Source organism: Phyllostomus hastatus, unplaced genomic scaffold (genome assembly GCF_019186645.2).
Source record: "Phyllostomus hastatus isolate PE091 unplaced genomic scaffold, TTU_PhHast_1.1 phas_contig_209, whole genome shotgun sequence".
NCBI classification, from domain to species: Eukaryota; Metazoa; Chordata; class Mammalia; order Chiroptera; family Phyllostomidae; genus Phyllostomus; species Phyllostomus hastatus.
In genome coordinates, this window is record NW_025333735.1 from 1,729,982 (window position 1) to 2,018,339 (window position 288,358).

The 288,358-nt window shown below is 38.3% G+C and overlaps 2 protein-coding genes across 5 annotated transcripts; one reads left to right on the forward strand and one right to left on the reverse strand.

Annotated features, from left to right (window-relative positions):
• Positions 1-26,476: 26,476 nt before the first annotated feature.
• HS2ST1 (heparan sulfate 2-O-sulfotransferase 1) lies at positions 26,477-192,511 on the reverse strand. 4 transcript variants are annotated; one of them, XM_045835331.1, is made up of 8 exons: positions 192,245-192,511; positions 191,655-191,764; positions 61,987-62,225; positions 51,171-51,256; positions 42,191-42,329; positions 34,101-34,198; positions 32,199-32,356; positions 26,477-31,323 (listed from the first exon to the last, which is right to left on the reverse strand). In XM_045835331.1, exons 1-8 carry the CDS (start codon positions 192,376-192,378, stop codon positions 31,097-31,099), a joined length of 1,191 nt encoding a protein of 396 aa, XP_045691287.1. In that variant the 5' UTR covers positions 192,379-192,511; the 3' UTR covers positions 26,477-31,096. The 4 variants fall into 4 exon arrangements, with proteins under 4 accessions (XP_045691287.1, XP_045691286.1, XP_045691289.1 ...); XM_045835330.1 differs by having other exon boundaries at positions 26,477-31,326; positions 192,245-192,506; XM_045835333.1 differs by lacking the exon at positions 192,245-192,511 and having other exon boundaries at positions 191,655-192,146.
• A 140-nt stretch (positions 192,512-192,651) lies between these two features.
• SELENOF (selenoprotein F) lies at positions 192,652-241,347 on the forward strand. The gene is made up of 5 exons (XM_045835334.1): positions 192,652-192,805; positions 202,159-202,326; positions 225,023-225,086; positions 239,745-239,794; positions 240,467-241,347. Exons 1-5 carry the CDS (start codon positions 192,722-192,724, stop codon positions 240,596-240,598), a joined length of 498 nt encoding a protein of 165 aa, XP_045691290.1. The 5' UTR covers positions 192,652-192,721; the 3' UTR covers positions 240,599-241,347.
• Positions 241,348-288,358: the final 47,011 nt, after the last annotated feature.

Consider the following 288,358-nt stretch of genomic DNA (forward strand, 5'->3'; position numbering starts at 1 on the left):
TCCACAGTGTAACGGAGAGAATGGAGATCTGGGAACCAGGATACTCCCTGTCCCCAATTTTCTGTGTGGCCTTGACCAGGGGCAAAGTTTTTACCTCTCACAACAATGCTCTGAGGTCTGGATGACTAGCTCCACATGATAGGTTAGGAAATAGGGACTCTGGAGATAACCCATGGTCAGACAGCAGGTCAAAGTCAAAGCCAAGCTTCAAATCCACATCTGCCCTAAGCACATTCCTTTCACAAGGCATTGACTCCTGTGTTTTTTTGGCTTCTTCATCTACAATATGAAAGGGTCATGCCAAGTGGTCACTTGGTCCCTTCCAGACACAGCAAACTTAGATCTGAGGTCTCCCTGGTCCCTTAAAACCCACTTTTAATGCTCGCAAACCCCGTGATGATAACAAAGGGGCCTTTAAAAAGGATTTATCCACCTATAAAAACCATTGGGTTTTACTTTCAGTTGTGGGCCAAAGAACACCAAAACAGACATGTTGAAACATCAAACCACCCCTGAAATTCAGGATGGTGGGGAAAGAGGAGAAAATCCGCACAGGGCATGGAATGACAACTTATGGGTCAGTGGCGGAAACAAAATGGGCAGGGCACTGCTTATCTCTTGAGCCACGGGCCTCCCGGGGGACAATTGCCTTCTGATAATTGTTGGGACTTGATAAATACATGAAATCCAGCAGCCAACAGTTTATCGAGCTACCAGTTCACGTCTGGACAGAACTAGATTAAGGAGTCAGGCACATTTGCAATAACCTCAAAGATAAACCCCTGCTATCTAAGGCAGTTTATCTCCTCCTCAAGGGTAACACTGCCCCCTAACTGCCACCCCCAAAAGAAGGGAAGGACACATGCACACACACAAGGGCTCTGAATTGACCTTGAACCCTCTCTTCCTGCTAGCCCTCACAGGTCGCCAGCTTGAAAGCAAGGGGTTGGGACCCTGCCCATGTCTGGGAAGCTTGGGAAAATAGGTTGGCAAGATGGGAACTGAGCAATTAGACCCCAAAGACAAGGTCTCGTGACTCTGAAGTCAATGTTTTCCTCGTGAGTTCTTCCTCTACCTGAGAGCAGCAAAGAACTTCAAAAGCCCCCAGCAAAGATAAGACCAGGGACTAGAGAGCAAACTTAGACCCTGCTGGGCCACAAACTCCCTGTGTGACCAAAGGTAAGTTAAAACTTCTCTGGACCTCAGTTTCCTCAAATCTAAACTCAGGGCTTAATGCTAATTAATCCCTAAAACCCAACTGAGCCATGTCATGGACCCAAACCAAACCAGCTCTTACCTTTCAGGGCCGCATCTCCTCACTTACATTCTTCCTCAGTTCCCTCCCCAGCCTAAACCCCTCTGGCTCCCCAGGCACACCTCTCCCTGGCTCTCCCAGGTGGCTGAAGGGAACCAGAAGAGCATTGCCTCATATGTGGCCCCGCTGGGAGGACCCCTGAGCACTGTCTCTGGTTTGGGGACACACCTTTTATTTTCCATCTGTTATCAAGGAGTCATTTTCCTCTTCCCCTCAGCAGACTCTTCGGCTTTTACAACATTCTGTTGAGGGATGGCAGGAGTCTTCCTCAAACAAGATGACTTGGAGCCAGTGCTGAGCCAACCTCCCCCCTCTAGTTGCACCCCTGCCCCTCACGCTCCTGGAGCGTGGGTTCCCACTGGGAAGGCAGCCACCAAAAGTCTGCTTCAGCTGCCCTGATGCCCTGGTCTCCTTTAAAAAAAACAAACAAACATGAAACAACTTCAGGAGCTCTTGGGAACCCACAATTGAGCTGTATTCCAGGGAAAAAGACGTTTGAAAGAAAGGAATAAAGTACTGTTTTTCCAAGGGCCTTCACTCCCTCAGAAACTCAAGGTAAACTAGGCATCTCACACCTTATTTTTCCTCTGGTTGTAGAAGGAGGCAAGGAACGAGCACCACCTGGTTTTGAAGAGAGATGTCCCAGAGGGTTCGGGCGGTTCCATGGTGGGGACAGAAAGATCTGCTTCCCTGGGCGCCTCCACGGTGCTGGGCTCACAAGGAGCTTTTATAGGTGCTGGTTAATTGGGTGGATGCAAAGTTCTGATGGATTTGTTCATACCGTAGATTTTAAAACTAGATACGGGTACAGATTAACCCTTCCTCTGCACCCTTCCGACCAGCCCCAGAGCTCTCCACCTCCCTCTGTGCCCAGCCTCAGACCAAGCGAAGGGAGGAAGCTGAGATATACGCTCTAAGGTGGCCCCTCCCCTGACCCCCGGGCCAGCCCGTGGGCCCCGGTGGTGCTCCGGCTCTGTGCCTTCCCTCTGAGCAGTGATTCGAGGCAGACGTTAGGGTGGAAACAGCATCTTTCACTTCTTCCTACCACTTCTCTTATCTTCACAGGGTACTTGTTAAGCGGTGTCTTCAAACTTAGGTGATGTCATGAGAGGAAGCAGTGTCGTCAACGTGCCATTTTCCATGAGCACTGACTTCAGTATAGATAAGAGCCAAATAAAAGCCACATTGTCCCCATGCAGAATCTTCTCTAGGCATGACTGGAAGCCTGGATACTCACGGAGAGAGGTTATGAGCCCTTAAAGATAATCGGAAATGACAAATTTGCTTACTAGGCAAACAACTCTCCTTTCCTCTCCTCCTCTGGGGGAACTAATCCGGGGCCAACAGCAACGCATTCTTAGAAACCAGCTCAAACGTGGGGACGCAAAACCATGGGGGGCTGCCCACGGCCGAAGAGCCAAGTCATTACCTTTCACTTCCCATTTTTGTTCGCTCCTTTTTGATGTTTTAAAAGACACACAGATGTATGCCTTTTATCCCTGTTTCATATTAAAAAGGATTGGGGAGGAAGAAGTGGAGAAGAGGACAAAACTAGCCTTGGAATGTGTCAGGCGCCAAGCACTGTGTCGGGCATCTGGCGCTCCGCCCACACCCGCCCGTCCTGGCCAGTGGAGGAAGGGGATGGGCATCCACTCTTCTTTCCCATCTGAATAAATGCTCACATTTGAAAACGTCTTGAACCGCAACCACATATCCTTTGGTGGGGAGCCCCCCCCCCCCAAAGAATCTCCACATCTTCTCTGGGAGCATCTCTTTCTTCTGGTCAGATACACCCTGCTTCATCCTCCATCACTTTGGTCACGCACTTCCCTTTGCCTCTGGTGCCTTCCCAGCCTCCACACCCTCATTCCAAACCCCCTTCCACTTTTCAAGACTCATTAGATGTCATCCTCAAGAAAGCTTCCCCGCTCCTCTCCTGTCCCGCTGCATCAAGGTGGGCGCCCGTGTGCACAGGTGTCTCGTGTCTCATCTGTCACCACTGTGTTGTAGCACTTTGCTTGTTTGTCTGCTTCCACAAGTTACTGTGAGCTCTTTGCATCCCCTGCATCTACGGGATGAATTCTAGGCCACCACTTGCCCAAACAACCCCTCTGTATTCTAAGAAAGATGCCCCTTCTGGAAGAATGCAGGAGTATCCCATTCATACACTTTCAGCCTCCAAGTAAGTCTTGACCAGCATATGACTCCCTTGTTCAAATCAGAAAAAGATGTTCCAACCTCCTAGTGGACAACACATCTCTACAGCTAGGAGGAAGGCTTGGTAAGAAGTGCATGAGCTGTATTCTGCATTCACCCAGCCGGATCTGCAGGCAACCTGCTGCACTGCATTTGGTGGCCTCGGTTGAGTCAATGACTCAGTAACGAACATAGTGACCCATTCTCCTGACCTCTGGCTCAGTTTCTAAGACCCCAGTCTTCTTTCCTACTTTGCTTCCTACCCCTCTCTGCCTGACCACAGCCACTCATCAAGTAAACAGTCTGAGTGTCTCCAAATTCACACTGTCCCATGAAACCCAAACCCATAATCCGAAAGAGATTATGGAGTTGAGGAAGTCCTGTCACTTCCAGGCCCATGGCGGGCCTCTGTTCAGGCCCGGGCACACGGGCTCATTTCCATGGCTGGTTTGGAGGCTGTGGCAGATGAAAGCACTCAGATGGTTTTGTATGTGTTACTCATCATTAAACCTCCCCTTCAGGGTTTCTTGCTGCATTTGGTTTGTGTCTCAATCTGGAGCAAATTTAAGCAAAGGTTTAGGCCTCTGTGTTTCCTTGGTTTAATTAATAATTCATAATAAAAATTTAATCAAGGCATAAGCCTTTGTGGAAGGTTATAAAACACTTCTATTTGCCCTGGAGATCAGAATGACCACTTTCTAAATCCGTGAAATGATTTTTTTTCCCAAATGAGGAAATTTTACTCTCAACTGTAAATTTTAGCCATTTGCCATATGTAACCACAGAGAATCTGTTTATTGACTTAGTATATTAGAAGTAGTTAGGCAGGAAGAAAAATAAACTCAAACTCCAGACAGGAGAAAGTGTGGGGAAGGATTGAAGAGCTGGGGTGATGTGGAGCAAAGCTCTAGCCCCAGAGAACAACAAGGAGAAACAAATGGCTGAACCCACCTCCCGAAGGAGAGGACAGGAATAGTAACCAGATGGGAGACAAAGAAATTGGCTGGATGATAATCACAAGCTATTCAAGATCTTTGGAGAAACAAGCGGAGAATGCAATGGGAAAACCGGAGCGGTGACAGGATAGCAGACACCGGCAGGGCTCCCCAGGGAGGCGGCGGAGGGGGCAGTGCAGCACCCTGCTGCTGTTCCAGTCTGCCACACAGACAGGTTCCGCCTGCCTGGGGCGGCAGGAAGGAGTTTTTGCCTGGTGGCACAGAACAGGGCTAGACACAGCCTAACTCAAACCCCCACCCATGGATAAAAGCAAGCCACTAGGAAGACAACTTAAAAATGCAGAGTCCTTGGCATCCACGATAAATGGCTTTTACAGCTCTGTAGGTGACTCTGAAGTGTAGCCGGGTTCAGGAACCAGTGTTCCAGATGACCTTTCAAGGATCAGCCCTAACTCTCTGAGATGTGCAAAACTTAGGTCAAGAGGCCTTGCAGATGCTGCTGCTCCAGAGCTCCTCGCCGTGGTCAACCCCTCTGAGTTCTTTGACATCCATCCCTGCTGATGGCAAGCCCTTGGGCCATGTCTCCTTCGAGCTGTTTGCAGACAAAGTCCCAAAGATAGCTGAAAACTTTCATGTTCTGAGCACCAGGGAGGAAAGACTTGGTTATAAAGTTTTCTGCTTTCACAGAAATACTCTGGGATTTATGTGCCAGGGTGGTGACTTCATACGCCACAATGACACAAGGGGCGAATCTGTCTACAGGGAGAAATTTGATGATGGGAATTTCATCCTGAAGCATATGAGCCCTGGCATCTTGTCCATGGCAAATGCTGGACCCAACACAAACGGTCCCCAGTGTTTCATCTGCACTGCCAAGACTGAGTGGCTGGATGGCACACATGTGGTCCTCAGCCAGGTGAAGGACAGCGTGGATGTCGTGACAGCCGTGGGCGCTATGGGTCCAGGAATGGCAGGACCAGCAAGGTCACAGTTGCTGACTGTGGACGCCTCTAATAAATTTGACTTGTGTTTTATCTTACCCACAAGACCATTCCTTCCGTAGCTCAGGAGAGCCCCCCTTCACCCCCACCTGCTTGGAATGTTCTATAATCTCCATGCTGTCAGTGCAGTTCATTGGGTTCCATGTTTTCCTTGTCCCTTCCAAGTCTAGCTGGGTTGCAGAGATAAGTTTATGATTAAAAAGTAAAAACTAAATAACAACAACAAAAACTAGATCTAGAGAAGAAAGAGAAAGGGTTTTTTCTACTTTTTAAAATTATTTATTATATTACAATTGTCTCAAAATTTTTTTCCCTTTTGTCCCCCTCCACCCAGCCCACCCCCATCACCCACAGTCAGTCCCATAAGAGAGGAGGATAAAGTTGATGCTGAGGGGTGTGGGCACCATCCATCCATGGATTCAGACAATAACGAGTGATAATCCGTTGTCCCCCATAATAATTATTGTATTGGGTTGGCCAACAAAGTTCATTTGGTTTTTTCTGTACAGTGGCTCTAGAGGCACTTAGTTGTCTTTAACTTCATTTGAAACAGTTTTGTTAGATTGTATTGTGACAGCTGTCCTATCAGCATGCATTTAAAAAGAACATCAAAATTGGTGATTCTTTGCAAGGCCACTTTAATATTGAAGATGGAAGAAAATATGCAACATGTTTGGCATATTATGCTTGATTATTTCAAGGAAGGTAAGAAATGCAACTAATGCAAAAAAAGATTTGTGCAGTGTATGGAGAAGGTGCTGTGACTGATTAATGTGTCAAAAGTGGTTTTTAAAGTTTCGTGCTGGAGATTTTTCACTGGACAATGCTCCACCGTCGGGTAGACCAGTTGAAGCTGATAGCAATCAAATGGAGCCATTAACTGAGAACAATCAACGTTATAACAGGCAGGAGATAGCTGGCATACTCAAAATATCCATATCAAGAAAGTTGTTGGTGAAAAAGAAAAGTGTGTCTTTTATTTTACAGAAAAAACCATGTGTACTGTTTGGCCAACACAATAATAACATGTTGTTAAGTGTGTGGTTTTCCCCCTTCATCTGAAAATGAGACAGAAATAAGGGGATTATAGCCCCAATTTGCAAAGGAGGGGACAGAGTCTTAGAGAGGTGCAGTGGCCCAAAGCCACACCCTGGAGAGTGGCAGAAATGGCCTGCCCGCCTACCCTCCCCTCCCTACCCCACACCGACTGCAGCTACCATCCTCTACCCTCACAGCCCGCCTGGGTCACTCTTCTTGCAGTTAACTCTTTGCAGTTAGATAAGGTGCAACAACAGCTTTGGGGGCGGCAAGGTTGTAAAGGAGAAGCCCGAAGACCCCAGCCAGCATGGGTCAGATTTACAAGGACAGCCCAGGGTGACCAAAAAGAAATGGACTCCTCAGGGCCACCAACAACTTTCCCACATAGACAAATGACTCCAAGAAGAATAGCTCAGATCCTAGCTGGGTAGTATTAGCTTTAAATAAGAAGCCTGGGCCTTTGCTCGTTCAAGTTATACTCTTCACCTCCAATCCCAGCCTGAACCCCAGTCTCACCACCAATCTCCCCACACACCTCGGTCAGAGGGGCTGGCACATACTGGGATGCAAAGCACTTTAGAGAAAAAGTGCTAAGTAGGGTCCCTGAAGGACCTAGATGGTTCTGGGGTTTGTACGTCTGGTTACCTGGGCTTCTAAGCCTCAACCTGAATGCACTGACTTCAGGGTGGAGAAAGTCATCACTGAAAGGGGACCAGTTGTTCTCCAATCAGCCACCTGAGCTCAGGGAGGCAGGAGAAGCCATCAGCTCACATGGCCGTGAGATAGCAACCTGCCGTCCTCCTGCACAGGCCGCAGTGCAAAGCACCACGTGACAGCACCACTAGTGCCCACTTTAAATGAGACTGCCAAGTATTGCCACTTGACCACCAGCAGAGTTAACACTGAAGTGAACCTGATGTCCCAGATCCCCAGCCATCAGGGCTGAACTCTTCCCTTAACTCAGCATCTGTGCCAGGAGGCTGCAGGAAAGCCAGGCGTCAGCGTGTCCTTCCCATCCCAGGTGTCTCTGAGAGTCCCTGAGGAACGCATCCATGTCCCAGAGGTCAGGCCCAAGTGTCACTTGCCGCCTTCCCCTGGACCATGCTCCACTCCCTCTAAGTCTCCTCTGGCCTCCCCACGGCTTGCTGGCTCTCCCACAGTCTAGACACAGGCCCTTCTCCTATTTCCCCAGAACATAGTCAAGACCAACCTATGATATTCATCAAGATTCAGAAGGCTTCAAGAGAGCAGGAGAGAATTACGAAATAGAAACAAAAGGCTGCAACCCTAGAGACGGGGAGTCTGGGCTGTCTTTGTCCATAGCCCCTGGTCCACCCCATGTTTCAGGGACCAGCCTACTTTCCCCCAATCCAATGCTCTGACTGTGTCCCCTTTAGTGGAAGCTAAGTTCCCTAGTACTTTCGGGGTCCAACAAGAGACAGAAACATCTCAGGCTGGCCTCCAAGGCAATGCATAATCTCAGAGATACAACACTGCATACAGAGAAGACAACCTGTCATGTTATTTGATAGAGCCACCCACTCCTCCATGTCTCAAAAATCTCCATCCCAAGTAGCTTAACTCGAACCTGACCAAATTCCCATTAAGGCACTTCCTCCACATAAGGCACCATTCCCCTCAGCAATGAATCATCAAGTTGTCATGAGTGTGCCTCCACGTCTAGTTATCATGTTTCCAAAATTACGGGTGTTGTCTAAGTTCCAGCAACACCCTTCTCCCAGCTCCAGTGCAGCAGAGCCTCGGGGGCTGGCCTTGTCCCTTCCACGGGCCTGCTGGCCTGCTCTGTGGGCAGGACGGTTTTAAATGTTTGTGGCTGGGTAATTTTTGGATTCATTTGCAAGGCAAATGTGGACTGTCTCAAATTAAGGTTCAGTGATGTGGGGCGCTAGCTGAGGAATTTTGTTTGTTTTGTTTTAAAACCATAATCTTGCTCTACAAGATTGTTATCACAGATCTAGCAGGCTGATCGCTTTCAGTCCGGCACTCCTCCGACGAAGCTTGGCTCCACTGCGTCCTAATGGAAGGGAACGTGGAGGTGGGGTGGCTGGCTGGTTGCAGCTGCAGCCAGTGCCGTTAGGGACAAGGCCGGGCGGGGACATCGGAGGGCCGGGGGGGGCTGTTTCTGTGCTGGTGTCACTGTTCACAGTCCCCGACAGGGAGGCTTTGGGCTCTGATCCCTCTCAGTGAAGTGCTGTGGCGTAGAGCGTTTGGTCAACTTCAAAGGCCCGGGCAACTTCCTCAGATCTTTATTTCATATTCAACCCAACTCTGATCCAAACAAGGGGACGAGGGGTGGGGAGGGGCAGTGCCGTGTTCAACTTAATTTACTCTTGGCAAAACAGATCTTCCCGAGTCTCAGGGGGGCAGAAAGCAGCTTAGACAGACGTAAACAGGCTCTGAGGCCCTTTGGACATCAAATAACACTAGCAAAACAACGTTTAGATGAGTTAAGTGTAAATCAATCAGAAACATATGGACTACATTTCCCTGAAAATACACAGGGGTTTACAAATTACAGGCACAGGGGTTTGGCAAATGCAATTCAGGTTTTGCCAAACCTAAAATGTTTGGAGAAGATTTAAAGAAAGTCGACTGCCCCAAAATGCCTTCAACTCTGCCCATCCCTGACACTGATAATATCCCACACAACCACAAGCATTTAAGTGCATGGGTTTTAAGAGATTTATATGTTGAATAAACTTAACTACTCACAGCGAGCTGTGATTCTTTTCCAGATGAACGTTCGTAGAAAACTAAAACGGCCAGTAACTGCACTCACAGAAGAAAGAAAATAGCTACCTTTTGAGCTGGGCCAAGGAGATACACCTCCATGTTTAAACTTGCAACAAAGTGGAACATTCTAAGCTTCGGAGCCAAAACTTCATATTCACGGAGCACAGTCTTCCCCAGCATGGGTGTGCCTCTGCACCCCTGGCGGCACGGGTGCAGGGGCTGCATGGGGGACAACGCACTGAAACATGTGCTAGTGTCTCTGTGGCAGGGTGCCTCTTCCTCATGCAGCCGTGGGCCCTGGGGCATTCCTGTCCTAAAGGAAGGTTGTCCCAGTGGAACCAGGGCACCCAAGACCCAAATGTTTAGGTTTGAAGGCTCCAAAGCAAAGACATAAAAGATTTGAGGGACCTCACCCTGAGATGACATTGAGTCCCCAGGCTAGCTTAGAGACCACAGGCACAAGGACAATAAGAAGACTCTGACGTGGGGTCCCTGACAACATCCTACTGCTGCTGCCCCCTCAACCCTACACTGCACTGCCTTCTGGAGAGTGGAGGGGAAGGAAGAAACAACCCAAGAGGCTGGGGGACTGAAGAACAAAGGACTCCTCTGCCCTTCCTTGCTATGCCACTAGGAACCGGGCCCTGGCCTGAGGGGGAACAGCAGAGCAGCAGTGACTCCTTGCACACCTGTGTGGAGAGACCTCTGACAGCCCCACAGAGTTCCCTCAGCCCAGGAGCAGTGTGGGAGGGCAGCAGGGCTTCCCCCAGGCACAGAAGGATATAGTTAGGAAAGAGGCAGGCCCACACAGGCCTTACCGTGGGGAGGGAGTGCAGCCATACACCTGCACGGGCCAGTGGCCCAGCCTGGGCAGGGATGATACAGACCCAAGAGGCTTGTGTGGACAGAGGACCCAGTGCAGGGGCCTCTATCTCCACAGCCCACCCCACCCCCAGCCTGCAGGCTGCCGCAGCACTAATGAGCCACCCAGAATGGGAAAGCAATTCCCAGGGTTAGAAAAACTCTCCAGAGCTAACTGAAATTGCCAGCCACCAAGCAGAATGGAGATTTGAAGTGGAAATGACATTGACTTAAAGAGTAATGTTTCTTACACCCTCATGCTGTGGTCTGAGATTTGTGCCTTCTCCTCAAGTAAGTGAGGTCACTCACCCACTCTAGACTGTTCCAGACACACCCTGACCTCTAGGATGCAGCGGAAGCTCCTTCCTTCCTCAACCTCACTCCCCTCCATCCTGAGGAAGAAAGGAAACTTGATCTGGGTCTTCAAGGAAAGGCCGAGGTGGTGAGTGGGGTGGGAAAGGTGCAGATGCCAGCTGAAGGAAGTAAGGGGTTTTGAAGGGCCTGGAGCACGTGGCCAATCCCCTTTCGCTGTTTCTCTCCTCATGGAATCCCCAACCACTGGGCACCTGATGTAGGGAGGTGGGGTCCAGAGACAGTTGGGAGACAACCTCTGTCCCCCTCCTCTACCCCAGAGAAGGCCTGGGAGGCCCAGAGAACACTGGTGGTAAAGTAGGTGTAGAGGGAGGGCTTAGGCAGGTCTGTCCTCAGGCTCCCTGAGAAGCCCGGGCCTCTCTTGCCTTGTCACTCCCTCAGAGCTGGGACCTTCCTCCTGCCTTTAGAGCCCCTCGGGGTTAAGGCCAGGCAGGGACAAGGCCTGAGGAGGCCGCCGGGCACCTCCCGGAGGGAAGACCAGTGTCTGGTATCTCACTGAACAGTGCAGGCGCTTGGCTTCTAGCCCCAGAAAATGCAGACTAGCAACAAAGAATATATAGGGGCGGTAAAATTGTTGTGGAGGGTGATGTCACCTAAAAACTGTTTGCCCCTATAATGGGGTTCTCTGAAATGGGGTTTCGATAATTCCACCTGTTGGTGACTAACAGGGGGGACAAACTGGCCACTTCAAAATGAACCAAAGTTGGTTTGCTTTGTCCCTCAAGGTAGAGCTGGGGTTTGTTTTGGGGACAGAAACTTGCTTCCTTCTGGGGGTTCCCTTTAGTGCCTCTGCGTGGTGTCAGCCAAGGGCCTCCTCTGGTCCTGACCTTGATGAAGCCGGCCAGGTGCACAGAAGGCAGTTCAGGGACAGAAAGTCTTCAGTGGTTAATTATTCTGGGATGTCCACTTAATAGGAAACTACTCGAGAGACACTTTTGTAGTAAATAAGAGTGAAAAAAGGTTTGATTGGGGCCTTAACTTGGAAAATAAGACTCAAAACTCTAACATTAAGCTTTTTAAATTTTATATTTAACATAATTTAAGTTATTACAACTAGGCATTAATTATTAGACTGAACTAAGAAATAAATCAATTATTTTAGAAAAAAATTCAAAGTATTTGTGTAATAGCACTACATCCTTTGCTTTATATTTTACATTTACAGCCACCCATATGAAGAGACATTTTTACAATAGTACGCAGGAGCTTTATGAACTTTCCCAGAGGCTTCTCGTAATTATTTTTTACATACACTTTCCTCTTTGAAGTGCCTCTGGGGTTACTGCCTCTGCTGAGTTATTCGCCCATCGTTAACTGGCACACCTTCCCCACACCCCTATTTTTTAACACCTTGCTATGATTTCAGCAATTCTGCGACTTCATTCTCAACACCATGAAATCCTCCATCTTTTGCAAGATTTGGAACTTGACTGTGAAACAGGTTTGCATAGATCCCATTGTCCTGTCAGACGTTTACAATACTCCACAGGCGTCAGGAGGGAGATTGGAAGGGACTCAGGAGAGGAGGACGATGGCGGATGTCAATGAGCAAATCCTTCTGTGTCGTCCCGACTTTCCCTTCCCCCCACAACCTTGTGACTCCAGGGACTGGAATAGTGCATGTCTGGGTGACCTCTACAATTTTGTTTATCAAAACTGGGGGAAGAAGCCATCTGTCTCTACAGACAGGGTTGTCATTCTGCTTTGTTTTAACTCTTCCTTCTCCTCTCTCCATCCTCTATCTGCCTTTTCGAGGAGGACATCCAGCAACTTCAGCCTCTGGCTGAGGCCTTGAATTTGCAGCTCGGGATAATTCCTGGAAGCTTGCATGAGCCCTGGGCAGTTCACCAGACAGGAGTTTGAACGATGATTGGAGGCCAGAGCCCTCATTAGAAAGACTGGTCATTTGCCTGGGTGTCTGTGGAGCTAGAAATAAACACAGTGGGGATGACAATAGTAATGACAAAATCAGTGTCTTTAACAATAAGAAATAAAGGCTGTCATCAGGAAAATACTTCCATCTGGTCCTCCCCCATCATCCATTCCAGCCGGCCCCGTGGGCGGGCGCATCCCTGCAACCCCATGAGGGAGGCCGCCCCATCCCAGAGGATACGCCCCAGGGTTTATCCTCTCAGCCAAGACCAGCGAGTCTTCTGGTCACTTCTAGCCATAGGAACACGGTTCAGGAAGCTCCACGGAGCCATCAAAAAGGCCGGCTTCCAGCTCCTACCCTACAGCATGGGCCTCCTTCAGGTGGGCAGGTTCCAGAGGTAAAGGCAGGAGGCAGGGGTGGGTGTGAGCTCTGCGCTTCTCTTTCTTGCTCCCACATTCCTGTTCCTCTCCCTGGTCCTCATGGAATCGGGCTCTTTGAGAGTGAGGGGGGCCGGAGCTTAGAGGACGAGAGGGCCCAGGGACTGTCTTGGGTTGGACATGGTTGCCTCTGAGCTTGGCGGAGGGAGACTCTATCACCTCTTGACCAAACTGGGACACTTCTGAGAGTGAAAGTAGATGCGCTTCCTAATCACACCAGAACAACAGGCGCCAGCTAAGATGGACCTGGGCAAACCTACTTAAAGCTGCCTTGGGCCCTGCTGGGTTCCCCAGCCTGGGTTCTCTCATCGGAGCTTCTGCTAACTCAGGTGACGCGCTCTCCTCCGCCCAGCTGCGCACACGCCCTCCTGCCTCAGGGATTCTGAGGTCACTCCCACGGAGTCTCTTCTGGGGCCCAACTGCCCCTCCAGAAAGTCCTCTTAGACCTGGCAAACAACTCCTGGCCACTTCCCCAGGGGACCCCTCAGGTAGTCTGGGACTCCGCTGGTGGGGGTCGGGGAGTGGCACAGAACACAAAACATTCCTTTTGAAAGAAATTTTCTCTCCACTCTCTGCTACTCTTTAGACCTCTGAAATCAGTGAATTGCTGGAAAAACAGTTCTGGGCCAGCAACTTTGCACATCCTGCTTCCGTGGCCAGCGTCTCTAAGAAAAATGGAAGAAATTGGCACATATCACCCTAAGGACTTCAGCTGAAGCCACACCAGAAAAGGTCCCATTTAACATCCTTGTATAAAAATAAAAATAACAACAATTGTGGTTGTCCTTTTTCCTATTATAAAACAGTGACTATGCAGAGGACTTATAGCATCATCTCATTTAATCCTTCCAATAACCCATGATCTAGGTTATTATCCACATCATAGAGATGAAGAAACTGAGGTTTGGAGAAGTAAGTTGAGGCAAATCACACAGTTAGTAAAAGATCAGAGTTTCACACTTATATTTCTCTCACCACAGAGGACTTTCGAATTCAGAACTTGGACAATCAGGAGACTCTACTTATGGTAACCATTGGGGTCAATTAATTGCACCCCTCTGCACTGTAGGTTTAGAGCCAGTTGAGAGATGAAGACATCAGATCTATTGCCGGAAAACCCAGGTTGGAGAATGCAGCTAAATGTATAACCAGACAAGTCTTCTTGCTTTCTCTCCTCTGAGTTGAACTTACTCTCCTACCTTCCCTTCCCCAAACCCAGCAGTCAGAGGCCCCCACAGGAGCAGAGCCTGCCCAGGAGCACCTGCCAGAGTGGGGAGGCAAGCGCAGAGGGGAGATAAAAGTGTGATCCCCTCAGGAGTCAGGCAGTCGGGGCCTTTCAAATAGAAATCATGTTCCAGGCTACAGTGGTCAGGCCAGCCGCATGCAGTTGCTCTGGGGAAGGAGAAAGGGAGGGGCTGAGAAACAGGAGGAGTTCCAAGATGGTTAGTGTGCTAGAACTGGGGCTCTGCTTGGAGAGGAAGATGCTGAAGTCAGAAGACGGGTCTAAAGACACTAACTTTGAAGAAGGGAGAAACGTGGAATTGCTCAAATATATGCCCTTGGCTTTGAGAGGCTGCCCTGCCGATGGGGAGTTAACTGGAAGAGAGGAATCAGCAGCGGCAGAGAAAATTCCAGGTTTTTCGCCTGTTTATGTGGCACATAGGCCAGCTTATGGGCCAGCCCACGTGTTTCCACCTGGCCCTGCATCTTGCCTCTTGCTTAGAATGTGATACCAGGCATATGGAACCTGGAGCAGTGAAACGTGAGGTTGCATCCATGTTCATGAGCATACCCAGAGATTTTACACAGGCTCATTGACACGAGATGTCCAGTGAAGCTACAGTAACCACTCCAGCCCCACCCCTCATTAGATGTCTATAGCTGCTGGAGCAATTACCACAAACTTAATGACTCATAGCAACATAGATTTATTATTTAACAGTTCTTCAGGTCAGAAATCCAAACTGGACCTCTCTAGGTTCAATCAGGGTGTCACTAGGGCTGTGCCCTTTTCTGGAATCTGTTTTCTCACCTTTCCAGCTTCCAGAGAGGCTGCCCAGAGTCCTTGGTTCACGGGCCCTCCCACCTTCAGGGCCAGCAATGGCCAGTAGAGTCTTTCACATGTCACATTGCCCAGTTTTTCTTCCTCTTCCGTCTTTTAAGGACTCTTGCGATTACACTGAGCCCACCTGGACAATCCAGGATACACTCCCTATTTTAGGGTCAGCTGATTAGAAACCTAATCAAATCTGCAACCTTAATTCTCCCTTGCCATGTAACACAACATATTCAAGGTTCCAGGGATTAGGACATGGACATTTTTGGGAGATGGTTACTCTGACTAGTACACTCCCCTTGGCCCTGCCAAGTGGGAGCCAGCGCCTGAAATTTGAATGAGCTCACTCACGTCTAGTGGTTTCTGCATCTGTGTGTATATATATATGGTCCCTCTTCTAAATAAGGCTGATTTTTTTCTTTTTTATTGAATTTATTGGGGTAACATTGGTTAACAAAATGATATAGGTTTCAGGTGTATAATTCTATAATGCATCAGCCGTGTATGTGATTTTTACTTTTTCAGACATCAGAGATCCACAGCTTGCTGATCTTTAATCTCATATAAAGTTGGAAATGCTTTAACCCAATTAGGAACAGCATGTTGCATTCAGACGGGATCTCAAGCCAGTTATTTATTTCAATCAGGCGGCAGCTGAGCAGAGCCCTTCACTGCCTGCACCCTCCTAGAGGTGTGCTGGGGGGAAGGGGAGGGGGGGTGGGGGTTGCTGGGCCCAACCTCCCCAGCAGCTTCTGCGCCTTGTCAGAGCTGCTTCCTAGCAGGGGAAGTGTTAACTGCATGATTAAAGATCATGAAAAGAAAGAAAGATTTTATATTTTAAGAAATCCCACAGTTATCAATCTTTATTATAAAAAACATATGTGCCTCCTCTTCTGTAGTAGACGTGTTCCTGACTGGGTATATGTAAATCAAATTCTTTATAAATTGAGTCATATTTTAAATGCACTAGGGGAGCTGGCTATTTAAAGGCATCCTGCTGTGAATCTTTTTGTCAAGCCAAGAGGCTGTTTGTGATGCTAATTTTCACCCCTTAATTTGTCTGTTTTGTAGGTGCAGATTTTCATAAAATCCTCCAAATTCACAAACCAAAGCAAGGCACACCTGTATCCTATTATTTCAAGGATATCTTTTTAGAAGAACTCAAAGAGCTGTCATGTGGATTATCTCATTTGTCTTCCCAACATTCTTCCAAAGGAGTCTGGGGCTGTCATTATTATCCTCAAAGGAGGTGTAACTATCTCCCAAACAGCCACTGCGTTGCCCGGGGGCCCCATGAAAGGAGAAGCATGCACAGCTAAGAGCTACTTATTTTCCAATTAACAATAGGCTCTGTCCTGGGAGGCAAGTTTTCTTTAAAGCCCAGAAAATGCATTTTTTCTATTCTTTGTCACTACAATCCAGAGAGAGAAACTCAGGAACGGATAAATTAAGTGCTTACAATGCTTTATCGAATGCCCACTTCGCAAAGACTTTGCTTTTGGAATTGGTTGGGGCAAACTTCAAGATGGCTGACTCCAGCCTTGACCTAGAGCTCGCCACCTAGTGGAGGTAGTGGGTATTGACAAGACCTGGAATGAAACATTAGGAAACACCTTCAGCTCTCCCCACAATTTTCTTCTCCCAAGCTTATAAATGTGATCTCATTCAATCCTCACAACACTGTAAGGTAAAGTAGGCTTTGGTTTTACTTTTTGTAGCACAAGGAAACTGAGCGATCAGGAATTTTCCAAAGTCACATGGCAGGTGGGTGAGGAGCCAGGACTTAATTCCGAGTCTGTCTCGTCCCACCAGCATGTGTTTCACACGTCACTATTATTGAACGTAGGCACGTGCAATGGGCTTTGTGGGTGTACTGGCAGGAATAATAGATTCGGACTCTCAGGATTTAAGAAACTGTCCCAGAGGGATGTTGTCTGAACCAGACCTTGAAAGGTGAGAAGCATTTCTATTGAGAAATAGGAGAATAAAATGGACAAAGGCATGTAAGTATATATGAGTAGACTGGTGTGCTCAGCTTACTAGAGAACTACAGCAGTAAACGAAGCTAAAAGGAGATTGGGGACACATCGTAGAAGGTCTAAACACTTCATTAAAGGAACAGAGACTCCTTCCCACAGTGGTGAAAAGTCACTGAGACTTTTTGAAGGAGGGAGTAAATCCTCTTGGGGAGAGAATTCTGTTGTCAGTATTAAGAATGAGTCTAACACAATATCAAACCTTAACACTTAAAGTTAGATCGAATTTTCTCCTCTAACAGAATGAAACCAAATTTTTTGTTTACTGCCGAAACCCCTGGTGAGAAAAGGGTTAATCAGAACGGAGAGCTAGGTTTCCTGACCCCAAGACTAATCCTTTTTACCTTTTACCAAACAAAACGGCTGGACCCTTGACTAAGAGGGAGGTCCTGGCCGAGGCCAGCACTGGCTAGTCCCCTCACCGCACCCCCTGCCCCGCCCACCGCGCCCCCTGCCCCGCCCCCGAGAGTGCCAGGCAGAGCTGCGGGCCAGGGGCCGTATTCCCTTCGCCCTCTGATATCTTCATGGGTGCTGAGGTGGGGATGTGTAGCCAAAATCTAACTCCTGCCTGTTGTAAGCCATTCCTGTCATCTGTCCTAAGCCACAAAACAATAAGCTGGGCTCAGAGAGCGTCTCTGCGGGGGCAAGACAGGCAAACACCATGATACCGAACTTTATCTCTTCTTCTAACACACAAATTTATTAGACTCATCCAAACGGAGTTCACAGGTTTTAGAGCTGCAAAACCAGAGAAAGGGAAGATAGTGGCAGCTGGTAGGGTCTAAGGCAGGAAGAAAACCTCAGCTCTCCTTTACTCCTTCCTACCTGCCCACCAAAGTGTATAAACCTTTCATGTCCACCCTTCAAAGCAACTATACAAGGCCATGGAGGAGGAATATAATTGAAATAACATGTATATTTTCCCTCAGTTTCTATTTTTTGGCTTGCAGCATAATTCTTGCATTTGTTAAAGACCTGGGGGCTCCTGGAAGGAAGGAAATTCAAGTACAAAAGCCATTAAACCATATTGCTATTAGCAGTAGTGGGTTTGGCAACGAGCCTGGGCCACCCGGACTCCAGAGGCCTAAGTGACTAAATGGGAGGCTCGGTCTGACTCAGAGGGGTCTGATCTGTCAGCCAGGGAGGGGCTGGGAAGCCTCCCTAAACACAAAGGGAATGTTGCAGGGGGGATGGAGAGGTGAATTGTGCAGGCAGCTGGGGAGAGGCAGTAACAGAGGGTGTAACAGATTTGGGGACTTGGAGAGCTCAGAGCAGGTACCACCTAGGAAGAGAGGTCTCTGGGGGCTGGAGGGTTCTCCTAGTCACTTGTCACTGTGCCCCGCCTCTGTGTGCTTGAGGATGCTGGACTCCCACAGGGAGAGGTGTTATTCCCTTGGCCTCTGGCCTTGTACATACTGCAGGGACTCAGCTCTGCCCTCCACCCTGGGAACGTTGGACTCACTAGTCAGGGCTGGCCTTAAACCCCTCTTTGTAGAAAGGCTGAGAGTGCACAGAGGGAGAGTGGGTGAACAACAAGCCACAGAGGGCAACAAGGGGATGACAGGGAGAAGGGGCGGAGATACTGGGAGACAATCTGTACTTCGCTGAGTCCTCACTCTACACCTGGGCCAAGCCTGCTCTGTGTGCCGCCTGGGAGACCTAAGCTGCTCAGCACCTTCTGCCTCCCCAGGGCAGACTGGACAACCTCCTGCCATGGCGGCCGCGGTGCAAAGGCAAGGTTTGCGCCTGACGACCCTGTTGGAGCCAAAGAACCCTGGGAGAATCCAAAAGCGACCTTGGCTGACCCCAGGGAACTGAGGCTGGGACTTGGCCTGCACCCACTCGCAGGCATATTGCAAAACAGACCAAGGCACGTACAGGGATTTTCCCAAACACGAAGCTGGGAACCTGGTTACCCCTTAGCCAGTAACAACATGCTACCGTTTAGTGACCTGAGAATGAAGTATGACATAAGAGTAGGAGGAAGCATTAAAAAAAAAAAAAAAAGGCCTAAGCACGCTCCTCCCCACTTCCAGCTGTAATCCTCCACGCTGGAGGCCCCTGCGGAGTTACGGCACAGCTGCAGCCCACGTGGATGAGCGCCACAGCCTGAGTCCCACTTCTCCCGCTGCCAAGCTCTGTGGGGCTGCATGAAAGAGGCTGAAATATACATGCAGCGAGCCTTTCCAAACAAACCCTCCCCCTGCCTGTCACAGCTGTCAGAGCCTATGTTGCCATGATTAACAGCTGGAAATCTGCAGTCGGACATGAACTTGAATCCTGCCTCTGCCACTTCCAAGCTGTGTGATTGTGGGGAAGTGGGCCTCTGAGCTTCATTTTCCTCATCTGTAAAATGGGGCTAAGAGTAGTACTTTCCTGGGAGGGTTAAGAGGATAAAATGTGACAACAAATGCAAAGCACTCAGTACGGTATTAGCATACAGGAAGTGCTCTTCACACGACCAAGTTTGTCTCTTTCAAAAGGACTGTGCTGAGAACGCTTTGCACCAAAGGCTCAGGCTGCGCCTTCATTGATCTCTAGAGCCTGTGCTGGAAAGACCTTGTTTCCCTGGAAATGCCTTGAGCTATGGACTAAGGTTTGGTTTGGGCTCCTGCTTCAAGGAGAAAAAAAAAATACAGATGGAATTCATGAAGAACAGGTGGAGACTTTTGTTTAAGCCACACAGCTGGAAGAGTCCACATGCGACCACCGGCTACACATCTCAGGTTTTCCCACCGGCCAGCGAGGACGGCACCAGGGATTTCCACGTGGCTGTGGGTGTTCCCACACTGCTGCCCCCAGGCTCCAGATATGGCCACTGCAGGGAGCAGGCATAAACCCCATAGTAAACTATCAGGAATGACCATGGCACTTTGGGCCTGGAACTGTTCTGAGTGAAACATGCGTACTCTGGAGAGCATTTTGGATCCAAGCCCTGTCCCCAAATTTCCCTTCCATGGGCATTCTGTGAGCCATTTCGAGGTCCATCCCCCAAGTCACCTCACCCAGAAAGCAGAACTCATCATGTGAGGCAGAATTTATGCCTCCCTCAAGAAGAGGACATCCGGAGACCTTTTGCTTCTTATTGGCCTCCCCTCTTCCCCAAAGTTATTTCAGAGAGCAATTTGTCAAGAATGGAAAATCTAAGTTAGTCTGTAGTAGTGTGCCCAGTATAGAAAACAGGTAGCATTGGAGCCGGACACACCTGGGTTCAAATCTTAGCTCACAATTCCTATCATGAGGCCTTAGATGGGTTACTTCACCCAGATGAGCTTCAGTCACTTTTTCTGTAAACTGGTGCTTCAGTCTAGTGGCTCTTGAACTTGAGGCTGTCAAAACCACCTGCAGGACTTGTTAGCATGAAGCCCTTAGCTTGTTAGCCAGAAAGCCCGGGGTCTAAGAATTTGCCTTTCACCAAGTTCCTGGGGACACTGGCGCTATTGGCCCAGAGTCAGGGCTACACTTTGAGAACCACTGCAGCTGTTCCTCTGCATGAAGGACCTTGCTCACGTGGAGACAGGAACGTGGCAGGCAGGGCATTTGAGCTCGGAGGACTAGGGCCGTGAGGGCTTCAGTAGCCCATCTCCCTCTTTCTAGCTGCCAGCTTCCTTGACTGGAAAATGAGGATGAAGATCCAGCTTCCAAGTGACAATCTAATAAGATGGTAAGTGTGCAAGTGCCTTGTGAAGTATAACATTCTGGGTCATCGTTAAAGATTGAACAGGAGGGTTATTCTGAGGGGCTGACATCCACAGTGCGTGGAAAGGCCTGCAGTGGAGTGCTTGCCTCCATAAGTATTCAGTAAAAAAATACCCAATAACTAAAAATAGCCATGGACTCCATGCCAGAGATTTCTGTCTCTGTCATACAGTGGGACAAACAAACAAAAAAATGCTAATAGAGTTACAATACATGAAATTTATATTCCCGTCATGGGTGGCAGGGACCTCCTTCTTGGCTTCTGATCCAATTCATTATTGAAATTCTTCCACCATAGAGTGCTCTGCTGCTGAGTGTGGAACCAAGTGTGGATCTTGATAAGAGGAAAAGCTGGGCTCTGTTTCCACTTTGCTGTTGGCAGTCCTCGGGCCTCCAGTATAACTTTCTTACAAAATGAATAGCGTTGGCTCCCAGAGAGACCAATCTAATTTCATCTTGTCCACTCAGAAGATCCGTATCAAACACTGCAGACTGCCTGACGGCAGGAAGGGGCATCCGATTCCATCTGGATCTGGATCGGTGTTTAAATGATCAAGTAGGGAGCCATTAGTATGGTAGGAAGAGAGAAGCGAACTATAACTGACCCACTTTTTAAACATTATTCTTGTCTAAGGTTTTATTTGAAAAGCTCTCTTATGAGACCAAGACAGAGAGAAACAGCACATGTGAGAAAGAGCATAAAAAGGGGGCCGAAAGTCAGTCCATCACCTCCTTAAAAACACATGAATGAATCAACATCCTGCATTTTCACTGCTTATGAGCATGAAAGTCTGATCAGATAACCATGCTGTGCCAAGAGGCCTAATTACCAATCCTTTGGAGAATTTAAATTCCTTTTAAAGAGGGGGCTGGGGGAAACCCTCTCTGTTTACTCCTGGTTGAACAGAATGTCACTTCCTTCCAGCCAGCCATTCTCAGGAAGGTGCCACCCACTTCGAAGGAATTCCTGTCACCCGGAGGTGGTCTACTTCAGTCAGTTTTGAGAGATGCTCAAACATTAGTCTCTAACACATAAGACTGGAAACTTTCTGATACATTGTTTTGTACATCTCAACCTGACTTGTTATTAAGGGGACACCCAGAAACAGTAAAATAGATACAAATTAAATGGGATTGCCACAAACACTTTAATAAATCTCTAGGGAGGCTACAGGAATACCCTGATTTAGGGCAAATTGGTTCACATTTGTGAAAGAAAATCAAAGTTGAGAAGCCACATGTCTTGGGCTCTGCAGGTCTACCCTTCGCCAGATTTTAACACTGACTTAGTTACAAGCTAAAGCTTAAATTTATTTGGTTCTTTCAGAAGGCACAATCTTTTTAAAATAACCACTAAGTGTCAGAGCTTCTTTGCTGTCGTTTCTACCGAGAGACTAAATAACTTAAATTGGAAAGGGTGAGAAAGAGGAAGAGCCAAGCTGTGGCTCTAGAACCCCGGGGCCATTGCCCTTGGTCTGCCTGGCTCCCAGCCTCCAGGAGGGGGGTTGCCAGGATTGCTCAGCGAGAGGGATTCCTTAGCATTCTTACAGCTCAAGACACTTGTCATCATCTCACCTGTTTACTTGGAGCACGAGGGGGGGGGGACGATGACGACGATGTGGGTGTGTTGGGCAATGAAACCCAGAGGGTCAGTTTCAGCACCGAGAGCTCATTCTGTGCCTTCCCCAGCACCACGGGCAGGCTGGCAGCTCTAGAAACCTGGTTGTCCAAACCTTCGCCAGAAACTCTCAAGTGAAAATTGCTGCAACTATGTTTTCTGTTTCCTGATAAACTCTCCCAGTGCTAATGGTGTGAAACTACTCCAGGCATGACTTTAATTTTGTGAGGCTCTGCCTTTGAGGAAGCCAGAGAGATACGGCTGAAGTTGACTGGGGTGCTTCACCGAATGCCTCTGTCATCAAACCGCAGGGCACATGGAAGTTTCTGGGAGGTTCTTTTCCAAGCCCTAATCTAGGTCACAAAATCTGAATGAGCAAAAAGAGGCATGGAAAGCAAACATTTGCTAGTAAGATGGTGAATTCTGTCTTTGTGATCCTAGGTTTTTTGGATAAACACTAGCCTGTTTTATAAACTCACCTGGAAAATCATTAGGCAACTGGGGAAAAGGCAAGGGATCTGAGCATCTGCGCAAATGCAGTGTGTTATGAACCCCAATCACTGTTCCCACTGCCCGGTGACCAAGCCCATCCCATCCGTAGCTCAACACTGGGGTCTCTGGCCCTAAGATCCACCTGCTTCTCCCCAACCGCATCTCAGATTCCCTTCACAACTTCAGTAGCCTCCTGCCCAGAGGTTTGCACGGTCCCAACATTCAGCCCAACAGTTACCTTTTCTGCACTGCTGCAATTATCTCTGAATACCGCACTGTGACCAATTCACTCTCTACTTACAACCATCACTCACAAAATAAAATACAAACTACTTAGCTTAGGATTCAAAACTGAAAAATCTTCCTGGGGAAAACATGAGCCCCAGGAAGGACACGGACCTTAGAGTCCTTTGCACCAATGAAGGGATAAATCCACGAGTGTTTATGTTAAACTAACTTTTGTGGGTTGAGCCCACATGTATATTGGTTCTCCAAGGAATTCAAACAATTGGTTTATAAAGAATTCTGCGAACACAACTCATTTGTAAAATTGCAACTATGTGTACTGCTTTACTTGCATTATTGTTTAAATGACTTTGGAATTGCAATATAATAGAATTAAAATTACATCTGAATGTCAACAATGCCTTACAGTAAAACCTTATCATTTTAACCTCTGAACCCAAACAGGTGTCCAGAGAAGTGGGAGGACAGTCATCTGTCACCAAGTTAAGCCTACGATACAAACAAACACAGAGGCTTGCATTTTAGACCAAACTAACAGGGCCCAGGTGTCTAGAACGTGACTACCAGGGCTGGGTTGTGCTTTTGCTACATCGATGTTGGAACTAAGAGGTTAAGTGCATTAAATTAAAAGGTCTGGGGGTGCTGGTGGTTATGACTCCTTAACAACAAAAATCACAACGAAAGAGGTGGTTTGTCAGTAAGGCTGAGATTTTTGCACAATGCTTTGTATTTCTTCTCTACCCTCTCTCTTCTCAACAGAGAGGGGCCACGCCTCCTTGTTCATCTTCCACATTCCTCATGCCCGGCCACACTTCAACACCGTACATGCCCAAGCAGACGATTCCTCATCTTCTCCCTTCTTATTTGTCATACAGGGTAATGTTAGCACTTCTTCAGTGCTTAAGTGACAGGCACCAAAGTACGTACTAAGTGAACTTACATGTATATTATCTCACTTCATCCTCAAACTGCTGGTATTAGTGTTCTCATTTTACAGATGAGGAGACTCAGCCTTAGGAAGTTTAATTTGCTCCAGATCAGATAGTTAGTAAGTGGCAGCACTCCACAGTCCATTTTCTAACTACCACATAAGCTGCCTCTTATTTACGGCCCCTCATAGATCTCTCTATACCTTGTCATTGCGTCTTTCAAAAGTGACTTTCAGTTGTCTAGCTGTGAGAGTCTCCAGAGCAATAGAATGTGGTGCAGGACTGCAGGAAAAAGGAGGCGGTAGCACTAGATCATACGAGAATATGACGGATCAAGTGACGTCTGAGACCTCAGTGTACACGGGAACAAAGCAAGGATATCGAGGTCTTCCAAAGAGGGTGTGATGATCTCACTAAGCAGGTCGTCTGGTTTTCAGGGCCAGAAGGTAGAAAGAAAGGAAGGGAGACTAGTGAACTCTCAGGGATTATCTTTTCCTAAATCCCCATCCATTGTTCTCAAACACAAAAACTATCTATTCAAGAGACTTTATTCTCTCTCACAGAATGAAATAGGTGAAAGGCAAAACCAAAACCAAACATATTTCCTGTTGTTGCCCCTCCTCACAGGTGTTAAGTGCTAAATACCGTATCTAGAAGTCCATTATACCTTAAATAGCCCCTTGACATATTTTTTAAACTTTCTTATCTGCTTAGTCTCATGATACAAGAAGAAATGTTAACAAACCTCAAAGAGAGTAGTGACTTTATAAAAATTTTCCTTGTTCAACTGGTTATTCCTGAAGTAGAAAGGATACTCTGGTTTCTCTTCAGATCGTACAAATCTTTCACCTTTTACTAAAGTATAAAGGGGGAGATGTGTGTTCTGAAGTCAGTTTTATTGTTGATGCTGCTTTATTTTTTTGTTTTGTTGCAAAGCACTACACCATTGCTCTGTGGCGAGCAAGGTGAGACAGGGTATAACGACAAGGTAAGGTAACAGGTAGGGGGGCTCCTCCAGAGAAAACCTAGTGGGCGCTGATGGGAAATTTGCACTTTTCCATTGTTATTGCTGGAAGAAGATTCAGAAATTTCAACTGCTGCTTTAAAAAAATAGCTGGCGATGCTAAGAATACAGTGAAAATGTGCAAGTTTAAGCAACAGTCACTGCAAACTAAGTTTATTTTTCAGATATCCTAACTACCTGAAATTCTAACATGTTCAACTAGCTTGTAATTCTAAGGCAAATCTCCTTTCTTACCAACTATGGACAGTTTCCTTTCTGGTTAAAAGAATGCAAATCATTTCACTACCGGTTTCCTGAGTTTTACATGTGTACCGCTTGGCAGTCCACACTGCTGAGTCACAGCCGCTTCTGGAATAAGCAGGTGCCGTCTCCTTTAGGACAATCACCGCTACCCAACCTGGACCCCATTTCATATAGAAAAATTTGTAGGTGGAAACAGAGGTAGCAGACTAAGAATATCTAAGCCACAGGTGGCAAACACAAGGTCCGTGGGCTGATTATGGCCCTCCACTTTGTTTCTAACCGGCAGTAGCACCTAACTCTTGTTGAACAGTTAAGGAGTAGTTACATTTGTACAGTCCTAAAATTACGTTTGGCCCTTTGAAGGCAACCGTGAGGTTGATGTGCCCCTCAGTGAAGATGAGTGTGATACCCCTGGTCTATTGACACATAAAGTAGGCAATATAATGACAGGTTGTCAGTAAAAAGTAGAATCCAGTGGCATTCAAAAATATTTATGAAAATATCTTGTATGAAAAGATGCAACTAGTATTCTGCAGGGTCAGAAGGGGCAGGTCAGCTTCCTAACAATATTCAAACAGAAGCTATCCTTTATTAAGTCTACCTGGGCCAGCATTTCGCATCTATCACATCTAATGTTTAGAACAGTAATACTGTTCTTTCCACCTACTAAAGTCACATTGCTAAACGCAGGTCTATTTGATCTCAAATCCCTGCTCTCTGTTCTGCCTCAGTGGTTACAGACCAAATTCTCTGTTTAGAAAACTTATCACTGGGCTGGTATTTTATTCAACACAATATCATATAATATCATAAAAAGAATCAATTACTTGCTCAAACAATGAGCCAGCAGCTGGGAATAGGAAATCTATGTAATTGAAAGTTTCTCCTGTAAGGGTGAAAAATCGTAAGCATTACAAATGTGTATTCTCAAAGAAAACGTTATGGACATGTCTAAAACTATGCAATAAATGTTAATCAATTTACACAACTTTTTTCTTTCAAGTTTCCGTTTTATTCTAAGTTGTTAGCCCTTTCCTTATTTCCTTTTTTCTTCTAATTAAGTGTATATCCTAAGTATACCTTGTAAATTTTCAACCTGAAATTTTAATACCAGTGATGAAGCACAAAGCAAAAAGCAGCACAGGAAAGCCTATCTGGATAAAATACTGTCAAAAATAACCCAGAAAATCACAGACCAATGGAGGTGCACACCTTTCTGGTGGCAAGGACATCTCTGAGAGTTACACCGATGACATAGACACAGAGCCCACCTGGACAATGTCCACCAGCGTCTGGGTACAGAGGAAAATATTAAACAGTACACACAAAACATTTTTCCTCTTCCCACTAAGTGTTTATTTTATAGCTTTTGTATCAGGTAATCAACTGAAACACTTGAACAACAGAAAGCTGGCAGTATAAGGAAAAGGAGTGATTATCTCTCCAGCAGATGTGACAAAATGGTTTCAAGTTGGAAACAGTATTGCATAAATGAGTCAACTGAAAGGGCGGGGGCGGGGGTGGGGGGAGAAGGGAGAGAGAACAGAGACAGAGCAAGGAGTCAGCATCTTTCAGCATGGATTGTGAGGGGGGAAAGGCACTCTTTAGCTGTCTGTATATTTATAAAGTAATGTATATATATACACACAATCCATGTTCCTCCAAATTACACTTGACACTGCTTTAGAGGTGCTCACACACCTCTCAACAGAAAGCTACTGAAACTGTCTGTAAAATCAGATAGACGGCACCAGTGTGTCTAAATCACAGGCTTAACAGTCATGTGTTTGAAGGAGATCATCCCCATCAGGGTCCTTTTATAAATAGTACTGCAAAGGTCACAAAGCTGCATGAACTTAAATTATGGGATAAATCTGACTAACATGATCACCCATTTCAATCTCTCCAATTCCCACTTCAGGAAATCAGAACAGAATGAAGCTCCACTCCAGAGGAGCTGAATTGGCAGTGCAGCTGAAACAGGGTTGCTCTTCCCCTCAAAAGGCTGCCTGTGCAGCTCAGCTGGCATCAGACAGCAGCTCTGCATAGGGCAAATGGATGCAAACATTTCACAGCAATTGCCCTGCTTCCTCTCAAACTAAATAGCACTAATTTATGAAGAGGCAAGTTTTCAAATCATAAATTAGAAGCACCTGGGCCTCTTAAAGACAAACTTCCTAAAAGGTTACAGTACCGGGTGCTTCTCATAATCAAGGATTCGAGGACCATAGGTGTGTTTGACAATGATCATTGGGAAAATGCAAATAGATAGTTTACACAGATGTTCTCTATGTAGAATTTAAATATAAATGAAAATACCAACTATGCATTTGGGAACCAGCCTTTAGTTAAATTCTCTAGTGCTTTCAGAACTTTTATTTCATTTTATTAGAAAAAGAGAGAATAATTGTCTACAAACTATTTTCTTTCTAACTATGCAAATACAATGAGCAAATCATCTGCAATATCAAAATACTATTTGTAAATCATGGATGGCACTAAGAATTTCAGGAGTTTTCAGTAGGACACACATAGAGAAAGAGCAACAGTAGATTTCAAATTGTAGACATTAACTGAATTTAAAAAATAGAAAATAAAATTTAAAGTGTAAAAGTCAGCAAGTTCAAGTTATCTGATTTTCAGTAATTTAAATCCATTCGCCAGGAATTCAGAAGCACCCAGTGTGTTCAAAGTCGCACAAATGAGTATGAAGGATAGAAAAGTGACCCCCATGCAGTATCTTACGTGTCACTATCAGGTATATTTAAGTGATACTTTACAGATTAAAGCTGGGTAAAATAAAAATATATCCTCCCCATTACATTTTAAAACAGTCACAATAATTTATCAACAGTTGCCATTTCACAGCAATTAGAAAACAGGAGTTGATACAAGTTCAACAAAAAGGTACTTTTTCTTCTTTTAGGAAATAAACATATAGATATACATACACACACATACACACATAATATTATATTTTAAAATTCAAAGTGGTTGATTTGCTTTTGTATTATAAAAAAAAATTTTTCCCCTATGATCAAAATACTGAAAAAGCGCAAAGGCTGAATAAAGAAAACCACATTTGCCACGTTAAAAAAATACATTATTGTCTCAGTGGTTCTATATATTTGATTATAAAGTCAGGCATTATAAGGACTCTGCGCTCGCCAGACCCCTAGGGCTGCATCGGACCTCATGGAATTAAGTCTAACCCTTCCTCAGTCTCCAGGAAGGACACTCCTAACCCACCCTAAAAGATGACAGAATAAACCCCTGCTCTGAACTGTTCAACTGGGAAAGAAAACAGCCCACCTGGAAGCAATCTAAGTCATAAAAGTTTATGAATCTGTGGGAGACACTGCCTGAATCAGAAAGCTATTCTTTGGATATAAGTTAGGAGCTTTGGGAAGCACATAAATGCTTTTAGGCCATTAGAGTACAGATTCAAAAATGACTTCTCCATAAATAATGACCTATTTCAGGGGTTGGTAACCTACAACCCCTGGTCCATATCTAGCATGTCACCTGTTTTTGTAATAACGTTTTATTGGAAAATAGCCATGCTCATTCATTTATGTATTGTCTATGGGTGCTTTTGTGCTAAAATGGCCAAGTTGAGTAATTGTGACAGAGACCATATGGTCCACAAACCTAAAATATTTACTTTCTGGATCTTTATTAAAAAGATCTAGCACACGTGCTACTCCAGTTACTTGGAGGAGTTACTGCACCTCTAGAGGGTTCCAGCACATTTGCCAAGAATAACCGACATGCCAGGGCTCCTTAGCAGATAAGTGTCAAGTGCCCCACCTGGAAGTGGTGTTTTACTTTTGAGCTAGGAAATAATTTGTATATATTTCACACAAAAATCTGTAAAAGTTAGTAAGTACATAAAAAAGAAAGAAAGCCAAATAAAAAAGTATGCATGTCAATATTCTCTTAATATTTTTCTATTACCGAGGGAAAAGGTACAAATATAATTCTGTCAACTTTCTTTAATTTTCTTTAAATTTGTTAATAAATGCTTTTTGAGAAGTCGTACTCTCTCCTCACCTCCCATACCATTAATAACCTTGAAAGCAACCTGCCTAAAATGCTTACATAGTTTGGTGAGGCCTTGTTTGGGAATATTTATTTAAACTATACATATTAAAGGTTATTCTTTTAGAAAAGTGTCTCGGAAATTCTTTATCTCTGTCACTCTAAGAAGGGGAAGAAGTTAAAGAATGTGCAGGGAAATTAAACTCTGCAAAACATACTTTAAAAACCAGAGATATAAAAACAGGAAAATCGTCCAAATTTGAAGAACAAATTTCCCCTGCCCTTAGTCAACTAATGAAGTCTTTTTCCAAGAGGGAACCTTCTGAACTCAAGCAGCTGCTTGTGAATCTTTAAGAATTCACAGGTGTTTCATTATTTCAACAGTTGAAACAGGGAAGATAAAACACTGAGAAGATACTCATCAAACAAATTTATATCAAGATTATTTTTTTTCAACCAGCTTATAAGCGGACTTTCCCTTTCTTTTTAAAAAAATGAATGCGTGAAACTGTATGCTGGAGATGTTTCCACGACACCTTATGTTTATACAGCGCTTTACAATTCTCAAAGTGCTCTCACATGCCGTTTCATTTAATCCTCACAACATCCCTGCGAGGTAGGTACAGCAGGTATTATCACCCTCATTTCAAAGTGAGGGAATAGAGGCAAAGAGAGGTTAAGTGACTTACCCAGGATCACACAGCTGATAAGTGACAGAGCCAGACCAGAAATCAAGTTTTCTGATTCCTTGTCCAGTACTCTTTCCACTATAATTACTGCCCCCAATTATGAGTAATGCACTATGTATAAAAATTGAAAAGTTATTAAATTTCAGTGATATCTTAAATGAGAAATATAAGAACAGTAGGTCTGATGGTTTTACTGGACATAATAAAATTGGTGCAAAACCACTTTTGTCTAATTACTGATAACCTTTTGGTCCAAATACATAAAATATGCAATATTTACAGCACTTTCCTTTTTTTTTTTGTAAATGCAATGCTTTAAAACACATTATAAAGCACCTTAGTAAAAATAGTCTACAAGTAAAAGTACGGAAGAAGTAGGAAAATCCTACCCATACCACAGCTCACTACTGGAGTTATAATATGGAGTCACTGATACCTGTTTACAGCCTTACAAATAACCCATGGAGAAACAAATACCAAACTTACTTTTTTTAATATGAATATGTGGAAGCCTTAACTAAAACTTCAGGTGATGCCAACATTCTTTGAAGTACGTCCCCAAGCTTAGGTCCTGGGGAAGACAGGATTGAGAAATACTGCTTTGACTGTTACTATTGTATTAGTGATCGTTTAAACTGGTTCTTAACACTAATGATGATTTTTAAAGGAAATTAACATGACCTACATAAATATGGGCAATCCCGACTACAGTAGAGACATTTCCTAGCAAACATGATGAAACATTCCAAGAAATTCCATGGGACGTGACTCACAAAAACGAAGCACACACTGCCGAACAGTTAACAACACTACTCAGTGGTGCTGGAGAGCCCCGACCTCCAGGGGAGGGCGAAGTCGCAAATGCATTCCTTCATTTGTGGTTCGTTGAAAAAATGCTGTATCCAAAAACAGAATTATCAGAACTTTTCTAAAATTATATTTAGCCTTTTGATTAGAACCGCCATAAGTTTATTTTAGGCAGGAGGTTGTAACTCCCACCAAAATTTAACCAGGAAAAACAAAAAGCGCCTGAAACCCAAACTTCTTGGACGCCGACACAGCAGCCAGCACCTGCTTGTTCGACGTCACTGTCTGTTTCCTAACTTGGCTCAATACAAATTGTCTCACACACCAATCGGCATCCACGCTGGGGAGCTGGGAACTAAGGTGAAGACAGGGTCAAAGTTTCAGTTCAAAAATCCAACAGTCACACCCTGTACTCAGTTTGATTTAGGGTAAATCTTCTCATAAAAAAAGTTTTGTGCGAGGATGTAGAGGTCTCCATCTTTCTCTCGTACTGCGTGGGCTCTGATGAACTGGAACTGCTCTAGAGCAAACTCGTAGAACTCATTCTCCATTTTCCAAATGTCGGACTGCTGTAGTTTTGCAATGGTTTGCTTAGTCGGGAGTTTCTTCTCTGTGGTCTTCCTAAGATGAGATTTCTTTCCTACTTACAAATGAAAAAAAGAAAAGGTAAATAATTCTGAGAACACATAAAAGGCCAACGCCTCTTACTTGAATAGATGGTTTAAAAGTTAATATGGAAGGACAAGTAACATAATTCTTTTATATTATTATCACTCGGCCCAAAATCAGTGCCCTAATCATACTGCAACTGTGATTTATTCCTTTGTAATATAAATCCTTAACCTGTTAAAGACTTAATGAGTTGTCAGGTAGTAAAAGCAAGGACTGCCAATCAGTGAAGTGGAGGCTGTCACAACACATGCGGTATTCTCAAGTGCTCTGACTAGCTCCCTTTTGAAAATGTGATAAAATAGCTATATTCAATCTTAATAGTAATTTCTCATTACCTATGCTCCATATAATTTTATGTGAGAAACCGGGACTGGCACAGTCACTTTCCGACAGGAAGCACTGTGGAGGCTGCTGAAGCACGCTGTCAGGAGGGCTGTACAGGACATAGCGCATGAGGGTCACCGTCGAAGTGACCAAGTCCCCCTGTCCCGCCTCTACTCTAAATGTCATGAAGCATGTCTAGGGTGGAATCTTTGGGATCCAGAATAATTCAATATTATACATTTCTAAGACTGCTTCTGTAGTTTGTTTATTTCCATTGTTCCTACAATGCCTTCGAATTATCATCTAATACACGTTCATTCATTCAAAAAATATTTACTGAACACCATCAGAATGCCAGGAATTGTTTTGTTTTGAAAATGGTGGGAAGAAACAGGCAATATATCTGCCTTTTTGGAGTTATTTCTTGTATTTTAGTTAAGAAACTTCAAAGCACATATATTTTTCAATTTTCAAATAAAGTTAAGAACAGCTTTAAAAAGAAACCAATCATTTATATACCTGTACGGTAGAGTTCTGTAGCACCCCGGAAGAACCGGGGCAAAGCTGCCTCCAGTAACATGATAAAATCTTCAAGCTCTTCGGTAACTCCCACCAGAAAGTATTCATTAATTAGGTTATACTTGGCTTGATCCATAGCCCACCTGCTTCCCACATTCCTAAAATCAAGAAAAGAAATTAAGGACTTGATGCCTTTGCCACTGTATATTATGGAAAAAATAAACACATGTCCGTTCAAAGCCTTAACCCTCTTTTATCAATGTCCTCCGGGAGGCACACCTGCTTTCGTTTCCTTTGCCTCTATTCCCAATTTCTGCTCAACTGTGCACTGCTAATTCAGACTTTACAGTTAGCTTAAAATTCACGAAGTTTAGTTTGAGGGCAGATATACATGTATAGTGTCTGTATATTTAATTTTTTTAAAACTAAACTTTGTTCCCTTTAAAAACTCTCTAGTAAGGCCTAAGTGACCTGTGTGTAGTGCCAATCAATGTCACTGTGAGCCAGGTTTCTTCCTCTCGTTCCTGAGGAACAGAAGTAAGAGAATAAATGGCTCTGCCAGAATCTTTGATTTCTGACACTGTCAGCTAATGGCTGTTAATAGAGATTTGGCTCTAAATAAACTGTACTTTTCCCTTCTTTTTAGCACTGACATTCCCTAACCATAATTTCAGCTCTGTTTTTAAGCAGTGTGATATTGAGCTGGTGACTTTATCTTTCTTTGCTCCCTCAGTCATTAAAAAGCTGTGGTGAGACGTGGGGTAGAGTAAATTAATTTCCAAGGTCTCTCCCAGTTCTACGCATCTGTAAAACACATTTAAGATATTCAGTTGAAATCTCCTCAATAATGCCCAGCAGAGCAATATTCTTTATTCTAAGGAGGAGGTTGCAAATTTTCTACAGAAGGCCAGAGGGAAAACACCCTAGGTTTTGCAGGCCATGTGGCCTTGCAGCAGGGAGACCACCGTAGACAGTAAGTAAACAAATGAACGTGGCTTGTGTTCCAATAAACTTTATGAAAACAGGTAATGGGCTAAATCTAGTCTCCAGGTTGTAATTTGCCAATCCCTTGTTCTACAGAAATGGTTAAAAATTAAGACATTCTTCTTATGCTTCCAGTTATTCTTATACTATTAATTATACTTTTACATAATCTATTGTGTAGGATTTTAAAGTTAACAGTAATCAAAAGTCTCAATTAACGAAGACAAGAAGACATTCCTTGCATCTCCTGATGGTTTTTAAGAAAGATAGTAACTTTCCATGTATTGTTTTTTAACTTTTCTTATTAAAATTATTAATTAGATCAAATGACAACTTACCATTGTTTTTAGAAACTGAAAACTCAGCACATTCTGAGGAAACACACTCTATGAAAGATAACATATCTTTATTTTCCACCTCATGTTTATTAGCAGACAAAACCATAACCATAACCTTCTCTCAAAGTCAAAGCCAGCAGAACAGTAAAACCAGGTGAGGAATTTACCCAGTAGGACAAAAGTCCTACTTTATCTAAATGAACGGCAAAACCAGTAAGCTCAGGGGAAAATGAGGTTTATAAAATGACCCCTGACCTCTAATTAAGAGCTCTGCCGGAATACAGCAAAACATGTAACACTAAAAACCGACCAACTAACAAAAGATCAAAAACCAGCATCTGAGAAAACATTGCAAGATTATTATACATAAAGAATCTTTTTAGTGCACTTAAAGGTAACCACAGAACTAGGTATTACTTATTCACATGCTATGTTTAGTCTGGTCTCTCACTAATTTTCTTATACCTAACCCTTGGCTAGCACATCTGCATTTGTGAAATACAGATTGTAGAGATAATTTAGATTATACAGAAATTCAGATTACTGAGGTCATCAATTTAAGCTAACTTTATCGCCTTACCAACATTCCGAGCTGTGTCCACAGAAGAATGGGATTTGAAGCCAGAGCTTCTCTGGAGCACAGTCTGAGCCGCCCTCAGCTACACATTCATCAAAGGTCTGGAACAAAGACAGCACATGTGAGCCATAAACCCAAGTCTCACCTACAATATCTTAATGTATTAAGTTATCAAATAAATGAGTGGTAGTGGGTACCAATTAACGAGCTACTGAGTTAAAGGGATGCGCAGGTCATGAACACATACTTGAGATACCGAGGAAAGTTAAACATGGATTTTCCTCACATCTTTGTTTTATGCCAACATTTATAAGACTTCTTTCACTATATGAATGGAAACCCCCCAGGTAAAATCTCCCTTGAAAATAAGTGCTGGTTTATGTTAAACTTGTGTATTTATACTCTCTAACTCCTAGTACTAAAGGAAAATTAAGTAAAAACAAGGCCAGAGGTACTATCACTTCTTTATAATCATTTGAAAAAATATGTAAGGCAGGACTACACTTAAGTCTTTTTTCTTTTTCTCATTAAAATAAACATAAAAAGTCACTGTACAAAGCAGAAATGACTTCAGATACTTAAGACCTGTATGCCTTCCTGTCCAAATGCATCTGACTGAAATAATTAAAAGGAAAGAGACTCACAGCTTATGTATCTAAAATTATTCGATTTCACTTTCTTGGGAACTTACAGTCCACACAGGCATTGTAACAGTAGGCATTGCCTATCTGAAAGAATACGATACTGAGACACAGAGAGCAAACTTGGGAGCTGTGGTTGTTGCAGTGAGACTCTACAAACACCGCCTGGCGTTTCTGAGGAGAGGACGGAGGAAGGAGTAGAAAGAGGACTCGGCTGCAGTAAAGGCTCCTGAGTGTCTACATCCTGGTTCCTTTGTTTTAGAAGCTGAGCATCTACTCTAATCTACCTACCAAATGTTTTAACAGACGACATGAAAATAGAAAAACAGCCTGGGTTTTCAGCTCCTTTATGGTTCCTTCCTATTATCTGGGGGAGCTGTTTCACTCCTATCAACTAAAAGGAACAACCCAAAGATGGCAAGGAAGATGTGGAAGGGGAAAAAACTATGAATAACCAAATGTTGGTGAACACACAGGTGTGTGAGTGTGAGACCATAGCATATAACAGAAATTCTCCCATTTCTATCTAAATATTTGAATAAAATAAACCAAGTATTCCCCAGTGAAACCAAATTCAGACAATTCAAAGCCATTTTTACTACATTCAGCTTGATGATCAATCCACAGAGACCCTAAGATGAACCGCTGGGCTGACTCCAACAGTGAATCAGCGCTCGGGCTTCTCCGTTCACCACAGGAAACCGTCCCTCGAGTGCCTGGTCACCAAAAGCTCCCTGCTGATTTGCTAACTTCCATTAGCCTTCTCCTTATATATTGGTCACATTTCAGAAATAGGATTTTCTATAAAATATTCTTCTCTTACAAAACTTCAAGTCCTTGAAATAAAAAGCAAAAACAAACGAAATAAAAACACTCTAGACTCTTCCTCACCCACCAAATCACCAAAAAAACAAAAAGTTATGATGAGCTTCTTCAGTTAAAAACCATTTATGGTTTGCCCTGACCAGTGTGGCTCTGCTGGGCACCATCCCTCAGAGTAAAAGGTTGCCGGTTCAATTCCCAGTCAGGGCATATGCCTGGGTTGTGAGTTTGGTCCCTGGTTGGAGTGCATATGAGAGGCAACCAATCAATGTTTCTCTCTCACATCGATGTGTCTCTTTCTCCCTCTCTTCACCTCTCTCTAAAAACAAAATCTTTTTATAAAGCCATTTATGGTTTTTAGAAAGAGCAATTCTTTGTGAACTAGACACAAATGTTTTTAAAAGCATGAAATATCAAAATATTCTTGAGACCATTTAGATGATTAGTTTAGATATTTAACTACTAAAATTGAAGGTTAAAAGAATTAAACAGATGCTTGATAGTAATGGCAATTATATTTGCATTAAACCCTCTTCTGCAAATAATTTTGCTTCATACATTATATAGAAAACTGACACTAAGCATGAGCTCTCTCAACTTCCTGCTTAGATAAAAGTTTATCTGCATCTATAGCCTTACCACTCTCGTCTTTAAAGAGACATTTCCTTCCCCTATCTTTGAACACCATTCTTACCCTCTTCTGAGACCCTGCTCCACCAATTTCTCTCCAGCTCCTTGCATGATCACCCCTTGCTGTCTTCGAATATATTAATACGCCCAAGTGTCTGTCATCTTAAAGAAACACTTCCTGACTTTTTTTTTTGTTCCTTTCAAAGCCCAACTTCTATTTCAAGAGCAGTCTTTCCTCAGGGTCGGTCTTATCTCTCAGTTGCTTCTCAACCCCTTGGATTCCATCTGAACTTCTTTCTCTGACATCCCTCATGAACCTGCCATTGACGAATCCAAGGGACAGATTTCAATCCTCAATTCACTAAACTTTTTGCAATTGAAATTATTATCCTATCCATTTCAAGGACTTGCCCGGTTTGTCTTCTCATTCTCTGACAGCAGCCTCCTTGGCATGCTACTCTGTGTCTGCCTACTCTTTCAATGTTGGCATTGCCCAGAGTTACATATCTGCACCCCCTCTTTTTCTCTTCCTGTCAAACTCTACATGTCTTCCAAGTGCAGTTTCATTCAATCCCTTGTTTCGGCTTCCACCTAATGTGGGTGACTCTCAAATCCATGATTCAGTCAGACCTATTTTTTGAGGTATGACTACAATTCCTACTTGCTACTTCCATCTTATACATGACTAAAAATATTGTCCATTTTCATCTCCTTCTTCACCTCCATTACAACTGACTTTCTTTTGTTTTCTCTCTTCTGGTGAAAGGAACCGCCTATGGTCCAATCAGAAACTTGGGAAGAACACAGGTCAAGGCTGATTCTGATTACATACCTTTTAATGATGAGAGAAAACTGGTCTACAATGAAGTAAGCAAACCTGTAAATATGTCAACTGCAAAGATATTACATCGCTTTCCTGTGGTGTTTTTTACATATAAAATACTTTCTAAGCAAAGAGTAAGTTCTTAAATGCCTTTGTGAGACAGAATAGTAAAATTCATGTTTGAAACACCAAACCACTGTCAGGGAATTGTGAATTGCCAAGGACTGTGAAGGCAGCATTTTGTAAGTCAGTGGTAAAACCAGGCAGTGTTCAGTATGAATTCCTTCCAGCTTTATTTACTATCTTCTATAAATTAAAATATATACATTTTAAGTTCATTATAATTCCTCTAGCTGTTGATAAGCCTATTAATTTAAAGAAATACAAAAAGCAAATTGGGGTAGGAACTGGATCTCTGGGACTAAACTGACTCTTCTTCAGGTTGTCACTGAGAGCAAGTAACTACCCCACTTTTCAGACTATAAGATGCAACCTCTCCCCAAACCCCCCGCCCCGCCCAATTGAGGAGGAATAATGGTTATTAATGCTGCTGTTGAGTTCTGTTCACATTTACATTGGTGAAATATTATGTTATTTATGTTATTAAATATTTTACCACATTTTTTGCTTTAAAATTTTTTCCCCTATTTTCCTCCTCTAAAACCTAGGTGGCGTCTTATGGTCTGAAAAACACAGTAATTACTCTTTCCATAAGTATGAGCCCTCTTGATGTTCTGTTAATAAAATAACTAATAAAAATTTTAATAACCTATAAGGCAGTATAAAGTTAAGATCATACAAAATAAATATTTACATATTTAGAAAACATGAGCGATGAGATGCATCGGTGCAGTTAGCATTGTTTGGGAGCCATTAAGAAGGCCTGTGCTGACAGAAGGGCTCAGAGACAGACTAGGGCTACTCAAACGTGGATATTTGATAGACATTTTCTCAAAAAGAGCAAAGTGTGTTGCCTGTTGCTTGAAAGAAAACAGCCGACAGTATTAGTAGCCCAGTGGTTCTCAACTGGAGCTGTCTGGACCCCCAGGTGACATTTAGCAATGTTGGAAGACATTTTTAATTCTCACGACCGTGTCGTGTATGGGAAGGATGTTACTGGGTACAGGTCAGAGATGCTAGTAAACATCCTACAACTAGAGGCAACCCCCCTCACACACGAAGAATTATCTGGCCCCAGATACGAAGAAGTATCTGTTGTTACTGTTGTTACAGTAACAACAACAGTATCAAGGTTGAGAAACCCTGTGGTAGCTAATGAACAAAGTTAAGTTTTCAAGAAAAATATAAAATTTAGAAAACTTGACCGGTCACCATAAGCTTGACTCTTTCTCAATATGTAAAAACTTTCCTAATGAGATCAAGGGTGATGTTAATGAATGTCAATTTCTGATATTGTATAATAAAATGTGTCAGCACTTGGAAGATCCACAGTCAGGTAACTAATATGACCCGAATGACCAATGCATGATGTTACAAAATTATGCTTGGTTAAAAATTCATTCAAAGTGTAAAATACATCAATGGACGTTAATGAAGCACAGCATACTGAATTCACTGCTACGGCATCAGACTTCACACTTCAACAACTTCAAGACACCAGTACTTGTCTAGTTTTAATGTAGTATTAAAGAGGAATATCCACGATATTCTGAAAAGACTATTGAAAGTCTCCCTTTTCCAATTACACACCTGTGTAAAGCCGGATTTTCTTTATATACTTCAGCCAAAAGAACTGATTAAATTAAATGGATTCAGAAGCAGATATGAAAATCCAGCTCTCTTATTTTAAGCTAGATATTTTTTAAATTTGCAAAAGTGTAAGATGTCACACTTTTTATGTTTGTTTGAAAATGGTTATTTGCATGAAAATATTAATGTTACCAATATGATGGGTTTCCTACTGTTATTTTTAAGTTAATTAGTATTTTCAAAAGCTCTCATTTATTGGTAAATTTACTGATATTACAATGTATCAGTAGACATAACCCACATAAACAAAAGCTCTTTGGTAATCCTCAACAATTTTCTTAAAAGAGTAAAAGGAATTCTGAGACTAAAACGTTTGAGGACCACTGATTTATCTGTACAGTTCTTCAATGCTGACCTTTGGATTATTTAATATCCCTATTTTCCAGGTACTGGGTAGAGAGTAAATTAAGTAGAATTCTAGTTATAAAATATGAAAAACAGAGTATTTGAAATCTCCTTCAATAACATAAATTCTGTGTTCTTTGCAAGAGCATCTTACAAGGTTTACGTGGCTACAATTGATTTGTGTGAAGTGTAAACAGGGCACAGTTCAGTGCTGCAGTTTAACAACGTAATAGTTGCCATGAGTGCCGAACTGAATATAGTCTGATTCACTTTAAACTATTACTTGAGGTACAAATACACAATTTCATGCAAATGAAACCATTGCACGGTATTTCCTACATTATTATAGCCATTGTTTAATCCCCATTTATCTTCCATTTTCAAAACATTAACCCTGTCATTTTCAAAATGTAATGTGCCATGCAGTCTTATCAACACTATAAATGTGACTTTATTAGCAAAAACTCTTTCAAGTTAAAGATATTAAGGAATTATTTGTAGTAACACAAATCGTTCAACTCATTGGGTCCCAGAATGTTACCAACATCTGTGTCATGAGAAAAAAAATCAAATTAATAAAAATGTGTGTATCTCAATATGTTATAAGACTGAAATGGTCCACTTTGTCAATCACAAAACAAAGGAATTTTTCACTTTAATAAAGCATCTGCAGATGGCTCTGTCTTCCTAATTAAGGTAATGCAATGGTATTTTGTTGATATTACTAATATTACATCTGAATAAATAAGTATGTTAGTATGTATTTTATAATGACATTAAAGCCTTGTTACCATCAGATTGAAGAATGGTTAAAAGAGCCTTTCTACCTAAAACTTTCTAATGTAAAAGAGAAATTATGTTAAAATATCTGTTTCTGCCCTGGCTGGCGTAGCTCAGTGGATTGAACTCGGGCTGTGAACCAAAGTATCGCAGGTTCGATTCCCAGTCAGGCCACATACCTGGGTTGCAGGCCACAGCCCCCAGCAACTGCACATTGATGTTTCTCTCTCTCTCTCTTTCTTCCTCCCTTCCCTCTCTAAAAATAAATAAATAAAATCTTAAAAAAAATATCTGCTTCTACGTATTGAATATGCAACTCTGGAATATCTCTTACATAAAAATGTTGAATAGCATGATGCATCTCCTCCCTCCTTTTTAAAGGTCATGGGGGGGTTAAAACTGTGAGGTCTGGAGTTAGAGTCCTTGGGTTTAAATACCAGCTAACATTGAGCAAGGTACTTAACCTGTCTGTGCCTCAGTTTCCTGATCTGTAAAATGGAGACAGTAACAGCAACTACCATATAGAATTATTGTACAGGCTACATGAAAATATATACATATATATTATGTATAATATATACGTATATTATGTATGGCATACACATACATAGTATATACCTCTCTCTTAAAACAATGCTTGATACACAATAAGCACTCAATAAGTGTGAGCTATTATTATTAAGTATTACCACTGTCTAATTCTCCAAAGCACAAAACCATGGCATCCAGGACTGACAATGACAAATGGTGGATGTAGGAACCTACATGATTGCAAATCTTTCCCTCACCAACGTCAGAATTCCTTTGCTGGAAGGAAAGAGGTAGATATACTTACTGGGTAACACCTAATGGGAATGATAAGGCCTAAAAAAAGTAGTAAGCATTTCAATGAATTTAGAAATAACTATCAATACATTCAAAACTACTAGGTCACAAAATAGTTCTATTACTAAAGCTTATAAAATTTTGCAGCCTCTCCATAACGTAAGTATATATTATTTTTAGGAGCTTAAATAACATTAAGAGATTGGAGGGCACTGAAAGTAATGGTTTGGTCAGTTATCTGTGTTTGGATTAGTACCTTCGAACTAAAGCTTTCAGACTATAGGAAAGAAACAGCAATTTCTAGAAACATAAAAAAGTAAAATAAAACAAAAAATAATGTCTCCTCATGTAACACTGAGGGCACATCTAACTCAGAAAAAATGTAATTGTTGGATACTAATTATTATGATGTATCAAGTATCCAGCATCACTACCATGTAAACTTTCAAGTTAAGTGCAGAATTCAACCATTTGTTAAGCACATACAGAAGAACTAGGCTCTAGGCTGAATCCTTGGGAAATAAAGGCAAATGAAATATAGCCCCTGCTTTAGGAAGTTCACAACCTTTTGGAGAAGACATATATGTAAACAAATAATTCAAACATCACCAAATAAATGCTTAGAAATAGATCTGAACAGCATGCTCTGGGGGCCTTGAATAGGATGTGCTAACTGCCTGGGCACACCAGCAAAGACTTTGTGGGAGAGCTGGACCTCAAAGGTGGGCAAAATCTTCCAGAGTGAAGGAAAGAAATTACAAACATTGGGAACCACACATGCACAGAAAATAGGAAGTGATGAGTCTGGAGGACAGTGACATTTCACGTGGCTGAGGCACTGGGTGCCTGAGAGAAATGAGGTAGGTCTCGGCCTGTGTTGGCTTGTGTCTCCTGCACCTTGGGCAATCCTGTGAGCAATGAAGTTTCCGTAAAAATGTTCCACCAGAAAAGTTGACATGTCAGTTTGTTTTTTTTTTAGAAAAACTACTCTGATGCTTCTATGAGGGTGCACATAAACAGAAGAGAGCCTAATACTGCACCTGCTAGGTAAGAACTCTTGTTGGGTCACTATTCTTTAATTGAGAACAGCTGCTTTAGCAAAATAGTGTCCAAAACTCATGATCATCCAGACTAAAACCAAAGTACATACATGAATACATCATATTAATGGATAGTATAATGGTTTCATAGAATGTTGTTAATAATATAACAACCATAGTGAGACAAATATTCAACCCTAAACATAAGTCAAATATTTTTTAATGACAAAAATTATGTGTACTCCAAAATATCAAGTATAAAGTAGTTTTACTTCTGCTTTTATACTTTTAGGCTCTTTTCAAAATGTCCACAATAAGCGAGCAGTATGTTTATAATCGATAATACATTTTAAAAGCACATTGTTCATTGCATTTCATAAAGTTATTTTTACAAAAATATTGTAACTAAAAGTTTACCTTTTTGTCTCCTTGTTTTCGTCTTCTTAACCCTGGTCTATAATCATCTCCAAATCTCAGGAAGTAATAGTACGAAACTAGCCTTTCAATGGGATCCCTTATGACATTAATGTAAATGGGCTTCTTTTTTACGCCAAATCTGAAATAAAGCCAAAATTAAAAGGTGAAATCAACATTTTCACTCTAGTTAGTATTACCCTGAAATTACAAGTTTAAGGTATTCATTCTTTATGAAAAGAACACAAATTAATTTAATAATAGACTATGTGGAGACTAGAAAATATTTTATGATTATTATAGTATAGTAAATAAGAAATAGCAATTTAAAAATCAGAGTTGAAGAAAAGGAGAGGAAGAAAAACTAAATGAAAAATAATTTAAAATTTTACTGATAAAATTACATAAAACATTTTAACTTTATGTAGCAATGATTTTTAAATTTCTGGATAAAACTAGATAAATGTTACCCATGGATACAGCACAAGTCCAACCCAACATGACCATTCGAGTCTGCTTTCTACTGTTGCTGACATTAAAGACAAGATAGAGGTGAAAGACATTATGTTTTCAGCATTACTCCCTCATGGAATGAATTGAAGAACATGAGACTTTTACGTTACCAACCTTTCCACACCCTAGAACTGTCCGGCTGGTTCCCAACTTTAATTGTCGTAGTCTTGAAACCTCACCCTGACCTTCCTTTACTCTTCCTTTAGTACAGTTACCAAGTCCTTTTGACTTTTATTTTTGTAGGCTTTCACACAGATTTGGTGTTTCTTTGTGGATGACTCTGTTTCTCCTCATCGCTGCCCTCTCCTTGTGTCTCTGGCTTAGAATGCTGCAATAACCTACTTGGTTTTCTTATACCCAGTCTCTCTCCCTTTCAATCTAGCTTCCATACCACTTCTCAGCTGATATTCTTAAAACACCATTTGTTAGATCACTCCTCTTAGAAAACGTTAACAACTCTATGATGTATGTTGACATCACACCCAAACTCCTTTGTCTAGCTGTTGACATCTCTTTGCCTTATATCTTAGGTAGCAGCTTATTGATGTGACTTTATTTTCAAATAAGAGAACATCAATCTTAGAGTCTGGCCTGCTTCTTCTACTCCTCTATATCATACTTCTTTGTTTCTTCTTCCATGCCTTTGCTCACTGTCTTTCTTTACAATGCCATCCTTATTTTTCTATTACATAAATTCATTCAAAAAATGCTTTTCTATGTACCTTATATATGCCATGGACTATGCTAATACTAGGAATATAGCAGTAAAAAAAATTCCTTGTCCTCTGGAGCTAACATTCTACTTGGGAGAGACAATATAAACAAGTAAATAAGCAAATATGTCAGATGGCAAAAAGCACTAAGGAGAAAAATAATGCAGTGAAATGGACAGGGACTGCCAGGAGAGGGTGCAGAATGGACAATTCAGAATAGGTTTCTTCAGGAAGACATCACTGGTGTTGTGTGATGAGAAGGGCGCCACGCAGCTACCCAGAGGGAAGTGTTCCAGGAGAATGAGACTTCCAAGTACTTGAAGGCCTTGAAGCAGCCAAGCACCAGGCATTTCTGAGGAGTAACAGGGAGATCAATGTAGGCGCAGCAGAATCACAAAGGGGGTGTTAACAGGGGGTGAGAACAGAAAGATGGGGTGGGGCAGCGGAAGAGCAGATCACGCGGGTCCATTACACGAATCAGGAGGGAGGCCGACTGAGTCAGAAGAGAAGTGTCACCACACGGAATGTAATGTATAGCATAATGCCTGTGGTTAACAATATTGTATAATATACTTGAAAGTTGCTATGAGTCAATTTTAAACATTCTCACAACAGCAACAAAAAGGTAACCATGTGAGATAAAGGATGCATTAACTAACCTTATTGAGGCAAACATTTCACATCTATTAAATCATCACACTGTATAAATCATTTTATATGTCAGTTATATCTCAATAAAGCTGGGGCACAGGGACGCTGGCTGCTGTTTTGGAAGAAACTGTAGAGGACAATGATGGAATCTTTTGAAGTCTAGAAGCCGTCATGATGACTCCAGCACACAGTGCTATTTGCTTTCATTTCTCAGTGGTACCCAGGAGTGAGTGCTATCAAAAGTCCCTGTCTCATAGCTTGCCTACTAAATATTTCTACGTCTTCTCTCCGCAACATCATGATAAGCTGTTTGAGGGTAAGCACACTCCTTTACTCTTTTATATTTTACAGAGCCTAGCATACACAAATACTTGCCTATTGATTAGTATTATTTTGAAAGATTAGAAATATTAGCAATCTCTCTCAAAATGAGAAACACAATGAGGTATGATAGAATTAAGCCTAAGTTGTATGACTTGGAGTACAAGGCAATGGAAGTTGCTTCTTCTTTTAACCATTCTTGATATATTCACTCATCTGCCCACAGAAACCCTCAATTCAGCTAATAACGTAAATTTCCCTTCTTACTAAAATCTTTTCCCAAAGGCACTAAAAAGCATAGAGCTAAACTAATCGATTTCCTATTTTCCCATTACTTCTGCCTATTACAATCAATGTCTTGCACATAAACGGCACTCTACAGATGTTTTACACTAAATTCTTAAATAAATGACTAGTGAAAAAAGACCACAGAAGACAAAGGGCAAGGAGCCCAGATAACTTGATTATTTCAGCAAACTACTGAAAGTTAACTGAACAGGAAGTTTCTAATTTACAAATAGGTTGTATTCTGTAAGAACTGCTTTGTGGGCAGTAAAGGGGGGTCAGCTCTCTTGAATCCTAGTCCTTTCCTCATCATTGAGTAGCTCTAAGTCAGTAAATTCTTTGTACATGTGGAAATACTGGAAACTGGAGAATTCTTTTACAAAACATTATTATAACAGTTGTGAGTTGGTTGATTAGAACTTGATATGTATTTTCCATTGAACAGCTCATAAACCTATAAAACCAACAATGCAATACAATTTTTTAAAAAAGGAAACAGTATTGCTGCAAATATATGGCACTGTCACATTGGGTATTAGAGCAGAAGTTCCATGCGGTTAGGGACTGTTTCCCTCTTGTTCATGGCTGCGGCACTATTGTTCAGCATGGTGCTGGACACACAGGTGGTGAGTATCAATAGAATTAGGCTGAACAGACAGTTGTGAATTAGCCGCTTACAAAGTCTTTCTGTGGGACAGTGCACTCAGTACTGAGGAGAAAGTAGGGAGACATCAGGAATATCTAGTTGCTACCTTAACTGAGAGAGCTGAAACTACAGGAAGGAAAAGCACCAATAGTGGCCAATGATTCCGTTCTTGAAACTGTAGGATTCCCTGGGGACCACCTTTAATCTCTCCATTATTAGCTACAGACCAGCCCTGACGGTTGCCTTGGGAATTAGCTTCTCCCAGAAGACCATCTCCCATCAGCTTCCTCCTTCCTCCTTTTCCCTGGTTCCTGGAATGTGGAATCAACAGTAATTCTTAACAAGTGGCACTTTATAAAACTCTGCTTGCTGTTGAGAAAAGGACTTTCTGGGGCATGCCTTTGGGTGACATGTATATGTATGATTTTAATGAGCTAATGTGTGAATTTATTCTGAAATTATTACTTGTTACTTAGAGTATGTTATATAGACATGAAAGCAAAAGATTATAGCCTAAAAAAGGCATGATAAAAATAGTATCTGGGTCATTCAACTCAGTTGGTTAGAAAACAAGAATCCTTTTACGTTCGTAGGTTTAATAGTTTTGCTAACCAGGTGGTTTTGTACAGGAGGAAAACTATGTTTTGCGGTCACTGATCCCACCTTTAACCCTGGCTTGTCTTCTGCACTGCTCCTCACAAGGGCTCAGGTAGAGGAGGAGAAAACCTATCTTCATTCCGGGAACATAAACTACTATTGCTCTGTTAGAACATGATCTTTCTGGGAAGAGAGGAGCATATTTGTTAAGAACCTAGGATTTACATAAGGAACAAAAGGGGAAAAGTATAATCTGAGCAGCAGGCTGGTAAGAAGACATTTAGGAACCTTATTCTCACCATGTCAGCATATGCGGTACGACAAAACAAGAAGCACAAACAAGGCTCATTTCTTTACAACCACAGTCTTATGTATAATTTGGATGGATGAATGAACATCAATATTGGTTAAAAGAACAAGCGCATACTCAGAACATCTGAAGGGAACCTTGTCAACTTGCTAGAGAAATCTAAACAGAAGATGATAAAGCCGAAAGAGGGCTGAATAGCCTTTGGGAAGCATTATGCTTTGAGATTTCTGCTTTATATTATATTTAACATCTTTACTTAAATTGCAGTTTCACTGGGGACATGGATATCTTATACATACTCATATTTATTCTGGATCCTCTGAGCCCAAAAGGTTCAAAGGAACTTCTGTATCCTTCTAGTAACAAGTTCCCATTGTCTTGTTTCAAACATAGAGAATGACCTATCGGTATATGTTGGTCCCACTAATGATAAGGTTGTGAATAAGTGATTTTTAAAAGTAATTATTTATCTCTTAAAATGGGCATCCATCTACTGCACATCTATTAGAATGGCTCCAATTTTTTTTTTAAAAAAAGGTCTAACAATACCATATGCTGGCAAAGACACTCAGCAACTAGAACTCTCATAAACTGTTTGTGACATTGCCAAATAATACAGCCACTTGGAAAAACATGTTGGCAGCGTCTTACCAACTTACCATACACTCCAGCAATCCCACTTCTAGGTTTTAACAAAGAGAGGTGAGCACATAAATGTCCACACAAAACCTGCATGCAAATGTTTCGGCAGCTTTACTAACAATCACCCAAAACTGGAAATAACACAAATATCCAGAAACTGCTGAATGGTAGAAATTGTGGTGCATCAACACAAAAAAATACTGCCCAGTAATGAACTAACTACTGATGTGCACACACCGAATGAGATAAATGTCGGCAGCATTATGCGAGTGAAAGGAGCCTGACTCAAAAGACTTGGCGATTAATTAGATACATGTGGTAGAGAAGAGGGTTGTTTGAGATGACTCTAATTTCTTGCTTGGAAGTCTTGATAAATAAAAATGGGTAAACTTCCCAAAAAAGAATAATGACGGCAAAGGCAGAGTCTTGAGCAATGCCATATTCAGAGTTTGAAATAAGAAAGCCCAGCAGATTCTAAGGGGAGAAAACACAAACACCGAAACAATATGGTAACTCAAAAGAAGAGACAGAACTGTAAGAGAACAAAACACAGCTCTGTGTGAGACACAGCCAAGTGCATCACATACATGATGGTATTTAATCTTCACAACCACCCATGAAGTAGTTGCATTAATTATCCTCATTTTTACAAGAGGGAAACTGAAGGTAATGTAGCTGAGCCCACAGAGCTGGTAAGGCACTGTGTGGATTTATTTAACTGCTGATCTGACTTCCGAGATGGCTCCTTACAGCCTCCGGGATCGGTGCTGTGCAAGGAGCTGGCAGTACAAGGTCAATAAAAATGCAGCTCTCACATAGTGCCTGTGAATGATTAAAATTATTTTTAAATGTTTCTCCAGGGTTATGACATATATGTTGAAAGTTGTAGAAAATGGTGCAAACTTCAGCTAGTTCAGAGAAGTAAAAGAGACAATCTCACATGAATCTATATACTAATGAACTCTACTTGGGCCTAAAATATAGTCACTTGATTACTCTCTAGGACATTTCAGACTAGTGAAGCATTCAGTTATTCATTTCTTATCCTGATATATCTGCTTTTTTACTGATTCACTGCAATTGTTCTGCAAGAGACAGCAGGGGTGATACGAAGAAATCAAACGATGGTGATGAAAACCTACACTCCTTCCTGGGGACGACCACAAAGGTACACACCTGATGTCTGTGCCTGAATAACACTGGCTGCAGTATCAAATAAAATGTCCAAAGTCATTCTAAAACAGCTGCTGGCTTGGGATCCCTAGGTCACTAGATTATAAAAAAAATCTCAACAATGTCTGATAAAAACCAGCATTAAAACTGTTTTCTACCAGATGAACATTACTCATTATAAAGAAAAATGTCGCTGAAAAGGTTTTTGAAACCTCTAATGTTTTTCTTTGGTATCATATGAAGAAAATCAAAGTGGGGCTAATAGATGCTGCTCATCAATGAACAGTATGAATTTACAAAAGAGGGTAAGTATAATGTTTTCACCCTTTATAAAGAATAAAACTGGAGATGAAGAACACTCATTTTGACATAATGAACTGGTAATTATAGAAAAAAATGGGGCTTTAGTGAACTCTTTCAGGGTAAGAACTGCAACTTTAAATTTGCATTGCCTGTACCCTAGGACATTTGGGAAATGTCCAACCTATACAGTTTTTTAACTGAAAAATTTACAAATTTATGACATTAGCATACTTACATTATCATAAAATTGTGTTCTCCATCAATTAAAAACAAAATAGTCACTGAACATTAAAGGGAAAAATGGAAAGAAGAACATGAAAATGTGCTTTGAAAATTCAAGAATCGGATTAGGACAAAAAAGAGCAGTCAGGAATTACATAAATGTGTAACAAGAAGATACTTTTTATATTATTCTAATGTTCTGAATTAAACCAGATAAATATAACCAAAACATGGCTTAAGCGGAAACAGGCCTGCAAGTAAAATGTGCAGTTCTCAGTAATCGGCCTAAATGAAAGAAAAACACTTCTCATTTTTTATTTGGCTATCTTATTTCCTGGGTTTATACTCTCTTTAGTTTCTCTGCTAAGGCAATTAAAAAGCTATGTGATTATATATTTCTTTCACCAAATTTGACTGTTTTCTCCTGCAGGCAAATATGGACTCTACAAGGTACTATGCCAGTCAAGGATATGTTTTAAAGACTAAAGTATTTTAAAATTTTGTAAGGTGTTTCTTTCTTGTTCTTTACTCATTCACGGTGAGTGTGGTGGCTATCGAACTAAAAATTGCTTTAAAAGATACTAGTTATATCTACAATAGTTCTTGACTACATATATCAAAATATATTTCCTCTAGTTGATGTTTTAGGTACTTGTTTAAAATCTTGTAAAAGTATTTAAAATTCTCACAATACTTTTCACTTCCAATAACATGAAACACATTATGAAAGTATTCAAACCCTTAAACGTTCATGTTTGTATTTAATAAATGAGATTAATTTTTTCAAGAAGCTTTACAGTTTTCAAATGCAAGAACTCCACCATATATCATCAGAGTTTTGTTCTAAGTACAAGACTTTTGCCAAAAGCAAAAGTACTCTATTATTTTAATAATGAAAACCTCAAGTATTAGAAACCAAGCTCTGTGTGGAAAAAATAAATCATTTAGGTGAAAGAGTAACAAACATTCAACGGAAGGATAATGCAGCCCTGAGGGGGATATGCATATGAATGAAGTTTATGAAATTGGTCCAATGCCTCTGCAAAGAAAAAATAATTCGTTTATTTTAAAGATGCCTATAAAATGTTTTCAATATTGCAATATGAATTATTTATAGAGAAATGCACATCTAACTTTAGAACTACAATTTTACTGAACATCTTGAATTCCACCAGAACTAGAAATAAGAATATATTGTTCTATATATGTAATATTTGGGAGATTCTTTTTTATTTACATGCTTTTCAAAAAAGTTAAGACTTATTATCAATCTGAATCAATAACATTTCATTCAATATTTTCTTTTCAAATTTAAGAAATTAAATTGACAGCAGGATATCAATTTAATTTTTAAATCTTACCCCAAATGCTCCTTAAAGCTGACAAATGTATAATTTTGAAGTCATGCCTGCTTATGAAAAGACTGAGTAAACAATCTAAGCTTAAATAATTTTTTTTAAAAACAGCAAACATTTATTTATTTATTTTTAAAAATATTTTATTTATTTTTTTTAGAGAGAGAAGGGAGAGAGATGGAGATGGAAATAGAGATAGAGATAGAGATAGAGATAGAGAGAGAGAGAGAGAGAGAGAGAGAAACATCAATGTGCGGTTGCTGGGGGTTATGGCCTGCAACCCAGGCATGTGCCCTGGCTGGGAATCGAACCTGGGACACTTTGGTTCCCAGCCCGAGCTCAATCCACTGAGCTACGCCAGCCAGGGCAGCTTAAATAATTTTTAAATACATTTTTAATGTGTTTGAAGTTGGTGCAGAATCTTATTAGGGAAAGGATTTGGATTTGGAGTTTTACTATAATGGTACTCTATGGTACTCAAGTGGGATTCACAAGCTGCCTGTGTTTAGAATATTCTGTTTGACCAGTTTTCTGATTGGTACTTAATGTAGCACAGACTCTAGAGGGAGCCACATAGAGTGTGGATGCTCTAAGTAGGCCTCTAGTTTTACGAACTTTTCTTGAGAGAATTATGATAGAAATACCCCATTCTACTCTTCTTATAAAATATCAATAATGAGTGTTATTCATCTCCAGTTTCAGAAAAATACCGTAACTATAAAGAAAAATAAAGAAAAGCCATTATATTTTTAAAAGTCTCTTTAGAATACATCACAATTTTAAAGCCAAAACAAGACAGCTCAAGGAAACCTGTATCATTGCGTCTTGGCTGAACAGCAGAAGCACTGGGGCACCAATAACAGAAAGGGCTTCTTTGCTTTCTCAGTTCTCCATCAGTGACAGAGTAAGTCATATCTGACTGGCCTCCAGCTTAAAGCTAAGGGCTCACTTACAAAAGTTTCATTTGGTTGTACAAGAAACATAAATACAATAATGATGAATACCTTTAAAGAGTATTATCTAAATTTAATCTTCCTAGAATTTCTGAAATTAATATGACAACTGTCAATTTATGAACACTAGAGGGCAGTAAAATACTAGAAGGTATATTTAAATTACATATCTAAATGCTATCTAAAGGCCAGCCAATAATTTTTTTTAAATCAGAATATAACAATTTATTCAATTTATTCATTTTTAGATTGCTAAAGTACAAAGCATTCTTTGGCATGTCATTTTAGGTATAACTTACTTTGCAAAATCCAAATAAGAAACGTGTCCATGATAAAATCCTGGTTTCATCTCTTTCCAGGAAGTAATATTCTTCACAAAGCGCACCTAAAACAGGAGAACACACTCATTACTTAAGTACAATTTTAATAAAGTGAAATTTAATGATAGCAAAATACTTTCCATGTAGGCATTTAAAAGCAATCACACCAGTTTCACAATTACAGACCTTAAAACACAGGTTTCTAACTAAGGAAAATATAGTGTGATCTGTAGCTACTAATTCACCATAGAGAGAGCTGTCACCACATTCAGAACAAGAGAGGACCCTGAAACCAAGCCACACGATGCGATCCTTCTCAGTGCCGTGCAGTGCACACACTCACACTGGGTGAGGGGAGGGTGGGTACCAACACACACGATGAGGCAGGCAGCACTAGAGGATAGGAATACTTCATGCAAATCTGTTTCCTTCTCAGAGACGTGTGATTCCTAAAAATCCATTTTCATTAACAAGTAGACAAAAAAAAAACTAAACCAAAATGATTTTTTAAAAAAACATGATGATTATCAGAAGACTTTAACGTGTTAAGAATAGATATCATAAGTTTGTTGATAAGAAATGAAATTACAGGTATGATATAGATAAAATTAAAAAAATTTAAATCTAAATATTGCTTTTTTAATTCTCTAGAATGAAAAGTATACAAAACATTAGTTAATATAAAAAATTCTTCAAGCGTAAACATATTTTAAAAAGTTTAAAAACTGTTTAATATAGAACTTGATAAACCCAAATATCACTGGCTGCAAAGCAGTGATACACAATTCCTCAGGAAAATGGTATTTGTAAGGTCTGTCCAGAAGGTATCCAGCCATGTAATGTGAAAAATAAGAGACATTTATTGAAGAAGATACAAGAAACTTTGTACATAGGACAATGACACCTCAGTCCCCTTCACAGCAGGCACCTTGGGGCCTCACTCAGTTCTCCCAGTTGCCATCAGCTTCCCTGTCATATTTTCCTGAATCTCACTGATGGTCTGAAATCTCTTCCCTTTCAAAGGTGATTTGAATTTTGGGGAGTCAGAAATTGAAGGGCACCAAATCTGGGCTGTAGGGTGTCTGACTCACCTGGGTGATTTAATGTTTCATCAAAAAATTCTGCATCAGACAGACATGATACATGAGTGAGCACAATGTCTGGTGAAGCTGCCAATCACCAGTTGCCCATAGCTGCAGTCTTCTGAATCATCTGAGTAGTTTCAAGCTTAATGCAAAATTTGATGCAGATTTGTTGCTGTACTCGCTCAGTCACTTTGAATATGATGGCCACACTGGACACATGCTCACTCAACAATGTCTACCGCCCCCACTGACTAGTACAGTGAAGTCATTACTGTTCACACACATGCATTACAGTCCACTCTCCTTGGCTGTCAGGTTACACTGATGTCACACAAACTACTAGCTATATCAACAATAGCCGGACTTTTTCCAGACCGATCTCGTATTTTTGATAAGCAAATCTCTACATGATGAATACCAAGTGGTTAAGAATCTCTTCGGGAGACGAGGTACAGTGTGGGGGTAAAGGCAGAGATAGGGATGAGGTGAAGGGTGGCAGCCCACCACCCTATACTGAATTGAAAGCATCTGTAAACTATGACTTCAGCCTTTAAAGCAGAGGACTGCCAACAGGATACTTTTGACAATTTATCAGTCTTTCATTTACATGTTAGAATAAAGTTAGTTACATGAAGATATCCTGGAGCATTTCCTAGCAGATTCACCAATAAGTTAATAGTGATGAATGGTGATGGCTGCCTGCTGGTTAAGGGCTGTTTGGAGGGCAGAAGGGAAACACCGCAAAAGTGGCGATGTCAGGAATGTGAACTAGAGAAAAATGAAGTTTCTGGAAGTAAAAGTTGTTTTTTAAGGGAAGCATTAATAATTCATATTCTAGAGAAATAATGGAGTTTTTGGAAGGGAAATTAAATGAATCCTATCTGTTTATCTTCCTCACATGCGCACTCACATAACCTCAAAATAAAATCTGAAAATTGAATGTAGCTAAAATTATGTTGCATTAGAAAATATTTTAGCAGATATTTTCAATTTCTCCCCACCAAAGAAAGAGCCAAATAAATGTGTGATTTTAGGTTCTCATATTCTTTCCTACTTGTTCTTCAAGGAAGGCACCAAACAGAATGAAAATAACAAATGGCAAATGAATAAGAAATAGAAAATAAAAAGTCAGATAACCTAACACTAAATCCTTAAAAAATGTTATATGGTGAATATCAAAAGTCCTTATAACTGTCAGTTAATGATAAATTATTTCACATGAGCCTTTGGTTCTATAAAAATAAGTTCCAGTATTCCAGCTGAAAATCAGGGGGAAATAGAAGGCAAAGAGAAAGGAATGGGAGCTGGTGGTTCAAGGTGCTTAACACATGTTTAGCAACTCAGCTTTATTTTCCAAAAGCTGACATTTCATATGGTTATGCTGGTATAAGAGGAAAATGAAAGGAGATGTCAGTTTGAAGTCTGAGAAAATAGTGTTACATAAACCAAATGTTAGAGAAGATCATAATAGTACAAACTTAAGAGTACAGTGTTGTGAAAAAGTCAGGCAGAAATAAGAGTTAGATATAGGCTTCGTGTATCCTTTCCTCCACCTTTCCTAAGAAAGTTCAGGATTAAACTAAACCCTTCTAAGAACATACTTCATTCAACATGTGTCCTTCAATGGGAAACAAAGAGCCCAGGAAAGCTAGATGGTGCTTGGACTGCTTCAGGGCTTCTCAAACTTCGGCGTGCAAATGACTCTGCTAAAATGCAGATGCTGATTCAGTACGTCTGGAGTGGGGCCTGAGATCCTGCACTTCTGAAGAGTCTCCACTGGATGGCCCGGTTTATGGGCAACACTGAGAAGCAAGGCTTCATCCTGCCCGTGCAGGCCCAGGAGCTAACTGTTGGTTTTATTAATGTGAGCCTTGCTTTTGTAGTGCTTGCAAAGGTGGCCTGAGGTCTACAGAGGCTCTTTAGCAAGGATATTCACTGTTTTATGATATGGAAAAAAGTATACTGAAACAGAGGAAAATTTTCAAGATTATCTTATAAGCTACCACAGTGTATAAAACAGAAGAGGGGACAGGAGAAGAGTGAGTCCTGATTATTCAGTCTCCTCCTCCTATCCTCACACGTTAATACCTGAAGTACATCAGAACCTAAGTATTCCAAGAAATACAGTTTGAAAATGAATGGAATAAGGATTGTGTCCCTAGTTGGATTCAGGGAAGTTTAATAAAGGGAGAGAGTGAAACAAGGCATGAATCTTCCACTGCCACCATCTTAAACTCTCTTGTTTACAGAACTGGTATTTCAGTGGTGCCAGAGGTCGAGGGTATCCTGTACCATTTATTTCATACATAAAGGAACCGCAACCCCAGAACCATGCACCTCAGGTTTTGATCCAATCATCCCTCTACACCTCCAGCTAATTTCCTTAACTCATTACTGTCCAATTTACACCAGGGGTAAAACAAGCCAAAAAAATTAGAAGGATTTGAAAAAAAAAGGCAAGCAGCCACCATTCATGCCATGATTCTGATTTAAAAGCTTGGACACTGAGAATTTCAGGTTTTATCCACTGTGGAAACCCCACAAATCCAATCATTAAAACTGCTAGACCTCCAAGATCTCAAAGTTCTGTTGATGTGTCTCTCAATTGCTTATTTTCCTCATTATATTCAGTATATTCTCAACTTCCAAACCACCCCACTCACTACTCTCACTTGGACAAGCACTTTCCAACAACGATGACTGACTTGTTCATGTCCTTTGTATTGTTGTGGGTAAATGCTGAGGTTGCTAAAGATTGCCAGTCAAAACTAAGAGACACAGTCTAAATATCTACATAGGACTTTTTAATTTTATTTCCTAAATTCATCCTTAGGTAAATTCAAGTGCATTAATGTTGCTTTTAAATTCTCTGCACTCATTGCTAAAATCTCCAAAATACTCAGCATCTTTTTCTAATCTCCAGCTAATAGAATGTTAAAGGCTACATACTTGATGCACATGTATTTTTTCCTACCTCATCAACGTTTAACTAAGGCATTAAAGTCTCATTAATAAAACTGTGGCTGACTTAAACAATCTGCATAAATCAAAAGATGCTGAGCTGAGATTTACCTTCCCTTTATGGACAAGAAAAAAGCGCTAAGCACAAAAATGATGTCAATACAGTTATAGCGGCCCTTCACGTTGATCTGGAGAATAGAGTCTGAATGTTCTGAAGTGTCATTTACGTACTACTAAAAGTCTACACAATCCTAATCTCTTCTTTAAAAAAAAAACCCACAGTATTTTTCAGTTTTCTTCTCTAAGGATTGACTTACCCACTTCTCCTCTCAGCCATGTTTAATGTCTATCCTCCCAGTCTCTAAACCGGCCCATCTCTGCCCTCTTCGCCACCTTCGTTTTCCCCTTTAACTGTCTGTCTAGCTGCTCTTCCCAATCCTTCGCCTTTCTCTGCCTTCTTACCTCTCTTACAACACCTGCCTCGTCTTTCAGTTTTTCTTTTTTTTTCTTTTGTCTTTTCCTCTACAGTGAAGCATTCCGCACACGACCTTCAGATAAAGCTCTGGAGTGCTGAGAAGAGGAATGGAGAGTAGGTGAGCAAGCCTCCACTTGGTTTATTTTATGGATTCTGACCAACTATACTTGGCACTAATGAAGATAAAGTGATGGGCAATAAGGAGCAAAACTAATAGCTTCAAATGAAGTTCAGGGGACTGAAGACACTGCGGACTCTGGCTGGGGGAGAAAAAATAGTCACCAGAGTGACTTTATCCAGAGAATGTCTACACTCTGGTTAAACAGGCCAGCAAGAAGGATGTTTCAGCAGCAGTGGTGAGACATAGTAGATGAAAAGAGATGTTTTCATGCCCAGCCTGGGGCAGGATCTAAACTGTAATTTTTGGCAGATTTTATAACTGAAGCAGAGTCAGGCTAGCAAGTAATCAGAAAAGTCGTTCAGGGAAAACATAAGCAATGTGGGGAGTGGCGTTGTGCTTTATTTAGAGTTGAATCCGACCTGAACCAGTGCTACAGGAAAAAGCTAAGAAAGCACCATCTCACTAACAGTTTATCTAGACCTACTCTTAATAAGATTAATCTCAACATTAAAATTATCTGTGATCACAAAAGAATTTGTTTGCACTATCTAAAAGTAAGAATGCCATTTGGAACATCCTGGACAAATTCCAACTTTGTAATTACTACCGATTAAATGAATACTACTATTAACTTAGGTAATTACTATATACTGAACTCCTACTCATGCATATACTTAAAATAAAAATTCATTGTACAGCATGGGTAGTTTTATGAGACTAAACTAGAGAAGGAGTTCTCTACACAAAGAGGAAAACTGAGTAATTATTGGATAAAAATATAAGAAAGGTCACCAGCAATAGAATACAGTATTTTTACTAAAGTTCAGAACTGTATTATTCAACCCTTTTTTTTTTTTTGTGGGAAGATGGTGGTGATGGTGGGGATGGGGGGTGTTCCAACTCTCCTGAAGTAAGGGTAGATTATAGTATTACCGTCAATCAGAGGGGCTCACTCTGACAGTAATTATCATTATGGTGTTATGCTCATCAAGAACTACTTTTAGTATAAAGTTGGTTCATTTGTTAATTCATTTAACATAAGTTATTTAGTGTCTACTATATTTCAGGCACTGTTTTTAAGCACAGGGGATACAGTGCTGAACAAGACAGCCAAGTTCCTGTCCTTAAAGACCTTATAACAGAGGAAAAGACAGACAACAAACAAATAAATGACTAAGTAATAGAAAAGATACAGAAAGAATGGTACACAGTAACTCAGAAGAAGTTCTTTAAATATATATACATACACACACACGCGTGCGTGCACACACACATGACAAAGTAAGGTTTTTTAAGAGAATGTCATTTAAGCGGAAACCTTAAATGGATAACATGAAGCCAATTGTGAGAAGCCAGAAGTGCATTCTAAGAAAAAATGGTGAGTGCAGAGGCCTTTCAGTGGAAAAGGCTTGATGCATTCAATGAACTAAAAGCCAGTGTGGCTAGTAAGTGAGAGGTGAGAGCACAGGACAAAGGCTTTACTAAAAATGGCTTGTTGGTCTAGGTAAGGAATTTGGATTTTGTTGGGGAGGTAGAATTATGAATTTAAATATAAGTACCTCATCATCCTGAGAAGATAATAATATGCATGTCCCCATAATCCCACCGAGAATCATTATTCGAACCATGGTTCAAGGCCTAGAAGCATCAGTTTTGACATCAAGTGGAAGCTGTTGGCAGAGGACATGTGACTGCTGGTCTGGCCCACCCATGAGCTTGACAGGGACGACTGGAAGCTCCCATTCCCTCCCCTGTGCTTGGACTGTGTGCTCCACTTGCCTTCCCATGTTAGAAGCTGTCCGAGAACAACAGTCTTGAGATAGAAACGTGGTGGAGAGACCATCTGGGCTATACGGGACTAAACCCAGTTAAGGCCTCCTGTCTCTCCCTGCCCTCCAGTATGGAAGCCAGTTTCAAATGACCTGCTAAGGAGGTTTCAACCCAACAGAAGCTTTATAGAAATACTGAATATCAGGCTGCATCTTAGTCCTGAATCAGAACGTGCATTTTAACTAGTGATTAGTATACACATGGTAAGTTGAGAAGCATTCATCTAAAGTGCTGTGCTGAAAAAGCAGCATGTACAACTAATATCGAACCACAGGATCTAACACAAGTGACCAGAAGTTGGCTCGATAGTGAAGAACAAAAAATTACTTTCAAAGAACAAAGAATTACTGTGTTGTTCTACAAAGAATGCCAGTTCTACATATTTTCAATGTCTGAACAGAAAGGGGTTACATACAATTACAGACCTAAAATATATAAGGGCAGAAAAGAATTAAGAAATACCATAAAAGATGGTACCACTTACTATTTGGCATAGTTACTTTAAAGACAAGATGTTCTCTAATTTAGAGGTATTTTCATGATAACAGAGGAAACTTCATTTTCCAGCCAGAACAGCTGATGGAGTGAGTACCTGTTCTGCCAGCTCCTGTCTATTGACTGAGTAAAGCCCATTCAAAAACATACCTATGACCGAGTCTGCCTTATTCTTATTACTTAGTATTCTCATGCCTTATGAGCTCAAATGTTTATCTGTTAATCCCCTTGTTCTTTTTCTCTTATTTTATCCCAACTTCTTAATTTTGAAAAAGTCCTTATCTACAGAAAAACTGATAAACTGTACAGCCAACATCTGTACAGTTTTCACCAAGATTCATTAACTGTTAACATTTTTGCCACCTTTCTGTATCTCTCTCTCTCTCTGTGTATATATAAATATCTAGAGGGATACAGACACACAATTTTTCCAGAAACATTTGGACCCTAGTAGCAGACCCCTTTGATTAAGGATCCAATCACAGATCACACATTACATTTGGTTTTCACGTCTCCTTGGCCTCACCTAGTCCAGGGAAGCCTATCTCACCCCGACCCTGACATTTTGGGTTGTCATGACACTGACACTTTGAAAAAATTCAGAATAGTTGTTCTCAAGGATGTTCTATAACACGGCTTTGCCTATTTCCTCAAGAGATCCAGGTTAAACATTTGGGTGAGAAGTATATTTGGTTAAACATTTTGGTGAGAATACCATATACTGAGGTTTCCTACAACAGCCCTCATAGTTCCTGTGACTATGTTTTATGTTCCCAAGTAACTTACAAACAAGCTCCCTGAAAGATGTGGCCTTGCTTTTATCTCTTTGGCATTTCCCCAAAGCCTTCCTACAATCTCTGTATATATTACATACTCAATAACTGAAAATGTAAAAGCAGAGTTGACAACCATTTCTAAAATAGCGGAATATGTGTAACTATTGAATAGTTTTATACTAGACTAAAAATTGGGCTTTGCCTCTAAAATTTTTGAGAGAAACAATTATACATGTAAACAGTTCAGCACTGTGTACAGTATGCACAAAATACACCTGGGAAAGGGTCGGGGCTAAGAGCAGGGATTACGCAGACTAAACTGCGAGAATAAAAGAGTGGTCATCCACTATATCCCAAAATATTTTTATGAGTAGACTGGGTTTGAAATGAGAAGACTGAGACAATGGCAGATTTAACAAAAATCTAATCTTTTAAGTCTCACTTCAGTCAGCTATTGATTAGAAACTATTTCTCAGAGGAACAAGAAGAGCAAAATAGGTCATTTAATTACTGTCTGAATGATAAAGCAGTTGAGAATAGTACACAAGAACAACAACATGGAACAAAGATTAAAGTATGTGATGCAAAATAAATATTTTAAAAATATTTTCAAGGCATCTGGTATAATTTAGAAGTTTACATTTAAATGAAGTTTATTATATTAAATGTGAAATTAAGATGCTATCTAATATGCCATACAAAGGAGAGGGAGGCAGATGACTCCTCTCTGTGAATTATTCGAACAAATGCTTCCATATAGAACAAGACCAGTGAGTAATATAGATATGGTATATTAGAGAATACTTGGTATATAAGTCATTCTCAATTAAGAGCAGGTTCTCAGTAACCAGCTGACATTTTGAAATATGTCAGCTAATGATTAAGAGTATTCTTCTCACCCTGGCTGGCATAGCTCAGTAAATTGAGCATGGGCTGCGAACCAAAGTGTCACAGGTTTGATTCCCAGTTAGGGCACATGCCTGGGTTGCAGGCCATGGACCCCAGCAACTGCACATTGATGTTTCTCTTTCTCCCTCCCTTCCCTCTCTAAAAATAAATAAATAAAATCTAAAAAAATAAATAAAAATAAAAAAATAGCACAATATTAAAAAAAAAGAGTATTCTCCTCTCCCCACACAAATACATTTTAAGTATTGTTCCATTATGTAATCCAATTGCTTTTAAGATAGTGTTCATGCTTCTCTTTGGCTGGGTTTTCTTCCTACATGTAACTAACAAGCTATTGAAAGAAAAACAGAAGCTTTATCTCATCCAAATGCAACGGGGAAAATGTAGCACTACATGATGCCTATAAATGTGTCATATGTGGTAAACTTCTATAGATTTGTATTTTCTGAAAAAAAAAAAAATCATCATTATCATTGTCAGACATCTTATAGCTGCCATAGAACTCTGTAATGCTGGACACAAAACAACTCTAAAAATTGAACAAACAAACTAACTATACCTTTCTAAAAAAAGTTACTAAAGAAATCTAACATTATATGAGCGTTAAGAAATGTCCCTTTTAAACCAAGATATATTCTGGAAAGCAATTATGCAAATAGATTTAAAACGTACCATATGCTGTACAAAAACTGATTATTTAGGACACTTGCCTCTAGATTATATAATATTACATAATGAATTATTTTTATGACCCACTTAGCTAAATTAGCTCATATTTCTTCTCATTTACTGACAAGTTATTTAGTTTGGCCTGACAGATGTAGATTTTCAGTTCTATGAAAGAGTAACTGAGGATACTGCAGAGAGCTAAGAATTATATGGGTGATGATATTCCATATACTATTGGCCTTTACAAATGGCTCTCTAGAAAGAAGTGAACTTTAACCTCATGTACCAATGTTATCCTCTTGCTTTAGAGTCAGGATTAGATATGCTAAATAACAAGATAACAGAGTCAATTCTGCAATAATAATACAATTTCAGGTGTTTTCAAATAAATACATTCTCACTATATGAGTATCACAAATACCTTTCTAATAAGGCTACCCCAATAAGGTATTTAATCCTAGGTATATTTTGAACAAAATAAACTAATGAGCAAAAGAGAACCAGAGGCATAGAACCATACAGGCTGACAGCTGTTAGAGGGGAGGGCGGAAGTGTGGACTGACTAAAGGAAGGTGAAGGGACCAGTAAAAGCACACACACGAAGGACCCATGGACGTGGGCAATGGTGAGGGGACTGATTACAGAAGTGGCGGTGGGGGAGGCCGGGTGGAGGAAGGCAAAGGGGGGAAAAGTGGGACAACTGTAGTAGCATAAACAATAAAATATTTTTTAAAAATCCTAGGTAGTATTTCAAATATTATCTTTTATCCTCATGGGGGATAATAACCATTCTCTTCAATACTTGGTGGAAGAACCTTATATATTTAAAATTATATTTAGAACTCCTGGTGTGGAGAAAGTGTGTGCAACTACTGATAAAGAGATGAATGGATTTCATTTCATGAGATAATTTCCTCCACTTTTCTTAAAACGCTTCCATAAAATTATCTATCCATTTATCTCAAGTTTCTTGACAACCTGAAAGGCAAGATTATGTTAAAATATAAGCCACAATCCCTATTTTCCAGAAGTTTATATCTAATATTTACATAAATTACTAGTAAAGATAAGAAGAAATTCACAAAACTGAGCCATACAGAATACAGATAATCATCGAAGAATTCCCTATCTTAGGTTGAGACAATATAATGTTTTTTATTGCACAGTCTCTTGCTAATAATACTATATATTTTTAAAAGAATACCATACTGAAGAACATCAATTTTCTCTTCAAACATTCAAACTATAAATTCATTTATTTCAGAAATATTTGAATACATACTATATGCAAAGAAATGTACCAAATACTGTTAAGAATTGAAAGTTATAAAAAAAAGTGGTTGATTCCTTCCCCCAACAGACTTATAATTCATTGGGATCAACGTACATATCCCTTAAAACACTTTATCCCCTTGACATACAAAATTTGAGTGAGGGAGTGTCAGAAAACATGTATTCCTTCAGTGGTGTTTACCTGATCTTGCAGTGACATCACTGGATTATTTTTGGTAGTGTTGATGTGAAGAACATGGTACTTATTCTTTGCACACAGGTCATAGGCAATATTGGTAAAAGAGGTGCTTGCAGTTTTGGGGACTCGGTTATAAATGATCACCATGTCCTCTTCCTCATCTAAAGGGGCGTCTTGCCGAGGGCCATCCATTGTATGACGTTGCTCAATTTCTCGGACTTCATGTCTTGCAATAGCCCTTTCTGCAAAGAAAAACAAACATAAACTCAGTTTTTAAAGAGACAATAAGGAAGTTGTAAAATACTGAAAAGAATTTCCTATGCTTGGAATATAATGCTCCTTTTCAAGAACTGGGTGAGAGCAGCTGAAGAAGTGTTTTGAGGACTGAACTACCTTTGAAGAACAATACATATGCATATAAAACACAACAAAAGAATACCACAGACCCCAGAGTTCCTCAGTGTACTCTGAAATCCACATTACAGTCTAATAGAATTTATAAAACCTGAACTAATCCTCAAACACACAAAAACAGATTATTCAGAATACTGAATTTCATAGTAAAAACTGCACTTAGAAAGTAGATCACTTAAAATTTAAGCAAAGATTTTCAAATTTATTACTTAGGATTTAGTTATTCTCTGGTTTATCAAAATGTAGCAGGGCAATAATTATAAATGCTGGTGTGATTTTAGGTAACAAAAGTAGAAACAACTCCACCACAAAACCTTTATCTTTTTGGTGTGCATTATAGATAAGTCCTGGCTATGTTTATTCCTTAAATATATTCCTTAAATCCCATAGTTCCTCTAATCCAAATCCCTGTCTACCACATAGTTTGAAAAGCAGTTACATTTTACTTTCTACTATTCCCTATTTAACACACATTTTAGCTTCAAATAATTTTTAGAATTATAGAGCAAGAAGAGCAAAGGAAGAAATGAAGAGAAAACATCTCTAACAAGATTGTATATTTCTTTGCACAGAAAGAGCTGCTCCCACATAGCATGCACCTATCCCCAGGTCTTTGTGCAAGCTACTACACCTGCCTGCCTGCCTTAAACGCTCTTCCATTCTCTCTCTACCCCAATCCTACCAGGTGAACTCTTCAACCTTCACACTCAATTTCACCATCACTTGCAAGGGAAGCATTATCTGGTCTCCCTAACTAGGTCAAATTACACACGTGCACCTGGGTAGGGACTGGGGTTGCAGGGATCGAGCAAAAAGGAGAAAAAACTTATGGACAAGAGCAACAGTGTGGTCATTGTGGGGCGAGGGCAGTTGGAGGAGGTGAAGGAGGGTATAGGGGATAAAGAGTAATGGGAGGAGACTGGACTTGGGGTGGTGAACACACAGCACAGTGCACAGATGTGTTGTGGAACTGCACACCTGAAACCTGTATACATGTTAACCAGTGTCACCCCAATAAATTGCATAAAAAGGAAATTACAATTGTGCATACACATACGCATCATGTACCTCATACTACATATCTTGTATTTACCATAAGTGCAACTTTACATTAAATGTACTGTCATTAGTGTCTCCCCATCATAATGCCTATGATTTAATAAAGTGATATGAAAAAGCAGTGTGCTATAATTATTGTAACAAGTTTGGGCTTCGAATATTGTTGGACCACAAATCTTAAATTTTGGTTCAGGAAATAAGGTCACCATACTACAGAGAATATACTCTGAGCTGCGGATTCACATTTAGAAGGCTTGAGTTAAGGTTCCAGGCTTGCTGCTTATTAGTACTGGACTTTTCAAAACAGGAGGAAAAGGACCTATACTCTATATATATATGCATACACATGTATCCTTTTTTTCTCCTTGGGAGAGTTGGCTGGAAATGTGAGAACATGAGCTAAATGCTGAACACACTGTTGGATTGCCAGACATCAGGAGATGTTACACAGGTAACTGGACATGTAGGTTGAGAGTTGAGAATAATGGTTCAAGTAGAAGAAAGACAGCTGGGAAAACCATGGGAATGGAAGAAATTGCCTAGATAATGTAGAATATGCAGTATGGAAAGAGCCCCTAGGACAGAATCTTAGAAAATATGAACACTTTGAAGGGCTAGGTAGAAAAAGACAATCCACAGAAAGAAGCTAAAAAGAAAAAAGAAAGAAAAAGGAACAGGACAGACTTTTCAGAGGTACACGGTACATTTTAGAAAGCATAACATTTTCCAGACTGACAGTGCTTTCCAAATGAACCTATAAGTCAAGGTACTGTATGATGCTATAAGCCTCTACACAGGATCTGGAAGTTGTCTCAAATTAAACTGACCAAGTATTTACAAGAGCCTACATATGTTACTATACTAAGTAATTAAAAAAAAAATCTTATCTTCCAAACAGCCTCAAACTATCATCGCAGCCACAAACCATCGCGGGCCCGTAGGTCTACACACGCCCCCTTCTCTGCTCAGAGCAGTGAAACAGCGCTGCTGCCAGGACCCGCAGGGCGTTCCTTCTCCAGCGCCCAGACACGTGCCAGACTGCCTTCATAATCGTGATTCGCCGACGATCAACAACGCTAAATTTTCTTTCACTAGTTTGTCTGAAATCAAGCATTTTTTTTAAAGAACAGATTTTATGTTATTTCACATATTGGCATCTACTTTACCTATAGAAAACTTAGTGATTACAGAAAAAGTGCAATATTAATAGTTTTTGTAATTACCCCTTTCACTTACAAATTTTACATGCCCAATAACTGCTTTGAAAATTAGCTAATTAATTAAAAATACTTTTAAAAGTTGTTATTTAGCATGTGGAATTTTTATTCTGTAGGGTGCTAAAACTCTACCTGGACCATTGAAACTAGTATGTTTTCAAAATTAATCATTGTTCTTGGTTCATTATGTGCATTAAATTGTATGATTGTATATTTCACACAATTTTTAAAAATGTTCTTAAATTATGAAAAGGTACAAATACAACAACAGTATGTTCCTCATTCAAATAATATATGCATTTTCTATTTTTCAAGTGTTTTTATACTGTATAAACAAGATAATTATTACCATAGTGTAATGCCTAAAACTACATAAAAGATAAAATTAAGAGAATTTTTGTTAATGATATATTTTTATCAAATCAAATCTCAGTTAGTTGAACAATAACAGTAACTACTCTGTAATGGTAAACTACTCTTTTCTTCTGTGACAAAATGTTATGCTACTTAATGTTACTTAAAACCAGTAAGACTTTCTAATACGAACATATGCTTTAGTATTCTAAGTATTTGATGGTTCCATTTTTTTTCCAAAGGTGCTCTGCATCTAGTTAGTGCAGTTTCTTCTGAGACCCTCTCGAATCAATGGGGAAGCTTTATTACAGCACATTTGTAGTGTACAATATGTTGGCAGAACACTTAAAATAGTTAAGGTGCATTTTAAAGTAATGTTTTTTCATGTTGGATTAATGAATTACACAGACTGTGCTATGCAAGCTATTTCAGAACCACCACAAAACTTGCAGCCTACAAATAACTTGAGATGCAGACTCGAGTCATGAAATTACAGGCAGGCCAGGCAACACTGGCACTAATGTGCCCGACACTGAAGACTGACACTGAATCCCATGACAATTCTAGTTTTTCTGAGCTCCTGTTGGAAGTGGCACATATCTCAACTATAAATAAACTTTTCTGTGTGGAAGACAGTCAACAAATTCAAGTCTTTTAAAGACCATAACAGGAGAGGAAGATGGCGGCCTTACTGTAGGCAGCGTTTTTCTCGGCTTCTGTGAAGAGGGGGGAAACTCGCGGATCGGTGGAGAGGCAGAGCAAGTGGGCTGGGTTGCCGAATCACTTTTGAAAGCAGGACATCAGAAATTATTGCACTCACTGGAAAACCAGACGGTAAGAAGACGGATACAGGACAAAAGGGGCCCAAGAATCAGCGCGGGCTCTGGAGCGCGCAGACCCCAGGCCCGCCCGGTGCTCCGGGCTCTGCCCCAGGGATCCCGGGAGAGGGAAGTTGCTGCTCCCTCCCTCCCCCCGAATACGGGGGTGAGCAACTCCAGGGGAGAACGGGTTGCTAGAAGGAACAGATTGGCCAGTTGGACTGAGAAAAAAATCGCCCAGGGAATATGAAATCCCGCCCAGAGGCCGAGAAGTGAGAGCCTCTAGCCAACAGGACCAGGGGCATCTTTAGCCCGGTGGAAGTGCAGAGCGGTAGTGAGCACAAGCCGGCCGCGCTCAGCTCGCGCCCCATAGGGAGGCAGGAATTGCGCGCTGCGATTCCAGGAGGGACGAGGGGCTGGGCGCGTTCCTTCAGTGGTGGCTCAGAGATTTTCAGCCAGCCCGACCGGAGAGCCGGGAAAGGCGCCAACATTCCGTCGGAGAGCCGTTTGGCCGGGAACACGGAGCTGGAAACGGCTGGGCTCCCGCACCTTCATCGGGAAGACACTCTCTCGCACCAGTGTGTCTTGCAGCGCCCCAGGTACCTGACAGACTTGCTGAGTTCTGGTTGTGAGAGAGAGAAGCATTTCAAAGGCCCCTCAGCCAGCTGAAGCTAGCAAGATCAGAAAAACTGGTCTGGCCAGTTAGAAACCAACAAGAGGTTTTTTTTTTTGTTTGTTGTTTGTTTGTTTGTTTTTTGGTTTTGTTTGGTTTTTATTGGTTTCTCTGGCTGTTGTTGGTTGACTGATTTGATCTTGTGTTTTATGTGACTTTTTTTTCAATTCTCATTATTTTTATATCGCAATCCCTTATGTTTCTCTTCCATTCAACCTAATATTATTCTTTCCACTCCAAATTTAGCTCTCCTGCACCACATCTTCTGCTTTTCTTTCCTTTTGTTTTAATCTTGCAAGTTACTGTAAATTTGTATTATCTTTTTCTCACTTTTATGACATTTTTTTATTTTAATAATATTTTGGTACTCTTTTTTCTTTCTGTATAATCTTCTTTGCTTGGCTAGTTATACTGTCATTTGATAGGTTCCCCCTGGTATCTCAGTCACAAGATGTTGATAAGTTACTATCCTTCATCTGCGTTCCATTAATACACTTCTCAAGGTTCTATACTCTTTATTCTTGTTATCTAGACCTCATCGATTCTGCCACAAGACTGTCACTTTACTATTACTGCTAGTAAGACCTAGTCTATACAATTGTAAATGCTTCTCAATACGCCTACCTGATCTCAGCCCACTTTGCAATTTTCTGAACTATACTATTGTGGGGGTTGTCTCTATTCTTTTACTCACTACTCCTATATACTAATCTTTAGTCCAACCCTACCTTAGAAGCTGACCTCCCCCAGCCTCACAGCTTTATAGATCCAACTAACAATCCTCTCGTCCCCAATAAGAGTCTTACCCTCTTTCCATCCTTTCTAAAACGTGGATAGGGGGGTGGAGGATCACGGCTACACTATAAGGAGCCAAAGGATAACCCATCTCTTCTCTACTGGCTGCTAAAGTAAATATCATAGTATACTATCTTGCTGTTTTAAACCATTTTGCCTTACTCCTCCAACTGATCCCAAAAAAGAGTAGGGGGAAGCTGTGACCACCAGGATACACGAAGGAGATTGCACCACTGAAACACACAAAAAATTCTACCACAGAAGTTCACACCATAAATACAGGGAACCAGAACAGTACAAATTAACAAACAAGAAGAACAAAGAAGAAACCCACGAACAATGAGAAAACAAAGAAACAACCCCCCAACTGAAGGGAAACGAGGAAGCCTCAGGAAAAATGCTAAATGAAATAGAGGCAACCCAACTATCAGATAGTGAGTTCAAAACAATGATTACCAGGAAGTTCAATGAACTCACAATGAGCTTTCAGAAATTAGAGGGAAACTACATCAATCTCACTGCAAACTATATAAACATGAAAAAGGAAATAGAAACTCTCAACAAAGGTCAAGAGGAAATGAAGAATACAATTTCTGAACTGAAGAACACAGTAGAAGGAATGAAAAGCAGGATCGATGAAGCAGAAGATCGGATTAGCGAGCTGGAGGACAAAGTAGAAAACAGCATCCGGAAAGAGCAAGAAAAGGAAAAGAGGCTCAGAAAGAATAAGGAGGGATTAAGAGAAATGCAAGACAATATGAAACGTAATAATATCCGTATAATAGGGATACCAGAAGGTGAAGAAGAAGAGCAAGGGATCGAAAACCTAGTTGAACAAGTAATGAAGAACTTCCCTAATTTGACGAGAGAAAAAGTCACACAAATCCAGGAAACACAGAGAGTCCCAATCAGGAGGAACCCAAAGAGACCCACCCCAAGGCACATCATAATTAAAATGACAAAATTTCAAGACAAAGAGAGAATCTTAAAGGCAGCAAGGGAGAAGAAGGACATAACATACAAGGGAGCCCCAATAAGGCTAACAGCTGACTTCTCAATGGAAACACTTCAAGCCAGAAGAGAATGGCAAGAAATACTTCAGGTAATGAGAACCAGAGGTCTGCAACCAAGGCTACTATATCCAGCAAGGCTTTCGATCAAGATTGAAGGCCAAATAAGAAGCTTCCCAGACAAAAGAAGTCTAAAAGAATACACCTCGACCAAACCAGCTCTGCAAGAGATTCTAAAAGGACTGCTTTAAGGAGGAGAGAAGAAAGAGAGAGAGAGAGAGGGAGGAACACACATACATAAAAGACAATGAATAAGTACCTATCAATAATAACCTTAAACGTAAATGGATTAAATGCTCCAATCAAAAGACATAGAATAGCTGATTGGATAAGAAAAAATGACCCACATATCTGCTGTCTACAAGAGACCCACCTCAGGATAAAAGACCTACACAGGCTGAAAGTGAAGGGCTGGAAACAAATCTTCCAAGCAAATGGTCAGGAAAAAAAAAGCTGGGGGTAGCAATACTCATATCAGACAAAATAGACTTCCAAAAAAGGTCCATAAAGAGAGACCCAGAAGGTCACTTCATAATACTCAAGGGAAGAATCCATCAAGAAGACATAAATATTGTAAATATATACGCATCCCAACATAGGAGCACCCGAAATACATAAAGAAAATCTTAGAGGACTTCAAGAAAGATATGGACAGCAACACAATTATAGTGGGAGATTTTAACACCCCACTATCAAAAATGGACAGATCTTCTAAACAAAATATCAACAAAGATATTGTGGCATTGAACAATACCCTTGATGAAATGGATTTTACTGATATATACCGAGCCCTCCATCCAAAAAGAAGCTAAATATACATTCTTTTCAAATGTGCATGGAACATTCTCAAAGATAGACCACATGATAGGACACAAAACAAGCCTCAAGAATTTCAAGAAAATTGAAATCATACTAAGCATTTTCTCAGACCACAAGGGACTGAAGCTAGAAACCAACCCGAAGGGAAAAAAAACCCAAAACACTCAAAATCATGGAGATTAAATAGCATGCTATTAAACAATGAATGGGTAAAGAATGATATTAGGGAAGAAATCAAAAGGTTTCTGGAAACAAATGAAAACGAACTCACTACAACCCAAAACTTATGGGACACAGCCAAGGCAGTCCTGAGAGGGAAGTTCATAGCGATACAGGCCCACCTAAAAAGGTTAGAAACTTTCCAAACAAACAACCTAACCCTACGTCTACAAGAACTCGAGGAACAACAACAAAGGCAGCCCAGAGCAAGCAGAAGGAAGGAAATAACCAAGATCAGAGCAGAATTAAATGATATAGAGACTAAAAGCACAATTCTAAGGATCAATGAATCCAAGAGCTGGTTCTTTGAAAAGATAAACAAAATAGACAAGCCTTTAAGCAGACTCATCAAGAAAAAAAAGAGAGAAGACCCAAATAAACACAATCAGAAATGAAAGAGGAGAGATTACAACAGATACCACAGAAATACAAAGGATTGTAAGAAATTACTACGAAGAACTGTATGCCAAAAAATTTGAAAACCTAGATGAAATGGACAACTTTCTAGAAAAAATATAATCTTCCAAAACTCAATGAAAAAGAAGCAGAAAGCCTGAACAGACCAATAACAACAAAAGAAATTGAAGCAGTAATCAAAAAACTCCCAACACACAAAAGCCCGGGACCAGATGGTTTCACAGGAGAATTCTACAAAGCATTTAAGGAAGAGCTAACCCCTATCCTTCACAGACTATTCCAAAAAATCCAAAAAGATGGGAGTCTCCCAAACTCTTTTTATGAGGCCAACATCATCCTAATTCCAAAACCAAATAAAGACACAACAAAGAAAGAAAACTTCAGGCCAATATCACTGATGAACATTGACGCTAAAATCTACAACAAAATACTGGCAAACCGCATCCAACAATACATTAAAAAGATTATACACCATGACCAAGTGGGATTCATTCCAGGGATGCAAGGATGGTTCAATATTTGCAAATCAGTAAATGTAATACATCACATAAACAAAAGCAAAGACAAAAACCACATGATCATATCAATTGATGCAGAAAAAGCATTTGATAAGGTACAGCACCCATTCATGATAAAAACACTCGGCAAAGTAGGGAATAGAGGGAGCATTCCTCAACATAATAAAGGCCATATATGAGAGACCTTCAGTCAACATCATTCTCAATGGGCAAAAAATTAAAACCTTTTCCATTAAGATCAGGAACAAGACAAGGCTGTCCACTTTCACCACTTCTATTCAATATAGTACGGGAAGTTTTAGCCACAGCAATCAGACAAGAAAAAGAAATAAAAGGCATCCAAATCGGAAAGGAAGAAACAAAACTATCACTGTTTGCAGACGACATGATAGTATACATAGAAAATCCTATTGACTCTACCAAAAAACTGCTTGACCTAATAAATGAATTTGGCAAAACAGCGGGATACAAAGTCAATATCCAGAAATCAAAGGCATTTCTGTACACCAACAATGAAACAGCAGAAGCAGAGATCAAGGAAAAAAATCCCATTTGAAATAGCAAAAAGAAAAATAAAATATCTAGGAATAAACCTAACCAAAGAGGTAAAAGACCTGTATTCAGAAAACTACACAACACTGAAGAAAGAAATCAAGGAAGACACAAACAAATGGAAACATATACCGTGTTCATGGATTGGAAGAATTAATATCATCAAAATGTCCATACTACCCAAAGCAATTTACACATTCAATGCAATTCCTATTAAAGTACCAATGGCATATTTCACAGACATAGAACAAACACTTCAAAAATTTATATGGAATTATAAATGACCCCGAATAGCTGCTGCAATATTGAGAAAGAAGAGTAAAGTAGGAAGGATCACAATACCCGACACTAAACTATATTACAAGGCTACTGTAATCAAAACAGCCTGGGACTGGCATAAAAACAGGCACATAGACCAATGGAACAGAACAGAGAGCCCAGAAATAAGCCCAAGTCTCTATGGTCAATTAATATTTGACAAAGGAGGCAGCAACATAAAATGGAATAAAAAATAGCCTCTTCAACAAATGGTGTTGGGAGAACTGGACAGCCACGTGCAAAAAAAATGAAACTTGAGCACCAACTTACACCTTATACAAAAAATAAATTCAAGGTGGATAAAAGACTTAAATATAAAACATGACACCATTAAAGTCCTAGAGGAGAACGTAGGTAGGAAAATCTCAGATATTTCACGAAGAGACTTTTTTAATGACGTGTCCCCTAGAGCAAGGGACATAAAGGAAAGAATAAACAAATGGGACCTCATCAAAATTAAAAGCTTCTGCACAGCTAAAGAAAACAGTATCAAAATTAAGAGAACCAACTGTATGGGAAAACATATTTGCCAATGACACCTCAGACAAGGGTCTAATCTCCAAAATATATAGAGAACTTACACGACTGTACTCTAAGAAGACAAGGAATCCAATTAAAAAGTGGGCAAAGGACTTGAATAGACACTTCTCCAAGGAGGACATACAGAGGATCCAAAGACACATGAAACGATGTTCAATATCGCTAGCTGTCAGAGAGATGCAAATTAAAACCACAATGAGATACCACTTCACACCAGACAGAATGGCCATCATAAACAAAGCAACAAACAACAAGTGCTGGAGAGGTTGTGGAGAAAAGGGGACCCTAGTGCACTGTTGGTGGGACTGCAGACTGGTACAACCACTATGGAAAGCAATATGGAACTTCCTCAGAAAACTAAAAATGGATCTGCCTTTTGACCCTGCAATTCCACTACTGGGACTCTATCCTAAGAATACTAAAACACCAATTCAAAAGAACCTATGCATCCCAATGTTCATAGCAGCACAATTTACAATAGCTAGATGCTGGAAGCAACTAAGATGCCCATCAGTAAATGAATGGATCAAAAAACTATGGTACATTTACACGATGGAATTCTATGCAGCAGAAAGAAAGAAGGAGCTCCTACCCTATGCAACAGCGTGGATGGAGCTGGAAAACATTATGCTAAGCGAAACAAGCCAGGCAGTGAAAGACAAATACCATATGATCTCACCTTTAACAGGAACCTAAATAACAAAACAAAGAAACAAGCAAAATGTAACCAAAGACACTGAAATAGAGGACAGGCTGATGGTGACCGGAGGGGAGAGAAGAGGGAATTTAAGGGGACAGTGGGAAGGGTTCACAGGAACAAACTTAAAGGACACATGGTCATAGACTAAGGGGAGGGTGGTAATGGGAGGGAAGGGGGGCGGGTGGGAGGGGGAACTGGATTGGGAGTAAAAAGGAGAAAACTGTATATGAACAATGATTAATAAAAAAAAAAAAGACCATAACAATAAATACCTATTTCTTCACTGACATTGTATTAAAGGCCTTGTGTATTAAAAGACTGTAGTGATCAAGCTAAATATAAAACACTGCACTAAATAGACCTACCTAAATTCTACATGGCAGTTAAGTCACAAATACACACACACACTCACATATATTTGACTACAGAAAAACTGATGAAAAGATCTTTTTATTTTTAACCACAATGTATTATTAATGACTAATTTTTTAAAAAATTAATACTGTTGTTTTGCCAGATAAAGATACTACAAAGAAAGGAAACTATAGGCCAATATCCCTGATGAACACACACACACTAAAATCCCCAACAAAATATTAGCAAACTGAATATAGCAATACATCAAAAAGATCATACACCATTTTCAAGTGAGATTTATTTTGGGAATGCAAGGTTGGTACAACATTTGCAAATCAGTAACTGTGATTCATCACATAAACAAAATGAAGGATAAAAACCACATGATCATCGATAGATGCAGAAAAGATTTAACAAAATCCAGCACCTATTTATGATGAAAACTCTCAGCAAAGTGAAAACAGTGGGATCATATGCACACCTAGACATAATAATGGCCATCTATGACAAAGCCATGGCCAGCATCATACCCAACAGGCAAAAACAACAAGTGTTCCCCTTAAGATTGGGAGCAAGACGGGTGTCAGCTTTCACCTCTCTTATTCAACATAGTCCTGGAAGCCCTAGTCATAGCAATCAGACAAGAAGAAATAAAAGTCATCCAAATTGAAAAGGAAGAAGTAAAACTGTCTTTATTTGCAGATGATCTCATACTGTACATAGACAACTTAAAGATTACACCAAGAAACTACTAGAACTGGGAAATGAATTCACTAGAGTAGCAGGATGGAAAATTAATGTCCAGAAATCAGGGAGCTTGCGGCCAAGATGGAGGTATAGGTTGATATGCTTTGCTTCCTCACATAACCAAAAGAACGATAATAACCAATTTAAAAATAAAAAACAACCAGAACTGCCAGAAAGTCAAACTGTATGGAAGTCTGACAACCAAGGAGTTAAAGAAGAAACAGTCATCCAGACCGGTAGGAGGGGCAGAGAGGATGTGCAATAAGGCAGTGACTGGTGGACCGGCTAGTGGACTGAGGGAAGGAAACCAGGATTCGAATCAACAATTTGGAACAAGAGGAAGAAAATAACATTCAACCAGAACAGAATGAAGAAACAAGAATTAAAAAAAAAAAAATGCAGAGAGGCCTAGGAACCTCTGAGACAACTTTAAATGCTCCAACATCTGAATCATAGGGGTGCCAGAAGGAGGAGAAGAGCAAGAAATTAAAAACCTATTTGAAATACTAATGAAAGAAAACTTCCCCAATCTGCTGAAGGAAATAGACATACAAGTCCAGGAAGCTCAGAGAGTCCCAAACAAAATGAATGCAAAGAGAACCATTATCAAGACACATCATAATAAAATGACCCAAGATTTTTTTAAAAATCACATGATCATATCAATCTATATAAGAAAGGGATATGACAAAATTGAACACATTTGTAATAATGTTTCTTAGAAAAGTAAGAACAGAGGGAAACTTCCTCTACAAAAATACTACAGCTACCATTCTACTCCATGGTGAAAGACAAAAGTTTTCCTCATAAGATCAGAAAGAAGACATGATGTACAGTCTCACTACTCTTACGCAGCATAGAGCTGGAAGTTCCAACTAGTGACTGAAAGCTAATAATAATAATAATAATAATAATAATAATAATAATAATCTTGTATTGCTTTGTACAGTAACATGCTGTACAGGTTGCAGCCTAGGGGTAACAGACTATACCATCTATCGCACGTGTGCAGTAAGACTATACCATCTAGGTTTGTGTGTGATGTTCACACTACAACAAAATTACCTACTGACATCTTTCTCAGAATGCATCCTTGCATTACCAAGCAGCACACGCCTGTATAATTATTATCTCTTGTTTTGATTCTTAAAACAACCCTAAGAGGCACCATATTATGAGGAAAGTGAATGCTGATGTCAGGATACCATCCCAGGTCATTCTGATTCCAGAGCCTGTACTTCCACATTGTACTGGTAGTCTGAGATCCTATATTAGGAAGGAGAAGAGCCACACAGTTAAACACAGCATGACAGTATTATAGAAGTATCTATGGTTTTTGCAATGCCTGTTTTTAAAATATATTCTAGTTAAAAATCATAAGTGAGCTGGCTTCAAGACTTCACTATTTACATGTCTCAACCACTTGAAATAAATAGTCTCATAGAACATGGCGAGTCCTCTAATATGCTTTGCCCTTTTCTTTTCTTTTAATTTATTTATTTTTAGAGAGAGGGGAAAGGAGGGAGAGAGAGCGAAACATTGCTGTGTGGTTGCCTCTCACACATCCCCAACTGGGGACCTGGCCTGCAACCTAGGCATGTACCCTGACTGGGAATCAAACCAGCAACTATTTGGTCCACAGGCCAGCACTCAGTCCACTGAACCACACCAGCCAAGGCATTTTTTCCTTGTCTTAAGTTATACCACGATATTACATCTCAAAATAGTCCTTACCTTTCTACAAACTTCTCAAGTGATTTATTCCTATTTTCAGTTTTCATCTTGTAAAAAAAATCAAACAAATGCCACTGGAATAAATGCCATAAGAGAGAAGAACAAAATATTTCTGAATTCAAGAATGGGGGGAGGTGGGAAACTTCTAAAGAAAGATACAATGAATAAGTTAAGACCTGAAAGGATGGGACTAGCTTTCAAAATGTAGAGATGGGTCATGGAGAAAGGCATGAAAGCCTGCATAATGGTAAAGGTAGATAAGTAGCAAAATATTAGTATAATTTGATTATAAAATTATTTAACTATAGTGGTGTGAAATAGCTAAAAAATCTATGACAATTTTAGAATACACTGATAAAAATATAATTATCAAAGTAACAACTGCTCCACATATCGGGCCTTTATTATGGGCCAGAAAAATGCTTTGTATTTAAATCTACATTATTTCATTTGAATTTTACAACAACTCTATGCCTACTACCTATAGGTGGTAAGTGGAAATAAAGACTCTTCAGAATCCAAACCATCAATCTGTCTAAAACCAAAACCAATATTCCTAACCAAACATAGTAATTACTCTTAAATCACAGGAAGGTACAATTCCTAAGAAATACATATTCAATCACACAAGGATATTAAGTATCATTTCAGGCACACACACACACAAATAGAGTACATTCAAACTGTGAATGAACTGGATGAACCATGCCACACAAAGGATTGTTTCAAAAAACCCAGTCCAAGCCCTGGCTGGCGTAGCTCAGTGGATTGGGCGTGGGCTGTGAACCAAAGCATCACAGGTTCGATTCCCAGTCAGGGCACATGCCTGGGTTGCAGGCCACGGCCCCCAGCAACAACACATTGATGTTTCTCTCTCTCTTTCTCCCTCCCTTGTCTAAAAATAAATAAATAAAATCTTAAAAACAACAACAACAATGAAACACCAAAATCTAAAAATTGCTTAAAAAAAAAACAAACCCAATCCACTTAGAGAAATTTCATAAAAGAAAGTACTACACCTGTAACTAGTATAAAATATTTAATGCAAACTATAACTAAAAAAAAACAAGTAAATAAAAATCCTCTGATTTCACTGGCCTTTTTATAGCTTCTCTCCAAATTCCTATCTAATCACTGGTATTTTTAAAAAAGTATTAAAAGCAACTTGAAATATTTAAAAAGTGACTGTGGAAAGCAGGCATCCTTTCTGTAGTATTATTCCAGAAGACGATAAATTATTGCTCAGCAGAGAATGGGCTTTCAAATAATTAGGCAGGCAAAGTAAAGACAGATGCAGTTTAGGGCAAAGTAAGCCATCAGTCTCTAGAGATATTCAGAGAGAGGCGACATGAGGGCTTGCCCCAAAGGATGATGTAAAAAGGGTTTCCTGGACTGGTGAGAGCTGAAATCAAGGGGCTTCTGTGGTCCATTTCCACTAAATAAATTTCATAAAACTGGTATCAATTTCTCCTCTACAGTATATGTGTATTTTGGAGAACTTCCTCTACCCAGCCACCACCAAGCACCAAAAAATAGGAAAAAGCAGAAACAAAGACAGAAGCAGATCAGTGACAACTGAGCAAGAGGGAGTGGAACAGTTAATACTTTCCCACAATCTTGTTTTACTCAGGGACACCCGGATATATCTTTGTCCACCTTGAGAGAGACAAAGAATGCATCCCCTGTGATTCCTGTAAGAATACAAATAATGAGCAGTTATACTATACTATGCAGCTTTGAATAATAAAAATGTGTAATAATTTATAACCAAGTACTATATAACTAGAGTCATTAAATAATTCCATAAACATTTACCAAGAATCTATTAATTTATAAGCATTTCACCAGGTCCTGGAGCTAAACCTACTCTTGGAGAATTTGGTGGCACATCATAATAAAAGTTAATACAAGACACAATGGAGGTCCCTAAAACAGGAAGCTCAGCAAAGGACTCGTAGAGGAGGTGACTGAGAAAGATAAGGAAGTACCTACTGAGCAGAGAAAGAAAGGCACTCCAGGCAGAGAGGGAAGTATGAGCGATGCCCCTGGATGCATACTACTGCATGGTACACTTAGGCTTTAGAAGTGGCTCTTCCTTTTCCCCAAACTACGTAGTTCTATTTTCTAAATAGAATTTATTGGGGTGAAAGAGGTTCTTGATAAGCTTAGAATATGGGAGAAGGGTAAGGGCAAGATGAAACCTGAGGCAGAGAGTGGGCAGAGGCCAGCTCACGGCGTCTTACTCACCATCCCGGGAGTATGCATTGCATCCTGTAAGTCGACAGTTCTCAAACTTACTCGTCTCAAAACCTCTTTCTAGGCTTAAAAGCTGAGGACTCCAAAGACTTTTTGTTTGTGTGGGTTATACCTATCAATGTCATATTAGAAATAAAAATGACAAAACTTTAAGAATATTTAATCTACTTAAAAATAATATAATAAAACATGTTAGCATAAATTTTTATGCTGACATATTTTGTGAAAATATTTTTCCAAGACAAAAAAATAGGAAAGAGTGACATATTTTGCATATCTTTAAAAAACTTTATTAATAAAGTGTTCCTACATTTTTTATTGATCTACCTTGTAGTGTCATTTGGAAAATACTGGGTCATGGAGTTATGTAGATCCTTCAAATGCTAACACATTTATATATAATTTCAAAAGAAACCCACTTTCATTATATCACCACCAATCTCATCAGAAAAGTCTCTAAGTGTTGGGAAGCTGTCATGCTCACAGTGGCAGAGACACATTGCTCAAATTTTATAATCGGCAACAAATACTGGCAGTTCTTTTCCTTAAAGTGACAAGTTCACTTTGTTCATTTCTCAGAAAATAACTGCCAACTACCAACGTCTGAATAAACATAATTTGTCTGTTGGTTGTTCTTTCAAGTAAAAACAGTGTTATATAAAAAAAGTGGCTTATTGAGCTTGGAAATCAACACAAACAGTGCTTTTCCTCAAGACAACTACTGTACTTAGGTACACAGAAGTGTTTGGTGTGCTTTCTCATTTGTCACAGAATATTAAAAAGGCATGTACTAAACAGTCAAGATTATTTTAATAAAGTTAATCATTTTGACTGCTTTATAAAGGACATTCTTACAAGAAGATGGCTTTTAATGGGGGCAGGTGGGTAACTGTGAGTGCAAGGTGGTGAATACAATGGTTACTAGTACAATTTGCTACCACTACTGCCTTTGTACCCTAAGAGCAAATAACCAGTGAAAAAGGCAAGTAGCACCTTAGAATTATCATGAAAATTGTGAACTACACTGTGAACCCCCTGAATGGGTCTTGAGGACCCAAGACTCACGGACTACATTTTAGAACATCTTCTATAAGCAATGTAGAGCCATTTTTGAAGAATTTAAAGTAATAGCCCATTGGGACTTCCAAAATGCAAGACCACATGAGGCCTCATTTCAGAGATATCCCTTAGAATTGAATATTAATGTCCTGAAGACACAATGTGGATTAAGACCTGAAGGCAACTCCAATAAGGATGGGGCAGTACTGGTAGGATGTAAGTAAATGAAATACGTAAGTAAATGGAAGAGAAGAGGTCGAGGAGTAGTCTCCGCGCTTCTGTACTGAGAAAGAGGAAAGGGCCACTCACTGAGTCTCAGAATTAGGGACAGGAGGAAGAACAACCAGGGAAGGAGAAGGAAGGAATTCAGGATATTTGGAAATCTACACTGAAGTTCAAAATGAGAAATAAAATATGTAGGTGGTCTATTGAAGCATGTATTTTCACAAAGGCTTTTATTTTGAACTTACGTAACAGGTCTGGAAGATAGGGTAGAAAACGCAAAACAGCAGGAAAGATCTGGACTGGAGAGGACAATGTGGCATCTATTCCCTCACACCTCATGGACAGCCACATACCCCTCTGTGTGAGTTCTGGGAGAAAGGGCATGCAGGACCATAAAGGAGCTATCTCAGTGAAGGGCTCGGTAATACACAGGGACACTATTTGAGTTAGGGAAATATTAGCTACTAGAATAAATAAAATTTCAGTTGTTGTCTACCACAGAAATTTAGTTCTTATTAAAGTAGCAATGTGTGTGTTCCTGGTTGGTAAGTGGCCTTTTACACAATGATTCAAGGAATCAGGCTCATTCCTTCTTCTGAATGACATTCTCCCAGGACCTCACAGACTTCTGCATCCATTTAGCAGACATAGGAAGGCAGAGTGGAGAGAACACAATAGTTTCCTAACTTATACTGTCAAAACACTAGTCATATGGCTATACCTAGGTGCACTGGTGATTAGGAAATTTAGTCTTCGGGCTGGCAGTTGCCTCCTAACAGTAACTACATAAGATGAAAAGACAAATATAAATAGTTGGTGTATATACAGCCATCTGCCCACACAGGCACGCAAAGTGGATGGGGGTGTACATGAGCTCTAGTACTTCCTGACACTTTCTCTTGGGGCTGCAGCTGACACAATGATACTTGTTTGGAGATGGTTGCCCAGTTGACAGAAATGTGACCAAGCAGAAGCTTGCAGGTAGAGGGGATTCTGCTTTTTCTTTTTCAACACATGTGAAACATTTCTGGAAATTCCAGAAATATCAGAATGGCATTTTAATTGAATTGAAAATGAGGTCCTGGGTGAACATCTGGTGACAAGACCAAGTGAAAAAGAGGCTATTACATAGTTCTGATTGCACTATTACACAACTCTGACCCCATTCACATTCACAGACTTAATGCAAAGGAAACTTGGATCATCAGTTTTTGGACTTAGTGAGTTTTTGGTGCCCATGAACACCCAGGTAAACAATATGTAGGGTGCTGACGACATATCTCAGCAGGACGTTCTAAACTAAAGATAGAAATTTGGGAGTCACACCACAAAGGCAGCAGATGATGTCAAAGAAGTGAATGAGATCATGAAGGCAAAGTGCAGAATTAAAGAGCATCGAAGCAGACTTTGGTCTTTGATCTCTTTCATCACACAATCTACTTACAACCCATGTGTAATACAACCAAAAACAATCCTGCAATATCACTGCAAAATCATGTGCTTACCTACTAATAAACATTTTGTGTTCTTGACCACGTTGTCCACTTTTAAATATCTATCTTTAGTATACTCCAACATAAAGCAGTTGTGAGAAATAGATCCTTGATTCAAATTTTATTAATATGTTTTTGAAATGCTTTTTGAGGGCTTGATGCATTTTCTAATACATAAAACACTTATTTGAGTCTTATTATTACAAAATGCATTTAATTAAACTAAATCTATGCTAGGATTTTTAAAAGTAAAAATAAAGATATGATAATGTTGAAGATGTGAAGTTGGAACGTAAGTTATTCAGGGAAGTGACAAAAATGTTTTTCATAATATGAAGGTACTGGAGGAAAAAATAATGAGGAACTAATTGTATGTAAGTTTTGTAATCCAGCTAAAATATTAATGTTGATATTAAACTGGCAAGAAGATTCGAAAATTTCCCCAACTTTTAGCATAAGTCTAAACTGCCATTAAAATAGAAGTGCTTTGATTGTTGAAATAAATACCATGCCAAGAAGATTAAAGGATTTTCAAAGTCAAGAATGAAATGCCAATACTGCCTACAAAGCTGAATTATTTTCACACTTCAACAACTGCACCTGGTGCTCCATTGACTAGTAAGTAAAAAGAATAAGGAGTAACTAGGACTCAACTCCAGCTGGGTTTGGAGATCATTAACTAAAACCTAAAGCAGCAGCTGTTTGAAAATTAAAATTAGTGATGCTGAAAACCTGCCATTATTTCACTAGAGCTTGAAATACATCATATTCTAGGGCAGTGGTTTTCAGCTTGAGCATGCATCAGAATGACTTGCAGGATTTGTTGAAATACAGACTCCTGCCTTCACACTTTCTCCAGTTTTATTGGGTTGTATAATTCATTTACTCAATTTTTTTAAATCCTCACCTGAGGACAAGTTTATTGACTTTAGACAGTAAGGAAGGGGGAGAGAGAGAGCAAAAAGAGAGAGAGAAACATTGGTTAACTGTCACCCATACTTGCCCTGACTGGATATTAAACCTGCAACCCAGGTATGTGCCCCAAATAGGAATCAAACCCACAACCTTTTGGTGTATGAGATGACTCTTCAATCAACTGAGGCACCCAGCCAGGGCAATGATTCATTTACTCTTAATGGGCAAATACGAATGTTTATCACTGTAATGTAAGTAAAGATTCAAAATTTTAAATAAGTTTAGGACATCCTATTAATTAACCTTGTTTCTAAATTTTAATTGTCTTTAAAAGCCACTTTGTTTTGTCCTGACTGGCGTAGCTCAGCTGGTTGAGCGTCATCCCACAAAGAGAAAGGTTCAGGATGCCCTGACCCTTTCATACACATGCCCTAAATGCCAGTTCGATTCCCGGTAAGGGCACATGCCTAGGTTGTGGGTTCAGTCCCCAGTTGGGGCACATACGAGAGGTGACCGATCAACGTTTTTCTCTCATATTGACATTTCTCTGCTTTTTTTCTCTCTCCCTTCCCTTCCCCTCTCTCTAAAAATAATATTTTAAATATACTGGGACTCCATTAGGAATAAAATGGCCTCTGAAGATGAGAAATGCTACAGAGAATTCTTCCAAAATATGTTAGTTATGGATGAAATGGTGAATCACACCTACAGGTTCATACGCCAGAGTTAACAAAAATGTATTAGCTTGCAGTGTTGCCCTAGTATGCTTTGCAATGGCTCCTATTGAACAGTTTTTAAGTCACCCAGATTCTTACAAATTTGACAGTCTTGGGAGCTGAAACACCTGGGAGTCTCCTGTGGAACACTTGGGAAGTTTTGGGACTTGCGAGTCCCTTGGGAATGCAAGGTTGGTTTAACATTCAAAAATCAATGCAAGTTGCCATACCTACAAGCTTAAAAAAAAAAAGGCAATTATCTTAATACTTGCAAAGAAAGCATTTGACAAAATCCACATCCATTAATGATAAAAATCTCAGCAAATTAGTAATAAAACTTCCTCAAACTATAAGGGAGTATCTTTGACAAATCTACAGCTAACATCAAAGACTGCATATTTTCACCCTAAGATTGGAAGGAAAAAACGCCTACTCTCACCACTGTTATGCTGAGTTAAAGAAGCCAGACCCCACCTCCCCCACCAAAAAGCATATGTACTACAGAAATATATACAGTAATAAACAACAAAGTTGCTAGTTCCATGAAGTTGACCTTGTGGTTACCTGTTTGTCCCCAAACTGGCTTACACTAGTTATGTTTAATATTGTAAATGTGTAAGTCAATTACATATGAGTGCAAAAACTTAAAAGGACCATTGAAAATCAAACCAGACACTCTGGGACAACCCAGTAAAAATCAGTCTTAAATCAGATATTGACAAGACAATTGCAAAAGACTTGAGAAAATAATCTGAAGATCTAGACTACTTTGTAAAGGTCTTAAATTTTTTTGTTACATCTTAAAGAAGCCCAAAGTAGAAAATATAGACTAAGTATAGTAGGTATGTTTTATAAAACAAAAATAACATGGAACTTCTATAAGTAGACCCATACTCAAAGAAAAAATATCCTTTTATATTTTTGATGTGTATGAATAAATGCACATGTATGTTCTGACTTAAAATATTTAAGGTACAATTCCCACATGCATCAAACAGCAAAACAGGGGCTTAATCCCATTGAATTAAAAGGGTTCCTAGGGTCTTTTGAATCCATTTTTCCCCCTACTGTCAAAGCTAATATACTCCTGAAAGAGATGGATTCACAAAACCACAAGGAAGAGGAAAAATAACATGGCTTACCATCCCAATATAACCATTGCACATATCTGGGTATATTTCCTTATAGTTTTTCCCTATGCTTTTAGTAAATAGTAATCATAACATATAAACAACCGTTACATCTTGCCTTTTCCCTTTAACTTTACAAACATGCCAGCTCTCTCACATTATTGAAAACATTGTTATTTCAAATAGTTGCATCTGGCACAGACTTTTAAAATTGCAGAAGCCACATGCATACATATTGATGTCTATACTGAAGTACACAGAGAGTCATTCATTTCTCTTCTTGAATTGAAAAGTAGGAATTGAAGATAATATGGATTGAGAAGAGCTAAAAATTGAATTCTTGATAAAGACATCATAAATAATTGCTACTTTTCTTTTTTTAAAAAAAGACCTGACCTATTATTTCTCCTCTTTATTCTTGTGTATTACCTCTGTATTCAAATCAATAATAGCAGCTACTCAGAAAGACTAAAAGGACCAGAAAATTGCTAACTCAAAAAACAACCTGTGACAATTATCGAAGCACTTTCTACTTCAAAGGAAAACAGTAAAAACAATTACCTATGTGAAGTTTTTAAAAGGAGTTTCAAAAACATCCCTCACTTACGTGTTAGGACAGAAATATAACCTGACATTTCATGCCTGATGTCTAACTTCTGCTTTCCTATGTTTGCATTCCAGGGAATCAATAAAATAAATATAATAAGATGACAGAAATGGTAATACTATCAGCTAGGAAGCTAAGAACAAGCAGAGATGTAATGTCCAAAAATATGGGTACTGACTGTAATTGTCATTTACTTAATGGACTCTATTTTTTTACTTTCTAGTTCCATATAACAAAAGTAATATCACACTTCAAAATTATATGACTGAATAGTGCTATGATTCAACACTACAGAAACCCATCTCCTGGGGAGTATTTTGGCCTGTTGTATTTACCAAAGATTTGTCCTAAGCCCAACTTTCAATGGTTCTGCATACATTTTAAAGCATTACACCTTAATTGCTCTGAGATTCAGAATATAAGGTCACTTTCAGTTATCTTCCAAATTTTCTAAAATAATTATTTTTGGAACCCAAGGAATAACTAACTCTCACAGAAGATATTATGGCACAAATACAGTCACCCAGGTAAAGTACAAAAATATATTTCTATACATGCATTTTGTGGCTACATATACACATCTGTTGATAAACATCAAAGACACTAATAAAAAGGAATGATGCATTTAGTCAAGTCTTATTTAGAATCATTATTAATGCACATAAAAACATACATGTCTTATTTTCAACAAGAAAGATGTCATTTTGGTTCCAAATGACCATACTCATAGCAGGGCATGGACTCACCATGCAGGAGGTAAGATTGGGCTGCAACAGCAAAGTCCTCATTTGCTTTCACTTCTGACTACACAGAATGTAGTTAATACCAAATATCTACCAGCTGGTTTTTCAAGAGAGGGGAAGAAAATCCAGTAACTGTTATGTTTTACCAGATATCTAGAATAAAATGTTTTGCTGGTTATTAAATCAGTTACATAAAGTTAAAGGTTCTTTAAACAGGTTTATTTGGTCTCTAAAACTGGTTCGATCTAAAGGTTTAACTTCGAGCTACCTATAAAATAACCCTACAGACTAGACAATGCTCACCTTAAAAGTTTAATAGTTCTTAAGTTTACAAAATTACTTACCTTTACCCAAATCATCAATGGGAAATAAAATTAATTCTAAGGATACAGATCTAGGTTAGTATTCCTCCCATCAGCCCCTCTCCCCATTTAATGGAACTTGAAGTATTATGAAGATACTACCTTTCTAATATCACTTCTTTGCCTTGTAGCATATTTTGAATTAGAGGGCACAATTCATGGAATGGTATTCTAAGTGGAAAGATTTGTTGTATGCATCCCCTTACCCAAATGTGTCTATTATTCAGCGGCAAAATCTAACCTTGAAAGTGTAAAAAGAGCAAGAACAGAAAAACTGGCTCTTATTCACCCTCACTTTAATGGCCACCATAGAGAGAGCTGGATTTTAAACATGCTTTTGGTAAACATGCAGTCATTTTCATGTGCTCGAAAGCTTTAAAACAAAAAAGTCTGAGAAGGAAATTCCTATGTATCATACACTTTTCACACAGTATTTCATTTAACATACACACTAACATACAGTATTACAAGATACAGCCAAATATAATCTATTTAATGATGGCTATGGAAATACATTATGTGCAATGATACATTTATCATCTTGATAAATATTAACACAACAAAAATTTATTTACTTTGAATAAATGAGTCACAGGGTCACACTCCTCATCTGTAAAATATGGATGCCATCAAACTTGCAAGGTTATTGAGAAACTTATTTTATATAAACATATAAATGAATACATATTAGATGCATAAAAATTAATAAATATCATGATCTACACTACAAATGAAAAACCAAGTTAAGAAACCACCTGCAGAATTATCATGAGAGTATCTTTCATGGGCACACAGGAACGTCAGGAAATACTCTGGGCCACAGAACTACTCATCTGTGGATGAGTACTCATCTGTGGAACTCATCTGTGTTGTATTTCTAAGAGAAAAACTAATTCAGAATAGGGCTCATTTATTTTCCCTGAGTACATGAAAAGTCTGAATCCTAGTGGACAATAAGCTTTTCAAGGAAAGACATTTTTAAAAATTGTTAGAATACTTCTAATACCAATAGGTCAGTGCCACTCTTGAAAACTGTTCACTAAGTATATGTCTCCTATTGCTGCTATAACAAACGATTAGTATCACAAATTTACTGGCTCATGTATGCACAAATTCATCTTACAGTTCTGGACATCAGAAATCCTAAAATCAAGGCTGTACTACTGGAGGCTCTAGGGTAAAGTCCATTCCCTAGAAACTTCTTCCAGCTTCTAGGGGCTCCTTGCATTCCTTGGCCTCTACCTCCACCTTTAAAGACAGCATAACATCTTCACACCTCTCTTTCAGTGACTGTGACAATGGGTTCTGTCAGCACATCCTTTCTGACTCTGAGACTCCTGACTCCCTCTCACAAGGACCCTTAATGTTATGTTAGGATCACCTAGCAAATTCAGAATCTCAAGATCCTTCATTTAATCATATCTGCAACATCCCTTTTGTCATGTAACAGCCACAGGTTCTGGGGGATCGTATTTAGCTTACCACAATGTACATTTTTATCTCTTTAATTTTGTCAAGATGATGACACTTTAACTCTTTTTGATCCTATTTTTAATAACATTTTTTATTGATTTGAGAGAGAGGGAGGGAAGAGGGGAGGAAAACACTGATTTGCTGCTCCACTTATTTGTGCATTCAGGGGTTGCTTCTTGTAACTGCCCTGACCAGGGCTGGAACCACAGCCTGGGCTTATCGCATAAGGATGAGGCACTAAGCAATTGAGTTACTCAGCCAGGGCCAATTTTTAATAATCTTTTAAAAGGAAAGCTTAATACAAATACTTAGTAAAACTGTAACAGTTTCTCAACCAATAGATTTTGAAATGTTTTTTAATCTTCAAGATTCTTTCAAAATGAGATTTTGATTTCTTAAAGCCTTTTCTGACACAATAAAGTAACATTTTTGAAAATGTAGTTCATTAAAAAGTCACATTTATTAGCACATTTACAACTCGAGGATAACTTTAATAAATAATTTAAAATTTATAATGAACAAAATTATAACACCTTGAAGAATAAAATTATCAATCCTTTACTACTTTCAGCTCTTTTAGATTTGAGAAAACCATATATAACAGTTACCCTGGAAGCCACAGATCACAAAAATTACAGGGGAAAAAGAAAAACCCATCTGCTCTAGAATACTGATTCTCCACCAGGTACTGTATGTTGGCTCTTTTCCTGTAATACTAATATCTGCAATTTAAAAGGTTTTATTTTCATTTGTCATAAAGTAATTACTTAACATGATCTCCTTCATTGGTATCTCATTAAGCCATTCTCACCACTAATTCCATTTTTAACACTTTGAAACAAATTGAAGGGTAGATGATGTATTCATTTTTTAGCTTTAATCAAGACTAAGAACTATTTCTTTATATTTTAAAATTAATCCTTGCACACTTGCAAAATATTACTCATTAAAAAGGTAATACAAATGGCTCAGCTACTGCGTCTCAACTGAGAAACCGGCAAAACCTGTTTTTCCACTCCTCTGTCATTATTAAGTTCGTAATTCCTCACTGTGGTACAGGGTATTATTATTCATTATAAGGAACAAGTTCACTTAAAACAGAAATAGGCATTAGGCAAACTACAGTGTTTACCATTTCAAATAAAAATTTGCACTCAAGAATCAATCACAGAGAGGAGATAATTTCAGTTTTACTATGAAGCTGCCGTGACTGCATTTCATGCTCACACTGCAGAGTCTCAGTAATGTAGTTACTGTGTGACATAGTTTCTGAACTCCAGCAGAAAAAAATCATATTTCCTCCTAGCAAAGATTCTATATTACCAATTACTTCTGTACACCCAACGGGGTTCTTGAACTTCATCCACACTAGTTTATCAATTACGTGTCAATAATCCCTCAGAAGAATGTGGATAAAATGATGTGAGGTCTGAGATATGCTCCAGTGTGGGGAGGTGCAGATAAAATGTGATTGCATGTGAGATGATAACTGCCATAGCGGGGTGATACGTATATATAGGAATTCATTTTACTATTCTAGTTACATACACATCTAAAAAAAGACATAATAATTCAAAAATACATATAATCTCAGCTTCTACAACTTATTAAAATGTTTAAACAATGTATTTATAATTATTATTTTTCAATCCAGAGGCTCATCACAATTAAAACACTGGGTTTACAACACACTACATGAATTAGAAAAAACTAAAGACTGGGAATGAGTCTGATGAAAGGAAGAAAATTATTTTTTACAAAGGGCAGTAATCACAGATGGTCAAATTGAACCAGCTGTTCAACCAGAAAATCTAAGAAGTTAATCTGGAGCCTATTCAAAACTTTTAATTACAGTGGTTTTCCATATACCTCACAGCTTTTTAGGCCAAGAATATCTGTTATTGGGACTACCTTCACTGCCAAAATAATTGTAAAAAGAAGCAGTAAATGAAAAAGAAACGCAAAATGCATTATTATTAAAAACAAACAATCAGAGTAGATAAACAGCAAGCAGGACCACAGACGGAGGATCCTGGTTTCTTTGAAAATTAACCCCCGACAATGACGAGCTGCTGCCACTGCTAATCCAGATGATCCGTGACAATCTGTGAGTACCGGCTGAGATGAACAATTAAATAATTTCCTTTACTAATTTATAAATGAATCAAAATAAAAAAAGAACATCTCAAATATTTCAATAACAGATAAAAGTGCCCTTAAAATTAGAAGTTAGTGGTTCAAGTCAGATCTGCAATTAAATTAGCATTTTAATATTAAAATCTATTTTTTACCTTTAACATATAAAATTATGCAGAGTTGGGAAAGATAACTCACATACCAGTTATTCAAATAATTAATTTTAAGGCAATACTGTTTACAATCCTACTATCATTAAATGCAAATAAGTTTATAAATTTATAGTTCAAATCAGACAATCAATTTTAAATAATTTTCTATAATAGTCAAAACATTCTCATGAGCCTGGTATTCTCAGTCCACTCATGAACAAGCACTGTGGTATGATTATCTGAGGAATATTATTAACTGATACACTTAAGAGCAATAATTTTCTTTAGCTATCATTGTTGGAGTCCTATTAAATATATCACAGAAAATTTTATACTTTAAAACTACCTTGCAATAATTTTAAATAATTAACTATGTGTAACAAACTTATTAACTCTAAGTTTAGTGGGAGTCTCTGGGGATTTCTAGGGCCAGGCAAACACTGTTTGCCAGGTTGATGGAGTCTCAGATATGACACCAGCCTGCTGGCTCTGTGGGGGGAGGGCTCAGAAAGGGACAAGGACCTCTGTCCACCTTTCTGTCTGAGAGAAAACTGTCTCCCAGCTCCTGCCTTGATGCCAGACACTTCAGTTGTCCCCTGTATACCACTGGTGCCTTTCAAGCTGCTACCCTGGTGCTAGAGCTCAGAGGGAGTGAGTCTGAGTAAGTCTATGTGTGGGTTCTTTAAGGGGAACTGTTTGGTACTCCAGCAGTTTGTTCCACCAAATCAATCCCTGCTGGTTTTCACAGCCAGAAGTTATGGAGACTTCCTGGCACTGGAACCCTGGGCTGGGAGGTCTGGGGGGGGGGGCTGGGACTCCTCACTCCAGAGATACACCTACCGAATTTTTATCCACCACACATGGATGTGGGACTAGCCCATTTTGTGTCTTCACCCCTCCTACCTTTCTGGATGGATGTGGTTTCTTCACTCTGTCATTGTCAGACTTCCATTAAACTTGATTTCTGACAGTTCTGAGTGATGGTTGTTCTATATACTTTAATTGTAATTTTGATGTGGTTGTGCATGATACAAGTCATGTTTACCTAAGCCGCCATCTTGACGGGAAGTCCCAATTCCACCATCTTTAAAAACAATTTGGATAAGCATCAAAGGACATTCCCACAAATACTTCCATTTTCCCTGTTACAGTCAGTGTACTCAGCTTGGAAAAAAACATTTTTGAAGAACTTTTGCTCTCTATTCTTCCACAAGAAGCTGACAACATTGTTTTATTTACCATCTTGAAAATAAAGTATGCAAAAATTAGAAAATGAATTAAAACCCGTCATTTTGGATATTTAAATAGTTGGATATATATTATCTACTGAATACACACAATACACACTTGCAGAGTCTAAAATGGGGAGGATAGGAAGATATTTTTTAAAGAGTTTCTAAGAAGCAGGTACTTTGAGTGGAACAGCCTATGACTGAGATACTACCTTTTTTCCCCCAGGGCTAAAGATAATACTGGCCCATCATTTTCAGACTGGGTAGTTGAAAAGGATTATATGGGAAAAAAATCCTAATTTAAAAATAGAAAAGCTAGTATTTATAAAGCTTACTGCCACCATTTTGTTATTTTTCTACTGAAAAATATGTTCCTATATAGTTTTTTTTTGGAAGTCAGAGGCTATTTTATACAAAGGTTACAAGTAAAAATTTGTCCTAGTGTTTTATTCCTAGTTGAAATATCTGGATTCCCTTATTTTGGACATGAGAAACAAACCTTCCCAAGTGTTTTCTTTTAGATTGAATTTATTGTTTTGAGGATGGTGGTGCAAGGGGTACTTGGCTGTTTTTGTTTGTGTTTTGTTTTGTTTTGTTTTGATGGTGACAGAATATGTTTGAAAGAAGTCAATCAAAAACAAGGCTTGTCTGTAAATAAGTTATTTAAAGGAGTGCCTGACCTAGATTTTCTACCCGAGATTGTTCTATAACTTCCTTGACACCTGATACAAAATTATGGGTTACATAGTTCTTTACCTCTCAGTTCATACCACTCCCAAGGACACCTCAATTCTAGGGTCTCTAGAGTTCTTATATATGGACTTACTATGGGCATATATTGGTTTAAAGTTGTTTTGTTTTTTCATAACTTACTGCAAGTCATGCCATATAGCTTTGCCACAATAATCTTTAAGAATATTTTCATTTTGTCACTGCTTTGCTGTGAGACATATGTATAGTATCATCTTATTTACTACCTAGTTAAATCTTAAACTAGCTTTCCAGACCTTATGTAGTCTTATCCCATTTTTTTTATCCTCTAGATAAATATTTTCAAGAAAATCTCAAAATATTTGACTTACTAATATCCATTTCAGGATTTTTCCTGAATAACAAAGTAATTTATTAGTATCTTAAGGAAGGTATGATTAACCCTTCAGCTAACCTAAAATTAACTATATAATGCTTTCCTTATACTTTATTATCTCTTACATCAATAATAAGAAAGCAAAAATTTTACAAATGTCTTTCGTTATAGTATCCTGAATATAGAATGGCACTGTAATAATTTAACTAATCTTATGCATAGAGTATAGTGGAAAGCCCTTAGTGTTGGGGGATACTTTTTAAGACTCCTACTGGATGCTTAAAATGGTAAGATAGAACCGAACCCTATGTGCATTGTTTTTTCCTATACACACATGTACCTTACATTTTCTCTTTGGCATATTCCAATTGTCAGCATCACTACTCTTGCATTTTGAGCCATTATTAAAATAAGGGTTATCTGAACACAAGTAATTAACTGATACCAAAACAGTTCATCTGATAACGAAGGTGTCTACTCAAGTGACCAAGGAGTGGGTAGCATATACAGTGTGGATATGCTAGACAAAAGGATGGCTCTTATCCCAGGCAGCACAGAGCAGAAGGACAGAGCATGAGATTTCATCATGTTACTCAGAATGGAATGCAATTTAAAACTTAAGAACTGTTTATTTCTGAAATTTCCTATTTAGTATTTTTGGACTGCGGTGGAACGTGGGTAACTGAAACTGTGGAAAGAAAAACTGGAGAAGGGAAGGGGGATTATTGTGCTGAAAGTCGGCTCTTTGACTCTTGGGCCTTGTAAACTAAGAATAAATTGTTTTTCTGAGCCTCCGTGTTCTCATCTGCACAGCACAATGGGTCTGCATCAGCAGAAATACTTATGCCCTTGTCCTAATCAAGACCAACTGCATCAGAATCTCTGAAGTGAAGCCCAAGTGTTCCTATTTTCTAAGTCTTCCAAGATGATTCTCATGTGGAGCCAGGGTTGAGAACCACTGAACCAGCTAATGTACAAGACAATACTACTCAGAGTGTGGTCCTCAGGCTCCTGCCAATCCACAAACTTCATTACAAATCCATGTGTGGAGCTTGTGCCAGAATGCAAATCAACTAGTGTACTATTTAGTTTGGCTGGGTGCTTTTTTTTTTTTTTGGTAGCAAGGCTTTGTAAGGAAGTAATGAATTTGATATACACTCATGCATAAGTTCTTTATTTGGTCTTAAAGGAGAACTTTGGCATTTCTCTTTCCTAATTCTTAAGTTCTGTGACTGAAAAATTAATATATACTTGTTTAAAATTTGCTAATTTGTCATTATTGCAATATTAATTAATATATAATAAAAGCATGTTGATAATAAAAATGGCAATGTTTGAAAAGTTAAAACTACAAGTGTTGGGTGGCAAATTTTAAAGAACAAATGAAAAAGTTTAGGTATCATTCTTTTAAAATGAAAATGTTCCACTCTACCACCATGATATTATAATAGAACTATTTTACAGAATAATTTACTTCTTCAGTGTACCTTTCTTCATTATTATAGGTGCTAACTGAATTATGGGCCTGCCCAAACTGTTAACCGTGACTTTCGCATATGAATGCCTAGTCTTGGCTCATGCTTCACAACTTCCTATATCTTATAAAACGAACAGCTGGTCTCAGTGAATCCCAAACCCCGGTACCTCTTGCAAAGTGGCACCCAGGTCTGGCACTAGGAGCATGCAGCCTGTTCACGGTTTGGCTTTGCCTGGTAATTTTCAAACCCAGGACAAGTAGCAGACATCTCAGACTGCTTTATAGCTCATGCGAGGTAGGCTCCAGACAGAACATAAGTGGGGGCTGTCCTTGGCTTGCACCACCCAGGAAATCCCAGAGCTGCGCATCCAGTGGACATCTACAGACCCTGTCAGAGCACCACTACCCTGCCCCTGCACAGCTGACCCCCACAGAGGGAGGAGGTTGGTGGTCAGTGGTCACAGCCAGTCCTTGCAACTGACTAGCCTGGGTAAATCCCTCCCATTGACCTGCCAACTCTAACCAAGGTTCAACTACACGAGGAGGGTGTACTCCGACCACATGAAGGGCACACCTCGAGTACCCAGCCTGGATGACAGGGGAAGCTATGCCACTGGACCCTGCAGGACACCTACTACATTAGGCCACACTATCAAGAAAGGGAGTCATAGCCTAATACATAGAAACAAACATAGGGACGCTGCCAAAATGAGGAAACAAAGAGACATGGCCCAAATGAAAGAACAGGTCAAAACTCCAGAAAAAGAACTAAACAAAATAGACAGGAGCAATCTATCAGATGCAGAATTCAAACACTGGTTATAAGGATGCTCAAAAACTTAGTAAGGACCTCAACAGCATAAAACAGATCCAATCAGAAATGAAGGATACACTAATTTAAATATAGAACAATTTATAGGGAAACAACAGTAGAGTGGATGAAGCCAAGAATCAAATCAATGATTTGGAATATAAGGAAGCCAAAAACAACCAATCAGAACAAGAAGAAAAAAGAATCCAAAAGACAAGAATAGTGTAAGCAGCCTGTGGGCCAACTTTAAGAGTTCCAACATTTGCATCATAGGGGTGCCAGAAGAAGAGAAAGAACAAGAAATTGTAAATCTATTGGAAAAAATAATGAAAGAAAACTTCTCTAATTTGGTGGACATAGACATGCAAATCCAGGAAGCAGAGTCCCGAACAAGGTGGATGCAAAGAGCCCACTCCAAGACACATCATAATTAAAATGCTAAAGGTTAAATAGAGACAATCTTAAATGCAGCAAGAGAAAAGCAGGGGAATCCCCATAAAACTGTCAGCTGATTTCCCAAAAGAAACTTTGAAGGCTAGAAGGGACTGGCAAGAAATATTCAAAGTCATGAAAAGCAGGGATTTACAGCCAAGAATGCTCTACCCAGCAAAGGTATCATTTAGAATTGAAGAACAGGTGAAGAGTTTCCCAGACAAGAAAAAACACTAAAAGACTTCATCATCACCAAACCATAATTATGGCTAAAAAAAGGGACTTATTTAAGAAAAGAAAGATAAAAACTATGAACAATAAAATGTCAATAAATGTATATCAACAATTGAATCTAAAAAACAGACTAAGCAAAGAAGAAAAAAAGAGACAGATTCATGGATATGGAAAGTGTTTTGATGGTTGCCTGATGGGAAAAGCATATGGGCGAATGGGTGAAGAGGTGAGGGGATTAAGAAGTAGAAATAGGTAGTCACAGAATAGCCATAGGGATGTAAAGTACAGTATAAGAAATGGAGAAGCCAAAGAACTTATACACATGACCTGTGGGCATGAACAATGGAGGGGAACGGTCTCAAGGAGTGAGGGGTGGTAGGTGGAGAGGGGCAAAGGGGGAATAATTTAGACAACTGTAATATCGAAAGTAATTAAAAATATAAAGACAGTGGAATTATATCTTCCCCTAATGAAGCCTTTTGTAAATAAACTGAATAAATAAAACATAAAATATGGGGAAGTGCTCTGATTTCAGGGTGATTTGAGCCCAGCAGACTTTTCTACCTGGCTGTCAGAGTTGACCCAGACACACTGCTGTGGGACTCTGAGCTTCCCTGGTGCACTGTTTAGAAATCACTGCTGCAATGACCTCAGCTGGGTGTCAATCTGGGTTCTCCTGACACGAAAATCACCTGTCTAGTAGAGACATCTGAACAGTCTACTTGAAGTAGTTATTCTTGATTGTGATCCTCTACTGTTCAAAAGAATCGTATTAGACCTGGCAGGGAGGTAACAGTTAATGCCACAAACTCTTCAGATACAATCTAAGGCAGTATTTCTTAACATTTTAAGAACTTACTCCTATTCTGATAAATATAGAAAAAATACCTGCCATTCTTCTCAACTAAGGATATATAACCTTCACCTCTACCAGTTATTAAACTTTACTCTTGTGGGTTATATTATAAAACAGAATCTTTTTATTTTCATTTTCTCAGTATAAAATTATGCCATCATTTTAAAAATGCTTTTTTCTAACCATATCGCCACCTATCTTGATCTACCTCTAAGATATGATTCTAACTGACAGAGAATGATCTAAGTTCTATAAACTAGTTCTCAATCATGCCTTTTTTATGATTTTCAAACACTGTCTACTGTATTCTTCCTTCCCACTGATCAGTAAAGTGATTCAATTATAGTGCTTATCTTAAAATCTCCAAGGTGTTGAGTAAGTTATGACATAGAACCACTATAATTTAACTGTGCAACTGCACTTATTTCATAAAAGAAAGTACACACTAAATAAAGCCTGTGGAAGCAGCTCATGAGAAGAAATAGTAGTTAGAATACCAGTTGGAGAGGTTAACATAGGGAGCTGTCCAGTGCTTAAAAATGGATACTGGCATTCCAATGGCATTCCATAACAAAAAATGTGCACTGTTCTTAACTAGTGTTAACTTACTTCCTCAGTTTCATAGCTGGTAAAATTATAAAGAAAAATGATTCTATACACAGTTCAGTGCATTTTAGACTATTACCAACATATATAACATTGCTGTGGAGGGTTCATTATGATTAATATAAATCAGAAAATCAAGCTGAATTTAAATTTCAACATTAAAATCAATATATTAATAAGTGAGTTCCATTCAGTTTAAGGATATTTTAATTAAGAGTTTTCTGATCTTTATATATAATACCCTTTTTCTGTTCAATGGGTAATTGAAGAGCCTAGTTTTATGTTGCCATTCATCCAGAGGTTGTACATTTCAGAGGTTGTAGAGGTCTGCAGACTTCACACATCTAAAGCAACCAAATACACCCTGAAACACCAGTGCAGTTAGGGCATACAATTCCAACCTCAGAACTGATGACATGAAAAAATACATCAAAAAGAACTTCTATGAAACTTTGCCAATATGTTTCTTTTTTTACATTTTGTAAGATATTCCTTATTTAACAAAAACTATGGATTTTGAATAATGTTATAAGATGCTTGCTTAGAATATTTGTTTTAATAATATAAAATCTCAATTCATCAAATAAAAGTATTAAGGTATTCTAAAGGTATTAAAACAGTCTAACATTTACTTAACTTCTATAAATCACTATAGTGCTGTGTGTAACCAATTCACATAATTTTCCCAATGCATGCCTTTAGGCAAAAGGTGTAGTTCTACTATAATTTTATAAAAGCTGAACGCTGAAGCATGTTTTCAGTACAATTACAAGTATCTTTCATTAGAGGACAAGAACATATCTTAGTTAAAGTCAAGTCCAATAAACAACTATGGCTTCAATGGAAACTGTATAAACCAAAATTTAAAGGACATCTACAGTTGTAACAGGACTGTGAAGGTGTCTTAATCATATTACTTTTTTAAAAAACACCAGGCTATTCTTTATTTAAAAAATGCAATTGTAATCTGTTGGCTCACTTTTCTAAAAGAGAATGAGAACATATTTTTGAACATAGTATCTTCTAAATCATAATAAACACAGACTTATCTCTACAAGTCCACCTGTTCCAACTGCAAGAAAACAAAAAAGCCTAACAGAGAAGGCCTTGTAATTTTACTCTGAGATAAAATTTTGATTACAAAAAATTAAGTCATATTGCAGGTAATAATTTAATTCATGTTACATACTACAAATTTTAATTCCTGAAAAAGTTATGTACAATAAAGGGTTTTCTAGAGACTAATGAAACTTGAAATCAAACTTTTAACAAAGAGCGGAGGTGAGAGTAAATTGTGTGAAATTCTTAGTGTGTTCAGTCTTCCTTTTTGAAAAGAACACATCTTAAATCACTGATGCCCTCATAGAGACAAAAGGATTTCAAAAATGCACTCTTTTAATATGAAATATACATAATATTAAAATATAATAGGAAGATTTTATAAAGAGGTCTCTCTGCCTTTCTTAAGCTATTGTCTCTTAATTCTGAATTTACTCTTCTATACTCTGATTTATGATTCTGGGCCTGGGGACTTGCAAACTAGTTTTGTTCACTCAACCCCCCAACACCTATGCAACCAATTCCCTGTATTAAATTCCCTCTGTTGAAATGCATAGTGAATTTCTGTTTTACTGAGTGTGAACTCTGGCTGATATAGTCTCTACTATGATATTTGTAGCTATTTAACCTTACATAATTACCTTAATTACAAAACATATAATTATTGAATTATACAGTAAGTATAATCAGCACACTATAGGGGCATTTACTAAATAATTACTCAAAGTTCAAAATTTTATTTTTGCTATGATAATTTAATCACAGACACATAATATATACTTAAAACATAAAATAAAATTACCAAATATCAGCTTTAGAACGGATCTTAGAAACTAAACAATATAATCTGGTATCCAAAATAAGTTCCTGTTTCAATGTGATAGTAGCAGTTTATTGAGAGCCTAATATAATACGTACGGTTATGGGTACTTCACCTTTTCTTAATCCTCATAGCAATCCTCTAAGATACATTTTATCATAGTTAAGAAAATTTAAAAAGTTAAGTTTATTACTCAAGACCACAATAGTTCCTACGTGGCAGAGCATTAAAAAAAAAAGACTACGTCTCCGCATTTCACATTAATCCTGACAGGAATTGCTCGACAAAAAATTGTCACCAATATCCTTTATGACAATGCTTTCAAATGTTAATAACTATTACCAGGCTCTTATATTAGGGTGAAATCAGCCTACCTATATCTTCTATGTCCATTAGCCTTATTTTTGTCCTTCTGAGAAACACAGAAGTCAATACCTTCAAATGACAGCTCTTCAAACATTAAAGATTTAACATATTTTCCATTTGTCCTAAAATTTTTTCACTGGCTCTTCATCACTTAGCTTCTTTAAGATAGATATGGCCCAGGAACTTGACCCCAAAAGATAAATTTAAATCAAAATCCTGAAAACAGACAATGTTCTAAGTGGGAAAAAGTTTACTGCTTGAAAGAGTAACAGGAATAGATGGATACCTTAATGGGTCATTCATGCTGTTTTACATTTGGAATTGTGTTTATCAAATTTTCTTACAACCATGAGTTCAGATACACATTCATTGATATTACTCAAATCCGATGTTACAAGTTTTCATCCCATTTCAGATAATGATCTTTCCACCACGTCACAAAAACTCACGAGCTCCAACTCTTCCAACACTGATTTACACAAGCAAGCTTCAGCAGGTCTTTCTCAAGGTAAAATGCCCTAGTTACTGTAGTTTAATCATTTAACATGGATAACATGTTTTACATTTTTACTAGTGTTAAACATTTTGTGTATGACACTGTTGAAGTTTCTGAATGTTATGTCCTAACCTCGTTTTTCTTACAGCCCTGTTTTTTATTGCACAATTTTGCCTAGCACAGTGATTTTTAGAAGGAAGCACATATTTCAAAATATGGCAAAACTGTACTCATAACAATGTACGAGGATGTCTGTTTTTCCATATCCATTGAAACAGCTAGCAGTAAATATTTTAAAACTTATTAGTAAGACAGGTCGTTAAAAACATACTTTAGGGTTAACACATTTCATTTTTAATATGAAGAAAAATTATCTTTAAAAAATAAAAATATCCCTTTTTCCACTTAATAAAACTGGTCATTTGTTTGTCAAAAATTACCTCTGTCAAAATAGATCTACTGACTTCAGCCACTCTATTACTTTTCCCTTCTAGTCTCTCAATTTGGGAATCCTGTGTCCAAACAGCACACCTGTTCCCTTCATACATACAAATTATCTCAAAGTATGAAAATGTCACCCCCAGACTGCCCTGTGATTTGAACATCACCTAGTATAAGAAGCAGGGCACCATTTTCTAATTGGCATAAAATAAATGAGAACAAAGCATTTGGTTGAAATATACAAAGTTGATGGATCTGTGATATCATTAGATGTACAAAACTCAACTGTCTGAAGAGTTTAATTTTTGTTTGGAAGATAGAAATTTAACAGATAAGATGAGTATCCCAACTTAAAAGGCTACGTTTCTTCATTTTATTCCCAAAAGGGATTCATTGAAGATTAAATCTTTGTAGGGAATGCAATTATTGACTAAAAGAAGGAATCAATATCACATGGTCCCTGAAGAAGGTCTAAATTGTGTATCTCTTGCAAACTCAAAACAAGTATGTGGGGGCAGAGGGGGGTGGGGGATGAGGTAGGGGCGGTGGGATGGGCCTGCATCCCCCCCTTTCATTTGTATATAATCAAAGAACATATTACACACAAATCAGTGGAAATGTTCAAGCAAACACTCTCCACTAAATTACTTAAACTACCCCTTAAATAAACTCCTAGCCAGTATCTGGGATAGGGAGATAAGTTATCCTTCATGGGAGGGGAGCTGCACTTTGAGTACAAAGATGGTAAAGGCAGGGGAAAGGACTCAGTGTACCTCTACAGACTGATGCTCAAAACTGTTTATGGTCATACTTCGTTTTGATGGAGACGCAACATCTCATTTTGGGCTGAACTGCATTCCTCCTGTGATAATATGATAGGTGGTCTAGCAGCTCCTGGCTAGAACTCCTAAAACCCCTGGAATGTCCTAAGTGAAAAGAATGGAAGGAGTGTTTTTTTTAATTATATTTGGTCTTTTGTCTTCTGTTTCCAAAATAGCTCTAGAGTCATAGAGTAAAAATTTGTCTGTTATTCTCATAACAAGCCCCATTTAACCACTTCTAAATTTATGTTAATGAGGTGACTTTTAGAAATCTGCTAGATAGCCTCAGGATGAGGGCTGGTTCTCAGGGGAACCAACCACGTGATGGAAGGTTGGAAGTTTCAGCCCACCCCCAGCCCCTAGGAAAAAGGAGAGGGATTTGAAGGTTGAGCTAGTCATCAATGGCCAATGATTTAATCAATCATACCTTCATAATGAACTTTCCATTAAAAAAACAAACCTAACCTAAGGGGTCTGGAGAGCTGCTGGGCTGTGGCACACACCAGGCTGCGGGGAGGACAGCAGACTTGGAGGGCATGGAAGCTCCACACCGCCCCACCCCCCCACCTTGTCCTGTGTGTCCCTTCCATCTAGCAGTTCCTGAATTGTAGCCTTTCATAATAAGTCAGGAATCTATTCAGTAAAGCTTCTCTGAATTCTTTGAGACACTCTACCAGATTATCAAACCTGAAAAGGGGGTTGTGGGAACCTCCAATTTATAGCTGCCTCGTCAGCACAGGTGACAAATGTGCAACTGATGTCTGAATGGGGAGGGGTTAGACTTGTGGGGCTGAGTCCTTAACCTGTGGTTCTAATGCTAACTCCAGGTAAACCAATTTCATAACTGAATTTTAAAACACCCAGTTGGTATCTAGAGGTTAGAAAACTGGATGGTGTAGAACACACACACAGATCTGGTATCTGTAGAGTTACAGAAAGCGGCAGACCTGTCCCCCGAAAATGTCCAAATCCATATGCTGAAGTCCTAACTGTAGTGCCTTAGAATGGGACTGGCTCTGAAGACAGGGTCTTTAAAGGGGTAATTAGGTAAAATAAAGTCTTTTGGGTAGTCCCCTAGCCAATTTGACCAGTGTCTTTATAAGACACCAGGACACAGACATGCACTATGTGAAGACAGGGAGAAGACAGCCAGGTATTGTATAAGCCAAGATGAGGCCTCAGGAAAAGAAACAATCCTGCCAATGCTTTGATCTGAGACTTCTAACCTGCAGTACAGTAAGTAAATAAAATTTCTATTGTTTAAGCCACTCAATCTGTGGTACTTTGTTAAACAGCCCTAGAAAATTAACACAGACCTAAAAAGCAGGGGTGAGAGGGAGAGGACAACAATTAATAAAATTAAGAACTACATGTATCTAAAATCTTTGAAGGAAACACAGTACTGCTTTTGTGATTAAGAGTGCAGTAGAGCCTTGAAGGAGGGCAGTGTGGGCTTTCTCACTGACTGCATCTGGAGTAGGAAACATGTAAGTAAGCGACCAGCGAGCAGCTCGATGCCCAGATGCATTTGTAACAGAGGCAAATGCACAATGGGAACTAAAAACCTTGGCATTACTCAACACTTCATGACACTCCAGGGATCATCATTTTTGTCTCCCTTCTTTTACCCCTTAGCTTTAGAAATGAAGAGATTTGGAATGCTTAGATAGAGTTCCATATGAGAAGGGGAATTGTTTTTATTTAGTAAATGTCAACAGGCACCCAAATATAAAATTTAGCAAAAATTATATTGCCACAACCATCCCCCCTCAAAATAACAACCCCATTCCACTCCCAGAGTTAAGCCACACAAAATAATGGAAGATATGCTACATGTAATAGAAAAAAAGGTTTTTTTAAGGATACTTAAGTTGACGTATACAATCTCCCCACCTGCCCGGCTTCCATTATTAGTATACACATAAGCAAACTAATCATTTCTATGGGAGTCAGAGAAAGTTTTTACTGTTGACAGCACAAACGTACACTGAGAAGCAGATGCTGTCATCAAATTGTAGTACTCAGTTACTCTACTTTGAAATTAAGTGAAGTACTTGTTTAAAAATGTTTTCTCATTAGAATATACAATGATCATTTTAAATTCTATCTGCTGTAATAGGATATTTCTATCACACTGCAATCTGGGCTGTGCCATAACACTATTGTACTTGAACAGATGGAAATCATAAAGTGATATTTAGCTACAGATTTCCTGTCACAGAGTTTTGCAAACTGAAAAAGGAGAAATCAACATTTGCCATCAACTAAAAACACAATACTATCTAGTAAGCTAAAGTAATGCTAACATGACATAGGAATATAAACGCCTTCAATATAATGTACTGTGGCTTTCAGGAAAAAAGAAAATATTAAAGTGACAACCTCACAAAGTTAGAAAAGACTGAGAGGTGTGGAGATAGGGCTAGGGAGAGGGTGTGGTATGTAAAATACCTACAACTAACGGTTTTCACTGATTGAGTGATTCTATTGAGTGAACTTGCCATTTAATGCTTAAGATACATGCAAGGTTATTAAGGAATACCCTTAGAACTTTAGAGTCTTACTTCTTCTTATAGAAAATGGGGTGATGATACCTGTAATCTGTTTTGTGAAATTACAAGGATACTGATAAAATTATGTAGAATACTGAATACTGCAAAGTGATTTTAACTCCATGGAGGTTTTTTTTTTTTTTTAACTCATTAGTAGACGGAGTTTAATCTATTAACCACATGACACAAGATCACATTGCTGATACATATATCTAAAATTCTGAGTTCTGAACACACAGTTTGAAAATCAACAAAGTCATCAAAACCAACAGTATGGTGAAATATATTCCATATTCCTGTGCTAAAGAATGCGATCTAAGGAAGCACCTAAGTTTATATGTATTGCAAACACACAGTGTTTCAGTCAGGGTGCAATCAAGCATTAGAAACCACCCAACAACTTAAAACAGGAAAATTTTAATGTAAAGATTATTAACTAAAAAGAGAACTAAAGTAATGAGAGGTTGGCAACCAAGAACTAAAGAGAACTTTAAAAAATATAAAAATAACACACAAGGGGGAACCCCCCAAAACTGGTATTTGTAAAAAAATTCTGTATTTATTCTTACATGTTTAAACTTCAGTCACCTTCAAAGTACTCTCCATTTGATGCAATGCACCTATTGAGACATTTTCTCCACTGCTCAAAACAGTTTTTAAACTTGTTAATTCTGGTGCCCTTTAGTGCTTCTGTTGTTTTTTGTTTCACCTCTTCCACATCAGCAAAATGTTTCCCTGTGAGGACTTTTTTCATCCAGGGAAACAAAAAGATTGGGTTAGGGAGGGTGGGGCATGTGGGGTTATGCTATTTTTCGGTGTGGGCAGGTGTGCTCGTAAATCACCCATCATGAAATGGACAAATGCGTTGAGTCTTCAAAAAGACTTCACTGAAGCAGAATGCAGCCTCTCACAACAATGCCAGCAGGTGCATTGATACAGATGGATTTCTAGAACATTCGCCTAAGCAGGGGAAGCCTGTACTACAAGGGGCGCACCCTCCAGAAGATAATTCCATTTTTGGGGTGGTCCCCCCTTCTATAAGGAGCAACCACTATCCTTAAAATTAAAATAGAATAACCAAGAAAAAAATCCCTATATCCCCATGTCTGGCTAAAATCCAGGTACTGTTGATTAGGTCACAGCTACTACGGCTCAATGGATGGCAGAGAAGTTGCTGAGGGCCCATACCAGCAGAACTTGCTGGAAATCTATCCTCTAGGGTGTTAAGGAAAGCCATTCATGAGGTGGTGTTTTACAGGAAGCACTGCAATATGAAAACCACTGAAAGAAGTTGCTTGTTGCCCTACACTACAGAAGCCAGACACTGATGTTGCTACAGATACGGCAGCAGAGTTACTCTGCTACAAAACCGCCCAGTGGGTGGAGGGGAGGGAGGTGCAGGGTGCAGGAGAAAGCTACTGATTGTAGATACTGCTGTCCATTGTGCATGCAAAAACCAGGGAAGCTGCATGCATCCAGGACCATAAAAGGAGGTCCCTTCCTCTTTCAGTGGGACTGTTCCAGCACCATCAACTGACAAAGCCTGACACTATGCCAACTGGCAAAGTAAAACCACTTAAAGGATTCCTGTCAATTACTCCAGGGCAGCCGATGAAGGGCAAACATGAAGATGAGAGGTAATAAATTGATGAGTGGTACATTCAGCAAGAATTCCAAACTAATACACATTTTACCTTGAAAACTAAAAGTAAAGGTAAGCGTGCAAGTCAAAGGGAGGAAAACCTTAGGCAAAATAATTCTTTGAACCTCAATTTCCCTAATTTAATAAAGTAGAAATAACCATTCTTATTTGACTCATTTGAGGGGTACAGATTAATAAATTACAAAATTTGAAGATTCTGACTTGGGGCCCATTTTCCCTAGAAACTTAGTCTAAGCCTGAGGAAAGGGCACACCCGTAAAACAAAACAAAACAAAACAAAACAACACGTGTACCTTTTATCTCATTATTATGCAAATAACTGCTTCTACTCTTCTTCCAATTCTAATCTTAAGACCTAAGACCTAATGACTATCCCTCCACTTCCTTAGGCCACAAGGCCTGCCAAGCACTGACAGGGATGAGTAGCTAATATTTAGAACACTTCTCCTTACCAAGTAGGTAGAACATATTGGTTATAATAGTGAAACTATAGTATAGAATAAATTAAATAAAGGTGAAGAAAATGGTAACTTTTTTTCAATATAAAGAGAGGGAGGTTGCTAGACACGAGTTTTGTTTTGGTTCCCTTTATTATTAATTGTTGTGCTTTGGTCTGGAAAACCTCATTCACTCCCATACTAATGACTAAGTCTTCATCTCCAGGCTAACTAACTTCTTTCCTAAATTCCAGACTCTTAAATACAATATACCATATGAAACGACCAAGTACCTAAAAATTAACTGGAAAAAAGTCACCACCCTCCCCACCGAAAGGAAGTAAACCTAAAAGAAAACAGCCATGACAGAAACTAAACTGGTAGTCAAAAATTTCCACCATCTTTATACCAACAAATTCTGTATCTCAAAAAGCATCAAATACAGATCCTTACCTGTGAGTTTTACCAAGTCTTTTAGAAAAGAATCAAATTATAAAAGGAAGAATAAATGTCATCTTTTAAGGCATTTAAAACCATACATAAACTTTAACAATGAACCTGGACACAAAAGCATAATAAGGGAATCAATATATTATATGAGCACAGATGTAAAAATCCTAAGTATTGGTAAATTAAACGTTATTAATAACAGTAATAGTACATCATGGCTAAGAAGGGTTGCAATGACCAAAACTTGGTAACAACCTAAGTGCCTATCAATGCACACAAGGATAAAGAAAATGTGGGGCATATTTTTATAATGGACTATTATTCAGCCACAAAAAAGAAGAAAATTCTGCACTGGGACAGCACTGAAGACCTCGAGAGCATTATGCTAAGTTGAACAAGTCAAACGATGAAGGTAATGAGTGCAAAATCTCATATGTGGAGTCTAAAAAAAACTGAATTCATAAAGAAGAGAACCAACTGGTGGTTGCCAGAACTGGGGCTGTAAAATGAGGAAAATAAGTAAAGGGGGTAAAAGGAAAAACCTTCTGGGAATTACATGAATGTAATATACAGTATGATAACTACAGTTAACACTATTGTTACTATAAATTTGAAAGTTCCTCTTAGAAACTTTTGTCATCTTAAAACTTTTCACTGAAAGTAAAAATGTGTAACAATGTGAGGTGATGGATGTTAACTAAAATTATTGTGGTCATCATTTCACAATATATACATATTTCAAATCATAATGCTATATACCTTAAACTAATACAATGTGTCATATCACAATAAAACTGTAAAGACAAACAAGTGTTTAATCCTAGGCATGAAGGATGGTTTATTAATTGAAAAACTTCTTAGTATAATGTATTTCATTAACAAATTTTTTAAAAAGACAAATTAACATTTTGTTACTGAAATTTATTGAGGTGACACTGGTTAGTAAAATTATACAGGTTCCAAATACACAGCTCTAAAACACATTCTCTGTATAATGTGCTGTGTGTTTATCACCCCAAGTCAAGTCTCCATCCATCACTATTTATAACCCCTGTAGCCTTCTCCACCTCTCTACCTACTCCCCACCACCTCCTGCAATCACCATACTATTGTCCATCTCCACAAGTCCTTTCTCTTTTTATTTTCTTCTTTGCTCAATCCCTCCACCCCACCTACCCAGTCAACTCCCACAAACTGTAAGCCTGCTCTCTATCTATGAGTCTGTCTCCATTTTGCTTGATAGTTCATTGTTTGTTAAATTCCTCATAGCTACGAAATCATACAGTACTTGTCTTTCTGTGACTGGCTTACTTCAGTTAGCGTAATGCTCTCCAGGTTCATTCATTCTATTGCAAAGGGTGAGATTTCCTTCTTTTTCATGGCAGAGTAGTATTCCATTGTGTAAATGTACTATTGCTTTTTTGTCTACCTATCTAATGACATCTGGGCTGCTTTCAAATCTTGGCTATTGTAAGTAACACTGCAATGAACACAGAAGTGCATTTATTCCTTCAAATTAGTGTTTTGAGTTTCTTCGGATAAATTTCCAGAAGTGGAACTGTTGGGTCATAAGGCAGGTCCATTTCTAACTTTTTTCAGTTAACAACATACTGCCTTCCACAGTGGTTGCACCAATCTCCATTCCCCAACAATGCATGAGCGCTCCCTTTTCTCCACGTCCTCACCAAAACTTACTGTTTGTTGATTTGTTGATGATAGCCATTCTGATGGGTGTGAGGTGATATATCACTGTGGTTTTCATTTGTATTTCTCTGACAATTAGTGACATTGAGCATTTCTTCATATGTCTATTGGCCATCTGATGTACTCATTGGAGAAATGTCTATTCATTTCTTTTGCCCATTTTTAAATTGGGCTGCTTGTTTTTTGGTGTTGAGTTTTATAAGTACTTTATAAATTTTTATACTAATCTCTTATCTGATGTATTACTGAATATATTCCCCCAATCAATGGGTTGTCCATTCTATTGGTTGATGGTTTCTTTTGCTGTGCAAAAACTTTTACTTTGATATTGTCTCCACTCATTTTTTTCTTCTATTATCCTTGCCCAAGAAAATATATCAGAAAAAATATTGCTACAAGAAATGTCTGAGATTTTACTGCCTAGGATTCCTTCTAGAATTTTGATGGTTTCAAGTCTAACATTAAAACTTTTCATCCATTTTTAGTTTATTTTTGTATATGGTGCAAGAAAGTGGTCTAGTTTCATTTTTCTGCATGAATGTGTCCAATATTTCCAACACCATTTTGAATAGACTCTCTTTACCCCATTGAATTTTTTATCACCTTTGTCAAATTTAATTGACTACAGAGGTGTGGGTTTTATTTCTGGGCTCTCTGTTCTGGTCCACTGATGTGTATGTCTGTTTTTATAGTAGTGCCATGCTTATTTTTATTATTATGGGTTTATATTATACTTTGATATCAGGTAGCAAGATTTCTCCAATTCTGTTCCTCTTTCTCAAGATCACTGTTACTATTTGGGATCTTTGCAGTTCCATATAAGTTTTTGGAATATTTGTTCTGTATCTGTGAAATGCACCATTGGTATCTTAATAGGAATTTCAATGAATCTATAAGTTGTTTGGGTAGTACGGATATTTTAATGATGTTAATTCTTCCTATATGCAAATATGGTATATGCTTTTACTTATTTCTATCTTCTTCAGGGTCTGAAAATTTTATGAGTACAGGTCATTTACAACTTTGATTAAATTTATACCTAGGTATTTTTTGTAGCAACTGAGAATAAGATTGTTTTCTTAGTTTCCATCTGATAATTCATTATTTGTGTATAAAAATGCAATGGATTTCTGTATACTTATTTTATATTCTGCTACTTTAGTGAATTGATTTATCAGTTCTAGTATTTTTGAAGGGCATCTTTAAGGTTCTCTATGTACATATGTCATCTGCAAATGAGTTTTACTTCTTCCTTTTCAATTTCGGTATCTTTTATTTCTTCTTGTCTGATTGCTGTTACTAAGACATTCGATACTATGTTGAATGAGAGTGGTGAAAAGTGAATATCCCTGTCTTTCTCCTTACCGTAACGAAAGCACTAGCAAGTTTTGAGTTTTTGAGTATGATGTTGGCTGTGGGTTTGTCATGTATGGCCTATATTATGTTGAGGTCTGTTCCTACTTAATCATGGTGTATGATCTTTTTAGTGTATTGCTGATCTGGTTTGCTTATATTTTGTTGGCAATTTTAGCATCTATGTTCATCGGGGATATTAGCATATAATTTTCTTTCTTTGTAGTGTCTTTATCTGGTTTTCTAATTAAAGTAATGCTGGCCTGGTGAAATGAGCTCGGCAGTCTTCCATCCTCTTGAATGTTTTGGAATAGTTTGAGAATGACAGGTGTTAGTTCTTCTTTGAATATTTGGTAAAATTCATCTGTGAAGGCATCCAGTCCAGGACATTTGTTTGTTGGGAGCTTTTGATTATTTATTGAAATTCACTAGTTGTATTCTCTCTATTTAGATTCTGACTCTTCCTGACCTATTTTTGGAAGATTGTGTTTCTAGCAATTTATCTATTTCTATCAGATTGTCCAATTTGTTGGCACACAGTTGTTCATAACATTTTCTTACGATCCTTTTAATTCTTTTGGTGTCAGTTTTTACTTCTCTTTCATTTCTGATTTTTATTTGGGTCCTCTCTCTTTCTATCTTGAGGAGTCTGGTTAAAGGTTTGTCAATCTTGTTTATCTTTTCAAAGAAGCAGATCTTGGTTTCATTAATCTTTTGTATTGTTTATTTAGGCTCTACTTCATTTATTAATGCTCCAATCTTATTATTAATAAGGAAATAATCTTATTATGTCCTTCCTTCTATTCACTTTGGGCTTTGTTTATTGTTCTTTTTCAAGCTGTTAAATGTAAATTTAGATTGTTTGAGGGTTTTTTTTATTTCTTGAGATAGGTCTATTAATGCTATGAATTTCCCTATTAGAACTACTTCCCCTGTGGCCCACACAGTTTTAGTTATTGTGGTCTCACTTTCATTTATTTCAAGGTATGTTTTGATTTCTTCCTTGATCTCACTGTTAACCCATTCATTGTTTAATAACATGTTATTTAGCTTCCACGTCTTTGTTTGTTCTTCAGTTTTTTCATTTTTTTTTCTTCTTTTGATTGACTGGTACTTTCATAGCATTATGGTCAGGGAAGAGGCTTGATGTGATTTCAATCTTCTTAAATTTACTGAAACTTGTTTTGTGTTCTAACATTTGGTCTATACAAGAAATATACTTGAAAATAATGTCTATTCTGCTGCTTTGGCGTGAAATGCTCTGAAAATATCTATTAAATCCGTATGACCTATGTATCATTTAAGACCACCATTTCCTTGATTTTCTGTCTGTAAGATCTATCCATTGACATCAGTGGGGGATTAAAATCCCCTACTGTGACTGTATAACTGGCAATCTCTCCCTTTATGTCTATTTGCTTTACATATTTAGGTGCTTCTATGTTGGGTGCATAAATGTTTACAAGGTTTACAGCCTCTTGTTGGATTGCTCCCTTTATCATTATGTAGCATCCTCCTTTATCTCTTACTACAGCCTTGGGTTTATTTTTAATTTTGATTTAATCTTTATTTTATTTTTTTAAATTATCATTATTCCTTATACTGCGACCCCCCAGCAATCACCACACTGAAGGGACTCACAAACAAGGACAACAGCATCAGTTTTAAAGTCTGTTTTGTCAGATATAAGTACTAGTAAGCCAGCTTTTCCCCCTGCTTTGCATTGGCATGAAATTTATTTTTCCTTCCTTTTTAGTCTGTCTTTAGTTCTCATGAGGGTTTCTCTCTTATTCACAGCATATACATGGGTCTTTTTCTCTTATCCACTCAGCTACCTTATGTCTTTTGATTTGCATTTAAAGTGATTGACAGGTACATATTCATTGCCATTTTATTCTTTTAACTATGTTTTCTAGGTTTCTTCCTTTCTCCTTAAAACAGACCATTGAACATTTCCTGTAATACTGCTTTAGTTGTAGCAAATTCCTCTTGCTCTTTCCTATCTGGGAAGCTCTTTATTTCTCCAATTTTAATTAAGAGCCTAGCTGGGTAATGTAGCCTTGGTTGTAGGTCCTTGCTTTTCATCACATTAAATATCTCATGCCAATCCCTTTTGGCCTGAAATGTTTCTGTTAAGAAAACAACTGACAGTCTTATGGGAGCTCCCTTATAGGAAACTGTCTTTCTCTTGTGGCTTTTAAGATTCTCTCTTTGCTTTTTACCTTTGCCATTTTAATTATGATGTATCTTGGTGTGGCTCTCTTTGGGTCCATCTTGTTTGGGACTCTGTATTTCCTGGACTTGTATGTCTACTTCTTTCACCAGGGAAGAGTTTTCAGTCATTATTTCTTCAAATAGGTCCTAGATCCCTTGCTCTCTCTCTTCTCCCTCTGCCACCCCATGATGTGGATATTGTTATGCTTCATGTTGTCCCAATGGTCCCTTAAACTCTCCTCATATAAAAAAAAAAATTCTTTTTACTTTTTGCTGCTCTGATTGGGTGCTTTTCTTACCTTGTCTTCCAAATCACTGATCTGACCCTCTGCTTCATCCAATCTACTGTTTATTCCTTCCAGTATATTCTTGATTTCAGATATTGTTTTCTTAAATTTCTGATTGGTTCTTCTTTTTATGGTTCCTATGTCCTTTTTCGTGTTGTTGAGTATCCTTTTAACCATTACTTTTAACTCTGTATCTGTTAAATTGCCTACCTCTAATTCATTTCGATCATTTTCTGGAGATTCCTCCTGTTCTTCATTTGGGGACTATTTCTTTGTTTCCCCATTGTGGCTGTCTCTGTTTATTTCTAGATCTGCTATGACTCTCCATCTTCATGGGGTGGCCTTACATAATAGGTGTCCTGTGGGATCCAGTGGGTCATTGATTTCCTGAGCTGGGTGCTCTAGGAATGTCCCTAGTGTGGATTATGTGGGTCCTCCTGTTGTCATTGAGTCTTGACTGATATTAGATTGTCCATGCATGGAATCAACCCTCAGGTTGGCTGACTCTCAGGCTTAATCCCAGCCACATCATGTGAGCTGCTGTGCAGTGCTGACCACATAAAGCAAAATTCGCCTCAACAGGGTTTGGTATCTGCTTAGATCTCCCTTTGGATATACTGCTTGTGACGCTTATTGGATCTTACTTTCATGATGTCTAAAGCTGGTCACCAGGTGTGTTTGCTCTGGGCCTCTTGGGAGGGTCTCCAATGCAGGCAAATGTAAGATGCTGCCTGTGACTGGTCCTGGCAACCTGTTTAGAGCTACAAGCAATCCAGTTTACAGCTGCTTCTGCTGGGCCTAGGTGAGCAGGTAATGGACCAACCTGCACACCAAGGCCTGCTTTTACCAGCACCACACCCAGGGGCAGGTCAGCAGATGTCCCAAGGCACCCTGAACTCTCTCTCCACCTGTCCTTGCCTACTAGCTGCCTGTCAGGCTCTGTCACTGAAAGAGCTTCTGACTATACTCCTCAGCGGGGTGTAAGCTTCACAGGGTGGGGTGAGAGGGAGTCCAGAGGGTGGAAATATATGGTTTTCCTCCAGGATGATGCTACACAGAGGGGGTACTGCAAGCAAGAAAGATGGCATCTGCGGTATGGGAGAATGACTTAGCACAGGGATCCTGGCAGTGGTCTCTTCAGCTCCCTTGCCAGAGCCAGAAACCCCAGCCTCTCCTTAGCAACTCTTGCCTACCCTGCCCTCCCTCTGCTAGAGCCCAAGGTGAATGGCTGTGAATGAAATTTTGTGTTGGCCCTTTAAGAAGGTGCCTGTGTCTCACCTCTTTCTGACAGACAGAAACCCCACTGCTTTTCACAGTCAAATGTTATGTGGGCTCCTCTTCCCACCTCTGGTGTTCTGGGCTGGGAAGCCTGGCTTGGGCAGATCCTTGCTTCTCAGGAGGAAACCCCTATAGCTGAGATATCCCTCTGTAACTTCAGCTTCTGCCCACAGGAACAGGGCCAGCTTTTTTTGCATCTTTGTCCTTCCTACCAATCTCGATTTGGCTTCTTCTGTAAATCCTTGGTTACAAGAGTTCTCTTCAGGGAGGCTTCAGTTGGTTCTTCAGGATGATTGTACTATAATTTTGGTCTCCAGGTTGGTCTTGGGAGGAGGTGAGTGTAGTTCCCACCATTCCTACCACCATCTTGGACCTTCCAAATTACCATTTCAATGCATACAAAAGTTTAGTTTATCTAAAACCAAATTTATTATCTTCATCTTCAATTTTTTTCCTCCTCCTGTGTTTTAAGCAATCAGATATATGCATGTAAACTTTTATATAGATTTTTTGGTGAACCTTTCCCTGTTCCTTACTTTTCTCTCATCTAATTCCTTTGATCGTAGCTCCAGAATGCAACAATTCTCTCCTTGATTCCTGGCCTCCCAAAGAGATCTTCATTATCTCATGCCCAGATTTTAAATAGTCTACTAATGAGAATCTCTGGCTCCAGCTGCTTTAGTTTTATGTATTGAATGTTTTCATATACAGCCTCTCCTCCCACAAAGAAAGCTTACTTTTAAAAGATATCTGCGATAAGATTCATAAAAAGAATAAAAAGAAATAATGAATTGAAAAAAGAAAAATTACGTCAACCTTGTGAGTCAACACTAACTGATTAACTTGGAAACAATTGCATTACATTCTCTTTCCTAAAACTGACTTCACTCATCCAGGTTTCTCATGGAAAGTGAATAGGTAATGACCTCCTGATTAAGTATCACCAATGATCAGCTAAGACTCCTGGAAGCCATGCCATTCTGTGTTTACCTGGGTCTATCCAGAGTGGGTTGGCACTTTGGCTTTAAATGCTAAGTTCAATAAAGGTATGATAACTATAAAAACCTTCATTTTATTGAGAAAAGCTAAATTACCTTTCATTGGCTTTAATTTCCAATTCTATTACAGAAAGTCAAAACAGCATAACTCCAAGTCAGAATGTTTTAATTTAGGGTAAGAAGAGCCACCTTAATGCATTTCCTTCCAAATGCCCATCTAGAAAACACCTAATGAAAAAACTGATACCAAAGGAAGGTGCTGCTGGTAAAGTCATGTTATAAAGCTATTCCAAAATTTTATTTTGTGAAGTGGATGTTGATGGTGATAGAAAAATCTATGATTTGGATACAAGCATAAGCAAAAAATAATGCAATACTGATGGGGCAGCCCCCAAATGAATAAATAAAAGGTAGAAAACTAAGGACTATTGGCAATTTCTATTCTCAAAGTACTGCAAGACAATAATGTGAAAATAAGAACAAATAAAAAAACAAAAAGACAATATTGTGAAGAGGTGTAAATCAAAGTTATAAATAAATGCATTGCACATGCACTTAAGGAACACTTTGATATTTGTGTTACTATGCAGATACAAAAAAAATGAACTGAGCAAGAATTCAAGGTAACATTCCTGAGCCACTAAAAAGTAAAAATAAATTCTTATGTCCTACATATACGACTTTCATCTCCAAAATCATGAATAAAAAAGAAAGTTACAGCATCAATTCCTCAAAGTACATACCTGAGACCTAAATCTGTCATTCTGACAAAGTACCTTAGGCTTTGGGATGTATTACTAACAAGTAAGAAAAAATTTTGCATACCCTAATAAATGTGCTTAAAATGATATTAAGATTTAAATTATACTGATTTTTCTAGATAAGACAGATGGGTGTCATATAAAATATAATACACAATGCCCTAATTCTATTATTGATGAGTGAACTGAGGAGTGAAAGGGTAACAGAATAAGCTTATAGAATTAAACCTTTCAAAGGGTATTAAGAATACTGTGTATTCAATTTTGGTAAAGAGTAAATGTTAATAACTAACCAAACAACAACACAATGGAACTGGTGTCCTGTTGATGTAACAAAAAAAAAAAGTTCAAGATCTCTATTTTATGTTCATAGTGATGTCCTGTCCATTAATAAGAATATTTACCGATAACAGATTTAATGAAGCCTGAAAAATACTTAGTTTATAAGATGTTAGTATTGCCATACACATCCTAAAATATTTTAAGGCAGGGTAAATTTTTAAATCTTACTTGGTTATCACCAGGACATTATCCTGCCTAAAAGTTTCCTTGAAAATCTTAATAACCATGCTACAAGGTTGGTACTTTTCTCAAAGATGAGGAAATTGTACTTAGGTTTAGAAATTTGTTCAAGATGACAAAGCTGGTAAAGAACAGTGCTGAGATGTAAGCCCAAAATAAAAGTTTCTGCTTTCCATCTATCTCATTTTCCTGTGTAATTAATAGCAACAGCAGTTAATTTTCTGGGTGAGTAGATATTGTTATGTAAATTCAATTTCCACATGAAAACAAATCATGAATTACAAATAACAAATTTTACAGAACAAAGCCTTTTTTCTAAATTGGAAACTCCTTCTGTATCTTTTTGCATCTACCATCGTGGATGCAACAATACTATGGGGAGTAAAACACAGGTAGATGTACCAAAAGAACATTGAAGTCAGAGCCATACAGGATGGCATTACAGCATAAGAAATGCTTTTCAGCAGATAATTCAATTCAGTTTGGTTCAAATACTTACTAATTTATAGTTCACTTTGTGGTGTTTTCTTCATTTTGAAGATCTACAAAACTTAAGAGTTAACAAAAATTTTAATTTTTTCTAATGCTTTTATCTTTAATTTCTTAAAATCTCCATTTGTTATTCTGTTGCTTTCTTATCCTTCATTTTCCTGCCTCTAGTAATCTTCTATGGCCCTGTAAGTTACCTTTTTATCATCCCTCTTGCATTCCACTTTCATTTGATTATTAATTCTTGGTTTTATCCTAGAAATCTTTGCCAGACCCTATCTTTCCATCTACAAGGCCATTGTCATAGACTCCCTCATTCTCTTCTTTAACTGGATGTTGCAACTGCTTCCGGTAAATGCAGCAGCTCTGAACTGTTGTTTGTGTTCCACAAGGAAGATAAAATTTTATAACAGGAGAAAGAAGGGAAGCTATTATTTTATCTTTTTTTTTTTAAACTTGATACCGTAAACCCAAACTCCTTCCGTTAACAATCAAGCCCCACACAATCGTTTCAGTATCCACCTCCATTTCCTCACTCTTGGTGGCTTTCTCCCTATTCCCTGTTTAACATAGTTTTGTATGGTTCCCTCCATTCTAACACTATCCTTTCCTCCTAGAATGTCCTTCTAAACCTTTTACTCATTCTTCCAAGTCCAGCTGAAGTTCTGCCTTCCTTGAAGACAATCTTCCTCTAGACATTAAGTTACAATAATTGTTTCCATCTATATGATAGAAAACCCATTTTATAGTTATTCACTATATACATCTGTATTCTAACCCAGAGGAGGTCCCTAAGGATAACAAGCATGTTTAGTTCATGTTTACAACCCCAACTCCTAATCCAGAGCCTGGCATATAGTAGGTGCTTGATTAGTGCTCATCGTTTATGGAATTAAGAGTACAATGTTGGAGTGACATTAGCAAGATCATAGAATAGAAACCACAGACCTCATTTCCTCATGGAAATAGCAATACAGTAACATTAGGACTAAAACACCTTTATAAGATTTCCAGATTCCAGGTAAGAAGCTGCAGTGCCCTGGGTGAGCACAAAGCCAAGAACAGCCACACTGAGATGGGTAAAAAGAAAATTTCACTGTATCCAAATCAGTCCCTCCATCAAGCCAGGTCAGATCAGCATGGGACCACCCTGGGTTGGAACTTCTCCCTCAATGGGGGAAGAAAACAATGAAGCATGCATTCAAGGTGCTGGCTTTTCAAAAGGAACACCTAAAGGAGTAGATTTTGTCTCATCTAACTCTTAAACAGAGAGGCAAAAAGCTTATACACTAAAAACTACCAAACACTGTTGAAAGAAATTAAGTACGACACAAATAAATAAAAATATATCCCGTATTTATGCACTGGAAGACTTGACACTAATATAATGTACACACTACCCAAAGTGATCTATAGATTCAATTCAATCCCATCAAAATCACAATGGCATTTTTTACAGAAAAACAATCCTAAAATTCATATGGAACCACAAAGGATCCCAAATAGCAAAAACAATTTTGATAAAAGAACAAAGCTGGAGGCCTCACACTTCCTAGCTTTAAAACACAGCACAAAACTAGAGTAATTAAAACAGTACAGTATTGGCATAAAGACAGACATACAAACCAGTGGAACAGAATAGAGAGCCCAGAAAATCCACGCATATACAGTGAAATGATCTTTGACAAGGGTGCCAGAACTACATAATGGAGAAAGAATGGTCTCTCTAACAAACTGTGCTGAGAAAATTAAAATCTACATGCAAAAGAATGAAATTAGATCCTTACCTTACAGCATACACAAAAATCAATTCAAAATGGATTAAAGACTTAAATGTGAAAATTGAAACTATACAACTCCTAAAAGAATACATAGGGGAAAAGTTTCATGACATTGGTGTTGGCAGTGATTTACTGGATATGACACCAAGAACACAGCAACAAAAGCAAAAATAGGCAAGTGAGACTACATCAAACTAAAAACCTTCTGTATAGCAAGTGAAACAATTAACAGAGTGGAAATGAAATGGAAATGGAAAAAAAATACTTGTAAGCCATGTACCCGATAAGGGGTTAATATCCGAAATATTGAAAAATGTCCTATAACTTAATAGCAAAAATATAAATCAATTTGAAAATGGGCAAAAGACTCAAATACACACTTCTGCAAAAGATATACAAATGGCATACAAAAGACATACAGATACAGAAAAGATGTTCAACATCACTTACCAAGAGGGAAACACAAATCAAAACTATAATAAGATATTACCTCATAACTGTTAGGATGGTTATTACCAAAAAAGCAAAAAACAAAAACAAAACACACACATAACAAAGACTGGTGAAGACATGGAGAAACTGAAAACCTTGTGCACCACTGGTGAGAAGATAATATGACACTGCTTCTATGAAAAAATAATATAGCAGTTCCTTAGAAAATTAAATACAGAAGTACCATATCATCCAACAATTCTACATCTGGGTATTTATCCAAAAGAATTGAAATCAGGATCTTGAAGAGATAATTTGCACTCCCATGTTCCATGCAGCATGATTCACAATAGCTAAGGCATGTAAATAGCCTAAATGCCCATCAATGGATGAATGGATAAAGAAAATGTGCCATATACATAAAATGGAATATTATTTAAGTTTAAAAAAGGAAATCCTGTCACATGCAATAACATGAATGAACCTGGAGGACATCATGCAAAATGAAAAAAGCCAGTCACAGAAGGCAAATACTGCCTGATTCTAGTTATATGAGGCATCTGAAGTACACCGATTCACAGAGGTAGAAGCACACTGGTGGTTACCAGAGGTAGGGGAAGGAGAAGGAGAAAAGGGGAGTTGCTGTTCAATGGGGTACAGAGATTCAGTTAAGATACTTTTAAGATAAAAGTTTTAGAGATACAACATTGTGCTTACAGTTATAAATATTATATATTTAAAGGTTTGTTACGAGGGTAAAACCCTTGCATTGTGTTTTTTTTATCACAAAAAAAACCCCACAATGGTGATGACGTGTCTGTTGGAGTTCTCTTGGGAAAAAGCAAAGAACTTGCAACAGCTCAAGTGGTTCACGTTGCTGGAACTGAAATGTATAATATTACCAAAGAGAAAAATTGTAAGCAGACACAACTTCCAAAGTGGGAATATTAACGAGAACGAAGACTATGTCAAGTTACTATTAAGGGTAAGTTAGGATATGTAAGCATAAGGAAACATATTTAAAATCTGAGCAGAGAGGAAATTGGAAAGAAAATCTATTCTGATTGATAGGCTGTACACCTGAAAGTAGCCTGAGGCTCATTTTCACTGTGCAGTAACCACAAATAAAGACACCATAAATAAAGCAGAGGCAAAGGGGAGGAAGGGGGAGGCACAAAATAGGAACTGATATCCCAGATCCTGGATACTATTTAAAAAAGAGTCTAAGTTCTCTGTGGAATTCTTAGAAACAAACGTTACGTCAGTATCGAAGCAAAGACTTAACTAAGGAATTTGATTTATTGAGAAAAATGTAACCTATCACCAAGCTTGGAAATATCAGCTCAAGTGCTGGCATGTGCTCCCTCATTAAGAAAGAAAAATAAGCAACTTGGGACCATACACAAATTAAACTCTACCCTAAATTCAATATTCTCTTACATAAGACAATGCATATAAAAGTGCCCTAAAAACTATAAAGTTAGAAATAAATTGTATATAGTATAAATAGGTTTATATAATTAAATATTGTCAATAGTTTAGTAATATTTATATATTATATCCATATAGTTCTTTTAAAAGATTCTATGTATTTTTAGAGAGAGGAAGGGTGGGAGGAAGAGAGGGAAAGAAACATCAACGTGTGGTTGCCTCTCATGCATCTGCAGCTAGGAACCTGGCCCACAACCCAGCTGGACATTAGCAATACTGAATACAGTAGTTTTCTAATCTCAAACTCCTTTTGATTTTTTGCATTTGGGTAGCTATAGAATTAACATCTCGATTTTATTGATATTAGCCATGAGAGATTTTAATATAATAGGGCTTGCAAACTTCTTAAGATATAGTCAGCCAAATATAAAGTCATTCACCTATTCAAAAAATTTTAAATTTCATTCAGCATTGTTTTCTAATAAATTCACATACTTGCCATTTTAAATGGCTTGTCAAAACATTAATTTATACACTGGGCTGAAAGGTTACTTACTGCTGAATTTAGAAAGTTCACCAAAGAACTGTGCTGAAGCTTTTAGGTAACTGATGATGGAGTAAATGCAATTAAATAAAGCATTCATGTGTCATTTCTTGTTCAGCAATTACACGTCAAAATATTAGTATATAAAATGCTTTGTCAAAACATGGCACAAGCACTCGGGCTTTATTTTTGCTTAAGTGCTAGATATAATTTAATTATAAAATTTCAAAGACAAGCCATTAACTAATGGTGTATGTCCTTCAACATGTCATATATTATTTTTCCATAAGCACATGCATTGTGAAGAGAAAAAAAACCAAAACAGATTTCCACATAAAACTTGTTCAATGTGTCTAATTGTTTTACAGTCACTTCATATATGTTGATTCTATCTAGGGAAGACTTTAAATAAGTTAACTTCTCTGAGATTTCATAGAGGAGATTTTTAATTTAAACCACTTGTCAGGAAGGCTAGACCTAAAGCGGTGTCCAAGAACGCCTAATTTAAGTAATTTTCTTTCTAATCCAGTATTATTTTCTTTTCTCCAGGATACAGAAATCTCAGCATCATTTTTAGCTGTTATATGCTACAATGTAAAGAAGGAATTTTTACTTTTAGATTACTTTTACAAATGAGTTTAGAAGGTAGAATAAGTTGTATAACTTTATTTTACTGAAAATAAAGATAATATAGTTAAGATTGTTGACAGTTTTAAAAATAGATGCACAAAACAATTTTTAAATAAAAATAAATAGGTGCACAGGAGTACACAAAAAAATTGTATGCAGAGCATTTAAAGGAGATTTCTATGCCATTAGGTTTCAATGACAGACAAGGACATGGGCACCAAGAGAGGAATGGTATTATGCATTGGAGTTGTGCATAAATGATAAGCTATGTCCCACTGTAACACACTGTTTAAAAACACTGAAAAGCCATGTACCATGGAATGGAAAAAATACCGTATAGCTGTGTATCATTAGAGATGGCAAAGGAGTGCCAAATATTCTGGGGTGAAAAAACAATTTTTAATGGGAAACAGCAGGTGAGAAGTTAAGTAAGAGGTGGTTTCTTCTGTCCTGGCTTCCCCACCTTGCTATGATGGCTGCGTGGGGGTACTCATAGTCTCTCACAGTGCTTGAGGGCATGCCCTCCTATGTATTCCCTGTAATACCCAGAGACCTGAGCTAATTACTGTGGGAATATGGCAAGATCTACAAGTTAATTAGGTAGATCTTTTTATTCGTGTGCTAGGAAGCCAAGGACCACAAAATCTAAAGTGGATAGATGGATGCACTTAGAATTTTATATGAATGTATGTGTGTGAGAGTATGTATATGAAAGTATATTCTAGAATATAGTTTTTTTTTAAAAAAAAAAGCCAAAATAGTCTCTTAAACTCTAATAAACTTGAGTTCCTAAATTACTTCCATCAGCTTCTGGTGTGACCATGGGGCTGAAGGAAAGAAATTAAGTTATTTAGGTTCACTGCAGAAAGAATTTGTTGACGGACAAGCTCTTATTGTTAGAAAAGAATCTGACTCTGCTTCCTATTGCATTTTACCCACCTAGCTGAAAAGCATCACTTTAAAATGCTTTCTCTTCCATGAATCCATGCCACTAGCCTTATTTTGTCAGTTTGTTTTGTTCATTAGATTCCACAAAGAGGTGAGATCACATGGTATTTGTCTTTCTCTGACTGGCTTATTTCACTCAGCATAATGATCTCCAGGTCCATCCATGCCATCACAAAAGACAGATGGAACAGACTGATAGATCTCAGAAAGGTGGGGGTTGAGGGCGTCTGGAAGAAGTTAGCCAAAAATCATGTATGTATAACCCAGGGCCACAGACAGCAATGTGATGAAGGCTGGGGTGGGGGGAGGGAAACTGGGCAAAGGCAGAGGGGTGGGTAAATGAGGGGACATCTGTAATAGTGTTAACAATAAAAAAAATTTAAAGTGTAAAAACAATGCTTTCTTTAATATAAGATTGCTATTTCACTCAATCTACACTATAGAGGAAAAAAAAGATTTAGGTTGAAAAATACTAGTAACCATATAATGAAAGAACTAGAAAAATCATACAACAGAATGTTAATAATGACTTGTCTTTAAATCAGTAGCTGCTAGTGAGCAAAAATTATTGCTAATAAAGGGATTAAGGCAATACCTTATGTTAGTGAATATTTGAAGATTCATTTCAGATTTTTCACAGTGTTAATATTTGAAGAATTGACTAAACTAAAATTATTCAAACTTTACTTAGAATACTCATAACATGACAACTTTAAGTAGCAATCTTAAACTTTAATAATTTCAAGTACAGTAAGTCAATATGATCATTCAATCTATCTCATTCAGAATTTACTTTGACCATTCTAATTAATTAAAATCTATAGTTATTTGTTGACTATTACTCATTTGTGCATAGAATTACTGAAGAGTTGCTTGTAACCTCATGGTAACAAGGACCATCAATCAGCAGGCAGGCACTGCCTACACATGCAAGCCAGTCCCTGCTGACCACTAAGTGCTCTTTGTGCATTATTTACTTTGATGCCCTTTATTTAAGGATTCCCTGTATATTTGGGTAGTTCTATCACAGCAAACTAGCTCAGCAACTCCTAAGCATTACTAATGTCTTTTGGATATTTTAGCAGCAAAGTGGATTATGTCAATGCTAAAATTTTTTATTAATCTTCTACTATCCCTAGACATTAGTGTTACATTTTAAGATAACAGGAAACATTATGAGGAAAACAATAAGCATTTCCCCAAGTCTCCTGGGGACACCAAATAGCCTATTGGGACACTAAATAGCCTACTACAAAACCTGCCAGCATGTTTCAAGAATTTCATAAAAGTATCTATCTAAAATTCTATTTTCATAACAACACATGGACAACAATTCCTTCTGTTCTACCTAATATTTTAAAAACTATGAAAAATCCTATTTTTATATAAAAATAATATGGCTCTAGGAATACATCTTTCTCTTAACTCAAAAATGTTACATGGAAGTACAAGCAAAAGAAATATAATCTTCCACTGCTCACAAAAGAGCTAACAGAAATCCACTCTTCTGAAATTGCCCTCGTCCTTAAAAATAAAATCTAATAAAAAGTTATTTTGCTAAGAGGATTCCTCCAAACACACCAAGTTTTGGTAATGTAATTTAAGGAGAACAAGGATTAGCATGCACTGTATCACTAATTGCATTTTAGCAGCATCTCAGTTCTAGCAAGAGAATTTTAAACATACCACAAAAGCAATCTAAATTCTCAACTATCCAACAAGTAATGATTTATAATGAAAGAGTATAAAAATATTTATCTCACTCCTGTTGTACAATCTATGATTAAGGGGGCTGGAAAAACATCAGAGGCAAATGTATAGAACTTTACTAATTAATGCCTCTGTCCAATTAATTTTGTTACTATATTTTTCTTAAGATTCTTCTCTGTATAGCACTCTGCATCCTGCTAGAATCTATTTGTCTACCTAGTTTTCTCCATTAGTACAGGCTAATAAAAATATATACTCATTTTATCTTTAATTACTGAATCCAAGACTACTACAAAGAGATCACTATACAGTGTTGTTATTCCTGCCAATTGTGCAAATCACTGGCATCTATTTAAACACAGAACTTCTAATATGCTTCAATTTTGGCTTTTAACGTAGTTAATTTTTAAAGGACTATATGTACCTTAATATTCACTGTACCACTAAATATGATGATTAGGAGTTAATTTTTCTAAATACATGAAAATAAGGTATTTTCTTTACCTAAATAAACAATTATCAGGATTGGTTTGAACATTCAGGAAAACTACAGGATCAGGTATCCCTTCAAAAGTTCCCAATCTATGAAGGCATAAACCATGAAAACCTCGAGAAAAATAACAGAGTGAATATATAAGAAGAGAATTCTGCCTCTGAGTGGGCAAAAGAAAATTCATGCATGACAAACGATCCTTCTGAATTTGAGTTTTATAGCAAAAGATATATACTCGGTATTTAAAAGAAGAAAACAGTGTCCCGGAGGAACATAACTCTCTATAAACAAGTGAACTGTTATCACACGAAGGCCGGATTAGATTAGACTTAAATTGTTAACTTCAGAGGTCAAAACTGAAACCACAGAATGGAAATAAGAGGCACCTGTAGTTCAACTAACAAAGAATTTTCCAATGAAAGTTGCTTATAAATAAAATTGACGATCCTTTACTAATGTTACTGTTTCTAGAAATTTTAAGTAAAGGACTGACGCTGGCCTATTAAAACAATAAGGGGGAGATTTCTACATTGGTTGAGAGGGAGAACTATGTGGCTTCTCTCATTTATTATTCTTTGAAAAACTTGAAGCTCTAGAGCATCTTACTGTTCACCCTGAAATCACTGCTAAAAGGATATTTAGCCTTTTATATTCTCATATCAAACTATGTATCAATTAGGTCAGTGAACACAAACTAGTGCATAAAACTGTCTTCAGATGACAGTGACTCCAATACAGAAGTAAAAATTCCTGCCATAAAAGCTTAAAATCAGTATTTGCTGTATGATGCACTGCTCTGACAGAGAAGCCTCATCTTAGTAAATAATGGCATATAATTAATGATAGTTTCAGTCCTAAAGTTAAATGTTTGAGGTGTATGGTTGCCTTTCATTAAATATTTTGTTAATCAATACATGAATGACAAAAAGTATTTGGAAACTATGTTTGGTATCATAAGTAAACATTTCCCTTAGCCACACATTAAGAATCTATTACCAAAAAACATAAAGGCTACACTGAGCTGCTGACTAAAAAACCACACATTTACATATCTGACAGTGCCTAACAGGTGAGAGCATCAAGAAATTTCAAGACAAGCTTAACATAAATTTCAAAAATTGACTATTTTTATTCTAATACAAACCAAGAATATGCACTCCTAAGCACAACTGATTAAATTAAGTCAATGGTAGTATAAACACTTTATGATGTTTCATAAAAAGAAGAAAAAAGATAGCTTTTGTTCATGAATACCATAGGCATTCAAAACTAATCTTCTAACTTTGGTGAACTGCATATAAAATCCCATCTAGTATGAGTATTAATGATAAGTTTATATCTGATTTCAAGACCGTGTAAACATTATTCCATTTTTTCTTTGAAGTTTAGCCTCATCTAATTTCCTGTCTAACATAAAGATAGGTAAAGCATCTTAGACAGCATCTGATTTAATCCTATGTCCTAACTTATGAGGCAGCAGCACTTTGCTTTCCTCTTTCCAACTCCAGCCTTACATTCTGGACTGGGATGTGTGGCGTTCTGGGGGTTGGATTAGACTCCCTCTTGCTCCCACAACTGCTTAGGGCTCAAACCCAACCTCTCCACCTGCTACTTGAAAAGAACAATACATTTATGTGACTTACATTTCCACTCATACATGTTAAGCTTCTATGAGAGATTATTTTATTTATTTTTGAATAGTTCATTTTTATTGTATTTTTCTGTTGTCACTTATCCCCCCATAGAGAGATTTTAAAGAGTTCCACTGCTAAAAAGTTTGAAGAGTCAGTGATCTAATCTATATTCTACACTAAGTGAGGATTTACAAAAGGCCTCAGGTGACCCCCAAAAGCAGTAAAACCAAGATATTCAGGATTGCTGGTGACCAAAAGGCGGGCTATACAAAGTACTGAGTAGAAAAGGGAAAAGGAATTGGCATTTTCTTAAAAGGGTAAAAAAAAAATAACTGTATAATAAAAAATACATTGAGATTAAGGGAGATACACAGGCTTAACATTTAAGAGTCTAAATAATAGCTACAAAGTTGTCACTTATCAAAATATTTTGAAGTGAGCATTATTTAACAAAAATACACTAGGAATTGATATCACAAAAATTTTGTATTCTTTTAAAATTATACTTTATTTTGAAGTTCTTTATTCTAAGCTCCAAAGTTCTAAAAGATTCTCAATTTTCAGAGCACAACTGCTTTGGATTTTTAACCACTTAAAAGTAAATATCTGAAGTTACATTCAGTTTAGATTTCAAATTTCCTCCTTTACAGATGGCCTACAAAGAAGAAGGCAAGAAAAATCAGTAAAACGACCACTAAGATAGACTTTTTCTTAAAGGAAATAAGTATTTGAATCTCGTGACATTAACAAAATCTAACCCAGAGATTATATGAATGTTATAGAGACAGGAGTTTGTTCAAAAAGATTAAACAACCAATTATGACAAACAACTTATAAACAGTAAATTTGAAAGTATTTGTATATAGCACCTCTCTTATGCTAAATGTCCCCACCAAACATTTTAGCACTTTAAGAAGTATTTTGCTCTAGCTTTTCATCTGATTTTCTTATTCCCCAAATTAGTTTAGTAAGATTATCAGGGTTATGCTCATTTGAATTAACACAAAGATTTACCCCATTGTACTTAAGACTCAGCTTTTGGGCACCTGCTCACTAGGTACCCCTCACTGACCTGGCTCTCTACATGCCCAGGGGGAAGGGTGGATGGGGGACATCTATGTGATGATCTCTGAGCAGGAGTTACTGTGACTCGGGCCCCTTTTGCATCTGTGCTCATGCTGACTGCTAGAGCTGAGGCTTCTCTTCCTCTTCATAGCACCCCTGGCTCACACATGAACTCCTCAACCCACACACTAATAAATACATACCCACTTCCTCAAAAAAAGGAGTGTGGGTGGGGGAGACAGCTCTGGCTGGTGTGGCTAAGCGGACTGAGTGCCAGCCCGCAAACCAAGAAGTTGCAGGTTCAATTCCCACTCAAAGCATGTGTCTGGATTGGGGGCTAGGTCTCTGGTTGGGGGCGCGTGTGAGAAGCAACTGTTTTGCTCTCGCACAAGGATGCTTCTGTCCCTCGCTGTCTACCTCCCTTCCCTTCTCTCTAAAAATAAATAAATAAAATTAAAAAGTGGGGGGTACAAACCTTGAAAACCAATATATTACAGACATTAATTTTGATTCTGAGTGACTGGTATTTTAAATATCTTTAAAATAGCAGGAGTATTTGGCTACCCTTCAATAAAAATTGAAGGTGAAATTGTTAAAATTGTTTCAGTAGTCATAACTCAGAAAATGAGGACCATTTTCCCAAGTGCAAAGTTGAATACATTCCCCCTGTACTATATAGCTGAAGCTATAAAAGGTAAAATGCTTGCTAAGCCTTACAAAGAAAGGGTTGAAACCACAAACTACCAACTACATCCTACTCTTTGGATCATTTTTTAGAACATGAAGTCTTTTGTGTTAAAATTACTTATATGCACACTTGATGCCAAGTGACATTTAATCCAAGTGCTAACCTTTCATTCCACACTAGAAGTGAACATAATTTGCAGATTTTACATCTTCAGGCTTCTGGATTTTAGACTAAAAATCTAAAGCTGATAGACATGCTCTGCATACCATTCTGACATTAGGTAGAAATATTTAACCGTTCTCAGTTTTTTTTTCTATTAAATAAGGGATTATGATTTTTAATGTTCTTGTGCTCTAAAATATTTTTAAGTTAGTATCCATTAGATTTCATTTGTATAATCTAATTCAGCCTTAAGAAATAACTACCTGTCCACTTTATTCTAAGCAATCAAAAGTAATTGTTAATTCATCTTATGTACCTAAGAGTGAGGGCACTGATTATTTGCTTTATCAAAAACCATTCTGTTGTTGAGGTTTTCATTTAGTATTTGTTTTCTGATGACTCAAAATTTACAAGTTGGTTACTACATAACATGGAAACCTTATTAACTGTAAAACAGAAACTTAAAAATTAACGTTCACAGTTAACTAATTGGCAACTAATTGGCAGTGAAAGAAAGGAAGAAAGCGGGTATAACAAAAGACACAATAAAACCACTAGGAGCAAATAAACATTATTTTCCATCACGGGTGTGTCTAACCTGCAGCCCATGGGCCGCATGCAGCCCACGATGGCTATGAATGCAGCTCAACACAAAATTGTAAATTTACTTAAAACACGATGAGATTTTTTGTGTGATGATGTGTTGCAGTGAATTTAATGTGTGGCTCAAGACAACTCTTCTTTTTCTAGTGTGGCCCAGAGATGCCAAAATGCTGGATACCCCTGGACAGATTATATTAGCTTCTGAGATATTCTTTGAAAACTTTAAAATACCTAGTGAACATTAATTTTTAAGTGTTTTACAGTTAACAAAGATTCCACGTTATTCAGTAGCCAGCTCTTAAATTTTGATTGTGCTTTGTATTATTTTCTGTAGGTTCTTAGAGGTAAAGGGCTCTTTCCTTAAAAGGGCTGGGTAGATTAAATAGAAGCACTAGGAAGCAGGCTTTTAGATCAGTGCTTCCCAAACTTTAATGTGTACAGGACTTGCCTGACTATATTAAAATGCAGATTAGGTGACCCAAGATTCTACATTTCTAATGAGCTCCCAAGTGATGGCCATAGAATTCTATTTTAAGCACCGAAGTTTCAGTAGCAAGGCTTTAAATTAAATTCCTAAAAACTGGCCATTAACTTCTATTTCAGGGAGGAAGTGAGGAAAATATTATACATAGTGAATTGCATTGAAAAGTTCAATACAAAATGCTTGAAATATGACAAAAATATAAATTCTGATAAAAAAACACTTTTTAAAATGCCACATTAAAAATGGGTATGCATGTTTATAAAAAGAAAGCTAAATCCAAAATTTCAAGACTCAATAAAATCAATCTTGTAAAATCAACAACAAACTGGTAATTCCCACTAAGAAGAAAACAGGAATGACTTTTGTGCTTCTGAAAATTATTGTAGGCAGTAAGTAAAATAGAGACATTATGTCACTTGAGAGAAGAACAATTTATTTAGTGTATTGCTTTATGTATTGCCTGCAAACTCTCTAATGCAATAGACTTATTGACTTAGACAAGCATATCTGAGAAGGTACTTGAAAAATAATTCTCAGCAATAGCTCTGTAGAAAATTCACTGACCTAAAAAACACATGCTCTGAGTGCTGTGTTTCTGTGGACAATGAATACATGCGGTCATGCATTAACTGTGTTAGTCAATCCTGAGGACATTTTAGTGCTTACATCAAATGTCCCTAAGCATTCAAAAGTCAGTTGTACATGGCGGCAAAGGTAAATGGGAAACTTAACTGGATTTTTTTAAAAAGACTTAACTATGTATAGATCAACACAAGAATAGCCTTGACCTTCTTACCTCCTGTAGCAATCAGGTAGAGCAGATGCAAAATAAGGATCAAATACTGCATTGCTCATTTACCGTAATGTACAGCTCTGACCCAAACACATATCATTTTCATCTCTAAAAACGCAAGCAATATTTGCATTTGAAACACAGTCTAACCCTTCTGTATTTTATATAAGAGCAGTGTGTAGCCTATTATTCATTTTTCTAAACATTTCTTTCGTCTTTCAAAGCTCTTACAAAGTAACTATGTACACGTGTATATATTACTGGATATATATATTTGTAGATGATGGCTTAAGTTTGTCATGTATTTGTTTTATTTATTTATTTTTAGAGAGAGGAGACTAGAAGGATAGAGAAACACTGATTGGTTGCCTCTTGCATGCCCCCAACCAGGGACCTGGTCCACAACACAGACACGTGCCCTGACCAGGGAACTGAACCAGCAACCATTCAGTTTGTTAGATGACGCCCAACCCACTGAGCTGCACCAGTCAAAGCTACCATGTACTAGTTTTTGGTGCGCTTGAACTCTGATCTGTATCTCCCAAGGGGGATGAAATTTCTGCTCAGCTCTTGAGCTTCAAACTCAGTGTTGTCTGATGGGTTTTCAAAGTCTGGCTCTGGGCCTGGTAGTTACTAAACAACCATACTTGAGGGAGAGTTTATATGTATTGCATACATTTAATTATATGTAGATACTGTACATAAGACTGTAATTATCTGCAGTCCTCTCATCTCTGGGATTTGGCCTCAGTTCTCAGCTCCTTTGGACCCTTAGATGAGTCAAACCACTGCTTTCTGCTTGAGCTCTATTTGGCATTGAGAACTGAAAAATTCCCTCACAGAAAAAGCAAAATGAACATGGAGATCACTTCATGGGCTTTCCTATTCTCAAAAATCACAGCGCCTCTGCTACAGCTTACAGTGGTTACTCTCCACAACCTTCAACTAGTTATTTTACATGCATGGCCCAATTTTTTAAACAGGTTTAAGTAGGGAGGGTTCACTTGATGTAAGCTAATCACCACAACCTGAACCAGAAGACTCAGTAACTTTGTTATTGTGTTTCTCATTTCTAAAAACTTAATCTGGCTCATTTTCATATCTGCTATCTTGCTTTTTATGGTTTCCTTGCATTTACATGCGTTATAATTTGAAACCCAGTTATTTCAAATCTGTGTCTAATTATTTCAGTATCTGCAGTCCTTATGGTTCTGATTCCATTTATTCTTGCTTAGTTCTTGTCCAACTGTGTTTCTTCATGTGCCTTGTTATCTTTGACTACTTGCTTGACAATGTATTTGAAGGGGCTCACTGTAAGATCGTGCACTGCATCTACAGAAGTTACATTTGCTTTGAGGCATACTACCAGACTACACTACCTCCAGCCAAGCTAGGCTACACGAACTTGTGACATAAATGTGCATGAAGGCAGTCTTGGGTCATACTTTTCAGTTGCTTCTTTTAAAAATCTTCTTCTATTTTATTTTCCTATTCTGCTCAGAATTTAAACATTCCTCTCTTTCAGTCCCAATCAAATTAAGGCTGTTATTAAAATAGTGACTATCTTCTTAAGTATTCTTAAAGCATTTAAAAATATTTTTACCCAATATATTTCTTTAATTTCAGGGAAAAAATTGATTTGAATGATTTAGCTTATCATTTAAGAAACTAGGCACCACTGTTGTCCTTTCAACCTCTTAATGATCACCTTTCAGAGCATCTAAAATAGCTCCCTAATCACCCTTTATCACTCCAGCTTCCACTGTTTCCTTCACAGTACTTATTACTCTATGAAATTATCTTATTCACTTATTTTTTTCTACCCTTGAATAAAATATAAGCTCCAGAGAAACTCCAATGAATCAGGAAACTTGTCTATGGTGTTTAGTAATACAGTATATCTCCAGAATTTATCCAGCAGTTACAGACATGATGTATTTGTTCTGATATACGATAAAGGAATGTTAAATCAATAACTAGATTACAAACCAGAGACTTGCAAATAAACCAGTAAGCCCTTGGAGGGCACGCTCCACTTCATTCCTCTCATTAGACAAACCTCCAGCTTCTACTAGCTCAGTCCCAAGTGGCCACACTTAATCCCCTCTATTTTACTCTTCATATCATCTCTATGTTGGCAAGGAAGTGCTAAATACAGGAAGAAATAAAATATAACATTGGTGTTTTTAAGAGCTTTCAAGTTTCAGACTATGGAAATGACTGTAGAGTATATCCTGGTAAGTGCATTAAACTTCATCATAACATTTGAACACCAAGGTAATCATACATGTAATAAGAGAAGCTATTTTTACATAGAGATGATAATGCTTAAGTTAAATGGTTTATAATAAATGTAAATTTTTATATTTAAATGTACACTTTTGAAAATGAACAGGTCAATTATAAAATTAACTATAAACTTTTCTCCCAATTGAGAAACAAAAAACCCAACAATTAAATATCCATACAGGTGTGAACTCTTTCATCCCAAGGACAATAATAAGGTAAGAGAGCTGGAAAAAAGAGAAAAACTTCTATGACTTTATCAAGTTGAACTTTTATATTTAACACATATAGTTCCTTCTATTAAAAAATTTTAAGTAAGCAGTACCTACATTCTTACTCTGAATTAATACGGTCAATGATACAAAAAAATTTGTCAAAAGAAAAAATAATTAAAAGTTTGAAATATTCACATTCCTATCCTAAGTACCCTTACTCAGATAACAGAATTCCAGAAAATTTAATTATTTAACAAATAATTTACTTTCTGTTATTTGAAGATACACTGGGAGAGTACTGCAGTGGAATCAGGTGTTAAGCAAATAAGCATATATTTTTAGTTTAATTCTTCAAGAAACAATACAGCTTCTATTTTATAATAGAAGACAGAGCCTAAAACATTAGCTTTACTTGTCCCAGCATTAGGCTTAATGTTGCCACTACAAAGCCACATTTTTATAGTCAAAGATTACATTACATTTTCACACTTTCTTCTGAAAAATTTATTAAAATTTTTTAAAGAAACTGAATCCTCTCAAAAGTGAGGGCTGCATCTTTAGGTTACAAATTTCAATCTCATATTACAGCATTTCTGACAAGTACTTTTGTACCCTAGAATTAGCTGATAGCTGATTGGGGTTTGTTTTTACTATGAGACCTGGTAAACTGTAACAAAGCAAAGGAATTTTGTTGCCCACAAGGAAGTTAATAGAAAACATGCACCTCATCCAATTTTTCTAAACAGCACACATACACACCTATTGAAAAAACACTAAAAAACAAAGTGTAGAAAACTGCATATTTTATGGACATTACTTTGCATCTATACAAACACCAGTTAAACACATTGCATCAAGAGAAAAATGCAATCATACTGAATAAATTATGTGATCTATGAGATAATTATATTAAGTTTTCCCTCTTGGTGTAATTTGGCAAATGTGAATTTATGTAAATGAGCAATGATGCTTAAGTAATGTAATTCACACAGAAATGGGACTAAGGTCCTGCATTAACATCTTTCTTAAAACACTACATTTATAAACTGTAAGTATCAATACAGTTGTGGGGTTTTTTTTAATACTGTTAGGATACAAGGACATGACCTATATAGAATCTAAAAGGACCAAATGGTAAGCATATACATATCTTAGTGATATGACTGCATTTATAAGCCCCTAAGAAGAGGCTTATAACCATTTTTTACTCCTCTAGAAATAAAGACAACAAAACTTTAAAACAGCATGCTCCGCCAGGCATGTAAATAGGAGTAAAAACCGCCACTGCTGTCTTTTTTAAAGGAAAAGCAGTTTGGATCTAAGCACTGTGTAAGCATGTGTAGCAGACAGAGGGCCAATTTCTCGCCCCTCAAATACTCATGTCAGTTTTTAGATGTCTAAGTACAGCTGCACGAATTACCAACAGGACCTTTTATTACACAGGATTAAAAACCTTTTGAAATGAAAGCCAATACACATAGTGAACACAAAATTAAATTATTACAAAATTCCAAGTAACTTTCAGAGTGTGAATTACTGAAAATTAGAACTTTCCTGATAGGTAAAATCTAATCTCTTTGAAACTCACAGCATGTTTAGTAATTTTGGTTACTAAAATGTATCTTCCTTCTAAGAGTACTTTGCACATACTTTATCATCTTGAAGGATAGCAGAATATGCCACCCCAAAACATGACTGAAGTTCAGGATATGCCACCCTAAATTATGCTGCCTTAGTTAATATTTTGAACCGTAGACACTTGAAAAAACAGCAAATGCAGGGTGAGGCTTTCTCTGAACTTCCCTTACCTGCCTAAAGACAAATCCTTCAAAAGGACCTCAACTGTCATCAATGTTCTTGTCTGGAGGTTCATCAACCAGGGAGGACGGACTCTTGTCACAGGAGAGAGGACCACAAGTCCACATCACTCCCAGACAAACTCACCTATTCTTCTATGAATTCATCTTTCCTAAAAACCTTTGATTCTCTCCCAAGAGGCCTACATCCCCTCAATCCTTTCCCTATTAAGACAGTATTTAGGTCTAATTCTAAGTTACCACAGGGAATTATTCATTTTTCCCTGGGTATCTCCCATGCAACCAAAGGCATACATGTTAATAACCTTTGTTTTTCTCTTACTAATCTACCTTTCATTACAGAGGTCTCAGCTAAGAACTCAGAATGGTAGAGGGGAAGTTTTTTCTCCCCCCACATTACATTAATATAAGCATCAAAGAGGTGGCTAAACTATGCTGGATATTTTTATACATTTTTCAAACTTAATCTACATTAACAACTCTACACAAGTCTTATCTCTATTCCACAGATTTAAAAAAAGGTTAAATTTGTTGAAAAGGAAGAGGCACACTTGGGATTTATACTTAAGCATGTGTAACTCCAATTATAAATTCTTATTAAAATAAGATATTCATCCGACTGAAAAAGAAAACCTATTAGCATAGTTTTTCATCTGACATGCATTTACACTGAGTTTCAGTAACAAAGGTAGGCCTACTACATACTAAAAGTAAAAACCTTGAAAGAAGTGGAAGTTATGTTATACTCTATAAAGTTTCCTTACATTTCTTAGTGTAAACAAAAGGTAAAGTACATTTGTGACATAAACTAAACTGCAGTGTCTTTAAGACAATGGACCATGTCCTTCTGAATCCCCCACCCCAAAAGAACTAGGATTGATCTATCTATTAACTTGATTAGAGAACAAAATACAGAGAATAACTTGTATCCTGGAAGGCTGAAGAGAAGAGAGGAGAGGGAAACAAAAGCATAGAAAAAGAAAAAAGATGAAAAAAATTCAAAGGTGTAGCAAAATGAAATATATTTTTAAAAAGGATAAATAAAATATTTTTTTATAAAGGAGACTTTTTAAAGTGCTAAAAAGCCATGGGAGGGGAAACCTCTTACATGAGGAAATAAGCACCCAAGGTCCTATAGAGGAAATACAACACAAAGACTAGGGGAAACCGAGACTCTAGACACTCACTGAGATGTGTTATGCTGGCATTTGAGTCCTGGAGTGACTTACAACTTCTTCCCACAGGAACAGGTAAGGCAGGAAAAAGGCCTGACCAGCCACAATGACGTCTCCTATGAACCCTGCCACCATTCTTCATTACCTTTGCATCTAATCACAGTAATTACAAGATTTAGAAAACTATTTTTATCTTAATTTTTATGTTCTTGATGTGACCTCAGAAAGAAAGCCTTTCTTCACTCAGACCTTCACTTCCACTGAAAAGGAACCTGAAGGGAGAGAAACTAGGAACCCTTATTTGGATCAGCAAGGGATGTGGAGATGTGATTCTCATCCTGGGAATCTGAATGGGAGCAGGGGTAGGGGGTGCAAGGGGGGAGTGTGGGAAGTGGCCCAGTGGCCAAAGACCCAAAAGGCAAAAAGAAAGACAGAAGTTAGCAAGAGGCAAAGGAATAATGCCATAAATTTGAAGGAAGTGGATGTATGTGCTTGGCTAAGTGATCACCTGACTTTTCTTACATATTAAGCAAATAAATTACCTGTTACTACGCAGCAGATAGATGTGTATATTCTTGAGCACAGTCTTAAGACTGAGCAAAAGAGCATTCTGAGCAGCATGAAAATATTCCAGGAAAAAAGAATGACCCTAAGTCCCAAAAGAGAAAAGGAAAGAATATATACAGATGTCAAAAGGCACAATAAGTGTAAACAACATCTGCTCTTAAAAACAGCATCTGTTCTGGGAAATTCCTCAGGGTTCTGTTTGAGAATACCTGTCTGGGAAAATAAAGTAAGGAAAGCAAGGTTACTGTATGAACTGCAAGTAATATGAATAAGGTGTATTGATTTTGAATGTTTACTTTACAAATGATGTCTGAGATCCACGATGATCCCAAACAAGAGCCCTGATGCAGTCAAATCATGATCCCAGCTTTCTTAACAATAAACCCACCATAAGTCACATATAAAGTAAAGAATCTTGAGATAATTATTATCTAGCCTTGAAAACAGTGATGGGAACAAGGGAAAGAAGAGTTGGTGTTCTTTCCTTTTCCAATTAGTATGGGATATAAATAGCTTTTGATAATGGATGCTTAATTTTGTGGTTAGGTTAGAGGCCTGGAACGACCTTCTTCACTACCATTAATTCTGGTTTACAGAGATCAACATCACTTATAGGGTCAACCACATTTAAGAAAACAAATAGGAAAAAGCAGAGTGTTCCTTCCACTAGAGAGAATATGAATAAAGGGAAAAGAGCTGAAAGATTTTAATATGGAACTAAGGAGACAGCATAAGTAAGGACTTCTTGCAACTTACTCAATTATCCATGACACAGAGTTCAATATAACTGAAAAGTCGAAATACAGATAAACAAAACCCTCTAATTCTGACCATTATCTTCTAATTTGCAATCACAAACTTTCTTCAGTTGCTAGTAAGTTAGAAGACTGACTTATGTTTTACTACCATTCACTGCTAACCTCTGAAAGATAAATAAATACATAAATACAGGTATTAATAAAGAAGTTATATTTTTTAATTTATAATTTGAATAATCAGTGTGACTAAGCAAGTACACTTCATGTCTACTAAGACATTAATGTCAAAATCATTTATTTTCACCTCCAGGGTAAGCAAACAATTTTTTAAAAGTCTGAATCTAATAATAATGGTCCTTCTGCAAAATCAGAAACAATTTTTGGAATTTATATTTAATTGCCCTACCATATTTTTAGACTATGTGACAGTAAAAGATTCCTATTATACCATAAATGAACATTAGAATTTATATTGTATCAGTGAAAAGCTGTGGGCAAAAATTGGTAAGTGGCCACACCTTCCATTAACTTGAGAGATTTAGATGTGTATGATACCTGGCAGTAAATGTAGCAGTAAAGGTAAAATTGAGACTTCTGGCTGAGATGGAGGCATAGGTACATACGCCTTGTCTCCTCATACAACCAAAAGGGCAACAACAAATTAAAAAAAAAACACATAACCTGAACTGCCAGAAAATTGAACTGCATGGAAGTCCAGCAACCAAGGAGTTAAAGAAGAAACATTTGTCTAGACTGGTTGGAGGGGTGGAGACAGGCAGCCGGGGTAGACAGGACTCTCAACAAAGTGGTGGCTGGTGGAACAGTCAGTCCCACATTTGTGTGCAGAAAAATGGGGAGGAACATCTGGGCAGAGAGAGAGACTATGCAACCCAGGGTTCCAGTGTGGGGAAATAAACCCTCAAAACCTCTGACTGAAAAAAATCTGTGGGGGTTGAGGCCACACGAGAAACTCCCAGCCTCACAGGGTAGTTCACTGGAGAGACCCACAGGGTACACAAAACCAGTAACCCAGGAATCAGCACCAGAAGGGCTCAATTTGCTTGTGGGTAGCAGAGGAACTGACTGAAAGCCAGCAGAGAGCTGAGCAAGTGGCACTGTTCCCTCTGGGACACCCTCACACCAGAGTCACAAAGCAGTGACATGGGTTGCCCCACCCTGACAAATACCTAAAGGTTCTACCCCTTGCTATGTAACAGTTGCAAGGAGACAAAAAAATATGGCCCAAATGAAAGAACAGATCAAAAATATAGAAAAAAATACAATTAAGCAATGAAGAGATAGCCAACCTATCACATGCAGAGTTCAAAATACTGGTAATTAGGATACTCACAGAAATGGTTGAGTATGGTCACAAAATAGAGGAAAAGGCTATGAAAAGGGAAATAAAGGAAAATAAATAGGGAACCAACAGTGACAGGAAGGAAACCAGGACTCAAATCAACAGTCTGGAGCAGAAGGAAGAAATAAACATTCAACCAGCACAGAATGAAAAAACAAGAATACAAAAAAATGAGGAGAGGCTTAGGAACCTGCAGGACAACTTCAAACGTTCTAACATCCTAATCATAGGGGTGCCAGAAGGAGAAGAAGAGCAGAAATTGAAAACTTATTTGAAAAAATAATGAAGGAGAACTTCCCTAATCTGGCAAAGGAAATAGACTTCCAGGAAACCCAGGAAGCTCAGAGATTCCCAAACAAGTTGCACCCAAGGAAGCACATACCAAGGCACATCATAATTACATTACCCAAGATTAAAGATAAGGAGACAATCTTAAAATCAGCAAGAGAAAAGGAGACAGTTACCTACAAAGGAGTTCCCATAAAATTATCAGCTGATTTCTCAAAACAAATATTGCAGGCAAGAAGGGGCTGGAAAGAAGTATTTGAAGTCATGAAAGGAAAGGACCTACAAGCTAGATTACTTTATCCTGCAAAGCTACTATTTAGAATGAAAGGGCAGATAAAGTGCTTCCCAGATACGGTCAAAGTAAAGGAATTCATTATCACCAAGCCCTTATTATATGAAATGTTAAAGAGACTTATCTGAAAAAAAAAAAAAAAAAAAGAACAAGATAAAAAACACAAACAGTAAAATGACAATAAACTCACAACGCTCGACAACTGGACCTAAAAAATAAAAAACAAAAACAACAAACAATACAAACAAAAACTAGGCAAACAACTAAAACAGGAATAGAATCACAGAAATGGAGATCACATGGAGGGTTATCAGCAGGGAAGGAGAATGGGGGAAAGGTACAGAGAATAAGAAGAATAAATGATAGGTACAAAATAGACAAGGAGTGGGGGTTAAGAATAGTGTATGAAATGTAGAAGCCAAAGAACTTGTATGCATGGACATGAACTAAAGTGGGGGAATGATGGTGGGAGGCAGGATACAGGGAGGAGGGGAATAAAGAGGAGAAACAAATGGGACAACTAATAGCATAGTCAAAATATACTAAAAAATAAATAAAATTAAAAGTAATTCCTCTAGCACAAAAGAACACTCTAATAAGCTATTTATATTTTACAATAATCATTTAATCTAGATATTAAAGATTACTAAAGTCACATTCAATGGAATTCTCATTTAGAATCAGAGAACCTCAAGAGACTAAAAACAACAGAACAAGTCCTGCAGTCTTTATAATTCTTGAAAAACCAAAGCACTTTCAGGAATGTGTACTCATTTCTTCAACAAATATTTACTAAGCAGCCATAATGTGTCAGCACTATGATGGGTACTAGAGATATACTAACAAAGGAAAATAATTTCTCCAGTGGAATGAGGCAGATGATTTTTTAAAAATCCAAATGAGTAAATTACATAGTATATTAAAAAGTGATAAATACTAAGGAGAAAAATAAAGCTAAGAGGATTGGATATATATCAGATAGGGTAGGATTGCATTTTGGAACACAATAGGCAGGAAAAGTCTTTTACTACAGTAGTGTTATTTAACCAGAGTTAAAGATGAGAAGGTAAATCAACCAGGTAACAGAGTAAAGGGTTTCAGGTGGCAAGCACAGCAAATGTAAATAAATGTCCTGTAGCAGAAACATGCCTGATAAGGTCTAGAAACAGCAAGAAGACAATGTTTCCAGACCAAAATAAATAGGGACAAAGTCATAGGAGATGAGGTTAGAAAGGTAATGGCAGAGTTGGACAGTATATGGCAATGTTGATCACAGTACGAGTTAGGTCATAGCACAGGCAAAATGATGTGGAGCCAGCAGCTGTGGTAGCAGCTTCCTGTCCCGATCAAAGCAGAGGTAGCAGCTCCCTAGTTGGTCTAGTTCTGCAGTGTGGTACAGAGAGCCCTTTGGGGAAGGCTCAGCCTATTTCTGTAGCCCTGCCAACAATTCTTTATGCTATGAAACCTTTTAAAAATTCCTCTGTGTTAAAACTAGCTACAGTGGATTCTTTTGTCTGAAACTAAGTACTAGTACTGGCCAGTACAGCCCTAATAATGGAGGAGAATTCTGTAGTCAGCAGGGAAAAAAATAGTCCTAAACTGAATGGGAAATATCTATCTAGGCTTAGTGTGAGTAACAAAAAACAAAGGTCATGGGAGTCAGGTGGTATATTATTCTTCTTTTGATGTCCTAACAAATTACCATAAACTTAGAGTGGTTTAAAACATACATTTATTCTCTCATAACTCTGGAGACGAGAAGGCCAAAACAGGTTGGTCTCACAGGGCAAAAATCAAGGTGCCAGCAGGGCTGCATGTCTTCCCGGTGTTCCCAGAGAAGAATTCATTTTCTTGCCTTTTCCAGCTTCTAGAAGGTGCCTCCAATTCCTTGTCCCATGCCCCCTTTCATCTTCAAAGCCAGCAGCGGCCAGAGGACTCTTTCTCACATGGCATCACTCTCACATTGTGACACTCCTGCCTCCCCCTCTTCCACACTTAAGGATCCTCGTGTTGGGCCACCTGGATAATTCAAGACAATCCCCCTATTTTAAAGTGAGCAGATGACCTTAAATCAATCACCTGCTACCTTAATTCCCTTTGCCATATAATAAAAAAATATTCACAAATTTCAACGGTTTAAGTAGAGACATCCTTAGGTGACCGTTATTAGACCTACCATGGGCAAAAGAATCAGAGGACTGGCTGGGTAATACGGTATTTAAGAGAGAACAACATCTAGCAGTAAGATAGCAATCTAATACCAACGCAGTGGAACTAATTCAACCCCGAAGTTGACAAAGTATGCAGCTAAGGTAACCATAACAATTATGGGCCAGGGAGGGTTTTATGTTTTGTGAATATTTATCATTCTTTTAAAAACCTGCCAGCTGATATAAACCTTAAGTCACATATTAAATGAATCATTTTCATTTTTAATAAAATAAATGCAGAAGTGAAACAGTACTTAGCAAATACATCAGAGAAAATAATCCTTGATTGTATGTAATTGGGCTGTTCTGAAAATCCTGGGAGGAGGCTTTTTTTAACTTTTGAAAAATTAAAGCCAACCTCATTAATGCATTACAAACAGGTAATGAATACTTTAACATACTAGGCAAAGTCCATAAACTTAAAATGATTTTGTAAAAGGAGAGTAATTTGTGTTACTCCCTTTAAAAAACCAGGTGACACCCTGAGCAGTGTGGCTAAGTTGGTTGGGCGCTGTCCCACAAAGCAAAAGGTCACAGGATCCATTCCTGGTCAGGGCACATGCTTGGGTTGTGGGTTCAGGCCCTGGTCAGGATGCATACGAGAGGCAATCAATCCATGTTTATCTCTCACACTGATGTTTCTCTCCTTGTCTTCCTCCCTCCCTTCCTCTCTCTCCAAAAATAAATAAGTAGCCCTGGCTGGTGTGGCTCAGTGGATTGAGCACTGGCCTGTGGACTGAAAGGTCACCAGCTCAATTCCCAGTAAGGGCACATGCCTGGGTTGGGATCCAGGTCCCCAGTTGGGGTGGCAAGATGTGTCTATGTCTTTCTCTTGCATATCATGGATGTTTCTCTGATCTTCTTTCTCCCTCTTTTCCCCTCTCTTAAAAGTAAAAAATAAAAAAATTTTTAAATAAAATCTTAAAAATAAATAAATAAATAAATACACAAACAGGTGTCAACTCCTACCTTCTGCGTAAACAGAAATGGTTGGTTTCCTTTGCATGGTTACTATAATTTAAAATTATTAGGTGTGGGGGGATGTGGAATGGGTGAAGGTTATCTAAAGGTACAAACTTCCAATTATAAAACAGTAAGTCCTGGGAATATAGTGTACAGCATGTTAAATAGTGAACATTACAGTGTTGTTTATTAAAAAGTTGTTGAGAGTAGATCTTAAAAGTTATCACTAGAAAAAAAATGTGTCATTATGTATGGTGATGGATGTTAAAAAAATTATTAGTCATATGAATTAAGGTAGAAGTGAAGGGGAACAAGCATGCAGTAAAATATTGTAAAAGGTTAGAAGCTTTCATCATTGAAAATCTGTTTACCTTATGAATAAAATCACCCTGGGTGATTTTTTAATGACAGTACCAAATATTTTCTCAAGCAAACAATATAAGGTTTTGTTTTTTGAAGAAATTAACCTCAGACACATTAAAAAATCAATCATAAATATGTATGAAGATGGAAATTGGGATTATTCTGTGTCAGGAATATATATACTTTCAGAAACTACGTGACCACAAACACTAGAAGCCACACTGTAGAACAGGTTTAAATTAAATTCCAACACTTTTATCTGAACAGCACTGGAGCAAAAACATTATTGGCTTAAAATTATCCAATAACTGGCTTTACGTAGATTTGTAAACAACTTTGAGGAACTAATTCACATTAAAAAACACAGAGGCACCAGATTTATGGACCAGAATGCCAGCTGACAGTATTAATTAATGGACAAAGCTGAGACAGGGGAGTCTCTATCCCTGTATTTCAATGACCATTTCAGTAGGCATCTTCATATAATATACATACATTATATTTACATATAATTTTTATGTATAAAATGTATTTAACTAGTAATCAGTAGATACTAGCAATTAAAAAGTAAAATAAATAGAATGGATGTCAAGATTTAGGCAACTGAGGGAATTTTCAATATCTTTCAATTTCCTGGGAATGCAAATAGGACACTTAACAGGTGGCACACAATGTGAATCTACTTAATGTCACTGAACTGTACACTTGAAAACAGTTAAAATGGTGAATTTTATGATATGTATATTTTATCACAATAAAAAAATAAAACACAAAATCAAATAAGGATAAAGAATCCTAGTTAGGGGAAAAAAACCCTAGAAATCAATGTTTTCCAGTTTTAAGATTTCACCTTTTTGGTAAAGCACTGTTAAAAGAGAATGATCCCTGGCTGGTGTAGCTCAGTGGATTGAGTGTGGGCTGGGAACCAAAGTGTCCCAGGCTCGATCCCCAGCCAGGGTACATGCCTGGGTTGCAGGCCATAACCCCCAGCAACCGCACATTGATGTCTCGATGTCTCTCTCTCTGTCTCTCTCTCTCTCTCTCTCTCTCTCTCTCTCTCTCTCTCTCTCTCCCTCCCCGCTCTAAAAATAAATAAATAAATAAATAAAATCTTTAAAAAAAATGATTCAGTTCAATATCTATTTTACCACTAGCAATATAGTATATTCTCAATAAAAAGTAATTCCATCTCTATTATTACCCACATATAATTATTCAATTAGGGATGTAATTATGACAAAATAGATATTCTCAATGTTCAAATCTTCTACTAGGTGCCAAATTATGCAATTTATTAAACATTCAAATTATAATATCATCTGATCATTTAGATGCTAGTCTTTCAAAATACATTAAGTCTGACTCGTTGCCACATAGGGATATGGATATGGGCCAGAAAGAACATTTTTCAAGGATTTCAAAATTGATATTCTAGGCCTAAAAAACAGAATAGGAAATTGCCTTTTAATATAAGGTATTCCCTACCTTTCAGAGTAAAATTTGTCCAGTACAGATACGTTTTAATTTGCTCAATCTTTTGACACTGCTCAATATAATTTATTGCCTAGAACAGGCAAGGTATGTAATAATTGATTAATTCTTTAACTTTTCTCAAAATGTAAAGAGCTTTCTCTTAGATTTTTATTACTTTTCATATGAGTTTTAACAACACACAAATCAATTCTCTGAACTTTCTCTTCAGTTACTTTTTAATTATGGTGTATACCGCTACATTTCAAAAACAGAAAATAAGTATTACTTTCAGCTAATACATTCATTCTCTCAAGCAATTAGCCTTAAAAACATTACCAAATAGCCAACATCATAGATAAATTGATGACACTGTCTCTTGCTTTGTCTGGGGCTTGAGATTAAAAGCCTTTCTTATTTGAAAGGCTATTTAAGTAGTGAGTGAGTATCCGCATTTAAACACAAGACTTTTGGTACTTTATTAGATGGTCTTTCACACGCTCAGATGACCGAGGAATCATAATTCTGTCTCAGGAAACTTCACCACAATAGCTGCACTATCTCAGGACATGACTACAAATGTGTGGTATGTCGTAAAGCTGTCAAGCAATTTTGATAAAAAATACCTCAAATTAATCAAAGAAATGTCTGTTAGCTTTATAATACACCGTGACACTGCCTGTATATTGAGTCAAAATCATACACATTGAGGGTAATAGTACATAACAGTCAACACAGGCCTACCAAAAAGAATAAATGAATAAAAGAATGTTACTTTCAGAGGCACACCCACTGGACTGAGAAGATTCTCCCCAGTAATTCATCTAATAACAAAACACAATAAAAGACTAAGTTTTAGTTTAGAATTAATATCCATCAGGTAGATAATTATTAGTCTGGAAGAGTTGAATTACTATCCTTCCTCAAAAAAAAATAAGGTAATGTAAAACAAAATATTCACTTAGCTTATCACTTATACCAATCAGCTTACGAGTCATGATTTTCAAGAAAAGTGGAAAAATGAAGTACCATAAGTTACTTTCTTTAAAAAACAATGGGAGTTCCGGCCAAGATGGAGGCGTAGGTAGAAACCCTTCGCTTCCTCGCACAACCAAAGAGAGGATGACCACCAATCTGATATTAATAAACAACCGAAAGCACCAGAAAATCAAACTGCGCGGAACCCTGACAACAGAGGAATTAAAGAAAAAATCACCCAGAACAATCAGACCAGTAAGACGGCGGACCCCTGGGGCCAACTCAGAAAATTCTCAGCAACACAGCAGACTCTGGGGTCAGGGCTGACTGAGGAGCTCCGCCAGCTGCAAGGGAGGGGCTGACTTAAGGGGACTCAGAGGCGGCTGTGGGCAGTTACAGCAGTAGGAGAAGCTCCCAGTCTCCCAGGAAAGTCTGTTGGAAAGTGAGATAGAGATGAGCAGGCCAGCTGCACTGTTCCCTCTCGGACCCCTCCCCCACAGGCAAAACAGTAAAGAGGGTGGCCCTGCCTGGGTGAATACCTAAGGTCCCGCCCCCTTACAACCTATCAGCTATGCCAAGACAAAGAAATATGGCCCAAATGAAAGAACAGAGCAAAGCTTCAGAAAGAGAGCTAAGTGAGGAGGAGATCGCCAACCTATCTGATGGAGAATTTAAAGCCCTAGTAGTCAAAACACTCACAGATCTGATTGAGCTTGGTCAAGAAATGAAAAAACAAATGAAGGATACCCAAAGTGAAATAAAGCAGAATGTTCAGGAAACCAACAATGACAGGAAGGAAACCAGGTCAAAGCAACATTTGGAACAAAAGGAAAAAATAAACATCCATCCAGAACAAAATGAAGAAACAAGAATTCAAAAAAGTGAAGAGACTCTTACAAACCTCTGGGACAACATGAAACGTTCCAACATCTGAATTATAGGGGTGCCAGAAGGAGAAGAGGAAGACCAACACATTGAAAACATATCTGAACAAATAATCAAGGAAAACTTCCACAATCTGGCAAAGAAAATAGACTTCCAGAAAACCCAGGAAGCTAAGAGAGTCCCAAAGTTGGACCCAAAGGGGAACACACCAAGACACATCATCATTAAGTTACCCAAGATTAAATATACAGAGAGAATCCTAAAAGAAGCCAGAGGAAAGGAGACAGTTACCTACAGAGGAGTGCCCATAAGGCTATCAGGGGATTTCTCAAAAGAAACCTTGCAGGCAAGGAAAGAAGTATTTGAAGTCATGAAAGGAAAGGACCTACAAGCTAGATTACTCTGTCCAGCAAAGATATCATTTAGAATGGAAGGGCAGATAAAGTGCTTCCCAGATAAGGTCAAGTTAAAGGAGTTTATCATCACCAAGCCCTTATTATACGAAATGTTACAGGGTCTTATCTAAGAAAAAGAGTATCCAAAGTACGAACAGTAAAATGACAACTAACTCACAACTATCAACAACTGAACCTAAAAGAAAAGAAAAACAATGAAAACAAAAACTAAGCAAACAACCAGAACAGGAACAGAATCAGAGAAATGGACATCACATGGTGGGATTTCAGTGGGGAGAGGGAAGGGAGGAATAGGGGGGAAGGGTACAGGGAAGAAGAAGCATGGTTAGTAGGCATGGGGAGAGATAAAAAACGGTATGGGAATCAGAAGACTCAAAGAACTTATATGCACAACCCATGGATGTGAACTAAGCTACGGGGAATGCTAGAGGGTTGTTGGGGAGAGGCGGAGGGGGGATAGAGGGGGGAAATTGGGAAAACTGTAATAGCATAATAATAAAATGATTTAAAAAATGGATATACCATTTTATAAAGAGATCAACTTATATACTGCCTCAACTCTAGAAACAATATTCATATGAAAAACCTTTTCATAACACATAATTTAGATGTCATTCACTGAATTAGTCAAAAGTCATGTTAAATTAGGCTATTTTTCTTCTTTAAAAATGTTCTAAGCTTTATCTTGCCTGTTTTTAATTGAAAAGAATCAATTCTAATTATACCTAACCAAAGCCAAGGGTTTCAGAAAGCTTTAGTCTAACTTATATTCAGCATTTTCCTAATGAAAGCTTTCCAACAGTACAGTTCATCCTTCCCACTCATGGGAATAAGCAGCCAGATAGATCAGTTCAATGGCAAAGATAAAAGATGAGCTAGCAAGTTACTTTGCCATGGCAACAACTTTTAAAATTCTAAACAGAACACTTTCTCTTATTTAAATATAAATGCTGTCTAAAGCAGCTGCTATAGTGACTGACAAGCTCTCGATCATAATGTATCACATGAAGGATTCCAACTCTGACACTGAACAGAAACAGAAGCTTAAAATATATCACTCCAAACTATGTTTCAGCTACAGATACCTAAACTGCAGCATTTGAGACAAATCTTTATCAGATTTTTAACAAAAGTATATACTTGGTTTTATTCTAGAGAATTAGGATTTTCAAAAAGTCCTAAAGATACATTTGCCTTGACATTTTAGATTGGGTTTGTAAAGCTGGATCTCATGAAAGCTTTTTCAATCCTCCAAAGGATTTGGTCAGTATATATTGCCTGTGGAAATAGCTAGTAAAAGATGGTATTTTTAGGTATTAGCCCTTGTACCCCACACTAAAACAGTTATGTGGTAGGCAGTTGACAGACGTGAGCAGAGCAAGGACAGTGGGCCAGGTACAGAGAAAGTCACCAGGGCAGCGGAAAGCCCCAGGTACCTAGCAACAGAAAAAAATGGGAAAACAAGGACCTCATCCCCAGGGTAACCTTCCCTCCCTAGCATATCACTGGTCATGCAGTTTAGGCCCCTGACCTTTCGAACCGCTGGTCACATGGTTCAGACCTTCCCCTGACCTTTCCTCCCCTGGTTTATTTCTAGTCATGCCACAGACCCCCTTGGGGGAACAAAAAGGAGTTGAAGAATGGCATCATGCAACCCCCATGCAGGGCCTTGCAAGAGCACTCCCTTGAGCACTAACCCCTAGGGATAACACCTAGGCCTCACTTGTGTTTCAGCTCCAGGCCCAGAAAACCAGCAAAACCAGAGTAGGGATGTCAAGGCTGACATCAGGACCAGCTGCACTAAGGTTCCTTGCCCTAGCGCCGACCAACCAATAGGGACCACAACCCTTAAAAGGATACACCTAGAAAGCTGATGAATATTCTATTGAGGTCCTGCCTAAAATTTCCACCCTTAAAAGCCCTTAGGACAGTGGACCCAGCATGCTCTCCCTAACACATGCCTTTCCCTTCCTCCTAAACCCCAAGGGCCCTTCTTTTGCCTGTGTAACTGGTTCCCTGAGTCCATTTTTTCTACCGCTCACTTCATCTACCTTTGTGACTTCTAAATAAACTTTCTTTTGCAGTTTTCTTGTTATCTTGGCTCTGAATTTTCTTAGAACTCAAGCACCAAGGCTGCTGAACCGAGGTCCAGTCTGACTCCACCTAACACCTGGTACCGTTTTCACAACAGTTACGTTCCCAAAGGAATATAACTGAGAATAAAATTTGTAAGACTTCTCTATCAATAGAATATATAGAGAGATATAGATATAGATACAGATATACACACACACGTGTGTGTGTATATATATATATTTTAGGTAATTCTAGATGGAAACAGAGTAGAGAATCATCACTTTAAAACAGTGAGGGTTGGGGAGTTGGGGGACATAATTTACGTGAATTTCCAGCAATTCCTGTCAGTAACCAAAAATTACATTAGTACACAGATCAGGTGAGGGCAACACTGGAAAAACAAGACTCTCCGACCAAGTATTAGAGCCAATCAAGGTCATGAGATTAAAAGCTGTAAGGTAGTAAGGTCCACGGAGCAGCTACTTCTAAGGTCAAAGATCAAGGCTCTATCTTTTGGATAACAAGCCGAGATGTCGGGGTTGCTTTTTGGGATACTGGTTATTGGTATAAATGCTCAAGTGGAATGCTCCTGAACTTGACCTCAGGAAAACTTAAATTCTAAAAGAGGGCTTTAGAAAAGGGGTCAATGCTTTGGGCTAGAACTCCAAAGGACTACACCTGAGGAGTAATCAGGTGAACCAGAAATAAAGCAGCGCTTGTACAGATTGCAGCAGCCTGGCTTTAAGTCATCTCCACGGCCTAGAAAAACTCAAGTCTCTAAAGTGAAGATTATGACTGCTACTACCTCCAGGTGCCTGACCGGGGCAAGCACAGGAAAACCCTCCCTAGAGGAATTTAACAGTGTCCAAGGCTTCAAATTATCTCTACAAATAGTTTTTTAAATACAAAGCCCAACATACAAAGGAAACAAGACTACCTAACAAGAACCAACAACAGGAGGGTGAAAAAAAAGCACCAAAAACAGCCTACCAGGACTCCAGACATTGAAATTGTCTGTCATTGATTATAAAAACAATATGCTTAAGTTCAAGAATTTTTTTGAAAGACTTGAATTACTTGGCAGAAAACTAGAAAACTCTAAAAAGCAACTAAGCACATTTTTAAAAGAACTAGAAATTCTACAATTAAAAAAAGAATAAAGTTAAGAATTCAAGGGATGCATTAAACAGCAAATTAGATACATCATAAGAAACTATGCAGAAAGAAGCAGAGACAGATCATGGAAATTACAAGAGGTACATAGAAAACAAAGATCTTCTAATATAAATCTAAGAGGAGTTCAGAGGAGTAAAAAGAGAATATGAGGCAGAGGCAGTATTTGAAGAGACAATGGCTATGTCTTTCCCAAAAGTATTAAGACATCAGCCCACAAAATCCAGTAGCCCAATAAATAGAAAATAAAATAAAGACCTACATTTAGGAAAAAAATTACAGGCATATCTCATTTAATCGCACTTCACTTTATTATACTTCACAGATGTTGTGATTTTTACAAGTTGAAGGCAAGACCCTCCATCAAAAAGATTATGACCACCTTTTATGTGCTGGTCTGGAATGGGTCCACAGTATCTCCCAAGCATGACTGTATAGGGTTTTGTCAGATAAAAAAATGTATACAGAAGCAGTGTAAGTGGAAATGTAAGACCCAATAAAAATAGACAGTACTGGGGCATCGATGGAATGAAAAGAAATCAGGCTGTGTATATGAATGGAAAAAAAAAAAGGAAGAGAGGAAAGTAAGGGAAAGGAAGCGGAAGGAGGTAGAGAAATATGTTTCATTTCCAGAAGTGGAAAAAATCTGAAGTCCCATCATCTTAGTTCAAGATAACTATTTGGAAAAGATCAAAGAATTTAAAAAGTGAAATTATACTAAACCCCAAAAAGCACACAACATATGATATAAGGATCCATGGACCATCTTTCTCCACCCCCAAACAAAGTATTTTTAATAAAAAGCTGAAAACAAGCAAAATTCATCTTCAAAGAAAACATTTTAAAAGCTTATCTATAAATTTGCTATTTAGATCTTGAAACACATTTTACCAAAGAAATGAAATTATTTATGCTAGATAGATTAGATTCCCAGTCAACTCTATAAAAACATATTAATATTTCACCTGAGAATTACAGGTTACAATGACAACGACAAGGAACTAATTTTTTCCTAAGGGAAAATGTTTGAGAGTTTCAGTGTGAAGAAATCTTTCTCTCAGTAGCTCAATTACCAAGAGTCTCTCTTCTCCTTCTCCTCATCTCACATTAGAAACATCCTATGGACTAGATCAGGAAATGAGGTAGGATATGTAGGACTTAGGGAGTGTTTGCCCTCCTTTTGGAATAAGAGAAAGCTAAGTGATTAGAGGAGAGAAGTTTGTAATTATGAAGAGGAGTGGAATGATGAGCTCATGGGGTAAATAAGGAGCAAAAAGAGAAAAAAATAAGTTATGTCATTTTTACAAAGGGAAGTGAGAAACAGATATTCCTACTTAACATATGTGTCATGAAATCATATATTTGGAACACCTTACTCACACTGAACTGGTACAAAAAAGAATTTGATGAAAATATCTTTATTACACTCCTTCAGCAAAAAATCCAGTTTTCTACACTACTCAGCTGAATGGTGCTAATGATTTCATATTCATGTCTCTATGCAAACAAGAAAGAATTAGTTTACAGCATTTATTCTAACAGGGTTCAAGTTAAATTTTCAAATATATGATCTGACATCTCAAGTTTTAAAATCTAGCAACATGAAGTTTTGGGTTTTTTAAAAAAGCAAACTAAAGACTTCTAAGCAGTCCATATAGGAGAAAAATAAAAGAGGTTAGAGGAACCATTCGTATTCCAAAGACTTGGAGAAACAGGTAATCCCAAGACAACCAAAACCACAACCACACAAAGAGCCATTACATTTTTTTAAAGATATTTTTTTTTAATTTATTTATTTCTAGAGAGGGAAAGGGAGGGAGAAATAGAGTGAGAGAAGTATCAATGTGTGGTTGCCTCTCACGTGGCCCCCACTGGGGACCTGGCCCGCAACCCAGGCCTGTGCCCTGACTGGGAATCAAACTGGCGACACTTTGGTTCACAGCCCGCACTCAATCCACTGAGCTATGCCAGTCAGGGCCACATTTTTGTCAGGATTTCAGAACTCTGCTACCAAGTACTTGTATGTGCTTTGAATATCATGCAAAGCCTGTATGTGAATAAAAAAAAAAATCGCATAGCAAAAGGAATACAGTGAAATGGTCACATATTACTGAACTAGTTATAGTTAATATGCCACTTAAGGAATTAAAGATACTGAAACTCATGAAGGACTAAAGAACTATAATTATATTAATAGATCCCTCATAGCTTTAAAAAAATCAAGAGAATCCATTAGATAAATTCTTTTAGAGCAGTTAATATGCTCTAAAAAAATAAGCCGGTGGGGGCGGGAAATAAAAAGCCAATATAATGTACTATAATTTTCCCTCCAAAAGGAAAATAGAGGCCCTGTTCAAATAACTCGCTATGCAGTAGAGATCTAACCCTAAATATCTAAAGAATAAAATACATTCTTTTTTTAAATAACTTAAATTATGAAATTTATACCATAGGTTGAAATATAAAATGAAAAGCAGTTCTAATCCTATTCTTTAAAAAAATAAGTAAATAAGAAGTAGTATTTAAAATATGATTACAAGTATTATTTAACAACAAATTTAATTTAAGAAGTTCATGATAAACATATATTTCCCATCAGGTTTCTCATCCAACCATGAAACAATATTAGTACGAGTACTCCCTCACACTCGTTACTATACATACATCCCAATGACAAAATCTAGGCAGAAGCCTGTGGGATCAGCCCGAGACAGAAGGAAGTAAAATTTGAGAAATGAAATCTAAAACCAAACAGGCAAATGATGGCACAGAGCATACCCAAAAATCCCTTCTGGAATTGGTAGGTACTATATAGAGACTATGTTTTTTATCACTTATTCGTATCATATCCTTGTCTAAACTATGCCTTTCCTGAAGAGGATAAAAATAGTCCTATATGCCTCATTTTAATATTATTTTTGATACCTAAAAATATGAGGACTGCATCTAAGTAGTTAAAGCATTCCAAGGGTCATTTTTCCTGGTGTTAGGATTTTAATCACTGGCTAGAGATCATAATCATCTAAGGAGTTAAAAAAATCTGCCCAACACCCCTCCAACCCTACCCCCAAACCAATTATGAGACTCCTCAAGTGGAACCCACTCACTGGTAGTTTTTGAAAATCTCCCCAAGTTATTCTAACATGCAGCAAAACTTTAAAAACCACTGGTCCATCCAAAATATTGTTAGAACTCCAAGGATTAAAAGCTAAAATATGCTCAATGATGCCCTAATGTCACAGCCAGAAGAGGGCAGCAAGGAACTATACTGGAAAGCCACATATGAAAAAAATAATGTGCTAAGGAGCTGTCCTCAGGGGAAGACCCTGCGGAGATTCAAGTATTCTGGGAGAAGTGCCATGCCTCAAGTGGGAATTAATGAATGGTAAGAAGCCAAGTAGAGATAAGCCAGCAAACAGACTAAGTTGAAGGAAAAGGAGAGCCAGAAAATGTCAAAGAAGTACCTGGTCCAAAAAAGGAAGGAAAAAAAAAAAAAGAAAGAAAGAAAGAAAATAAATAAATAAATAAATGAAAAGCCTAAGATCAGAGTCACTATCAAGAAGGTAATTGTCCAAAATAAGAAAGCAGAAGGCAGAACAGTTTTTTGAAGACTCCATCTTCTACCCACAACAACAATCCTGAATGAACTAGAAACATAGTGTGAAATCTTGAGAGGTGGTTTTGGAATTGACAAGAGTAAAATTACTTTAGCATAAAATAGCCTTAAAAAAATCTTGAACAGCATAAGATAAAGAGCCAATAGAAGATGTCACAGTGATCTACAATGACGAATATTAAAACCGAAACTACAGAATTTACTACCTTCAGCAATGGGTTTATGACTTCATATTCCTCTTCTAGAAAATGCTTAGGCAAAAAAAACCCTAGGTATTCCAATTCAGGCACTTTTCTACAACTATTTATAAACTACATGTATGTTGGCAAAATGATAAAAAAAAGATCACATCTCTTATTTTACAGACTAATCTTTTCATTGGCCATTAGAAAACTCAAAACTTTTAAGCGTCTTTGTGTATCAATATTATACTTAACTATCCATCGTCCTTGTGCTCACTTTGCAGTCATCCTGATTTCCTTGGTCGTATTCCATCACTGAAAAATGCATAAAATCCTTTGTGAAATGCTGCTGAAATTAACGAAATCAATTAAAATATGACCCAGACTCATCTACACTTTGCTATCAGATCATGCTGTTCAAAGAGGGTCTAGCATGGTTCACCAGCACAAACCCATCATGACTACTAAAAGACAGCTCTAAGCACATGGGAGTTGCTGTCATTCTTTATATATGAAGGCAATATAGCTATTACTGCTAATATCTCTACCCCTAACCACAGAATAATAAAAACAGTAAGAACTCAATATTTATGCCTTTAAAACTTAGATGGGCACTGAACCAACTATGACTTGTTCATTACTTTTTTTCTAAATTATAAAGAATTTGTCTAGAGTCTTTTGAAAGATATTTTGGCTTCGAAATTTAATTAACACAATTTTTCTGACTTTTTGACAGAAAAAGAAATACAGAAAGATACCCAGAATTTCTCAGGACTTTTTGTCTTATGCTAAAAATTTGGTCTCTATCCTTTAGCTTACTCAAAAATAAGCATAGCAAAGCCACCTTCTTCTATAGCACTGCCGTTTTCTAGGGATTGAGGAGTAGATGGGAATCACACCTTGTTAGAGAAGAAATCAGTCATCAGTGACTTCCACTTGCAATCCACTTGTAATCACAAGTGCCTAGCTGACCACAGCATCCAGGTGAGCTTAATATTCTAACCAATCATATCCTAACTCTATGTCAAGGCTGTTTAAAATGTGCACTGCTAGTTCACTGCTTTTGTAATAACACAATAAATTCCACATGCTGAATTATGTTTAAATTTCTTGGAAGAATCATTTTTAATTCATTTTTGTATCCTTCAGTATTTAGCACAATGCTAAATAATAATAATAATAAATGCTGATAATACATATGGTCCCAATGAGATCTTTTTTCCTTCTCTTTTCACTGTGATCTTATATACATAATAGTTAATATAGTTCACAATAGTTAATACAGTACATAATAGTTAACTATTATGTATTTTACACACATAATAGTTAATATAGTACACCAAGTTAAGTGTACAGAATGTTTATGGCAGAATTATTAATAATTCTCCCAAGCTGGAAACCCAGATACCCCTCTACAGATAAATGAACAAATTGTGGTATATACGAAGTCTGTCCAGAAGGTATCCAGTCGCAAAATAGGAAAAATAGAGACATCTATTGAAGAAGATACAAGACACAAGAAATACAAAAAACACCGTACACAGAACAATGATGCCTCAGTCCCCTTCAAATTAGGCACCTTGGACTTCCCAACAGTTCTCCCAATTGCCATCAGCTGCCCCATCATATTTTCCTGAATCTCATCAATGGTCTGAAATCTCTTCCCTTTCAAAGGTGATTTTAGTTTCGGGAAAAGCCAGACGTAGCAGGGCACCAAATTTGGGTTGTAGGGGGGTTGAGTCACCTGGGCAATTTGATGTTTCACCAAGAAACTCTGTATGAGATTTGATGCACAAGCAGGCACGCTGTCGTGATGAAACTGCCAATCACCAGTTGCCCATAGCTGCAGTCTTCTGAATCACCCGAAGTTTCCGTGGAGGAATGTTCAAGCTTAACGCAAAATGTGATGCAGATTTGTTGCTCTACTTGCTCAGTCATTTTGAATGCAACAACCACACAGTACACATGCTCACTCAACAGTGTCAACTGCCCCACGACTAGTACAATGAAGTTGTCTTTGTTTATGCATGTGCATTCCTTGGCTGCCAGGTTACATCGATGTGGCACCAAACATGCAAACCATTCTCATTACAACAATGGCTGGACTTTTTCCAGACAGACCCCATACATATAATGGCACATTATTCGGCTCTAAAAAGAAACAAAATACTAATACATGCCACAACTTGGATGAATTTCAGAAATGTTATGCCAAGTGAAAGACAGAAAAGATGGCATACTGCATGATTCCTTTTATATGGTATATTCAGAATGGGCAAATCCATAGAGACAAAAATCAGATTTAAGGCTGTAAGATGACTGTGAGGAAGAGAAGAATGAGAAGTGATCACCCAATGGATATGGAGTGATGAAAAAAAGTGACACTGGAGGGAACTAACTGTTGGTTGTACAACATTATAAATACATAAACACAACTGAATTGTATGGTGTACTATGTGAAGTTCACTTCAATAACAATGTATTTCAAGAAAAACTATATGCACAACTTAAAGTTACAAATATCTACACAACTATCCACAAAAATGGGAAATAGAACTATTTCAGTACCCTAGAAACCTCAAGTGTTCTTCCTTGATCCTCCCTTTCCAGAGATAGAAATTATCCTGATTTTTAGTAATCATTTCTTATACTCAACTTTCTACTTGTAAGACCTGTGTACATTGTTGAGTCTACTCATAGTTTGTTTTACTGCTTGTATAGTCAAGGGAGATTTTTTTCAATGAACAGATTTATGCATTTAAGTTTACTCCATGTCTTTTTATGGTTTGATAGCTTATTTTCTCTTTATTGGTAATACTCCACTGTATAGACGTACCAGTGTGTTTATCCACTCACCTATTGGAAAACATCTTTACTCTGAAGTTTTGGCAATTATGTGCTACGAGGATTCATGTGCAGATTTTTGTGTGGACACAAAATGTCAACTCTTTGGGGTACATACCAGAGTGTGACAGCTAGACCACATGGTAAGAGTCAATTTAATTTTGTAAGAAACTGACAAAGTGTCTTTCAAAATGGCTATGCCATTTGGCATTTCCACCGGTAATGAACGCGAGTTCCTATTGTTCCACATTCTTGCCAGCATTTGGTGGTGTCAGTGTTTTCAATTTTCACCATTCTAATAAGTGCAGAGAGGCATGCCATTGTTGTTTTAACGTGCAATTCCCTAATGACATACGATGCGTCTTTTCATATGCTTATATACCACCCATTTATCTTCTCTAGTGAGATGTCTCTTCAGATTTTTTGCTCATTTTTAATTAGAGTATTCATTGTCCTACTTTCGAGTGTTAAGGGTTCTTTATATATTTTGTATTGCAGTCCTTTAACATGTTTTCTCCAAAATTTTCTCTGTGTCTTTTCAGTCTGTTAAGTGTCTTTTGCAGAGCATTACTTTTCGTTTTAATGATGTCCAAATTATCAATTTTTTGTCTCATAGACTGTGCTTTTGGTGCTATGTCTAAGAAGTCAGTGGTTCAAACCTATGGTTATCTAAATTTTCTCCTATATCCTCTAGCTGTTTCATAGTTTTATGTTTAACATTACCACTTTGAGATAATTTTCGTGAAAGATTGAAGATCTATATGTAGATTCTTTTTTTTTTTTTTCATGAGAACGTGCTATAGTACCAGCACCATGTGTTGAAGAGACCATCCTTTCCCCATTGAACTGCTTTGGCTCCTCGGTCAAAGATCAGTTGACTGTATTTCCATGGGAATATTTCTGGGCTCTCCATTTTGTTTCACTGATCTACATGTGTTCCCATCAATACTACAGTCTTGATTACTGTAGTTTTATATTATAGTCAAGTCCTGAAGTCCAGTAGTATTAGTCCTCTGACTTTTGTAGTTCTCCTTTGATACTAAGTTGACTGTTTTGGGTCTTTCTATCTCTCCATGTAAATTTAGAATCAATTTGCTAACAATAACCACAAAATAACTTTGAGATTTAGATTGGAATTACACTGAATCTATAGATAAAATTGAAAAGAAATGGCATCTAAATCATATTGAGTCTTCTTCCACCCATGAACATTATCTGTTATATCTTTTTTACTTTTTTCATCAGAATTTTGTCATTCTCCTCATTGTGTCTTTTACACTCTTCGTTAGATTTATGTTAAGTATTTTAAAATTGTTGGTGCTAACGTAAATGCTGTTCACACACTTTGACTTCAAATTCTAGCTATTAGATTTATACTTGCTTTGTTTTTGTGCTGAAAGCACAGTGGTACTGTCCTTTTAATATCAAATTTCAGTAGTTCATTGCCACCTTACAAGGAAACAATGGACTTTTGTGCATTAACTTTGTATCCAGCAACCTCACTGTAATCACTTACTAGTTTCAGAAGCTTTTTTGTTGATTCTTTGGGAGCTTCTACATAAACCATCATGTCATTTAACAACAAAGTTTAATGTATTCCTTTCCAATCTATGTATCTTTTATTTCTTTTCTTTTTCTTTTTTTTTGGTCCTATTTCATTTCACTTCCAGGATGACGTAGAACAGGAATAGCCAGAGGGGAAATCATTCTTCTTTTTGGATCTCAACTGGAAAGCATCTACTTTCTCACCAGTAAGTATGTTTGCTGTAGGGTTTGTTTTTTTTTTTTATTTTTTTGGATGTACTTTATCAAGTTGAGGAAGTTTCCCTTGTTTCCTGAGTTTTCATCATATATGAGGCTAAATTTTGTCAAATTCTATTTCTGCATCTATTAATATGATCATATAATTTTCTCATTTTTGCCTATTAATAACAGGTTACACTTGTTTAAAGGCTGAGCCAGCCCTGCCCACCTGGAATAAATTGCACTTTGTCATGGTACATAATTTATTTTATATATTTTACTCAATTTGCAAATACTGAGGATTTCTGCATGTATATTCCTAAGAGATATTAGTCTGTAGTTTCCCATTGTCATATTGTCTTTAATTTGATATTATGGTAATGCTGGCCTCATAGCATGAGTAAGGAAGTATAACCTCTGCTTCTGTTTTCTAGAAAAGATTATTGATATTAGGTATATTTTTTCCTTAAATGTTTAATAAAATCAAGAGCATTTTTTAAAATTAAACATTTTCGAGTAGAAATGTGGAGGCAATAGTGGTTGCATATTTTTAAACCCCTAATATCCTCCAGTCATTGGTTCTAATACTTTAAAAATAGTATCTTCATGCCTGGGCTGGTGTAGCTCTGTGGATTGAACGCGGGCCTGCAAACCAGAGGGTCACTGGTTCAATCCCTAGTCAGGGCACATGCCTGGTTATGAGCCAGGTCCCCAGTAGGGAGCACATGAGAGGCAACCACACATTGATGTTTCTGTCCCTCTCTTTCTCCTCCCTGTCCTCTCTCTAAAAATAAATGAATAAAATCTTTTAAGGATAAAAAAATAGTATCTTTGTAATCTTTTCAACTAACTTATGAATTATTAACTCTCTTATTAGTCATTTACTACTTTTTTTTTAAAGAGAGCTGAAACAAAGTACCTTGCTCATGGTCACAGAGCTAGTATATGTAGATGTCTTGTCTTAACCCAAGTATATTTAATTCAACATCTCTTCTATTTCCTCTAGATTGTGTTACTAATACAAGAAAATATTGGGAGTTAAAGCAAAAAAAGTAAAGGGAATGAAAGAACAGATACCTTGGCAGTTTGGCTTTAGGAGCATAATGGGAGGTAATATGTCACTATACTGTTAATTCTATACATTTTGAAATGACTAACTGAGCGATTAAGAGTAAGATTGCCCAGGTTTAAATCTTAATTCCATCACTTCTTAAAAGCATGATTATGGGCCTCTGTAAAATGGGAGGATTACTTACCCTTCAAACGTTTTTGTAAGAATTATCAAATTAAATAGCCTAGTCTATGTAAAAAACTTAAAGTAAAACTCAGCTATTTTATTTTTTTTTAAAGACTTTGTTTAGTTTTTTCAGAGAGAGGAAAAGGGAGGGAGAAAGAGAGGGAAGGAAACATCAGTGTGTGGTTGTCTCTCACACATCTCCAACTGGGAACCTGGCCTGCAACCCAAGCATGTGCTCTGACTGGGAATCGAACCAGCAACCCTTTGGTTCGTAGGCCAGCACTCAATCCACTGAGCCACACCAGCCAGGGAAAACTCAGCTATTTTAAAATAATTTGCCATTGCTTTTTAAGATGACAAAATTTATTTAAAAACTTAAGACTCTACATGTTCAGAAATTTGCTCATTACCTAAAAATTCACTTGGTACATACTGACAATTTAGGGCCCACAACTCTCTTGCTAATTTAGGTTAATATATATATCCCCCTTCTTACCATAAGGAACAAAATGTGGCAGATCTTTTCACATTACCATCTGTAATTTCAAATGACAAAACTGTAAATTATTTCAATGTTAAATACAATGCATTTTTAATGTCCAAAGATTCAGTAATGAGGAGAAAAGGTCTATTTTACAGTTCCTGAATACATTCCCAAATTCCTTAAATTCGACTAGCAAAGATCTATATGTAATTAACGAGAAAATGTTACTCAAAATCTAAAGACAGAAATTCATGTAGCAGTATGAATCTTTATAAATGCAGCATAATTTACAACAGAGATGGTACCAAGCACCATAGAGTAAGGTGATATATTTCCTGGTGGGAAAATCTTCTTAATGGTGCCCTTAAAAGAAGCCAATCATTTCTACCTAAACTTCAGGTTTTCCTTTTAAAAAACACAACTCCAAAAGCTGAGCAAAAAGTCAGATCACAGAAACTGACTGGAAGTAAAGGCATCACAGGGAGGTAGTATGAAGGGGAAAAAAGTTCCTTTTACCATCAGTTCCTTTTGGCCAGGTTCACTTGCTCAAAACCAGATTTCAATGGGAATGTTACTAATATTTTTTCTACAGCCACATGGTCAAATGAGAATACTTGTTGGAAATGATCTTCCAGTTAAACATATGCATGCCATGCTATGTTTTAAAGAACTTTTAAGGACTTCATTGATTCCTTTTCAGCACTCAATCAGATATAGAGTAGTTCCTTCAAAAATACCCTGGCTTTACCTGTAGCTTCCCTACTGGCCTACTTTCCTCTGAATATGAAACAGCCTAGGAGTCAAAAGGGAAAAAATTTTAAATCCTGAATTTTCAGAAAAGGAAATTTTTGCTTGCATATTTATTCCTTATGGCAAAAGATCCACTCCTAGTAGATAACCCCAAAATAATTGGTGCTCAAGCCCTTTCTCTGCCCAATTTTCATCAATAAACAGATTTAAAGACATTATATACACATATATTGTTACACATGAACATGTATACAAATGCTTATACATATATAATTTATAAATGTATGTTATATATGTATGTATATAGAGAACTTTTATTTGAAGGATATAGAGGTCAATCATTTCTTTATATAATCTAGATACATTTTGGATAAAAATTACTTATTTAGCTCCCCACCCTTACCTCCCAATTACACCTCAGCTTCCACTTAGGGTACTGTAAGAAAGAGCCTTGTGAAACCCAACATCACTCAATACTCCCTATATGAGGATCCATTCAAGAACTTTTTTTCTGAAACTGCAGTAGGAAAAGTTTTGCTCCCACCAAGGAACCAGTGTGTTTTATTTTTGGCTTTAGACAGAAGAAATCTCTCAAAACCAAATTCCCAGCTCAAATTCATTAAACTACACATTTTACTATAGGCAAATTATAACTCAATAAACAAAATTTCAGCTCAACCTTGGTAAATGATTAAGGACTCTAAGACAGCATAAATGTTCTCACTGTTCCTACTGTCTTGACATTCTACTCTAATTTATGTATTTTACTCTGATCCTAAAACTTTCTTCCTCTTTCATCTGTTTTGTTTTTCACTGAGACACTCACAGAGAAAACCGAAGAATGCCCTGTGACACACATGAAAAGTAAGCAGAACAAAACAGACTGGAGCTTTGACATACACAATCCTCACTAGTAAATTATCAACAGTTTCGTAGAGAACAGTAATGAAATTCAAAGTGGTTGCTTATAGTTTACAGGACATTTATAATTAGTTGAACAATATATAATTAAATAATTTGATAAGCCTATAAACAATATATTCATATTGTGAGGGTGACATTATTATCAAATAAATATGATGTTAAAATCTGAATTCAAAAATCAGTATTATTTGCTACAAATATCTGAATCCAGGTGGTCATCAAATGTTGAAAAAGCAGTTACAGGCAATAATACCTAATTGAGTCTCTTCTGTTCCCTACCTGTTGAGATACTTAGAGCATCTGCCAGTGCAAAGTGCTATTAAGAGAACTGATATATGCAAATACTTCTAATATGCATTCTAATTTGCCGTAACAGGAAAGAACAAAACTAAATAATCTATTGCAAATAATTTCTGGCTGAAACAAATATTAAAACATATAAACTAAAATGCTTTTACTCATGCTCTTTTCTTGCATGAAATGCCCATCTTCCTACTAGTTTGTTCAACCATTTACAGCTGCTTATACAAGTTCCACTCAACACTGCCTCTTGAAAGGGCTACAGAAACTTGACAAATCCATTCTGTTGCATTCATATAGCAGGAAAAATAAAGGGGCATTTCCTGGAATTGTCTACTAAGCAGACCGTATAAGGAGCCCCATCTTTTACTCTTTTTATTCTGAAAATTTTAAAACTTCAAAAATAGTTGAAAGAAAAGTACAATGAAAACCCTACCATCCCTCATCCAGCTCATTCCATTCCAGTGGGGACGAAACTGGTTCTTGGAGAGGAGTGAAAAAATCTTAGACATTACAAGAAGATTGAGGTTGATGAGTTGCACTCCTGTTTCTCTCCCTTCCTCTCTTTAAAAGCAATGAAAAAAAAAATGCCCTCAGGTGAAAATAAAAAATAAAAAAATTGTTTTAAAAACCCACAATTCTGGTCAACAGGCAAACATAGAAGTCTGATTAAATAAAGTTATTCTGACGTTTTCATTACTGATAGAAGTATATAGGAATAGAAACGTATGCTTCAAACAGCAAACTTGTAAGTAGTCTCTTCCAAAAACTGATACCTTTTATACTGTAGCATTCTAGTACTAAAAGATACATACTTAAATATTTTTCACCCTCTTTCTTTCTCATCAAATAAATAAAAATATGAAAAGTCGACGAATATAGAAGCTTTCATATATAATAAGCACAACCATTGAAATATATAAAATCAGAACTTCACTCCCTGATACAGTACAATCTGCAAAACTCCCAATGGTTTAAATTTAAAACTTTAGTTTAAAAAAAGGTCAGCATCAGTATGATGAATTACTCATAATCCTTTATTCTTTCTTTCTTCTGGACCATCACATGGTACAGTGCTCTCTTGGAACGTCCTTCGTGGCCTATCCCATCTTCTCCCAATCCTTTGTACATGTTGTTCACTCTACCAGGAACACTCTTGACCTTTAGCCTACTCTGTCTCCCTCCCTCAAGTGGCACAGGACTGGTGTGGGGAATAAGTAAAAATAAAAATGCCTGGCATGTAACAATTCTGAATAAAGGACACATGACCTTGCATATCTATATACCCAGTCAGCACACAGTATTTGGTCTGGGACAGGCACACGAAGTATTTGTTAAAATTAAAAACAACACAGAGAAAAAATATTTTAAGATAAAAAGAGGGAGTGAGATAAAGAAATAAAGTGTATCTTATGGCATAAAGGAATCTGAATACTTTAAAAGAAAATTCTGTTAACTAGAACACCCTTTGTCAAACTAAGTAAGTTAACTTTCATGTTACTATACTTACTGGGCCATGTATTATACAACACATACATGTATACAATAATATACAAACAATACACATTTTCCTCAGAATAAAAACAAAATGCACAGAGGTCACACTTCTGACACCATTTCTTTTTTAACATATTTCCTTTAGATTGAGAATAAACAATGACCTAATTTGCTTAAGATAATATACCTATTTGGAGACAATTTTCCATTGGTCTCTCACATTTCTGCAAGCCCTGTGAGCAGATGCACTAATTGCTCTTTGCTCCAGACTTTCTTTTCAAGAGTAGTTGTAAAAACAATAGCCTTGGGAGGCAGAAATAGTACGTATGTTCCCTGAAGCAAATATGTATGCTCCCCAAACCTGGGGCTCCTCTCCAGGAATTCTTCCCGCTAGGTGTCATCCAGGCCACTTCATGTCACCCTACGGTAGGAGAATCTCAGGAAACTAGTGCAAAAATATTGATAATCCTGTCTTCTTACCATTTTACCAACATCCATGCAATAATGGCAGGCTAATTTGTTGGTGTGCAATAAATTCTCAGAATGTGTACATAAAACAGAATAATCACATGGAAAAATCAGGTCTTACAAGTCTAATATTTTTAACTAATAGTTTTTCAGGACATATATGATAATCCAATCAAATGTCTTTTGTGAATGGGAGAAAGGATAACTTCCTGGTATCCATCTGTTTCTATATACCTGTTTCCAAAAGGCAAAAATATTTTGCGTGTTTTCTAGCCATAGGGCCTATGCTTACTGATTCAAGAGGCCCTTGATATAAAGGGCTTTTTTGACCAAGTGGTTTCTCCTATGTGTGTTTTGTTGAAAGTCCCAAGACTCTGATATATAAATACCTCTATCTCAGCCAGCTAAGATCACTGCTTTAGGAGTCCAGCCTCATAACCAGCAAGTGACTCCTACTGTTTTGGTGGCAGTCTACAACACCTTTTGATAAACACCAGAGGTAGTGCAATGTGGTAAAAAAAAATCCTGGTCCTACTTGTAGTTCGAACAACCTAAAATGAGTAAGTAACTGCAGCCACATCATCTATTCTATGCTTTATTTACCTTACCTGTACAAGAAGACGTCACTGGACAATTACTAAGATCCCTTCAGCTCTAAAATTCTTTTTTTTTATAGAATATCTGACTTTTTTTAAAGATTTTATTTATTTATTTTTAGAGAGGGAAGGGAGGGAGACAGAGAGAAACATCAATGTACAGTTGCTGGGGGTCATGGCCTGCAACCCAGGCATGTGCCCCAGCTGGGAATTGAACCTGCAACACTTTGGTTCACAGCCCGTGCTCAATCCACTGAGCTACGCCAGCCAGGGCACATGCTATCAGTTATTAAAATTGCTGTGGTTCATTGAAAGACAATGACCTCCTATAACAATAGCAAATATACTTCAGTTTGGCATTCCTTCAAGACAAACAATGGGCTAGAAAATAACCGAAACAAACACGAAAGAATGAGATTCTAAACTCAAGGAGCCAAAAGGTAGGTAGCCGTATCATTAGTGGAAACAGATGTTTTTTGACTCAGACCCAAACTGTCAAACACTTATGGACTACAAAGTGATGAAGGTCTCCCTGAACATACAGCTTTGAGCATCTGGCCCAGAGGCTTTCTATTTTTTTTTAAAGAGCCTCAGATATTGAGAAGTTATTTTGTTATCCAAAATAAATAGTCTTCTTTTGGGGGCCACTGGTTTAATAACAGATTTACATTTGAAGTTCTGAAACTTGGCACGTTAATAATGATGGTTCTCCCCTCAATCCAGTGTAATAGAAATCACCTAGTCTACAACAAGTTGAAGATTATTACAAAATTCTTGTATTAAATCTATAGATCACTGCAAAGCAACTTTAATTAGCTAAAGATGCCTAGGATGGCAGCATATTTTAAGACAGGTGTGGATTCCAATCTATCTTACTAGCTCTTTGAGTCTTACCAAGCTATTTAAACTCCCTCAGCCCTAGTTTCTTCAGAAGATAATACCTGACACACAGGACTGCTGTTTGTAAGAATTAAGATTATTTCATACAGGATCTAACATACACTTGGGCACACAGTAAGCATTCAATAAATGATAGATATTATTAAATGACTTGGAACTCACTGAGTTCTGTGATCTTTTCCCTATCTTCCCAATGGTATTCCCTACTATATTCTAAGAATATGGTATATTTTTACCATACTATATCACAACTCCTATATTGACTTTACTTTATGGGCCCCCATTTTCATACCTTTGATCATGTCATACTCTCACAGCCTGAATTTTCTGTCAAATTTTTATCCACTCTTAAAATCCTTGATCAAATTCCATTCTCCTTCAAGAGAACTTCAAATACATATTCATTTCAAATAGTCAGACCCCTGGTGCTTGCAGCTGGTGCTCAAGGGAAAGAAATTATTAACTTCCATGAAGAGTTAGAAGGCTAGAAGAGAAAACAGGTGCTGGCTTCATAGAAAGTAGAAACTAGCAGTCTGAACATTGGAAACAGTCCAAAGGAATAAATCTTCATTTTTCAAGCCAAACTTACAATGACAGCAAGGAAAAACAGCAGAATGTCCAGTATACCCCAGAGTGGCTTCTTGACTATTTCTGAGTTACTGATTATAAGGAAAAACACCTGGGAAGTTAAAGATGCAGATTCTATGGGAAGTTCTATGCAGATTCAGGTACTGGGATAGCTATGTTAAAGAAAAAGGCTCACCAGAGCCTTTATAATCTTCAAGCAAATATGCTTCCCATCATTTAAAAAAAAACCCCTAAATATCAATATACCATTTAGAAAAACTGTCAATTTTTAGTATTGCTTCCTTTTTAAAATCACTAGGTCAAAAAAATTTATATCATTCTGGCACTTAATATTTTTTTATTTATATATTCAAATTTACCTTTCATTCTACCTTAAAAGTCAAATCCTCAAAAGCTACCTGTCCTCAAAACTTTGTTTATGCTTTTTATCCACTCTTCCAGACATCTTTTTTCCACTATCAAATACTTTTTTCTTAATTTTATACTATTTGCCTAAGACCACGCTACAGTCTCTTTTCACAATTTATGATCCTTAAAGGAAATAACAGAAAATCATTTAAAGTACCTTTTGAAATCCTTTCAAGAAAACTGTAGGAAAAAAAGTTATGAATTAAAATTTTTATCTTTGGGGTCCAGGTTCAGGAGCTGGAGGGTCCCACTTGCCCTGATGCTGGTTCATGTAACATTAAATTTTCTCTTCTCTTGTCAAGAAGAACCCAAAGTTTTTTCTTCAGAAAAAGATGCAAAGCTCAGTATTAGACGTTTAAACCACATTAATAAATATCCAGTGACTTATATGTAATATTAATACTAAATTCACACTAAGTAAAAAGTTCTAAATGTCTTTCTGAATTTTTAGGATTCTTTTAGTTAGATGAATCTGATCAGTACTTTTTGTGAAAAATTTGTTATTAATATTCCTTCAACAGCCTTTAGCACTACATTTAATTTTAGATCTTAAAGATCATCATAGTATTTAAAAGCTGGAATAAACTTTGAATATCTCATGCTTGTTATGACATAAAGCTTAGCTTTTTCTCCCTGGCTGCTTGAAGGTCAGGCACCATCATGAACAACACAGTAACAATCTGGATCAGGAAGTTCATGACCTACTTCGGCAAAAAGAAATGGTCACTGATGTCCTTCACCCTGGGAAGATAACAGTGCCTAAGACAGAAATTCAAGAAAAACTAGCCAATATGAATAAGATCACATTAAATGGCATCTTCGTGTTTGGATTCAGAACCCATTCTGGTGGTGGTGAGACAACTGGCTCTGGCATGACTTACGATTCCTTGGATTATGCAAAGACAAATGAACCCAAACGTAGACTTGCACATGGCCTGTTGAGAAGACCTTAAAAAAGCAGTGCAAGGAAGAAAGAATGAAGAAAGGCAGGGCATCTGCAATGTTGGTGCTAGCAAAAACAAGGAGTAAAGGTTCTTCAGTGACTTTATCTATGCTGATTGTGCAGACTTCTCATGGAAGGATTAACAAACTAAGAACTTTAAAAAAATGTAAAACTTAAAATAAATCTAGAAGAAACAAAAAGGCAGACCTAGAAAGTCTGGTGATTGACTATATATAAAAGAAAAAAGAATCAAGGGTGACTCCTAGAATTTTTAAGCCTAAGAGATATGGAAATATTAGGGAATCATTGACAGAGGTAGCGCTCAAAGGGAAACTAATTTTGAGGGCAGAGAATGGAGTAAGAAAAAGGTTATTTTCTTATTGCTGTTTAAAATATATTGACTATGATTCTAACACCTTACCTTATCAATAAAGAAAAGATTACTACTGCCTAGATGAGGGGCAGGGTGGAGAGGAAAACAGGCTACTGGCTGCCTTGCCTTCAAGGAGGAATTCTCAGTCTCCACCCATATACAGAAGCTTTTTCATTTTCCACAGATAACTAAGTTAGTGCTCCAGAACAGTCCTCCAAAAACTTGGTTTTTCTTAGAGATAATACAAAGTAATTTCATTACTTCTGAAATAATGTAACTTCTATTTTTGAACTCTAAAAAGATTCATGGATTACAATCTTTGTTCCGCCCTCTTCAGCATTACTTAAGCTCTTTTCATGTGAACCAAACAGCATAAAGAACCACAATAATCCAATCAATGATAACCTATTTTAACTGTCCATTGTAAGTTAAAGTCTAACTGAATTCTATTCTTTATCTAAAGTTTAAAGAGGCTGACCTCTTATTTGACAGGGTATTTACTGAAGATAAAAGGGTTGGCTGGTTTCAGTGGTGCTGGCACTGTTCACTGTTCCTGCCAATGGCCTAGTCCCATAAACACTGAATCCTGTACATCCAACGGTTCCTTGTCAACAAGCCCTAATCACATTTGACACACTGTAGTACATTTTAACAAAGTACATTTTAAATTAATCCTTTGCAGCCCTTTCTAGCCTAGGTTTGCAAGCTTTTACAATTTTTAACAGGGAAGTCTTTAAACAATTAGTGCTGAACATTCGGATATAGAAGAATGAAAAAATCTAGATGCAGAATTGGTTTTATCACTATTACCACCTCTAAGTGGGGTATCAAGTTTCTGTTCATAAATGCTTCCTTCCCCACTGCCACTCATTTTAATTTATTACTTAAGAGATTAATTTGGTTCATGAAAATATTCCTGGAAAAGATAAGCTCCATGTAGCAGTTACCTGTGCAAAGGAAAGGAGGGAAATGAGTCCAGTGAAAAGTACCAGAGGCTTTGATGTATCTGTTACTTTACATGTGGAATACTGATATTTAATAAAGCCAAATGTAAGATACAAGATATACAGTAAGTATATGTTAGAAGAAAAATGGTATAAATTGCTCTGTCAGTCTCTCAATCCACCATTCCCATACCCTATGAAAACTACCCCCCAAAGATAACTCTATGGCTAAGAAAAATTTTGGGCAAGAGGAGGAAAAAAAGTAATTTGGAAATATTATATATGTCGAAGGAAGGCAATCCAGGTGCTTCACAGACAGTAAATGAGAGAAACAGGGTCACAGTGCTAGAGAATGAGCAGGAAAGATTCCAGAGAACAGGCCTGCACCAAATACTAACTGATTTTCAAAGAATCAGCCTGGATCAGTAACTGTCCATGGAGATGCTTCTAGAGGTGATTCAGTTCTACAGGTGATTACAGAGGGTTAGGCCACAACCTTTGGTTAGCATGCAAGAAGCTTTTCTACCCCACAATGTATTTTTAATAGTCATATGAGTATCTTCCCATATTCAAATATGCTGAAGTACACAGATAGCAACCAGCCTTTCTCCAAGTGAGATCAATTACTGAGTAGAACATTAAATATCAGCTTAAATGTAACTGGACTTCCTACGGTAGCCTACTGAATTTAAAACTAATAGGACAAGTTATATAAAGAAGCTATTAGCCCTGGTTGGTGTGGTTCAGTGGACTGAGTGCAGACCTGTGAACCAAAAGGTCACCAGTTCAATGCTCAGTCAGGGCACATGCCTGGGTTGCAAGCCAGATCCGTAGTTGGGAGCATGTGAGAGCTAACTGATTGAAGTTTCTCTCACACACTGATGTTTCCTTTCCTGTCCTTCTTCTTCCCTTCCCCTCTCTCTACAAATAAATAAATAAATCTTAAAAAAAATAAGCTATTAAACATGCAATTTTAGTAAACAGTAGTTATTAAGGTAATGAATCTATTTTAATAATATTTACATATGCAACTTCAAAATCTCTTACAGTTTTAAGAATAAGAGAAAAATGACTAGAATGCAAATGGTGGATTTACAAAACACCTTGTAAAGAAAATATTGCTAGCAGGAAATGGACTGAGATTTTATTCATCTCCCTGAATTATACAATTTATGTAGCTAACCAAAAAAAGAGTATTTCTCTACCTATCTTGTAACTTCTTATATTTTGAAGAAAGTGACAGCTAACTACTAAAGGCAATTAATTGTAAAGCTTTTTGGTTTTTTGGCCAAATTTGGTTAAAATAAAAAACTTTCAAAATATAATAGCATTAACAATGCTCATTTTATACAGTGACAAAAGTAAACTCAAAAACATAATTTGAAATACTCATGACAGGACTTCCGACAAGATGGAGACATAGGTGGACGCACCATACCTCTATGCACAACCAAGATTGGAACAACAACAATTTAGAGGCGGAATAACACCCAGAACTGACAAGAGAATTTATCTGAATGAAAGTCGGACAGCCAAGAAGTTGAAGTAGACCCATTCATCCAGACCGGTAGGAGGGGCGGAGACAAACAGCCGGGCGCAGGTCGAGGCACAGCGAGGAGAATAGGGAGAATTGGGCGCAAAAGGCAACCGGGAGCTCGTAAGGCATCTGGGGCGTGCAGGACCGCAGCGGGTGGACCCTGAGTACACAAGCAGCGGCTGGCGGACCCAGTGAGGCGGCGAATGTGGACCAGGGCAGAGCGCACAACCAAGGATCCCAGGAAAGGGACTGAGGTCCCACGGAGAACGGAACTACCGCCATTGTTCCCTCCCGGCCCGCCCCCACATACAATGTCACAATCCAGCGACTGGGGTGCCCAGCCCTGGTGAACACCTAAGGCTCCACCCCTCACTGTAACAAGAGCGACCAGACCAAAAAAAAAAAAAGAGAGAGACAGATGGCTCAAACAGAAAAACAAATCAGTGCCCCAGAACTTACCCTTTTGAGCGACCAAGAGATAGCTAACCTATCAGATGCACAGTTCAAAACACTGGTGATCAGGATGTTCACAGAATTGGTTGATGTTGGTTGCAAATTAGATGAAAAAATGAAGGCTACAATAAGTGAAATGAAGAAAAATACACAGGGAACCAATAGTGATGGAAAGAAAGCTGAGTCTCACATCAATGGAGTGGACCAGAAGGAAGAAAGAAACAACCACACAGAAAAGAATGAAGAAATAAGAACTTAAAAAAATGAGGAGAGGCTTAGGAACCTCTGGGACATCTTTAAACGTTCCAACATCCAAATTATGGGGGTACCAGAAGGAGAAGAGGAAGAGCAACAAGTGAAAAACTTATCTGAACAAATAATAAAGGAGAACTTCCCTATTCTGGCAACGGAAATAGACCTCCAGGAAGTCCAGGAAGCTCAGAGAGTCCCGAAGAAGTTGGACCCAAGGAGGAACACACCAAGGCACATCATAATTACATTAGCCAAGGTAAAAATGAAGGAGAGAATCCTAGAAGCAGCAAGAGATAAGGGGACAGTCACCTACAAAGGAGTTCCCATCAGACTGTCAGCTGATTTCTCAAAAGAGACCTTACAGGCAAGAAGGGGCTAGAAGGAAGTATTCCAAGTCATGAAAGGCAAGGACCTACATCTAAGATTGCTCTATCCAGCAAAGATCTCATTTAGAATGGAAGGGCAGATAAAGTGCTTCTCAGATAAGGTCAAGTTAAAGGAGTTCATCATCACCAAGCCCTTATTATATGAAATATTAAAGGGACTTATCTAAGAAAAAAAGATTTAAAAAAAAAAAACATGTATAGTAAAAGGACAGCAAACTCACAATTATTAACAACCACACCTAAAGCAAAACCAAAAGAAACTAAGCAAACAACTAGAACAGGAACAGAACCACAGAAATGGAGATCACATGGAGGGTTAGCAACAGGGGAGTGGGAGGAGGAGAGAGGGGGGAAAAGGTGCAGAGAATAAGTAGCATAGGTTGTAGGTAGGAAATAGACAGGGGGAGGGTAAGAATAGTATGGGAAATGTAGAAGCTGAAGAACTTATAAGTATGACACATGGACATGAACTAAAGGGGGGAAAGTGGGTGGGAGAGGGTATACAGGGTGGAAAGGAGTGAGGGGGGAAATGGGACAACTGTAATAGCATAATCAATAAAATATATTTTAAAAAAAAAAGTTGTCTCCTGCCTTGGCTGGTGTGGCTCAGTGGATTGAGCACTGGCCTGCAGACAGAAAGGTTACTGGTTTTATTCCCAGTTAGGGCACATGGGTGGGTTGCAGGCCAGGTCCCCAGTTGGGGGCGTGTCTCACATGTCAATGTTTTTCTCCCTCTCTTTCTCCCTTCTTTCCACTCTTTCTAAAACAAATAAATAAAATATTTTTTAAAAATACTCATGATATATTAGTCTTGGTACTATCACAAGCATTTTTAGGAGCTAATAAGAAAACATAACTGTGCATTTGAACTTAACAGGTTCAGTCTTAGTCTCTTGAACCGAGGCTTTCAACCTTAGCTGGGCAAGAGAATAACCCAGGGCAGCAGTCTCCAATCTTTCTGGCACCAGGAACCAGTTTTTCCACGAAGAGGAGTGGGGGTGGGGACAGGAGGCGAAGCTCAAGCTTCCATCAGGGCTGGGTTCCTAACAGGCTGAGGACCCCTAACCTAGGGAACTGAGGCCCCATCACACCCCAAATCAGTGAAACCAATCTTCGGAGGGTGGGACCCAGGCACCAGCATTTCAGAGGTGATTCCAACAAATAATTAAGATTGAATATCATGGTTCTAAAGATCCTAACAGTGTGAATCTGATTCAGTATTCCACAAAGAGAAAACACACACACATACATGGAGTAAAAAATAAATAAAACAGTCTGCTTTTTGTGGGACAACATACTGTAACTCTCTTCTAAGTCATCCTGACATACTTCAGCTCAAACAAATTAATTCTCCCATGACAAAAACAAACTCACAGCAAACTGATCACAGCAAAAAGAGGCCACAGAACTGGTAGGAATGGAAACACCTTTTTACAACTCATTGTTGTACATGGCTGCTGCTAGTCTGTACCCTAAAATAAGTGTGAAAGGAAACATTTACTTTTCCTAAAGACTTAAACTTAACTCTTGCCCTTAGAGAAAAAATAAATGTCAAAATGGTAATGATCAAAATTGTTCATCCCTATCAATGAGAAAAATACCATAAAGCAAACTGAAAATTCAGGTACTACCTAGAAAAATATTATGACAAACAGTTAATAGTCTTAATACATTGTTGTTGTTTTTAAAAATTCCAGTTTGGGAAGTGGGAGAATCAAGGGTTACTTCTCTGACTAGTAAATTTGGGAGATAAAACCAGGCATGCTGTGTTCAGTGTCTCATAGATTTTTTCATTTACAGCCAGTCTTACCTGCAGATGCCCACAATTTCTTCTGCTCCGTTCTGTGTGCCTAAAAGACCACATTCTGGTCCTGTAACGAGGCCTGCAGTTATTCAGTGCAGCGACTGGCGCTAGATGAATCTTATCCAGAGATGAAGTACTGAGAAGGCCTCTGTGGCTACACATCTAAGCCAATTTTTCCAATTCAGCTTTACCCAATTAAAATTCTGATCTCCATCTGATTCCCTTATATATTCACTAAATTGGTAAAAATTCTGGGAGAAAAGGTATCAATTATCTGCTCCCTAGACCCAAACAGTTATCTCCAATATTAGCCATGTTTTATAACTTCATCTAAATATTGCACAAAACAATTATTCATAATTAAGAGGGCTAGAGTGTAGATATATAGGGAGAAATACATGAATATAAAGATAAATATAGATAACTTGTTTTAAACAAAAAAGATTCAATAGCACATCAAAGAGCATTTTCCTTTTTGAACATTGAGTATCTTGAAGCATCAGAAGGATAAAAAAATCACAGTTGGATTTACATTGTGATGCTAATTAAGTTCAATGTTATGAGCCATTCACTTGGCTTGGGCTCCTTCCAAAGCCCTAGACATGTTTTTATATTTTTTAAAAAAGATCCCTAAAATTATAAAAGCTTGAACCCTCACAAAAGCTGGATCAGCTCTAGATAAAACCCAGGAGGAAAACAGAATAAAGTCAAATGCATTCTGGATTGGAATCTTTAATTTTAGTCCAACTAAGAAGATTCTGGAATACAAGTTACTATAAAAATTATAGAATATTACAGCTAATGAAACAAAATCAGTCCAAGTGGTTACTTCAGTTTACCATAATAAGAAGCTGAAACCCTATTTAAAGGCTCCTACTTCCCCTCCTCAAAGAGAGGGTTTATTAGTCTACTGTTACCTTAGCCATTACAGTAGCAACCGATGAAAATTTTTATGATCTGATGTTAAATGAAAAGATAAAATATTATAATCACCTATAAGTCAACCTGTATGAAAAAACTTCACAAGGATAGGATTTTTAGTACTTGAAATAAGGATTACTTTTTCTTTCCTTCTTCAAAATATTCTAATTACTTTCACAATTTTAATTTTAATTTTAAACTATGGCTATAAAGAAATAAAAATAATCTTGTGTGGTTTTAAATGTTCTGAAAGCATTCCATGAAGAGTTCCAAAATATTTTTAGCAACTCTATTTTTTAAATGTGTAACTTTTTTAAGGCGACTACTTTGATAAATATTTCTGTCTCTTATTTTATAAGCACATCATGATTGTTACCTTCTTCAGAACTGTACACTCAGAAACAGTTAAGGAAGACAGGCTCACCACATTAACTTTAGATTGCTGCACTTTTCCTGCCTTCTTCTGTCTTCTCCCTTTAAAAGAGTTCTAATTTCCTATGTCTGACCGTGCATGTGCTGTGAGTAACTATCCTACTTATTTCCTATTACTAACGCTGTTTATATAAAAAGTGGAAAAGATTGACCGGCACTACTATTTATAATTTTAGTTTTATAAATCACAAATATATATGACCCTAGCCTGAAATAAAATGTTATATGACTTTTATGCATCACTTTATTTATTCAGGATTTTTTAAATCTCCAGGCAAGATTATGGCTGCTATTGCTTTGACATAAAATAAATGGGCTATTACATTAACTATGTGAAATTTTATGTACTATACATGGATAACCAGCGCAATGGTTAAAACTAAAAAAAAATAACAGCTCTCCTCAAAACTATCTTTATTTTTTGCTTTGGCAATTTTATTTTAGGTTTAATGTTAAATTTAAATTAAAAGACTTTCCCACTTCACTTTTTTTATTCTGTGACCGAAATTCAAGTATGGAATGTGCTTTCCCTGGCTCCATACATAAAAGGTAACAAAGTGCTGTATCTCATTGTAGTTGAAAAGATAATCTATAGACATCTATTTAGTGTTTTAGTACCTCAATGCCTCTGCAAAAGAAAATGGGCTAATGACTTTAAAATGGCAATTATTTAATATCTACACAAATATTTAATTTCTTTCGCTACTTCATTATGCCTTTTTCATGTCTTCTATATTACATACATCTGTAAATCTCAGTAATTTTTCATGAAAGACAGGATTAAAATGTGTAAGTGTGAAAAATGTATAATTCCATTAGAATATCAACTGCAAACTTTTAACTACACTGAACACCATTTAAGTATGTCAAAAATCTCAAAACTGGCTATAACACATATCACACAGAACTCCATTTATAGACACTATAAAATAGCCTACTATTTTTACTAAGTTATTTTTAAAAATACTTCAAAAAAGCATTATTTTTAGAGACAGGAAAATTCTTTTTCCCTATTAACCGTTTGGTCATTCCCAAAGTGCATTCATTCAACAAGTGTGTTTTTCTTTTATCAATTCTTTTATCATTCAACAAGTAAGTTTTTCTTTTATCAATTCTTTTAATGTTTGAAAAAAAAACTCTCTTCCTTACCTCTTTGCCTCATCTCTCTTAACATCTCTCCCACAAGAGACAGTATTACCATAAGCACCTAAGTAGATAGAACAAATATTCAATTTTTGGTATTTAGGAGATTAATAATTCATGCAAGAACACAGAACACCTTGCATACTTGGTTAGTTAGAAAGGCAGGTGAATGCTTTGAAATTAAATTGGTAATTCAAGGTGGAGGACAGTGGGAGGGAATGGTGTCCTAAGACACAGCTTAAATAGAAAAAAAAAAAGCCCACTCTTCCAGTGTTATAAATCAGAAAATTATGGGGTCCCTTGATAATTTTCTTCTAGGTGGTAATTCCCCAAGGCCCAGACTAACATATGCTTACATTTTTGGAACCCAAATGAAAATTAAGACACAGTCTCCAGTTATGGGATACTACCTTCATATGAGGGAAGAGGAAGGTTAGGTGAAATGTAAAACATTTATAAGTTCTTTAATTCTGTCATCAATTATGGATTGGTAAACTCACTAAAAAATGAATTAAGAAAAGTCTTATAGGTACAACTGAAGTGCATGTAAATAGGACTCCCAGCTAATACAGCATCACATTCAAAATATTTTCACTGCTAATTAGGAAGACTAAGAGTTATTCATGAACATAAAAAGTTATAATATCTAAGTCAAATTACTGCTCTATTCATGAAACTGTATAGCAAAAGTAGCAATAATATATGATAAAAGAGGAGATCACAACTCAGTTGATCTCACATAGTCCCTATCATTCCAGCCTACCGAATTTTCTGACTGCAGAATGGCAAACAACTGTTAACCTGATTTAAAAAGCCTTTGAAGCTGCGTAAGATTCAAGAATTCTGTTCTTTGAGATCCTCATAATCCCAAGAATCATTCTAAAAGTACAACCTATCCTATTTTATATCTGAGTGAGAAAAACTTTTTAATGTTGAAATTCCTAAATTAAAATGAAGGGTACAGAACACATTTTCCCCCTCTGAGACTATGACAATGAATCACTGTGGGAAAACCGACAGTAAAGGAACTATCACATAAAACTTTTTCCATACTGAAGAAACAAGCGTGGGTTCCTCTTCCTTTACTAATGTGACTATCATTAGTGCTTTAAAAGAGTATTTAGAAGCTAAGGAGTCATTTTATACATGTACGTACCTGTGCAGAAATTCCCCGTCACAATTCAAATTTAATTTGCATTTTATAATACTCAATCCTTTAAATGCCAAGTTGGCAAGGATTAGTAGAAAAGAGTGAAGAAGTTCAGGCATTTTAAAAAGCCAGGGTTTTTTGATAATTTATATAAAAATAAATAGATCCCTGTCTTTAGGGGCACACAACAGTATTTGTTGCCAGTGATTTTAACTCCTTCCTAAGAAAGAAAAGAAACAGCTAATCATAGTGTCGAATTTATAACTCATGTAACATCATCATTTGATTTACCTGAACACTTATCAGACAAGTGATTCTATGAGGTGAGCACAGCAAGAAATGTAAACTCTACGCATTAAAACACAAAGGCAACTACAGCAAAGAGCAAGCAGATATACTATTATCACTATTATACTATTACACCATTACAACTCTTATACTATTAACAACTTATAACTGTAGTTTTTACAGTTTACATTTTCACATTCCCTGTATCTTCTGATGATCATCTGACTTTCCCAGTAACTCGGAGGACAGAAAAATAAGCATGATTTATATTAAATAGAGTTATACATGTAAAATATTTAAAGTATGCCCACTACACAAAAAGTATTCAACAATGGTTAGCTATTAAGGTCTGTTACAGATGAAAGTTCAGAGGTCATGATGGATTGCCATTAGTGGGAAGAGCAAAATACCCATTTAAGAAACATGGGCAAAGGAGGAAAATATTCCAAACAATTAAAAAAAGACCAAAGGGAAGTCAGAGTGGTCAAGAGGAAGATCTAGACTTTAGTCACAGGCTTAATTAGTCAAGAGTTCCAATCTAGGAAATAGAAAAAGGGCGCACGTGGAATCTCATCCACAGCCACTCCCGGCAGGCTCGGCCGTGCTCAGAGACTATGACTAACAAGGCTCAGGTTCAGGAGCAAGTCTCACACAGCCCTAGTCTCCTCACTGAGAAACCCAGTTTGAGAAACTGAAATATCATCAGAATTTCATTTGGTTGTTTTGTTGTTGTTTTTTTTACCTTCAATGAAAGGAAGATTTTTTTCTAGAATTTATTCTAGAGAACAGTGAGTGCTTTTTTTATTCTATCCTATTTAACAAAATGAAGAAGCTGTCTTATCAAAGTATACCACAGGATTAATCATATCAAGCCAGTCACCCTAATCAGTTCTTCTATAGAGGAAACGAATTAGCAAAGTTAGTGTTCTGCACACCTGAAATATGCAACACTCTAAAGAGATGAGTGTGTTTTGTTAAAAAGCAATAAAATTATGGTGAAATGTTTTTTTAAATGCTAGCAATTGGAGGCAACTTCCTAAATCCAAATACAAAATCATCACAAATTTCTCAATCATATTAGATAAAGAATCTTAGTGTCAAAACTGATGGCTCAGCTAGTTTCAGTCTGACATAGACTTAACATAATCAGCTAAGTCAATTACAAGAGTAAAGGAGACCTTTATTGGTTTTATTTTAATCCAACAACTCAATTTATTCAAAGCGTCAACATTCCTTCCTATATTCAAAATACTACATTTTTTATCACTGAATATTTAAGATATTTTAAAATTTTATTTTTATTAATTGATTTGAGGAGAAAAGGAGGAGGGGGAGAGAGGGGGGGATGAGGGAAGAGAGGGGAGGAGAGAAATATCGACTTTGTTGTTCTACTTATTTATGCATTCATTAGTTGTTTCTTGTATGTACCATGACCAGGGATCCAACCTGCAACCTTGGTGTATTGGGATGATGCTCTAATCAACTCAGATACCCAGCCAGGGCAATACTTAAGATACTGTCCCATTACATCACACCTTAGAAATGAAAAGAACCACAGACAGCCCTAATTAATCACAAAGCTCTTCAAAGGAATGAAAATAGGGTGAGACAACTCTGTTTATTGAAGGCCAAATAAAAATTCACTTTTGCAGTAAGATGTTAGTTATAATGTTTAGTCTGTGCAGCTAGATATTTTTAAACTTCATTTTTTAAAGGTACTATTAACTAAAATAACAGGTGTATTGTAATGAAGCATTACTTTTAAAGCACAACAGTAATAAAAAAATACAGAATTCACTGTCTAGAGACAAGAATGAAGACTCAGAAATTCAACACCTTCTGATGTATTTACCAGAAAAAAATAAACAAGATTGATCAGCCCATTTCCTATACTATTTTGCCTCAAAGGGTAAAGGGAATACGTACCAGGAGCATGTTATCAATGAAACCAAAACACTTCTGAATAACAATAGTCATTAAGCCCAGCTTAAACATAACTTGTAAGTAGAAATATGCCAATGGCTAGTCTGCATGCACACAGACACTGAGTTTGAAACCGATAAACATACTGAACAAAATTTAAGGTATTTTCTTTTTTGTGTGTGTGCTATAAAACAGGTGTTTTTTTATTTTTTAGTATTTTATTGATTATGCTATTACAGTTGTCCCATTACCCCCTCCATCCTGCACACCCTCCTCCACCCACATTCCTCTCTAGTTCATGTCCACATAAGTTCTTCAGCTTCTACATTTCTCATACTATTCTTACCCTCCTCCTATTTTCTACCTACCATCTATGCTACTTATTCTCTGTACCTTTTCCCCCTCTCCTCCTCCCACTCCCCTGTTGCTAGCCCTCCATGTGATCTCCATTTCTGTGGTTCTGTTCCTGTTCTAGTTGTTTGCTTACTTTGTTTTGATTTTTGTTTTAGGCGTGGTTGTTAATAATTGTGAGTTTGCTGTCCTTTTACTATACACTTTTTATCTTCTTTTTCTTAGATAAGTCCCCTTAACATTTCATATAATAAGGGCTTGGTGATGATGAACTCCTTTAACTTGACCTTATCTGAGAAGCACTTTATCTGCCCTTCCATTCTAAATGAAAGCTTTGCTGGATAGAGCAATCTTAGATGTAGGTCCTTGCCTTTCATGACTTGGAATACTTTCTTCCAGCCTCTTCTTGCCTGTAAGGTCTCTTTTGAGAAATCAGCTGAAAGTCTGATGAGAACTCCTTTGTAGGTGACTGTCCCCTTATCTCTTGCTGCTTCTAGGATTCTCTCCTTCATTTTTACCTTGGCTAATGTAATTATGATGTGCCTTGGTGTGTTCCTCCTTGGGTCCAACTTCTTCGGGACTCTCTGAGCTTCCTGGACTTCCTGGAGGTCTATTTCCTTTGCCAGAATAGGGAAGTTCTCCTTTATTATTTGTTCAGATAAGTTTTTCACTTGTTGCTCTTCCTCTTCTCCTTCTGGTACCCCCATAATTCGGATGTTGGAACGTTTAAAGATGTCCCAGAGGTTCCTAAGCCTCTCCTCATTTTTTTAAGTTCTTATTTCTTCATTCTTTTCTGTGTGGTTGTTTCTTTCTTCCTTCTGGTCCACTCCATTGATGTGAGACTCAGCTTTCTTTCCATCACTATTGGTTCCCTGTGTATTTTTTCTTCATTTCACTTATTGTAGCCTTCATTTTTTCATCTAATTTGCAACCAACATCAACCAATTCTGTGAACATCCTGATCACCAGTGTTTTGAACTGTGCATCTGATAGGTTGGCTATCTCTTGGTTGCTTAAAAAGATGGGTTGTGGGGCTTTCATGTGTTCTTCTGTTTGAGACTGTTTTTGGGGGTTTTTTTGGGTCTGGTTGCACCTGTTACATATGAGGGGCAGGGCCTTAGGTGTTAACCAGGGTGGGGCACTCCAGTCACTGGGTTGTGACGTTACATATGGGGACAGGGTCCAAAAGGGAACAGTGGTGCTTGCTCCGCTCTCTGCCGATTTCAGTCCCTTCCGCTTCTCCCCCCAAGAAAACTGGACCTTTCTGGTGCTGATTCCTGTGTGGGTGGGCTTGTGCACCCCATGGATCTTTCCAACCCACTCTCCTATGAGGCTGGGAGTCTCTCCCTGCGCCTCAACCCCCACAGGTATTTTCAATCAGTGCTCTGAGGCTCTATTTCCCAGCACTGGGATCCTGGGTTGCATGCAGTGCCTTGCTTCACAGTCGCCGCCTCACTGGGTCTGCTGGTTGCCACCCCTCAGCTGGGGTTTGCCAGCCGCCGCTTGCAGGCCCAGGGTCTGCCTGCTGTGGTCTTACAAGCCCAGTCCCAAAGCTCTTGGCACCGTGCAACCCCTCTCCGCCCGGCTTCCCAACTCTACCCCTCCTACCGGTCTGGATGAACGTGTCTATTTTAACTCCTTGGCTTCCCGACTTCCATACAGTTCAATTTTCTGTCAGTTTTGGTTGTTATTCTGTTTCTAAATTGTTATTGTCCCTGCCTCGGTTGTGCAAGGAGGCATCGTGTGTCTATGCCTCCATCTTGGCCGGAAGTCCAAATTTAAGGTATTTTCCAATAGAGTTCATCTTCTCTAGCCAAGACAGTTATCTGATGATTGTCTCAACTCATTCCTATGTGCTTAACTGCACAAATCACTTATTTCTAGTTATATCAAAAAGTTATAATAATGGAAAAATACAAAGTAATACAAATGGACAATTCCTAAGTTTCAAATAGGCATCACTTTCCCTCTAAATCCAGTTTAACTTCTGTCCAATTATAGTTGTTTCCATCTTTCCCCCACTACTCTCCCCTGTCTTACCTAACCCCACCTCCCACATTCAATCCTTTCTGCATCCCCACCCTCCCACCATTGTCTTTGTTCATGGGTCCTTTATACATATTCCCTGCTGACCCTTACCCATCTTTCCCCTGTTATCCTCCTCCCCGCTCCTCTCTAGTTATTGTCAGTCTGTTCTTTATTTCCACATTTCTGGTTCTGTTTTGCTCTCCTGTTTTGTTGATCAGGATCCAAGTATAGGTGAGATCATATGGTATTTATTGTTCACTGACTGGCTTACTTCACTTAGCATAATGCTCTCCAGTTCCATCCACGCTGCTGCAAAGGGTAGGAGCTCCTTCTTTCTTTCTGCTGCATAGGATTCCATTATGTAAATGTACCATAGTTTTTTGATCCATTCATTTACTGATGGGCACTTAGGTTGCTTCCAACACTTGGCTATTGTAAATTGTGCTGCTATGAACATTGGGATGCAAAGGTTCTTTTAAATTGTTATTTCAGAATTCTTGGGGTATAATCCCAGCAGTGAAATTGGTGGCTCAAAACGCAGTTCTTTTTAGTTTTCTGAGTAAATTCCATACTGTTTTCCACAATGGCTGCACCAGTCTGCATTTCCACCAACAGTGCATTAGGGTTCCCTTTCCTCCATAACCTTGCCAGTGCTTGTTTGTTGATTTATGATGGCTATTCTTACTGGTGTGAAGTGGTATCTCATTGTGGTTTTAATTTGTATCTGATAGTTAGTGATGCTGAGCATCCTTTCATATGTCTCTGGGCCTTCAGAATGTCCTCCTTGGAGAAGTGTCTGTTCACATCCTTTGCCCATTTTTTAATTGGGTTATTTGTCTTCCTGGTGTGTGAGTTCTTTATATAACTTGGAGATCAAAACCTTGTCTGAAGTTATCATTTGCAAATGTATTTTCCCATATGGTTGGGTCCCTTTTCATTTTGCTGATGTTTTCCTTAGCCATGCAGAAGCTTTTTATTTTGGTGAGATCCCATTTGTTCTTTCCTTTACGTTCCTTGCTCTTGGGGACATATCAGTGAATACATTGCTGTGTGGAATATCTAAGATTTTCCTGCCTATGTTCTCTTCTAGGGCTTCTATGTTGCCATGACTTACATTTAAGTCTTTTATCCACCTGACTTCATTTTTGTGTATGGTTTAAGTTGGTGGCTGAGTTTCATTTTTTTACATGTAGCTGTCCAAATCATCCAACACTATTTGTTGAAGGGTATTTTTACTCCACTTTATGCTTCTGCTCCCCTTGTCAAATATTAATTCACCAAAGAGACATAGATAAATACAGTTTTAAATTGCTACATAAGTACCAAATCAATTTACAGTTTTTCAAATCACTATCTTCCAAAAGGAGGATCCAACAATTCAAATGAAAAAGGGTTGATCCTGACACTTTATAATACCCATAGGTTCAGTACAACCTACCTACTTTTAGCAAGAATTATATTATGCAAAGTTGAAGATCTGGTAAGTATAATACAGTCATGCATCGTTTAACAGGGATATGTTCTAGGAAATCCATCCTTAGGCCATTTTGACACTATGTAAATGTCACAAATAGCATTTACACAAACCAAGATGGTACACTGGCCATATGGTATGGCATATTCTCCTAGCCTATAAACCTGTACAACCTGTACTGAATACTGTAGGCAACTGTAACACAATGGTTAAGTGTAAGTATTCATGTATCTAAACATATTAAAGATAGAAAAGATACAGTAGAAATACAGTATAGAAGTTTAAAAATAATATACTTGTATAAGATACTTATCATGAATGGAGCTTGCAGGGCTGGAAGTTCCTCTGAGTGAGTGAGAAGTCAGTAAATGTGAAGGCCTATGGCATTACTGTATACTCTTGTGGACTATAGAAACACCTTTGCTTAGGCTATACTAATTTGTAAAAAAAAAAATCTTTTCTCATTTTCAATAAAGAATTGACCTTAGGTTAGTGTACATTTTTTACATTATAAACTTTCCAAATTTTTTAACTTTTAACCCTTTTGAAATAACATCTTAAAACACAAACACATTGTACAGCTCCACAAAAGACTTTTCTTTATATCCTTACAAGTTTTTTAAACATTTTTGTATTTTTATTTTTTAGTTTTCAAACTTTTTTATTAAAAAATAAGACACAGCCCTGACCAGTGTGGCTCAACTCGTTAGATGTTGTCCCACAAAGTGAAAGGCTGCCAGTTCAATTCCCAATCTGGGCACATGCCTACTTTGTGGGTTCAGTCCCCTGTTGGGACACTTACTAGAGGCAAATGAACAATGTTTCTCTCTCACACTGATGTTTTTCTCTCTCCCTCTCCCTCCATAAATAAATAACAATTAAAAAAAAAAGACACAAACATACACATTAGCCTAGGCCTACACAGAGCCAAGATTATCAATCTCTCTGTCTTCTACTTCCATATCTTCTCTCACCATCTTCAGGGGCAATAAGATGCATGGTGCTATACAATCTCCTATGATAATAGTGCCTTCTTCTGGAATACCACCTAAAGGACCCATCTCAAGCTTCTCATGAGGAAATGTCTCTCTTTTCAGAAGTGTGTACACTGATTTGCTTGGTTTGTTTTTCATCATAAATTTGCTTGTACGCAGGCAATACAGAATGAACACCAGAAACAACACAAGTCAAAAAACAATGGAACGGCATCTTTAAAGTACTGAAAGAAAAAATGTCAACCTAGAATTCTATCCCCAGAAAAAATATTTCTTAACACTAAGGCCAATGAAGATTTTTTTTTGACATTCAAAAGTGAAAAGAATTCATCACCTACAGACTTCCCATATAAATAACTTTAAAAGTAATCCTTCAAGTCAAAGGAAAATGGTACCAGATGGAGACCTGTGCCTGTGCAAAGAAACAAAGAGCATTAAAATGGGATATGTATAAGTAAATATAAAATACTTTATCCCTGGCAGGTGTGGCTCAGTGGATACAGTGCTGGCCTGTGAACCAAAGGATCACTGGTTCAATTCCCAGTCAGGGCACATACCTGGCTTGCAGGCCAGGTCCCCAGTTGGGGGCATATGAGAGGCAACCAATCACTGTATCTCTCACACATTGATGTTTCTCTCCCTCTCTTCCTCCCTCCTGTTCCCTCTCTCTAAATCTAAATAAATAAAATTTTTCAAAATATAAAAAATAAAAAATACTTAAAAATTTTAAGTCTCTTTGAGAGATAACTGAGTGCTTAAAACAAAAACAACAATGTGTGCAGAACTTCTATGTAGAAATAAAATGTATAATAATAACAAAAAGACAGAAGAAAGTGAATGGAAGTATAATGATTAAGGTTCCTACACCATACATTAAGAACTACATATAATGTATGCCATAAATCCTAAAGCAACCACAAAAAAACACAAGAGCACTGCTAATAAGTCATCAAATGGAATAATAAAAATACTCTTAATCCTAAAGAAGGCAGAAAAAGAGAAAAAGGGAACAGATGGAACTAGAAAACTCAAAGATATAACCTAATCATAAGTGATCTGAGATAGCAGGGGAATAAGTGGAAGCTACACTAACCTCCTCCCAGGACCAAGGTGGAATTACAACTAAACTGCAGAGAAATCATCTTGAATCACCAACTGAACACTAGTGGGAGAGAAGCTTTATAGCCACAGACAGACAGATGAAAACACTTCACCACAACATGACTGATAGGGAGTACAAAGGAGATGCAAGAGGGCTGGCCGGGCTCCCACAGGCGGCAGCTGAAGTGCCAAGAGGGATATTTCAGGGGCCGGGAGGGTCCCCGGAGAAGTGTGCAGCCTAAATCCCAAGCTGGGCTCCTCAGCTAAAGTACCAGAGCTGGAAAGAAACCCAGATAACATCCAGGTGTGAACACCAGCTGTGTTTGTCAGCCAGGGAAAGATGACAGGAGACACAGAGAGTCTCTTAAAGGGCCAAAGCACAAAATTTCATTTGCAGCCACTTACCCTGGATGCCAGCAAAGGAAGGGCAGAGTTGACTAGAGACTCTTCAAGAGAGTCTGTGGCTGGTGGCACTGGGAAAAGAACTGAAGGAACAGCCACCAGGATCCATGTGCTAAGACATTCCCCATACTGCAGGAGCCATCTATCCCAAACAGAGCACTCTTCTCTACATGGCAACAGCCTAAGGGAAGCAACAGACCTGCTCCCAAAAATTACTCTGGTCCACCCTGCACTGTGTAAGCCTGAGTGCTAATTACAGACAGATTAGATTAACAGCTGATCATTTTGATGGTTGATCAGTTTACCATCTAAGGTGGAAAATACAAAGCAGCAGCCAAAATGGGGAGACAAAGAAGCAGACTCCAAATGAAAGAACAAGAAAATTTTCCAGAAGAGCTAGATGAAATGGAGGTGAGCTGTTTATCAGACAGAGACTTTGGAGTAATGATTATAAGGGCATTGAATAGCATGATAAAAGACATAGAAATCATAAAAATGGATCAGTCAGAAATAAAGCATGCATTACCTGAGATAAATAATACACCGGGAGGAATAAACAGGAGATTAGATGAAGCAGAGGATTAAATCAGTGTTTTGAAAGACAAGGTAGAAAAAACAATCAGGCAAAGCAGCAAAAAGAAAAAAGAATTTAAAAAAATGAGGAGAGCTTAAGAAACATCTTGGAGAACATGAAGCATAACAGCATCTGCATCATGGGAACTTCCAAAGAAGAAGAGAGTGAGCAACAGATCGAGAACCTATTTGAAGAAATAATGACTGAAAACTTAACTAAATCTGGTGAAGGAAAAAGATACCCAAGTCCAGGAAGCTCAGAGAGTCCCAAATAAACTGGACCTAAAGAGGCCTACACCAAGACACATCATAATTAAAATGACAAGGCTTAAAGACAAGGAAAGAATCCTAAGAGCTGCAAGAGAAAAAGCAGGTAGTTACCTACAAGGAAGCACCAATTAGACTGTCATCTGACTACTCAACAGAAACATTTCAGGCCAGAAGAGAGTGGTGAAACATTCAAGGTGATGAAAAACAAGGACCTACAACCAAGGCTGCTTTACCCATGAAGGTTATCATTTAAAATCAAAGGAGAAATAAGGAATTTCCCAGACAAGAAAAAGCTAAAGGAGTGTGTTAACACCAAACCAGTATTGCAACAAATGTTAAAGGGCTGCTTTAAGAAGGAGAAAGAAAAAGAAAACGAACAGGAAAAGTCTTTCAATAAAACGGCACTACATAATCTATCAATAATCACCTTAAATGTAAATGGCTTAAATGCTCCAACCAGATGACAGAGGGTAGCTGAATGGATTAGAAAACACAACCCACATATGTGTTGCCTCCAAGAGACACGTCTCAGATTGAAATATACACACAGACAAAAAGTAAAGGGATAGAGAAAGATATTTCATGCACATAAAAAAGAAAGAAAAGCTAGGATAGCAGTACTTATATACAATAAAATAGACTTTAAAATCAAGGATATAGTAAGAATCAAAGAAGGACACTATATAATGATAAAGGGAACAATCCAACAAGAGGATATGACCCTAGTAAACATTTATGCACTCAACATAAAAGCACCTGAATATGTAAAGCAAATCTTGATGGACATAAAGGGAGAAGATCGACAGAAATACAGTTATAGTTGGGAATTTTAACACCCCATTGACTTCAATGGATAGATCTCCAGACAGAAAATCAACAAGGAGACAGCGACCTTAAATAACACACTAGATGGAAAGGGTTATATTGATACACTGATTCAGAAAAAGAAATAATAAAATAAAACCATAGAAATAATTACATTAAAAGTAAATGCTTGCAAGAGATTATGATGGATGAATTGTAACTTTACTTCATTTTCCTATAAGTTATATACAGTAGGTAGACTTTTATTCAACTATCAGTGAAATAGTCACCAAATTTTTTTACATTCTTCTGTGACTTGAACAAGAAGTTTTTTCTCATTTTTTGTTTTCTCATTGTTTTCCCATTTTGCTTCAGTAGCAAGAGAGCATTGTGGGAAGAAATGAAGATGTGGAGAATAATTATAAAGTGTTTCTGGAACTCTAGTTTTTTGTATACATTATAATTTCACAGTGCCAGTAAACTGTTTATATTTTTTTAAAAAAGTAAATGCTCTAAATACCCCCATTTATTTAGAGGGAGATTGTGAAACTAAATGGGATCTCCAAATATATGCTGCCTACAAGAATCTACGTTAAATTAAAAATTACTAACAGGTTAATGTTTTAAAAATGAGAAGATACCCATGTGATGCTAATCAAAAGTGGTTATATCAGTATCAGACCAAGTAGGTTTCAGAGCAATGAATATTACCAAGTATAAAGAGGGTCGTTTCATATTAAAAAAGGATGAATTAATCAAGAAGACATGACATTCCTAAACATTCATGCACTTAATCATAGTACTTCAAAATACATGTAGCAAAAAGTAACAAAACTTCAAGGAGAAATAGATAAATTCCCAATTATCACCAGAGACTTCAAAGCCACTCCCTCTGTAATTGAAGGGACAGAGAGAAAAATCAAGGATATAGAACAATGGAACAACTTCACCAACCAACAGGACCTAACTGACATTTACAGCATACTGCTCCCAACAACAACAGAATATACATTTTCGCATGCACACAGAACATTTACTAAGTTTATATTCTGAGTCATAAAATAAGCCTTAATATATTTTACAATTTATTCAAAAGAATTCAAAAAAGTCATATATACTCACCCCTTCCATAGTGTCCAGTTTTAACTGATGAGTGATGACCAGCTAAAAACCCCATTTCCCAACCTCCCCCAGGGCATGTAGATGGTGACTAGTCCTAGTCAAGAAACTGACAATGACAGGAGCCGAAGAAGTTTAGAAGGGGTGGCGGAGCTCCTCACCCTTGTCTTGCTTCTTCCCCAGGCTGACAGCAGAGAACTCTGAAGTCTGATGGGATGGCAGGACTACACATATCAAAAGGTACCCAAAACCCTGAATCACCCAGGTAAAGGAAAGTCATCCCAAAATGATCACCTAACACATGAATGGGAATTAAAAAGTTATTTATTGTGTTTAGCCAATAAATTGTGAACTTTGTTTTTAAAAAGCAGCTAGCATTATTATAATTTAGGAGACTTCTATCTAAAGAATTTCATGCAGATATGTGACATGATTTGATTTACATTTTCTAAGTATTACTGTCACCATTATATTAAGAATAGTTTACAGGGAGACAAGTGTGGAAAGGGCAGACTACTTAGAACATGGCAGTAATCCGGGGAGAGGTGATGATGTCTTGAATCAGGGTGACAAAAGAGAAAGTGCTGAGTAGTAGTCATAGTCTAGAAACATTCTGAAGGTAAAGCTAAAAGTTTTCTGACATTAGATGCAGAGGGTGAGAGAAAGAAAAGTCAAGTAAAACTCGAGCAATTAGATGGATGGAGCGGCCATCAACTGAGACAGGAAAAATCAAAGGTAAAATGGGTTAGGGTTAGATGGGATGAGGCAGTGGGCAGAACTATCAGAAGATTCATTTGGACATTGAGTTTAAGAAGTCTTCCAATTATTCAAAGAAAATTTCAAGTGGGCAGCTAAATTACATCATCAGTCAAGTGATTAGGAAATAGAACCGAATTAGAAATAAATATTTGGAAGTTGTCAGCATATAAATCACCAACCAAGGCAGAGTAAACAGAGAAGAGTTCCAAGAACTGAGCCCTGGGATACTCTTACATTAGGGGGTTGAGGAGAAAAGAAGAATCTCACAGCAGACAGAAGTGACCAGTGATGTGGGAAGAAAACCAACAGTACAGATCTTGGGAGCAAAGTGAAGAAAATCTATCAAAAAAGAGAAAGTGGTTAATTGTGTCAAAATCCGTTGACAGGTCAAGTACAATAAAGATGAAAAATTGCTCATTGGTCAAGACAAATGATTATTTTGTCTTCTGGTTGGGAGAAATAATAGCATATTCATGTATTAATGAGAATAATCCAACAGAAAGAGAGGTAATGATTATAGGAAAATGAGGGAAAACTTCTAGAAGCATGTCTTTAAGCAGGTGAGAGAACAGGATCGGGTTTACAAGTGGCCCAACAAGCATTTACCAGCAATCTATAGTTAACAGGCAGAAAGGCAGAGTACATAAATGCTGTTAAAAGTAGATGGATAGATAATTGTAAATAAGGCTATAGTGAACCATAATTATAAAGTCCATTTATAAGGACATCCTTCAAAGTGGTTTTTCTGGAGAGCTATGTTTGAATATTCATTATTATTTCAATTTCACTAAGTAGCAAAAAGCTATTGGAGGGCTCAACAGAGTGATAGAATGACATACCTTAATTGAGATAACTGTTCAGGCAACTCCATGGCACTAGATATTCTATCCAAGACTCATGAGTGAGGCACCAATGAACAATTGCAGAATAACTGCATTCCAATTATCCAAAGTTCTCTACTAAACAGTCACTACTATGAGGTTTCCAAACAATTTCAGAAGTAATCTATCATTCTCGGGAATATCTTAGAGTTATGGCTTCATACACTTGTAAAAACTAATTCCAAATCTGCAAAACTAATTCCAAAAAGCAGTCTCAGCTTTAGCTCTGGAATCGTTAGTTCATTAGTTTAGCAGTGTTTTAAGAACCGTAACATAACTTTCACCAATGAAAATGGCTACATAATCCATTCTGAGATACTATCCTCATTGGAAAGGTTATGTCCCACAGCATTTATAAACATAAGTGGGGATACTTTAAACGTATGAACAACAAATATTATTTCAAATTCTTAGGCCATATAGAAAATAAAATCATCAAGCACATAATTCTAACATTTATGTTAACAAAGGTTTTATTGTACTGTTCCAATAGTCAGCATTAGCAACAGGTATACACTTAGCTTCAAAAAGAACTCCTTTGAGAAAAAAAAAGGCAACAAATTCTGACACACACAGTTCTGAAAACAGCTAAGTAACTAGTAAAGTAAGTATCTTTTCATTTTGACTCCATGTAGTCTTCCATAACTCATTAAGAAAATTAAGTATACATTTTAATAAAATGAAATTGTTTTAATGTAACATGCAAAGAAAAGTTTTCGTAATATGCTTGTATTCTAAATGAATTTCACAAGGTGCATACTGTAATATGATAATATTAAAAGAACCACACTCCATTAAATATGAACCATCTATTACAAATCAGTGATTCTTACCATTAACAGGATCTCATACTTCTGTGCCAATCTGATGAAAGCCATGCATACAATTTCAGGGAATTTATGGATACCTGAAAGCCTACCTATGGGTCCCTAACATTTAAAGAATCTCCGATTAGTGGAAAAGAATACAACCCAAAACTGATCCAAGAACATACAAAACTTAATATATAAATAAAAGAACCATAACATACAATGAGAAAAATGGATTTATTAACAAAATATTTGCCATAAGTAGCTATTCACTGATATTACAATAAATCTCTGTAAACATATGAATGCTTTAATGAGCCAAATGTAAAAAATAAAAATTATAAAATGCTATCACAAAATGTAGAAAAGGTATATAATCTCAACTAAGAGAAGTCTTCTTAAACAATGTAAGAAATCTATTTGCCTAAATTGATATATTTGTGTAAATATTTGAAGTTCTGTATAAGCAAAATGCACCATTAGGTCGCAGGGTAAATGAGAGACTTGAAGAAAAAGATGTAAAACATATGGTAGATAAAGGACTACTAATTCTAATATTTAAAACAAAAACCTAAAAATTGGTAAGATAAACTATCCAACAGACAAATGAAAATGAACAAGTAAACAATGCTCACCTAAGCAGAAGTTGAGGAAATGTAAATTAATGCAACAACAATTACTTCACAGCTTCAGACTGGCAAAAATTAAATGCTTTTAGCATTCATTGTTTGTGAGTGTGTGCTGGCAGTGTAGATTACTGTTAACTTTTTGGAAAACAAATTTTTTGGAAGGTAAATTTTTTGGAAAGTAACACATTTTTTAAATCTCTTAAATTATAAAACACATATATCCTTTGTCCCAGCAATCCCATAGATAGCAGAATTTATCCGAGTGAAAATGATACCGATGTACAAAGAGTAAAATAGGGATATAAGGGTATTTCTTAAAACATTGTTTGTAATACCAAGAAAAGAAATGATAAAGCAAAAGAAGGGGGAGGGGGAGAGACTGCATGGTCATAATTGGCATAATGGCTTAATAATTTACGATTCATGCAAACTATGCAAAATTATACAAAATAGCTTTAAACCAAAAGCTATCAGAGTTAATCAAATTTGTATGTATGGGCCTGGAAAGATGTCTATGGTATTAAATGGGTTGCGGGGGAGCAAAATACAAAGTAACATGTATACCATAATCTCATATTCATTTTTTTAAAACTATGTTATGTGATATGGGGTTTTTAAGCAATTCCTGTTTATATACTTAATTTACCAAGTAGCCAATGAATGCACCTAAGTTTGAACATATCTATTGCTCTATTAAGGATTTCACCATCAAAATACTCTTAGGTATATAAGGCATTATCAGACAATACAATCCTTTGGAACCTTCTACAATAGGAAAGATAAACAATAAAAACTATTTTTAAGAGTAAAAATGTTTCATAGTTTTTCCAGTGCCAAAATAAAAATGCTTTTTTATATCGTGATTTTACACTCAGAGAAAACCACAGATTTTTCTTTCCTATAGCAGAAATAAGCTATTTCAGTTGCTTCATTGGGTAATATAATTATGTTCGTTATACAGATATAAACAAGGCCAGCCATTACACTAAACCAATTCCTTTGTGTCAGAAATTGAATTTTCTCAGAATGATATTCATTCTTTGCAATAAATGTAATTAGCATGGTATTACAGTTTAAAAACTCTATTGGAACTGCTAAATCTTAGTGTAATGTTAATATAAAGTCCCAAGCAGCCTGGTATAACTAAAAGAACACTGGATTTGAAGTCAGTCATACCTGGGTTCCAACACTGCTTCTGACACTTATCAGCTACGTGGTCAAATTATATCATCTTTGAGCTTGTTCTTGCACCTGTAAAAATGGCTTTCTATAGGGTTCTTGGAAGATTAAATAAGAATATTCATATGAAAGTGCCTAGTACAAGTACAGACTCTGGTTGTCAAACTATGCCTTCTTCTGCCCTCCTTTCCTAAGGAAGATTACTAACTGGCAACGTAAGTTTTAGTACTGCCTCTTATAAGACTTTTTTAAACCAAAAGATTGCTGATATAAAGTAATATATTGTATTTGCCATGTTTTTGCATCTCCAGAGTATTGGTTCATTTACGTGTTTTGTATTTGAGGCTCCTTTTCTTGGCTCATTTTTGAGATTGAGTTTGATCTATACTTATTATTTCTGATGGAATATAAAGGTTTCTTTCTTGTAAAAAAAAAAATCGCACGCACACACAAACCCATGTTATTTTCTAGTGGCTTTCTACATCTTCAGATAACTCTCTTTTTAAAATCAGTCAGTTGTGCCTATGAAAACTGCTTTCAGGTGTTATGAAGCCCCACGACACCCACTACTTGGGATCAAGGAAAGAGAGTCAAAAATTGAAGTTTCCCAACCACTGTAATATGTCAAAGAAACGCACATAACAATACAACAAAGTACAAATTTTAATTTCAACATAACTCAAATTTCTCTCTTTTTTTTCCTGTTAAGTTGAATTACTAATCAGTTCAGAATATGACCCTGGGTGCTGCAAAATGGATCCAAAGAGCTGGCCAGAGTAGCTCATTTGGTTAGCACACAGTCCCAACACGCTAAGGTTACAGTTCTATCCCACATACAATAACCAACCACTGAATGCATGAATGCGTGTTACAACAAATTGATGTCTTCTTCTCTTTTCCTTCCTCTCTCTAAAATCAATAAATTTTTAAAGAGTGTATTGACCAACCTTGAATATTTAAAGTGAATATCTTTTCATCATATAGGACTCATTAATAAAATCATAGTAAATAAATTTGATATCTCTTCAAAACTGTATTGGGTTTTACTCTAGAGTTGGGGACTGGAATTATCCTTAGCTCATGTTCAACTTTAGTGCACTTCAATTAGATCTGATGCTCTTTAATAAGACGGCTCTTTAAAATATCTCCAAGGCTTTTTGCAAAGTCTGCCAAGACAACAAGTTATCAGCTACCATTGGTAATATCACAATTATTTTCTGATATGTTTGTATTAAATATTAATCATCACCCACATCATCTAGCTGTTACTTCTTAGTGTAAATTATACTGCTGCCGGTATTTTATTGCTTGCTTCTCAAAAAGTACTTAAAACGATGCTGAGGTGAAAATATATGCATAAAAACACTTCACATTACTTTTCCATATTCAAAGTATGGCCCGCGGAGCTGACTTTTAAGTGCCAAGTACATTTTTAAATCAAAACGTATCACTGACATTCTTTTAACACCCTCTTCCCATCTGAGCTCCTCCCAGATGCCAAAGTTCCTATTACTATGAAAGTATAATCTATGTATTTTTCTGGTGTTTCACAATTTCATTATCCAACTTTTTGTACTTCAGACGTCTTCATCCATTAAAGTAAGCACTTACTGTTAACTCCTTACTTAAGCATATGGTTTAACTTTTTGCATAATCCTGCTTTTCCCCTCATAAACTTAAATCTCAGTAATTCCCCTTAAGCGTTCCCTCTTCTAAATTCACATCAACATGCTGCAAGGCAATGTACAAATACATGTGCCCCTATTTAAGCCCAAAATATTAATCACTTTAGCGCCACTAACAATCAATTTAAAAGCCTGAGTGCCTCGTTTCAGTACCTTGTTGAAGCGTTTAATATGCTTTCCTGTCCTAACTGGGCAGCGTATTCCTATTTCTTCCGTTAGTAGTTGTGATCCCTTGCTGAACCCAGCACAAGAGTGCAACTCACAGCAGTGTATTTCTTTTACTCACCGTCATTCCTAGGTCCTCCCTCCATTTCTGCGCATCAATCCCTTGGTGAACCTTCCCATCCCCAAAAGATTCCGTATCCAGGTGCCCATATCTCAAATTAGAATACCCCTCGCCTGACACTGCCGGGGTTTTCTGCACGACTTCTGAAAGAACACACAGGCTGAGCGTTTCTGTCTCCTCCAGCAGTACCCGTTCCCCACCGAGTTCGGTATTCCCTTGCTCTCTCCCCATGGAATGCCTACCTCGGGATAACCTTTTGGCTCCAGAAAGCCCAGCCTTGCAAGCTCTGTCCCGTGACCTCACGAGCCCAGCACACCATTCAAGCTTAATTCACACCGTTCTTGGAGCTTGTGCTCTCGATATCCCCAGTCCCAGTTCTCCCTACAGTCTCTTTCAGTCTCCTGCCTCCAAGCCAGACCCCAGGTCAGACGAACGCCACTTGCTCGGTTTGCAACGCCTCCCCGGCCCGGCCCCTTCCACACCACTCACGCAGCCCGGAGTGGTTCTGCTCCTCACCTAGCTTCGATCGGGACTCCTCCAGTTTCTGGATTTGGTTCTCCAAGAAGAGCATCGCCACCGCGAAGGCCACCACCGCCAGCAGCTGCAACTTGGGCGGCATCATAATCCTGAGGAGCCCCATGAAACCCGCTGCTCCGGATCAAGACATACCGCGGGGGGCGGGGAGCGGGGCCCCAGGGGCTAGGGAGACGCCGGGAGGAGCCCACCGAGAAGGCAGAAAGGCAAGGAGAGCGAGACAGCGAGAAAACCACCGCAGCGACCCCCCTTCCTACCTCCCCAGTCCCCCGCCCCCAGGCGCCAGCAAATACCGCCGGTGCCCGCTTCTTTTCGGACTACTCGACAGCCGATCCCGCCAAAAGCCCGCGCTGCAACACAGTGCCACGGCTGCCGGGATCTCGCCTCCTTCTCTTGCCTCAGTCACCGACCCCCGCGCCCGCCAGCAAGCCTGCCTGGCTCCCTTCCTTCCTTCCCTCCCTCCCGTGCTCGCGGCCGCGCGCTCCTCCGCCAGTGCAGCGCTGCGGCTGCGCCGCCCCCAGCCCCGCCCCCCGCCCATCCTCAGCCGCCACCACGCGCACGCATCCACGTACGCTGCTCGGCAACCAGAGGCTCCACCCTCTGCTCCCGTTCGGTTGTGCTTATTGGACCGAAGAATTCCACGGCTTCGTTCTCGGTTCGTGTTGCGGTTGGTTTCTCTGGCTGGCGGCACGAACCAAAGCGGCATTCGATTGGGTAAATTTGGAGAAAGAGGCTGACCAAAACTGACTAAGGCGGGGCTTCTTGTCTGCTTAACGAAATGTCGTGAATGAAAGGAAGAAGCCCAGAAAAGTAATTGGGGAGTTTAGGAAAGTGCCTGACATGGGTTATCGAAAGGACCCACGACTTTATATTTATATCAAATATAAAGATATCTGATCACATTTAACTTCCCTATGCCTTTGGGTAATCACTCGCTGCAGACTAACAGATTTGATGGCAACCGCTCTTTAGCAGCCTGTTTTAGATCAGGCTCTGGAGTGGACTCCCCTATCTGAGGGGTCCTATGAGCACTCGGAGACCTGCGGAAGATGGTAGCGATGGCAGCAGGGCCGGGCGGATGGCATGGGCCGGCATTAGGGCTGCGGTTCCTGTTGGCAACTGTTCTTCAAGCGGTGAGTGTAGATCACCTCCGCGGTAGCCCCAGAGCAAGTGGGAGGGATTGTGCTGAGGAAAACGGATCATTCGGACTCACTTGGGAACCACACTTGAAAAGGGTGGAAGGACTGGGTTTCCTTAGCCACTGCTGCGGCCGGAATGCGACGTGGCATACTTCTTCCTGTGATGCTTATCCTTCCCCGCTCTGGGTTTCTAACGGTTCTTTCTCTTGGCTTCAGATATCTTGAGTACTTATCGTCTCTTGCAGCTCTCCAGCTAAAAATCTGTAAATCACACGGTGCACGGTGGAGCGGAGGGAGGGCGGTGAGGAAAGGCAATAAGTCTTGGGAAGGAGTGAAAGTTGCTTTTTAATGGCCTAAATAAAACCGTTCTCTGTGACAAGTTTCCCAAATCCTAGGGGAAAGCCCTCAAGTCTTTGGTTCAGGCTACACTTCCTATGTAATTCTTTCTCTGTCGGGTACGTATTAGTGTTCCTTTAATTAATTGTTAGCCCTTTGCCACCATTCTCTAGCATTCACATACCTGGGTGCACTTCAGTGTTACTTGTGTTGTTTTTAAACAACGTTGTTGCAGTAGCTGCTCAATACTAAAGCATATTTTATTTTTTAAATTGATTTTCTAAAATGATAGTCTTCATCTTGTTTAAAATCGGCCAGTGTTAACCAAGTTTCTTTTTTTTTTTACAGTGTTTCTTTTTTTCTTTCAATAAAAGCAGATGCTTTCTTAATCTTTGAATGGGGAACGGTTAATATTGACTTATTTTCCTATCACACATGAGCAAATTAATACTGGTTAATTTCTCCTAAAAAGTTTTCAATCCATGTTTTGCTATGTGAATAAAACTTTTTTAATAGGCACTCTGCTGCGATCACACGTTTCTTTTATCAGCTTAATTTTTCAAATAATCTTATACAGCCTGGTGAAAAGTTTTCTCCTGGGCCAGGGGTGACAAACTCATTTTCACCAGGGCCACATGAGCCTCATGGTTGCCTTCAAAGGGCCGAAGTAATTTTAGGGCTGTATAAATGTAACTACTCCTTAAACGTTAAGGAGTTGAAATTACATTCGGCCCTTTGAAGACAACCACGAGGCTCATGTGGCCCCTGTGAAAATGAGTTTTGTCACCCCTGTCCAAGGAGATCTGGTATAACCGATTTATCCAAGGTTTGATGGAGCTAAGGCCTACACCAAAGGCCTCTTTAAACACTTTTGCTTTTCTTTTATCAAGGACTTTGAAAATCCTGCCCAGTTGCTTTTGCAACCATACACAGAGGTGGATTCTTCTCTAGTTAGTGTTATAGTACTTCATTATTCAGGTATTTGGTGCCTTAGAAATTATTGGAAGGACCCTCTCTAAACTTTCTGCTCAAGATTTATTTTCTTTCTTTCTTTCTTTTCTTTTCTTTTCTTTTCTTTCTTTCGGCAAATATTTGGTGATTTGAGTTCACCACTGTGCAAAGATAAAAAGGAATAACATTTCAAGTTGCCTTCTGATTTTGTCTCTGACTGTTTCAGTATCGATGACTTTATAACCACCCCAAAACTTAATGGCTTAAAATAATGATCTCTCATGATTCTGTGGGTCTGATGAGCAATTCCTTTATTGCTTTCTTTTGGCTCATTTATGCAGCTGTGTTGTGCTAGTAGGTCGGCTGGACTGAAAGGTCCAAGATGGCTTCATTTTCAGTTGGTGCTTACTGTCAGCGAAGGTGACATGCTTGGTTCTCCATGTACCTCTCATCCTCCAGTAGGCCAGACCAACTTCTTTTCATGGCAGTCTCAGGGCGGCAGTGCTAAAGAGCAGAAGCTGCAATGCCCCCCAAAGCCCAGCCTTAGAAATCACGTATATCACTTCCACTTTACAATATTTATCAAAGCAAATCCCAAGAGCAGTCTAGATTGTGGGGGGGTAGGCGGGGGCAGAGCAGTTTGGGGGGATAGACTGCCTGCATGGGAGGAGTGACATAGTCACATTGCAGAGAAGTATAAATACCAGGTTAAAAGGAATTTATGGCCATTATACAACCTACCACAGTGACAATCTACAGATTTAAGCCAGAAATCTTTGTCTCCTTTATTTCCCTATAAACCTCACATCCAGGCAATTACCAAGTCATAACTGGTTTTACTTAATTAAACGTGTCCCAAGTCCATCCACTTATTCAGGTCAACATCTCCCTCCTTAGAAATAGATTCTTGGTTTACCCTTTGAATTCTCAGAATTTAAATGGTTGACTCCGCCAGCTTCCCAGTTGCCTAAACTAAAAATTACTCATTTTTAAGTCTTTTTTCTCTCACTCCCTGAATCCAATTGGTCAGCAAACCCTTAAAAGTCTCCAAGCCAATCTACTTAATTCTTTCTCCACTTAGGTAATACCTAATTTCAAGCCACTATCTTTGCTTGCCTGGAATTACCACACGAGCTTTCTTAACTAGTCTCCCCATCTCTTTTTCTCCCTTTCTAATCTAATCTCTATGATGCATCCAGTCAACTTTCTGAAGCTTTAATCTGTCGTTATTAAAACTCTTCAGTGGCTCTCTGTTGCTTTTAAGATGAAGTGTGTTCTCCTTCATGTTCCTTAACAAGGCCTGTTGACCTGATACTTGTCTATCTAGGCTTAATTCCCAGTGTTTATCTCTACTGGAAGAGTAAAAATGTAGAGGTGGAGAACTGTGGTTCCTTGTTTAGTATAACTTACATATCGTGTTCTTCCTGACCAGGTTAAAATAAGGTGTTTAAATAAAACACAGGACTTAACTTATGTCCCATTTCCAGATTTGAAAAGTAAATATATAGTACTCTATCATCCTACTTTATGCTGTATTGTCATTGTATTTTATGCTGTATTACACCAAACCCCAATCTTAACTGAACCATGTAAGATCTGTGTGTGTGTCTATATTCCTCCACTCTTCCTGCTCCCATGCTAACTAGAATGTAGCCATAGGGAATACAGGGACCATTTTTCTTTTATATATTTCATATTGTGTCTTTCTGGTATTCATTTAAGTCCCTTGGAAGTGTAAATAGCCTTGTAGTTCATTTGTGTTTGTTCCTTGCCATTAACATCATCAAGGTATTTGTAGTTGGTGCAGAGCATTGAGTGTAGAGTGATAATGAATCCCACCGCCTCCTACAAATACAAAATGACTTGAAAAAAAGACAATAAAATACTTGAAAAGGGAAGTGTGCGTGGAGGGTTGTTGGAAAAACACTTTGAAAGTTAGAAAATTTCATTTCACAGTCAGCCCGAGGGGATGAAAAGGGCCAAGTGGAATAAGTAGTTGGCAGTAATAAAAATAAACCAAATCTCTGGAACCTGACATTGAATAAAAAGAAAATAAAAGAAGAATATCATGGCTCCTTGAGGTTGAACTACTGGTATGAATAGAGAACTTAGGTCCTACTTTAATTTACATCTGAATCCTTAGACTGGACAAGTTGAGTCTTTATCATGGTGCCTCCGAATAGGTCTAATTTAAAATTAATAGCAATGCTTAGCTATCAGCATCCAGTGAGGTGATAGCTGGGAGGATGTAAAGTGATGTAATCTGAAAATACATTCTGAGTATGATTAAGCATTAGAAAAGTAATATTTAAGCCCTGGCTGGCCGTAGCTCAGTGGATTGAGCGCGGGCTGCGAACCAAAGTGTTGCAGGCTCGATTCCCAGTCAGGGTACATGCCTGGGTTGCAGGCCATGACCCCCCCAGCAACCACACATTGCTGTCTCTCTCTATCTCCCTCCCTTCCCTCTCTAAAAATAAATAAATAAAATTTTAAAAAGAAAAGTAATATTTTAGTATGGCCTAAGGGAGCCATTTTTTAGAGTGCCCCAGAATTAAGTGGTATTCAATTCTTCACTGAGCTCATACATACTTTTTTTCATTCAGAAAGGCACTGCACTGGCAACAGTATAGGTGATACTACGTATCATTGATTCTGATACAACTCCTACCCTCTTTTCTCCATAAATTAACATCTGGATCAGTCTTATTTCAGTGGGTGGCACAATTATAATTGTCAATGTTTTTGTTGTTATTCTCAGTGGTACGTGCAATGATGGTGAATCATGGAATCTGTGAAATCTGGGAGTTAGTAACAGTGGTTAAGTGTTTTGCAGTCAGGCCAGGATCAGACTCCTGATGCTGCAGCCCACTGTTTGCTGTGTTGTCTTAGACAAATTGCTTTAACTGTCCTAAGCCACTTTTTACTTCTCTATAAAATGGGGATAGCACCTTCTTCATAGGGTAGTTAAGATTGAATAATAGCATGATGTAAAGTGCTTAGCAAGATACATGGTGTAAGAGCTTGATGTAATTGCCATGTTTCTTGTATTCATTTTTATGGAGTTCATCTATAAATCCATCTACAAGGAGAGATCCAAAACAACCAGAATTTATTTATTAAAAAATTGTATATTTATTCTTACATGTTTAAACTTCAGTCACCTTCAGAGTACTCTCCATTTGATGCGATACAGCAATTGAGATTTTTTTCCACTGCTCAGAAGTTTTTGAACTCATCAATTTTGATGACTTTGAGTGCTTCTGCTGTTTTTTGTTTCACCTCTTCCACATTGGCAAAACGTTTCCCTTTGAGGACTTTTTTCATCCCGATAAACAAAAATAGGTTGCTCAGGATGAGATCAGGTGAATAGGGAGGGTGGGGCACTGGGGTCATGCTGTTTTTGGTCAAAAACTGCTGGACACTCAGCGAGCTGTGGGCAGGTGCGCTTGTAAGTCATCCATCATGAAGTGGACTGAACAGTCTCACAATGTCAGCTGGTACACTGATACAGATGTGTTCCTAGAACATTCATCTAGCCAGGGAAGCCAGTACTAAAGGGGTCTGTTCTCCAGAAGATAATTCCAGTTCTTGGGGTCCCCCCCTCGTATTCACTTTTGTCTCAAATTTGAAATCTTTTCAAAATTTCATGAGAAACCTATCAGTTTCCTGAGAGTAAAGAACAATTAAGAGATAACTAACCATAGGTGTGTATAAGTATAATAAAATGTATAACCTTATCAGACTTTTGCCTGAAAATATATTACCACATAGTTAATCCAGATTCCCTGGTAAAACCCCTCATCTACAAGAAACTCAGTAACATCGGGGAAAAAGAAATCAATGAACAATGCATGGAGGAGAGAATGAAGTCTCTTAGCTTGTCGATCCTGTTTTGAATTGGGGAAAATTAAGCTGTTAAATGGTTAGCCCAATCAGGGTTACCCTACCCTGTCCTTAGAACTATGTCTTTTTTACAAGTGTGGCTACTTATTTTTAAATTTAATATTTGACCTTAATGTGCCTATTTAAATGCTCTATGCTCTTCAGATACTTTTTTGGTAATAAAAGGATGAGCAGGCATAATTTATAAATTTGACTCCTGCGTTATTTAGCACTTAATGTTTATCTCTGAAGTACTTAAAAATATTTTCTAATGTTCTTAGGTTCAAAGCTTTAGTCTGTCAAACCAATGACAGAAGAACTAGAAAAAAATACTTCACTCATATGCCATGTATAAACAATGATTAAAACGTAGGTAGTTTTTGTAGTTTTTAAGTGTACTTCCACACTGGAAGGTGGGAATAATGCTAACATTTATTAAGTAGCCACTGTGTATTGAGTAGGATAGTAGATGCTTTCTGTATTTTTGCCCTTTAGTCTTCAAAACTCTGTGAGATAAGTAGTGATAATTCCTATTCAGAAACTCCAAAGTAAGGTTGCTCTATGCTGGCATTTAAATCAAGATGTCATCAGACTTTGATACATGTTTTGTGTATTCAAACCACCTGTCAGTGGGTGCTCAATAAATGCCAGAATAAAATCAAGTATGATCACATGATTTTCCATGAAGTTCTTTTTTTTTAAACATGCTTTGGCATGAATTTCTTACATTTAAGCAATTCATAGTTTCAAAGTGATTTTACTTTTATTGCCTGTTTTAGTTATCATGGCTGCAAGATAAATCATCCTAAAATTCAGTAGTATAAACAGTTATTTATTTTGCTGTCGGATTCTGGATCAGCAGCTCAGCTGGCACATCAGAATGGCTTGTGTGTTCATGGTGTCTCTCACCTCAGCTCAAATACTAGGGCCTGAAATGTGAAGGCTCTTCATTCATATGTCTAATAGTGATGCTTGCTGTTGTCAGCTGAGGGCCTCATATGCTTTCTACATGGGCCTCCTCACGTTGGCTCTCTAGTCTAGGCTTCCTTATAACATGGTGGCTAATTTCCGAAGTTGAATCTCCTGAGACAGACAGAGACGAAGGCTGTTTTCTTTTTAATGACTTCCCCTCCAAAATCACGTAGTATTCCTTTACACTCTATTGGTCAGAACAGTCACAAGCCACTGCCCAGATTCAAGGAGAAGGAACATAGGTACCCACCTCTCAGTGGAGGACTCCCAGTCACATTGTAAGAACATACGGGGGGACGTGTATAGGTCTGTCCAGAAGGTATTTATTGAAGAAAATACCAGGAACATTGTATATAGAACAATGATGCCTCAGTTCCCTTCAAAGTAGGCACCTTGGGACCTCACGCAGTTTTCCCCATCACCATCAGGTACACATCATATTTTCCTGAATCTCATCGAGGGCCTGAAATCTCTTCCTTTCAAAAGTGATTTTAGTTTTAGGAAAAAGCCACAAGTCACGGCACCAAATCTGGGCTATAGAGGGGCTGAGTTACCTGGGTGATTTGATGTTTCCCAGAAAACTGCGCATTGTTATGGTAAAGCTGCCAATCACCAGTTGCCCATAGCTGCAGCCTTCTGAGTGGAGGAATATTCAAACTTAATGCAAATTTGATGCAGATTAGTTGCTCTGCTTGCTTGGCCATTTTGAATGCAACAGCTACAAGGCACACATGCTCACTCAACAGCATCTACTGCCCCCACTGACTAGTACAGTGAAGTCGTCATTGTTCACGTATGTGTATTTCAGTCCACTCTCCTTGGGTGCCAGGTTACACTGATGTTGTGCAAACTGTTCTCATTATATTAAATGGTTGGACCTTTTTCTGGAAGACCTGATGGTATATTGGTCCAGCTATCTTTGGAAACTACAAATTATTCTGTGAAATAGATCAAGCAGATCACTTTAATAATGGAGAAATTAAAGTACTAATATAGTAGCAAGTATCTTAGGTCTCTCCCACTAGACTGGGATACTTGATCTATTTTGAAGATTTATATACATTCCACATTATTACTGAGATAGGTAAAGGATGTATAAGGTATCAAATTAGGATGTTATAAAACTAATGAGATGATCGGTATTTTGGAGGATTATGCTAGCAATACTTGAACTTTTTTTTACTTTGGAAAATGCCATTGGGTTTGAATCTGCCTGGTTAGTCTAGAAGGCTGACACACTACCAATGGTGGGCCAAATCTAGCCAGCCCTGTTTTTGTAAATAAAGTTTTATTGAAACACAGACATCCATTAATTTATTATTGTCTGTGGCTGCTTTTGTGCTGCAGTAGCTGAATTGAGTGGTTACAACAGAAACCATGTAGCCACCAAAGTCTTACTTAATTATTGTCTAGCCCATTATATAAAATTTGCAGACCTTTGGTCTAGAAGATCAGCCGGCTATAATCATACAATCTGAAATCCCCCCTACATGAAGTTGTGGTTTTCACCGGTTCCTTCGTTCAACACACATGAGAACTAGCACAGTGCTGAAAATACAGAGAAACAACTTAAATCTTGTCCTCAGGAGTTCACATATAGTTGGGGAATTCTAGGATTGTCTGCAATCCTAGGTTTACATAATACAGTGTTGTGAGTGGTGCTATTTTACAGCTATGCACAAATTTCTTTCTCAGGGAAAAAGTAGAATGGGATTGGAGAAGAAATTGGAGGTGTGACTATCAGTGACCATTTAAGCCACTGAGTCAGGAAAAGATATGAGAGCTCTGTAAGAGAATTATAAAAACTTGTTAACTAATTGGTTGTAAGAATGGTGAGAAGTATACAGCCTAGAATGACCTGGGCAACATTGTGGTCAAGGAAAATAATCTGTATTTAGCTAAGCTGAATGATGACACGTTATTAAGAACACATACAAAGACACTGAATACATTGGGAAGGAATAGATTTAAGGGGAAAGGATAAGTTTCACCGTTGGAGATTTGAATTTGCAATGCCTTACACAACATCTAAATGAGACATCAGGTAGGCTGTTGGCTTTGGAAGCTTGACATTCAAGAAAAAGACTTGGGAGTTTTCAGTAAATCGATGTTTGAAGCCATGGAAGATGCATTTGTCTATGAAAGTATATAAAGCAGAGAAAGAACCAAAACTAGAAATGGTAAACGATAACATTTAATAAATGCACAGAAGAGGAATGGGAAGGAGGACAGGCCCGTGGAAGGGGAAGCTGGAGGAGAACAGCTTTGAATGCCTTTGCATTTAGTGATTTTTGGCAAGTTTAGTTGAGTGGTGGGATCAGAAACCAGATTAGAGTAACAATTTAGAAATGGTGGAATGTGGGGAGAACAATTAGAATCTCGGGCTTGAATACACTAAAAAGTACACTGAAAAATACATTGAAATTAAGTCCCTGTGAAGATGGTAGAAGCTAGAATTCGTAGCACAGGTAGAGGGATTGAGCTCAGATGAAGCTATGCCACATTGACTCGGACATGAAAGAAGAATGGGTGAGGGAAGAGGACTAATATTTTTGAAAGCCTGCTTTTGCCAGTCACTTCCATTAATTACATAAGTCATTTCACTTAATGTTTCCTGCAGTCTGTTTTATGTAGGAAGTATTGCTCCGTGCTTTATTAGCGTGAAAATTAATGCTTAGGGAGGTTATCTTGCCCATTGTCACACATCTTGTAAGTAATGGGGCTGGTACCTAAATCCCAAAGTTTTATTTCTGACGTTCTCCTGTCCTTCCCCCACACCATTTTCTTCCCCATTCTTCCCCTGCTACCTGTGAATAAAGGTAAGTCTGGGGTGCGGTAAAGACCTGAGTCTGGGTTACTCCATAGACCCATGTAAAGAAGGTAAGTTTTTTAAATGTAATGGAAATTTGTTTTTCTCTTAAGGAAATGTCCTTTTTGAAAACTATTGACTGTTTAATAAAAGATACTATATGTAACATACATACCTAAAAAAATAATATATCTTTTTAATCCATATTTTAGCTAAGCTGAAAGATGAAGCATTATTAAGAAAAAAGTAGGTGGGGTGGGAGAACCAAAGACTCATACAAGGTTATAGAGTAACTTATCACTAGTGTGTTAGATTTTGGCAACCCTGGTTTCTCCATTTTGGAAAGCTTTATGATGTAAATATGGAATTAAGTTTTATTTCTATTTTTTTTATTCAGGTGTCTGCCTTCGGGGCAGAGTTTTCGTCGGAGGCTTGCAGAGAGTTAGGCTTCTCCAGCAACTTACTCTGCAGCTCCTGTGATCTTCTTGGACAGTTCAACCTGCTCCAGCTGGATCCTGACTGTAGAGGATGCTGTCAGGAAGAAGCACAATTTGAAACTAAAAAGGTGTTGTTTTCTAGTATCTCTCTTTCATTAGATGTTTTGGTTGAGATAAGGAAAAACACTAAATTGCTTAATCAGCTTAAATATAAAGAAGTCTTCGGCTTTTACACTATGTAGTTTTAGAAACTCAAAGTGACTTCTTGCTTGATGCATTAGATCGAAGCAGGTAGGAAGGCAAACTACAGTTGCATACCAGGACCCCGGGTCTGCTGAGGTTGTCCAGCAGAAAGGGAGCCGAATTACCACAGCATGCTTGGATCCTAAAGCTCCCCAATATTTCTAAGTTATAGTTACATGAAGTCAAAGAATAATTAGATGCTTTTATTCATTTATAATAAGAACCCAGTTTTATAGTGAAATTTGGGATGAAAAGAAAACACTCATTACCTGGCACAAAATTGTAGATAATAAATTACAACTTTTCATCTGGTTAACAAAGAATATGGTCTGTTAATTTACATATATTACTAGTAGTTCCAGGCCCCTAACCTCACCTTTAACACATGAAAACAGCCAAGGTCAGGTAGTTCTAACTATTCAATAAAATCTGCTGTTTTGACCTGTTAAAATTAATAGTAAGCATTCTTTCTTTTACTCTTATTGGCCAATTAAAATATCCTAACTACTTACAAAAATAAACCAAGTATTGTTTCTATTTTTCAAGTGTCTCAAGTCTTTACAGTAGAAAATAGAACCATTTATGAACTAAACATTACAATTAAGCTATATGCAGTTTAATAACTACACACCACTTTCTTTCCAAACTGTTTTGCAATGTGCAGGTTCTCAGTAAAAATGCATGCATATGACCTATATGCGCATTTTACATGGGAATGGTTCTTGTTAAGTACACAGATAAAGAACCTAACATGGTAGGATTGTGCCCTAAAAGCCATACAACCAGATGTGCCACTATACAGAAACAGGTATAGATGTGTAAGCATTACCTAGCGCTCCCATTATTCCAGATGACATCCTCATAAGGGATGCCCAGTGTAATGTTTCCAGATAAGACATTCTCAATCTATACTAAATCATTAGTTCAACAGCCTTATTTATTGAAAAAACACAATGAAATTAAAATATTTCTCAATATAATTAATAAACTTCCTTAATTTTTAAATCTTTTTATTAAAGTTCTTGGATTTCTTTTAAATTGTAAAGTAGTCTGAAAAGATCATTGTTATCCCAATAAAACTGAACTAGTAAGATCTCTGTGTTTGGGGTGATGAAAAAGTGGTAGTATCTCGGTTGTGTTTCCCTTTAATATTCTTTCACTTGTACATGCTGAGGTGTTAACATACATTTGAGGTGTTAAGGTTTGTAAGCTTTCAGACAGTAATTGTATCTTCTCATTATTAGATAATAAAAGTTTATTTCTAACACTGAGTACAGTTTTATAGTTCTAAAAAAAAACAAGCTTTTAAAAATGTTAGTTTCCAACCGTAATTTAATGCTTGATTGCTTCGTTGTGAACCTGAAATTTTCAAGTCTTCCATGTTTTTCATTTTCTTGGTTTATGTATGACAATAATATAGTTCAATTGTTTAGAATATTTCCATACATATAAGTTAGTCTTTTTGCCTGTAAATGAAATCTAAACAAGTTTACATAGGATTTACCTAGTTTAAGAGACCATTCCCTGCCCTCCTTTTTTTTTTGTTTCTTTGTTTTTAGATGGAATAAATTGTTGAAGGATTATGTATAAGTCATCCTTTAAAGTATTATTCTGTGGTCTTCCATGGTCTCTACACTACTTAACCAAAAATTATTATTTCCTGAGACACAAAACTTCAAAGGTTGAATAACAAGGGTTGTTTTATAATAAACAATCTTTATCATATATACTCTTTTGTAATTAAAAGTCAGTTGACAGGTTCTACCCTTTGACTGAAATCAAATGTACCTAAACTGTAAACCAAGTGTATATAATATATAAAAGTTATTTTTACTAATAACCCTTTCTCAGTAAGTCTTTATAATACATCAGTTTTATGGTATAATTTTAGTGGAACCAAGCTTAGATCACACACTTTTCAAATAATTGTATTCCTGTTCAGTTTTCACTATCAGGTGAGCTGTGTTTGTATCTGACACCTTTCAGTAGTTACAGCTCAGCAGTAACAGTTGACAAGTAGTCTGCCAATACTACATACCTAATTACAAGCTGAGATTATTTATCTGAGTACAAGTGAGCCTGTATCCTTACATACCTTTTATGCTCAATCCATTTATTTTTCTTTACTCACAGCCACTAATCTCTATTTTTTTAGCTCTTCAAAGAATTTTATTAATTACAAAGGGAAATAGTAAATTCATGATAAAGAACTATACAGATGCCACCATAACTGACTGATCAGTATTCATATCACCAGTAATAATACACATGAACATCATCATCCCCCTATCTATCCACTGGCAAAGGCAAGCACAATGTTACATTTTTTTTCCCAAAAATACATAACCTCAATATCATGATTAAAAAACATCAGTGAGACCCAAATTGAGGGGCATTCTACAAAATAACTGACTCTTAAATCTGAGGGTAATGAAACACAAGAAAAGCAGAGGTACTGTCACAGATTAGAAGAGCCTAAACACCCCTGGCTGGTGTGGCTCAGTGGATTGAGTGCAACCCTGTGAACCAAAGGGTCACTGGTTTGTTACCAGTCATGGCACACGCCTGACTGGGTCCCCCAGTAGGGGACACTCGAGAGGCAACCACACACTGATGTTCCTCTCCCTCCCTCCTTCCCTTGCCCTCTCTCTAAAAATAAATAAAGTCTTAAAAAAAATTTTTTTTTTTTTCTTAAAAAAAGAGGAGTCTAAACAGAGACAACAACTAAATCCCATGTAGGATCCTGTTTTGGATATTGGATGGGACCCTGGAACAGGACAGCAATACAGGAAATGATAAAATGCAAGTAAAGACTGCAGTAGAGGTGACAGGATTACCCCAATGTAACTTCCTGGTTTTATTAATAGTTGAGCCACTAATCTCTAAATGCTTACTTCTCATTAAGCATTTGTTAGCACACTGTTGCTCAAAATTGATGAATGGTTTTCCTTAATAAGACTGGTGGAGGCAAACAGCAAAAACACTTAGAATATTACTGGAAATATGAAAGTATGACATGTTGGACAAGCCCCCACTTAGGTACAAACCACATTTAAATGTAGAATTTGCAGGTACATTCTGGGTCACTGGTGCATGATCATAGGTAACAGTATATACAATATATTTTTCTGTCTCAACTCTGGCTTAAATCATAATTTTGAAATCATAGTTTAGTCCTAGTTTAATAAAAAATAAAGATCTGCAGTATATAGACTAATATCTTACCTTAAAAATACTTAAATATGGCCGTGTGTGTATAAATCATTGTGAATATAAATTCTTTAGAAGAAACAGTTGCAGGTTATGTACAGGGATGTTTTAGCAATTTATGTACAATAAAGAAATGTTATCAGAAAACTCATTTTGGTTCTTGCTTACTGCATGCTTTATAGATCTGTCCAGGGATGAGACTAATCATTTTTAGGAATGCTTACTCATTTAACAGGCTGAATTTACTTTGATAGCCAGCTGCATAAAATTTGCTTTAAAAAGAAAAAAACTTATTCACACTAGAAGAAGAAAATGTATTTGAAATTCCTCATAATTCTTCAAATAGATATTTTATTATTATTTTTATTTGGTCTTGTTTTGCACCCCATTTTGATCATGAAGGACCTGCTAAGCATCACAAATATTAGCTAGATCGAGATATAACTACTTTCGCTCATAGCTAAGTAACTAAGTATAGTTTACAAATATCACTAAGGACTTTAACTTAATTGTGAAGAGCTTATTTGTAGTTTGAAGAAAAAAACTAATGGAGAAAAATATTTAAATCTTGATGCTATTTTTATACAGTTTTACTGAGTTATAGTGATTTCAGCTTTAAATATTAGAATCTTAATGGGGGAAGGAAAGGGACCATTCTTTTTTTTTTCACTACTGACTCAATTTCCCTTGTGGTAGGAAAACTTAGTAACCAATTTTTAGCTAGGATTGTGGAAAAATAAAAGAACCCTTAGCTGCTACAGTCACTTTGTGGAATGTTGCATCTGGGAGCAGAGAGAGATATGAAGCAATTCTCGGGTAAAAAGCAGGTTAGGTACTAGGTAAGCAATCTCATAGATATGTTATATTTTTCTCCTTAATTACAAGAGTAAACCATCTCCACTTGACCTGTTTTTAAAGATTTAGCTCAAGGGTCTTCTCTTCGAGGAAGTCTTCCCTAATTCCCTTCCCCCACTCATTCACCATCACTACCAATCCCAAATTACTATGTTAGCTATACCTCTGTATTCCCAAAGCAATTGAAGATATATTAACTTGCATTTACCTCCACTACTGTGTGCCTTTTGTTTTCTTTTTCTCCCAATAAATTATGCTCTTGAAGTCTAGGTCTTTTTTGTTTCTGAATCCCCAGCCTTTGCCATAAAATATTTCATAAGTTTTTGTCCTTGTATAAGGCTGTTTTTACTAAGAATGAGATAAGAAAAATGTGATTTTTTTTAAATTATTTTTTATTTATTTTTAGGGAGTGAAGGGAGGGAGAGAGAGACTGAGAGAGAGAGAGAGAAACATCAATGTGCGGTTGCTGGGGGTTATGGCCTGCAACCCAGGAATGTACCCTAGCTGGGAATCGAACCTGGGACACTTTGGTTCCCAGCCTGCGCTCAATCCACTGAGCTATGCCAGCCAGGGCTGGAAAAATGTGATTTTTTTAATGTTGAAAATATACTTGAGCTCTGTAGATGTTTATTACATACCTTTTTCATTTCACTTACGTGTCGTAAATATAAAAAGAAAATTTGCCTCCATGTTGGCAGTTTTCCATTAGTGAGACTTAGGTTACAACTGTTTCTCTAACTGTAAATCTAGAGCTCTCATTTCTCTGTTTTTCTTATAAGGATATTATAAGCCTCCCAAATATATCTAAAAAAAAGATAAATTATTTAGCACAAATTGTTTAGTAATTCCATTCTGACCACTAACCTTAACAGACCTTTTTTCAAAATGTATGTGACAATCAGATTCAAGAGTTTCCTGGGATTTTCCTGAAGATAAGTATAAATCAAAATTTTTTTCTGTTAAGTTTTTAACTTGTATTTTTTAAGTTTTGTAAGATTAAATGTAGTATTTCAGTTAATAGGTTCTTTTTCTCATATTTGTCATCTTTCCAGTTCTGTGAATTCAAGCTTGGTTATGACAGCTAGATGGTTTTTTTTTCCCCTGTCTTATTCATTTAAGGTTTTCAAATATTGATAAGAATGATTTCAGCTTCTTTCTGACATTATAGAACTTTTTTATTTCTCCTTAATTTTATGACCCTATTTCCTTAGCTAGTACCTGTTCTTAAGATGTTGGTTCTTGGGGAGACTTCAGGCAAGATGGAGGCATAGGTGGACGCACCATACCTCCACACACAACCAAGATTAGAACAACAACAATTTAGAGGCAGAATAACACTCAGAACTGACCTAGAATGTATCTGAATGGAAGTCGGACAGCCAAGAAGTAGAAGTAGACCCGTTCATCCAGACCGGTAGGAGGGGTGGAGAGGAGCAGCTGGGCTCGGACCGAGGCTCGCGGAAAACAGGGAGAACTGGGCGCATAAGGCAACCAGGAGCGTGTAAGGCATCTGGGGCGCGCAAGATGGCAGCGATTGTGGACCAGGGCAGAGCGCGCAACCCAGGATCCCAGAGAAGGGACTGAGGTCCCAGGAGAATGGAGCTACTGCCATTGTTCCCTCCTGCCCCCACCCTCACATACAACGTCACAATCTAGTGACTGGCGTGCCCAGCCCCGGTGAACACCTAAGGCTCCACCCCTCACCATAACAGGAGCAACCAGACAAGAAAAAAAAAAGAGAGAGAGAGAGACATGTCTCAAACAAAAGAACAGATCAATGCCCCAGGACTCATCCTTTTGAGCGACTAAGAGATAGCCAATCTATCAGATGCACAGTTCAAAACACTGGTGATCAGGAAGCTCACAGAATTGGTTGATTTTGGGCGCAAATTAGATGAAAAAATGCAGGTTACCATAAAAGAGATGAAGGAAGATGCATAGAGAACCAATAGTGAAGGGAAGGAGACTGGGACTCAAAACAATAGAGTGGTCCAGAAGGAAGAAAAAAACAACCAAGCAGGAAAGAATGAAGAAATAAGAATTCAAAAAAAACGAGAAGCTTAGGAACCTCCAGGATATCTTTAAACGTTCCAACATCCTAATTATAGGGGTACCAGAAGGGGAAGAGGAAAAGCAACAGATTGAGCACATATTTGAACAAATAATAAAGGAGAACTTCCCTATTCTGGCAAAGGAAATAGACTTCCAGGAAATCCAGGAAGCTCAGAGAGTCCCAAAAAAGTTGGACCCAAGAAGAAACACACCAAGGCACATCATAATTATATTAGCCAAGGTAAAAATGAAGGAGAGAATCCTAGAAGCAGCAAGAGATAAGGGGACAGTAACCTACAAAGGTGTTCCCATCAGACTGTCAGCTGATTTCTCCAAAGAGACCTTACAGGCAAAGAAGGGGCTGGAAAGAAGTATTCCAAGTCATAAAAGACAAGGACCTATATCCCAGATTGCTCTATCCAGCAAAGATCTCATTTAGAATGGAAGGGCAGATAAAATGCTTCTCAGATAAGGTCAAGTTAAAGGAGTTCATCATCACCAAGCCCTTATTTTATGAAATGTTAAAGGGACTTATCTAAGAAAAGAAGATAAAGAAAAAACATGTATAGTAAAAGGACAGCAAACTCACAATTATGAACAACCACACCTAAAGCAAAACCAAAAGAAACTAAGCAAACAACTAGAACAGGAACAGAACCACAGAAATGGAGATCACATGGAGGGTTAGCAACAGGGGAGAGGGAGGAGGAGGGAGGGGGAAAGTGCAGAGAATAAGTAGCATAGGTTGTAGGTAGGAAATAGACAGGGGGAGGGTAAGAATAGTATGGGAAATGTAGAAGCTAAAGAACTTATAAGTATGACACATGGACATGACTAAAGGGGGGGATATGGGTGGGAGAGGGTGTACAGGGTGGAGGGGAGTGAAGGGGAAAATGGGACAACTGTAATAGCATAATCAATAAAATATATTTAAAAAAAAGATGTTGGTTCTCCAAGATCCTTATAAACCCACTGCTTTCTTTTGTCTTCTTTAGAAATCTTTTTATTTAATTGGTTTTTAGTACTTCCTATTTTTAGCATTTACGCCAACTATATCTCTCAATTGCAGGGGTGAATGTTTGGCTAGTTACCAAACTAGAGCACCTTGTGAGAGAAAAGAATCCACTTAGCTGAATTACTCATCTAGCAATTAGCAAGTTATTTCAACCAAATTTACTGTTCATTCAGTCTGGATTGTGACAGGAGGAAGTTTAGAGTAAGGGTTAAGAGCACAGGCTCTGGAAGCAAACTGTGTAGGTTCAGATCTTCTGCTACTCAGCTAATGATCTTGGGCAAATTACTTGATGACTTCGGTACCTATTTATTCATTTATAAATTGGGAATAATAATGGTTACTGTCTCACAGGGTGGTTATGAGGATTAAATGAGTTAATATATGTACTGCTTAGAAAAGTTCCTGACATTATAATAAGTACTGGGTAAATACTTGGGGCTGGTGGTGATGACATTAGTAAAAGTTGTAGTATCTGATTTCAGATAAAAAGAATAAAACAAACAAATTTTGGAGAACTTAGAGAATAGCATAATAATGATTGCTATTGGCAAAGTAGGGTAAAAGAAAATAGACAAGGGATATAACATGAACTATTAGATTTGCCTGTGTTTAAAATTTGTAACAGAATCTTCTGGTACTCCATTTTGAAGCTCCTGGATCAGTTGCATCAAGAAGAAATATAACAAAATTAGTAATATTAAAACTTTACTGCTTGCAGCTACTTGTTTATGTGAAACTTAATATAGAAATAAATTATGTCAAACAGTTTATATTACCAATTTTGAGTCCTGCTGATTGACATAATGGGAAAATACTGTAAATTTTAACTTTTAAACTTATATACCATTTTGATCATTTTAAAATGTGTTATGTAAAATTGCATGTGAGGAGAGAAGGTTTTGCTACTAACATTTTTCAAAACCATTTACAAAGTGAGTTCAGTTTTCTTAGGACAAACCTGTTCCAAAAATTGCATGAAACCCATGTTTCAAAGTCTTTTTAAAATAAAATGTATTACTGGCTTTCAGGCTTTTTCAGATGGCAGACCGGGTAGAAGCCATAATATTCTTTGAAACCAGAAATAACATAACCAAAAGAAAATTAAACTATGTTTGTAAAAATAATTATTGAAAAAAGCAAGCTATTAAATGAATCACTGATTCTAATTTTCTTAGTAACATTGCTCTGCTCCTTATATTTTTAATCTAATATTGGATAATAGATTTTAAAGGTTTAAGAAAATTTGGGGAGAGAAAAATTTTAAAGTAATTTTTTTTAAAAACTCTATGGATTGAGAAGAGATTTCCTTTATTTGGATATTGGGACATCTTGGTCTCATTCATAGAACACTAGTAGAAGCCTAGGCTGCCTTCTGGAAAATAGCTCAATAAATAGTTCAGGTATTTGATGTAGGGTTGCTTTTTTATTTCTCTTAAAAATCTACTTTTTGGATGATACCAAAACAAAATAAAAGTATCCTCAATAATTATTGTAATTCACCGGATATGAATAAATGGACCAAAGTACATAGTGCAGAAAATAATTTTAAGAATACAGTTAGATCCCCTCCAATTTTCACTCCATTACCTACTTGGAGTTAGGCTAATGTTAATTGGCTGGCTTTATATAACAGCATTCCCATTTTCTACATGTATAATATTCTGCCTTCGTATTTACCTGCTCTCCAAGCAAGCCAGAGAGAGTCTACAGAGGCAATAGTAACATGTATAGTTCAGTGAAAGTTTATCCCTTTCTCTCCTAAGACTTTTTGAAAGAGTTGAATTTTCATCTCAGCTTCACTGCTTACTAGCTTTGTGATTTCTAGCCAGCAAATTCCAAGATTTTTAGTTTTATTGTAATAATTACACTCTCACCTTTTAATATTTCACCTTGGTTATGTGCTCAAGCATTTTACCTGTTATCTATTTTAATCCTCACAATAACCCTATAAGGTAAATAAATACTGTATAATTCCTGTTTATCAGAAGAGAAAACTAGGGTGTAATTTGTCCAAAGTTACCCAGCAATTGGGTGCCACAACTTGGCTTCATCTGAACTATTTGACTACAAAGAGCCCCAAGTTTTTAAACCTCTACGCTATTTTTGCCTCTCATCTTGAAAATGTTGATAATAATACCTGCGTCACAGAGTTACTTTAAGAAAATGAATGAGGTAAATGTAAAACACTATTTGACTTTCTGAAGGCCCCCTTTAGATTTATAGTTAATTTTATTAACACAATTCCATCACTACTTTCTATTTAAAATTATCAAACCTTTATTCCTCAGTTTACCAGACTTTAATGGCTCCCATAACTTGGTGTTTTTCAAGAATATATTAACAGGGTGCAGGGCAGAAAGGCATAAGGGGAGAAAAAATTGGGACAACTGTAATAGCATAATCAATAAAATATATTTTTAAAAAAGAAAAAAAAGAATATATTAACAAATTTGGTTTTAAGGCCCAACCAACCAAACATTTTAAATACCATAAGTCATATAACATTTAAGTCTGGTAAAAGAATCAAAATATTTAGTTACTTTCCGTTTACTTGGAAATTCTGTAGCTAATTTAAGGGTAATTTAGAAGTCATCTTAAATAGCAAAATTATTCAACACAGTGGAAAATATTAAGCTTTAGCCCATCAGAAATCGAATGCTACTGATGTGTGAAACATAGGAGGATGAAATGGAGGTTAAGCTAACTATGTGTGAAATTGTAGCCACTAAAGAAATTTCACAGATGCTTAAAATAGCTGAACTTTTTTGTATTGTCTGTAGCTTCAATACATGAACTGATTTCTTCAAAGGGAGCTAAATATGTCTTCAACAAATTATTCTAATTATAATATAAAACCATTCACAATGAAGCTTTTTAAAAAGATCTCAGTAAGGTTTGACTACAGTTCAAATTCCATGTAAAAATCACTAAGGCTTCTGAGTCGCAACAATACTAAATAATGACACAGATACTGACTTAATAATAACCACCAGCATTCATTGAGTTCTCATTATATGAAGGCACTGTTCTAAGCACTTTATTTTTTAAATTATATTTTATTGATTATGCTATTACAGTTGTCCTTATTTTTCCCCCTTTGCTACCCTCCACCCAGCACCCCTACTCCCTCAGGCAATCTCCACATTGTCTCAGCATTGTTCGTGTCCATGGGTCATACATGTAAGTTCTTTGGCTACTCCATTTTCTATACTATACTTTACATCCCTATGGCTATTCTGTAACTACCTATTTGTACTTCTTATTCTTTTAACCCCTCACCCATTCTTCCATACCCCCCTCCCATCTCTTTATCTTTAACCGTAGGCATTTTAATTATGACATGTTGTAGAGTGGGCCTCTTTGCATCCATCTTGTTTGGGACTCTCTGTGCTTCCTGGACTTGCATGTCTACTTCCTTCAGCAAGTTAGGGAAGTTTTCTTTCATTATTTTTTCAAATAGATTTCCAACTTCTTGCTCTTTCTTTTCTCCTTCTGGCACCCTATGATAAGAATGTTGGATTGCTTGAAGTTGTCCCATAGGCTGCTTGCACTATCCTCGTTTTTCTAGATTCTTTTTTCTTCTTGTTGTTCTGATTGGTTGTTTCTTGCTTCCTTATGTTCCAAGTCACTGATTTGATTCTCGGCTTTATCTATTCTACTATTGTTTGCCCATAAATTGTTCTTTATTTCAATTAGTGTGTCCTTCATTTCTGACTGGATCTTTTTTATGCTATTGAGATCCTCACTAAGTTCCATGAGCATCCTTATAACCAGTGTTTTTGAACTCTTCATCTGATAGATTGCTTATCTTTATTTCATTTAGCTCTTTTTCTGGAGTTTTGGCCATGTTCTATGTCTCCTCATTTTATCACATTCTGTCACATTTGCATATTATATTTAAAAAGGACATAAGCTCTTACAGTAATTCATTATCTTCAGGTTATCTTACAACAACATTTCCTAGACATATCTACCTCAGAGTCATTCGGAGTAAATGTTCCATTTATACACTAAATACATCTTCGTATAGGCTCTGAGAATGCCGAAATACAACAATAGTCACTATCCTTGAACAGTAGGAGAAATAGACATGGAAATTGAACTAGAGTGTAGTTAGCAACATATTCTATTGAGCTGAAACCTAATATTCAATTTCTTAAAGGTAATCACAGAAGGAAAAAAATAAAAGTTGGAAGCAGGAGGGAATCAATAAATCTCTTAAAGTTGATATATTGGGAACTATAAATACAACCCTGTTAATCTTTATAGAAGTGACCAACAGAACTAAAAGTAAATAGTTGTTAATCATTAGGGAAGCGACCAACAGAAGAACTAAAACAGTTTCAAAGTTATTGAGTTGGGGGTGGGGGGCAGAAGAAAATTTTTACTTATTTTATACACTTCTATACTGCTTTAGTACTACTACTACTACTACTACTTTTTTTTTTCACAGACACATTGTTGTTGTTTGTTTTTTTTTTTTTAAGGATTCAGTGAGCCTTGGCTGGTGTGGCTCAGTGGATCAAGTGCTGGCCTGCAAACCAAATGGTCACCGGTTCGATTCTCAGCCTGGGTTGCGGGCCAGGTCTCCACTTGTGGGTGTGTGAGAGGCAACCACACATTGTAACCAAAAATACTCATGTTCTATGAAAACACATAGAAGGAAGGGTATAACCATTTTACAGGTCAGATAAATATTACCACCTGCTTATATAGAAGTTGATGCCTATGATAAGTTGGGAAAATAATTGGGGAAAGGTCACCTCTGGCAGAAGGAAATGTTAATGAAAAGGCAGAGACATGAGAAAGATGGCCATCTAAGACACATCAGATAGCATGGTTATGATGAAAGATGATGACTATTAAGGGGGTGGGGGACACCTTGCTTGATAAGAAGTTTTAACTCTACCCTTTAATCAGGGGAGAAAATTAAAGATTTTTAAACAATAGACTGGCAACAGATTCATAATTTAATAACTTTTGTTATGGTTATTAAACCATAGTTGGGTATAAACCATAGTTGATAGGGCACAGGGGAATGCTGTTACCAGGAAAAAAAAAACCTGTAGCAAGATACAGGAACTTAAGCCAGCATATTGGTAGTAATAATGGAAAAGGAATAGATCTGAAAAAGATTTAAGCAATAAAACCTACAGGATTTACTGACTTAACTGGATTGGAGGGAGTAGGGATGAGAGAGGAGCTGCTTAGTGTTCTTACTTGAGACACTGGTCACCCCAACTCAAGAAAGCTATAATGGAACTCAGCTAGTTACAAGGTAGCCCCTTAAGGCAATGGTGGATGGGAGAAGGGGCAGCAACAGAAGGTAACGTTTAATAAACCATATCCTTTAGCAACAAACTGCCTTTTCAGTTTACTTTTTGAAGAAATGTGTTAAAAGTTTTATTTTGGCCCTGACTGGTGTAGCTCAGTGAATTGAGCGTGGGCTGGGCCTGTGAACCAAAGGGTCACTGGTTTCATTCCCAGTAAGGGCACATGCCTGGGTTGCAGTCCAGGTCCCCAGTAGGGGACGCATGAGAGGCAACCACATATCCACGTTTTCTTCCCTCTCTCCCCCTCTCCCTTCCCCTCTCTCTATAAATAAATAAATAAAATCTAAAATAAAAAGTTTTATTTTGAAGGCCATGAATTTTATCTGGGTACCATAATAAATTCTAAAATTGATAGTATACTTGAAATAGTAAAATTGATAGTCAAACCGTGGGCAAAAAATTAAAATGTGTAATGCCCTGGGCTTTTGTTCTAATTTTATATGGTTGCTCTAAAGTTTCGAATGATACTATTTAAGCTTTTGGGTTATTATAGGCTTATTTTTGTATCTGTTCTTAAAGTACCTTAAGTGATTATTTTCTGTAGATCAAGAGAAACTATAATTTGTGATGGCTGTGTTTTTTTGCTATTTCATATATTTGTAATCTTCCTTGAAGGTGATCATAAATGCCCCCTTTTTATGACAGTTTTTTCAGTAATGGAGTGGTAATAGCAACACTAACACAAAGAAATGTATTCTCCTTTGAAAAGCAGCTTTTGCTGTCATAAATAGAACTTTCATTCATGTTCCATTGCTGAGGCTATTGAAAGTTTGGATGTTGAACCATATTTTGTCTGGATCTCAGTTTTTCAATTTAACAGGAAATTGGTTGTATTTTGTATATGTTTAGGAGCAAAAAGACATTGATTTTTTTATTATTAAGTACTCTATACTAATTTGCCATTTTCCAGAATATTTTACTTACTACTAAAGGTCCCAGTGGTTTTATTAAAAACTACTTGCAATGACATTCAAGCTTAAATTCATTTTTACTGACATTTGGATAATTTTACCTAGTGATGTTCTATCAAGTTACTTCCTTTCATTGTATATTTTCTAAATATCTGTAGAATTGAATGCATTGTTCCCAAGTGATAACCCTGGATTATTCATACTTGTAGCTGAAGTGTGCGTGGAATTAAGTCTTTATCTATGGGTTGTATTTGTCTCTAGGTGAAATCTAATCAAATATTGTTATTGCTTGCTGATGAAATTCTCATTGTTTTAGGTGCATTAAGTGGAAAATTCTATTCCACTTAATAGTATAGAAAGAAAACCTATTCTTTTTTCCCCTCAGATTTCACAGTTGAAATGTTCTAATTTAGAATGGGATAATGTCCAAGAAAAATTTTTATTCTATTCTATTTTTTATTTTATTTATTTTTGTACATTTTCATTGTGCTTTCTTAGTGGAACAGTGATTATATCTTTATGGAATGATTCCCCAGTATATTCTTACCTTCTTTGGAGCCTAATCTGAGTTAGGTCAAAGTTACCTTATTTGTTTTGTAGCTTTCTCAATCTTAAGGCAGAAACTAAAAATACTAAAAGGAGTAGCATTTTAATAGTGTGGGAGAATAAGTTTTAAACTTAAGGAGCTCCCTTAGGCATAGTGATTCATTGCTTTATATTTTTTCAGAGTTCAGTAGGAAGTACCTAAAAGTGATTACTGTAATCTCAGGGGTATAACATTAGAGAATTATACTTTCTAGCTTGGTTTGCTAAAATTATAAAACTTAAATGTATTTCCCTAATCCTTCATATTCACTCATTATTCATATGCAAGAATGCCATCAGAGTGTTGGGAACCGCCCTGACTGGTATCAGAGGCTGAAACCCCCGCCTAGCTAAGGCTAAGGGAACGCCCTTGGAACTGTAAGCCAGCAAGGAGACAAAAGCTTATCTCCCTGGCAGGAATGCTGCTTCTGCTGCTTTATTTATGACTGAACCCCCCAAAAGCTTGGTCGGTTAGCCAAAGACGGGTAAGATTCCCCACGGGAGACGACCTAAGCCAGGCACGATCACTTTGGGAGGCCCCCCAAAAGAAGGACTTGGGGGGCTGCAGCAAAAGGGGGTGATGGACCCTCGCTCCTCGGCTTTGACAAAGCCTGAGTTCTCAGCGTCTGGGAGAAAATCTCCTTATCTCTTGGTTACCTAGTTCCCTTGCTCCACCTGAACCTGAAACAATGACAGGGTGGTGCAGCTTGGTACTGAGAAGTGCAGATTCCCCAGGGTGATCAGGCCTAAGAAAGAACATGTAAATTACTGTGAAACCTTCTTTGTTTAGAATGCTCTCAGTTGAATGAGAAGGGTCTTAGGAGGAAGTTAGTTTGTTCCTCAGTCTTACAGCTCTTTGACCCCAACTCAATAGACCGGCAGAGTTCTTTGTTTTCTATAGTTCCTTACTTCCCCTAATGAGTACTGTACTTTACCTGAATTATTATGCAAAATGAGCCTAATAAAAGCAGGTATGGACGGTAAATCAGCGCGCTCCCCACTAGGGGGGGTGGCCATCTCGTCCCTACTTCCCCACAGAAACTAGTTTGTCTCTGTGCATGTGTCGTTTTTTCTCGCGTGTTTATCGTCGAGCCATCCACAGCGTTCCGTGGTCACTGCTGGCCGGTGACCCACGCGCAACATCAGAGTGTGTATGAAAATGTCAATATATATATAGTTATCTCTTAATTGGTCTTTACTCTCAGAAAACTGATACGTTTCTCACAAAATTTTGAAAAGATTTAAAATTTGAGACAAAAGTAAATACCAGGGGGGACCCCAAAAAAGGGGAATTATCTTCTGGATAGCAGGCCCCTTGTAGTACAAGCTTCCCCCACTAGATGAGTGTTCTAGAAACCCATCTGTATCCATGTACCAGCTGGCATTGTTGTGAGAGGCTGCATTCAGCTTCAGTGATTTTTATTTTTTTAAGACTCTTCAGTACATTTGCCCATTTCTTGATGGGTGATTTACAGGCATTCCTGCCCACACTCTGCTGAGTGTTCAGCAGTTTTTGACCAACAACAGCATGACCCCCATGCCCCACCCTCCCTACTCACCTGATCTCACCCCAAGCAACCTTCTTTTGTTTCACGGGATGAAAAAAGTCCTCAAAGGGAAACCTTTTGCCAATATGGAAGAGGCGAAACAAAAAATAGCAGAAGCACTAAAAGACATCAGAATTGACAAGTTCAAAATCTGTTTAAGCAGTAGAAAAAAACATCTCAATAGGTATATTAAATCAAATGGAGAGTACTTTGAAGGTGACTGAAGATTAAACATGTAAGAATAAATACACAATTTTTTACAAATAAATTCCAGTTTTGGGGGGATCCCCTCATATCTGCTACTTCAGTAACTTAAAGTGAAATCTTGTCAAAGCGTTACCATTAGATCACAAAAAATTCAGTGCCCTAATTATGTCCCTCAGATATCGTAGCTTATTGTTTCTAGCATGCCAGGCATTTTTTAAAATATCAGAAAATATGGAATGATTTGATGAGGAATAATGAATTAAAACTTAAAACTTTAGCAGATCACTAAACATGTGGTTTTGGTTAGAAACATTTTCCCTGAGAATTAACTGCCCATATTTTGCTGAAAAACAGCTTCTGCATTATTAAAAGAAGTAAGGTTGATTTTGAGAAAGTACATTGGATGCAATTAATGTTTGGAGGAGTGCCTCACATATATATTATTTGAATATATCATATTGTTTTTCATTTAAAATGTCTAAATAATACTCAGCTTTCATGTTATAGTCATACTTCCTTATTTTTAAATTTCTACATTTTGTTTAAGGTCAAGCCTTCAGTAGACCTATAAAATAGTGACTCCCCAGATCTGAATTCTGTTCAGCAGTTAAAATTTTCCTTTTGTTTCATCTAATGTTAGAACATTTTCTTCATGTTGCTACCTAGTATTCAAGGTGTTCCCAGTTTTTTCTAATATTCTATTGAATTTCAGTAATACTATAGTTTTACCTTTAAATAAAAGAGGAGTTTGAAAATAAGAATGTCTGCAAGCAATACTTCATAAAGGAAGACAGCATAATGCTACATTTGCCTTGCTTTAATCAATCCTCACCTAATTTACCTTTTAGAATTAATTTGTTGAGTCTGTTGAGCAAAAGCTCTTTCATTGTTTTGTAATTTTTTGTCTCATTAATAGTTAACTCTAGTTCAAGGCAGTGATTCTGTTCTTATCCTTGGCTGTCCATTATAATAACTTGGGTAGCTTTTAAAGTGGTAACAATAATTAAAATCTTATGCCTAAATCTCACCCTCAGATATACTAATTTAGTTGGACCTGGGGTAGGTTCCAGGGATAAGTAATTTTCAAACTCCAGATAATTCAAGTGTACACTCAAGGTTGAAAACCCTGCTCTAATGTAATTTGAATTTGAAAGCTTGAGAAATGTTTGGAGTGGCCATTCTAATTAGAGAAGAAAAATTAATGGTAGCCCTAAACCCAGAACAGAGAGCCCTATTAACTATGAAAATGGGCTTCAAACACACAACTTAAACTTAACCAAGTGTTAAAGCATTATTATAATAGCTGTTGTTACTTACTGAGTATCTAAAGAATCTAGGCTTTTTGCATTTCTGTTAACTCCGTATGGCAGCTGGGAGGTAGGTAATATCTTTTGTTCAAACAGTAAACTGAAGCTCAGAGAGTGACTCATCCAAGGGGATATGCTGCTTGTAAATGGCGGAGCCAGAACTGGACTACGTACACATTTGATTTTATAACTTGAGATCTTTTCCCTGAACTGCTAAAAGGTAAACTGAGGCATATTAAAATTTTTAATAGTTTAAGCTGAAATCAGTTCATATTCAGTGGCATCAGATGGAAGTGGTTAGGAGCATCGCACTGACAGAAGTTAGGGGCAAGACTTTTATACAGAAGATGCAGAAGCAGAACAAGGAAATTGTTTGATTGGATACAACTTAAGTAGTTGCCTGTCTTGGGAAATCCTAGTTGACTGTGGTTGTCTTTAGGTTGTGATTTCCTAACTGTGAAGCATTTACAGACTTAGGTTTTGGTTTACTTACATAGGCTGCTAATGTCTTAAAACCAATCCAGCCTAATGGCCTCCTTGTTTAATTTACAGTACCATGCTATGTGAAAATTTGATATTTAATTTGACTTAGTTTATTTCAGGGTTTTCTGTTGTCCTATATTTTTGTCTCCCCTTTATGCCCCTCCATCCTGCACCCCACCTCCTTTCAGCAGTCATCCCCTTAGTTCATGTCCATGGGTCATACTTCTAAGTTCTTTGTCTTCTCCATTTCCTGTACTATTCTTAACCTCCCCCTGTCTATTTTGTACCTACCAATTATGCTTCTTATTCTCTGTACCTTTTCTCCCATTCTCGTCCCTCCCCCTCCCTGCTGATAACCCTCCAGGAGATCTCCATTTCTGTGATTATGTTCCTGTTCTAGTTGTTTGCTTAGTTCATTTTTGTTTTTTAGGTTCAGTTGTTGATAGTTGTGAGTTTATTATCATTTTACTGTTCATATTTTTTATCTTTTTTTCCTTAAACAAGTGCCTTTAACATTTCATGTAATAAGGGCTTGGTGATGATGAACTCCTTTAACTTGACCTTATCTGGGAAGTACTTTGTCTGCCCTTGCTGGATAGAGTAATCTTGGATATAAGTCCTTGCCTTTAAAAAAAAATAATAAGACTTTCTGACTGTTGTATTTCTTTAGAGCCATGGATATCATCATCAACAAAAATAGTGGGTTCCATGGTTAGGCCAAACGTGCCCTGGGAGCTTTTAGGTCCTGGGTATTAGGGGAGCACTTTGGACATGTAGAGCGTAGGAGATACATACAGGGTCCGGCAGAAGTAACACCTGCTTGAGTGTGGTTGGTAGGGTAATAATATGAGTGTAATAATTTATAGTTTTAATTTGAACATATCACCTAAAATGGTGTATGTTGTGCTTGAGAGTGATATTGTTATGTTACAGAATTACATGCCTATGATTTTGTAATAAAAGATTTTGTAACAAAAAAAGGAGTGTTATTTGTGCTGGGCCCTGTATATTAAGTGCTTACTGTTGGAAAGTAGAATATTTCTGACATGTACCCAGTTCATAGATATATGCTAGTGGTTTTGATGGTGGCAATAAAAGTTAACGAGTGCAAGACTTTTTTTAAATTTCAGAAAATGTACATAATTCACAAATGTGTTCCCTTTTTTCAGCGTTATGAATTATTTTGGAATCTAGCTATGGGAAATAGCATACACCATCTTTTGTCTTGCTGTTAATCTGAACTATTTTGTAGCAACATAGACTTTACTTACAGCAAAGTTATCACCATAAAATAGTTTTGGCTTTTTTCTATACATGAAAACATCACTGTATGAAATTTTATAACAAGAGGTTACTCCTGCGGGTAGAGGAGGGGGTGTGCGTGAGTCATTACATTCCAACAGTAATTTATCAGGGAAATCTTTCTACAATGAAAGGAGTACATCGTCCCCCAAAATTAAGAAAATATATGAAACCAAAAGAATCTACAGTCAATCTATATAGAATTAAATCTTTATTATACTTAAAATGTATTTATTTAAATTGGGAAAAATAGTCACAAAGCTGACATTTATTTTAAGAAAAATAAGTAAAAATCACTGTTTTTAAATGAGAGGAAAATTAGTACATATAGAAATCCTGTTACAAATAAGGTAAATTTGTTATAGAGCTGAAGTATTAATAGTTAGATATTTCTACTTCCCACCTAGAGGACCCTATTTGAAGTTTAGGAAAATCTGGCAATCATATGTAATATGGAAATAGATATGGACTCCAAAGGGGAAAAATGCAATTTGGGGTATCATTTTTAAATTTTTTAAAGGTGCCTATGTATTTCCATTTAAATTATTTGACCTAGTAATATAAAAGCCTAATGGAATAATGACATATAGTGGCTAGAGTTAGATTTTCTATACAAACAAGTGTTCTCTAATACATATAGAAAATACAAGCTTGCTATATATGTGTTATATAACTTGCTTCTTTGATTTCTCTTCTAATGGTATTTTCGCATAAACGTTTGAGGTTCAGCATTTTTGTATGTCAGTAATGTTACTTTAAAAGGTAAAAATGATAAGGATGAAAGTCAAGGAATTAAAAGTTTTAACCTGTTTTAATCCTTTCATACTTTATGCTCTTGAGAATTCCTGTTATACATAGCATGTATTTCCTTGTGTGTGAACTTGTGTGACGCCAAAATGCTTATGATTACTTTATAAGACATTGAAAATTTAACACAATTTGTAGCTAATTTAAATTATTTATTCACCATGAAAAACAAATGGTTTCCTAAGAATACCACAAATTCATAAGTAAAATGCCACCTTAGCATCACAAACTATATTTTTTAGAATTTGACTTTAATAATGTTATGCAGCTTTGAGTTACATTTCCTTTTTGTTTACCCTAGAATGGAACTAATCACAATCTAGTTGATAAAATATGTCAGAGGAACTTGAAATATTCAGAAAGTTGTGTGATAAAAAAACATTTAATTCTGTTAAATGAATAATTTTCTGAATTCAGCACACATACATTGAGCAGCTTTGTGTCCAGTTCTGGGAGAATTGTGATACATAAGACATTCCCTGTCCACAGGGAAGTTATAGACTATCTGTAGTACTTTAGTATGAGAACAGAATTCTGTGGAAAGTCCCCAGTGGAGAGCAGGAGACCAAGAAAAGTTTTCCTGGAGAAGGAAAACTGAGCTGCCTCTTCATTAAAGAATATGTTTCTAACACTTTCCATTAATCAGTTGAGTTGATATTTTGTGGTGCAGAGAAGTACTTTCCACAAATGGGTTACAAGTATGCTAGGAGACTGAGTCCTTCAGTCTTAGAACAACCAAATGGAGACTAAGTGAGCAGGAGCCCCAGTTACAAGCAGCCGCCTCTTTTATCCCACTGCGCCATATGGCTCCATGTGGGATGATGTGAAGAGTACTGGGAAATAGTGATGTAGAGAATGCCATTATCCACTAGAGATTCTACAGGGTCACAAACTTACTAATAAAAAATAAATCTAATAACCACATTTTAAAATGACCTTTTTTTAATTTTCTAAATTCTGATAAAATATACATAACATAAAATTCACCATTTTAACCATTTTAAGTGTACAGTTCAGTGACATTAAATACATTGATATTGTTGTGCAATGTCACTATCAACAGAACTTTTTCATCTTCCTAAACTGAAACTCTGTACTCATTAGACAATCACACACACACACACACACACACACACACACACAGCTTCTCTCCCTCAGCCCCTGGCAACCACCATTCTACTTTCTGTCTCTGAATTTGACTATTCTAAATACCTCATAGAAGCAGAATCACCCATATGGCGTTTATCCTTTTGTAATTGCCTTATTTCACTTAGCTTAATGTCTTCAGGATTCATCCATGTCAGAGTATGTGTCATAATTTCTTTCCTTTTTAAAACTAACATTTCATTACATGTATAATACCACATTTTGTTTATCTATACATTTGGGTTGGCTTCAGCTTTTGGCTATTGTGAATAATAATTGGTATGCAAATATCTGTCCACCTCTGCTTTCAGTGTTTTTGGTTGTATGCCTAGAAGAAGAATTTCTGGATCATATAATTCTATCTTTAATTTTTTAAGGAAGCACCATTTTATTTTTCATAGTGACTATACCACTTTACATTTCTAAAGCACTTCACAAGAGTTCCAAATTCTCCACATGCTCACACTCCCACTTGTTTTCTGTGTTTTTGATAATAACCATCCTAATGAGTATGAAGTGGTATCTCATTGTGATTTTTATCAATATTTCCCTAATAGTGATGCTGAACACCTTTTCATGAGTTTATTGGTAATATGGTCTAATATTTTTTTAAATGTTTGAGGATAAGGAGACATGTCCAACCAAGATTAACCAAATCTTATTCAGAAGCAACTTATTTTATAGAATTAGATCAGCCTAAAGTAGAATCCCATCAGAGTCTCAAAAGCATTTTGGACCCTTAATATTTTAAGAACTATTGATATAGCCTAGAATCACCAAAATGTGAAAAGGTCACTATCTCTTGGGTAGGTAAAATTAAGGTGATTTTTAAATTTCTACTCTGTGCTTTTCTATATTTTCCCAAGTACCTAAAATAACCATGCATAGAACATGTGATTTTTATGCTATTTTAAAATTTAAAAGGTAAAATTTATCTTTAGCTCTTGGATGTACAATTAAAAAATGAGTCTGAAAGGTAACAAGAAATAAAACGGACATAGTGTGCTCTTATCACTGCCTTCCTTCCTTAAGAGTCGCAGCATTTTCAAGTCACTACAGAAACCATGGGCAGGCTCCATGGATACAAAAAAAAAAATGGTACTTACCATTGGATCCATTTCAGCTGAATTAATTACAATACAATATTTGTTTTTGAGTTTTTATAGTTTTTATAGTGAGCTTTTACTATAAGGAGAATGCGGATTCTATATCTAGAAAGCAATATTTACCACTGATTTTTTTTCAACTTAAATATATTAAGAAAAATGTTTACATTAAAATCTTTATAATAAGATTTTATGGGGTTTCCTATAATATATTTACATAGTACATACTATGTTTACTTTTTAAAGGTATTGTGTTTTTGTTTTGTTTAAATTTATAACAATTATCACTTAATTTTAGAGGCAACTATGAAGAATCTCATTAAGTATCTATGTTGGATAGATGGATACATACCTGTGTTCAATTTAGCATCCTAAAAAAATATAGGACATCTTTAAGATTTTTGTGAAGAACTTTCTAGGTCATCTTAACCTATGCAAATTCATTGTCAAGTCTCCATATCTCCCTGGATCTTTATGGCTAGGTTTAATAGTACTCAGAGTAGGGCTTCAACTCTCTACCATGTGATATCTTCGGGCCTCTGTTTCCTTGTCTGTGGACTGGAGCTAGATAGTTCTATCCAACTCTAGCATTTGTTTGATGTATCTATGTGCTTAACTGTAATGTTTATGCTGTGAAATTTTAGGTTTATTTTTTAACTACATTTTTAATTTATACAAGTTTTTTAAATTTCTGGGGCCTTTTTTTTCTTTCCAGCTGTATGCAGGAGCTATTCTTGAAGTCTGTGGATGAAAATTGGGGAGGTTCCCACAAGTCCAAGGTTTGTAAAATTAACTCCAGTAGATTCTTAGTTTAATAATATAAAATCAGCATTTCACAAGAACAATTTTATTAAATATTCCTACAAATAAGAATTTTTAGGGTTATACTTTTTCAACAGCATATGAATTTTGCCACATCTTTTTTCATGGAAGTGAAGTATTATAGTAATTGTTTAATACATGGTTACTTTAAGCAAGCATAATATGTGAAATCTAGATTTAAATGCAACACATGATAAGATGGTTAATATTTTGAAAGGAGAGTCTTTCTTTTACCAAGTATAAATTTTGTGAGAACCTTTCTTCTATCAGATGTAAATATCATTCCTTTAAATACCATTTCATTGTACTACATTTTAAATGTAAATTAATTTATATAAAACTTGTAAGGAACAACAGCATTAGTGAAACTAGACTTGTACTCAATGACAAAACATCCAGAATAGAATTAATTAATATAAAATTTGAGGTACAGAAGAGAGGAAGTTGTGCATGTTGTATGTCTCTACAGGAATTTTTTTAAAGATGTTATTTATGTTAGACAAAAAGAAGGAAAGAAACATCAAAGTGTGGCTGCCTCTCACACACCTGGCCCACAACTCACGCGTGTGCCCTCACTAGGAATCAAACCAGTAACCCTTTGGTTCATAGGCTGGCACTCTATCCACTGAGCCACACCATCCAGGGCTTCTACAGGAATTTTTAAAGAGAATTAAAAGAAAGGGTAATTGTAAAAGAGTATTTACTCTTTTGGTTCACATCAAACAGTAATGGAGTTTTGCAGTTCCAAAAATACTTGAGCTAAAGCTTTTTTCTATTTTGTCCTTATATTCCACTTGAAAATCAGTTTTATGAAATTGAACTTTTTTGAAGGTATCAACCAATAGGGGTTGGCACCAGTACAATGCCAACAGGAATCCTCAATTTAGGGTATGGTGAAAGAAATTTTATTCGGTGCAAGTAGCTCAGCTGTGATACAGCAAGGCTGTGAAACAGCACAATTGTGGAGCAGCTCAGTAGTGTTACAGCTCAATTATGACGCAGCCCTCTCAGGCTAGACAGCTCTACTATGCTGTGCTCTGCTCTGCTCTGGTCCAGCAAAATGTCTTCGTTGTTTCAGCTCCAGGCAGGGAAAAACAGTTTTCATTCTCCCAGCCATAAAGGGGCTGACTTACATAGAGAGAAGTGCCTGCCCCTGGTACCTGATTGGTCCAGCCTCATACAAACAAGGACTCCAAATCCTCACAGTTTGATTAGTCCAAAAGATACTGTCCTGATTGGTCAGAATGGAGGCATGTGATTGGTCAGTGAAGATGCTGATGGAGATGTAGCTGCACAGCTCCTATTAGACAGGCAACGCGTCAGTCCTATTGATTTAAATAGGATTTTAAGAACTCCTTTATAAGGTTTGGCTCAGTTGACAGGAAAAGTGTGCATACAGGCAGACAGCTTGGCTGCTGGCCTCTCCCTTAAGCATGGTTTGCATGAGGGGCTTGTTTAGAAATGACTGCTAGGTTCTGTTTTTAAATTTGAACCCTGTTAGCCACCAGGTAGGTATCCTTTTCTCAGGGTCAACAAAGTGTTCTGTTTGCTGGCTTTCCCATAATTTCTTGCCTTGTTTACTTGATGGCAAGATAATTATCTGGACTTAGTATTTTATAAAATTGCCTGTATTAGCACCTGCCCTTTATTGCTGATACAGAATTGTTTATAATAAAATATTGCTTATTTTGGCACAGAAGTGAAATAGAATAATTTGACTTATGACATTTAATAAATGAGACCCAAAGTAGATACACATCTAATTAAATACATCCTTTGTTAGAATAAGCGCACATTCTAATATAGCACAGAATATAACATCTATATCTGCTTAGGGAAAAAAGTCCTTACTCTGTACTTTTTTCCTCAAACACTTAAATTCAGAATTGTACCATAGTTGTTTTTATATAAATTCTCTGAACGATAATGTGATCACTCTTATTCCTAGAAAGTTTGGCAGTTGCTTTTTAATTGTATTGATCATTCATATTTACTAATTTTATTCATCTTTTGTGACTTACCTTTTCATGAAGTTAAGAGTAGCTTTGATATAGCAATTATCCCTTCTATTTGTGATATCAGATTTTATTATGTCCATGGTAATAATTTATATAGCTTGTAGTTTAGTTTTTAAAAGTTTGAGTATAGTTTCTCAATCTTAGTAGTTGAACTTAATTTTATATATGTTTTATGTGTAGTTAAATTTTCAAACCTTTGAGTGCATGTAGTCATACCATCTTTTCCTTTTGAAAACAACTGGATTTTAATTCTTTGTGTAAATATTTAATAAGTACAAGCTTACTTAAAATGAAAATGATTGCATAATTACATAATGCATAACCATGTTTAATATAATTACGTGTAACCAATATTTTCTTAGTCCTTGAAAAGCTGGTATATTTTTAATATAACCATTCTCACTTTGAGACTATCTTAAAGCTATTCTGGAATAGGGAATGAAGGAGAATTGCCAGCTTTTGCAATGATTACAAATAACAAACTATTCGATAATTATTAACTAATCATTGTTTTATAATCTTCATTATCCATATCAGATAGCTTCTAAAATTAGCATAACTTCTATTATATTTTAATTTAAAATACATTGTAATTATTTCTTATTTTACTTAATTTAAATTAGTCATGTCATAAAATAGAAGAGTAGATTAATGTGAAATATTTCAAGAAGAGAGGGGCGTTTAAATTTTGAAATGTTTTATTCACATTAAACAAGTGTGTTTGTGGGGCAACAAAAAGTCCCAGATCATATTTCTAGCCAATTCCAGGTTTCCCTCCTAAAGCAGTATGTATTATATAATAATTTCTCTTAATAGATTTGACCCAGTGTTATATCACTTGTGGTGATAAAAGTAATAATATAAGAAAATATGTTTTCCTTCTCAAGCAACATAGTTTTACTATGTTAAAGATATGTCTGTCTCCAAAAAAGTGTCAATTTTCCCTAATTTTTTAGGTCTTGGCAAACTTTTTCTTTAAAAAGCTAGATAGTAAAAATTTTCAGCTTTAAAAGCAACTAGGATTGGTTATTTGTTATCTCGTCTACCTGTCTCCGTTTCCTCTTATTACTTCCATTGCCTCTTCTATAAAAAAGACCTTTTCCATAAGGCAGATTTGATTATGTAGCCTCTTGCTTAAAATCTTTATAGTTGCCCATCACAACATGATTTATTTTTCTTAGGTTCATGTCACTAGTTCATGTGCCGAACTATTTGCAGTTCTCTGAACTTTCAGCTCTAAGTCTTTGTGCATACTACATGTACTTCCTAACTTATGCCTGTTCCTAATTCTTGTGGCAAACTCTTACTCATTCAAAGTTGACTTCAAGCATTAATTTTGGGTGGCCTTTAACAGAATTTTTCACCCTCCCTTTTCTTTTTTTATTTAATCTTGATTGTATTTTTTTCTATCATTTAGTCCACTTACACCCTTCTCCCCTCATCAGTCACCACATTGTTGTCCATGTCCATGAATCTTTTTCCCTTTTGTGCTCAATCCCTCTATCCATTACTCCCCTCCCCACTAGCTGTCATCTGCTCTCCATCTGTGAGTCTGTCTCTGTTTTCCTTGTTAATTGTTTGTTCATTAGATTCCAGTTGGGAGTAAAATCATATAGTATTTTTCTTTTCTCTGACTGGCTTATTTCACTTAGCATAATTTTCTCCAGGTTCATCCATACTGTTATAAAGGGTAAAATTTTTCTTCTTTTTTATGGTTGAGTAGCATTCCATTGTGTAAACATCCCATAGTTTTTTTATCCACTCATGGATACTTGGTCTACTTCCATATCTTGGCAATTGTAAATAACGCTGCAATGAACATAGGGGTGCTTCTGTTCTTACAAATTATTGTTTTGGGTTCCTTCAAATACATTCCCAGAAGTGGAATACCTGGGAGAAAGTCAGATCAGATCTATTTTCAGTTTTTTGAGTTACCGCCATACTGCTTTCCACAGTGGCTGCACCAATCTGCATTCTCACCAACAGTGCAAAAGGGTTCCCCTTTCTCCACATCTTCTCAGGCACTTGTTATTTGTTGATCAATGGATGACAGCCATTCTGACAGGTGTGAGATGATATCTCATTAGCGGTTTTAATTTGTATTTCTCTGATGATTAGTGGCATTGAGCATGTTTTCATACATCTGTTGGCCTCTTCGGAGAAGTGTCTATTCAGGTCCTTTGCCCATTTTTTAATTGCATTGTTTTGTTTTGTTTTGGGGGAAGGGGTTTGGTGTTGAGTTTTGTAAGTACTTTGTAAATTCTAGACATTAACCTCTTATGAGATATATTGGCAAATATGTTCACCCATTCTGTGGGTTGTCTTTTTATTTTGTTGATGATTTCCTTTGCTGTGCAAAATCCTTTTAGTTTAATATAGTCCCATTTATCTTTTTTCTCTTGTTCCCCTTGCCTGGAGAGATATAGCCGATAAAAATTTTCTGTGAGCAGTGTCCAAGATTTTGCTGCCTATGTTTTCTTCTAGGATTTTTATGGTTTCAGGTCTAACATTTAAGTCTTTGATCCATTTTGAATTTATTCTTGTGTGTGGTGTAAGAAGGTGATCTAGCTTAATTTTTCTGCACTTAATCTGCCCAATTTTCCCAACACCACTTATTGAATCAACTATCTTTAGTCCGTTGTGTGTGCTTGCTTCCTCTTTTGAATACTAAGTAACTGTAAAGGTGTGGATTTATTCCTCAGCTCTCTATTCTGTTCCATTGATCCATGTCTGTTTTTATGCCAGTATCATGCTGTTTTGATTACTGTGAACTTATATTATAGTTCCATGTTAGGTAGCGTGATTCCTCCAACTTTGTTCTTCTTTCTCAGTATCGCTGTTACTGTGTGGGGGGCCTTTGTGGATCCATATAAATTTTAGAAATATTTGTTCTAGTTCTGTGAAATATTTCATTGGAATCTTGATAGGACTTGTGTTGAATCTGTAGATTGCTTTGGGTAGTATGGGCATTTTAATGATATTAATTTGGTCTTTTACATCTTTGATTAGGTTTATTCCTAGATTTTTTTTTGTCGCAATTGTAAATAGGATTGTCTATGCAACTGATTTCTGGATATTAATTTTGTATCCTGCCATGTTGCTGAATTCATTTATCAGTTCTAGTAGTTTCTTGGTGGAATCTTTAGGGTTCTGTATGTTTAGTATCATGTCATCTGCAAATAAAGACAGTTTTACTTCTTCCTTTTCAGTTTGGATGTCTTTTATTTCTTCTTCTCTGATTACTATAGCCAGGACTTCCAGTACTATGTTGAATAAGAGAGGTAAAAGTGGACATCCCTATCTGTTCCCAATCTCAAGGAGAATGCTTGTAGTTTTTACCCGTTGAGTATGCTGCTGGCAGTGGGTTTGTCATATGTGGCCTGTATTATGCTTAGGTATGTTCCCTCTATTCCCAATTTGCTGAGAGTTTTAATCATAAATGGGTGCTGGATTTTATCAAATGCTTTTTATGCATTTATTGATATGATCATGTGATTACAGTCCTTCATTTTGGTTATGTGGTAAATCACACATATTGATTTGCAAATGTTGTACCAACCTTGCATTTCTGGATAAATTTCACTTATACATAGTGTATGATCTTTTTGGTGCATTGCTGTATTTGGTTTGCTAATATTTTGTTGAAGGTATTAGTGTGTAAGTTCACCAGGGATATTGGCCTGTAATTTTCTTTCTTTGTAGTGTCTTTATCTGGTGTTGGATAATGCTGGCCTCATACAATGAGTTTGGGAGCCTTCCCTACTCTCGAATTTTATGAAATACTTTGAGAAGGAGAGTTGTTAGTTCTCAGAATGTTTAGTAAAATTCACCTGTGAAGCTGTCTGGTCCAGGGCTTTTGTTGTTATGGTTGTTGGAATTTTTTTTTTTTGGTTTTTGTTTTGTTTTGTTTTTGTTTTTGTTTTACTGCTTCATTTTCACTAGATGTAATCTGTATATTCAGATTCTCTGATTTCTCCTGATTTAGTTTTGGAAGATTGTATGTTTCTAGGAATTTATCCACTTTGTCCAGGTTGTCCAATTTGTTGGTATATAGTTGTTCATAATTTTTGTTTATAATCTTTTGTATTTCTTTGGTATCATTTGTACCTCCTCTTACATTTCTGATTTTATGTATTGGATATTCTTTTTTTTATTGATGAATCTGATTAAAGGCTTGTCAATCTTGTTTATCTTTTCAAAGAAACAGCTCTTGGATTCAGTGGTCTTTTGTATCCTTTTTTTTTATTTTGGCTTTATTAAGTTTATTTCTGCTCTGCTCTTTGTTATTTCCTTCCTTTTACTTACTTTGGGCTTTGTTAGTTGTTCTTTTTCAAGATCCTTAAGTGTAAAATTAGATTATTTATTTGAGCTTTTTCCTGATTTTTGAGATAGGCCTCTAATGCTATGAATTTCCCTCTTAGGATTGCTTTCCCAGTATCCCACAGGTTTTGGATTCTTATGTCTTCATTTTCATTTGTTTCAAGGTATCTTTTGATTTCTTCCTTGATCTTGTTGTTGACCCATTCATTGTTTAATAATGTGTTATTTAGCTTCTATGTCTTTGAGTGTTTTCCACTGTTCTTGTGATTGACTTCTAGTTTCATAGCCTTGTGGTCAGATGTTTGATATTATTTAAGTCTTCATAAATTTATTGAGACTTGTTTTGTGTCCTAACATGTGGTCTATCCTAGAAAATGTTCCATTTGCACTTTGAAAAGTATGAATATTCTGCGGCTTTGGGGTGAAATGCTCTGAAGATATCGATTAAATCTATTTGATAGGGTGTGTCATTTAAGGCCACTGTCTCCTTGTTTTCTGCCTAGAATATCTATCAGTGGGTTGTTAAAATCCTCAACTATGGTGTATTTCTATCCATCTCTCCCTTTATGTCCATCAAGATTTGCTTTACATATTTAGCCCTGGCTGGTGTGGCTCAGTGGATTGAGTGCCAGCCTGTGAACAAAAGGGTGTCCGGTTCAATTGCAAACACACATTGATGTTTCTCTTCCTCTCTTCTTTCTTTCCTCTCTCTCTAAAAATAAATAAATAAATTATTTTTAAAATGTTTAAAAGAATTTTTAAAGAGTTCCTTTACATATTTAGGTGCTCTTGTGTTGGGTGTGTAAATGTTTACTAGGGTTATACCCTCTTGTTGGATTGTTCCCTTTATCATTATGTAGTGTCCTTCTTTGTCTCTTACTATAGCCTTGGTTTTAAAGTCTGTTTTGTTAGATATAAGTGCTGCTACCCCAGCTTATTTTTTCTTTTCCATTTGCATGAAATGTCTTTTTCCATCCCTCTACTTTTAGTCTGTGTGTATCTTTTGATCTGAGATGTTTCTCTTGGAGGCAGCAAATATATGTTCTTGTTTGCCTATCCATTCAACTACCCTGTGTCCTTTGGTTGGAACATTTAAGCCATTTACATTTAAGGTAATTATTGATAGGTAAGTATTTAGTGTCACTTTATTGTTAGATTATTTTCCTCTGTTTTTCTTCTTTTCCTCCTCCTCCTTTTCTTCTTCTCCTCTTCTCTTCTTCTTCTTCTTTTTTCTTCTTTTGTTCTTCTTCTCCTCTTCTCCTCTTCTTCTCCTTCTTCTCCTTCTTCTTCTAGCAAGCCCTTTAACATTTGTTGCAGTCTTGTTTGGTGTTAACAAATACCTTTAACTCTTTCTTGTCTGGGAAGCTCCTTATTTTTCCTTCAATTTTAAATGATACTCTTGCTTGGTAGAATAGCCTTGACTGTAGGTCCTTGCTTTTTATCACCTTGAATATTTCATGCCACTCACTTCTGGCCTGAAATGTTTCTGTTGAGTAATCAGATGACAGTCTAATTGGTGCTCCCTCCCAGGCAACTACCTGCTTTTTCTCTTGAGACCTTTAGGATTCTCTCCTTATCTTTAAGCCTTGTCACTTTAATTATGATGTGTCTTGGTGTACCTCTTTGGGTCCAGCTTGTTTGAGACTCTGAGCTTCCTGGACCTGTGTATCTTTTTTCCTTCACCAGATTAAGGAAGTTTTCAGTCATTTCTTCAAATACGTTCTCAATCCTTTGCTCACTCTCTCCTCCTTTTGGCATTTCCATGATGCAGATGTTGTTATGCTTCACATTGTGCAAAATGTTTCTTAAGCTTTCCTCATTTTTTTTTAATTCTTTTTGCTGCTCTTCCTGGGTGTTTTTTTTTTTTTTACCTTGTCTTTAAAATCACTCATTTGATCCTTTGCTTCATTTAACCTACTGTGTACTCCTTCCAGTGTATTATTTATCTCAGATATTGCATTCTTTATTTCTGACTGGTCCTTTTTTATGGTTTCTATGTTTTCTTTCATGCTTTGAGTATCCTTATAATCATTACTCTAAACTCTCTGATAAATTGCTTGCGTCCATTTCATCTAGCTCTTCCTCTGGAGAATTCTCTTGTTCTTTCATTTGGGGTCTGTTTCTTTGTCATCCCATTTTGGCTGCTTCTTTGTATGTGTTCCTATGTATTAGGTAGATCTGCAAAGACTCTGGTGTAGACCTTTCTCCGATGCTGCTTGTTACTGGCCCTGGTCAACCTATTTGGAGCTATCAGCAATCCAAAGTGTGTGGCTTCTGCTGGCCCTGGGTGTGTGTGGACAGAACCAGGTTACACTACAAAGCCGGCTTTTTTCAGCACAGTGCCCTGATGACAGTCAACTGAAGTCTCACGGAGCTCCTAGAGATCCACCTTCATTGTTAAACTAATCAATGATTTAGCCTCATGCTGTAACCATCAGCCTGGCTTTACCTCTATCAGGTGGGGTAGTGTAATTCCTGTGGACAGGGCTATTGCTTCCTCTCAGGGTGATGCCATTCAGAGAGGACTGCTCTGCCTGAGAAAGATGGCTCTGGCAGTATGGGGAATGACTCGGCACAGGGATCCTGGTGGCTGTTCCTTCAGTTCTCGCCCCAGAGCACCAGTCTCAGACTCTCTTCAAATGTCTCTAGTCCACTCTGCCCTCCCTCTGCTGGAACCTAGGGAAAGTGGCTGCAAACTTTTATACATTGGCCCTTTAAGAAGCTTTCTGAGTCTCCTGCCATCTCTCCCTGGCAGACAGAAACCCTACTGCTCTCACAGCTGGATGTTATTTGGGTTCCTTTCCAGCTCTGGTGCTGTAGGCTGGGGAACCCAGCTGGGGTTTAGACCCCACGCTTCTCAGGGGGAACACCCTGGCCACTAAAATATCCCTCCAGATCTTTAGCTGCCGTCCATGGGAGCCCAGCCAACCCTCTTGTGCTTCCTCCACACTCCCTCCCAGTCTTGTTGTGGTGAGTGGTTTCTTCCCTCTAGCCTTGGTTATAGGGCTTCTCTCCAGCTAGTGTACAGTTTGTTGTTCAAGATGATTTCTCTACAATTTAGTTGTAATTCCAGATTGGTCCTGGGAGGAGGTTAGTGTACCTTCCACTTATACCTTCGCCATCTTGTATCTGAAAAGTGCCCTTTCTTTACATGGTTCTATACCCTTGATAAATTTATAGTCTTCAGACATTTCTTTCCTGGCTTTACTGTTCTGACTGAAAAGTCATAATCCTTTAAGTTTGTGTTCTCTTCATTATTGTACCTCCAATCTCCCCACATTCTCTTAATTATTTAGATCGCCCTTCTCTGAATGTTTTTAAGTGCTTTTAAATTGTCTTGATGGCAGGACCCTAATGACATATAATTTTGCACTCCAGATGGTTTGTATACAATAGTAAATCTTCTGATTTTGGAAGTACTCTTTTAGATCTCAGTAGCTTTCATTGAGCACAGTTGAGAATTCACTTCTATTGTTGTTTTTTGTTGTTCTCTTTTTATTGTTGTTTCTGGTTATGTTATGACATTTTTACTTAAAAATGTTCTAATTCAAGTGTATTTACTGTTACTCAACAGGAAAACATCTAATTATCATCCCATGTAATTTTATGACAGTTCACAAGTCTTAATCCCCCTGCCATGAGCTGTTATAATCAAACTAAATCTTATAACCAGTACATTGTAGGACTGTTTATAATGTGATCAAAGGTATATTATTAGATCTAGTCGAGTATATTTTGTCTCTTTTTTATATATATTTTCACTTGTTTCTGCTTTTGAAAATAACACAATTCAAACATTCTCTTTAACCTCAAGACATATCATTTCCATTACCCCGTCGTATAGAACAGGATAGATTTTTTAAAACTACTCTTTATAGTTAACTCTGAAGAGTCTCTGAATTATAAGAGTCACGTGGCTTACCAAGCAGTGTGAATAGCAAAACAACTTCTCCAAGGGGGTTGCAGAAATGAGTGCTGATAAAAATTCCAAGAGAAATACTGAAATTTTTAATCTGTTTTCTCATGACTTCTGTATGTTTCATTACTTTGAAATATTTACAAAACTGCCTTTCTAACTGACAAATAATTAAGTTGGTGTTAAGAACATTTTCTAGAAATAGTGACTTGATTAGGAATCTCCAAACTAATATTACTGTGCTGTTTTTAAATAGTAGAAAGTAAACTAGAAAATAATTTACTCTAAGGTCTCTTTGCAAGTCCCTTATATTCTCATATAGCCTATCCTAGTGCCATGCATATACAATAAGTACTCAAATATCTGTTAAATGATTAATCTACTGTCTGTAAAATGTGATTTGCTATTACAGCATTTAACATGTATTCTCCTCATTCAAAATTAGGAGGTTTATGAATGACTGCTTAGCAGACAGCAAAAGAAAGAAGTGATGAAAATAGGCATTGGTGACTCATCTTCATATTTCTTTCAAATTTGGTCACTCATTCCAGCCTGTTAAAAGTCTGTTGAATGAATGAAAAATAATAAATGTGCTAGGCTCTGTTGTGTATGGATACGGCAGATAAAAGAATAGTCCTTTTCCCCAGAGAGGTTATTCATGTAGTAAAGAACATACTGTGTGTTGCACAGGTGTACACATAGACAAAGAGATGGTAAAATGCAAAGGCATATCATAAGATCGTTTTTGTTTGGGGACTCAGGAGTCTGCAGAGCATTTGGACAAATCTTAAAGGATAAAATTAATGGAGAAGATATTCTGATAAGCCAGAATAGCATAATCAGTTTTATTTTGAACTAAATTTTGCAGGGGAAATTCAGATGAGATATATAACTCTCTTCCAACAAGTCCTCAAAACCTTAAAGAGGAAAAACATGTACTAGTTTTTGTGTTGTCCTAAATGCAAGTATATGAAGACCTTCATAATGGATCATGGCTACAGTGCTTTTGCTAATTAATTCTAAGTTTAAAAAGTAAGTTCTAAAAAGCATTTGTCATTATAAAATCAAAGTGTAATGAATGATGTAAACGGTAACATAGAACTAGGATTAAGAGCAATCAAATATCTAAATAAAACATCTCATTTGTTTTTATCTTAGAAAAAGATATTCTAAATTTTTTAACTTGAACTATTACATATGATCATTACTAAAAAATTGGTAAAATGTAGATCAACAACAACCCCAAAAAGGAAAACTGTCCATTTAAAACATCCCCAAACCCTGTGCTCCAGATATAATCCCCTATTAAAATAATAATAGTTAACATTTTTGTTGTTTTTTATCATGTTAAGTATTATATTTTGCACTTAATTTTTTTAAAGATTTTGTTTAGTGATCTGGGCTTTTTTTTCTTTGTAAATGTATATTTATGGATAAATATATATGAACATAAATGTATAAAAATAATGTTTATCCATCTTCTTTTTTTTAATATATTTTATTGATTATACTATTACAGTTGCCCCATTTCCCCCTTCTCTCCCCTCCACCCTGTACCCCCTCTCCCACCGACGTTCCCCCCCCCCTTTAGTTCATGTCCATGTGTCATACTTATGAGTTCTTTAGCTTCTACATTTCCCATACTATTCTTGCCCTCCCCCTATTTATTTTCAACCTACATTCTATGCTACTTATTCTCTATACCTTTTCCCCCCCCTCTCTCCTCCTCCCACCCCCCTGCTGCTAGCCCTCCATGTGCCCTCCATTTCTGTGGTTCTGTTCCTGTTCTAGTTGTTTAGTTAGTTTCTTTTGGTTTTGCTTTAGGTGTAGGTGTTAATAATTGTGAGTTTGCTGTCCTTTTACTATACATGTCTTTTCTTTATCTTCTTTTCTTAGATAAGTCCCTTTAACATTTCATAAAATAAGGGCTTGGTGATGATGAACTCCTTTAACTTGACCTTATCTGAGAAGCACTTTATCTGCCCTTCCATTCTAAATGAGAGCTTTGCTGGATAGAGCAATCTGGGATGTAGGTCCTTGTCTTTCATGACTTGGAATATTTCTTTCCAGCCCCTTCTTGCCTGTAAGGTCTCTTTGGAGAAATCAGCTGACAGTCTGATGGGAACTCCTTTGTAGGTTACTGTCCCCTTATCTCTTGCTGCTTCTAGGATTCTCTCCTTCGTTTTTACCTTGGCTAATGTAATTATGATGTGTCTTGGTGTGTTTCTTCTTGGGTCCAACTTCTTTGGGGCTCTCTGAGCTTCTTGGATTTCTTGGAAGACTGTTCCCTTTGCCAGATTGGGGAAGTTCTCCTTTATTATTTGTTCAAATATGTGCTCAATTTGTTGCTTTTCCCCTTCCCATTCTGGTACCCCTATAATTCAGATGTTGGAACGTTTAAAGGTGTCCCGGATGCTCTTAAGCTTTTCTTCGATTTTTTGAATTCTTATTTCTTCATTCTTTCCTGCTTGGTTGATTCTATCTTCCTTCTGGTCCACTGTATTGTTTTGAGACTCAGATTCCTTCCTTTCACTATTGGCTCTCCTCCACGTATCTTCCTGCATCTCTTTTATGGTAACCTGCATCCTTTCATCTAAATTGCACCCAAAATCAACCAATTCTGTGAGCTTTCTGATCACCAGTGTTTTGAACTGTGCATCTGGTAGATTGGCTATTTCTTGGTTGCTCAAAAGGATGAGTCCTGGGGGACTGATCTGTTCTGTTGGAAACATGTCTTATGTCTTTCCCTGTCTCTCTCCCTTGGTCTGGTCGCTCTTGTTACGGTGGGGGGCGGAGCCTTAGGTGTTCACCGGGGCTGGGCACCCCAGTCGCTAGATTGTGACGTTATATGTGGGGGCGGGGGGGAACAATGGTGGTAGTTCCGTTCTCCTGGGCTTAGACCCTTCTCTGGGATCCTGGGCTGTGAGCTCTGCCCTGGTCCACAATCGCTGCCCCACTGATTCCCCCAGCCGCAGCTTGCATACTCAGGGATCACCGCTGCATTCCTGCGCCCCGGATGGTTGTCGCGCTGATTTCGTGCCAAATTTTCCCCAACCTCCGCGCGCCGCCGACCCGCGCCAGCCCCGCACCCGCCCAGCTCATTGTCTCCTACCAGTCTGGATGTACGGGTCTACTTCAACTTCTTGGCTGTCAGACTTCCATTCAGATAAATCCTCTGTCAGTTCTGAGTGTTATTCTATCTGTAAATTATTGTTGTTCTAATCTTGGTTGTGCGAGGAGGTACGGTGCGTCCACCTATTCCTCCATCTTGCTGGAAGTCCTCCATCTTCTTTTTTTAACAGCCAGAGGAAACAAACTGACCTATATGTGTGTTTGCTTCTATGCCATTAAGTAAAGATTAATATAATTTTTAATGATTGGATGCATTCAACAGTGTGTTTCATATTAATTTAGTTAACCAACAGCCTTTACACATTTAGATTATTTCCAAATTTCTGGACTTGGTTAGCAGGACCTTATATAATATATCCTCACATTATTGTGTAATTATTTCTTCAGAATAAATTCCTAGAAGGGGACTTGCAAGTTTAAAGAGTATGTACATTTTAAGACTTTCGGTTCATTTTGCTAAACATCCATCAGGAAGGATGTGTCTATTCATGTTTTCTCCATAACTAAACCCCAGCAAAATTCTCTCTGACCCTAAATTTTCTTTTTAATTTTTGTCACTCTAAATGAGGATATCTCATTGTTTTATTTGACACTTATTCGATTATTAGGCTGAACATTTATTTCAAATGTTTTTTGACCATATATATATATTTGTACATGACATGTTCCTGTCCTTAGTTCATTTCTCTACCTAGTATTTATTCTCAAAAGTATGTATTGAATAATTCACACACACACACACACCCCAGATGCACACACACATAATTGTGTCTCCTTCACTGCCTCCTTCTCTTTGATTTGGTAGCTTTACCAAACCAAAAAATTTCTACAGATATGTGTAGCTCCCTAGATTTCTTATCTGTTTCTTTCTATTCTGGTGTCAGTATCATATGTTAAAAAGCAATTGAACAAATTTTTGTTCTACATCTTTTTCTAAACTATACTATTCTCACACATACACTTTTCTAGCTGAGTTTTACTATCATTTTTTCAAGCCATCAGAATCCCATTGGAATTTGGGGTTTTAATAATTTAAAACAACATCTTAAAATATTCTGTTTTCCCATTGAAGGGTATATATCTTTATATGTATATATTTGAATCTCCTTACTTTTTCCACATAGGATCTAATGTTTTACTATTGAGTTCATTTCTACTTTTTGTTTTGATCTTTGTATCTAGCTTGGATTTAGAAGTGAACAATTTGAATCTTTTTCTTTTCTCTTAAGCTTTTGTCAGAAGTGATAAACCCAAGCTATTCAGAGGACTACAAATCAAGGTAAGGTGATTTTAATGGAATGTCTTTTTTTCCAGCTGAGTTTATTTCTTTTTTGGAGTTTGATGTCTTAAGGAATAAGGTCATGTTTGTGGTCGCATTTACCCAGATTTAGTATTTCTCAGAGCTCTCTGGTGAAATAGAGGACCCAGCTAGTGGGTCAGAAGTTCCAGGAATCTAGCCTAATTTTAAACTAATCACAACAAAATTGTTAGATTTCTTAAACCAGAGAAAATTTTTAGGGTCCATTGCAGAATTCTATCTGATAATTTCTTTAGACAGCTTAGTTTAGCATTGATCTCATATAATCATTCTCTCTCATTAATTATTTTAAACTTATCTGCTTCCTCCATGAGATTTTAAGCTCTTTGAGAGTTTGAAAATTAAATATTTGTTACAGTCAATAATAAGCTTAAATCCCAAACAAACTATGTTGTGCTAGCAAGTGTTTTTCTCTTTAGAGGTAAACTGTAATTTTTTTAATTGTCATTTTTTAGTGAAATTTCATTAAATTCTTTCCCAAAGACTTTAAGACCTGTTGTGATGTTATGACTAAATGCTTTTTTATATTACTATTAAATTTAGTTAAGCTGGACTGCATTGGTTTGATTTTGGTTGAGGCTGAGAAGGCTCTTTTAAGCAGATAATAATAATGATGCTCCTTTTTTTTTGTAGTATGTTCGTGGTTCAGACCCTGTACTAAAGCTTTTGGATGACAATGGGAACATTGCTGAAGAACTAAGCATCCTCAAGTGGAATACAGACAGTGTAGAAGAATTTCTGAGCGAAAAGTTGGAACGCATATAAATCTTGATTAAATTGTATCCTGTCCTTTTACTGCCTTATCAAATGAAATGTTTCAGCACCTAGAAAATAATTTAGTTTTGCTTCCACCCTTTGATCAGTCTTTTACTGTGAGGTATTAAACATCTAATTAAAAGTTAAAGTAACAGCACAGCCCTTGATATCTAAGGACTTGGCAAGCTTAACAAAACTCATGTTTTATAAATTTCTATCTCCGTACAATTGTTGATACCACTAACAAAGTGCTTTGTAATAGACTTGTTAATTATGCAAATGATAGTTTGTGATAATTGGCCCAGTTTTATGAACAACAGATTTTTAAATAAGGGAGGTTTTAAGAGAGATGATTACTGCTATGCTTCACGTGCTGTGTGCTCTTTGAAAGTATTGACAGTAAACTACAAAGCAAATGAGATATACCAAGCCTCAACAGATTGTTTGATCCTCAGATTCTCTCATATTTTTGTATTACTCAGCTTTCCTTTTAATAGAAATGCTCTAGTACATACATAATGAATGAACAGCATAAAAATTTTATGGCTTTGTTATTGTGAAACATTTAAGATCTACTGTAAGAGCGAAATGTTCACAAAGAGTTGCGTTAATGAAGACTACACAGAAAACCCTTTTGAGGATTTGTGTGGATCTGATATTTAGCAAATTCTTGTGCTTTACATTCTTACCAAAAAAGCCAATTTAAAAATGATCATTTGTAAGACCAGAATATAAATAAAAAGTTTCAAAAATCTGAACTTGAAATTCTTCTGATTTGTCTTTTCATCTTTAAAAAAATGACTCGTTTCTCAGTATACTTTTATTTTCTTGTCATATAAGCCTGTATTTTCCCTAGCAAAAATGTTCACTGGCTTCACTGGTGAAAACTTACAACTTCGCATTCTGGGTTATAGTGGCTTATAGTTTTCTAGCAGTTTTTTATTTGTCAAGTGCTTTTATTTATGAACACATTTTTATTTTTATTTTACATAAAGAATATCTCAAATTAAAGAATTTTTATAAGCTATTTAAAAATATAGAATGTTTATGAGCTATTAAAAATTATAGTTTTGGGAGAGCATTTGGGATCTTGCTCCCTGGCAAATATCATCAGTTTGGCTCAAATAAACTCTTATTATTTTTCTTCACTTAACCTTCTATCTGGTGAAAGTGACTTGACTTCATAAAAGGTAATTCACTAAGAACAACATTCATCCACTGACTTTAGGTCATTTCAACTGCTTACTAAAAAATGGGTCAAAAAATCCTGTTATGTACACTCAATGTCAGGAAAAATTCTTATAATCTGGAAACCTTAGTTTTTTATTTTGAATTAAACCATCTTAATGAAGAATATTTGTAAGTCATTAAAGACAACTCTACCAGAAAACATTTATAAAATGCTTATTTTTAATAGAGATCAGTTATTAGTCTTTACTAGCATTTTGTGTTGTTATATTTAAAATTAACAAATATATTTTTAGAGCCAGCAACAGAGTGAATAAACCCTGGACAATATGGTTAGTCAAAATACTGTGAGAAGTCCTTGGCAAACAGATCATGGTCTACTTGTGTTCATCTGGAGAGTAATGGCGAGGGCCATCATTTTGATAGTACAAGGCCCTGGGTAAATTGGCAGCAATCCTTTATGGTGGTTATTACTTGAGAACAAGAGGGGTGTAAAGCCAATCATGGGCAGTGGAAAAACACCGAGAGGAGTTGCTACCATATAGAACAATAGTGAGATTGAAGGGATAAAACTGCAAAACTTAAGGGATTGGCATAGAAAAGTAATTGGACCGGTCTCTAGGCAGGAAGAGCTTGTTAAATGAGTATCTGGCATTGGGAATTTTTTTTAAAAAGTGAAGAGAAGCCTAACATGTCTACTATATTCAATTTATTATGAGAGATCAAAAGAGGCTAAAGAACCCCACAGTATCTTAGAGCTTGAAATTCTTGAATAAACGTGTATCTGCCAAGCTTCACTATTGTAATTGGGAGTTTGAGTTTAATCAGCCGATTCCAACTCTTTCACCAATTTCAATCAAAAATCAGCTAAAAGCTTTTTAAAGAAACAAAGAAATCTTGGTTACCAAGAAAGGGGTATAAGTACCAATCCAGAAAGTACCATTTCCTAGTCAAATTCTGACATTTGATTATGTGTATTCAAGTTCATAAATGTAGATATGTACTAGTCACTTGATATTTATAAATTTGATCCCTCTGCCAAAATTGTTGCTTATAGACTAAAACAGCTAATTTATCTCTAAATTTCTGAATTTGGCAAAAGCCTCTTATAAGAAGCTATGAGCAAGAACTGACATTTCCTGTTATAAGAGGATTTGAGGCTTGAAAGCTAGTCTAAAATTAATAAAGTGCAGAAAATATTCTTCAAATACTGCAAAACTTTGGAAATTAAAATTGTCAGTAGCTAGTATGTGAAAGCATGTCTACAAATACATGGGACGTAGGAGTGCGGATTCCAGATACAAGCTCAACCACGTATTTCTTCTACCTGAAAATAAAGTACCTTTTAATTAAATTCTGTGGTGGCAGAGGACTTTTTCTGGGAGAAAAGAGTCTGCATTTGTGTTTAAAAATTCAAAACAGACTTTTGCCGATTAAATATAAACATTTTACCTTCGAAGTGCCCTTGACCCAACAATCAGAAGCATGAAATACGGTTCTTTAGAAACATTGAGGGAATTAAACTAACAGTAATTGTGTGAAGCCTCTAAAACTTTCCTTTGCCATTCTTTCCTGTTAACCACTCTTGAAACTTAAGTACAGCATTTTGTCTATTCAGCATCATGACAACATTAAAGTTTAGAATTTGAAATTCAAAACTTTCTAAAAAACATTTTTGGTAGTAAAACTGAACTACAGCTGATCCTTATTGGTGAATTCCATTATTTACGTATTCACCTACTGAACCATTAAAATTTAATTGCAAGCCCACAATTACAATACCTGAGGCACTTTCGAGATCATTAGTGCATGGGATGCACGCAGAGCAGTGAACAATTGGCCACCCAATGCATACATTCCCAGCCAAGTCCAAACAAGGTGACACTGCCTACTTTCAGCTTTCATGCGATAAATAAATGAGTATCCTTTTCACAGCCTATTTAGAGCCACATTTTTAGCATTTTTGTGCTTTTTCTTAGTGATTTAGCTATTTAAAATGGTCCCCAAGCATAGTGCTAAAATGCTATCTATATTCCTTAAGCACAAAAAGGCTGTGATGTGCCTTATGGAAAATACATGTTTTAGATAAGTTTTGTTCAGGCATGAGTTACAGTGCTGTTGGCCATGAGTTGAATGTTAATAAATCAACAGTGTATTTGAAATAAGGTATCTTTAAATGGAAACACATAAAACAAGGGTATGTATGGAAAAGTTGACAATACTGTTGTGACCAGAAACTTCCAGGAACCCAACCTGGTATATCCCCTGAGCGCAAAAGCTCAGTATTTGCTAATTCAGCAACTTTATAGAACATAATTAATTACCACGAGTACTGACAATTGACTTTTTTTAAATAGAGATATAATTTACATTTAAAATTCACCCAGCAACTCAATGATTTTTTAGTAATATTCACAGAGTTGTGCCACCAAAATCACAGTCTAAATTTAGAACATTTTCATTACCCCCAAAAGATGCTATACCCATTGGCAGTCACTCCCACACTTTCTAGTCCTACACTTAAGCAACCACTGATCTGCTTTCTGTATAGATTTGACTGTTCTGGATATTTCATTTAAATGGAATTATATAATATGTGGCCTTGTGTCTGGCTTCTTTTACTTTGCATATTTTTTAAAGACTTTATTTCCGGAGAGAAGGGAAGGGAGGGAGAAGGAGAGAAACATCAATGTGTGGTTGCATCTCACACACCCCCCACCAGGGACCTGGCCCACAACCTAGGCATGTGCCCTGGCTGGGAACCAAACTAGTGATCCTTTGGTTCTCAGGCCAGCACTCAATCCACTGAGCCACACCAGCCAGACCTACTTTGCATGTTTTTAAGGTTCATCCATATTACAGCACATATCAGTACTTCATTCCCTTTTGTGGCTGAATAATATTCCTTCTTTATGAATATACCACATTTTATGCATCATTTGGTAGACATCTGGTTGTTTCCATTTTTACTATGAATAATGTGAATAACTGATGTACAAGTTTTTGTGTGGAAATGTTTTAATTTCTTTTATATATCAATAATAATAATGAGACTTCCAGTCAAGACGGAGGTATAGGTAGACACGCAACTACAGATAGAATTACAATTACACCTCAAATCAAGTAATACCAGGAACCACCAGAAAATCAAACTATGGAATATGACAATCAAGGATTTAAAGAAGCCACATTCACCCAGACAGGTAGGAGGGGCAGAGAAGGGAGAAGACACAGTGTGGCACCGAGAGGTGGCAGCAGCAAACGGGCAGCCCCACATTCACGTGTGGTGGATAAAAATCGGGAAGGATACCTTGGGAGTGAGCAATCCCAGCCCCAAGCCAAACCACACAGCTTGGGGGTCCAGCACTAGGATTTTAAATCCCTGTAACTTCTGGCTATAAAAAACAGTGGAGATTTGTCCAGTCGAAGAAACTGCTAGATTTTCAGGAGATTCCACTTAAAGGGCATCCATGGTCTTAGAACATAAGCAAACTCACCCACTTGGATTCAGGACTAGGGCAACAGCTAGAGGGGCACCAGTCGCATACAAGGAGTGGGTGAAGTGGCTGGAATCGGGGCAAGTGCCAGGCAAACCTCCAAAGCCAGGCAGTGGCATGGTCCCCCTCTTAGCCCTCCCCATTTGGTCACAAAGTGGTAAAACGGGTTGTCCTGCCCTGGTGACTACCTAAGGCTCTGCTCTACACAATTTACAGGTGCCTTTTCTTTAACAGGCCATGCTACTAAGACAGGGAGTCAAAGCAGCTCTACCTAATACACAGAAACAAGCACAGGGAGGCTACCAAATGAGGAGACAAAGAAATATGGCTCAAATGAAAGAACAGAACAAAACTCCAAAAAAAAAAACTAAATGAAATAGAGATGACCAACCTATCAGTTGCAGAGTTCAAAACACTGGTGATCAGGGTGCTCAAAGAAATCATTGAGTACGGTAACAGCATAAGGGAAGAAATGAAGGTTACATTAAGTGAAAGAAGGAAAAACCTACAGGGAACCAACAGTGGAGGAGATGAAGCTGAGAATCAATCAACAATTTGGAACATAAGGAATAAATTCAACCAGCATTCAACCAGAACAACAAGAAACAAAAAATGTGAGGATAGTATAAGAACCCTCTGGGATATCTCCAAACTTACCAACATCCAAATCATAGTGATGGCAGAAGGAGAAGAGGAAGAGCAAGAAATTGAAAACTTATTTGAAATAATAATGAAAGAAAGCTTCCCTAATTTGTTGAAGGAAATAGACATACAAATCCAGGAAACAAAATGAGTCCCAAACAAGTTGGACCCAAAAGAGGACCACACCACGTACATCATAATTAAAATGCCAAAGGTTAAAGATAAAGAGACAATCTTAAAAGCAGCAAGAGAAAAGCAGAGCGTTAACTACATAGGAGTTCCCATAAGACTATCAGCTGATTTCTCAAAAGAAAGTTTGCAGCCAGGAAGGAACTGGCAACAAATATTCAAAGTGATGAAAAGCAAGGACCTACAACCTAGATTACTCTATCCAACAAAGCTATCATTTCAAATGGAAGGGCAAATAAAGTGCTTCCCAGACAAGGAAATGCTAACATAGTTCATCATCACTAAGCCATTATTACATGAAATGTTAAAGGGACTTATTTAGAAAAAAGATCAAAACTAATAACATTAAAATGTCAACAAACTCATAACTATCAACAACTGAATCTAAAAAAATAAACTAAGCAAGCACCCAGAACAGAAACAGGATCATAGGTATGGAAATCATTTGGAGGGTTATGAGCTGGGAGAGGGACAATGGGGAAAAAGGTACAGGGAATAAGAAGCATAATTGGTAGGCACAAAATAGACAGGAGGTGTTAAGAATAGTATAGAAAATGGAATAGCCAAAGAACTTAACATGTACAATCCATGGACATAAACTAAGGGAGGGATTGCTGGAGGAAGGGGGGTAACAGGCAGAGGAGGGACAAAGGGGGAAAAATTGGGACGACTGTAATAGCATAATTAATAAAATATATTTGTTTAAGATATATATATGTATCTAGAAATGGAATTGCTGAGTCATATACTGTCTATGTTTAACTTTTGAAGAACTGCCAGACTTCCCAAAGACACCATTTTATATTCCCACCACCAATGTACATGGGTTCTAATTACTGCACTTCTTAAATTTCTTGATCTCTCATTAAAAGTACTCATTTTACAATCTTATCATTGGGGCTCACTGAGGTGTATTAAGCACTTTGCCCTCTACTAAGTAAGTGGTCTTCAGACCATTTTGTGATTCTTTTTTCATTCTTTAGATGGCATGTTTTATTCTCAACTTTACCTGCCTCTTCTGCCTTCTGTCACTTTACAGGATTCTAATTTGTTTTTCTCTTCCCCAGCTTCAGTCATGAATAAAAACCACACCTGTAATGTCTCCTCCTCTGACAGATCACATGCTAGTGGGACAGGCAACCATTACATAAAGGTACAAATGCATAATTGCAATTATGGTAAGTGCATTGATAAGAAAAAGTTATTAAAAGAGAATTACAAAGGAGACGAATGAGTTTAGGGATCTCTGAAGGATGTGACATCTAAACTGAGGCCTGGAATATGAACAGAAGCCATCAGGAAAGAGTGGATTGAAATGCCTTCCAGTCAGAGGGAAGAGCATGTGCCAAGAGCCTGACTTAGCAGGCAGCCTGGACCCTTCACATACCTGAGAGAAGGCCCTTGTCTCTGGAAACAAGTGAGCCAGATGGAAGAAGAGCAGGGATGGGGCTGGGAAGGTAGGCTAGGAGGATCTGTCCGGGCCGTCTTAAGAATTTAGCTGTATTCACCTGGGGAAGGCTAAGGCTCATGACATATTTGTGTAATTTATTGAATGTAAATGTCATTCTCCTTTATTTTGGTAATAAAGTGCTTTTGAAAAGTGCAAAAGAAAAGGATTTAGCTATATTCTAAATTGTCTTTAGAATAAAACCAGAAAAGGAAAAAACCTTAAGCAGAGAAATGACAGAATCCAATGAGATCAACTCTTAATGTCATGAGCGATCAGGAAATAGTCAATTATGTCTATGTAAATACTACATGCTTTATCTAGTGTTTTACTAGTGATTAATACCCTCTGTAGGAGCCTCTAGAATACAATTTTCTCTCTTACGATACTCATCAACTTGCTTTGAGAACAAAAAAGACAAGTCTATGTATAAATGTTAAATTGTACAAGATTCCATGTTTATTTGTGTATACACTCAAAGGATTCCTAGATTATTCACTAGTCATGTGCACTAACAGAAGTGCATATTAGATCATCCCACACTCCGGCATTCCTCCTTGCCCCCTCCTTGAGCTGAGCCCCAATCTCAATTCTAGCTCCAACGAGTGACCATGGAACTCCAGTCTTGGAACGATTTGACTCCAACTCTATGAAACTTCTCTTTTTACCACTGCCACTGTTACTAGTACTAGCGTTCTTGCTGGTTTTACATCTTCCTACTCTCAGACTTTTGACCTAAGTCCCTGGCTCCCCTTGCCTGATCTCCCACATCATGAATGACCATGTGACCCGGCTAGACCACCCTATTTGCCATTCTAGATTTTGAAATCTATTCTCCTGTCCTGAATTGGGTTTCCATTTTTTTTTTCTTTCCTGGCTTGAACTTCTGGATACTGACCTATAGCCCAAACGCTCTGATCTGATTTCCGTATTTTCCTCCTAACCTGATCCTATGAACAATGAATGACTAACTCACCACTCTAAATCCACATATTTTATCCCTGCATCTTAGCCCAACAATACAGCACTCTTCAGTTCTCCCCAACTTGGAATCAAAGCTCCTTGTCCACATCTATCCCTTGCCTATCCACTCAGTATCAGCTAGATCTTACTTCCCCCACAGGGCCAACCCAGATCCCAGCCACGCATCTTCTTGTCTAGCGTTTATCACTGGGTAACCACCCTCAACACTCAATGGTTTAAATGTTTAAAACAATGATTATTTTCCTCACAAATGTATACTTTGGACAGGGTTCAGTGAGGAGAGCTCATCACTACTCTGCAGATGTCAGCTGGACCTACAAGGTCAAGAGAATCCAAGATGGATCATCTACACAGCTGGCACACTGGTGCGGGCTGTCAATCCCTCTCCTTCAGGCAGCTTAAGCTTCCTTACAGCATGTTGTCTAGGTTCCAAAAGTTAGCATCCTAACAAGCAGGAAATGGAAACTGCCCATTTCTTAAGGCCTACACCTAGAAAAAGCACAATGTCACTTCTGCCATATTCTATGGGTCAAGCAATCAGGGTCCAGAGTCAGAGGAGAAGATATAAACTCAATGGAGAATGTCAAAAAGAATTACAGCCCTGGACTGCTGGCTCAGTTGGTTGGAGCATTGTCGCATACACCAGTGGGTTGGGGGTTTGATTCCCAGTCAGGGCACATACCTAGGTTGCCGGTTTGATCCCTGGTTGGGGCACATATGGAAGGTGACTGATCGCTATTTCTTTCTCATATTGATGTTTCTCTCTCTCTCCTGCTCTCACTTAAAAATCAGTAATAAAAATATCCTTGGTGAGTATTTAAAGAAAAGAATTATGGAGCCATGTTTTAACACCACACCTACTCATCTGCCATCCAAAACATTTGGGTGATATTCATTTTATTTAAGTGTGTTTTCCTTTTGCCTTACTGAACATTTTTCTTTCTTTAAAGATTTTTTAAAATTTATTTTTAGAGAGGAAAAGAGAGAAACATCCATCAGTTGCCTTTCCCGTGTGCCCCATCCGGGGACCAAGCCCACAATGCAGGCATGTGCCCTGACCAGGAGTCAAACTGTGACCTTTTGCTTTGCAGGACAACGCCCAACGAACTGAGCCACACCACTCAGGGCCTGGGCATTTTTCTTACTTCAGATTTGCTTTAGTACTGTTTGAGAAATTCTTAGTTGCTACATGTGGCTCTAGGTCTATCTATTGTGCAGGCATTCCCAGTGATTTAATGAGGAACAAACACTTGGCTGTCAGACTTCTAATAGAGCAAAGCAACTTTGTCGATTTTGCACCCTTAATTCTTAAAGCAACATGAACATCCCTAAGTTAGCCTCGCATAAGATCCTCCTAACTTTAACACAGAGCTGATGCAGGACATCTGCCCACTATCCCAGCACCAGTCCACAATTCTGTATATCTGATCTCCTTATTTGTAATTGGTATAAACAAATATATTCATAAGTATAATCATTTGTTTTAAATAGTTATTATTCCCTTTGTGATTTGTCAAGTTAGCAAGGCTATGACATCCAAAGCACCAATCTAGATGTTGTAAAGGTACTTTTTAGGTGTGATTAGCAGCTATAATAAGTAAAAAGATTACTAAGTAAAGCAGATTACTTCCATACTATGGGTGGGACTCAGCCAATCAGTTGATGCCCTTAAGAACAAAGACTGAGCTTTCCTAAGTCAAGGGAATTATGCCTCAAGAGTGAAACACAGAAACCTTGCCTGAGTTTCCAGGCTGCTGGGCTTTCTTAGGGACTTCAGACTCAAGACAACAGCATCAACTCTTACCTGAATTTCCAACCAGCCTGCTGTAATGCCTATAGATTTCCACGTTCCCAGACTGTACAGTCTTTTGATCCAATCCCTTAAAGTATATAGATGACAAATACATTACGGATAGATAGATAGAAAGATGTATTGCCAAAATATTTATATACCTCTATACAAACAAAATAGATTCTTTTGGTTCTGTTTCTCTAGAGAACCTGACTAATATACCTCTTGCAATATTATGTGCATTAATGATCAACTTTCACTGATAAAGATTTACAAGAAAAGGATCAACTTAAGTCTAGACTATTATAGGATCTTTATGAAACCTATGTTCAGAGATTGCCAGACTGATAGTATTTCAGTTTTAACAGAATTTTGACCAGCTCCTCCTCATAGTGTAACAGTGGAAAATTGTAATGGTGGGAAATTGTAACCCACCCCATCATTCTTTTGACATTGTATCTGTAAGTGCTCACTCTGACTAACATGTAGCTTGCAGATAAACACCATGTTTATATAAGAATCCTAGGAACTAACTTCAAAAAGATACAGACTCTGACCTTCAGGCAGCCCAGTCCTGGGAGATTTGCTGGCCTTCAACCTTGGAGCCAGGATGACGCACACCAGATTGTCACTTGCCTTATTGAAAGGACTATGCTCATCTGCACGCAGAGACCTTTTCAACCCCTTCCCCCTCATACCTTGTTCTTTTAGTTCTGTTCCCCCTGCCTCCACTAAGATGCAGAGATGGGCTTTGAGGTGTGAGACCCCCATCTTTCAGGTTGTCGACACCTGAAAATTAACCACTTTCCTTTATATCAGCACCTGCCTCTAGAGTATTGGCTTTCACAGCAGCCAGACCTGCATTTGGTTACAATGGACACTTAGCCAAAGTGTCTTTGTCAAGCGGTGGTGTTTTCCCCCGTTAGCAGTAACATACGCAGTTGTGTTTATGATTGACTGCATATAGTGTATACCATCAGAGCCGACTAAATGAGTTGTTTAACACTGTTTACGAGAAAAGACCTAAATGTAAAAAGGGAAAAAAGGTCATCTTTGCTGTGTAAACAATGATGTCTGTAGACTGGTTCAGAAATTTCTGAAAGGGAAAAATATGTTTCGTGATTGATTTGCAAACAGAAGTGGAAAAGTTACTAGCATAATTCTGGGGGAACTACCTCTTGTCAAATTAATGTAATCTTTTTTGGCAGAGTTATTGGCCTGCTAGAACAGGGAGGAATGATGGATGTAATCCGTATTCGAGGTAGCCGGGTATTCAATATAATAGGATATTTTATCCTGTCTGACATTATATAGTTATTTGTTAGAAAAATATATATGACCTAACACCTCAGTTCTTAAGTGGGTACATTTGCTGAAGTATTTGTTCTCAGTTATTTTTAATAGACCAGGACCAACCTAGAGCAAAGCAAGGGGCATCCTCAGGTTTCATTATGATGTGACTTGCTAGAATCATGGGACCAGCCAAGGGTGGGTGCGTGTGGGATGGAGGGACCCACCATAGTGGCTTCTCTTACTCCCCACCATTTTTCCATCAGCATTTAACTTCTGTCGTTTACTCCTCCCAGTGACTTGTGTTGGGAAAAGTTATGTACATAGGTAGTCCCTCTGCCCTCTCTTTTCATATGTGGCACCACGTTGATTTTTCTCACAAACATTGGGTACATAAGGTGCTCTCATCACATTTTGAGGCACTGAGGTTTAGGATTTCAACATACAAATTTGGGGGAAGCAATTCAGCTCATTATGATAGGGGAACTCAAGAGCTAAAGATTTTAGCTTCAGTCATAGCTGATAGGCTTAATGATTAGTTAAGTGAAAATGCACTTAGTGATTAATGCACGTGGAAAGCTGTCATTCCAGGAACTGGAATGCAGGACCTACATGACTCCACGAGGTCCACAAGCAATTCTGCCTTTGCGCCCTGGGGGGTCTGCAACAGATGGAGGTGGTATCTGAGCCATCCTATTCCAGGGATAAAGAACTGTTGAACAACACATAAAGAAGTACTAGGAAAACTTCCCCCTGACTGAACTCTTTATCTAATTAACTTTTTTCCCAACCCCCTTACCTATGCTTTCTTCTCCTTATAAAAAGTTTGGCTTCAAATGAAATGTTAAGATGAATTTTGAGGGTACAGATCACCAGTATCTGAATAAAGTACCCATAAAGATTCAATCCTTGTCTCTACTTACTGGTTCTGGTAGTGACAGGCAGCAAGGACGCTGCTTTACCAGTTTCAACACTCCCATTTCCCACTCAAAAGTTGAACCTAGAGGTGTTACTTTGCCCACTTAGTGTTAACTATTCCCAGAACATTCCAATTAGAGCTTGTTTTCCCTCAAAGAAAATAAAACATACACATACTGAAACATTTCCAGTTAAAATAGGCACTGAACAGACATATTTCTGCCAAGAATAATCTCTGCTCTACTCAAAGCTGATTTACAAGATTGTAAATTGAGACCAGCCTTTGCTTTTTACTCAATAGGGGGGCAATAAGTCGGGATTTCCTGGAATTAAGTTATCATGTAAAATGCATTAGTGACTTCTAGAAGACCTCACACTTCCTCGTGCCAAGGAGTGACCTGTTTTCGACTTGGCATCTCCTTCATGTGCCCTAAAGATCTTAGTTAAGGTCCTTATGTTAGCCTCAGAGTCAGTATGACAATGCAGCTAAGATTCATCAATCAAAGTTTTGGTGTTTTTTTCCTAGAAACATGTAAGCCTGGTGATGATTGCTACATATCAGTGAGAAGGTTGAATTGCAAGCCTGAATCATGCTTTTTTTCTTTTCAGTCAAATCTACACTAGCTATTAGTTCTACTTCAATTCCTTGCATTACTTAACTCAATTATGATCCGGTTTCCATCCCACTTAAGAACAGAAATCTCCTAATTGCTAATCCCTTGTTCTCATTCTATTTGAACTTTCTGTGTCAATTTCACTTCTGGCTTGGAACACCTTTTGCTTCCAGCTTACCAGTTTTTCCTAGTTCTGTCCTGTCTCTCATTGGTTACTTTTCCTCTGCCTATGCCATAAACATTGCAAGTCGACCCTCATAGCCCTCCTCTCTCTGTCAAGTGTCAGAAACTGAAACTGCAGCAGGGGCTGGGCCAGGCAGGTAACATGAAGACCACATTAATAAGGAGTGATAAGAGCTCTGGCAAAGATAAAATGCATACTCCACATAAAGGTGCCACAATTGAACACCAATTTAAAAACACCATTTTGACCAGAAATCCTTTCCTTGACTGCACTGGACTCTAGAGCTGTTTTAGTGACAGGCTGTTCTCAGAATCTAGGTCTTCCTGTCCAGGACTCGGCGGACAAGGCCCATTTATAGGCTGTTTTATGCACCAGTTAAACCCTGCACAATAAACAATCACTTCTGACTTTGAGCCTCGGGAGCCTTAGGTAAGTCACCCAACCTGATTTACTTTTGATCTGTAAATCAGGCTTCTCTAGAGGCTCACTTACCAGCAAATTTGTTGTTTAACATGAGGCAAACATCTCACTAAATGGAAATCACATCATTTATGTCTTAAGTGTTTCCAAAGGGCTCTTTGCTGTTTCTCTAACTGCGAAGCGTCTCCTCCATGCATCCTGAGGGTCTCCTCCATTCGCGTCACCTACCCAGCGTTTACTTTCACCTACATCTGACACTCCAGCAGAACTCATGAGGGAGCATCACAGTTTACAAGGAGGGAAGAATTCGCCTTCTTCTCCCCGCAAATCCTAGTTTTTTACACTCCGCCAGTGCAGTATTGGGAGATTATATTCTCCCAAATATGTACTTGTTTAACATTCTTTCTTACTGATGTTCAATTTTCCATGAGAAAATTTATTTCAGAGAAGACTCTGAATGAAACCCCTGCATCTGAAGATGCTTTTCCTTGCACATTCAGAGCAGACATCTTTAACAACTACAGGGGACTACTTTCTTGAGAGAGTTCTTGAAATGATGCACGATCTCACACAGTAGTTTTCACGTTTGCTGAAGTGCTGTAAGACCCCAGAGGGGTTGCTCTTGGAGGCAGATCCTAACGAGAGACCTCTGCCTCCCTGTGAAGTGTTAGCACCAGCTCAGCGGGGCAAGTGCATTTTGGCTCGAGAACCACTGGTTCTCATTTTGAAAGGTTCTGAAAAAGGAAAACAGTCTCTGTCCTTAATTCAACATAAAAAAGGACCTTGACTACCAGGATATCAGACAAAAAGAGACATAAGAAGAAGAACAAGGCTGAAGTTCAGGCTTCCCACCACCCTCCCACACTCGCTTGGCATCCATCCCCAGTTCCCTCTACCTCAGTCCCCTCTGCTTAACATAGATTAAAATACCACGCATTTTCATCAAGTCCTCCCCTGAAGCAGTTACTTCATTTCCATCCTCCTCCAGCTCATCTGGCCTGCCCTTTTTCTCCAACTTTGCCTCTAACAACTGACACAAATAAATTCTGTCTCTTTCCACTGGTGTTCCCTGCATACCCTGCTGGAATTAAGTGCCACAAGGGCAGAAACCCTGTTCCTCTTGTTCTCATTGTATTCATGGGGCTGAGTCCAGTGTCTGGCACAAAGAAGGCGTTTCGTAAATGCTTGTTAAAGTAAATGGAATGTTCATCCACAGTGCTACATGTTTGCCCCAATATACCTGGAATGTCCTCACTTTTGATCTCCAGATTCTCAAGCCTGTTTTGCTCTCTACTATGGACTAACTTTGTCTCCTCAAAATTCATGTGTTGAAATACCCTCCATGTAATAGTATTAGGAGGAAGAGCCTTTGGGGAGTAATTAGGTCATCAGGGCGGAGGCTTCCTAATGAGGACATAGCAAGAACAGGGCCATTCTATGGAGTCTGGATCTTCCAATTGGTGATCAGAAGCAAGCTCTCACCAGATACAGAATCTGCTAGTGCCTTCATCTTGGACTTCGCAGCCTCCAGAACTGTGAGGTATAAATTTATGTTGTTTATAAGCCACCCAGTCTGTGATACTTTGTAATAGAAGCACAGACTGAATAAGACCACCTCATTCTTCCAATGGGAATAGCATTTCAAGTTTGGTCTGTACAATTCAGTGATTAAATACAGCCCATGCTGGTAACACCTTTGCAATTTTCAGGAAAGACGCAGTCAACCAAGTTCCTTGCTGCTAACATATTTGGTTACTCAGTGAGCACTGAAACTCCTTAAGGAGACACTTGTTTATAATATGTGCCACTTGCCAGCAGGAGCTGCACTTATATTTGGAGTATCAGGACTGCAGTGTTCAGCTTTCAAATAAGTTAGCTTAATTCCAGGAAAGTCTGAGTAACTGCAAGAAATTAGTCAGAAAGGATAGAACAAGCAGCCCTGATCCAAGGAACATGAGAGCCTTCTTATAGGAAAATAATTTCCTAAGAAGAGCAATAAATTTCCTTGACAGGAACATTTGGGCCAGGACTTCTCTAAAGGTCCAGTTTTGCCCATCCACACAATACACCCTCTCTCCCATTTTTACATGGACTGAATAAGAGCTCTTTTATGGCATTCTTTTTTTTTCTTTTTCTTTCTTTTTTTTTTTTGCTTTAAATATTTTTTTAATTTTTTTTGTTACGGTTGACACACAATATTATATTAGTTTTGTATCTTGAGATGATGGCCTCTGTGATCATTTTGTCCTGCATGCAGTCATTCAAGTGAGTATTTTGGGCTCTTGTCAGTGGCTTGGTCTAAGCAAAGACTCATGCGGATACTTGCTTCTCCTTCATGACAAGAAGGAGACAAATACCAATTAAAATACAGCTTTGGTAGCAGAGACGCAGGACCCCAAACTCAAAGAGGGAATTTTATCCTGCCAAGGGTAGTTTCCACGTGATGACAGAAATGGTCGATTTCTCTACCATCAGGCAACCTGTGACATGCTAGATTCATTAAGTTCATATTTATCAGATGGAAAGTTGTACTAGGACTCTTCCCATTGTAAAGCTATAAAGCTAACTTGAACCAGCCTAAGGCAAAAAGAGAATTTAGCCACAAACCTAACTGAAAAGTCCCAAGGTAGTCTGACTTTCGGCCTGGCCTATGGCAGAAGCTGGCAAACTATAGCCTATTGCCTGTTTTCATAAATTAAATATTATTGGCACAGAGCCATGCTTGGCCTTGTATACATTGTTTACAGCTGCTTTCAAGCTACAATAGTAGCACCAAATACTTGCAAGAGAAAAGTTATAGGCAGCAAAACCTAAACTATTTACTATGAGGCCCTTTGCAGAAAACCTTTGCCAGCCCCTGGCCTAAGGGCTCAGCTGAGGTCATCAGGATTCTCTCTCTCTCTCAGCTCTGATCCTTTTCTGAGATGGCATCACTCTTAGGCTTGACACGTGTTCCCAACAAGTCTGTGCTGATATCATTCCTGTCTCGTAACAGTCCGAGTTGAGAAGAGTGCGTCTTTTCCAGTAACTTGGGGAAGCCCTGGGATTTACTATAAACTGACAACCTGGTGAGGCCCCCATGCTTGGAGTGATGCCTGTGGCTGGGAGGGTGGACTCATACTGATGGTGCCAGTCACCCCCAAGCCACAGGGGCTAGGGAAGGGGAGGGTTTCTCCAAGGAATAAGGACACTAGGAAGGCAAAGCCTACAAAAGTCCATTATACAACTTCTTACTGCACATGTGGTTGGTCACACTCTGGTTCTGGATGTTTTTCAAGGCATGTCAATGAGACTTTGTATGATTGCAGAAACCTTGGGGGAGTTACTATTAATAACAACAACCAGTTGTTACTGACAAGATTTCAGAGCCAGATACTATTATAAGCATTTCATAAATATTGTGTTGTTTATCCTTCCAACAGCTCTAAACCAGGCATTTTTATTTCTATTTTACTAATGAGGCAACTAAGAATGAGAGGTTTATTAAAAACATCCTAAAAGTCCCAGAGTCAGGAAGGGAACCTAGGTCTGTCTAACTCCAAACTCGAACTGTGCTGCCCTCTCTCCCCAACCTAGTGATGACCTCAAATCTCGGGAAATTCCCTACCACCCGCCCAGTGCCTAACTAATGCCTGAGCACTGACTTGGTGCCCGGGAGGCCTGAGTTTGAGTGAAGAGCTCTGACACTAACTTAAGCAAGGGCCTTAATTTTTGGAATCTCAGTTTTCTCATCTATAAAATGAATTATTTTAAAACTACCAGTGACATTCAAACTACATTCTATGGAGCACAGGGGCTTCCATGGCAATGCCTTTGAGTCTGCCACGGAGAGCAAGGAGACCCCAACAGATACTCCCTCCACACTCATCCCATCACATCAACTCCACTGCTTCTTACTGGGCTTGTTCTTAGGTCCAATACAGAAAGAACAAAGATTTCTGTGGTAGGAAAAAAGTTAACCATGGGACTAGAAGACCTTCCAGAGCTTTGTCAATATTCTCTGCTTGTTCTTGCACCTCTTTGCCTTGTCTGTGTCCTGGGAGGCTGACCTGGATGGATGGGCCACATCCCTGTGCTCTGCCTTCCTGTTGATTTTGGCCAATAGGAGAAGTAGCAGAAAAAGAAAGGATGGAAAGAGATAAAGGTCGGGGTATTGATTCCCATGGCTCAGTGGTTAGATTCAAAGACCACAGCTCTTGTTGGGTGGCCCTCTCCTTCATCTCTCTCTGGGTTTGGGAAACTGTTTTCTTATGTGGTCCATTCTTATCTAGGGGTAGTAATGGCTCACTGCTGTTGCTTGCCCTGGGATTCGTCACCATTCTTTGAATCTTTTTTTGAAGATTTTATTTATTTATTTTTAAACAGGAGAAGGGGGGAGAAAGAGAGGGAAAGGAACACCAATGTGTGGTTGCTTCTTGTGTGCCCCCTACTGGGGACCTGGCCCACAACCCAGGCATGTGCCCTGACTGGGAATCGAACTGTGACCATTTGGTTCTCAGTCCAGCGCACAGTCCACTGAGCCGCACCAGCCAGGGCCCATTCCTTAGAATCTTGTCATAATGAAAATATGTCTGGTTTATGTAGACATCTTTGTAAATAGTCCCTTCTTTAAATACTCTTCCTTTAGCCATTTTTAGTGGGCCATCAGAACACTGTATAATCTATTAGGACTTTAGAATCTGTGATTTGACCCACAGTAAACTTAGGTTCACTTTTCCCACTTTTAAATCCATTCCCACACCACTTGAATGTCTGCTAAGTGCCAGGCACAGCTGATAGTGAATTGTTCCTTTGGCACTAACAGTCTTTCAGCTTATGACTCAAAACCCCTCTTAGAAATTATTTTTGTGCTCCTTTTTAAAAGCAGAAGTAGGAAAAAGATAGCAAAATAAACTGACATTTAGGGGTTCCTTTTAAAACGTTTAAAAGAGTAAGCACTACTTTTCCCAGTCATTGCTTTTATCCCTTTGCTCCTCCATTTAACAAACTTTTATGGAGCACTTGTGTTCTAGGCATTGGCTTGGCCCTGAAGGTACAGATGCTGAAAGTGCAAGTGTCAGTGATTTCGAAGGCCTATGAGGGAAAGATGAGAAGATGAGGAGGAATTTATCTATCGTACTCTAAGGGGAATACCCATTCCCAGAATGCTTCACTGTCAGAGAGTGAGATATCCCTTGGAGTTAACCATGGCCCATATCAATCTTTCAATAAGGGCTGCAATGAAAACATGTCTGGTTAACTTAACTTTAGTTAACCTCAAAATAAATTTTACTATTCAAATGTAATCTGACTCTTAATATAATATATTCTCATTCTTTGGGGTTCTATTGATTCAGATTTTAAGTAAGTCATTAAAGTATTTACCTTCATTACTGACAAACATTTCTAAATATGGTAATTCTTTCCTCTTCAGAGTCTTTCTCATTAACACAAGGAATTCGATCCAAAATTTAGGGTCAGATGAGTTGAGACAAACACAAATATAACTGCAATATAGAGGGACGTAGGAAGTATGAGAGGCAGCAGTCTGCTCAGAAAAAGAAGGGCAGTAAGGAGGTAATAGTTGAATGGTGAAGGGCAGGAAGGATTGATCCATAGAGCTCAGAAAAGGGAGATCAAGTGTTCTAGAGCAAGAGAAGAACATGAAGACAGGCCTGCTAGCAGGAAATTATAGAGTGTGCTTCAGACACTACAAACAGCTCAACTTAACTATAATATAAACGCAGTGGAGTTATCTATCATTTTTGCCACTCAACAACCACAACCATTCACCCTTCAACCAGTAAAAATGATATCCCATGTTGTACTTGGAGAATAACCCCACCCTGGTGTTATCCATCAGGTTTGAGAGAGATTGACAACCTTCAGCTCCAAAGGTGGGCCCCAATTGGTTTCAATTAATCAGCATAACCTAGCTTTGTGGCCAAAGTAATTGGTTCAATGACAGGCATGTAACCCAATTTAAATCAATTAGAATCAGAACCAAGACTTGTGTTTGAATGTGGCAGAGTTCTAGCCAGAATTCAACTGTAAGAATTCTCTTTCCACTGGATTTGAAGTTGAGAGGATGAACAGGCAGGAGCAGCTGCAACCAGCCTGTGACCATGAGGGGAGGGTCTGACTGAGAATGGAGCCAGCACAGAGGAAGGCATCCTGAAGATGGGCAGAGAGGAACCGGTTTTTTATCAATCTATTCCTGAAGCTGAAATAATCCTTGAGTATTGCATTAACCAATTATTACATTAATCAATAAATTCCCTTACTTTCCTAAACCAGTTTTAATTAGGATTTCATGTCTACCTAAAAACATATGGAAGTGAAAGAGTGTTAATACTGGAAAGATAGTTTGAAATCAGACTGCAAAAGACCTTGAATATCAGGTTTTGAACTAGATTTTCATCAAGGATTGGCATGATTCTTAGATTGCCCTTTAAGTTCTACAAAGCAGTTTTGTATAAATTAACTCATCGAATCTTTATGGTTATCCAATGTAGTACATATCATTATTTATAATTCACAAACAAGTAAATGGAGTCCCAGAAAGGTGACAGGATTCACCTAAAGTCATACAGCTCATGAAAAACAGAGCAATCTCAATCTTGGATTTTTTGATTCCAAGATTGAACCTGTAATGCTGATAGCACAGCTGTCTCACTAACACGCACAAAGCACTGAATCTGAAGATCTCAGAGGATTCTTACCACCCAACGTTTCTCATTTCATGAGCCTTCAGTGTTTGGGTGGACGTAACTTTTGAACACAATGCGGTGATGCTTGTGCAGGTGTCTTCTGATCCTAAGAGGCCAGTAGAGTGTGCTGCCATGGAAAGAGCATGGGCTTCAAATACATAAGACCCTTGAACATTCCCTATCAGCATGGGCACTGTACAAATCAATTATTCCTCATTTGTAAAATGGTAGCAACAATAATTCCTGCCTCATTGGGTCCAAAACTATATATGAAAACTTCCTGGCACAAAATAGGCAGGGATTCAATAAGTTAGGTCTTTTTTATTATAGAAGGCAGTAAAAGCAAGCTTTTTAAATCAGACAGACCTGGGTTCAAATCCTGACTCTGCTCCTAACTAGCTGTATGGCACCCAGCTAGACAGCCAGTTCTAGGTGGAAGAACCACACCTGTCCTTATCCCAGCTGATAACCTTCACAGTGGCCCTAGGAGGCATTCAGTGAATGCTTAAATGGATTCAAGCAAATGACTTAAATTTTCTAAGCTTGAATCTAAAAAAATTGAGATCTATATAAGACTATTATAAGAAATAAAGGATACAACACACATATAACACTTAGTTTGATGCCTGGCCCATGGTGAGTGCTCAGTAAGCAATGATAACTGCAGCTCATTTCTGCTGAATCCTTTATTACTGTTCTAAACACCCTGCATACATTCATTCACCAAATCTTCAAAAGGCCCCCTCTCCCTATTTCACAGATAAATCCATCCAGGACCTATTTTTATTATCTAAATACTTGATGCCACTATAGGCCCCATGACTTGTGAGTCCAACTCTTTGTTTTCAAAGTTTGAGACCCTTAAGACTTCTAATTCACAGTCCCTTAAATAATGGCCTCTCTTTTTTGTCGTTTGCATTATGAGAAAGAAATAAAAGCTGCTTTCTTTTGAAACACAATAAAGACTCTCTCTTGGTCCTCCTCCTCCTTCCCCCATTATTTCCAGAGAGTGAGGTTGGACTGCCTAAGGTTTTGTCTGGCGGGAGCCCTTTAATTCAAAGGCTGCCAACAACTCAATGAGTCAGCCAGGACTTTGCCCTCTCCTGGCTGACGCTGAAGCTGCCACCTCAGACCTCCCAGTTCGGGCTCGCTCTCCTTCTTCTCTGAATTGCCTGCTGCCATCTGCTGGCCAAATTAAGTTAAAATCATCACATTGAAGTTTTCCAAGTTGCCGAAAGAGACTCCAGCGGTTCCTCAGTACTACCTCCCGAGGCATCTTCAGGAGCTGCTCCGGAGGTCTTGTTAGCAGACAGACAAACCTGGCAACTTTGCAGGCCTCGGTTCAAAGCTGAGGCGCTCAGGCAAAAACGGCCGGCGCCTGATTGCCATTCAGGAACATGGAGGTGAACTTCACCATGCTGGGGAAATCAGGGCACCTCTCAAACTATTATCCCCCCACGCACGTCCTCCCCCCACCAATCTTCCACCAACCTCTCTGCGTCCTTTCACCCACACTAACAACTTGCGCACGACTGTGTTACCATGATAATCATCTACTGACAATATTTTTTTTCTGTTTGGAAACAGTGTCTTGAAAAAGTTACAAAGAATAGTACAGAGAAGTCCCATATATACTTCTCTAGGAGACCCCATGCAAGTTGCCCAATTGTCTCAGTAGCTCCTTTGTAGCACAGTTCAGTTCAGGATCACATGTTGCTCCACCTGTCATGTGTTTCTAGTACCTTTCAACTTGGAACATTATACACTCATTCTTTGGCTTTCAGAGCCTTGGTATTTAAAAAAAAATGACAGGACATTTCGTAGAATGACCCTCAGTTTGGATTTGTCTGATGTCTTCATAATAAAACCTAGTTTCTACATTTTTGCCTAAAATAGGACAGATGCTGTATCTTTTCATTGTATCCTCTCTCATGGCATGCAATATTTGTCTGTTTTTGATGGTGTTAATTTCTATCACTTTCACTGAGATAGTATCTGCCATATTTCTCTACTGTGAAGTCACTTTTTGCCTTTGTAATTGTAGTAGCTTCCTATTACTTTTGTAATAAATTACTGCAAACTGAGTGACTTAAAACAACACAAATTTATTACTTTACAGTTCTGGGAGTCAGAAGTTCAATGAATCTTGTGGATCTAAAATCAGAGTGTCGGCAGGGCTGTGTTACCTCTGACTCTAGGGGAGGATGTTTCCTTGCTTTTCCCGTCTCCTACAGGCCACCTGCCTTCCTGGGCTCATGGTCCTTCCTCCCATCTCCAGAGCCAGCAGTGTAGCATCTTCAAATCTTTCCCCAAGTCCCGCTTCCATCACCGTATCTCCTTCTCTGGCTCTCCTGCTTCTCCATTTCACTTATAAGGGGCCTGTTGATTCCATTGCACTCACCTGGATAATCTCCCCGTGTCAAGATCATTAACTTAATCAAATCTACAAAGTTTCTTTCACTATGTCAGGAAACATAGGTTCTGGGATAGAATGTGGGCATCTTTTAAGGGCCATTACACCACCTACCACAGCAATTAGTAAATGTGTTGTGGGAAGATACTTTGAGTCTATGTAAACTCCAATTACTTATCCCACTTTCCCCCATGAGTGTCAGCATCCATTGATGGTTCTTGCCTGATTATTACTATAATTATTACTCATGCCAAGTGGTGATTTTCTAATCCTATCATTTCTTCTACATTTGTTGGTTGGCTTTCTACTGTAAGAAGGACCTTTCTCTTTTCTCCCTTTATTTGTTTATTTATTTATATCACTGTGGATTCATAGGCTCCTTATTTTCTTCAATAGATTACAATTTAAGATCTGGGCCATATGTATGCTCCTTGCTACAGGGTTGTCACTGCTCCCAGGCCCTTTCAGGCAGAGCCAGGAAATAGGTGCACACACACACATTTAAATCTCTCTCTATTTCTCTATCAGTATATATTGAAAACTAAAAGTTCATAAAAATATCTGCCATCTCAATTTACCAGCACAGGGTTCACTTTTTTTTTTTATTTTAATCATTGTTCAAGTACAGTTTTCTCCCTTTTACTCCCAGTAGCCCACCCACCCAACCCTCCCCACTTAGGGTTCACTTTTAAGGTTTTCTTCTTTTCTTATTTGTGCTGCCCTTGGGAGAAACTTGACTGAAATTTATTTGCAGTCTTTTTATTTATTTGCTCAATCTTCTGGTACGTACTTGATTTCTCAACCCCACTGTGCTGCTGTCCTCTTGTGCAGGCTACAATCCCTGCTCAGGCCTGCCTCCTCCCCAGGCTGCCTCCTCCCCACCCCACTGCTTCCTCCTCTCTCCCTCCCACCCCCAACCCGTGCCTGCTCCACGCAGCTGCCTGCTTTGTTTGGGCCTGCCTAATAGTTTTTTGAGGAAGGAAGGGAGGGAGGGAGGAAGGGAAGGAAAGCAATATTTTTTTCAGGGAAGGAAAAGAAAGAGGAAGACAGTCATGTACATTTTTAATGGACCTCTTTACCACCGTTGGAATGAAGTATTTGTTTAACAGTTATTTTCTCCACTAAAATTTGAACTCCGCAAAGACAACAGCCACGACCGACTTGCTTGCAGAGGACTGGCCTCCAGGGCCGAGCTCACAGAGATCCTTAATACTTTTGAATAAACGATTGCCACATAAAGCAACGATAACGCAGTTGTAACTACTGAACAGTTTATAACACAACCAAGGGGTCTCCACCTAAACAATTACCAGTGTCCACATAGCCCAAATTAGACGCGACAGTTTTCAACTAGAAACTACGTAACTTGCTTTTCCCCTCTCCAAGCCTGAGTGCCCTGAGATAAAAAAATCTTGTCATTTTTGAACTTTTGTTGTCATTAAATATTTGTTTGGTTTTAGAGTCTAATGTTTCAAACGGGTTTTTTGAACTAAGAATTTCAATACAAAGTCAGATTTCAAGACAATTTCAAACATCACTGTCCTTGCAGCATTTGGTACAATTGATATTGGAGTTGCCACATAAGTGAGACGATGGAGTGTTCCCGAGTTTTGTTGTGAGAAGTAACTGACCACACGCAGCAGTGCGCCAACAGAGTGGGCATATTCCTTTACGCCAGGCCTGTGCCATTATCCTCCTAAAGCCTTCTTTTAAATAGCTGTAATTATTTGCCCTCAGCTACCACCAGCAAATCAGAGACAGTCTTCACTGTACGTATGCCTTCCATCTCCTCTCTCTGCCTTCCTCTCAGAAATGAAGTCCTAACGCATTTGTGCCTCCCCCAAGTGAAAGTGTTCTTCCCAGTGGCTGATGGACTCTTTCAAAGGGTGCATTGGGAAGCGGGGCCCTGCTGAAACACTGCTGCCACGAGGGCTGGAAGTGGCTGCCTGGCACGAAGACTTACAGCGTCAGGCATAAAGAGCCACACTTTGTTTCCCTCCCTCAGAAAACCAGCCTCTCGGGGGTCACTCTGGCTCCGTGGAAAAGAAGCAGAAGCGGAGCTGCCTCCCGGAAGTTACGGCAGCGTCCAGGAGCCAGGAGTGGCCGGGCCCAGCCCAAGAACGCAGGATGCTCTCGGTGCCAGGACCTCTCCATCTCTCACTGAACTCAGTGCGGAGGCCTAGGATACGTCCCTGCCACACCAACATCCCCAGCACCGCCTCGGGTTCCTGGCTGTGTAGACCCTGAAAAGGTAAAAGAGTTAAAATCCCAAGGGTTAGCTCTGACTCCAGGCCCTGGGGAAAGCAGTGAACAGACCTCCCCATTTTTAACTGTCTCATCTGCAACCAGACTTCCTACCCCAGGGGGTCCCACCCAGCCCTGGCTGCCAAGGATCATTTTTGTGAAATCTCAGCACCCAGGAACCACCGCCAGAGATTTTGGTTTAGTTGGCTTAGGGGAGGCCCAGGCACAAGTCCATTCAGAAGTAGCCTGGTGACTCCTCTGTGCAGCCAGGGCTGAGAACCTCTGTCCCCACCCTTGGTCCTAAGCAGGTCGGGGCGAAACCAAGGACAGTTGCCTATGCTTTGCCTATGCACAGTGGCTCTCTACCTTGGCACATGTTCCAATCACCTAGGGATCTTTTTTAAAGAAATACGAGTGTCCAGGCTGCTGTGCAGAAGAATTACATCATAATCCCTGGGAGTGAGGACCAGGATCTTCATTTTTTTAAAAGCTCCTCGGGAGGTTAAAATGGGCAGCTGACTTGGAGAGCCCCTGAGCTTATGCATTCCCCAGTGTGTTATGAGTTGCTGCTTCTCAAACTACCTGTTGGGAAAGGACTAGCTTTGGGGTTCTTTTTTTTTAAATTATTTTTATTCTTTGTTGACTGGTACTTCTGTCAAATTACAATAAATCACTAGGAATAGTGATATTAAAAAGCAGAAATACAAGCCTAGATGTTTTAATTGTTAGATTCAGAGACACACAATTGCTGTTAGAAGCGGTATTGATTTCTGTCCTCCTGGACTGTTAACAGTTGAGAGCCACTCCTGGTCTGTGGGGCACTGATGGTCTGCTACTGCTGGTCTGTGAGTAAAAGTGTCCTGAGAAACACCATCACAGGAACTATACATACATATTGCACTGTGAGAGGCAGGAGTCAAGTAGACATGAGAAACAGTGCAGATTATATTCCAAGTTTAGGACATGAAGGGCCCTAGGCCATTAAGGCCTCTGAGAGGTTCTGAGATAACAAACCTATTTTGTTTTATTTAATTTGCTATTTCCCAGTCTTACAGGGTGAGGGCACAATCTCCCCACTATGTCAGCAGCCCTGTCACACACTAATGAAGTGTAATCTGTTCAATGATTTATTCTCCGTCTTATGAAGCATGCAGACCCACTAAAGAGAGAGACCTATCGCTGCAGAATTACTTCCCTGCATGGCCCACACCTAGCTGCGCCTCAGCCGTCTGTGGTTCCAACCTCAGTGCCATCCAAACAGTCATCTCCCACCAGCTCTTCCTCTGAATGTGTTTGGGTCTGTCCCCTCCTGCCCACTGGCCCTCCCTGGGTTGGGCACTGGAACACCTCGTCTCCCCCGTATTGCTGACTCACCCAACTTGCTGGTCTTCCTGCCCCTGTCATGTCCCTTGCCCCCTCACCTGCTCTTCACACTGAAACCGAAAGAACTTGCTGGGATTCAAATTGGTGGTGTCACTCCCCTGCCTACAAGCTTCGTTGGTTGCCCACTGTCTCCACCTTAACAAGCGATGCCCTTTGGGATCTGCCCTCTGCCTATTGTCAGCCTCATCTTTCATCGCTCCCCACTTGTCCATATGGAACTAGTAGCAATTCCCTAAATACACAGAGTGACCTCTAGTTGTCCCCACCTCTTCCCCTCACTCTGCTCTCTCTGTTAATTCAGCCTAGAGTCAGCCTAGATGTCCCCTCCCTGGAAGGGTTTGCCTCCCCACTCAGCCTAGGCTGGGTGCCCCTCTTCTGTGACCCCTCAGGGAAGCTTATCCTGTGTGCATGCATACCCACAGCGATCTTCAACCGGCGTGCCGTGGCAGGGATACTGGTGTGCCACAAGAATTTCTAAAACATGCCATACCTATTGCTAATTTCTACTTTCTGTTCTTTGTGGGTTTTGGGGGGCCATTAGTTATGTTTTCCCATTGCCACTGTGCCTAATTTCTAAATATTGAAAAACTTCTAAAATATAAAAAAAGTGCTAGTAATAACATGCAAAATATTCTCATAAACTCATCCTCTGTGCTGTTTTCCTCCTGTTAATTGAAGAGTATAACACTTTCTTATATTCCCCTAAGTGATTGTTTCTTCCTTGTAAAAACTGTACTTGCAACTGTATTTGCTCATCAATGTACTAAGTTAAATTATTTTTGTTGATTCCTCCTCTAGGAGAGGAGTAAATAAGCATTTCAAAATTTATCCTCAGTTCCTTTCCAACCCACTATCATTGTTTTCATTTATATGATCTAGCATTTTTAGACCTATATTATTATTTAATTTTATGTCTGTTTATATTATTCCCATGTTTTCCAAGAACTGTTTTTAGATAATTGCTGTGCTAAGTAGCCATATTTATAGTTATAAAAATAACATAATAGACTCAAACAAATGAAAGACGCAATACCTGACCTGACTATTTAGTCAGGGGCATTGGCCTCTCTCTCTTCTCTTAGATTGTCAGGTATAAAAAATGGCAACACTCAACACAAAAATAGCCATCCAGTGTGAATTAATCAAAAGTATACCTATTTTTCATCAGAGCAGCAAAAAATATAATTTTTTGGTGTGCCACAGAATTTTAGTCATGAGTTTATGAGTGCTGTGAGATGCAAAAGGTTGAAAATTGTTACATATGTACATATACGCTGTGCTGTGATTGGCTGTTGAACCCACTAGACTTGAGTGTCTTCAGATTAGGGTTTGTGTCTTACCCTATGCCCTATCCTTAGCACCTGGCACTTGCCTAGCACAGACAAGGAAATCAATACCCATTTGTTGAATGAATGGATTAATGAATGAACAAATAAATTGCATGCAACCCATGTTGGAATCATAGAAGATCCATGAAGAATGCATTTCAGCATCTCAGAAAGTCCCTAGTCTCAGCTAGTACCTCTATTCTGAACTCCGTCATGGACCCAGTCACCTAAGGGCCTCCTTTTTCCTTTTCTCTCTTTTGCTCTCTCCAGCTGATACCTCTGTTGGACCACCTGTCTGGTTTGTAGTTTGGGTTTTGCTTTTTTGAAGTTGTCTCTTGCTCATCCTTAGGCTCATAGTCCACATGTGAAGGATCATCTGGGGTCCTCATTTTCTGAGCCCTCAGCAACCTGGGCTTCCACTTGTCCTGGCAGAGTTAGGGCATCTATCATTTGGCCACTGCACCTACTGGCCACAATCCTCTAGGCTAGGCAGGGAAGGATGTTTCAACATTTGTGGAATTATAAACTTGCCAGGCTGGTTACTCTGTTTGCATCTCATCACCCATCCTCCACTCGCCTCTGTCCTGCTCTGTGCACCAAGTTGGCTTCCGTGCCCAGTGGGTTCCTGTTGGATTTTGCTAACACGAGGCACCAGCAAGAGGTCGGAGGTCAAGAAGAGAGCAAAATCTGGAGTGTGTTCCTTTGCTCCCTCCTGCTGAGTTGGGGTTTGGGTTGTGCCCGAATTCCTCCATGACCACAGCTCCTGTGGTCTGGCTCCTATTCCAGGGCACCGGCTCTCAACATCGTCTAGTAACCTCCCTACCCTTGCCCCTTTCAGGCGGGTGTGGCAATGCTGCCTGCTGTGACCAGTCCCCGAATGCCTCACTGTCTCACATTGGTTCACTTCACCCTGCCCACACTCTCTAAATAATCCCTTGATGAAACGCTTTAAATCACCCCTTGAGTGGACTGTCCGTGCCTCGCTGAGACCCTGCCTGGGAGATCCTCTTCTAGGACAGCAAAGTGCCTTCATTTCACAGCAACTAGAACGAACATCTCCTGGACTAGTCCAGCGCTCTTCTTCAGCCCGCCATCCCTCCCCCTTTGCTCTGGACTCTAGACTCTAAATAGTAAAATAATGATAATAATAATAAAATAGTTATCATTTGAGTTTTTCTTATATGCTAGGCACTGTGCTAAGGGTTCTACATGAACTCCTTATAGCAAGCCCTTGAAACAACCCTGCGAGGCAAATGTTTTCATTTTCATTTAAAAAAATGAAAAACCTGAGCCTTAGAGAGATTAAGTAATCTGGAAGATGTCATGCAGCAAGTAAACAGCAGAGCAGGGACTTCTGTCTGACTGCTGGACTCCAAAGCTAGCACTAGGGGATTTGCTCTTGGGGTGACCTTATCACACCACTGCCTCTCTGAGCTCACTGTTGACCTAAGCCCCATCAAATGTTACATGAGGTCCATCTGGGGCCTGCTGGGAATTCAGTTTGTGGGGGGAAATGGCCCAGGAAACAGCACTGAGATGAGATAGTTCTGCTTGAACAAAGGGGTTGGCAAACAGTCAGAGTTTAAAAGGCAATGGTGGCATCTTAGTCAAAGAAAGGGCAGGACAGGCTGCAGGTGAGAGCACTGTGGGCGGTGTACAGTGCACCCTTGAAAGTGACCCGCTCTGTGCACAGGAAGCCAAGTAACAGGAGCCCCAGAGTTCCCAGAGAGTCAGACTTGTGCTTGGATTTGAAACAGCAGGACAGCAGATGTGGCCACTGCATCTGCTGGGAGCCGCTGCAGGGCATCTAGGCCAGAGACAGAGCCAACACTGCCCATTCACCACTGACGTCTCTGGGGGCAGGCAAAGAAAATGTGCGCCTGTGAACACGGAAAGGCCAGCTGTCTCTCTCGCATTCCTCTCTTCGCCAGCGACTCCAGAGTGATCAAAAGGAGTTTTTTATTTTATCACTCACTTGTCCCCCAATAGAAACCTGAGTTCTATACATTTTTGAGCTTCCTTTTGTGTATGTTTAAAAAATTCATCTTTTTCTCCTTATAAAAATACATTTCTGTGGCAATTTTTAAAAACACAGAGAAAAGTTGAAATAAATAAAATCACCTTTAATCTCACTATCCATAGACAACTACTAATTGCATTGTGAGATATAATATGGTTTTCAAACTGCTCCAGGGAACTCCTTAGCATGTGGGATTGTCTAGTCCACAGCACCCAAGAGAACACATGGACTGTGTCCCAGGTCCCCTGCCTTGATTACACTGGGGCTGTCCCCTTTAATTGCCTCTGTGATTTTAGGTGCTACATAAGATTTTTGACCAGGGTAACAAAGCTCTTTTAAAAGGGTATGAAAATGGCTTCTCTGCATCTTCATTTTTAATGACTTCACAGTAGATGGATAGGTCATAATTTATTAAACCATCCACCCAAAATGAACAAGCTCTGTCTTCAGAGAGATATCAGAGAAGACAGTAACAGTCAGTTTGACAGAATTTTAAACACCTTCCCAAACACCATGGCATTTATTTTACTGTAATTAAATCCAAAACTCTCCAGTTCCCAAAAGCTCCTTAAGACTATCGGTCTTGTTAACATCTCAGTTTCCTTCTCTATCAAATATTTGATTAAATTCACCTCCATGAAAAATAACCATTTGAGGAAAGAAAAATTATGATATTTAATTAATGCAGCAGGTCCTCAAAGGACATCATTTCATTCAATGTCATTTTGTTATAACATTGATGAGATGCCTAGAACTTAATGCTTGTTTATATTAATTAGCCAAACTCAGATAAAAACTGAGTTTATTTTACATGGTTTTGCTTAAAGTCACAGAACCTATTGACCTCATTAAGCAAGAACTTAACGTATGTGCAACTTTTGTTCCTGTAGATGAATTCAGAACTGAGGATAAACCCCTATATTCAAAGACAGAGAAAGTAAACTACTCTGAGATGTTTTCCTATGAACCATGGGAGTTTGTTCTCTGTTCTAAATAACAGAATGAAGGTCCGAGTGTCAGTGATATTTCCACATTGTAGGGTTAGCCACAGATGAAGAAAATAGATACCCGGTGTTTTAACTGCTTTCCCAAGCTCATTTCATTATATGTTTTCTGAAGAGGGAAGTTATCGGGTACGTACCATCCTGAGTACTCTTCAATGGAGAACTCTGATTTCAAAAGCACTTCAGTAACATCTTGGTAATTTTAGAAAACAGTGTTAAACATACGATGACGGCGTTGAGTCATCCTGCTTGGGAGAAGCAGTGCCTGCTCTCAGCAGGAAGTGCACTTCTAGAAGGAAGAGAAAGGCTGAGGAGCCAGGGGAGGAGCAAGGGGGACAGGCCACAGTAGCCAAGATGCTGTCCCTTCCTTTTGTACAAATCACAGCACCTTTTATGAGGCTCAACCTTCATTTTCTATCAATACCTCTTAAGATTTAGATGCGACCCTCCCCCCTTCCAGGCCATTCCAGTTATGAGGGTTAAGAGCATCTTATTTGTGGGAGGATAACTTTCAGATTTCTTAATTTTTTTGAAGTAGCAATTTCCAAATTCATGATTCCAATTTTAGCAGTTTTGCTTCCACTTATAATTGTGCAGAGACATTTTAAAGCTTTAATTCATTTTGCAATACTAAATAGTTCCCCTTTAATCGTTCATGTCAGATACCTATTAACATTTCCTTAACATTTATAACACAATTTTGAGCTGTCAGGGGGAAAAAAAGCCTCTTTAAAATTCAGATTATTAACTCACTGCCTGTTCTTCATGTTAATGTGTTTTCTATCAGTCACTGGTGTCAAAAGTATTTGAACAAGGCTTAATATTCAGAAAGCACTTTTATATTTTTATACATGGGAAATGTTTTTCTATACCCCCTAGTCTTACATGTGCTGCCCGTCAACCTCTTCTATCTGTTCTATTTTGCTTTATGTTTGACCCTTCTTGGTGTCTTTCTCCTGAGGCTGACGGCCACCACCCAGGGGCGATAAGGCAGCCAGAAGCACCAATTCAGAGAGTGGCTTTGGAGTCAGACCGGCCTGGGTCTGCATCTCAGTGAGGCCCCAGTGCTACAGCACAGTTAGCATACTTAGCATTCGTAACTGTGTGAGTTAAAATCTTCTGAGCCACAGGTTCTACAATGGTGAAACCATTGTAACTGGTTTTTGTTTTGTTTTTAAAATTTTATTTATTTATTTTTAGACACGGGAAAGGGAAGGAGAAAGAGAGGGAGAGAAACATTAATGTGTGGTTGCCTCTCACACGCCCCCCACTGGGCACCTGGCCTGCAAGCCAGGCATGTGCCCTGACTGGGAATCCAACCGGCGGCCCTCTGGTTCACAGGCCAGCACTCAACCCACTGAGCCACACCAGCCAGGGCCCATTGTAACTGTTTTATAAATTGTAGCCACACACATGTCTGCTTACGTTGTAGCACTTACTGTCTATCCTTCGTTTTCGGGGTGAGACAGTTGAGAGCCACTTCTATCACTCACAGAAACAACAGGAAAGAAGGCTTCAAAGAAGGCAGAGATCGGAGATGGAATCATCCAGTTTTGTTGTCTGCACCTGTGGCATCGGAAATAGTCTAGGTTGGTAGAACTCTTGGGCATGGATTAAAACTTATCTAGAGAAGGAAATAATGTAAAATGAGTTGCAGCATACCATTAGACATTACAAAGATCAATTGTCTTATCCTTATCCTAGCTAAATACTGTTAGCTGACTACAAATCAGAGATTTTAAATAGGCACGATAAGTGTGTAGTCAATACACAAATGATTGACTGTTGGCCCGTATCTAACACGCACTGAAGAGACAATGAAATCTATGAAATAGTGGAGAGAGAGGCCCCAGAGGCTGTGTAAAAAATCCTGGCTCCATACGTATTCGTTCTGGGATTTGGGGTGAACATCTTAACATCCCTCATCTGTAAAATAGTGACTAGAGGAAACATCTCACAGCCATGTTGTAAAAGAGACACAGGAAGGTAAAAAATGGGCATTCCTATGCCTGGTCCAGGCAGGGCACTCAATAAATATTAGCCTCCTCTCTGTAAGAGAGCTCACAGATTTCGTGAGGAGAAATCATTAGAAAAGGTGTATCAGGTGCTAAGATGTTAAATATAATCAAGAGCAAAGAGAGAAATAGGTCTATGTGGCGTGGGGAGTGAAGGTACCTGGAGGAGGGGTCTGTAAGTGATGAGGGTGAGAAAAGATCACTGATAAACTCAGAAAGCCTCCAATTTTCTACTCTTTAGTGAAGGAGAAACCAAAATTTAGACATGAGTACTTCCTAAAGAGCACGATTCCAACCAGAGCCCTGTCGTTGCTTGCTTCAAAGTAGAGCAACGTGGGATACAAACCCTCAGCAGCAGCCCGACGGGCACACACACTGCAGCAACCCCTGTAGAAAGCCAGTGCAGGCAGGACATGCTCAGGGCCCAGAGGAAAGGGCCTAGTCCAGCTTGTGAAAACCGGAGTGACCCTGCCTGCCATCACCCAGTTTGTAAACGAGAACCTCATTCTTGTCTTCAACAGTTTTATCTTTAGTTTTTTTAAAAGCCAAGAAGGAACAAGAGTGCTGCAAACAAAACAAAACTCCTCTGCTGTCTCCTGTCATGCAAAAAAGTCCTCTCTCGCTTGTGTTGGCACCCAGAAGCATCTCACTGCAGGTCCCAGTGGCCCTGAGGCAGACTCAGCTGTCACCTCTCCTGGTGAGTTGGTGCTTTCCTCCATTGTAAGTCACTCACATCCATGTTTTCACTTTGCCCTTTTCTCTGAGTGCAGCCAAAAGCTCACGAGCGGGGAAAGAGTCCTAAGAAGCAGACTGAAGACCAAATTGGACATTTGAACCCAAGCAATGAGTGTTTACACTCATGCCCTCTGCAAATGGCTCCTCAAGCCACAAATGGATTTCTTTTCTCAGATTACTCTTTGTAACAGCTAGACCTTTCTGTTTGTTCCAGATACTGACTACAGGGAAAACTGTGGTCACATTTTTTCCTTTCCTCTAGAGAGCAAACAAATGAGTGCTAGGGGAGAAATAGCCTCAGATATGCTTCTGAAAGCTCGACACTTGCCAGCCCTGACATGCCCTAGCTCGGCTGTCAGCAGCCTCAGTCAAGCCCTCCCAGGCCCCAGCTGAAACCACTCTCCTTGCCTGCTGGGGGAGTCACCCCAGACCAGTGGGAGGGGCAGGGGAAGCAGAGGAAGCTGACTTCCTTGGAGGCTCCAGGATCCCCAACTTAAAGGCGTTAAGGGCTTCTGAGCAAGGCTAGCAGCTGGTGAAGGAACGCAAAACCCAGCCACTTGGAACAGCTGAAGGAAAGAGGGCATTGGTCTTCAAATGTGGAAAGAGTTGTTACGGGGAAGAGAGATTTGGTTTGTTCTAAATGAGCTTGGTCTGGGGGGTGGGTCTGCATTCCGATAGCTGCATTCTAAAAGGCCGAATTGTTCAAAATAAAGGAAGGGACCTCTGAGTCTGTTGGGTCTTGTTTGCTGCCACCCCGCCCCCACATCCCCCCCTAAATAATCCATGTGCTGAGGTGGCATGTTTTGGGGTGGCACGTTCAGAACTCCTTCAGTTCCATTCCCTGTGTCACATCCCCACCTCCCTTCCAAGAGTCCTTGACCTCCAAAATCAGCTACTGTATGTACTCAAATCCTTGTCTTAGGGTCTACTTCTGGGGAACCCAAACTAAGACAGGCCTATTTGTTCAGTACGGGATCATTCTTTTTCAGATTCTGCTAAGTGGCGATTGAATGTCAAAGCATACTCTTCAAACTGTTAAAAAGATAATTCTCATATGATACATAGTGTGTGTCAAGGTTTTATTTAATTCATTTGTGAGGACACTGGCAGGATAGCAAAGCTGATTTAATGTATATCGTCAGCAGGAAAAGCCGTGCTGAAGTGAGATTGCTACATTAGGTGTAAAACTGGTTAGTGTCCTGCAGGGCAAAAACATCACGACCTTTGAGATACATTATCCCTTAGAGGAACAAATGTCATCATAACTTATCAGCTCTCTACAGAGGTAAACTCTTACATTACAGACTTTTTAAGTGGGCCCTGATCAATTGACAACAGTGAAATTGTGGTAGACACTACCCACACTAGGTGGGCCTGTTAGAAAACATCCTTGCGTGATCAAAAGGTCACCTAATCATCCTTTTACTCATTTCCAAGTTTGGAATCATTTTTCTGATCAACAGGAGAATTTTAAGGTCTTCTATAAGTAATCTCTGGCCTAATGAAGACAACATTTTTACTGACAGAACAGTAATTTGTGAAATGTGTGTTTGTAATGCATTTAAAAATATTAATTTTCCCTGTTTAGCACCAAAATGTGTTTTGAAGCCATTTTTAAAAGTGAGAAATGCTGCACATTTTTAAGAATAAAAAAAACATAACATAGATTATCAAAAGCAAACTTCCCTTCATGCAAGTGTTTTTTTTCCCCCTGTTTTCATTTGTATGGTGTATCTAGCATTTTTGTGAAATTACCTGTAAACTCCAGACCTGGAAACTGGTTACAAATGTGTTACCTCCAGACTTTCCTCACTGACAGAGGGTCTTTGGGAAAGCATCATTACACTAGTGTTAACCTCAGACAATAGGCCTCCAATGGAATCACCAGGCAAAGTCCCACATCACCAAACCGTGACTCAGTTACAGTTTCGGCTCTCCCAGGAATCAAATCTTAAACCAGTCAATCAGCAGCCACCTGATCAGCATTAGTTAGGCCATCTGCCTGAGTGGCCCCTGCCATACCCTTCAGGAAAGTGACCTTGCAATAATCAATCCACTTTTTTGCCTGGTAGAGCTCCCTTGTTTCTACTGCTTTCTATCTATAAAAGTCTTTTATCTTGTGCAGCTCTTCAGAGGTCCTTTCTATCTGATAGATTGGATGTGGCCTGCTTCATGAATCACCGAACAGAGTCAAAAAGATCTCTATGTCGGTCTTAAAAAGCAAGTAACACAGGGCATAGATCACTGTCCTTTGAAAACTGGACCTTTTTCGGTTTTATCTTAAAGGAATATGAATGGACTTCTTTAAGATCACAATATCTTTTTCTTCCCCATGTCAAAGTGTGATTAATGGTGTCAAAAGATAAAGATAATACGTTTCTGTCTTCCACAGTACTTAGTTAGAGAGCCCCAAAGCTCTGTCCTTGTCAGCTAATGAGCCCACGGCCCACTGCAGAGACTGGTTAAACACTCAATTTGAAAACTCAGAAAAGGTAAGTGAGGAGCTCCCCCTGCTCTCTGACACTGGGCAATTTGGAGTGGAAAACCTTTGCATATTATCAGGAATTAAGTCGGGTAGTTTCAGAGACATTCTGAAAACCTGAGTTCAAATAGACTTTTCTCTTCCTTGATCTCTTTGAAAGCCAGCAACTGTTCAATGCTGGTAGGAGAAGGGAGCATTTTCCTTCTGCAAATTGAATGACCTGATTTTTATCTCTAGTTGGATTCCAGGAGGAAGCATGATGTCATTTCAACCACTGGCCAGAAAACTTCTTGCTTAATGAGCACTTTGAGCTTACTGGCAGCCAAGGAGGCCTTGTTTACTGTGCTTAGAAACCGAGGTCAAAGATCCTCTTTCTCTGGCTTTAAGGAACAAAGGGAGGGCTTGCTAACCAGCCCTCGTTCAGTGAGCAAGTTTCAGAGAATGGCAGTCAGATAAATACAACAGGCTTCCGCAAAGGTTATAAAGGCTGAGAGGTCAAGAGGACAAGAGAGAAAAGGAGCTGAGATGCCATAAACAGTGGGCTTTCTGCATCCTTATTATGGTGCATAAGTCGTCCCTCTCTGACCCCAAGTGGGGGCTGAGTTGGAGCCCAGCGCCCTGCCCGTGGCAGGTGTGCGCGGGCTCCGGCCCCCCGGCTCTCACTAGCTCCCCGGCTTCCCTCAGCTGTCTGAGCAGTTGTTGACAGGCTTGGGTGGCCTCCACCCACTGGCAGCTGTTAAGATGTATTCTGAGAGTGGAAGCAGATCACTAGAACCCTGCTTACTAACTACTGAGTTCAATACCAGCAGTATAAGCACAGGTGCAGTGGGTTGATAATCTATTTGTGGTGAATTAAAAATTACATATTAGGCAAAAGAGGTTGAGTATTAAGGAAAACACAGTCCAGCCTGTTCTCCAATAGTAGTGTAAGCCCTCTGATATTTCTTTTAAAAATACAGCTTTATTGAGATATAGTTAATGTACCATAAATGGTACATGATGAAAGCATACAAGTTTTTGTTTTGACATATGCACATGCTTATGAAAACCATCACCACAGTCAGGATCACCACTCCCAAAAGCTCCTTCTGCCTCTCTGAAGGAGGAGCTGGATTCTCCTGTCTGCGGCCAGCCGTTCCCATCCCCCGCCCCCGTCCCCATCCCTAGGTGACCACCTGCTTTCTGTCACAAAAATTTATTTTGGAGTTCCTAGAGTTTTACATAACTGGAATCATACATGATATACCTTTTTCTCCCCCCAGGCTGGCTTCTTTCACTCAGCTTAATATCCATGTTGTTTTATACGTCAGGACACATGCTTTCATTTATCTCGAGCACATGCCTATGAGTGAAATGGTTGGGTCATGTGGTGTGGATATGTTGAACTTTTAAAAAAGCTGCCAAACTGCTTTCCAAAGAGGTTGCACTATTTTACATTCCCATCAGCGGTGTCTGAGAGTTTTAGTCTTTTGAATGTTGAACAGTCTAATATGTAGTAGTACGACACTGTGGTTTTAATTTTCATTTTTGTAATGACAAATGATGATGAGCATCTTTTCTTGTGTTTATTTGCCATTTATATATGTTTTTGGTGAAGTATTTGTTTAGATCTTTTGCCCATTTTTTAAGTTGGGTAGTTCATTTTTTTATTATAAGTTTTGAATTTACTTTACATCCCAAGTTGTGCCATTACAAGGTCTCCAGCCATGTAATATGAAAAGTAGAGACATTTATTGAAGAAGACACAAGATATAAGAGACATTGTACACAGGACAATATACCTCAGTCCCTTTCAAAGCAGGCACCTTGGGACCTCACACAGTTTTCCCAATCGCCATCAGCTGCCTTATTGTATTTTCGTGGTTCTCATCAATAGTCCAAAATCTCCTCCCTTTAAAGGTGATTTTAGTTTTGGGAAAAGCCGGGAGTCACATGGTGCCAAATCTGGGCTGTAGAGGGGCTGAGTCATCTGAGCGATTTGATGTCTTACCAAAAAACTCTGCACAAGATATGATGCATGAGTGGGCATGTTGTCATGATGAAGCTGCCAATCACCAGTTGCCCATAGGTATGGCCTTCTGAATCATCCAAATAGTTTCCATGGAGGAATACTCAAGCTTAATGCAAAATTTAATGCAGATTTGTTGCTCTACTCACTCAGTCATTTTGAATGAGACAGCCACACAGTACACATGCTGACTCAGTGGCATCTACCACCCCCACTGACTAGTACAGTGAAGTCATTGTTGTTCACACATGTGCATTCCAGTCCACTCTCCTTGGCTGCCAGGTTACATTGATATTGTGCAGACTGTTCTTATTATATTAACAATGGCTGGACTTTTTCCAGACAGGCCTCAGATTCTGGATACTGGGCACTTTGGATACAAGTCCTTTATCAGATATACTATGCAAATATTTCTTCTCAGTCTGTCTTGACTTTTCATTACATTAATAGAGTCTTTTGAAGGAAATCAATTGTTAGTGGTGAATTCCAGTTTACCAAAATGTCTGGTAATATTTTTAAAATGTTAGAGCACTATCTAGACAACGAGAGGCACTTGATGTAATTTTAAGTGCCTTCTCAGATTTAGGACTTGATTTTTAAACATGGCCTACCAAGCTCTTTCCTGGTTAAATCTCAGTTTTCAATGAATACCTACTTATTTCAGGCAAAATTTGATAAAGCAACTTTCAGTACCAGGAGGAAATCTGAACTGATGCAGAAAGGTGTGCTGGTAATGTTTTTATAAATGCAGTGCCAGAAAAAGAGAAAGCTGTTGAGCTTCTGGGGGCTGTGGGGAGAGAAGCTTTGTTTCCTACCACAGGACATAGTAAGGGCCAGAAAATTAGGCCCAAATCACCCATGAACCAGGGATAAAAAGATTACAGTTCTGTGACTGGGGGAGAAGAGAGCATTAGCTGCCTCCACATTTTAGCAAGAGAACTTCTCCACATGCCTCCATAGGAAGCCAGAGCCTTACTATTTTAAATTATTTATAATTTTTAGATAAAGGACCATGCCTAGGCCCCCCCCAAAATAGTACTTAACCTAGTTAGTGTTTAAGCTTACTAGAGGGCAATGTTTTATTATACTTTTCACGTAAACTCCTGACAACCCCGTGAGGGGAGTAATGTTATGTCTTACTTTATAGATGAAGGAACTGAAGCACAGAAAGGTTAAGTTAGCGATAAAGACAGACAGTTCTGACTTTAGGGTCTATGCCCTTCTTCCCTATGCTTAATGCCACTTTTCCATGGCATCTGCATAATTTGACTCTTTGACTTCAATGAGTGGTCTTTTAATTAATTGTACAGTATCTTATTTATTTTGGTTTATTTTCTGTTTAGGTCACTCACTCAATTAGGGAGGAGAAAGAGGTCACAAGGATGTATAGGAGCGAAGTGCTGAGCCTAGGAGGATGGCTGAGGCTTCTTGACGGGGAGTGCCCTTCCTGTGTCCCACCGCCACCCCCACCCCTGAGGTCTGGCACAGTGAGTGGCCCTCAGCACTTACACTGCAGTGGGAGGGCCCACTTGCAGCATGTCTGCCTGCTAGACTGGAAGCCTCTGAGTGTAGGGACTTGCTTATTAGTGCCAGTGCTTAGTCTATTCCGCTAACTTTGGGTTTAGTTTATTTTTCTTTTTCTAGTTCTTTGAGGTGTAAAGTTAGGTTGTTGATTTGGGATTTTTCTTCCCCTTTAATGTAGATATTTACTGCCATAAACCTCCTTCTTAGAACTGCTTTTACTGCATCCCTCAGGTTTTGGTGTGTGATGTTTTTGTTTTCATTTATCTCAAAACATTTTCTGATTTCTCTTGTAATTTCTTCTTTGACTCACTGATTGTTCAAGTACATATTGTTCAATTTCCACATATTTATGGATTTTTAAATTTTCCTTCTGCTGTTGATTTCTAGTTCCATTCCACTGTGGTCAGAAAAGATACCAGGTATGACTTCAGTCTTCTTAAATTTGCTAAGACTTGTTTTGCACCCTAACACGCAATCCATGCCGAAGAATGCTCCTTGTGTAATTGAGAAGAATGCGCACTCTGCTGTTGGGTGAATATTATGTCTGTTATGTTCAGTTGGTATTCTGTGTCATTCAAATCCTCAGTTTTCTTATTGATCTCCTCTCTGGTTAATCTATGCATATTGAAAGTGCAGTATTGAAATCTCCTTCAATTGCATGCAAAAACTCTAATCCTTTACACCTTCCCCCAAACTCTATGTTATCAATGTCACAAATTACATCTTTTTGAAATTTGTATCAATGAACTAATTTTATAGTTATGGTTATTTTTATGCTTCTATCTTTTAAATTCTATGGCTAAATGATTATAGTATTATAATATATTTGTGTGTGTGTGTGTATATATATATATATATATATATATATATATATATACCTTTACCAGAGAGCTTTATATTTTCATATGCTTTCATATTGCTGTCTAGAATTCTTTTGTTTCAACCCCATTTAGTAATTCTTGTAAAGGCAGGTCTAGTTGTTGGGAACTGCCCTGCCTGGTTTCAGAAGCTGTAACCCCCGCCAAGGCTAAGGCTGAGGGAGTGACCTTGGACTGTAAGCCACCAAGGAGACAAAAGCTTATCTCCCTGGAAGGAGCACCACTTCTGCTTCTTTTACTTCATCTATAACTGGCCCCCAATGCTTGGTCGGTTAGCCAATGATGGGTAAGATTCCCCAAAGGGGGGAACAGTCTAAGACAGGCATGATCATGTGGGATGCCCCCAAGGATGGACTTTGGGGGCTACAGCAAAAGGGAGTGATAGACCCTCACCCCTCAGCTTTGACATAGCGTGAGTCCTTATTGTCTGCGAGAAAATTTCCTGATCTCTTGGCTGCCTTACTTCCCTTGCTCCACCTAAGCCTGAAACAATGACAGAGGGTGGTGCAGCCCTGTGCTGGAAAGGGTGGGTTCCCCAGATGACCAGGCCTAAGAAAGAGTATGTAAAATCCTGTGAAACCTGCTTTGGTTAGAATGCCCTCAACTAAGTGATACGGGTCCAAACAAGAAGTAAGTTTGTTCCTCAAAGTTTTATAGCTCTTTAGCTATCTGACCCTGACTCAAAATAGGCCCTCAGAGTTCTTTGTTATCTATTGTTTGATCCTTACTGCCTGGTAATGATTAATGAGCTTTATCTGTATTCTTGTGCAAATGAACCCATTAAAGGCCCATTGAGGAACAGGCTCCTGGTCCTTCTCCTTTGAGAGATTGGCCACCTTTCCTCCCCAAGCAGATCATGTCTTGGTAGACTTATTCTCACCCATAGCGGCTGTGGGGGAGGGGGGCCTGTGGGCAGAGCGCCCCCCACGTCTAGTGATCATGAACTCCCTCAGCTTTTATTTATCTGGGAAGGTCTTTATTTCACCTTTATTTTTGAAGGACACTTTGCTAAATACAGTATTTTGGGTTGACTTTTTTTTCTTTTAGTGCTTTAAATATATCAGTCCAGTCACTCTGACCTGGAACAGTTTGGCTGAGAAATCTGCTGATACTCTTGTGGGAGTTTCCTTGTAACGATGAGTTGCTTTATTATTATGTACAAGGGAGCTTCCAGATGAACGAAACCTGAAGAGGTTCATTATTACAAGACCTACTGATGCAGTTGAAATAAAACAGCTTTTCTTACCCATTTCAATGTGGCCGACTGTTCTTGGCTTTGAACTTGCCTGAGGTACTATTATTTCCAAACTGGTTTCTAGAGTTCTCATAAAGCTTTTAGATGGTATATTGTTTTTTTTTTCTTTAAAGATTGTATTTATTTATTTTGAGAGAGAGGGGAAGGGAGGGAGAGAAGGAGGAACATTGATATGACAGAGAAACATCACTTGATTGCTTCTGACCTATGACCCAGCCACATGCCCTGACTGGGGATCAAACCAGTGACCGTTCACTTTGCAGGACCTCACCCAACCCACTGAGCCATACTGGCCAGGGCTAACTGTGTGTTGTTTTTAAGTGAGTGTCTGTATGGGGGAACAAGGTCTGGGGTTTCTTACTCTGTCATCTTGCTGATGTCACTTCATAACATATTCAGTATTTTTGCTAAAAATTTTTAATCTGAATTTAAATATGAGGAAGTAACCAAACAAATCCAGAAACATTCTGAAGAAATCTAGCATGAATACTTCAAAAATGTTAACTTCTTCAAAGTCCTCCCTAGCACACCCAAGAAGTATAGAAAGTGTTGTAGATTAAGCTAGACAAAAGAGATATGATTGTCAATGCAGTGCATGAAGATTGATCAGATTTTGAACCTCAATAAAAGCCACAAAAATTACTTTGTGTGTAATTGAGGAAATTTGGATATGAACTGATTTTTTAAAAAAAAATCAGGGGTAAATTCTTCGTTGTGATACTGGTGAATAGATAGAAGAATATCCTTGTTCTTAGGAAATGTATTCTAAAATATTTAAGGGGGAAATGTCGTGATGTCTGCAATGCACACACAGAATGAGCAAACATGTGGCAAAATGTTAACTATTGGTGAATCTATATCAAGGTTATAAAGTTATGCTTTAAACATCTCACAGCTTTATTTTAAAAAATATTTAGGGAGAAAAACTGTATAAGACATTTTCCTAATCATCCCTACTTTACAGATAAGAAAATTGAAGTTCAGAGTGGTTAAATAGCTTACTCTAGGTCACATAATAGCAAAGCTGGGAATTCAAGCTTAGTAGGTTTACAGAAATTTTATATTTTATTAAAGTGAATTTACAGTGCTTGCAGTAGAAATTGTTGTCATTGTTTTTACAGAGGAGGAATCAGAGGCATTTGGAGAGGAGGTGGAACCTCCAGGGTGGGTCATGGGGTGTAGAAGATGGAGTCAGAGAATCAGCTTAGTGTTTTCTTTGAAGTTTGGTATTCTTTCCATTATGTATTGCAGAGAGAGAGAGAAGAGAGAGAAGGGAGAAGAGAGAAGGGAGAAGAAGGAAGAGAGAAGAGAGGAGATAAATAGATATTGGACAGGGGCTAAAAGGCTTACATTTTTTTCTCCCTGATAAACACCCCATCCTTTACCCTGACAAGTATTTTAGTGAGATTTGGGAATGGGCCTAACAATGACATATGGCAACATTTAGCTCAGTTTATAGTCTGATGAATTTGAAGCACTTGCTCTTCTCTTTACCTGATTTCTTCTCCTCCCTACACTTGCTCTTAATGTGTATTTTTTTTTCTCTCTCTCCCCTCTCTCTCATGTTCCCAGACCTATGGACCCTACTCCTTCTCATTCTTCAGGCCTCAGATTAAACTCCATTTACTTTATGAACACTTTCTTAACCTTCACCAACCTCCCTATTCCACACCCATCCCCATAGGTTAAGATCCCCTTTCTTTTAGAGATTCCTGTAATCATGGCTAATATTAACTGGGCACTGATTATGAGCACATAACCTGTATAAAACCATTTAATCCTCAGCATTTATAAGATCAATAGTATCAATGCCATTTTATAATGACGACATCAAGATACAGAAAAACTAATTAACTTCCCTAAGATCACACAGCTGGTATAAATTCAAACGCAGGCATAGGGTTAGGAGCCTAAACTTTTAACCATGTGTTAATTCTTCTTAGCAGGTGTAACAATTGGTAAGCATGTGTTTACTCTGGGTCTTCCTTGTGTAACTGAAAGCCCACAGCTTGTTCACTAGTATATCCTGGCACTTAGCCCAAGTCCTATATCATCACGGCCGAGATATATGAGGGGGGAACCCCCCCAAAATGGAATTATCTTCCAGAGAGTGGGCCCCATGTAGTATACACTTCCCCCACTAGGTGAGTGTTCTAGAACCCATCTGTATCATGTACCACCTGGCGTTGTTGTGAGAGGCTGTATTTGGCTTTAGTGAATTTTTTTTGAAAACTCAATGCATTTGCCCATTTCATGATGGGCAATTTACAAGTGCACCTGCCTACACCTCGCTGAGTGTTCACCAGGTTTTGAGCAAAAATGACATGACTCCCCGTAGCCCACCTTCCTATTCACCTAATCTTGCCCTGAGCAACGTTTTTTTGTTTCCCTGATGAAAAAAGTCCTCAAAGAGAAATGTTTTGCCCAGTGTGGAAGAGGGGAAACAAAAACAGCAAAAGCACAAAGAGGCAGCAGAAGTACAAAATCAGCGAGTTCAAAATCTGTTTTGAGCAGTGGAAAAACTTCTTGATAGGAATATTGCATCGAATGGAGAGTATTTTGAAGGTGACTGAAGTTTAAACATGTAAGATTGAATACACAATTTTTTATATATAAATTCCAGTTTTCTGGATCCCCCATCATATTTGTTGAATAAATAGTAATGTAGGTAGTGTGACGAGAAGAGCAAGGCATTAAGAGTCAGACAGTAGAGTCTGTCACTTGGCCACTTACCAGTTAGGCGATTTGGGAGCGGTCGGTTGACTTTGCAGTGCAGCAGTTTTGCGTCTGAAAACAGGAATTAGACTATTGTGTGAATTTATTGCCACTCTATTGAAAATTGCATTATGATCTGTATAAATATGAGTTACGATGGGTGACAGGGCCACGGTTCTTTCCACTTCCCAAAGAGAAACAAGGTAGAGACTGTGACCAGAAAAAAGTCACTCCCTGCAGATGGTGAGCAGGCCTCCAGGATAGGCCTGGAATTCGAAGTTAGGCCACAGGAACCTTTGGCTTCCCAAAGAGACCTGATGGCGGAGTTGGCTGAAGTGTCCTCCTCTGCTCCTGTCTTCATGAGCTCCTCATTGGCTGTGAGACTCAGCATGTGTCCGTGGCGCTGAGGGCTGGACCCGGGACGAAGCTGTGCTCAGGGACAGGGCTGGGGCCGGATCTGAGAGTGAAGAGGAGGAACAGCGGAACCATTATCTCCGTTCAGCAACACGGCCTTTGAGCCCCAGGGCAGGACTGTGAGGGACAGACCGAGGACTCTGCAGCAGAGGGTGCTGTGGGCGCCATGAACTTGTTCCTCCGCATGACCCTCCACATGGGCTGCTCCCTTTTGTTTGAACATGGGGGCAAGACTGGGACAAGCAGGTAACTGCATGGAACCATATGATTAGGTCCATCCTGTGATGTTGGAAAAAAAAATAAAGCAAAGTAAAAAAAAAAAATCTCAGGAAAGCTTGGTCTCCATTTTGTAAAGCCTAGAAGTAAAGTTAGTTCTTTAAAAATATTTCTGAACTGTTTATGAATATTATATTGCATACAAGTATGGCAGGATTCTAGTATAATTATTAAACAGATGTTTTGTAATGACCAAGAAAAGAAAGTGCACCTCTCTGAGCCAAAAAGAACATGGCAGGAACAGATGGGGCATTTATGAAGATAGGTTGGTTGCCTAATGAGAAACCATGGGAAATTATAGACCTGGTCGGCCTGGATTTCAGAGAGCCGGACAAGACTTCCTGAAACACAGGCTGGGAGAAATGTGGGTTGGATGCAGCTCTTCGCTTGCTCCTGGGCTGGACAAGCAGCAGGTCAAGATGAGTGAGCGCAGTCCTTGCCCTCAAGGAGCTCTTGGTTTAGCAGGTTTCTGTTTCAGTTGGTCCCAAGCAGTTAAAAATAGCACAAGGTGGGTGGATTAATGACTAGTTGACTGGATTTTTATTTCAGTGTAGTGATATTTGACTTTTAAAAGATCAGAAGTATGGAGACACAGAGACATGACATTTGGATTTTTGAGGTTACAAAAATCTGGAAGGGGTAACTAAAAGGCTGGATATCTGAATCGATACTTTTGAAAAGTTCTAACAGATCAGACTCATTAGGTCCACATTGAACCTTAGTTTCAAAATAATTAGTGAGGCAAGTATACTGTTAAAGAACCTCTGATTTAGTTTATTTTTTAAAAAAGTAGTGTTGTTTTATTCAACCACAGACTCAGCATGAGCTAGGAGCGACATATGGTTGCAACCAGACGAGGAGATAGAAGTAGCACATTTGGAACAAGGGAAGTTGTACCACCGCTGTCATCATTCTTGTCTGGTCTTGCTTGGAGAGAACAGGTGTACATGTACAGTTTTGAATAGGACACATTAAGAAGGATATATTCATAAGTTACCTATTTCTCCATAAAGTGTATCTTTCATTATTGATACATATACTGTGGAAAATGTATTGAGAATTTTGATAATCACCAAACCTAAAAAAGTTTAATGAATGACTCAGACTTAAGATTCAGAAGCCAAAATGCTCATGGATGTGTTGATAGGTTAGTCTTTATCTTCCCGGACCTTGTCTTTGCCTTCCATGGATTTCACCAGCCTCTCCCTGGATTGCCCGGGCACCCACTGTCCTCTTTAGTCTTTCCTTTAGCTCATGATTTCCCCTTTGACAAAGCCTCCCACCTTGACAAAATGTTATTTGGGCCTCTCTGAGCCTTCTTCTTGACTAGGCTTTGTCCTTGAGCCCTGTCTATGACCTGCCTAGTCCAGTTGCAGCGAGAATGAGAATCCTACTTAGTCAGTTTTGGGAGAATTCCTCCCCATTATGCCCTCTCCACGCCAGTCCCCTTGATCACCCAGCTTGCCTGCGGGAAGAATCCTAGGTCAGTTTAGCAAGACTGCCACTCCCCTTGCTGTTTCCCTTTAGTACTTTCCCATACACTGACCCTCCACACTCAGAGCCGCCCCCGCCCCCCCAGCTGCCGTTGCTGTATTTGGTGGTGAGTCCTACCTGTTCCCTGCTGTGTGAGGTTTTGATGCCCCCGCAGGAGTTTCCATAAAGCCTTTCTTATCATTTTAACCAGCATCGGAATACTTTTTCATCTACACCATCCCCTGTAATTATTGGTGTCATGTGCTCACCGGCCTGCAGTGATCGTGGAACGCTGCAGATGGCTCATCGAAACATGAGAAAAACATACACAGAGACAACCAGGTCCTGTGGGGAAGTAGGGATGGAACGGCCACTCTCTCTAGTGGGGAGCATCTCGTCTCTATTCCCAAGCAGGTTTTTATTAAGAATACAGACTTAGTTTGTAGATTCACAGTCTGGCAGAAAAGATCAAAAGAAATAGGTGACTTTCAAAGATGCTGACAGAACCCCTGCTGGGATTCTGGGCAGAGTTTGGAGTTTTATCATTTGAAAGGACTACAGGGCCCAACGGGCTGTTTTTGGTTTCCTGTCTGTGCCTTTAAATTCTAATTCAATAACATCCTCCAGCAAACCGATCTCACAGGATCTTGCATATTCTATGTCCCAGGCCTGATTACCCCGGGGTCTGCTGTCTCTGGTCTGGGCTGCACCCCTCTGCTATTTCTGAAGGCTTGAGCTGGACAGAGGTGACAAAGGCAGCCAGGAGACTTGAATTTCTCACATCTAAGAACAAGGACTCATGCTTTGACATAGCCGAGGGTGCAGGGGTCGATGTCGATCACCCCTTCATTTCCACAGCCCCGAGTCTCTCCCCTGAGGCCTCCTCATGATCATGCCTGTCTTAGGCGATTCCCTCCAAGGGAAATCTTACCCGTCATTGGCTAACTGATCAAGCATAGGAGGCCAGGCACAGAACAGGCAGCATTCATGCCAGGGAAATAAGTTTTGTCTCCTTGGTAGCTTCTGGTTTGGAAGTCTCTCACTCAGCCTAAGTCTCGGGGGGTTATAGCTTCCTGAGACCAGGCAGGGCAGTCCCCAACAATTGGTATTTAATTTAATGTTTTCGTCAGGCTCTTTCTCTTCTGTTGCTCCCTGAGAATTTATTTACTCCCGTGGCTCGTGACTTTTTACTTCATTAATAACATAGAAATGTGTAGTTGCATCTTGGGTCTCTCCTTGAACTCCAGTGCTATGTTCTAGTCATTAAAGGGGTAAAGGTGCACAGGATAAGAAAGTTAAAATTTATGTACAAGTGCTTTGCTAATGTTATCTCATTTAACTCCTGTAATAACCCTGTTCTGTCCAGGTATTTAGCATACCTATGTTTTGTATGTGGACAGACATTGAGGCTCAGGGAGCCCAAAGTCAGGCTTTTATAGAATGACAGCTTGGTTGGTGATTTACACCCAGGTCTGTGGCTCCTATTTTAGGACTTTCCCAACCATAGCATAACTGCCTTTCTTTCAAAACTTATGGTCTGTAATCGGCATTTAGTCCATTTACAAATGCACAAACATTGCGTGCCTACGGTATATCAGGAGTGACACTAGGGACTAGGGGTAAGAAATGAATGGGGCACCGAATTTTCTCTTTGAAGCTAACTGTCCAGTCGAGGAGACACAGGCGGATGACAGCAGAAGGCAGCAAAGGCTTTGACCAACTGCAGAATGAACAGTTGAACCTTAGAC

Coding starts and splice junctions, on each gene's coding strand:
- HS2ST1 (XM_045835330.1), bottom strand. CDS start 192,378: ATGCCGCTTTGGTTCGTGCCGCCAGCCAGAGAAACCAACCGCAACACG. Junction 51,257..61,986: donor TGATGTCACTGCAAGATCAG/GTAAACACCACT, acceptor CTCCTGTTTTAG/GTGCGCTTTGTGAAGAATAT. Junction 32,357..34,100: donor GGACACAGCTCGGAATGTTG/GTAAGGCGATAA, acceptor TCTTGATTTTAG/GAATGTGGGAAGCAGGTGGG.